Genomic DNA, 288,358 nt, shown 5'->3' with positions numbered 1-288,358 from the left:
TTAGTGTCATGATTCCATTTGGAAATTTTTCTTGTTTCCTAGATGTACCTGGTATGTTGTGATATGTTTACAAATGGGATAAGGAAAAAAACTAAAATAATGGGAAAAAAGCACCTGTATAAAAAAAATGGCCTCGGTGAGGCAGGTAAGGAATTGCATCCAGTATTCCTTATATGAAACACAATTTTGCATCTTTTTGACCGGTTGTGTACATGGATTTTAATTGATCCTGGCCGCAGCACTGTATTGACAGTCAGGTGTCTTGCCCTAAGTTTATTATCCATATCAGTTTCATTAAGGGAGTGAATAACCAAGAGCCACGTCATATCAGCTCTGTAATATAGAAGAGCAAATGATCTGTCAGTCTTGGGTAAGAACTGCACTGAAAGTATTTTTGAGGCCATAGGTAGTTATTTTTATGAAATTCTTACTGCAGTAACACCTTGCTAGCTAACAGCCACTGCTTTCTCCAGGGCTTCTTTCTAGAATCGCCACCTCAGGGCTCAGTGGCATTCTGGGAGACCAGGGCTGGAGCTATGCTGTCTTCAGAAAGCTCAGTTGTACCTGGTCTTTCAAGATATTCGAAAACCAAGAATGTGAGCACTTCAAAAAAAAACCCCACATCTCAACTTCAAAGATTTTAATAACCCGTCAGAAAGACAGTTTTGCCACTACAGGAGGAGGAGGCAGGAACTAGAAACCTCTTTCTTGTGTTGTAGTTTTGGACTTTGGTATTAAACGGAGATGGGCACTTGTAGTTTTCACAGTGGAGAAGGCAAAAGCAGGTGGGTTGTGACTCTGACATCTCTTCCACCTAAAGTTGTCAGCTTGGAAACACTGCTGCCTATTGATCCCAAGCCAGAGCAGTCGTTTCGGGGTTGTTCGAGGGGTTTTTGGGGGCTGCCAGGTTGACAACAATGGAAAGTGTAGAAATGTCAACCAAACAAAAGAAAAATCCCACCATGTTATTATTAATCTTTAAAAAGGAAAGCCTGTTCCCTGATACCAGTTGGAAAAACCTACAGCAGGGCAGTCAATCCCTTTGCTCCCTCCCCTCTGACCAAACTGGGGAACTAAAGCAATCAGACAAGTGTAAAATGGTTGAGAGGTGGGACAAAGCGTATCCAAAAGGTCAGATTTTCCCATATTCTTAGAAAAAAGTATCTTTGTAACTAGGGTAAAGTGCACAGTTATCAGATAAAGGCCAGTGAAGCAGCATGTACAATGGAATGACTAATAAATAAATTATTTATTATAAACTATTATTTATAAAAATAAACTATTATAATAAATAAACTATTTTTAAATAAACTATTATTTATAAAAATAAATAGTTTATTATTTGATGGTGATGATTCATACAACAAAGTGCCAATAAGTGACTCAATACTCAATCCCTATTTGGAAGATTTTTTGAAGCTTGCATGGAAATGAGAACAATCATTAACCTGAATAATTTTCTCATGTATATATAGAAAGTCGACGCATCTCCTGGCTTAAAAAATAAGTAAATAAATCAATCTATTTTAAAAAATTTTTTTTTCCTATTTTTTTCTTTGTTATCCCTATTCCAGAAATTTCTAGGGTCCATTAAAAGCTGTTCTTTGAACAATGAAGAGTTGGTAACTGCATCAGCTTTCTCTTCAGCATTACCTATGCTTTATTACTTTTATTAAGGAAATATAAAATAACAGTAAAGAAAATTTGGAAGATAGAGCAAATCTCAACTACTTTCACTTTTTAAAATTCGCTTCTAATGCTAATGATACACATGCTCAGGTTTTGCATGATAGCTAGTTTAGTATCTGCCAAAGAATATACCCTGCTTTCTTCTACTGAACATTGCATAGTAAGCATTTTACTTGCTTTTTGTAGGTTACATAGTACGTCATAAACTGCCTTGTTCCACAATTTAATTAATGCCCTAGTGTTTTCTTCCTTTATTTCTTCCTTCTTTTCTTCCTTCCAACTTCTTAACTTCCTACCCTCTTTTCTTCTTTCCTTTCTGCCCGTCACAAGTCCCACTGTTTCTTATTTATTTTGTCTTTTTTATGCCAAGTTTCTGGAAATACGATTACTGTGTCAAGGCAAATGATGATTTTTATGGTTCTTTATATATGGTGCTAACTTGTTTTCCAAAATATTTGTAGCAATTCCCACTGCCAGCAGTGGTAGATGAGTGTACCAAATTCCATAACCCTCCTCTGACAGTATGTTTAAGTTGTTCAAAAATCCTAATTGTTATTTTTATGTATCTTTTAAGTTTTTAACAAGGTTCATAATTTTAAGTCTTTTTGTTTGCTAATTATGCTTCCTCTTGTTCAAATCATTCATTTATCTACTGGGATTTTTTTTTTTCTTACCAATTTGTATAAAGTCTTTCAATCGTAAAGAATGTGCTGTCTTTATCATATGTGCTCTATCCATCTTTTCACAGCCTTTTGTATGTCTGTTTACTTTGGTTGAGGAAGATGTTTTTATGGAGATGTAAAGATTTGCAAAGTCTCTTTAGCTAAATCTATAGACTTCTAGTTTTTAGATTCTGTCTTTTACTTCTAAGGTAATCAAAAGCAATCCAGCATTTAGATATTTGATAAATATTAAACTCTTTTTCTATACATTAAAATATTTAGGTTTTTACTGTGTTACACAGTGTACAGTTCAGATATACATGGATTTTCTGCTCCAGTCATTAATCACTAACCACTATCCCTTTTCTTCCTGGTCATTTTATGAGGCTTGCCTTATGATATATTAAATTCTTATCACTGTGAAGTTATCCCAGCCCAGCTCTACACATGTATTTATTGTGGCTAATATAAGGCAGTACTGGCTCCCCTTCTTAGTCTTTTTCTTTTGTAGAATATTCTTTGATATTTTTACCTATTCCTTCTTTGAAAGAAAATTTAAAATCATATTATCGAATTTAAAAACATCTTGTTGGGATTTCTTTACACCTGAGAAATTCTTTCTTGTAATCCTTGAGATAAGGTGGCATGTCATGACTGGGGTATTTTAGCAACAGAAGACCTGAACCAAACTGGGTTAGGTGAATTTTTACTCAGAACAACCTGAAGAAGACATGAACTAAGAGACCAATATAAAGTATACCTAAGGAGAGGCTTCCAGATCCATATTTGAGGGAAATGTAAAGAATCAGGGCCACAGGGAGTGAGTTAGCCTTGAAAAGTAGAAAGGGCACTGGGAAATCTAGAACCCAGGAGAGCAAGAATAAATCAGAAAACGGACTTAACATAACCATGGGGACCTAACCAAACTCTTGGTTTTTTCTTGGTACTTTTCTAGAATTCCACTGAATTTCCCTTTGTGTTAGCAGTGTCATCCTGAGCCTGGTCATGCATTTTATAAACTAGAAAGAAGCTCTTATAATCTTGTGAAAACTGTCTCAATAAAATCCAAGCATCTGTCAGATTTCCATACTATTTGATGTGTTCTGCAGGAATCTTACATAAATTCTCAATGAATCCTTTGCAGTTGCCTTATTACAGATTTTTGAGTAAGCCGAGCGAACATTTACTTTGTGATGTTCTGCAATATTTTGTTTTGAAATGTGTACTCTTTTGAAATCAACTGTAAGTCATAATATTTGTCTTTATTTTCCAACTTCAAAATTGCCTTTTTTAAAATCAGAAAGACATGTGATACCCTCTTAGCTATAAACATTGTTTTCTAGGAATAAAATACTTTCAGCAACAAATTTCACGTATGTTCTATTTCCTGAAATGTAGATCAAGATAACGAAAATAATATGCCAGATCAGTTCTCCAGAAATCAGTCTTTACTCACACATTGTTATGAGTGCAAATACATTTTATTTATGAATGCTTTTTGACCTTTTCCAGAGCTTTTTCTTTCCATTAGAAACTCTTCATTTTAAATGACATCTCCATAAGTAAATATTATTTAAAGGAACAAGTATTATAAAGAACAGAATGTTGCATCCTTTATAATTCTGTATCCTTGTGTTAGACCTCAATACCGAAATTCTTCGAAGCTTCAAAGTTATCTGCAGAATTCTGGTGGAAAGTGCTTCACTCTTCTTAATCTTTGGGGAGTAGCTATGGCAAAAGATTATATTTTATCTATCATATTTCTTTTGGGGGAACTTCTCCTTTCCCCATCTCTAATCATGAGATCTATATAGCAGCAGCCATCATTTATGTAACTTCATATACTTGGCCACTGTGACTGTGCAAGAGGGAAGTCCCTGAATCAAATGAAGTTACATCAAATTCCAAGGCACTGACCGTAGCACTTGATCCTGAGAAAGCCACATGTAACAGACACTCTTGGTGTTTTGCACCGATCCCCTCTGGTACCTATTTTTATGTACCTGTGTCCTGGCTTTGATGTACTTTGTATCTAAGGGCTTGCATCTGTGACTCTCTTCTGAGGCCTGTCTTGGGCTACTGGAGATGCTTTGCTTTCACACATTTACAAGCAAGTGCAGAGAGTCAGAAGCATCTGGAATGGGGTGACCTTTAGCCAATGACCAGCTGGTCAGTTGAAAAGTGCCACAAACTTGCCCTGTATCTGGACAAACTTTGAGCGCCGTTTGCATTCCAGAGCTCCCAGTAGGATCAGGCTGAAGCTGGAATTTTGCTTGAAATCACTCCCTTGTTTGGTTTCTTTCCCCTTGCCTGTCCCTGCTCCCTCGTTCCTTTTCTCCTGAGAGCACTTTCACTGTAAATGACTTGAACACATAGCCCCTTCACAGGCTCTGCTCCTAGCAAACCTGACCCAAGCCAGCATTGACTCCTGCACGGTCCATGAGTTTCTCTCCCTGAGATTTTCACTCCTGGAGTTGGGAGGTAGAAAGCTTGTCAGGATGAGTCTGAAGCTGACCCACAGAAAGCTGGGGAGACAACCCTGAAATGCTACAGTCCCCACCTCCAGCTGTCCTTGAGGCATCTCAGGACACCCCCAAGGTGTGGTTGAGATAGAAGCTGTGGTTCAGGTAGTTAATTCCATCCCTGTCAACAGACGTTGGGGAACTTTTTGAGACCTGGGAAACTTTATTTCCCTCTGACTGTGTTATCTTCTGCTTTATGAAAAGCCATCTTGGGAGTGGGGGGAGGGTGAATGGGATGAAGGTAGCCAAAAGGTACAAACTTCCAGTTATAAGATAAATAAGTACTAGGGATGTAACATACAACATGCTAAATATAACATGCCATATGTTATAGTTGAAAATTACTAAGAGAGTAAATCCTAAGGGTTCTTATCATAAGGAAAAAATATTTTTTTCTTTTTCTTTTCTTTTGTATCTATATGAGACAATGGATATTCACTAAACTTATTGTGGTAACCATTTCATGATGTATGGAATTCAAATCACTATACTGTACACCTTAAACCTAGTGCTGTATTTCAATTATATCTCAATAAAACTGAAAGGATACAAAAGAAAAGCTGTCTTTATAAAATGTAACTTTATATTTAGCTATCCCTTGATTTTACGAAAGAAAGAAAGACAAAAGGAAAAAATAAGAAAGAGGAAAAGAAAGTAAGCCAGACCCTACACTTGATAATGGTATCTGTCAGCATCTTTCTGTTGAACGCATCATCTTCTCATTTTGACAAGCACATGGCAAACGTTAACGCTGCCCTCACTTCTGTGCCTTAACTGAAACTTGGTTTTGCCTAATGACAGTTTTCCTTATGACCAGTTCTCAAGAATAGACTACTCATATTCCCTCTCCTCTTTAAACTTCACACCTTTAAACTGCAGTCATATGTTGCCGCATAACAAATTACCACAGGCTTAGCAACTTGAAGCAACACCTAATTATTAGCTCACAGTTATGTGGTGAGCAATTTCAGAAGGTCTGGCTGGGTTCTCTGCTTCAGCCTCACAGGCTGAAGGTGCTGGCCGAACTCAGCTCTTATCTGGAGGTTCTGGGGAAGAGCCTGCTTCCAAGCACGTCCAGGCTGTTGGCAGAATTCTCTTCCCTGTGGTCCTCATTTCCTTGCTGGCTGTCAGGTGGAGGCAACTCTCAGCTTCTAGAGACTTCTCTCTGGTCCTGGCCCAAGGCCCCCTCTATCTTCAAAGCCAACGATGGGCGTGAATCCCCATGATGCTTTCTGACTTCCTCTTTTGCTACTTTCTGGAGAAAATTATCTGCTTTTATAGGGCTTACCTGTCTGGCTCAGGCCCACCAATGGAATCTCTGACTTGGGGCTGTAATTACATCTGCAATCCTTTCAGAGCAGCACCTAGATGAGTGTTTGACTGAATAACTAGGGCACAGGAATCTTGTGGGAGGGGTCATGTTTAGAATTTTGTCTACCATGGCTACCAACTTAGAAGCATTTTAGTACCCCTTGAGGGTCTTGGATTAATGTGGAAGCCTCCCCATTCCATAGCTGGGGTGAGTATTTTCTCCTAGGGTAACTTCAGCTTTTGGAATTATTTGCTGCTTACTGTTTGGATGTTGTCTGCTACTTCTTCATCATCTTATTTTTGTCTTCGTTGAGTTGGGTGGAGGGTTTAGAGATTCCTTTTACTTTCTTGTGAGGCTAAAAAATATTCTTTAGAAAGTATGTTTGTGGAAATTTGTATAGGATCTCGTTATGTTGTAATAGGAAGGCATTTTGGAGTATATAATCCCCTACAATGATGCATTCAATGCCCACCGATTCTTTAATTAAATGAGAGAGAGAGAGAGAGAGAGAGAGTGTGTGTGTGTTTGTGTGTGTGTGTGTGTGTGTGTCCTTACGAATGATACAGCATGGCTACTGAGCAATCAGAATGGACACCAGCCATGAATGCCCAGTACAACTAAAGAGCGGCCCTGCTAGCTCCAATATCAAAGAGGCACTTTATAAAGTGCTACGAGAGACACAAAGATGAACACAAAAAAGAAGATATGACAAACAAATCTTGGGAGGAAGAAGAGCTATGTGTATAAAAGATAATGGAGAAAGTTTAAGCGTTAAAAGAGAGATAAAACGCTTTGTGTAAGAGGGGAGAAAGATTATTTCCAGCTAAGAAATCCAGAATATTCTATGGGAATACAGCCCCTGAGGTGAGACCGGTGGAAAACAGGCATCCCAGGCCTTTCAGTCTCATCTAGAGAAAAACCATTTTTCAAGATCCTGCTGGAGTGCCCTCTGTACCATGCATGTTAATGTGCTCGTAAACTACTAAAGATACTTTTGTGTCTAATGCAGGTATAACTCTGTTTTCTGCGTGAGGTCTAATTTTGATATTTAAAGATAAACCATAACATCAAGACATCAGTTTCTTGACATCAAGAGACTCAGAGACTAGCCATCAGGTTATCAATTGCTTTTTATTCTCTGTCCAAAGTAATATTATAAAAGATTCAGATATTATCGCCTTGGTGTTTTAAATTGAAGTATAGTTGACTTACAGTATTATCTTAGTTTTAGGTGTACAACAGAGTAATTTGATATTTTTATAGATTATACTCCATATAATGTTATGATAAAATAGTGGCTATATTCTCTGTGGTATACATTACATCCTTGTATCTTATTTATTTTATACATAGTAGTTTGTATCTCTTAATCCCCTTCACCTATCCTACCCCTCCCCCTAGTCCTCTACCCCCTGGTAACTGCTAGTTTATTCTCTGTATTTTTGTGTCTGTTTCTGTTTTGTTATATTTGTTCATTTGTTTTATTTTTTTAGATTCTACATAGAAGTGAGAAAGATTCAGTATTTGTTTCTCTCTGTCTGACTTATTTTACTAAGCGTAATACCCTCCAGGTCCATCCACGTTGTCGCAAATGGCAAAATTTCATTCTTTCTTATGGTTGAGTAAAACGCCATTGTATATGTACACATCTTCTCTATCCATTCATCTGTTCATGGACAGTTTGGCTGCTTCCATATCTTGGCTGTTGCAAGTAATGTTGTTGTGAATATTGGGGTTCATGTATCTTCAAATCAGTGTTTTCATTTTCTTGGGATTTATGCCCAAGAGTGGAATTGTTGGATCATATGGTAGTTCTATTTTTAATTTTTTGAGGAACTTCCATACTGTTTTTTATAGTGACTTCACCAATTTACATTCCCACTAATAGTGCATGAGGGTTCTCTTTTCTCCACATTCTTGACAACACTTGTTTTCTTGTCTTTTTGACAATAGCCATTCTGGCAGGTGTAATCACATTGGTTTTTCATAGCTCAGGCCTCTCACCTTTTTTTTTTTTTTTGCGATACGTGGGCCTCTCACTGTTGTGGCCTCTCCTGTTGCAGAGCACAGGCTTCGGACGCGCAGGCTCAGCGGCCATGGCTCACGGGCGCAGCCGCTCCGCGGCATGTGGGATCTTCCCAGACCAGGGCACGAACCCGTGTCCCCTGCATCGGCAGGCGGACTCTCAACCACTGTGCCACTAGGGAAGCCTGGCCTCTCACCTTTTGACGGTCAGTCCTGAAACAGAGGATTTGGTCCACGACTGCACAATTGCTTTAAAGAGGATGTGCTGACACTTTCAGCAGCATCTTTCCCGGTAACAGTGATGAATGTGGTGATTGCTTTGATAGACTGCAAACATGGCTACAATTATTTGGCTCCCTTTGCAATGTGACTTCATAGCTCTTCCCATCAAGAGGTGGGGGGAGCCTATTTCTGCTCTCCTTGACTCTCAACTGACCTTGTGACTTGCTTTGACCAACAGAATGCAAAAGATGTGACATCATGCCTGGTCTGCAGAGACTGTGCCTGCCGGCCTGCTCTTTTGGAACTCTCTGGAGCCACCAGGTAAACAAACCCAGCACCCCATACAGCCAAATCCAGAAGCAGAGCTGGATTTCAGGTACTTGAGGAAACACAGCTGAGATAAGCAGAAGTGTAGGTTCCCAAGAAAAAGTTAATGGCTGTTATTTTAAGACACTAAGTTTGGGGTTGCTTTGTTACACTATCACAGTTCCATTTCTTTTCTGAGGGAGGTTAAAAGGGCAAGTCCCACCCTATTCCTTAGTAGCAACATTAAATAGGGACCTGGGACAAAGATTTCTCACAGGAACTTTGCAAGTGTATTTCATTTGTTTCAATAATGGGCAAAATTTCTTTCTGTGATAGGTACACATAGATTTTGTGTAATTACTTAAGAACTACAGTTAAAAGTCACAATATTTTATTTCCATCTATTTTTTTCTCTCTGAGTGAAAAAAAACCATTAAATGTGTTATGAGTTCCAGGTGCTTCAGAAGAAAAAAGGTTAAGTTTAATTGAGAGTCTCCTGAACTTTTAAGCTTTCAAAATGCTCCAGCAATGCTATTAGATAGCGTTGGGCAAATTGGTGGGTGCAGTGTGGGGTGGGACGGTCTGAAACATCCGAATAACATAAAAGTCTTTTTAGTCTTTGTAATTCTAATAGTTGATTTCTTTTTCTAAGTAACATTTATAACTCTTTAACTGTAAGACGTGGGCATCATCCCTCACTCCTGCCCTCCCAGCCCATTTTATACGCAAGAATACCAAGGCTCAGAGAGATTGTCACTTGACTTAATGGTAGAGTCATGGCATTTTCCCATTACCAGCTGACACCAAAACCCATAGTTTTTCTTTGTGTTAATGAATGATCAGTTGTTTGAAATTTGATAGTATGTTTCATTTAAGTTCTTTAAAGTGGTAATAACTTTTCTTCTTGCATAACACCCATGTCTTTAATTTGGAAAATACTGAGTAGGGAAATGATTAATTATAACAATATATCATTTAATTAAAAAAAAAAAACACCTCTACAGTCCTACTTGCAGGCTCAGCTTTCAAGTATTTATAGTCTACTACTAACCTCACTGCTAGCTTTGTGCTCATCTCCCCTCCTCCCCGGCAATATTTGATTTGTGAATATTTTAAACATCCAGAAAAGTTGACACAATTTTAAAGCAATCACGCATCCACCCACTGCCTTGATTCTATAATTAACATTTTATAATACTTGCTGTATCATATCACCTACTCATTTATCCTTTCCTATCCATCCACCAACCAATCTTTTTATATTCACCTTTAATCGGACAGCTCCATAGCCCAGGACAAAACACTGCTAAGAACATTGCTTTGTGGACAAAGGTTTGTCACCTCACCTTGGCACCAGGGTCTGCAGACAAAACCACTGATGATCTGAAAGTCAACTTCAAAAGAGGGATGCCAATAAAAGCTCCAGCTGCAATCAGTTTCAAAATGACTTACATGGTCTGAATGGAGGCATTGCCTGCCTGCTAATGGGAAGGGTTGGCAAGAATGCAACTCCTGCCCACTGGCCTAGAGGATGTTCCTCTACTGCAGCTCTAATTCTGAGTCATATGTTGGCCCTTTTCTCTTCCTTTATTTCCTTTTGCCCTTCTTTTCTGTCTTTCTTTCTTCTTACCCTTGGGACTTTCTTCTCAATAGTGATATAAACAAAAATAAAGGACAGGGAAAGGAATCATGGAATCACAGGATATAGAAGGACAGGAGAACACCCTATGACTCTGCCAAAGGGGCCAGGTGCCTGAGATTAGGGGTAAAGTTCACTGAACACAAAAAGCTAAACAACATATACAATGATGGAGAGAAGAGGCAAGGCAAATCCAGAAGAGTGACACAGCTAGATGTTAAGGAAAAGTGGTCAATACGTGCTACCAGGGGTCTGGAGGAAGGGCACTGGAAATATTCCATCTACTACTGTTTTAAAACCATAATGCCCACATAGCCTGATAACTGATTTTTTGTCCCTGGAACATGCTACTTCATGCTTTATTCCATTCACTAAACACAAGTATTGAACCAAAGAGAACCAGTCTTACAAATGGATTTGAAATTTATGGCTTTGGGAGCCCCAGAAATTCCAGTGTATGCCGAGAGTTTTTGTAAATCACGTGGGAAGTTCTGTGGCTGCGTGCCCTGGCTGCTGGGAATTTCTCCAGTAAGTGAAGCCCGTTGAGTCCTCCCGCTACTAAAACCACAACCATCCTGTTCAGGGATATGCAGTTAAACAAAACGTCACTGCTTACCAGGAGAGCACTCAGAGGGGAGCATTTAGAGGAATAGAAAGAGGGAATTCTGGAGGAACTTAGACAACTGTATTGCAGTATGAAGGGTAAGGAAAAAATCTACTTGACCTAAGTCTATTATTGATGTAGTACATTACTTATGGGTTTCCCTATGCACAAGATTACTTGGAACTTTGCTTGAAAAATGAGGGTTTCTGATAACAGTTTGCAAAAAAGAATTTAAAAATTAAGCCCAGGACAAAGCCAGTCGTGTCATTTTATGGTTATGGAGATAACATGAGGCTATATCTGTTTTGAGAGAAATGGACCAGGACTTGGAGAGAGCACTCATGGTGAGAAGGGCTATAGAACCAGAGTGGCTGGGAGAGAACAGCAACTGACCCATGAGAATGGAAGATTAGTTGGGGCAATTGGGCCATCACAACTGCCTTGATATCCCAGACAACCATCTAGCTCTCTGCATTCCTGAGTCAGAGTATGTCTTTGGTCTTTATAGTCTTAAGCAGCTCAAATAACTGAAAATGATGACTTTCTCTCATATAAGGTGTGCCAGCATTCCAGAAGCTCTGTGCGTGTGAGAGAAGCAGAGAAATGAGCCATCTCATCTTTACTCACACCTCCATGTTTTTCCTCCTAGGAAGTATTAGGATCTCAGCTATATTAGAAACAATATAATTTTATAGTTGATTAAATAAACCTATGTTTGTAGTCAGTGGTTGCTATGGACTCAACCACTGACTAACAAAATATTGAGTGTCCACTCAAAATTTATATAAAATTCATATGTTGAAGCCCTAAGCCATGATGTGACTGTATTTGAAGGTAGGGTTTTTAGGAGGTAATTAAGGTTAAATGGGGTCATACAGTGGGGTCCTAATCTGATGGGATTGGTGGCCTTTTAAGAAGAGGAAGAGAAAGAGAGATCTCTTGCTTTCTCCACATGTACATACTGAGGAAAGACCATAGAAGGATCCAGTGAGAAGGTGGCTTGGAAGAGAAGCTTTACCAGAACCTGACCATGCTGGCACCCTCATCTCAGATTTTCAGCCTCCAGACTGTGACAAAATACATTTAAGCCATACAGTCTGTGGTATTTTGTTATGGCAGCTTGAGCTGACTAACGCAGTGGTAACAAGACCAAAATAGGAACCTAGATCTGACTCCTGATCAAATACATTTTTGCTCTTTTTTAAATATATCAACCGGCTCTCATTCATTCTTGTTCTCTCTTTCTCTTTTCTCTCTTTCTCTGACTTTCTCTCTCTCCCTCTCCATCCATTTTCCCAAGTAAGTGTTGTGTTCTTGGATTCTAGCTGACCTAGTGATGACAGAGCTTGGCAACATGTAATTTAAAAGGGGCTTTTCAGAGGTCTAGGAACCATTAGGCAGGGGATTTCTATGTGCTGCTACAGTATTCCATGTTTCCCTTTTGTAGTATTCATATTCACCCTTAAAGTTTTGTATTTTTCCCTAGAGCATAAGCTCCATGCGGACAGAGGCTTTTTGTCTTGTTCATTGCTGTATCTCCAGCACCTAGCACAGAGAAAATCACCAGCTGTACCTTCTGTCACAATTCTCCCATTTTTCGTTTAACAGCATTCATGAAAGACTTACTTTGAGCTAGGCACTGTGCCCATGGAAGATAGTAATGGTATAGTGGTTCTCAAAGTGTGGATCCTGAACCAAAATCATCTACATCACCTGGGACCCTGTTAGAAATACAAATTCTTGGGCTTGGCCCCAGACCTACAGAATCTAGAACTCTGAGGATAAGGCCCAGCATCTGTGTTTTCACAAGCCCTCCAGGTGATTTAACTCAGGTTTAGGTTTACAGTAGTGATGACCTCAGTCGTTCATTACAATTGCCCTCATTCTGCTATCTCGGTGGACGGAGTCCTTAACACACATCACCTGGGTATTGCCAGAAGCTCAGCTCAGAACTGCTCGAGCCCGATTGCACATTGGAATCACCTGGGGTGTTTTCTAAAAATACCAAATGTGGGGTTCCTTTCCTGGAGGTTCTGCTTCAATCAGTTCTGACTGTGGCCTGGGCATTAATGTTTTAAATGCTCTCCAGGTGATTCTAATATGTAGCCAAGACTGAGAACGACTGAGATAGTTGGAAGGCTACAAAAGGAAACTGAGCACACTGAAGGAGGCTGAAGTATTAGATTGAGTCACATGAAGTTACCATAGTTATAGATCAAACTCTGTCGAATGTCGGCAGTTATATATGATTTAACATATAAGATGCTCTCAACTCCCAAACAAAAACGGTCACGGCATATAGCCAACAAAAGGGCCCAGAAATGAAGAAATTATATAAACTCAATCTGTTTAACTGAAGCAAAATCCATTATCTTCACCACTAATAATGAAACTGCTGGGAATTCCCTGGCGGCCCAGTGGTTAGGACTGGGTGCTTTCACTGCCAGGGTCCTGGTTCGATCCCTGGTCTGGGGAACTAAAATTCCGTAAGCTGTGTGGCACAGCCCAAAAAAAAAGAGCTGCTATTGTGATTTTTGATTACTTTTCCTCAAGGGCTGGGGTCACAAACTTTTCTGCAAAGGGCCTGATAATAAATATTTTAGGATATGCAGGCCACATGGTGTCTCTTGCCACTACTAAACTCTGCCATTGTAGTAGGAAACCAGCCAGAAACAATATGCAAATGAAAGGGCATGGCTGTATTCCAATAAAACTGTATTTACAAAAACAGGCAGATTTGACCAGGGACCATAATTTGCCAACCCCTGTTCTACATTATGAATTTTCCATAAGAGTGCTAGATATGAGTTGCCTAAGACTTTTGCATGATGAAACAGCTGCCAGTTGACTTAAGTAAAGTTATACAAATCAGCCATAAGACACAAAGAGAGCTTCCATATGTCAAGTAGCTTTCAAGTGATATGCTGTAGTATTGTTGAGTTCCTTGGAATAGAAGGACTCCCATGTAAGCAGCAATTGTGAGCCTTGGGGACAGAGATGGGAGGAGTCCCAAAGTGTGGAAACTCCTTTTCCCTTCTTACACAATTAATGTTGAGCAGATATTATTGTATTAGGCTGCTAGGGCTACCATAACAAAGTACCACAGACTGATTGTATTAAACAACAGAAATTTATTTTCTCACAGTTCTGGAGGCTGGAAGTCTGAGATCCAGATGTTGGCAGGGTTGGTTCCTTCTAAGACCTTGACTTGTAGATGGCCATCTTCTGCCTGTGTCTTCACATGATCTGTGTGTGTGTGTCTGTGTCCTAATCTCTTCTTCTTGTAGGGACACCTGTCATATTGGCTTAGGATCTACAGGTATGACCTCATTTAACATTAATTGCCCCTTTAAAGGTCTTATTTCCAAATACAGACACATTCTGAGGTACTGGGAGTTAGGACTTCAACACACACATGGGGGTGGGAGCATAAATTCAGCCCATAACAGTTATTAAATGCATTACCTTCATAAACAATGCACACGTCAAATAAGTCCTCTAAAATCACTGTAGTTTCCCTTTGCAACATCTTAATGAATGACCTCTCCTACTCAGAGATGGTTAGAGCTGGAAGGAGTCTACAGCTTAGCTCATCCAAAGCTCATTTTGTAGCTGAGCAAACAGACCCAGAGAGATGAAGTGGTTGACCACAGTCATACCGATAGGGCAAGGGTAAGATGTTGCAGGGATATTCATGTTCTTTTATGGAGTTTCTAAGTATTTATTGAGCACCTACCACATGTTTGGAATTGGGTTAGATGCTAGAGATAAAAGGGGGTTCCTGCCCTGGAGTGGTTTGGACATGGACCAACCCATGGGCCATAGTTAAGCATGTGGTGCTGATGTGCATGGGAAAAGTGTAAAAAGTTTGTAGGGATGCTGAATACCTGTTGTTTCATCACTAATAAAAGGGTGAGGAGGATAGTGGTTCACGATGTGGAGTAGAAGGATGTGCTCTCACTCCCTCTTACAAGAACACCAGAATCACAACTAACTGCTGAACAATCATCAACAGGAAAACACTGGAACTCACCAAAAAAGGTACCCCACATCCAAAGACAAAGGAGACGCCACAATGAGATGGCAGAAGGGGTGCAATCACAATAAAATCAAATCCCATAACTGCTGGGTGGGTGACTCACAAATTGGAGAACACTTATACCACAGAAGTCCACCCACTGGAGTGAAAGTTCTGAGCCTCACATCACACTTCCCAATCTGGGGGTCTGGCAACGGGAGGAGGAATTCCTAGAGAATCAGACTTTGAAGGCTAGTGGGATTTGATTGCAGGACTTCGACAGGACTGGGGGAAACAGAGACTCCACTCTTGGAGGGCACAGACAAAGTAGTGTGCTCATCTGGACCCAGGGAAAGGAGCAGTGACCCCATAGGAGACTGAACCAGACCTACCTGTTAGTGTTGGAGGGTCTCCTGCAGAGGCGGGGGGTGGCTGTGTGTCACCATGAGGACAAGGACACTGGAAGAAGAAGTTCTGGGAAGCATTCCTTGGCGTGAGCCCTCCCAGAGTCTGCCATTAGCCCCACCAAAGAGCCCGGGTAGACTCCAGTGTTGGGCCGCCTCAGGACAAACAATCAACAGGAAGGGAACCCAGCCCCACCCATCAGCAGACAAGTGGATTAAAGTTTTACTGAGCTCTGCCCACCAAAGCAACAGCCAGCTCTACCCACCACCAGTCCCTCCCATCAGGAAATTTGCACAAGCCTCTTAGATAGCCTCATCTACCAGAGGGCAGACAGCAGAAGCAAGAACTACAATCCTGCAGCCTGTGGAACAAAAACCACATTCACAGAAAGATAGACAAGATGAAAAGGCAGAGGGCTATGTACCAGATGAAGGAACAAGATAAAACCCCAGAAAAACAACTAAATGAAGTGGAGATAGGCAACCTTCCAGAAAAAGAATTCAGAATAATGATAGTGAAGATGATCCAGGACCTCGGAAAAAGAATGGAGGCGAGGATCGAGAAGATGCAAGAAATGTTTAAGAAAGACCTAGAAGAATTAAAAAACAAACAAACAGATGAAAAACACAATAACAAATGAAAACTACACTAGAAGGAATCAATAGCAGAATAACTGAGGCAGAAGAACGGATAAGTGACCTGGAAGACAGAATGGTGGAATTCACTGCTGCAGAACAGAATAAAGAAAAAAGAATGGAAAGAAATGAAGACAGCCTAAGAGACCTCTGGGACAACATTAAACACAACAACATTCGCATTATAGGGGTCCCAGAAGGAGAAGAGAGAGAGAAAGGACCAGAGAAAATATTTGAAGAGATTATAGTCAAAAACTTCCCTAACATGGGAAAGGAAATAGCCACCCAAGTCCAGGAAGTGCAGAGAGTCCCATACAGGATAAACACGCCGAGGAGAAACATGCCGAGACACATAGTAATCAAATAGGCAAAAAATTAAAGACAGAGAAAAATTATTGAAAGCAGCAAGGGAAAAATGGCAAATAACATACAAGGGAACTCCCATAAGGTTCACAGCCGATTTCTCAGCAGAAACTCTACAAGCCAGAAGGGAGTGGCATGTATACTTAAAGTGATGAAAGGGAAGAACCTACAGCCAAGATTACTCTACCCAGCAAGGATCTCATTCAGATCCGATGGAGAAATCAAAAGCTTTACAGACAAGCAAAAGCTAAGAGAATTCAGCACTACCAAACCAGCTCTACAACAAATGCTAAGGAACTTCTCTAAGTGGGAAACACAAGAGAAGAAAAGGACCTACCAAAACAAACCCAAAACAATTAAGAAAATGGTAATAGGAACATACATAGTGATAATTACCTTAAATGTGAATGGATTAAATGCTCCAACCAAAAGACACAGGCTTGCTGAATGGATACAGAAATAAGACCCATATGTATGCTGTCTACAAGAGACCACTTCAGACCTTGGGACACATTCAAACTGAAAGTGAGGGGATGGAAAAAGATATTCCATGCAAATGGAAATCAAAAGAAAGCTGGAGTAGCAACACTCATATCAGGTAATATAGACTTTAAAATAAAGAATGTTACAAGAGAAAAGGGAGGACACTACCTATTGATCAAGGGATCAATCCAAGAAGAAGATATAACAATTATAAATATATATGCACCCAACATAGGAGCACCTCAATACATAAGGCAACTGCTGAGAGCTCTAAAAGAGGAAATCGACAGTAACACAATAATAGTGGGGGACTTTAACACCTGACTTACACCAATGGACAGATCATCCAAACAGAAAATTAATAAGGAAACACAAGCTTTAAATGACACAATAGACCAGATAGATTTAATTGATATTTATAGGACATTCCATCCAAAAACCACAGATTACACTTTCTTCTCAAGTGCACACGAAACATTCTCCAGGATAGATGACATCTTGGGTCACAAATCAAGCCTTTAAGAAATTTAAGAAAACTGAAGTCATGTCAAGCATCTTTTGTGACCACAACACTATGAGATTAGAAATCAATTACAGGGAAAAAAACGTAAAAACACATGGAAGCTAAACAATACGTTACTAAATAACCAAGAGATCACTGAAGAAATCAAAGAGGAAATCAAGAAATACCTAGAGACAAATGACAGTGAAAACACGATGATCCAAAACCTGTGGCACGCAGCAAAAGCAGTTCTAAGAGGGAAGTTTATAGCTATACAGCCTACCTCAAGAAAAATCTCAAATGAACAATCTAACATTACACCTAAAGGAACTAGAGAAAGAAGAACAAGCAAAACCCAAAGTTAGCAGAAGGAAAGAAATCATAAAAATCAGAGCAGACATAAATGAAATAGAAACAAAGAAAACAATAGCAAAGATCAATAAAACTAAAAGCTGGTTCTTTGAGAAGATAAACAAAACTGATAAACCACTAGCCAGACTCATCAATAAAAAGAGGGAGAGGACTCAAATCAATAAAATTAGATGGACTTCCCTGGTGGCGCAGTGGTTAAGAATCAGCCTGCCAATGCAGGGGACACAGGTTCAAGCTCTGGTCTGGGAAGATCCCACATGCCGCAGAGCCACTAAGCCCATGCACCACAACTACTGAGCCTGTGCTCTAGAGCCCATGAGCCACAAATACTGGGCCCTCGTGCCACAACTACCGAAGCCTGTGTGCCTAGAGCCCGTGCTCCACAACAAGAGAAGCCACAACAATGAGAAGCCTGCGCACCACAACGAAGAGTAGCCCCCACTCGCCACAACTAGAGAAAGCCCGCATGCAGGATTGAAGACCCAACTCAGCCAAAAAATAATAATAATAAAATAAAATTAATTTTAAAAAATAAAATAAATAAAATAAAATTAGAAATGAAAAAGGATAAGTTACAGCAGACATGGCAGAAATACAAAGCATCCTAAGAGACTACTACAAGCAACTCTATGCCAATAAAATGGACAACCTGGAAGAAATGGACAGATTCTTAGAAAGGTATAACCTTCCAAGACTGAACCAGGAAGAAGTAGGAAATATGAACAAACCAATCACATGTAATGAAATTGAAACTATGATTAAAAATCTTCCAACAAACAGAAGTCCAGGACCAGATGGCTTCACAGGTGAATTCTATCAAACATTTAGAGAAGAGCTAACACCCATCCTTCTCAAATTCTTCCAAAGAATTTCAGAGGAAGGAACACTCCCAAACTCATTCTATGAGACCACCATCACCCTGATACCAAAACCAGACAAAGATACTACAAAAAAAGACAATTACAGACCAATATCACTGATGAATATAGATGCAAAAATCCTCAACAAAATACTAGCAAACAGAATTCAACAACACATTAAAAGGATCATACAACATGATCAAGTGGGATTTATCCCAGGCATGCAAGGATTATTCAATATATGCAAATAAATCAACGTGATACACCATATTAACAAATGAAGAAGAAAAACCATATGATCATCTCAATAGATGCAGAAAAAGCTTCTGACAAAATTCAACACCCGTTTATGATAAAAACTCTCCAGAAAGTGAGCATAGAGGGAACCTATCTCAACATAATAAAGGCCATATACAACAAACCCACAGCAAACATCATTTTCAGTGGTGAAAAATTGAAAGCATTTCCTCTAAGATCAGGAACAAGAAAAGGATGTCCACTCTCTCCACTATTATTCAACATAGTTTTGGAAGTCCTAGCCATGGTAATCAGAGAAGAAAAAGAAATGAAAGGAATACAAAATGGAAAAGAAGAAGTAAAACTGTCATTGTTTGCAGGTGACATGATACTATACATAGAGAATCCTAAAGATGCCACCAGAAAACTACTAGAGCTAATCAATGAATTTGGTAAAGTTGCAGGATACAAAATTAATGCACAGAAATCTCTTGCATTCCTATACATTAATGATGAAAAATCTGAAAGAGAAATTAAGGAAACACTCCCATTTACCATTGCAACAAAAGAATAAAACCTAGGAATAAACCTACCTAGGGAGACAAAAGACCTGTATGCAGAAAACTATAAGACACTGTTGAAAGAAATTAAAGACAATACCAAGAGATGGAGAGATATTCCATGTTCTTGGACTGGAAGAATCAATATTGTGAAAATGACTATACTACCCAAAGCAATCTACAGATTCAATGCAATCCCTATCAAATTACCAATGGCATTTTTTACAGAACTAGAACAAAAAATCTTAAAATCTGTACGGAGACACAAAAGACCCCGAATAGCCAAAGCATCTTGAGGGAAAAAAACGGAGCTGGAGGAATCAGACTTCCTGACTTCATACTATACTACAAAGCTACAATAATCAAGACAATATGGTACTGGCACAAAAAGAGAAATATAGATCCATGGAACAAGGTAGAAAGCCCAGAGATAAACCCACGCACCTATGGTCAACTAATCTATGACAAAGGAGGCAAAGATATACAATGGAGAAAAGACAGCATCTTCAGTAAGTGGTGCTGGGAAGACTGGACAGCTACATGTAAAAGAATGAAATTAGAACACTCCCTAGCACCATACACAAAAATAAACCCAAAATGGATTAAAGACCTAAATGTAAGACCAGACACTACAAAACTTTTAGAGGAAAATACAGGAATAACACTCTTTGACATAAGTCACAGCAAGATCTTTTTTGACCCACCTCCTAGAGTAATGGAAATAAAACCAAAAAGAAACAAATGGGGCCTAATGAAACTTAAAAGCTTTTACACAGCAAGGGAAAGTATAAACAAGAACATGATGGAGTACAGGCGATGAAAGCTCATGTGGCATGGGCTGCGGGAGGACGCAACAAGAGGAAGTGGTGACCAAACCCTCAGAATGGGAGAAAATATTTCCAAACGAATCAACAAGGGATTAATCTCCAAAATATATGAACAGCTCATGCAGCTCAATATTAAAAAAACAAACAACTCAATCAAAAAACGGAGAGAAGACCTAAATTGACATTTCTCCAAAGAAGACATACACATGGCCAAGAGGCACATAAAAAGCTGCTGAACATCACTAATTATTAGAGAAATGCAAATCAAAACTACAGTGACATATCACCTCACACCAGTTAAAATGGGCATCATCAGAAAATCTACAAACAACAAATGCTGGAGAGGGTGTGGAGAAAAGGGAACCCTCTTGCACTGTTGGTGGGAATGTAAATTGATACAGCCACTGTGGAGAACAGTATAGAGGTTCCTTAAAAAACTAAAAATAGAATTACCATAGGACGCAGCAATCCCACTACTGGGCATATACCCAGAGAAAACCATAATTCAAAAAGACACACGCACCCCAATGTTCATTGCAGCACTATTTACAATAGCCAGATCATGGAAGCAACCTAAATGCCCATCGACAGACGAATGGATAAAGAAGATGTGGTACATATATGCAATGGAATATTACTCAGCCATAAAAAGGAATGAAATTGGCTCATTTGTAGAGACGTGGATTAATCTAGAGACTGTCATACAGAGTGAAGTAAGTCAGAAAGAGAAAAACAAATATCGTATATTAATGCATATATGTGGAACCTAGGAAAATCGTACAGATGAACCGGTTTGCAGGACAGAAATAGAGACACAGATGTAGAGAACAAACATATGGACCAAGGGGGGAAAGCAGTGGGGTGGTGGTAGTGGTGGTGTGATAAATTGGGAGATTGGGATTGACATGTATACACTGATGTGTATAAAATGGATGACTAATAAGAACCTGCTGTATAAAAAAAAAGTAAAATTAAATTTAAAAAAAAAAGAAAAAAGCTGAGGAGTACTTTCTGAAATTCCTGCTTTCCAAGAATCCCACGCTCTTCCTTTATTTTATGGTATCATCAATTTTATGGCTGTACAGATTTAATAGCAATTTTCAAAGAAAGAAAAAAATCAGACCATGTTAAAGACATATCCTGATGTAAAATGTTAAAACATGAAAAAGGACATTTTAGGTTTAGAGAAATATGGTTATGGTTATGAAGATTTAGAGAAAAATGTGAAATAGACCATTTTCTTAGTACTTGGGGGTATCCAAGACCATATTGCTCTGCCAGTTATTTGAAATTTATGTATATCAGATTATGTATAGTTTTGAACTCTGCCTTGCATGAGAAGTGCTCAATAAATATTCAACAAATATTACATTTGTTGGATAAGTGACTTAGATTCTTGGCAAATATCTCTTACCTGTTGTTTTCTATTCTCTTTGACTTGTATATTTATGCCCCTTATTTGTCTCCTCATTGTCATTTGGTGGAGTTTCCTGATGGAGTGTCATTAATTCATGTCTTCAATACACTATGTTCAACCAGAATGCATGTTTCTAATGTCTTTTCATTATGGAAGATTTGAAATAGGGGAGAGAAATGGATTTGGGATGATCTGAGTAAAGCCAAGTGGCTATGACCTTATGCAATAACCATCTTTCCAGTGTGCTTCAGGCTGGTCATTGTTCACTGCTTGCACTGACTCAGAAATTGACCAAGGAAGGGAAGGTGAAAGAGTCTTCCCATCATTAGGTAATTGGGACCAATAAAAAATAGGTGGATGAATTTACATTCTTTAGGTGAATAAAAGAAAATCGTAGCTCTGTCCTTAACATCTGCTCCCAAACACAGGCTAAGGGTGATTTATTAATTTTCAAATTCAGTTCAGAGGATGTTTTCCTTCAGGAAAACCTAACAATCTTAAGTACTCCAGTGTCTTTGGGTTACTAAAGCTTTCTTTGAATTTCATTTGTCTTTGATCTGAGGACCTCTGTGTGCTTTGTAACTATATACAGGATTAAATACTTCCTCCATTTAAATAGAAATCCCAAAGCACAGAGGTGTAAAGTGACTTGAACAAGGATTTTCAGTAAGTTGATTAGAGACTGGTTTAGAACCAGGGGCTTCTGGATTAAAATAGTGTTGTTTTGTTGTGTTAATATGCTAAACTTCTTGAGCTTAAAATCCATTTTGATAGATCATGTGCAATAGAATCATACTATTAAAGAGATTCAGATACACGGTGTATAAAATTATGCTTCCCCACATCTTGTAAAAATCAAACAAAAGGTGGATCTGAAGGCCCAGGTTAGCGTTAATTAACAATATCTGTCACATAGTAATTCTCTGGATTTAAGAAACTCTTGTTATAGTTATGGGCTTAATATTTTTCAAATATTCTATAGACCCATGGGCATTTTAATGAAGAATTATGGGCTCCACCGGAATTGAACGCTATGGGGAGGGTTAGAATGAAAGCACAGGGTTGGGGGACTAGAAGGCTTTTCCTAAGGCCTTAGTGTGATCCCCTAAGACCACCTGCCTTGGAATCACCTGGAAGCTTGTTGAAATATTTCTAGGTCTACACCTGACTCATGAATCAGATCCCTGTGGGCGAGGTCAAGAATCTTCATTTTAAGTAAGTTCTCAGTGTGTTTCTGATGCCCCCAAAGTCTGAAAACCACTGGAATATAAGAATATGTTCTAGATTAAGGAGTGTAATAAAAGAAATGTTAAAGTAACTGAAGATACCCTCGAGAGCAATACTGGCAGGATTCCTTAACAGGCAAAACACCAGGCAAATCAAGGACTATGCCATATTTTAAAAAGTCAGTTGAAGATTTGGTGTTTGAAAACAACAAGGAGCATTTTAGATAAATTATTGGTTTAAAATATTCTGCTCTTAAAGGGGAAAAGTGTTTTATGCAAACGATTCTTCCAAACAATTCTTCCTTAACTAATTACTTTATATAAGATAAACTATGTTTTTGTTTTTGTTTTTTTTTTTTGCGGTACGCGGACCTCTCACTGCTGTGGCCTCTCCCGTTGCGGAGCACAGGCTCCGGACGCGCAGGCTCAGCGGCCATGGCTCACGGGCCCAGCCGCTCCATGGCATGTGGGATCTTCGCGGACCGGGGCACGAACCCGTGTCCCCTGCATCGGCAGGCGGACTTTCAACCACTGTGCCACCAGGGAAGCCCTAAGATAAACTCTGAAAACAGCCTTGATATACTTCAGATCAAAGGATATTTTTCAATAAGATTTTCTGGGATTAAAGCATATTCTTTTGAAATTAAGAAGCAGTAGGAAATACACTGTGTAGAATCCAATTAACTGGGTATAAAATTCAGACTGCAATCATTTGGTCCTGCTAACATGAGGTTTAAGTTTATATTATGTATAAAAAAGGGATTTGAACAGAATTATTTCTATAAATCAGGGGTAAATTAATCATTTTATTTCCCTGAACTAAAATCATTCAATGACCCACCATATCTCTAAGGACTAAGTCCAAACGCTTGCAGAATATTTATATGACTTCCTTCTCCAGCCTCATGTCTTTCCCCCAAGTTTCCCATTCGGTTTCTCCTCATTCTGACCTCTCAGATCTCACTAGTCTTCTTCTCTCTGCTGGGAACCTTCCCTCTTTCTCCTTTCTTCTCCAGCATGTAGTCAGCACTTAACACATATTGTATTATTGCTAATAATTTCATTACTGACAATGGAGAAAAGTGGACACATTAAGATATATTTTCAAGGTAATAGTAGTCAGGTCTTTCTGAGCCCTTGGGTGTAAGAGGGGTGAGACATCAAGGATGATACTTAAATTTTTGGCTTGAGAAATGAAGAAATTAATTTAAAAATTAGGCCTAATTACTGCAAATGAGAAAAAAAGAAGCACTGAGTGATTGCAAGTTTTGTTTTGTTCATACTAAGTTTAAGATACCTATGGGTGAGGGAGAGATGTTAACATGGAATAGGATACAGGAGTCTGGACTTTCAGAACAGGGTTAGAGCTGAAGATAGAGATGGTACTTAAAGCAACAGCAGTCTTGAAATCCCTTGGAAAGAATGATGTAGAGAGAAGGTGGAAAGGACCACTTCCAAGGCCAAAGGGAGAAGGAGTAGCAAGCAGAGGAAACCAGTGAGGAAGGGAAAAAAGCCAGAAGAGGGTACCCTGGAGCCAAGAGAGGAAAGTGATTCAAGAAAGTGGGAGTGGGACTTCCCTGGTGGTCCAGTGTTTAAGACTCCGTGCTCCCAATGCAGGGGGCGCAGGGGGCGCAGGAACTAAGATCCCACATGCCGTGGCGCTCGGCCAAAAAAAACCGAAAACAAAAACAAAAAAAAGTGGGAGTGTCGATTCTGTTGAAGGCTGCCAATGAGTGAAGTAAAATGAGGCTTAAGAAGTAACCACCGGATTGGGCAACATGGAGGCCATTGGTGACGATGACGAGGGTGAACATGATGGAGTAGGGGCGATGAAAGTTCATGTGGCATGGGCTGCGGGAGGACGGCAACAAGAGGAAGTGGTGACCAAAACCATAGAAGATCCCTTAAGCAGTTTTGCTGAAAAGAGGAGCAGATAAATGGGGCTTTATGATGGTGATATGGGATAAAGAGAGTGTTACTTTTTACTGCTGGGAGATGTAGACCATGTTAATGTGATAAGAATGATTTGGGAGAGAGGAAGACACTAGCATAAAGGAGAAAGATAGTATCTGCAGGATGAGGCCTGGAGGATATAAAGGTTGCAGAGGCCAAATGGAAGGGCCAGCCCTTGTTTGCAGCCAGGAGTGTTCATCCATGCCAACAAGAGGGAAGGCAAGGATGTCAGTACATGTGCTGGTCTGTGGGTGGCTTTGGTGTGGGATGGTGAATACTTATATTTTGTCATGGATGTGTATGAGTCAAGGTTATCAGTTGGGAATTGGATGGAGATGGGATGGAGAGGGCTGAGAGAAAGTGGTGTGAAATGGTTGCCCAGAGGGAGGGAAGAAAAATACACTAGAGAATATCTCCAGGCAGTACCATTGCCTAAGTGTCCATTTGCAATTTGTCATCATGAATTTAAAGTAAGGCAAGTCATTATATTTGGGTGTTTTTCTCCAGTAAACTTCAGTTGCTACCCTCACCCTGCTGCCCCCCTCTTTAGATTGGCTTTGTCTGTCAGTCCTGCTAGATTCTTCCATGGAAACTTGTGTGGCTCCCCCAAGTCTAGATCTGGTCCTCTCCAGTGGTTACTGTTACCCCTATATGAACATACCATAATTGTCCACTTATGCATCTGTCTCTCCCATCAGAACATAAGCTCACAGAAGGCAGGGAATTTTTTTTTAGATTTATTTATTATTTATTTTTATTTATTTTATTTTTAAATTTATTTTTGGCTGGGTCGTGTTTTAGTTGCAGCTCGCAGGATCTTCATTGAGGTGCACGGTCTTCTCTCTAGTTGTGGTGCACGGGTTCCAGAGCTTAGTTGCCCCGGGCATGTGGGATCTTAGTTCCCTGACCAGGGATCGAACCTACGTCCCCTGCATTGTAAGGCAGATTCTTTACCATTGGACGACCAGGAAAGTCCCGGGATTTTTTAATCTATGTTGTTCTGAGTTCTAACCCCAACTTCAAACACAGCACTTAGCATACAGTAGGTGCTGAACATATACTAGCTGAATAAGAGAAACATGGTCCATAAGGCAGACATCAGTCTCTCCAGTTTCCACATTAGCATCAAGAACATTTGTGTCAAATGTTAGTTAAAAAGAATTCTAACCTATTTGTTGCCCAAACGCTAATTTCCCTAAGATTTATAGTTCAGCTTCCTCTTACTGTAATTCCCAAAGTTACTACGTATAATTGTATACAATTTCACTTCATTTCTTAAAAGAGGTTTTGCCTTTTGGCTGATTTCTTTCCTTTACCCTCTAAAAATGATGAATAAGGAAGACCTTATTTTATAATAGCAAGATTAAAGGAGAAAAATAAGCACCAAACTTGTAAGTATTTTAAGTGCAGTGTAACAGATCTGCCCGTCACATTTTATCTACTAGATAGTTTTCTTTTTCGAATTAGAAACCCATGCGTTTAAGGAAAATATGCCCCATATTTCCCACATACAGTTGTACAAGAAGGAGAAACATATATTTAAATATGTTTAGGAATATTTTGAATGATTAGGAGTATTTTGAAAAGATATAATTTAGATTTAAAGTTAATTTTAATACAAAGAGTAGATTTAACACACAATCAAGGATGTGGGCCTCAGTGGTACTTACTTCTCCATTGCTAGGTTACAGACCTGCTTTTTCTTTGACGATAGTCGTTATAGTGACTTATGTCATCAATAAGCATGACAACATTTCACAAAGACGCAAGAATGCATTTACTATTTCATATAATCTTCACAATACCCCACAACCTTGAGATGTATTTTTATCTCCAATATAAGTAAAGTAGTGTTTAGGGAGATTAAGTAAAACTCTTACCAAGTCACAGAGCTGGTAAAGGGCAGAGTCTGAACTTAAAACAAGACTGTTTGGGCTCCAAAACTGATTTTCTTTCAATAAAGCAGTGTGGAGAACCTCTTATTGGAAGCCCCTCATGTTGTTAAAGGTCCCTTGCAGTTCTACTGTTGTATAATTTCTAAAGAGAATAAGTTCTTCCTTGTACATTTTATTCACCTTGGATTATCAGCCCTATTAATGGCTGAGAGACAGTTTAGGATATTCTCTGTGTCTCTCCTATTCTCCGGATGTGCACATGTGGACTCAGACTTTACACATAGTGACTCAAAAGGACAACCATTGTTTGGGTAGTAAGTAATGCTGTTTCCATTTATTTTAGTACTGGAATCTCTGCGGTAGACAGCAGGAGGATTAAAAAAATGTCCAGGACAGATAAAGGTTTTAGAGTTGCTTGTGAAATGGGTGCTACATTAAGGTATTTATACATAAAACCTAAATTTACACTTCTTTTCATTAGTTTAGGTGCTTAGTCTCTAGTTATTAGGTTATGTGCTTATTTCAAAAGTAAATATTTTGGTTCTATATAATGCTGAATTCACTCTTGCCATTAATTTATTTTAATAGATATTCAATGACCCCTAAGTTGAACTCTGCAATTGGCAATGCACATTATCGATGAGATGAACATTTGACACACCACACAGCATGCATCACTTAATTATGGACAGCTTATGTAATAACGAACATTCGTATAGTGCATTATTTAACAAAAGTGCATTGTAGGAATGAACTCATTTTACAGATGGAGAAAAAAGGCTCAGAGAGGTTAATGACTCGTTCAAGTTCAAGCTCCTAGCAAGTGGCAGAATTAGAACCTCGAAAAGACTCTGCGGGTGTGTGAATGCAATAAGCTTCCTAACACTGAGATGTGTTATTATCTATTAGAAAGACAATCAAAGAATACTAAGCGATCTTAAAGACTAATAATTAGGGGCAACAAATCCTCGGCTCTAGGAACACCAAGTGCATCATGCGTATGAGAATTCAAAATCTGAGTTGGAAAGGAGTGACTAAAGGAAATTGCAAGGAAACTATGTGAAAGGGATATTGTAGCACAGTGAGAACACTGAGCTGAGAGATGGAAGCCAGTGGAAGCTGGACAGAATGGATGCCTCGGCTGGGTCGCCCTGTCCTTACCCCAGTGGAAAAATGTCCTCTGGCTCTGCCCCAGGAGGCTGGTCAGCTGCCTTGCATCCAGGTACTCCTGGACCTTCTAGCTTCCGGTTGGTTCTGCCAATGAGGACCCTTGGCACATATGGGAGGGACAGGGAATATAAAGTTAGGGGTTACCCTTGGCTCTCTTTCTGTGAGAATTCCAAAGGTCGCCGCTCCTCTCAAGAGCTCCTGCTTTCCATGACTCTCCCCTTCCACATGACAGTGTCCTTCAGGCCTGCATCCATGAGCACGCACTACCCTTTGTGGTCCTGCTACCCCCTGCCCATATCCGTGGTAGCAGTATCCTTGTAAACGACCTCTCCTTGCATTATTCTAATTCAAACGCTGCTGGAACCCTGAATGATAGATTCTGGATGATTCTTCCCAGCTGTCATTCTGCACGTGATTATTTGGGGAACTACTGAACTTGGTTTGCTTGTCCTTCTTTCTCCAAAGTTATAATTCTTGGCTCCTTCAAGTGAAGTTCAGATGGTGTGCAAATTATTAACAGAGGAAAGTGCTCTGCTTTCACTCCATTTTCTTAAAATTGTAACTATTGTCCACAGTCGAAAGTAAGACAGAAGTCAAAAGTAAGTAAAATAAGGGCACAGCTTTATTTCACTACAAGGCAGTAAGTACACTGTCATATCAAAAGTTCAGTGCCGGCCATCTTGCACCGAATGTTCTTAAGGCAGCAACTGGCTATCGACCCCAGCTGCAAACACAGGTTCTGTGTGGCAGTTCTGAGACTATACACTTAGAGACCACGGGGAATGCTGATTAAACACATAACCCCTGAATTAAAGAACAGTCAGGCTGAACTCAAAACAAAACATAGGACTTCAACAACACAGATCTCCCAAGAAAGAAGTGCAGTGCATGCTCTTATAAACCAACAATAACAAAAGACAAAAAACAACCACAAATGCAAAATCTCCCAAACAAGTTTTCCAATGTATTACAAAAGGAAAAAAAGTATATATATATATAAAAAATAAAAAAGTCTGAAATACTAGTGCATAGTCAATTACCTAACACCAAGTTTCTTTTCTCTCCGTCCCAAGCTCTACTGCCCCTCTGATACTAGCAGCATGTCTACAGGCTAAGACCATAGCAGCAAAACACATTTTTTTTCATTTGGCATGTACAAAATTAAATTACTGAATAAAAATATAATTTTTTATAAAACTATTTCATACAGTAATAATTTTTAAAGCAAGCTAACAAAAAAACCCTCATAAAATGGTTTAGTACAGTAAATGTACCTCCAATGTTATTAACCATAAATGAGCATTTACAATATTGATTACTTATTCCATGGTGTTAAGCCAACATTTATAGTAATGCATTGTGTTTAGTGATTGAGAAAAGTGAAATATTGGAGTACCTTTTTGTGTAAAATTTCAAAAACCCTATCACAGAAAAAATACTGGTCCTCTTAAAATACAGATAAATCACTTTATGTTTTTTTTTTATTTTAAAAATCTGCAGTAAGATACTAACTGACTACAATTCATGACCTAATAATTTAGGTAAGACTGTTATTTATTAATTTTTTTAAAAAAATTCGTTTAGTTGGGTGAAATCTGATACGATTTCATCCACCTAAATGCACTTGGTGCTGTTCTCAACTGTTGTACCACAACAAAAATAGGCTCTTCTCCCATTCATGAAAAGTTTCATGTAGAGGAATGCTATATCCCAAATCAACTTGAAGTGTTCTGAAAACCATAATGCTTGTCTGCAAACGTCTCACATGACCAGAGTCCGGGTTGAGAAGGCGTTCACGTATTTACGAGTCTGACCGGAAGCCGTCATCTGATCGTCTGTCTTCCCACAGGATGCAGTTTCCCAGGCACCGCTACAAGGCTAATGGGGAGAGAGAAGGCAATGGCAAGGTCAGACCGGGAAGCACACACTTTAGCCCACAAATGGATTCCCAGTCCCAGCAGGGCCAGCAGAAAAAAAGGGTGACCTCCAGACAGCAAGTAGTAGACACCAGGGAGCCTTTGTCAGATAAAATCTTCCCTCTGACAACCAGGAATCCAGCATTCTTAAGTGATATTAATTATCAGAAATTGTTTATCGCGAAGAGAGAAAACCCACTCCAAGCAGTATGATAAGATACAGCTGTATCTTCACACTTGAGTGCCTTTTGTCTGTTAGGAGAGTTCACAGAGTTGGAGACAGGAATGAGTGTGATCCCCCAGATACCTCAGGTGAGCTGTGGACATTTGCTTATTAAGCAAACTGGTGAGTGCTTGAGCCACCCAGCAAAGAAGCTCCTGTAGGTGCTGGAGTTGATCAACACCTACTAAACATAGTGTATCTTTTTAAACAATGAAATTGATTAAGTTGAGTTATGAAAATAAATTTATCATTAAATTTATCATTAAAATGGATATTTATCAATTAAATACCAACTAATTAAGAAATATTAAGAAATATCGGTTTACTTGGATAGCTTACTTTTTAAAGATACATTGGAAGTTACAGGATGGAACTAATATCTCATGGGCAGCATCTGGATCCTTCACACACATGATCTCATTTACACAGCACAACTACCCTGGGTGGGAGGTTCATTCTCTCTTAAACTGGGCAGGAAATGGAGACTCAGAAAGTAAGGATAACTTGCCCAAGGCCACTCTGTGGGTAACTAGAGTAATGGTTTTGAACGTGTGTCTGTCTCCTGCGAGCCCTGGCTCCTGCCTTCCCTCCATGTTGCTTCAAACCAAAATATGTACTATTTGTGCCCTACTTAGTTCCCAAAAGGATTTAAGATGCTTACAAAGTAAATATAAGCAAAGAGAGTTTAAAAAGTGGACAAGGCAGGGTCACAGAGAAATGTGGAAAAAATAAATAATACGAAGAAGAGGTGAGATTTGTATTCAAAACACTTGCCATGAACTATAATGCACCGGCAAGATGTAAACTCCAAACATGGCTCTGAGCTCTCTAGCAGTCAATGCAAAGAAGGAAACAGAAACACAAGCAGATATAAGATTTGCTGTCTGTAAGCTCAAAACGAAATCAGTGGTTTTAAAAAGCACAACTATTCCTAGTATTGATATCTAAGAGGGATGCTTTTCATGGACAAAAGAAGAATAAGAAAAGAAAGGCCTCTGCTGTCCTTTAAGAGAAAAAATGAACACATGTGAAACCGGTGGAGTGACAACAGGCAGATGAAAGGTTTGTGGTCCCACGGCCAGAGGAGGAGGAGAGGGGACACCAACGAGCAGCCAGGGCCATGCTCTAGGCAAAGGGCATGAATAGGCAGGGTTTAGATAGACAAGTGGTAAAGAGGGTAACCCGGGTGGGAAAATAACATGAAAGAGTCAGGAAGCTGCAGTTTGTACACTGCTTGTGGGAGGGACTGGGAGACAGAGAGGAAGGGACACAGTGGATTTAATGACAACATTTAACAAGTGCTTACTACGCACCACTCACACTTCTAAGTATTTTACATGTATCATCTCATTTAATTCTCATACAAAACACCAGTGGCATAAATATGGCTCATTACACATTTTTTACAGAGCAGGCAATTTTAAAGGAAGAGAGAGCTGAGGCAACACCCTTAAAGTCACCCAGCTAAGAAGTGATGAAGTAGAAATGTGAATCCGGGCTCTAACTCGCTGCTTCCATTAGAGTTCTTATCAGTGGAAAATTGTAGGGTCCGGTCAGCAGGGCCTTGGAATGCAGGAAGAAGTGCTTAGATGAGGTGTCAAAGTCATCAGACTTTTAGCAAATAGGTAAGACAATTCCAAATGAACGTGGTATTTGTATGGTGAAGGGGCTTCCTTGCCTAGGGTCTGGAATAAATTTTCAGTGACATAAGGTTTACAGTGCCATGTTTCTAACTTGTAAACTTTCACAGGACACAAAGTAGATTACCCAGTTTCTGCCCAGTCTGTCGTGCCATCTCACGGCCAATGTAAAGCCACCATCCAAGTTTACACATATTTACTCTCAAGGCTCAGAGGCTCAATACATAACTTGAAATACTACATAGGCAAGATTGATTATCATAATATTTTCCCGGAACTGTGAATCACAAAAATGACAGGACAAAGATGACAAGGCGTTCTGGGCTGACTTCTGCCATTGAGTCACATTTAATGTTTTACTAAGTAAAATCACCAGAGTAGGTTAAGCATTCTTTGATACAGTTCTGAATAAATGATGTTTGTCTAGTTTGAAGGAAGTGGGTTACATATACATATTTCTTTGGCGTGTTATCTGCCCATCCAAGTCTCATATTTTAGTTTAGTTGACTGCTTACGTGTTGTTGCTAACATTTTTCAGTGCAGCACTGAAACACCTAATTGGCACAAGGAATCCAATTAACAAAATAAAATTTAATGTTATCATTGTAATTTTGAGCTTGTATTTGTAGTGACACACATAGAACATATATGACAATGTGACATATAATAACAATGTGACATCCTAACATATGACAATGTGACATACAATAACAATATGACATATACTAACTACCATTTGAGAGTCAATAGTTAAAGATGATGGCTGTCCATGATGAGTACTATGCAGGGCTTAGAATCAGTGATGTACACAGAACAAAGTACATGGATCTTAAAAGCAAGTGACTAAAGAAGATGCAGAGGGCTTCCCTGGTGGCGCAGTGGTTGAGGGTCCGCCTGCCGATGCAGGGGACACGGGTTCGTGCCCCGGTCCAGGAAGATCCCACATGCCGCGGAGCGGCTGGGCCCATGAGCCATGGCCGCTGAGCCTGCATGTCCAGAGCCTGTGCTCCGCAACAGGAGAGGCCACAACGGTGAGAGGCACGTGTACCGCAAAAACAAACAAACAAACAAAAAGATGCAGAATAAAATATCTTAATATGCTAATATCTTATATGTAAGCAAAACATAACAAAGATACACACAAAACCCAAAAATACATATTTCAAAAGAATACATACAAACAAATGAAGGGGAAGGGAGGATGTAGGTGAAAACGGAGATAAAAGTGAGGAGCAAGGAAGAAAGGATTGTTTCTGTTTTTCTCTGGTTAAGAATTTTTCTACTTAGCTGTGCTTCAATTAACATAGGATTAATTTTCTATATTAAAGTAAATTAAGTATCCTAAAATCCTATATTAATAGAATCTCATGCTTGCTTTTACAATGCCTCTTGGTAAAAGTCAAGTTCTGATCCTTGACAACATAGTACTTAATTCGGGATTCCCAATGTCTGTTCAAGAGAATCTAACACAGTTATCGGCTTAGTATATTTTCAACTTGGACTTTAACTGTGTTCTTGTTGGATCTCCCAGATGGCTCATCACTTATTCATGTTTGGCTCTTCCTCCAGGACCAGATATTTAAAACAAGATCAATATAAAGAAGGTACCATATATTTTTAGTTAGTACTTTGAAAACACTTTTCAAACAGTCAGCTTCCCCCAAGTCAAAATGAAATTTATGAAGAAATAAATCAAATTGACTGACCTATCCAAACTTCAGAAAGCAGAGCATTTGAGGGGCACCTAAGCCCTGAAGCTCAGAGTTGAGGGAGGGCAAGACGACTTGGAACACCTGAACCTCCCAGTGTAGACAGACACCAAGACACAGTAGCCACTGTGTGCAAGAACCACTGAGCGCAGAACAAAAAGGCGAACGTGAGTGGGCAGCTCCTTTTCCGCACCGTGAGAGTACAAAGCAAGCACTTCTTACAACCATGAATGGAAACACTGGTCAGAGCAGACACATACCTACTTTGTGAAGGTAAAGGAAGAGCAGAAGTTCGAATACTTGGGTAAGAAGCGAAATGCTGAGGTCCACCAGCCAAAAGGGCAGCTGCCTCCTCCTGCTATTTCTTTCTCCCTCCTTACCTTGAAGCCCTGGGGCCCTGGGCCAACTTTTCAAGCTGATGGAATAGTTCTGACAAAGGAGGATTAAATGTCTTCGTGCTAGAGGATGTTTTTTAATACTGTCATATAGATCCTTGGGCACCCTCTTCATTCCCTCTCCTTAAATGTTAGTTTCATTTACACTAAAGAATTAGTAAGAATTACAGATTTTGGGCTTCCCTGGTGGCGCAGTGGTTGAGAGTCCGCCTGCCGATGCAGGGGACACGGGTTCGTGCCCCGGTCTGGGAAGATCCCACATGCCGCGGAGCGGCTGGGCCCGTGAGCCATGGCTGCTGAGCCTGGGCGTCCGGAGCCTGTGCTCCGCAACGGGAGAGGCCACAACAATGAGAGGCCCGCATACCGCAAAAAAAGGAAAAAAAAAAAAAAAAGAATTACAGATTTCGGCACATGAATTCTTGTTAAATGACTAACCCATGGTGCTGTTGCAGACATGTCACTCTACCCTAATTCATTACAACATTAATAATCCTACTGCACATCTTCCTCCTCTTGCCCGCGAGTTATCTTACTTATCCCATAATTTACCTTTAATTGCCCCTGGGCAGAAGTGAACTGAAAAAGGACTGTCAGAGGTCTAACTGGGATATCCTGCTGAAGCACTTTAAATAAATACGCAGATCCTTTATATAAAACAGAAGACAAAACATGAGACAAGACCATGTCCACAGGTGGTTTTCTGTCAGAATTAAATTATCTCCACATTTTCACTTAGAATATGAATGGTTTTTTCATCATGCTGAACAAGAACTGCCATTGTCGTTCTATTCATAGAGCAGCTTCACACAGTAGCTGCTGCCGTCAATAGCCTTGGCAGGGTATGTGCTTTACAGTTCACAGACCTCATAAGAAACTTGCGTTAAGTCATGAAAAAATGATTTTGCAAAACCAAAACAACTTATAAGATGGTGTTATGTTTTTCTGTTTCATTTTTTAAAATAATAGGCAGATATAAATGGTGTCCAAAAGACTAAGAATTATTTGATAATTCCATTTAACCTATCTGAAGAAAAGAATTACTCTGGACTAAAATTCTAAAAGTCAGAATTCCTTCCCAGTGGGGCATCTTTTAAAATGTATTAGTTATCTAAGAGATAATGTTGAAATCTTTAGCTGTATCTTGAGAGTCAAGAATAAACCTGAGATGAAGTGTGGCTAAGGTAAGGTTAATGGTTATCAAACTTTTCCCACGCATAAATGCTTCCCTATGTCTGCACAAAACAATTAAATGCTCCCAACTTCAGAGTTGCTAACTTTTCATAGAAAAGAGACCTAAAAGTTAGCGTGGGTCAAAGGTCCAGATGGTGATGGAGGGTGTTCCATCCACCAGCGCCTTCACATCCCACCCACGTCTAAGTTAACAATCGCTAATAGGGATGGACTTTTACCAAATTTGGAGTTTGTCGCCAATGTCTCTAGGGTTCTTTTCATCTTACATGTTGATAGACTTCCCAACAGTTGTAGTCACATAGCCTCAGATGTCACAATTTTTTGAAAGAATAGCTCTTTCCTTAGTCACATATTGGTTTTCAACTATTGAGATTAAGATAAGTGCCAGATTGCTCTAAAGCAATTCTATCTTTGTTGGCCCAAGGAAGATTCAATATCACAGTGTTTACCAAACCCAACCAAACAAAAAAAAAAATCCAGGTCGTGTACTCTCTGGGGTAGAGCACTCTGAATTTGAGCTCAACTTGCCTTCCCCACTCATTTAGCCTTTCTCAGTTCACCCCAAAAACTGTACACGGTAAACTTGCTTATTATATAAGATATATTGAAAGCAGGTCACTGAAATATTATTGACAGCTATGTGAAATCTTGCCAGGGCAAGTGGAAAAAAGTGACCCAAGGGAGAACCAAATGGATACAGAGGTATCCAGGGGAGTAGGTCAACAACAGCACACTAACACTAAGAAATGCCTGGAAAGATCTATGTCACATGGAGACGGACTGTTTCTGTGTCAGTTGACATGCCAACACAAGCAGCAGAAAAATAGAGAAGACCAGTAAATCAGTTGTCTCATCTCCATAACACCAAAGAGATCTGACTACCTTTATTTCAGGAATCAGTTGAATCAGCAATCGCTTTTGGTGACCCACTGACACAGTTCTGCCAGAGTGGAGCAAGGAATGAGAAAGAACATGTGAGAGGAAATAATACACCAGAGTGCAAAGTGAGGCCTCCTTGCCTATGTTTCTAAGGACAGGGACAGTGCATACCCTTTGTCTGAAAATAGGTACCACCAAGGTACATTGGCAAGTGTGCCGCCATTTTTTTTTTTTTTTTTTTTTTTTTTTTTTTTGCGGTACGCGGGCCTCTCCCGTTGTGGAGCACAGGCTCCGGACACACAGGCTCAGCGGCCGTGGCTCACGGGCCCAGCCGCTCCGCGGCACTTGGGATCTTCCCAGACCGGGGCACGAACCTGTGTCCCCTGCATCGGCAGGCGGACTCTCCACCACTGCACCACCAGGGAAGCCCTGTGCTGCCATTTTGAAAGTAATATTATATCCATTTGATCTTCATAGAAACCTTGTATGATAAGTGGAGGAAATAACTATAGTCCCCAATTTAAAATGAGAGCATTTTCATCTGAAGAAGTTAATGAATTAAAAACATGCAGTTAGAAACTGCTGATGTCTAGACTAGAACCCAGGTGCCTGTTGCCTGCATGCTAGCTTATTACACTCCTTAGCAATGCCAATCATGCAAAAAGCAATCCAAAGCACGTGGAACTGAAGCAGTGAGCTTCAACTGCTTGCAATAATATCGTAAGATTCTTTGATGCTGTGCAAATGTGTTTAAGTGTTAATGGCTTGAGAAATTTACTTAAATTAAACTCACTGTTTTTAAAAAGTAAGGCTAGGACAAGGCAAGTCAGGAAATTAAAATTTAAGGCTGTCATTCTGTGGTTACAAAAAAGAGGAAAGTGAGTGAGTAAAAAGCATATGAACACATCTTTTACATTTGGGTTTTAAACAGGAATAAAAGGAAATTATAATTTAAGAGAAAAATACAGAAGTTCAGAGGCTTATAACTTAAGTACAGTTTCAGATCTACCAATGAAAATGTCTACCTTAGGAAATGTTTATTGGCATAATGTATTTATTTCAAAATGTAAAGCAAATTGAAAGCACATTGAGAAAAACAGGCAGTTCTTTTCTCCTTGCTGAGGGAGCTGTGTGTGTGTGTATGTGTGTGTGTCTGCCTTGGGCTCTTTCAGGGTAACTTTCGAACAGCAGAATCCAGTAGTGTTCCACAGTGAATCTGCCTTTCCTGCTCCAAACTGCAAGCTTTCTAGGCTGAATGTCTATTTCCTCATTTGTGTATAAGCTTCTAGACTCCATTCTCTACTACCATACAGCATGAGGAAAACAGCACAATGGTCCGAAAATCTCACATATTCTGAGCTACATGAAAGACACAAATATCAAAAATGTCTCAGGACATTTTTATTATAAGAGTCCCTGTTTGTTTTTACAATTAAAGTTTAGGCAACTAAAAAAAAGAAGAAATCCAACTATTATACTATTATGCAGCTGCTGCAAATTCCTTTTAAAAAAAGATCAAGCATAAATAATTTCAAAACCAAATATAACATTGTGCATAATGGTTTATAATAGCCTCTAAACATTATAGCTTATGGACTAGGGGTATTGGAAAGCTCTGAGTTATTAAAATTCTTTGCTTCTCAATGACAACCCGCATAAAAAATGGGCATACTTAGCACCCTGAGTTTGGTCTCTACATACCATTTCCCACTAAAAGGATCACAGCACCTTAGGGAAATGGCTGGCTCCAAGAAGAGAGGAAGGACATGTAACTATTACACGTATTCATGTATAAGCACATGCATTTATATGTGTATTAGAAGCTGAACTATAAAGCCCCAATATTTGGGGCCTCAAAACAATAACTACTGTGTCTAAAGTGTTACAGCTATAATTAAGCCAAGGATCATTACCACTGAAATGACAGAACACAGAATTGCACAATTAGTGTAGTCTTCAATAAACTTTTCTTGTACCTAAGTAAATTTATTTAGTCAACTAGATGGATAGACGATCAACTGTACTATACAAATGACATTTTAGAAGTAGTGGAAATTTAAAATATTTTAGGAGTCATATTTAGTTGTTTTAATTAAATGCACTCTAACAAAAATGTCTAGATTGTTTGCTTAAAATCCCATTTAACATTTGATTTATTATAAGTACAAATGACAAAATTTCTAGGTTATATAAAGTACTCAAGTTGAATAGCCAGATCATTTAACAAATGCACAACATGTTCAACAATACTGTTCATGAGAAATCTGCCTAATTAGGTCAAATTGAATTATCAATGGAAATATATGATAAAGCGTAATGGTTTTAATAAAAAATTACCAAATTGCTTAAAATTACCTACATAAATATTGTTGAGTCAGGGTTATATGAAATATAGGCAATATATGCTTAAATATTTAGAATCATCTGACGCATTTTCTGATGTTTATCACAAAAGTTTGAAACTTTTTAGAAATCATATATTTCTATGGTACGAGAAGCTATGTTTCCATGACACAAAATGAAGGAGATACATGGTGCGTGCCATTCACTCATTCATTCTTAAAATGAATTAGTTATCTATTATAGCAGGTTATTAAAATATATTTGAGTGGTGTAAATCACTAAAACCATATAATGTAGATAGAAGCATTGACTCCAAAATCAACTTATAGCTCTCAATTATTTAGTTTAGTGGAGCCGACAAATGTTACCTTCATCATGTGATGTACGTAGGTGGCTTAATCTCAATATACAATATCAGAATCTGTAGAGTGCCACAGATGGCTCACCGATATACTAGAAAATACTGACTAATAAAAACAGAGCTACTAGACTTCCCTGGTGGTGCAGTAGTTAAGAATCTGCCTGCCAATGCAGGGGACACGGGTTCAAGCCCTGGTCTGGGAAGATCCCACATGCTGCGGAGCAACTAGGTCCTTGCGCCACAACTACTGAGCCTGTGCTCTAGAGCCCACGAGCCACAACAATTGAGCCCGCGTGCCACAACTACTGAAGCCCGCGGGCCTAGAGCCCATGCTCCACAACAAGAGAAGCCACCACAATGAGAAGCCCACACACCGCAACGAAGAGTAGCCCCCGCTTGCTGCAGCTAGAGAAAGCCCGCGCGCAGCAACGAAGACCCAGTGCAGCCAAAAATAAATAAATTAAAAAAAAATAGAGCTACTACTTAATACTGAGTTTCAAAGATAAGTAATATTTCCATCAAATAAAACATAAATATGCTGATGATAAAGTTCCATACTGATTATTTTTTTAATTAGTATCATTAAAATCTTCAAGGTAAAAATTAGACAACCTATTTTTTAGAAATCTGACACTCTTGCCAAATTTTATGTAATATATATATTTTATATCTGTACGATGTTTGGCTGGATATATTTTATTTATATCTGCATAAAGGTTTAGATTTAGGTTTTGCTAAACACTATTTGGTTAGGCCAAAAGCTTTAGGATTTAGTTTTAGGGAAAGAACCAGGGGTTTTCAACCTACATAATGATAACTGTCCCTAAATATATATATATGTTGCACTTTGCCACTTAGAATGCACTTTTTTTATACTATTATAAATATCGGTCAGATCCTAGCCTATGTTACAAAATATACATGAAACTCAACCTAGTTTAATTAATGCACTAATAGCACTAGTCAAATTCTATGCTCTGGTTATAGTCCTTCTAATCCCCTTTCTTTGTCCCCCATATGTCCCCCTTCTGTTCTTTTCCTCATTTTCCAGTTCTTTGCCATATTCTGAGTCTTCTTCACATGGCTACCCAAGCCTGATTGACTCAGGAAGGACTCCAGATTCCCCACAAGGACAGACTTTCCCTAGTCCACACTCCAGTCAACAGTCACCTTTCATCAAAGCAGTTGGATCAGATAGAAGCCACAAGGAGAGCAATCTGATGGAATTAAGACACAAAGTGTGCCTACAGCCCTTCCAGCTGTATTTGTATTTCTTAAAAATAATGCTAAATATCACAAATGCTTTAAAGGAGGTAGTCTTAAGAGTCTCACAATTTGGAGAGAGAAGGCCTACTGCAGTGATGGGAAAGCCCTTCCAGGAACAGGACACTCTTTCAAATCACACTGCCTAAAACAGTGCCTTTCCCTCACAGGACAACTGTGACTTTCCACTTCCTAATCCAGGTTCTCTGCATGCTGCAGGGGCTATGGCTTTTCCCTCAGTGTAGCACAGGAGGATGGAGGGGAGGAGGGCTCAGCAGGTGGCTGGGTACTGGGCTATTGAATGTTGGGAAATGCTTTAAATAATTTAAGGAAACAAATTTGCATTCTTATTTACATTTGGCTGGGGATTAATTTGGAATTTGTTGTATTTCATCAACATACACCTCCTTCAAAAAAGGGAAATCTCTTTTGATATTAAAACCCGTGAGCAGATGTTCAACTACAGATTAGCCACATAACACTGACAGTTGAGTTTGTCATTCTGATAGTCAAATATGTTGTAATTCTTTTCTAGCTATCTAATTTCAAACTTCATTGAAAATCTAAACAGGGTCTGAGCTTTGATGGCTTAGTGAGGGAGCAGAAAACATAAAAAATTTTGAAACTAAAATTAAACTATACCAATTTTTTATAAAACCTTTAAAAGTAGAAGAAGGAGGTATTGACACATGTGTAATTAACAATCTTAGTCTCAGTCACAGTAAGAAATGTTTCACTTCATCAGGCTTTGGGAGCCTGCTCTAATAAGAAATTTCCAGTGAGTCTCATATGAGTGGCAACAAGGAATTTTAGGAGTTTTTTAGACATTGGGAGTTGTTTAAAAGCATCACTCCTCTATGTCTAAAATGTTTTTCTTTTTTTTAAAAAAAAATTTTTTTTAGTGAATGACTTTTAAGATACCAATGTTGGAATAATAATTACCTGCAAGGGACTCGCCAGGGACCTGTTTTTAGGTACTGTAAATGCTTTGAGAACATTGTCTTCATCTTCTGATACTGGTGTCATTAAAACGGAACTTGTAAGAATATTCTAAAGGGAAAGAGAATAATTTGAAATTTAAATGAGGTTGGATAATAGGAGAGCCGACACAATTCTAACACTTTAGAGAGTAGATTACTATGAGTTGACACACATTGGCAGGAAAAAAATGCAGGTATTTGCCAGAAATTCTCTTCCCAATGAGCTAAACTGAGAACTCAACTATGTACTAACACTAATCCCACTGTGGCAAACATCACTAAAGCAAAAAGCTTCAGGGTCCCACACAGTTCTAGGCATGAGGCAGGCACTCAAAATACATCTGCTAAATGGATTAATAAATTTGTGCTTTAAAAAATTTATTAAACTCTGGTGAGAGAACTGTTTATTTCATATATTGGTAAAGAAATATTTTTGACTTACAGATTAATGGCAGTATAATATAATGGTGAAAAGTATGGAATTTAGAACTAGACTAAAGTTCTAACCCAGAACCGCCACTTATAAGCTATACAATCTTGAGTAAGTGACTAAGCCTCCCTGTGCCTCAGTTTCCCCCCTGGTGTAATGGAAATGATAATGTCACCAACCTTGTGAGGATTAGATGGGTTAACGTATCTAAAGCTCTTAGACTGTTACTCACCACTTAGAACACACTGAATAAATATTAGCAATTGCTGTTAGCTTTGATTCTTCGTAAGGGGAAAGGGCAATCATTCACAAGTTACAAACTTTAAAATCGATGGTTAACCAAGGGCAAAACAAAAGAAAACAAAACTACCAAGCCACGAAAAGACACAGAAGAAATTTAAGAGCATGTTACTAAGTGAAAGAAGCTAGCTGGAAAAAGCTACACACTGTATGATTCCAACTATATAATATTCCAGAAGAGGCAAAACTAGAGACAGTAAAAAGATCAGTGGTTGCCAGAAGTTGGAGGGATGAATAGTAGCAGAGGACTTTTAGGGCACTGAAACTACTCTGCACGATACTATAATGGTGGATAAATGTCAGTACAAATTTGTCCAAATCCATGGAACGAATAACACCAAGAGTGAACCCTAACATAAACTCTGGGCTTAGGGTGATGCTGTATCAATGTAGGCTCACTAGTTGTAACAAATATACCCCTCTGGTGGGGTGTGTTGATGATCGGGAGGCTGTGCATATGTGAGGCCAGGGGATATATGGGAAATCTCTGTACCTTTTGCTCAACTTTGCTGTTAACCTAAGACTGCTCTGAAAAAATAGTCTATTAAAAAAATGGTGGTAAGCAAAGCAATGCAATATCGGGTACAATAAAGGGAATTTACTATAGACACTGTGATTAGCACTATGCTAGATACTACATAAAACCAAACAGGAGACAACTTAGCAAGGAGGAAATACAGGCATCCCCTGCTATTCAAAAGTTCGCTTCACACCACTTTGCTTTTATGAAAGTCCTACATTAGCACCTAATATTTTCGCTAACTGCTAACCAAAAGAAACCTGAAGAGAATTTTTGCTTTTCTTTTGCAGCCACAACTGTTACAGAGGCAGCACACACCCTGGGCAGTTAGAGTGGCACCGCCAAGCTCCTTCCCCAGGCACTACACTCAGCATCTCAGCATCAACCCCATAGTTTTGAATTGTGTGAGCACCTGTGCTTTATCTCAATTTCCTTATTTTTATTCACTTTTTATTGAAGTATAGTTGATTTAAAATATTATATTAGTTTCAGGTGTACACCATGGTGAGTTGATATTTTTATAGATCACACATCATACACAGTTATTAAAAAATACTATCTTATCTGTGCTATATATTACATCCCTGTGACATCTACTTTATAACTGGGAGTCCGTACCTCTTAATCCGGTTCACCTATTTCGTCCCTCTCCCCACCCCTCTCCCCTCTGGCAGCCACTAGTTTGTTCTCTGTATCTGTGAGTCTGCTTCTATTTGTTACATTTGTTTCTTTTTTTTTTTAATTTTATTTAATTTTTGCACCTGTTAGCAAGATATGTCCGAAGGTAAACTGCTTCTTTGCTTTACGTCATTTTGGCCTACTAAAGGTATCATAGGAATGCTCTACTTTCAGATAGCAGGGGAAACCCTATACTACGTTTAGAAGACAAATAAGTAAATTAGAAGAAAATGTAAAACTTAATATTCTGTTTTCATGGAAATGTGTGTATACATGCAGCAGATTTTTTAAGTGGCAAGGACTCAGATCATAAGAAAATAAACAAGTCTGCAATTGAACACAGTCTATTTCCAACACATGTAGAAAATCTCACTTTATATTCAACATTAATAATCATAAGAAAATAAGCATGTGAGAGAATATTTAGAAGTATGATGCACTAAATGCCGAAACCACAGTGGTCCCACACGCCACACACAGAATTCTGTGAGCTGCCCACATCTCATAACATGTCATAACTTACGGGCACATCTGCCACAGGCGATGCCTGTGTGAACAGCTGAGTGTTCAGACTCTCCCCTTCCCAGTGGTCTGAGCAGAAGAAGTTTCCTGTTTTATCAGTTGGAGATTCCACCTAAAAGCAAACAGGAAGTGCTTTGTTGTTTCTAGAGCTAGAACTTCCCATGAAACTGTTCAACTCAAGAGTAAACTTCTGTAAGATGAATAAGGTCTGGGGATCTAATGTATAATACGGTGACTATAGTTGCTAACACTGTATTGTATAACTGAAATTTGCTAAAAGAGTAGAACTTAAATGTTCTCACTGGAAAAAAAGGTAAACATGTGAGGAGATGGATGTGTTAATTAACTCAATGGGGGAGAATCCTTTCATAAGGTACACGTGTATCAAAACATCACATTGTACACTTTAAATACTTTATAATTTTATTTGTCAATTATGTCTCAGTAAGGCTGAAGAAAAAGTAAATCTATGGCCAATCTCTCAACCACTTATCCTTATATGAAAATAAATTCAAGTGGCACTGTATCGAACCTGTTGGAAATGCTTCTTGACACCAATGTAAAACATTTAGCTAGTGGGAAGCAACAGCATAGCACAGGGAGATCAGCTCGGTGCTTTGCGATGACCTAGAGGGGTGGGATAGGGAGTGTGGAAGGGAGGCTCAAGAGGGAGGGGATGTGGGGACATACGTATGCATATGGCTGATTCACTTTTGTGTACAACAGAAGCTAATGCAGTATTGTGAAGCAATATTATTGTGAAGCAATTATACTCCAATAAAGAGCTATTAAAAAAAACTACAATGAGGTACAATGCCACACTCATTAGAATGAATAAAATCAAAAAGACTTACCAAAAAAATAGATACTATTAATTTGTTTCAATTTTCCATGATGTCCAAAAATTAAATATCTATGTATCAACCAGTCATCCATCCACCTATATATCAGTGATTTTAAAAAGTACAATACAAAACTGCTTCCTTCTCTTTCCTTTATACTCTCTCACATGTTTTCTGTTCAAACAGGAAGGAAATAGAAGTGGCTCGGCTTCCCAAATGCAAGATTGCATGCCTACAGCTTGGCAGTACCTCGTAACTGCATCTTATATGAAAATCTTTTATGAAAAGTGGTGTTGTTACACAGTGCCTCCCCCCTCCCCCAGACACATCAAGCTGCCCACAAGGGACAAAAACAGCAGGGTTGTTCCTTCCAAAGAATCTTGTGTTTACCTCTTGTTTGATCTTCTTCAGTAAAGGTGGTCCATTTTCTTGAAACTCAGCAACAATTCCAGATTCATCAGATTCCTGTTTAATCACATCTTGTAGGTCTTCTACTAGATGAGATGGTGTCTGAGGCTGAAGGGATGATTGGGTACATTTGTATCAGAGGAAAATTTCTGTCTGTGCTAATAAACCAACTAAACCCCAAGAACTTTGTGAGAACTTACTAGCATCTTCAGGGGACCATATTTAATTTCTTGAGCTGCGAGTGCATGTTTGAATGGTGTAGGAGTTCTCGGAGAGCTTTCTAGGATTGACCTTTTGATAGCTGGAGTTCTGAAACTTTAAGAGGAAAACAAGTTTTGGTTAAATATAAAAGAATATATGTCCCTTACATTTCTCTACCTATTAAATTTAATATTTTTCTACTGAATACAATAAACTCATTGATATGGAATAGGGTATGCTGATGAATCATATATGTATTGCTAGGGAAAAGATAATATGTACATCACATATTTCAAAATATCATACCACAAAACTAAGAGCATTAAATTATTTCTCATCTTTCTTTAATCATTCTGAAAACACATGTAGTACCCCTAAGCCTTTATAATGACCATAAGTATTGTGAAGATCTGATGTCATTTAAAAATCAATTTTATCTATTCATTATCTCTTATCTACCCACAACAGAAAACATATGTTAACCTTTTAAAGTGTATTTTATATTGGAAACAATAAAATTGCTTTTTTAAAAGGTTTCTTATAATTCTTATTGATGTTCTCTCCCATTTCTTTGAATTGGTTAAGGCTTTATTGACTATAAATGACTACTTAATCACTCCTTGGCTTCTAATCATATAATTTTCCTGGGGATGGCAAAAGAGGTCCTATCTATAGATAAATTTCAAAAAGAAAAAATAAGATTAAAAAAATATGAACTAAGTAAAGAACCATACTCATTCTTAAGTTTATAATCAAAGAGGAAAGAAGGCTGAAAAAGCTTGTTTTTGGTGAAGAAGAAAAGGACTTTTTGAACAAACAGAAAAACTGAATGGAAAAGTTATTTGAAAATTACCTTTGCATATATAGGAAATTTTTTTTTTTTTTTTTTTGCAGTACGCGGGCCTCTCACTGTTGTGGCCTCTGGCCTCTCCCGTTGCGGAGCACAGACTCCGGACACGTAGGCTCAGCGGCCATGGCTCACGGGCCCAGCCTCTCCGCGGCATATGGGATCTTCCCGGACCCGAGCACGAACCCGTGTCCCCTGCATCGGCAGGCAGACTCCCAACCACTGCGCCACCAGGGAAGCCCATATATAGGAAATTTTGAAATGAACTACAAAAGGTAATTTAGTTTATTCTCCTACCTTCTACCTCTAGGTAGTTCTAACATGCCCAGGACAGGCATATTCAATGTGGAGATACACATGACTATGTATATAAAAGTGGATCAGTAAAATTACATACATATAAATAGATCAGACATTTGGGGACTATATTCTATTAATTAAATATAAGTAAATAAAATAAATAATTTTTTTCTTGAAACAAGGACTTACATAGTATTTTCCTTTTGAGTTTTCACAGTCTGGTCTCTATGAAATGGTGTTGTAACAGTCAATTTGTGACCATTGAGAGGGGTGGAAGTTAAAGAAGGCATTTCCAAGTCTAAGTTTTCATGGTTATTGGAAGTGTTTAAGAACTAAATATGGGAAGAAAGAAAATATACTTAAATTAAACAGTGATTCTTTACTCAGCCCAATTTAAAAATGACATGTTGTTAACAAGTAGGTGTGTTTTACTGGACCATTATCTGAGATAACAATGATGTTAACAAGCACATAGTGTTTTATTTCAATTCAGCACCCGGGATCTGGAGTATGATTTCCAAGAAATAAAATCTAGAGTCAATGCTGAAAAACTTGCAAAATCCTAAGAAAACATTCTCAATAAGGACACTTGTCATTAAAGAGAATGAGATGCATTTCTTATTAACATTAAAGGTGTTAACGTGATTTTTTTTGGAAAGTAATCATTTTTTTCTTTCATACTTTGTTTTTTCTCTTTAATGATCTAGGAACCATTATTATATAAAGTTGACATTATGTGGAAAATTCTTGAATAATTTAAGCTGTATCTCTCAGAACACTGATGTTCTGAGAAAGTAATAGGTGTTCCTCAAATGGTTCCAAGGTAAAACAAATTTGGGAAACACACATATTGTAATCTCCTCCTGGAAATTCACAATGCACATCCGTATATTAAAAACTTTGAGAGGTCCTGCAGTAAACAAACCATTTTTTTTTTTTTTTTTTGCGGTACGCGGGCCTCTCACTGTTGTGGCCTCTCCCGTTGCAGAGCACAGGCTCCGGATGCGCAGGCTCAGCGGCCATGGCTCACGGGCCCAGCCGCTCCGCGGCATGTGGGATCCTCCCGGACCGGGGCACGAACCCGTGTCCCCTGCATCGGCAGGCGGACTCTCAACCACTGCGCCACCAGGGAAGCCCTAAACAAACCATTTTAATTTTGTTTGATTCAGTGTTTCCCAAACTTATATACCTATATATTTAGATGTTTTTCTGGAACATCATTAAAATCTTGTAGAACTAATATACTTCAGAACAGGGTTTGGAAAATACAAGCAAAAAAAGAAGATCTTTTTTTAGTGGGCATATCATTTGCTCATACCTAAGTTGTTCTTATAACAGACTCGACAGGCATAATTGGAAAAATGTTTTAAAGTGCCAAATTATCCTTTAGCTTCAATTATTTTCATAATTAAGGAACACAAGTCTTTGATAAAAATTATAATTTCCATGCCTTAAAAAAGCTGTATGAAATAAGAACATTCATTGGCAAAAACTGCCAATAAAATATTATGGCACGACTCAGAAGAGCCAATGTTGAGAAATTGAAATTAAAACATACGTTGTTTTTCTTAAGCATTTGTTCCTCATTTTCTCCCAAAACTTTTTCACTTAAAGATGGACTGGAACCTTTAAATTTTCCCGTTGCAGCTCAAATGTTATCTAAACATAATTTGGTTCCCTCCTCCCCTGGGTCAGTGAATCACATAACAATAAGTGAACAAAGAGGCAGAAAATCTGTTAAAGTTTTTAAAGGGATGGGAGAAGAGGAAGGAGTAGAAACGTTAAACTCTAGTGTTGAAGGAAATAAAAGCACATCCCAGGCAACTAACTCTCTTTAGAATCACCAAAAAGTCAGAGAGAGAATTATGACAAAATCATCAGTCCATCTACAGATGGCCTACACTCTGGGAGGCAGTATGACTTAGCAACAGCCAGAGGCAACAACGGAATGAAATCAGTGAAGACAACAGTAATGAGTCATTTGTTCCAAAGGATTAGTTTCTAGATTATTAAGGGTCAGGTGTCTGCTGAAAATTAGTAACAGCTGTGCAGAAATTGTGCTCTACCTGCGAGGGGGAGAAAGGTAGGCTTTTGACAAGGGAACGCTTGGGAGTTGAACTGCTGACGTCAGCAAATATCAAGGAACTAGAGTGTCCAGTGGCTATGGGGCTGGCTTGGCCCCGCTTTTTTCGAAGGATGACCCGTGGAATTGTGCTGGGCCTCGCAGGAGGGAAGGGCTTGGGCAGGTCAAGTGAACCCTCACTCAACTTGCGTTTGTTCGCCCTCTTGCTAGGCTCTCCTGCAGGCCTATTCACATTGCCCTCTCTTTGCTGAAGCTGGAGGGCTTTGCCTGCGTGGTGTTGGCTAGGTGAAAAAGCTGCTTCTTCAAAGAATTCAAAACTGCTGAGATCACCCCACGATGAAGGATCCTGAAACAATGTGGGAGGCACAGAACTTTGAGACAGTGTGTGCATGATGTGTGCCATCACCTGAAACACAGCACTGAGAAAGAGATGCTGAACGCAAAGAAAACACCTGGCCCACTTGCTTGACCTCCTGAGAAACAGCTTCGGGATGAACAGTTGTTCTGGTACACTGCATGGTGCGTCTGCCATGCTGCCTCAAGGCTGGCCCTACCCTGGTGCTGCAGGGACCTCCTGGCACTCTATCATTTGCATGCAGTTCAAAGCAAAAAGAAGACTTTTTGATAGCACATTTTGGCAATGTTCATCCTCTGTCTGATGGGGGATGCAGTAAATGCTTTTTAACCAACCGGGAAACAAAGGAAATGAATTGAGTGTCTGCTTTTGTGGTACTGAATTCAAGTTTGTTTCACCAGAGATGGTTTGTCTCAGTGAATCCGTTGGGACTGGTAATCAATGTTTTGTGGAGAAAGCCATGCGCCAACAAATGAACATATTACCAATTCACATATATTGAAAGATGGCTTTAAGCTCCGAGTGAACATAATTCTTAATGTGCTATCCAAAAGCAAAGCACAATTTTAGGGAAACACAAAGGAGTAAACAAAGTACAAAAAAACAAGTTTAAAATAATCCAAATATCATTCCTATTACCCAAGCTCTACTTATAGGTCATTAACTTTACTATTTTTAAAAATATGCATTTTGAAGGAAATATGTGAAAAGCTACCTTTATATCTGGGTAGCCTAAGAAATCAGATATTGAAAAAATATATACACAGAAACTAAAGTCATACGTTTACGTTAACATATGCTAGTAACATGATATTCGCCATAGAAAATGGCAACAATTTGAGGAGTTTCCTAATCCCCCTTCCAAAAACATTAGCTTGCCTTAAAAATTCTACTTACAGAATCTATAAATTGAAGTGTTTCTGCAAATTCTAAGAGGTTCTTAACATTGTCCAGAATGGTGCCTTGGTGGACGATCATGCACCTGGCTGGAGAGGCGCTTTCTTCAGGTAGGGAACCAGGATCCACCGGCAGAGATGGAGTGGAGTGGTGGTCTTCCAAACAGGAAACAGGTGCACTGTCTCCATGAGGTCTGGTGTGGTCGGCAATGGTGGTGCTGTGCCACCCAGGGTAGCTGCATGTGTGGTTCTGTGTCTAAGGAGGGGGTGGGGGAATAAAGAAAAAGCGGGGAGGAAAAAGGGAGAAGGAACTTAGCAATGAAGTTGCACAAGGTATCAGATGCTGTTAGAGGAAAGATAAAAGTTGTTGCATCATCCAAAACTTGCGCCTATGAGACAGTTGTCAAGATGTTTCCTTCTACCAATGCAAGACCCTGCTTTTTAATAATGGTATAGCCTGTCATCTATAGGATTACCTTCACTGTCATCATCTTGTTAAAACTGCAAATAGAGGGATTATGTTACCAAGTACAACTCTCACATGGAATGTCTTAAAAATCTACTTTAACATAATTTCCAATAGGATCATAAAGGTTTGCTGCAAATTAAGAAGTGGGCTATTCTCATTCTAACCTACAAAAAGGCTGGAGGATTCAAGAGTTAGAGTTGCTTTTATTTGCATATATTCTTGTGGCTTCTACTCCTTTTTTAATGCTACAGATTGCACTGATGCAGTGAAGGGCTGCCAAATCAACGTGGTTAGGAAAGCAGAAGAGCAAATTAACAGAAGTCTCCTTTCAGCATGACCATGCAACAGGAGAAATTGCAAAACATTAACTAAAGTTAAAAAGTGGTCGAACTATCATATGCACATAATCATTTTATTATTTAACCAAAAAGAAATCTACTCCTCAGAATACCTACTGGGTATCCCATCTTTTATTCTCTTGCACGTTACAAAGTGCAAGCTGCTTTCCCAGTTTGCTGCCCAAACACTAGAAAAGATGTCAAAATTCAGTAATGGTCCACACAGCTTTTGTGTGTGCAAACAAAAGAGAGACATTTATGTTGCTTATGGAGAGATTTAATATATATCTTTTTTTACATGTATATACTGGACATACATCAAATCATATTTGAAATTATAAAGTATGAAAATCTAGCTTAAAAGAATAATAGAAAAAATCGAATGAATAGGTACCCGACAGATACACAGATTTGTAAAAAAAAAAAAAAATTGCAAATTTTCATTTTTTCTCTGCTAGTCTTTGAATTGATTACAGTCCTTCTGAAGAAAAGAAAAATCAAGAATGAGAATCACAAATGGATATTGAGTTTCTATGGCAACACAAAAGGACTACTTCCAACTTAGTCAACGCACATCGTGATACCAACTGCATTTTATTACAAGCAACCTCTAGTGTTTAAACATTGTTAGTGGATATACAGAGTCTTGATTAATGTGATATTTAGAAGATAAGGGAAAAGATACAGAAGAGCGCTGGGGTCAAGCGTTATCCCCCGCCCAGATCAAGTAGGCAGTGACATCTTACTGGAAGTGCCTGCTGTCCTTTGAGTTCATTCTCAGTTGACATTAGAAGCAACTCTAGCTCCTTTATTCGCTTTTCTTTCTCAGGGTCTTCATCGTTATAGTGTCTCTGAAATTAAAAGTTAAGGGAGAAAAAAAGACAAAGATCTGGTGAGAAAGTGTAAATACAATGATCGTGGCCCGAGGTTCACGAGGGACCACACAGAACCCAAAGAGCCCTGGCGTGGAACAAACGCCAACGGAATCTGGCCACTGTAGAAATCTCTGAATGTTATCCCAGACATAAGGGAGGGATGTGAAACCTGAGGCTAGAGGAGATGCTGACGGAGGGGTTGTTTCAACTTCTAACATCAGAGAACCTGAAGTGTAGCTTGCTGGCCAGAGCTCTGCCCACCTCCCCACAGCCCCCTTTTCTTTTAACTTCAGTGGATCAGGTGCAAATAATCGTTGGGATGAAAGAAACAGAACTGTGCCTTGAGTAGCTAATGAGTTTCTTCATGAAATGATCTTAAAATGGGCTTACCTGAATGGCTGCAGCAGCTGGCTGAGGGACATTGACTATATTTACATGTAACGCTACAGGATATGGGACGTGACTGGAGACCTACATCAAAAAGGCAAAACATATATACACTAATATGTATAAAATAGATAACTAATAAGAGCCTGCTGTATAAAAAATAAATAAAATTAAATTTTAAAAAAAGGCAAAACAAACAAAGGCCGAGACATTCATGGTTACACGTGCTTCAGGGGACTTGTTGGCTTCCTGAAGTTTTGCTCTAGGACTAAGGAAAACAAACAAACAAACACTTTTCTGATAAAATTCACAAAGCAAAATAAATAAATAAAACCCAACTCCAATTTGAAATTTTAGCCAAGCCTTTAATAATTGTTAAAGAGCTAAAGCAACAGAGCGAAAGAAATTTAAGGTGCTCATCGATCCTGATAGGAAGTATTCCTTAGAGTGAAACAGAAAGAAAAATATAATCTAAAGTACATTCACGAGTGTATGAAAGTTTTGATGGTAAAAACGGATGGCACTAGCTGTTTATAAATAAAAATATGTTTCTGTGAACTATTATGAGCTTTAGGAAAGAGTATAGCACCTCTTAAGATAGTTCATTCACCTGAGACCAGTCAGGAAGGTCTGTAGTCAAATATATGGAACAGACAGAGAAGAGTAAAAGCTACTAATATGTTTTGCATAGAATTTGCTTATGAGCTCTGAATTCTTGGATAAGTTTCACCATTTATTATTGCTGATTTTAAGATTCAAGTTTCTTGATTTTTTTCTCTTTATTCTTCTTTTCCCACCCATTTTGAAGATTTTTGTCCATAAATATAAATATCAAGAAACGAAGAAAGAATCACACCGATTCAAAGGAAGACAAAAGATGTCAGATGTCAGTCACAAAACTGCTCCTGATTCACAGTAAGAAGGTAAACACTTACTGAATGAATAAATTAAGATACTTCAGCTAGATCACTACCAGAATTGAACTTACAATTATCTGTTAAATTTCAGGGTCAAACTATTTCCTCTTTAAATGTAATATTACATTCACTTTTCATTTGAGCAGAGAAAAGTATTAGATACAACTGCACCTCCATACCCCCATTCTTCTTCAGCAGTACCTTGATAAGTAAATTTACATCCAAAAGCTAACTTCCCAAATTAGATTCGAAGCAGCAAGTTAGAAGCAAACAACTTGGGTTTTAGTCTGTACTATCTCTATGAGCTGTGTAACCCTGGACAAATCACTTAACATCCTCATTTCTGGATCCGTATCAGGGCTAACAACACCTACCCCTCTCGATTGATCGTGATCATGGTCATGTTCATGAAAGCTGAGAAGTATGCACCTGAAAGGTATCATTATTACCTGGAGCTAAAATAACATCTCTCTCATTAAACTAAATTCTGAGGAATGGCTTACGTTTTGTGCTTCAGAAACGTGGTAATAGGAATAGTCATTGTTAACTGAGGGCTGGCCAGTTGGAGGGAGTTGAGCTGAAGGTAGAGCATGGGCAAAACCCATCAAATGGCTGTTCTTCTGAAAACTTGTGGCCACTGGTGGCTGGCTGGCTTTAGAAGACTCCTGCAGATAACCTTCCTGCTCGACCTTGCGACGCATGGTAGAATTCCAGTGGTTCTTGATAGCATTATCAGTTCTGCACAGAAATATATCACATACACATTTTACAAACAAAAATTTCAATTCAGATTACAGTTAATTGACAGAAAACTGTTTCTAACAGAGACCCTTTCTTTTGGTCCACTACGAGTGTTTCTTTCCTTTTAATCGTTTCTGTCTTCTCTGCCTCCTAAAAATCATGCTTCCACTATCACCTAATTAAAAATTGATAGGTTTCTCTAAATTACATAATATGGAACTTACATAGTTTTCTATAAATGCTGAAATCTTTTAGCCATTTTGTTTCCTTGTTAAGAATATTTCCAATAAAACACCCTTCATGTTTATTCTGATTGTGATACAAGACTCTAATACAACTGAAAGTTCTGGCTGTTCTAGAAAATTACTCCTTTGAGCGTGGCTTAGCAGGGCCTACACATCACAACAGGCACTCAGTAAAGTTTGGTGAGCAATAATGACGTTGCTGCCGTCTCAGCGTCTACTCTTTATCTAGAATAGCACTAGCCAGAGATTCTGAGTAAAAAAAATGCCCACCTTTTGAAAACTACCTCAAATGGTTCCATAACCAGGCAAATGGAACCATAACCAGAGGCGAAAATGCAAAATGGGATCCCGAAGGGAAAGAGGCTAACTTCCCAATATATTTTCAAACTGCAAAGCATTTTTACTAAGGTTTTTCAATTCTCAGGAAAACAGTTTCTCAATTCAAAAAAACCGTTTTAAGCCTCCCTTTTACTATTTCGATGGGGGTGGGGGAATGTATGCTAAAGAAAGAGGAAGTTCAATTGCCCCTTAAATTTCTGGAAGAATCAACAGCATATCCTTTCAGACCATATGGGAGAAAAGGCCTCCTTTTATCAACCTCTTGAATTCTCTAAGCTTATACTGAACCAGGAGGGAGGAAATGTTTCAGAACATCACAAGAGAACACTGCATAGACCATGAGAGCCACAGCCTTCTTTGAAATGACCCTTTCTCCACTTTGGGGTTATGAAGCTCAAGAATAAAAATATTTAAAATGTTTCCTATCCTACAATATTTTAATGTAAGATTTATAATTAGTATCTTCCAAACTAAATGACATCCGTTATAAACTGTTTAAATGGGGAAAGTGGGACAAAAATGAGCTTCCATAGATATCCCTCATAATGAGGTCATTTTCGTGCTTTGTTCATTAAAAAGAAAGCTTAACAATGACATTATTTAAAAACCTGGAAGCAGTATGATAATTCTAGAAATACAGTCTTTCTTTATTCAAAAGAAAAAATTAAGCCAAGTGGTATAATGAAATGAACATGGTATCAGGAAAATGGTAGCTAAATTCCTTCTGCTCACTTAACCAGCTGTGTGAACTCAGACCAGAGACAAACTGTCTACCCTTGGTTTGCTTCTATGTGTTTAGAGTTTTGTAGTTTACAAAGTGCTCTGACATTTGTTTTACTTGATACTAGCATTGGCCCTACGAAGTAGGTTATACCCCGTTTTGCAAATGGGGCAACTGAGGCTGAGGAAAGTTGGCCCAAGCTCACTTTTGGGTGGATTCTGGAAGTCCTCAACCAGGTAAACTCTAAGATCTCTTCCAGTTTGTAAAAGCTATGGATCTAGTTTATCTTGTGAAACATTTACCATCGATAAAATGTAATTCACTCACCATACATTTTAAAGCAGAATGTTCAATACCCACTCCCTCATTCTTCCCAATCAATATATTTTTTGACATATTATTACCGTCCAGGCAGTAGCTTTGCGATTTCTGCCCATCTGTTCCCCAGTCTCTTGTGTGCCTGGTAAATAATTCTGTCTTCCTCTTCTGTCCAGGAGGTTTTCTTAACTTCTGGATTCAAGTGGTTATGCCACCTCTCCCTACATTGTTTTCCAATTCTCCCCTTTAAGTGCTTGGCAATAACAGACCAACGTTTCGGACCGTATTTCTGTACAAGCTCTATCACCTTCAGATAAACACACAAAAATAACCTATGTTTTAATGTTATGTAATGAGTCAGTGTAATCATTCTTCATGTTACAAGATCTTTAGAAAATTTCTAAAAATCCTCTTTCATTCATGGGAAATATGGGAATGGAGTCCTCTGCTTCCTGTTTGCACACTTTACCTGTTTCTTCAAGTTGGGAAACAGTCAACAATGTTGGGGAATATTCATAATTGTGATTCACACACCAACGGAGAAAGAACTTACTCTCTGATCTTCTTCTTTGGTCCAAGGACCCTTGATAAGCTCAGGGTTTAGTACTTTCTGCCATCGGTGCTGGCACTGCACATCTGTTCGATTCTAGGCAAATAAGATAAAGTGTGCACTGTCATACAGATACGATGTGATAAGCACATGAAGACTGCTGTAATAAAAATCACACACGGACAATATGCAGTGAAAACATTCAAGAACATAGTTCAGGGCATATCTGGAGAGCCCATTACTTACAGCTAAAGAACATACAAAGAATATATCAAAGTTGCATCTAAAATTAGAAGCTCTGCATCCTCAGGGAAATAGTCCTGCCATGTGAACTAAAGGATCATCGTACTGTATACCTGGTTGTCAGTTTAACTTAACCTTAACCGCAGTGTATTGCATTTGGAAGTACCCACATGGATTAGGACTTCTTAGCGATTCCATATTGATGTTGGACTTCTATGGAAACCCACTCTAAATGACTCAAGTTTGATTCCCATTCAAACTAAGAGATGTGCTTCAATTTAGGACCACAAGTGTTAATATTGTGGAAAGAACAAAGGTGAATAAAGATAGGCCCTGTTTTATAAGAGTTTATAGTCTTGTAAGAAGTAAAAGACAAATATATAATTAACTAACAGAGGGCAGAATTTGATTCATATGCAAGAAGAGACCAAAGTAAAATGATATTGAGGTGGAAAAAGGAGCATCTTCTGAGGAGGAGAAATTATGTTTCCTTAGAAGGAGTACAGAAAAGCTCTTGGCATGGACTTTGAAGGATGGCTAGAACATTTTAGGAGGTGGCATCACCAGGGACAAAAGCCCTCAGAAGGGAAAGCAGAAATGAATTCAACCAAACCTGCTTACAGAGGGGAAGTAGGAAACAGAACTGGGGCTGTAAGTTGAGGCATATGGGAAGGCCCTCATGTGCCAGGCAGTTTACCTGATGTGTGAGACTCGAAGTTACTGTTGCTAGTTTTGAAAAGTAAAGTACAGCTGCATTTTATGAAGCTCCATCTGTCAGTGGTGTCTGGAATGTATGGGAAAGTGGAAAGCTACAAGTAGGAAAGCCAGTTATGAAGGCAATGCAATCGGCCAGAGAAGAGGGAAAGGGGCCGAACATACGGAACGGTGAGAAGAATAAACAAAGGAATCCCAGATTCCTTAATCGTCGCTTGATTGTAGGGGATGGGGGAGTATGATAAGTCTAAAAGAACGCCAAAATTTTAAACCAGGGTACCAAAATTATGGCTATTGAAAAAATAGGAAATTTAAAAGAAGCTGACTTGGGGGAAGTACCATGAGTTTAGTCATCTACCATACAACAAATCATCAAAATGCTAATTTATATTATTCTAAAAAATTAAAAGATAAAATAAGAAGCAAACGTTTAAAATACATTGTAAAAATCCTTTAAAAATATATTTAGAAATTTTAATTATATGCATTACAAAAGAAATATAAGTTACAGATAAGGCATTTCTCCCTTACTTCTTATATACAAGCAAATATGTAATGTCTTAATATCATCTCCTACAATATCTTATTTAAATCTTTGGGAGAAGATTTCCTTTTACAGAAAGAAAAAAATTACTAACTCACCGGGAGATAATTGGCAATAACTTTCCAGTCATCTGTTCCATTCTGTTCCACCAGCTTCTTTAGTTTTTCATCCTAAGACATTTAAAGGTAATCCTAGGATATCAGTCATTTACTGTACAACTCTATTCAAGTTAGAGTTAAAGGGGAACCAACCCCTCACCAAAAAAAATCTCTCAAAAATAACCAAATTCAACAAATATTAAGGTGATATACTGGTTTACAGCATAGATTTATTTAGAGTCAGACAGACCAGAGTTTGAATCTTAACTCAGCTACTGATTAGCTGTATAAACCTGGGTATATCATTTTGCTTTTCTGGACATTAGTATTGTCATCTGTACAATGGAAACGATGATGTCAGCAGGGTTATTTGGGGATTATATGAGTTAATTATGCAAAACTTTAGCATAATGCCTGGCGCATTGAATGTTTAACATATGGTAACTTTTAAAATTTTACTTTGTGGGAAAAAAGTAATGAACGCCAGTGTTTGACGTAAGAGACATTGAACTATGGCAATAGATAGACTCTCAGTAAGAAATAGTTCAAGCTCTAGTCTAACATTTAGTAAGTTCAACCTCTTTCATATACAAAAATGTAAGATCACTTTTCTTAATTACACTCGAAGGCATGTATGATGTAAGAAAATCATTCAGCTTTTGTATCAATGTGTTGACAATTTAAATGAGACCAAACTTATTAGAACACAGAAGACGCTAAACGTCAGGGTGAACTCTTTCAGTTCACAAGTGTCTTTCTAAACATGTTCAAGCAAAAGAGAATCCTCATGTTTCTGCAAAGGTAACTTTCACACACAATGTGAGTCCTCGCTATGACACAGTCACAGCAATTAGGAAACCAGTGTTACAAACAGAACTTCTAAATCGCTGAGAATCACCCAAGTGCACAATTTCCATAGGTAAATTATGGATTTCCTATGGACCTCACTGGAAATTCTGTCTGCCTGTCAATGAGAGTTCTGGTTTAAGTGAAGGAGGACAGGATGAAACCGAAGAAGAGTCAATACCATTTATTCTAACATGAAATCTTCTACAATTGGTAGCAAAAATTTTTTAAAGAACTTGGAAGAAAAAAGCAACTTTTCTCTTACATTAATAATTTTGCCTCCTAAGCATTTTTCCATTCCCATAGAGATTTGATAAGATTTGATAAGCTAGCAGACAAACAGAGGTGAGAAGGAGACATACCTCCATCCATTTTTGAATGCTTTCAGAACAGACATCCACATATATTCCTCTGTGTAATATTATATATCAAGAATGTTAAATGAACCCATTATAACAAGACAAGTTCTGTGAGTGTTTTGCTTTATTCTTTTGTTTTGTTTTTGGAAATAGCAATTCATTCATTTGTTCAGGGAACATCTGTTAATATTCCACTTTGTGGCAATCGATTCTGGGTTCAGGGAACACAAAAATGAATAGACGTTTAGCTCTGCCCTCAGCAGACTTACAGTCTACTGGGCGGGGGGGCATATACATTACAGCAACAATAAATAAGAACATGTATGTATCCATTGGTTGGAGGACGAATCCAACCTGTCTGGGGAAGCCAAGGATGGCTTCACAGAAGAAGTGATGTCTTCACAAGTGATGAAGAAGTAGTAAGGGGCTCCCCTGGTGGCGCAGTGGTTGAGAGTCTGCCTGCCGATGCAGGGGACACGGATTTGTGCCCCGGTCCGGGAAGATCCCACATGCCGCGGAGCAGCTGGGCCCGTGAGCCATGGCCGCTGAGCCTGCGCGTCCGGAGCCTGTGCTCCGCAGCGGGAGAGGCCACAACAGTGAGAGGCCCGAGAACCCAAAAAAAAAAAAGAAGTAGTAAGAATTTGTGGGGCAAAGGGACAAGAACAGAATAGGCAGAAGGAAACACAGATAAAACAAAGTGAGGAGGGGACCTTCAAACAACTGCAAAAAGTTTGGAAAAGGATGGTATAGTGTCCATGTGGGGGAGTGGTGAGGCAGGCTAGGATAAGAGTCAGAGAGCCCGCTAAGGAGTTTGAACATCTGTAGTTTAGCTGAAATTTTGTCCTTTATAAATGGATGCACTCTAGGTTTTTCCCCATGTTTTGATTACGTGATTAGTTACCTCTTCCCTGGTCCACCTAGTTTTCCCCAAGTGACGCTTTCCAGACTTGGGAAGCAGCCCATCATAATCATGGTCACACATCTCAATGTCTTCATCATCCTCGTCACTACTGTAGATGCTGCAGAAATAAAAATGGGCAGATGTGGACTGAAACAAGAGGATTCAAACGACTGGATTACAAAACTTACACCAAAACTCCTCAACAATCTTTTCAAAGGTTACGAAGATAAAACTTTGAAAACTTGCATAACGAGACTGTTTTTGGCACTCTGTTGCTCTAGGATTGTAAACTGGTTCTGCTGTTATTGGTATCCACAGATACGGCAAAGGACCTGGTACTTTCTATTGCTCTGCGTGTTTAAACCTGCTGTTAATGTTAGACCAGTGACAAGTTACACAATTGGCAACCTTCCAACCAATGAAGGTTTAAGTTTAAAACTTAATGTTAAGGACAATAAAAGGAACGAGAGCCCATGTCCTTTACATAAGTACACTCGCAAAACCTTTGGTATACGTCCCATCATTTAAGTAATATTTCCCAAATACAATTAAAAAAACCTCCATTATGTTATCCTAATGGGACTGGTGTTTTATTAAGAGAAAAAAATTCAAGAAGTAATGCACCCAACAATGTAATTATAGTCATCCCTTAAAGATTAGAAGATTAAGAGAATCTAAAAGGAAAGGATTTAAAAACCTGACAAAGGATAAATGATCAAGTGATCAAACTGCTTTGTAGATAACATTAATACCAAACAGTTCAAAACTCCAGGCCAGGTTGATCCAACTTGTGGCCACGTTTACAATCCTCAGTTTCCAGAGTAACCAAGTGAATAATTAGGCCACATGATAGTCAGAATCTTACTCATGTTTTTTCTACCTCTGACTGAATGGTTTTTGAAAGATCTTAAAATGTACCTAATTCAAAACTGAGGGATTCCCCCAGGTGGGTTTAAAAGGAACCCATTACTGTTTTCAAAAGAGTTTTTTCTTTTACCTACTTGACCAAAACTATAAATTTTGATGACTTTTGAAGTAACTTTATACGTAATGTTTATTAATGGATAGGTGAGAGTCATTTTACAGCAAGTTTACTTTTAGTTATAATTTTACTTATAAAACTTAAGATATGAGGAAAAATTATACTATCTTTAAAAATTTACTAAAATTTATAATTGTAATATTGAGAATTCCATCAAACTAAGAACGATAAAAATAATGATATAAAGCAATATCATAATGCAGATCATTATTCTAAAAGGAAAATGTATGTTCATATCAGGTTTTGTCTTCCAAAAGTAACTTACAAGTATATATTACCCATCCCTTACCAGCAAGCAAAAATGCTTACCCAAAATCCTGAATTTGAGGTTCTTATAATTTAAAACTATTATTTTGGGAAAGAATCTGAAGGTCCAGGATGCATAGCGATAAGTAGGATGTGATCCAAACTTAAAACGCCACCACAAAAAAGACCACTAAACTGTGTTTATAATCTATAACCATCTTTCACTTAGTACCTATCCTTTTAAACAAGAGCCTGATCCTGTTTCACATTGTCAACAAGGGGCTCTAAACCAACTTCTGATTAAAAATTACAGTAGTTTCCCTTTAATAAAAAGCACAAGCATCATAAGGTGGAAAAAAAAAAGTTATAATCCTAGAGCTTTTGAAAGGTTCATAGGGAACTCCTTGGAAAGCCCCCCAAGTGAGGTGGCACCCTTGTGAAATATCAGGGATACCAAGAAAACCAGAGTAATCTGAAAGTGGAGTCATAGATTCAACTGAATTCAACTTTGGGGGTTTGGGTGGATCTGGAGATCACGTTTTCAGAACTGAGGACTATATATTTTTTTCAGGTTTTTATTAGTTATCTATTCTATACATACTAGTGTATATATGTCAGTCTCAATCTCCCAATTCATCCCTCCACCACCTCCCCCTTTCCCTCCCTTGGTGTGAGGACTAGGTTTTCCAAATCAGTAATTGGACACCACTGTCTGGGCAACAGATCAACACTCAGGAATAAGCAACAAATTCAGCTGCCCATAGGGGGCAGCCTACACCAGGTGAGAGAGAATAGACATCAAACAGGACTAGGGTTCTGGAGGCAAAGGTGCTAGTTCTGCCTCCACCTAGCTGCGTGACTTGGACAAATCACTTCCTCTCTCTCACGACCTCAGTTGCTCGCCTATACAAAGGGCTTGGATTTTACTTGTAAGGTATTTTCCAGGGCTAATAAGGGATAATTCCACATCTTCCATGACTCTTAAAAATTAAGCAGAAATGTGCAAAATCAGAGATGTGCAAAAGCAAAGTCTCGGGGAAAACTTGGTGTGCAACTTCCGCAGGTCCTGAAGAGGCCATGAGGGGAGCAGGGCGAGCCCAGGGCTGCTCACACTGTCAGCTCCTGGGTCCATCAGCAGGCTAGGCGCGGGTCTCGCCTTTGAGCTTTGCATGAGATTTCCTCGTTCTAAATTGTCCGGGTCGTCTAAGCATGATTAATTTCTACTAAGGACCTGAAATAACTTTTCCTTTATCTGCTCTGAGAAGATCTCAGACCCAACAGTCAGAAGACTCTCAAAGGCTGATTTCAAGCTTGATGCACCCGACTCCCCACCTGCTAGACCTGGTGTGGTTACAAGAGTACGACTATGAATATTACATTCTGTCAAGGAAACAAACCGTGCAAAGAAACGAAAAAGAAAAGAAGTGTTGGGGGTTGGGAAAAGGGAGGGGAGCGGGAGGAAGTGCCTTGTGGCCGCTACTGTGATTCTAGAAACAGGGTTCAGACTCATTTCGCTGACCTGGTTAATAATCCCTGCCGAGTTGACGTTCGCCTTGCAAGAAACGGCTTCGAGCCCGCAGCCGGGTTTCTCTTCCCCCTGAAGCAGGTTCAAGGCTCCCGCCCCTCCTGGCCGCCTCCCCTCTCTGCTACCTGGGAGCCACAGGGAACCTGCGCGGCCCCGCCCCGCGGGGACAGTCGAGAACTCGGGGCGCGGAGCCTCCCCCGCGCCTCCTCCCAGCACCCCTTCCCAGCTCCCTCCTTCTCCTATTCCTCCTAGTTTCCGCTCTCGAAAAAATAGGTGACCTCCGTTGCTCTACTGTTAAGTCCCAAGGGCGAAGGTGAAACCACTTAAGGGGCAGCACCCCTGCCCCGCGCGGCCGGGCCCTGGACGAAGCTTAGGGAGCCAGCGGCCCCCCAAGTCGCCTCCCTTTTTCTCCGGCACCCGGCCATGCCTTGGTGCCGCTCCCCGCCCGGCCAGGCCCGGCCGAGGGTGCTGCAGCGGGGCCCACACCCACGCTCTTTGCAACTTCCTAGCTCTGCAAGAGGACCCGTGATCGCTGATTCGAAAACAAATAAGTAAAAGAAAATCAAAAAACCCGAGGAAAAGAGGGTGGGTTTACTTTGCCTCCGGGGACTTTTTCCCAAAACCTCCTGGCGAGGGTCCGTCCCGTCTCCCCTCCTCCGACAGGGCGACCTGAGGCTGCAGAGCTGGGCGCGGGGAGGAACGGCGACCTCGGCCGGGTCCACGTGCGCGCGCCGCGCCGGGACCTCTTGCACAGGGGAAGAGCTCCGGGGGATTGCGTCCCGGTTGCGCGGCAGCGGCCTTGGGTGCTGCCCGCCTCAGTCCCTTTCCGTTGAGTGGCAACCGTGACGGCCGCCGAGCGAGCGACTACACCCGGCCACCCGCAGGGAGCTCCGCCGCGTCCAGTCCGGGAAGTCCAGAGACTGGTGGAAGCGGGAGCTTCAGCAAGTGACAGTTCGGACCAGTCTTTTCCTCCTCCGCTCCCTATTCCCCTCCTTCCGGCCGAAATGTAAGGGCACTTCATTCAAGATACCCGGCGAGCCTCCCCAAGTGCGGTTGACATGTGCGTCGCGGGTGCGTGGGAGCGGGTGTGCAATGTTTGCTTTAGAAGTAAAAGCCTCGCAGAGAATAATGATTAGAACCTTCAAAACCAGGGCTTAAAACAATTTGCAGATGTAGAGACCCTTTCCTCCCCTACAAGCTTCTTTCCAGCCGCCTGTCAGCTGACACTCTTCTTCGCCTCCATAAAGAATGAATGAAATTTACATGAACTACCTGCAGCTACTATACAATCCGGCATTTTCCCTATATCTGCCATATGCTCTGCACTTCCAAGTCCAAACATATCGCAATGCATCCAGCAATTACGCTGCGACTCCCTCGCCGACATCCGCGGCATCAAGCCAGGGACCTAGTGGGCTCCCCGGGAATGGTGGGCACCGCTCTGCCCCCGGCTGGAACGTGCTTTTTTCCCCCTAGAGAGAACGTACCCCCGTGCAACTTGCAAAATGAGCCGCAGGGAGTGCTTCCCAACGTCCTAATGCGTTTCTCGCATAGGCTCTTCCATTCATCAGTCCCTCGAGCGGCTTCTGCTGCCAAGGCAGGGGCTCTAGGTCCTCGCAGGATCTGACAGCCCCGCAGAAGATCCGGGAACCATTTCCCACCTGCTCTCCCGGCGCCTGGCGCCCAGCGCGCCCCCGCCCGCGGCCGCCCGCCCGGGATCCCCGTTACCTGTGCCGGGGTCTCCGGGCCATGGCGCGGCGGGCGCGGGGCTCCGCTGGGAGCCGCGGGAACCGCACTGGGCTGCCGCCTCCCGCTGCCCGCCGCCTGCCTGCGTCCCTCCCCGGCTGCGCAGTGGCGCTCCGCACCGCCGGGGCGAAGTTTCTCAGGAGAAAGAGGAGGAGGAGGAGGAGGAGGTCGCGGAGGAGGAGGAGGAGGAGGAAACAGGTTGATATTAAAGTGTAAACTCTGTAAACAGAGATGCCATCAAACAAAGAGCTTTGGACACTCCCCCTCCCGCCAAATCTGGCGCCCCTGCAGTGCGCACGCGCCCTGTCCACCGCCTCCGCGGTAGCCTTGTCTGCAGCCCGCCGGGCTGCCCGGCCGGCGGGGCCGCCGCTCCCCTTCGGCTCTCGCGCCGCCGAGCTGCTCCTGGCGCGCTGCGAGGCCCAGGCGGCGCGCGGGCGGATAGCCCGGGGCCAGGGAGGGGCGGCCGGGGGCCGCGGCGGCGCCCTTTCCTGAGCAAAACCCGCTCCGCGGCATGGGCCGCGCGGGGCCGCGCCACGTCCCACTGATGCCTCCTCCCCTCCTTTTCGGTGGCCGCACCGCCGTCGCCCCACTCGGCTTGCTCCTGGGCACCCGAACCGAGCTCGCCGGGCTCTGCCTCACTGTCGCAGAGGCGGCAAGGGGGGTGGGGGTGGGGGTGGGGGACTCCGGCATTTGAGATTGGATTTTCTGCAGGGTTTAAAACTCAGCTCCCTGGCGATGGGGCAATGTTGGATTGGGGGATAGGTAGTAGGGGATGGGAGCATACGTTTGCATAGAATGTTTGGCTATGTTTTTGTTTTTGTTTTTTTTAAATAAAGATCATGTCTAATTTAACTTGATGACCAAAGACACTTAAGTACGAGTGGGGCTGGAGCTATCACCGCTCACACATGGCGCACCCCGGCGGAGCTTTCACTCTCCACCCAGATCCTGGAGCCAACACGCCACCTTCGCATTGTCACATGCCTTCATTCTCACCGGGGCACACGCCCGGCCCCACCCACCCTGCCCGGCCCAGGCGGCGCCCACCACACACCTCTGCCCGTGCAGAATGCAGCGCGCGCCCTGGATTACACACCTGCAAAATCCACAGGGTTCCAAACAGCCCGCCCCCAGCAGAACTCAGGAAACCCCACGTGTGCTTGCATGGTTTTAAAAGTTCAACAGTTTGTGATACGGAGGTCGGTATCCACGTTGAGCATAGTTTACGACTCTTTGTTTTACGAGATAAAAATCACGAAAAGACCTTCGTGTTCATCTAAGTAGGGGCTCCCGAAGAAGCAGAGGGAGAATATAAGTGCTGAATTTATAAGGATTGATGATTGGGGGATTTTAGGGGAGTTTTAGTTTTACTTCCGTTTATACACTTGTACCATTGGGGATTTTTTTTTTTTCATTCTCTGTACACACTAATTTATTTTTCCTTTAATCTTATAGGAGTTTGAGACTTCTGCTGACTGGGTTTGTGAGTGTCCCATGTGCCCCGGCAGTTCAAACTTAGCTCAGAAAGCATTTTTCTTACTAAAAAAGCATTTTCTTACTGAAATGAGTCACAATTTTATTAAATGGTGAAGCATGCTTGGTTTCAAGATTTTATCTGGTGTTTTAAACTTTGTTTCTTAACATTGTAATATAGTTTAAATCCTTATCAAAAAGTGTTAGTTTCTAGTTAGGTTTTAACATTCCTTTCTTCCTGAGGAAAAAAAAATAACACTGAAACAAAATTATTGTGAGATAATTCAGTTCACAGTCTTGAAAGACAAGTCACTTGCAAGTTAATATATTTTAAAAGCCAATGTTTATTTCTAGTTTCTATAATAAAGTTTCTTTCTCCATATCAAAAATAAACAAATTAAAAAAAAATACCTAGAACAAACATCTAGAACCCACCCTTAAAGTAACTGCATCTGTCTTTGGGATTATTATGAATCTAACTGGCATGATTCCCAAATGCTGAGCCTGTTTGGCACAATAAGAGTGTCTGAACCCTTCCCAAAGTGAGCTCACCACCTCTTTCCCAGGATTTTTAGGAGATGGAAGTGGTCTATGATTCTTAAACTCCTTTTAAGTAGAAAATACCAAATTCAATTTTATTTCCTTTATTCCCTTTGTGCATCATTTTCATACATGTTGTTTTGAGAATTTATAATATTGTCATTCCCCAGACATTTTGGAGTTTAGGTTTACATTTTTTCCCTCATATGTGTGACAAAAATATGGATGGGGACAAATATAGTCTGATAAAGAGTATGCATGCAATGATTTTACTAGGCTAATTTGGGATATATTGCCACCTGATAAGTATGTGGAAGGATAGAATCAAATGGAATTATAAATTCTTGTATGGATGAAAATGTATTTTCAAAGACATTGCAGAATATGAACTGTAACTATATTTATACATTTCCTTTCTCCACTTATAATTATTGCAAATGCATTTTTAGATGACAACATTATATATTTCATTAGTATCAAAATCTTTTTTTTTTTTTTAAAGATCTGCTGCATCAGTTATTTTAGTGTGGCAGGCCTCGGTTAGATCTAAATTCAGATATAGCCTTTTATTTGCAATGTGCTAGATGGGGGTCAGCAAACTTTTCTGTAAAGGGCCAGATAACAAGTGTTTTAGACTTTTTTGGGGCTGTGTTGCATCTTCTTCTACTTTTCTTTTTCTTTTCTTTACAACCCTTTAAAAATGTAAAAACCATTTTTAGCTTGAAAGCCATATCCAGCCTGCAGGCCATAGTTGGACAACATTAAACCAGTGATCCTCAGTCTTTAGAATAAGAATCACTAAGTGTATCCATGAAAAATGCACAGTCCCAGGCCATCCCCCTAGAGACTAGATGATTCCATAGGTTTGTGGCAGGGCCCAGGAAACTCTGCATTTTTAAGAAGTATCCAAACAGTTTTCACGGAAGCCGTCTCTGAATCAGTCATTGACTATCTTGATATTAGAGTGAAGTCAGCCTGCTTCAAAACACTTTTCCCTCTGCCTGTTGCCTCTCACCACCTTCCCCTACCTCATTCTCTTTCACCTCTCCTGGGCTAAGGAATCAAGCTCTCAGAAACCCAAGACAACTTAGGTCCATGGGGAAGTTGGTGCCAGTGGCCGCTGGGCTGTGGCCTCCTATCTCTTCTTCCTTTACTACTAAACTTCAGCCTCATATTTGAAACTTGAAAGAAAAGGAATCACTTGATCACACGCTGGTCATCATTATGATCATCTTCTCCTCCAGAAAGTAAGCACTTAAAGCATTTTATTTTACTCTAAACGCTGAGGGGAAGGGCTGACAGAAGAAAGATGTAGATTCCAGCGTTTTTGCTTCTGACTGCTGAGCAATTCTGGGCACATGGTGGATCTTTAATACCTGTGAGCAGCGTCCCAAAGATGAAGGAGGATCAATGGTGGTGACAGACCAGGCCCCAGGGGCCCCATGTCTCTAACCACCCACCATTTCCCACCCCCTCAAGCCAATTTGGTTCAGAGCATTAAGAGGGAAATAATTACAGTAAACACCAAATGGTTAAAGTACAGACAATGCTTGATCATTTCAGTTAATGAATGACAGCTGTAGCATGTATAATTGAAATCCATAGGTTTGAGATAAACCTCATGTTGGCTCACAGCAAACCTTTTAGTAATAACAATGGGGAAGTGCTTAATGCAATATGTTTCACAGAGCCTCCATACAGGATGGCGACCAAAAAAATTTTATCCTTTAAGGATTACTGGGTTTGGTATTTCCTGTTTGTTTTCAACCTCCAGATCTTCATAAACTTATATGTGTATTCCTGTGACAACCAAACTGCATATTTTCATTGCCATTTGAACTTTGTCTTAAATAAAAGGTATGAGGGGTTTTTTGTGTGTGATGTGGGAAGGACATTCCAGAGGAAGGGAAAACTGTGAGCAAAAGCACACGATCGGGAACCACAAGATGTATTCCAAGCACAGGGAATAAGGAGGTGGCCAGATTTCCTGGAGCAAGGAGAGTTTTGAAGGCCAGGTCAGAGTGTATGTGTTGAATGGAAAGATCTACATTATCAGAGCGGTGCATTTGGAAGTTTAATCTAACAGTGTCACAAATAGATTGGAGTGAGAAAAAGGGGTAGGAGAAGAGGTCAGTCAGTTAATTGGGCTGGACTAGGACAGTAACCCTATTTAGAATGGAAAGGAGGGGGCAGATCCTAAGAACACTGCAGAGGCAGAACCTTCAAGACTGTAACAACTGATTGGATGGCTATTTGGAGGCACCATTAATAGAAATAGGGAAGTCAAGAGGGGAAGAGAAGTGAGTGCTAAGGAGATTCAAAGAGGAAAGTGAGTTTAGATTTCGGTGTGTTAACTTTGTGGTTTCTTTTGGAAGAGATCCGGGTAGAGCTGGTGAGCAGGTGGTAGAGAGTGTGGGATCAGAGCCTGTGGGAGAGGTCGAGCTGGGACAGCGGTGTCCTGGGGCAAAGCTTTGGGAGGCAGTCCTTAGACACGGACATTATTAAATGCTAAATTACATAAATCTACAATTAAATAGATTTTAAAAGATAATAAATATTAAAAACTCATCATTTCCTAATTATTTTACTACATTTCACTGTTAAATATGCTTTTGAGTTTATCTCTATTACCTCTGCATGATGGAAATACGATGTAAGGTATGCGAATGTGCATTTCTTTCCAATTTTGTGTTCAGTGAAGTTGTGTGAGTAGCTTGAAATTGGCTCTGGTTGGAGTATTTGCCCCATAAAAAGTGGCAAATGCTACAACAGTTAAGAATTATCTGTGTGAAGGCAGTAATTGTGGTATAGCCTGGCTTTGCTAATAGGCATTGTACAGAGAGATGGCCAAGGGCAAGTCTTTGGAGAATATTTAAGAGGTTGAAAGACAAGGTTGAGACTGAGTGTAGGAGCTAGGTGGAGAGACCTCTTGGGAAGTAAAGAAAGTTTCTAGATATATATAAATAAATGTTATTATCTTTTCTTCTTTTGATAGGATTCTGTATTTATCAGCTGACTTTGAAAGGTTTTCCTTTATTTATTTATTTATTTTTTTTGCGGTATGCGGGCCTCTCACTGTTGTGGCCTCTCCCGTTGCGGAGCACAGGCTCCGGACGCGCAGGCCCAACAGCCATGGCTCACGGGCCCAGCCGCTCCGCGGCATGTGGGATCTTCCCAGACCAGGGCACGAACCCGTGTCCCCTGCATTGGCAGGCGGACTCCCAACTACTGCGCCACCAGGGAAGCCCACTTTATTTTTTTTAAAGAATGCTTTTTAAAAAATATTTATTGTATGTATGTATGTATGTATGTATTTTGGCTGTGCCAGGTCTTAGTTACGGCACTTGGGATCTTCGTTGCATCATGCGGACTTCTTAGTTGTGGCATGCATGCGGGATCTAGTTCCCCAACCAGGGATCGAACCCGGGTCCCGTGCATTGGGAGCATGGAGTCTTACCCACTGGACCACCAGGGAAGTCCCGGTTTTCCTTTACGTTGAAAAAAAATATTTACTGGGCAGTGGCTTTCAAACATTTTGGATCATGACTCACATTATTCTACTCTATTCCATTCCAACCCATTCCATTCTATTGTTAATATATCCTGGTTAGGAACCCTATGTTGTTTTTGTGCCCTGCTTACAGGTAGTGAAGGACAGTTTGAAAATCACTTCTGAGAGGATGAAGGCCTCACCTCTTTTTGCTTTAGACAGTAACTTTTCCCCAAGTGGCAGTCCTGTCTTTTCAAAGCTTTGGGAGAAAGTCCTCAAAACCAGTTTACAGAAGTAATTTTTCTCCCCTCTCTTCTCACAACTGTTCGTGGCCAATTCCTCCTGCCTCTCCATACTTCCTCCACATGTGTAGTAAATGTAAACTAGCAGCTTTCAGAGTCAGTAAACAAACTAACGAGCTTTTTTTTTTTTTTTGGCATTTAAAATCTTTTTTTTAATTAATTTATTTTATTTATTTTATTTTTGGCTGCATTGGGTCTTCATTGCTGCAAGTGGGCTTTTCTCTGGTTGTGGCGAGCAGGGGCTACTCTTTGTTGTGGTGTGCGGGCTTCTCATTGCGGTGGTTTCTCTTGTTGGGAGCATGGGCTCTAGGCGCGCGGGCTTCAGTAGTTGTGGCTCGCGGGATCTAGAGCTCAGGCTCAGTAGTTGTGGCGCACAGGCTTAGTTGCTCTGTGGCATGTGGGATCTTCCTGGACCAGGGCTCGAACCCGTGTCAGCCAATTCCTAACCACTGTGCCACCAGGTAAGCCCAAGAGCTGTTATTAATAGAAATTGTAACAGAAACAACAGTCACACTTAGGGGCTTATCGGAGTAACGAAATGACAAGGTGGGCAAGGCAGGTCATCAAACATACAGCAGATGGCAATTTCTCTGAGCCTCGTATTCCAAACCTTCAAAATGTGGAGATTGCAGGAGAGAGCTTGAAAGGTGCTTCCAGTCTTTAATATTCTGTTTTCCCCCAAAATACCTAGGTCTCCCATTTTACCTCTATATACCTGACAATGTTTCCACAGTTGTTTTTTTTTTTTGCGGTACGCGGGCCTCTCACTGCTGTGGCCTCTCCCGTTGCGGAGCACAGGCTCCGGACGCGCAGGCTCAGCGGCCATGGCTCACGGGCCCAGCCGCTCCGCGGCATGTGGGATCTTCCCGCACCGGGGCACGAACCCGTGACCCCTGCATCGGCAGGCGGACTCTCAACCGCTGCGCCACCAGGGAAGCCCCCACAGTTTGTTTTTATTGCACTGTGAAGCACGAGCTTGCAGAAGGAACGGGGCATTTTGCTAGATGATTCTTGATCATTCAAGGCCTCTGTTCCACTCCTATCGTCACCACCTTCTCCTAGATTATCATTACTTCACCATGAACTACCATAACAGCCCCGCATCAACGAATTTCCCCCCTATGATCTCTTTCTCCCCCATCCATTCTCAACTCACCACAAGCGAGTCAATCTCACTCTAACCACTTTTGGCAGTTCAGTCGTATGTTAAAATCCCATAACTGACTCCCTAATGCTGAGAAGATAAGACCTGAACTCCTCCACTTGGCATTCCCTGTCTTGAGCTTGCTCTGGCCTCTGTGCCTACTCGGCCTACCCCCGGGGGGTTATGGCATTTAATAACTGGGATGGCTCATGTACCGACCAATCAGAAGGCCTGGCTAAGCACAACCTGTATAGCTCCAGTTGGGCGCACTGGCTGAGTGTCGTTCTGCTTTACAACACACCTCCCTTCTAACCTTATCTCCCGCCACGCTCTGTTCACTCTGCTTCCTCCCAAAAAAAGCATTGGCAATCTCAGGGCCTTTGCTTACACCATGCCTCCTGCCTGCAATGCTTTCCTTCCTCCTCTCTGTTTACATAAGTGCCCCCCCCATCCCTCAGGCCCCGCTGAAGCCCAACCTTTCTTCTGAAATCCTCTTAGACTTCCCTAATCCACAATCAGCGTGCCCACCGGTGAGTTGTGTTCATGCCTCTATTCCCTGCCTTTTATTGAGCATATGGCCTACGTTACCTTCCTTTGATATTTACTTATCTCTTTTCTCTGTCTTTATTTTTTATGATGTGCCTTATCGCATGTTGAGTTTTGATTATAAACTAGAGGAGAGGGGTGTATCTTCTGACTTTCTATATACTCAGTTCCTGGAGCAGGATCTTGAGCACAGGTACGCACATAAATATTTGTGGTGCTGTTGACAATTAATGAGGAATTAGCTGGAGCTGTCGTGTGCATGTGTTGCTTTTTTTAAAAAAATGCATTAAATGGGGACTTCCCTGGTAGTCCAGTGGTTAAGAATCCACCTTCCAATGCAGGGGATGCGAGTTCAATCCCTGGTCAGGGAACAAAGATCCCACGTGCCGCGGGGCAACTAAGCCCAAGTGCCACAACTAGAGAGCTGTGCACCGCAACTACTGAGCCTGCACACTTTGGAGCCTGCGCTTTGGAGCCCATGCCACAGCTAGAGAGAAGCCCTTGGGCCTGCTGCACCAAAATATCCCTCATGCCAAAACTAAGACCTGACACAGCCAAAAATAAATAAATAAATATTTAAAAAAATACATTTAATGCCTGGTATTTGGGTGTTAGAGTTTACAACAGGCTTTGTCATATATTATCTTTAATCCCCATAGCAGTTCTTATCTTTCTGCCTATGGTTTTTCCCCTCTCATATATAATTTTCCCTAGTTTTGGGTGGGGGTAACTGAGGTTAAGAGAGGTGAAGTGATTTGCCCAGGGTCACACAGGTAATAAATTGAAGAGCTGGGATTGTTTAAACCCAGGTTTTTTATTCCAAACCCTGAGTTCACTACTCTATGGTAGCCTCCAACTTTTAATTCCTCCCCCTTTACGCTCTTGTAATTCTTCTCAAATTGGATTCCCCCACATGGATTCAATTCTGCCCTCGGGTAAAGGTTGATAACCTTACAAATTATATCAATACCATTGTTTTAATCTTAGAAGTAGTGCTTTATTTCTAGTATTTATATAGATCCTTGTCCTTTTGGCAACTTGACTCTGCAGCTGTCTTCTTTGAAAGCATGTTTTTTTCACATATTGTTTTTCTGAATTTTATTTCTTCCCTTTCTATCCTATCATTATATATTTATCTTTATTTATTTACTTTAATATGTCTTCATGTAATATTGAATTCCATTCCTTTACCTTAAGGAGCCGTCCATTTTGAAACTAGTCATAAACTCAGTGAGTGAATGAGTGCTTATGTCCAGCAAATATGAAAAGCTTTCTTAGTCTTTGTGGAAACCATTTGGTAAGAACTGGCATCTTTTCTAATCACTAGTATGTCTTTCCTCCTTCCTTCTTTCCTTTCCTTTCCTTTCCTTTCTCCCTCCTTCCTTCCTTCCTTCCATCTGAACCCACAGTCTAAGAAGATGAAGTTCTTTCCTCCACCAGAACGAGGACAGGGGAATAGCTTTAAGGTAGTTTTTATTTTCTTTGGCCCTTCAAATCAAGTGGGTTACATAATTTAAAATGTGAATGAACCCTGTTGGGATAAAGTATACCATCTCTCTACTTTTTCCATTTAACTTTATTGCTAGAAATATAAAAAATCTGTGGAAGTGTAAAACCAATACTACAAAAGTTGTGACATCTATGGAATTATTTATTCTAATTTACTTTTTGGTGTTAGTAGTGGGTCTAAGGAAATAAATAAAAATAGTCAGTTAGCTTTTGTAAAATGTCAGTTCGCAGAATTATCTTAATTTGGTTTAAATACTTGTGTTAAGCAGACATTTTACTTTTCATAAAGAAAATAGCCTCTAAAGAAAAATAGCCTCTAAAGAAACTATATCAAATTGTTTACAATCTTTTTTTTTTTTTTTTTTTTTTTGTGGTACGCGGGCCTCTCACTGTTGTGGCCTCTCCCGTTGCGGAGCACAGGCTCCGGACGCGCAGGCCCAGCGGCCATGGCTCACGGGCCCAGCTGCTCCACGGCATGTGGTATCTTCCCAGATGGGGGCACGAACCCGCTTCCCCTGCATTGGCAGGCGGACTCTCAACCACTGCGCCACAAGGGAAGCCCGAAAGAAGATACTTTTTATCTTCAGACTATTACTTTTTAAAATTCACAATTTGCTATATATCGATATATGAAGTTGGTGTTATTAATGTTTAAAAGTTTAAAAAAACTCACTGCAGTGTACTTAAAGATACCTTTCAGTATGTAAATATCAGAATTTTCATGATGACAATGTTGATTCAAATCCTAAAAGCATTTCACAGTAAATAGGTTTCTTTGAAAATGTAACGTGGGAACAGATGTTATCAATGCAAAACCTGATGTGTTTCCAGCGTAGTGGTATAGAGTCTTGTGCCATGTTATGGATTTATTGGTTTCTTTTGAAGACTGTCAAAAGGTTTTGCATAGAATGACTCATTCCAAAGAACATGCCAAGCAAAGTTTTGAAATCAGAATAGGCTAAGTTGTTGGTGTTCTCTCTCAGTGAAAGGCATCGCCTCCCTTTCAGTTAGTCAAACCAGGCACTTGGAAGTCACCCTAGACTCTCTCTGCCCCAACCTTCAATCAAGCACAAATTCCTGCTAAACTGATTTCTTTAACATTTATCCAAGTTTCCCTCCTTTTTATCCCTTCTACTACCACTTCAGTTTAGACACTTGTCAGCCCCCTGATGCTGTGCTAGCATCCTTAAAAGCCATTTAAGGATGGCTTAAATCTCATTTAGTTTCATTTGCTTAAAATCCTGCTTATAGCAGTGGCTCTGGACCAGAATATCAGGGTCATCTGGAAACTGTTTTCAGACTACACATGCCTCCCCTACCACCTCCACCAATGTCCCCTTCACGCTAAAAAGTGACCTACCTACAGGGTAGAGATCAAAATCCTTAGCATTACATCTAAGACTCCTAATAGCCTCATATCATTCTTATGTCCTCAGAACAGTCCACTGCTCATATGTCATCACAGGGCACACTGTGAATCAATGCCTCTAACAGAGTGCTTACTTTATGTTTAACCTTTGTTTCATTCTGCCTGGTCCTCTGGAACAGTGGGTCTCATTGTTAGTGACATAAGAATTACCATTCAATATGCAAGATTCCTAAGTAACCATGTCTGTTCAATAGATCCTAGATTCCATAGAGTCAATAGACTCCAATTCAATAAACCTTCCTGGAATTGAGGAATCTGCATTTTTAATAGGCAGAATTCGGTGATGCTGATTCGATGGTTTATGATAAGCACCTCAGAGACCAGCATTTTGGGTTCTATTAACCTGCAGGTAACAAGTCACTTTCACTTTGTAGATATTTCATAAATATTTGAGGCACTGAATTAGACTGAACATAGCTTTTAATTCAAGAGTTATGTCCATTTCAGGATTTTTTTAGGCCTTTCCCCTGTCTCTCCATTCCTACCACTCACATACACACACACACACACCCCAAAACCAAACTAACAAAAAACAAACAAAAAACCCACATTCTTGCCTTCTGTCTGGCTGTCTCAGAGGAAGTAGCATCCCTGAAAGATCTTAGTAATGAAGAATCTGAGACTCAGTCTGGTCAAAAATTAAAATTTATCAATAAAATGAAAAGTGATATTACCTGTAATTTTCCCCTGATACATAGATAATTGAGTTTTCTGTAGACTACTGCTGACAAATAAAATTTAACGCCAGCCACATATATCTACCTCAAAAATTTTTTGTGGCTGTGTTTTAAAAAAGTAAAAAGAAACCGACAACCCTAATTGTAACAATATTTTTATTTAACCTAATATATCTAAAATATTATCACTTCAATGCACCATCAGTATTAAAAATTATTAAGAAAATACTCTGCATTCTTTTTTTGGTACTTATAACGCATCTCAACTCACATGCTAAATTTTTATCAGAAATATTTGATCTGTTATGAGAATTCACAAAATGTACAGTTGAAAAAGTAAATTTACAGAACCAGAGTGTTTCAAACACACTTAAAAGTTTTCTAGTAACTGAAGCAAGTGTCAGGTTTTAAATGTAATATTAATTTAAAAATAACTAAAATTTAAAATTCAGTTCCTCAGTCACGCAAGCCACAGTTCAACTAATCAATTGTCATATATAGCTAGTGGCTACTATATTAGACAGTGTAGCTATAAAACATGGAATTGTTCAAGATCAGATACTTATTAATAAACTATCTTCCTAGAAACCTTACAACTATCCCCCCTAAAAAATGGTAAAATTCCTCAATTTCTTTTTGGTTACTGGAGTAAGATAATCTAATGATGATTTTTGGAAATACTGAGTGAGCTGAGAATATCACTCATTTTGAGAGCGATTGTGGAATTCTAGGCCTAGAAGAGGTTTAACCCATTTGCAGCAAGTAGAATGGAGAATAACTCCACAGAGATTTTTGAATAAAGATTTACTCCACATAATTTTCCAAAGGAGCATGTCACCTTCGAGGTCAGTCATTGTTTTGCATTTCTGGCTTTGAGTCATGCCTGGAGCCATGGAATTAGTTGTCAATGATTAGGCATACCCTCTTTAAAGAAAACAACTGGGCTTCAGTAGAGTTGTATCAGGTTTCATGTAAATCTAAGAGCGCTCCTTTTATGGAATATATGACTTGATGTTCAGAGAAGAAAGGGAATCAACCACAAATACTCAAACCATCAGAAGTAACCAACGTCAGCTACTTCCAAAAGTCAAAAAGGCAGGGCTTGAGTTATACTTACTTATTTAGATATCCTCTTGATCCCCCATTTGTACCAAAAAGGATGTAAAACAGCTCCAGCAAAGTGGCTTACAAAATGTATGTTGCTTTGGTATAGCAAGAAAGATTTGTATTTTATTTCTGCTTCTGGGATTTAGAAAATAATTTCCAGGATTCACAGCAGTGTCATGTTGGCTGTATTTACATAAATAGAGCATCTTAGCACTTCGTTGGAGGCCAGCAAACATTCCATCAGGGTTCACTCTGTGATCACCACAGTAGACTGTATACCCCATCCATCTCCCCCTCAGAAGAGAGGCTCTCCACTGCCCTGGTCACTAGCCCCATCTCCTGGGTGCTGGGCAGACCACGGCCCGCTTCAGTGTGCTCCCCAGGCAGCCCAGAGGGCAGCTCCGATGGAAGGCGTTGAGCACGTTCCTCAGGGTCAGCAGGAACAGTGTCAGCAGCAGAGTGACAAAGCTGCAGGCCAGCACAGCTGCCAGCAAGTCCTTCAGCACTGGGGACAAAGATGAACATGACAAGTCCCTACCTTGAAGGAGCTCAGCGTAGGGAGACTAGCATGTGGTAATTATCGTACAAGGTGCATGAAGTTCTGTGGGAGAGAGCTTAGGTTGTCCATAATTATCCACCAACCGGAGAAGATGTCGGTGAGTACTTGGCCTGTATTACCTGGTCTAATGTGTTCTCAGTAGACTGTCCTGTCCAAAGATACTTTCCCTGTCTACCTGACACTTAGACACCCTAGGGTGAGATCAGATTCCTGTTCAAAGATTGTTTTGAATTGAAAGACCATACGGATCCATTTATAACTATTACCTCTAAGGGTGCATTCATTTTTGAGTTGGGGGTTTGGTCGAGAATAGGCCCAGATTAGATACTGGAGTGAAAAACCTCATTCGGTAGGAGATAAATCCTAGTGAGAGTACCCCATTTGGTGGACTTGAGAAGCAGCCTAGAATTAACCTGGGTTTTTTAGTTTTGTCTAATTCTTCCTCTGCCTCTAATAAATGCAGTACCCCTAATGTGCACATTCTATTCAGCGTTTTAAAAAACATTTCCTTCAAAGACATGAAGTCTTTAAGATTACATATTAGATTCTTATTTTCCTTTTTTTTTTAACAACCCTTATTTAAATCCATTCGTACTTGTCTTTGAAACTTTTTTTTAAAAATTAATTTATTTATTTTTGGCTGCGTTGGGTCTTCATTGCTGCAGGACGGCTTTCTCTAGCTGTGGCAAGCGGAGGCTACTCTTCGTTGCAGCGCACGTGCTTCTCATTGCAGTGGCTTCTCTTCTTGCGGAGCACGGGCTCTAGGCACGCAGGCTCAGTAGTTGTGACTTGTGGGCTCTACAGCGCAGGCTCAGTAGTTGTGGCGCATGGGCTTAGTTGCTCCAAAGCATGGGGGAATCTTCCCGGACCAGGGCTTGAACCCGTGTCCCCTGCCTTAGCAAGTAGATTCTTAACCACTGCACCACCAGGGAAGTCCCAGATTCTTATTTTCCTTAATGTAAAGGGTCATGCTGAGGCCACTTGAACTACTGTGTGAGAACAACTACCTACCTAAGTGAGGTGAGTTAATCCACTGATGGTATCAGAGACTCCATTTGTTGTCCTATATCCTAGGATAAACTCTGTGGCCAAGTATGTGATCCTGAAGTCTTATTTACTGTGGTTGATCAAGAGATTAGCTCCTGCAATTACTTGGCAGAAGGCATAAAACTTCAGGTCAGTATGAGAAATGCAGTTTTCACATCGCTTTTTCATCTCACGATAGATCTCAAAGAACCTTGATTTGGAAGGTAGCATTGCACAGCTTAACTAAGGGCTTTCAAATAAGATCACGGCTTGGCTTGTCACCAAGTGGAAGAGAAGCAGCAGGAGATGCAAATCCCTTCTCCGAGGCTGGTGCAATATCTTGTACCCAGATGCTCTGTTTATTGAGTTACAACTTTAGGGATGATGCTCCTAGGGTTTCAGAAAATGAGTAAGATCGCTCCTATTTTGTTTTCTCCTCACAGGCAGGCCCTCCAGCCTTTACTGGGTTTATTTGGAAAGGAACCTGTCTTCAGAGACACGCTTCGCCTTGAGAAGACCAGATTGCTCTTAAGGTAGGTGAATCTTTTTTTTTTTTTGTGGTACGCGGGCCTCTCACTGTTGTGGCCTCTCCTGTCGCGGAGCACAGGCTCTGGACGCGCAGGCTCAGCGGCCATGGCTCACGGGCCCAGCCGCTCCGCGGCATGTGGGATCCTGCCGGCCCGGGGCACGAACCCGTGTCCCCTGCATCGGCAGGCAGACTCTCAACCACTGCGCCACCAGGGAAGCCCAAGGTAGGTGAATCTTGATGTGCAGACAGAAGCCGACAACCTGGAGCCTATGGAGAGATCTGCTGAGGCTGCCTCACTCGGGGCAGGGTGGGGAGTGGGGAGAGATAGGACAACACTGATAGATCAGAGAGACAATGTTACCTCAGGAGTATGTTGAAAAATAGTTTTTATATATAAACTATTCTGAGCCTTATGAAAATTCATTGAAAGAAGGAAGGATGGGGGAGTGGAACAAGCAGTATTTGTAGTATTTGTGTACTAAAAGTTGGTCTGAGTTCCTGACCAGTGTTTGCACTGAAATATTGCCAGTATTCTGTATTACACATTATCATCAGCCATGATTTTCTCTCATTAAAGACTTTTGGTTAAAAAAAAAAGCAAGAAACTTTCAGTTGATTTTTCACTTCAGTCCAGAAGTCCTAACAGAGAACAGTCACACATCCAATAAATATTAAAAATTCAAAGTGTATTTTTTGGGTTCTCAACCTGGGTCCATGAGTAGACTTTAGAGGACACTTTAAATTGCATGTAAATTGTAATGAATATATTCATTTCATTTTTAAAGGGGAGAATTTTGTAGTAATCATTAGATTCATGAAGTCCTTGGTGGACCCAAAAAGTGAGGTATGTTATTATGTGTCATTTTGTGGAATGAGTTTAATTCTGCCTCAGGAAATGAAGTTGAAAGAAGGCAGAAATCATAATAATTCAAATCTAGTTTTTAAATATCTAGTTAGTCCATAAATGTGAATTTGATGGAAACTTAGTCAAGTATGTTATCTGCTACATGCAAAGATTAGAGACAAATGGAGGTATTTATTATATTTTATAATTATTGAAGATAAAATCATGTGCTTTCTTCCAAAACTTAGACATTCTACTTCAAAGAATTAGAACTTTTAGAATGTAGTTGTTTGTTTCCAAAGAAGATGAAAACCTTTGTAAGATTTTGGTATAAGAACAAAGTTAACCTTTTCCTCTCCCCAGAAATAAACATTAAACTAATCAGAATTCTAGTCATAAGCTCTTATTTTTTGCACTTGAAGAACTGAAAGCTTTCTCTGTTTGTTATTTTCTGAGGGAGGGGGTTTCCTGTGTGTCTTTCTGAAGCTCTGGGGATCCCCTCATCTTTTTAGTCCTAGTTACCTCTTCCTATACAGCAAGCATCATTGGAACCAATAAGGGCTTTTGTGGCCATCATTTGCCATCCCCAGGCCGAGCTGTCTGCATTTTCTCTTGACTCAATCAGGATACTATTTCCTGGTATAAGGCTTGAAGTACCTCCAGGCAGTAGGGCCTGCCTCAGGGGAAGGCAGAAGCTGATTGATTTGAGAGGATAAGAGACTGGATCCTTAGCCTCACAAATCATGCTCACAATGTCTGAAATTCTATCTTTAGAAATGTAGTACTTTGAGATTTTCACTCTTCTGATGTTTGTATCCTTTAAAATGCAGTCTTTCCTAGGAATCCTCCTTATTAATCCAATATTTTGGTTAGGGCCATTGGGACAGCTACACATAAACGCTGAGAAAAGAGGTTAATGGTTAAGTACACGAGAATACAGGAGGGAACAGTGGGAGCCTGTCCAGCCTGGGAGGCAGACATGTCCTCCTGGATGGGCCTTGGCTGTGTCTTTACCAGGGGAAGAGCTCAGAGCTTAGGCCCTGCCCGCTTTCTCTGCAATTCTAGGAATGACCGCTAGGTCATTGGGCCAACTTGTCAATTTGCCTTCTACCCAAGTTGGTAATAAAGGAAGTCTAAAACCTGATCAGTTTTTCAAACCATTATGGGTATGAAAGATAAAATTTTCTTTTATGCCTGGGATCTTGACCTTTAAAAATCACAAGTGGTGTTTTAAATGGATTATTAGAGCAGAGTGCTTTATTGTAATTCAGTAAAGAATTCTGTGTCTCCATTACACAGACTAATGACACCTCCAGACATAGTTACAGTAGTTTTCCCAGCTGATATAATTTAATCAATGATATAAGGACATAATTACATGTTTCAGTGATCTCTTGCATATTTACAGGAACTGCTGTAACTACTTTAATTAGAGTAATTATGTAAATAGCTGATAATGCACAACAAATTACAGAAAAAAAAATCTCCTAGTCTAGTATGTTCAGTTTCTAAGCAAGCTTATAAAAGGAAAACATTTACATCTGAGGATTAAAGTTAAGACTCTATGGCCTCTAAATTTTGTTGTTCCTAAACCAGGCAGAACGTAACTGTTGGAGGTTTAACAGTTAACTTTCTTCCTTTTGTAGTTCTGTTGAAGACCTCATGTCCGTTGTTGTTCTATGAAATTGCTCATTCTGCTTTGCCACTGGCTCCAGTTTCACGATGAGTTTTCTGTCATATTGGGTAGTCTATTGCACTCACTGAGAATTGGAGAGGGTGATTAGGGAAACAGACCTCACACCTCTCTGTCATTTCCTTTCTTGGCCTTTCTTTAACTGATGTAGTCTGTTTCCATCACATGCACAAAGATGTTTCTTTGGATCAGACTCCAAGTCCTCTTTCTGTAGTTAAACACACATTTCTAGAGTCTATAATTGAAGTTCTACTGTGAAGTTCTAACTCTGGTTTGCCCATCACTCAGTTCCTTTTGATGTTGCCTTTCCTATTGAAGTGGTCAGTCTCAGAGTCCCTAGGGGGAAGCAAGAGCCTCCTTTTAAAGTGAAATAATGTCCCTCCTTAATCAGCTGGTGTGTTTCTGATGACTGGTGTCAGGCACACCCTCTCTCTTCCTTTACTTTCGAAGACTGCTGGATCCATGTCATCGTGCTTCATATGTAAGAAGACCTCAGGAAATTCAATAGAGCCCAAAGAAATATCAACCTTAAGTAGAGTAGAAGGGGACTTCCCTGGTGGTGCAGTGGTTAAGAATCCTCCTGCCAATGCAGGGGACCTGGGTTCGACCCCTGGTCCGGGAAGATCCCACATGCCATGGAGCAACTAAGCCCGCACGCCACAACGAAGAGTAGCCCCGCTCACCGCAACTAGAGAAAGCCTGCGTGCAGCAACAAAGGCCCAACGAAGCCAAAAATAAATAAATAAAATAAATAGATTAAAAAAAAAGTAGAGTAGAGGGTCAAGTTTAAATTATAATTTGCTCAAATTAATGACTCTCGCAGGCTTTGCACCATCTTCCTCTGCCTAGATTTTCAGTCTTTCCCCTGCCCTGCCTGACTTCTCATTGTCCCACAACAGGAAGCCTCATCTCTTGACTGTCCTGTGAACACATTCCAGAACCTATGTGTTCATTTCCTTTTCATAGTCTCCTTTTCTACTGGATTTTACCCATTTTTACTCCCTTCTCAAGTTCACCTCCTGCGCGAAGGTTTTCATTACAATGCTTTATTTCCTCTTCCAGGACACAGTCTCCATTAAGTAAATCAGTGAATTCTGTACTGTCGTGTATTGTGCTCTTGGTGGAAAGAGGACTGTGTCTGATACCTATTTATTCCCCACCAGCGCCTATCATGGTGTTGGTTCACAGCAGGCATTCAGCAAATTCTCACTCATGGATTCAAGTGTATTTAATCAGGACTTCTGTAGGTGGCTGTACAGGCTGTGTATGCACAACTCCAGGGGTTACCTTCCAAGATCATACTGTTACAAGGTGTCAGCCCCTTTCTTCTTGGTGCCACTTGCTACAGTCACCTCTGTCTTTAGCTCCAAGCCCTTACCAGTTAGTCTCACTCTGTTGAAATCTGGAATTAGTCCCTTCACTTCCACAAGAAGATCCAGTGTCCTCCCTTAAGAAATTCACAGGCTAACAGGGAACACAGACATAGAAATACATAATTGCTAAATCTTTCGATATATGTAAAGATAAAAGTATGCAGGAATTATAGAAGTGGTATGGGGAGGAAGTCATATTTAATTGTAGAATTAACAAGACTAACTTATGTCGAGTTGAGAAAGACGTCAATAAAGGAGTTAAGGTCACTCCTAGGTTTCTGGCTCTAGAGACTTCATAAATAATGATGCATCTTGTAGGAAATGTAATTCTGGGTAAGGAGGAGAGGGTTTGAAGAGAAAATAATAGTTTGGACATGTGTGGCCTTTGAGATGCCTATGAGAGGTGGAAGATGCCCAGGGAAGTATTATTTTTGTTGGATTAATACCGAGAAATGGAAAAATGAGGAGCATCAACTTCATCAGTATATGGTTGGTGGCTGTGTGGGGTGTTTGAACTCCCAAAGAGAGAGTTAGGATGAGAAAGGGAATGGCCCAAGAAGAGAGTTCCCAGGAGTTCCTGATGGGGAGGAAAATCTAGCCAAGAGCAGAGTCAGGGCAGAAAAGCTCCAGGAGCTCAAGGTGTCATATGCCAAGTTATGATAACTGAGGATCCTGCTTTAATCAATCTGTAGGAATGATTCCTAATAAACACATTCAAACGTCAATATTTTCTTTGCACATGAAGCAAATGGATAAACGTTTCCTTTCGAAATATTTTTTACATTATTTATTTGTATAGTAAGTCCTTTAGTGAGCTGTTATCTGTTCAAAAGAAAAATGAAGTTAGAATTAAACACTGGAGTAGGCGTCCCTCAAATGAGTATGGAGAGTAGGTTGAGGTGTAAGAGCTGATAGTAAGGTGAGATCATCAAGGCCCACTGGTGTGCAAGGAGGCAGAATTGCTCATCTTTGTTCACAGCCCTGCCCCCATGGCCAATTTCCTGTTACAGTGAGCTGTGCTTGGTGCCCTTGACCTTGAAGCCCCTTGCAACAAACTATTGTAACCCATCCCCTTCCATTTCCATGTTCTTTTTCTCTGCTATCTTCTACTCTGCTTGTTCCAAGTTTGTTTTAGGTGTTTAGCCCATTGTTGCTTTAGAGTTTGTTACAAATGGTTTTAAATACCTTCTGTGTACTCCTACATGCCTCTGATTCTGAAATGTTATCTCCAGTTTGGATCTGTTTCTTGATATTCAGACTCATGTAGCGAAGTGCCTGGTTCTCACCTTTGGATCCTTCCAAATCTTTCCTTCCTCAGTAGAGGGCAACTTCATTCTTCCATTTATAAAACTTGGAGATTATCCATCAAGAACTCTTGTTGGCTTTACCTTTAAAAAATATCTAGAGTATGACCACATCTCACCACCTCCATTGCTACCACCCTGTGAGTAGCTGCCTACCTACAAATTATACTTTTCTAACTGACTGCCTTCAGTCTACTCTCAACACAGTAGCCAGACCCTCTCAGAAGACGAATCAGGCCATGTCACTTTTCTGCTCAAAACCTGATGGTTTTCCAATTTAGAGTAAAAAGCTAAGTCCCAGTGATGACATATGTGTGATTCACCACTGCTTTGCCTCCTGCCCTGACTTTGTACCTTGTATCACCCTACTGTTCTTGCCCAGGCCACTCCGGTCACCGTGACCTCTTAGCTGGTCCTGGAACATGATAGGCATATGCTCCTACTTCAGGGCCTGCTTTTCTTCTGCCTGGATGTTCTTCTTCTGTCCACATGACTTGTTTCCTCTCTTGCTTTAGGTCTTCACTCAAATTTCCCTTTTCAGGGAGATCTTCTTATGTATTCTATCTAATATTTCTGCTCCCCACCCCCAAATTCCCAATACCCCTTTCTTGCTGAATTTTTCTCTCTAGCACTTAACCACTTTCTGATGTACAATATATTTGGACTCACCCTTGTCATTGTCTTTTCCTCCACTAGAATATAAGTTCAAGAAGGAAAGAGGCCTTGTTTCTTCACAGCTGTATCTTCTTTGCCTAGAAAAGTGCCTAGCATACACTGGGCACTCAGTAAATATTTCATGAATGAATGAGGGAATTTAAAAAAAAAGGACATTGTTACTTTGACACAGTCTGTCAATGAACCCCACTTTCTTCCCTACATTTCCTGGACTGAGTGGAGAATTCCTGAATTCTGTCTAGGATAAAGGGCCTGGGTAGGGAATGACCAAAAACCATTCTCTTCTCTTTTTCCTATCCTCATCATCATATCATCTTTTCTGTCAGTATCATTCATTGATCATGTTTTCATGTTCCAGGGACTAGAACAACAGCTTGACATACATTATCCCATTGAATCTTTACAGCAACACCAGAATTTAAGTATTGTCCTTCTTTTTTTTTTGCGGTACGTGGGCCTCTCACTGCTGTGGCCTCTCCCGTTGTGGAGCACAGGCTCCGGACGTGCAGGCTCAGCGGCCATGGCTCACGGGCCCAGCCGCTCCGCGGCATATGGGATCTTCCCGGACTGGGGCACGAACCCGTGTCCCCTGCATTGGCAGGCGGACTCTCAACCACTGCGCCATCAGGGAAGCCCTGTCCTCCGTTTTGAGATGAGGAGACTAAGATTTAAATCTTCCCAAGGTCACACAGCTAGTAAGTGGCAAAGTCAAAAGGTCTCAGACTGCTCCCACCCCAATTTCCCTAGATCCATATTTGCCTATTTGACATATACATGTAAAAACAGGGCTTGTGGCAAATGGCTTGGACTGCATGTTAACAGGCAATGTCCTGAGCCCAAACACAAAATAAAGCTACAACAACAAAACAAAGCATTCTTTTAAAACATATGCTCAGTTAAGTAAGTTGAATTATGGTAGGCACTGCTATATTAGGGAGGTCATTTATTTCAATGGAAAATGATAGACAAGAGCTCATGCTGACTAATTTATTTAAAAAGAGATAATGAACTTTGTCTTCTGAAAAGTCAAAGGTTAATTTCTCCTATGGTAAAGAACAGAAACAGATGAAAATAAGACTGTAACTAGTGTCATTTTGCCTTAAATATCCTGGTGAAATTTTAGTCAGTTTTCCAAAGGAAGCAATTTAGCTTCCTAGGATCAAGAAAATAGATTCAAGAAACCAGTTTTTAAAATATATTTATAGACTGTGAAGCCTATACATTTTGCTATTCATTCAAGTAAAATAAAACATTTAATTCTAAAAACTGGTGACAGGAAAGGATTTGATCATGATAATAGATGTTTTAGAATGAAAACGTGGAGACATACTTTCTTCCCCTCAGAATAAGACATTTCAATTCTTCCTCTTAACATATCTACCTCTTATTTGCTTATAGAGCAAACGTTTAAGGGGCATGGGATTGAGAACGAATGTTCTGATGCCAGGGATCTTCTAACGGCATAAACTGAAGTCAGAGATATTGAACACAGGGCTTAAAGAGGCTGTTATTTCATCATGAGTTTTGTAACTTCATAGAAGATACTTGAGGAAATTAGTATCTTATACTTAGATGTGTATGTTTTATTTCTTCAACAGGATTTTGTAAGAGAGAGAACACTTTTTTAAAAAAATTAAGAGCACAGCATTAACTTGACGTTATACAACAAGCATATGAGGGTTCCTTGAAGTCATTGAAAACAACACTCCCACATAAACTTGTCACCTTACAAACACTACATTTCTTTTCTTTCATTTAAAAACTCGGCAATTTGTCTTTCTAAGTCAATTACTACATGCGCCTTCTTTTTAAGCAGCTAATGGAAAAGAAGTAGGAGTAAATTAATAGCAGGTACTAAAAAAGATAAATTTAAATGTATGCAAGCACACATTTGTCAGAGTACTTTAGTTAGAAGCTTTAAAGGAAGTGATCTAGAATTATACAAGAGAACATGCGTACCCCTTAGAGTGATAAAGAAGAATCCATTACACAAACCAGACTACTGTTGTTTATTAGTGCAGAGTATTAGTTTTGTTGTTATGATGTGTGCAATCATTTTTACTTTTCATATATCTCGTTCAGTAAACAACTGTTCAACTGTTTTCCCATATTTTTATTGTTTACTGGAATTGATTTAAGATGCAAGCATAAAAAATCTAAAGACCATGTAGTGGTAAGTGTTGCTTTGGAAATATACAGCTGAGCTCTGGTCTACCTACCAGTCAAACCTTAAGATGTTAACGAATTCAGTAATTTCCTCCCCTTCTCCTTCCTTCTTTGGTGAAAGGTTCAGAAAAATGAGAGTTACTTTCCTCTTATTTTCGTTTTTTCTCCCACAACACACATTTGGGCATTTGAACCTCTTACCTCTATAATGTAGAAGAATAGGTTTATAAACAACCCCAGAAATTGGCCTTCCTTAATTGTAAGAGCAATATGATTACATTTGAAAATGTTCTCAGCTGGAAACTATAAATATTAATACAAATGCTTTTGTATCCATATGTTTTCTTCACAGTTTTCCTCACGTGTACTTATTTTTTACCTATCTGCAGGATATGTACAATTATGTGTCCTATTTTCTGAATTTGTTCTTAAGCGAAAATTCTGCTTATATTCTTAACTTTCTTACTACCCTACTTTTTCGCCCCACTTTCAACCACTGTTAACACATCCAATGCTCGTCTCAGAAAAAACCCACTCCTCCTTCAATGTTGTGGGAATTAGTTCACCCTTTTCTATATTATACCATGACTCTCTTGGAAACTTATCCATTCACTGGCACCTGTGCTAAATACTGGCAACGAAGAGGTAAATAGATCCAGATTCTTGAATTTGAGGGAACAGGTAGTCAGGGAGTTAATGCTTATAATGAACTGTAATATATTATGATATTATTATGATAACAATATATGTAAGGGATCACAGATGAAACAGGCAAATGAAGGACTTCACAGTGGAGGAGATGTTGAATTGGGACTGGCAGAGGTCTACCAGAAAGAAACTCAGAAAACATTTCCCAAAGAGGAGCAAGTATGAGGGAATAATATGGAATTGAAAGGTGCATGGCCCTATAGGGGACAGGCAGACAAAGAAAATGAGTGACTAGGCTAGGAATGATACAATGGAAAGGGGTGGGGATTGTGGAGAATTCGAGACTGCAGGCCACATCTAAAGCAGAAAGTCATTTTTTTAGCTTTGGCTGGTTGCCATATAGGAATGTAGGCCCAATGTTGACAAATTTTCTATTTTTCACAAGAAGATAGAAGTCCTATGAAATGTTCAAACAAAAATCTTTTTAAACACTGTAAGACCCGAACAAAACATGTCTGTAGGATGATTGAGTCCACAGACCTCTAGCTGGCAATCTTGGCCAATAACACACTCCAAAAATGGTTAGTTCTGGGTCAAAACAGGGCATATGCTCTGGGGGATGGGAGAGGTGGTAAAGAGTGGCAAGAGATAAAGATGGAGAGATTGGTTGGAGATAGTGTTTCAAAGACCTTCTATTCCTTATCTTGGCAGTTTGGGCTTCATTCTAGAGGTAATAGAGAACAATAAAATAATTTTATGTAGAAAAATGCCATGATAATTGAATTTATTGTAACTTCCTGAAAATGTTCACAATAATTTACATTTAAAAAAATTTTTAAACAAATTTGGAAAGTAGGTTTACATGGTCTGTTCACAGAGGTAGTGTGCATAGTAGTAGATCCAGTACTTGTATGTAGTTCCAACTGGGATTAATCAAGTACTCAGGAATTAAATGAACCATAGGACAACTCTATTACCACCATCACCACTTCTGTTTGCAGATGCAATTGTGGAAACTGGGTGCTTGGCTGGAACTTTCTGCACTGTTTAAAAGGGTTGTCAGCACCCCCCCATTCTGAACATTAAATAGGAATCCATCTTGCTAAAAATAACTTCACATGCACAGGTAGAATAAACAGGTAGACATTTACTTATTTGTATGCAGAGCTGGGCCAAGGTTCGGGTGACCTCATGCCAGAAGGATGTGGCTAAGCTGTACTCCACTGTTCACCTGCCCTCATGGCCATGGCTACTAGCGTTGGCTTTAGCCACAGCTGTCTACCCTAGGCCACCTCCACGACTCCCCTCTCTTTGCTCACTGAGGCCTGTTAATGAATGGGCTTGAAGGAAAGACATCTGTGTTTTCTAGCAGAGCTTTAGGGCAAGGTCAATGCATTGCCATTCCAGAACACACTGCCAGATTGTAGGTCTAAATTAAAGCTCAGTACTTTTTTAGGCATACGGAAACGGGTCTCTGATGATGTAGTCGCATAGAAATCTGACTGTGACTGTGAGTTAGTGTTCTTGACATCTAGTCCTGGGTTGGGTTATAAGCACTGTGGGAAAGATGTGTTCTCTTGGCTGCCCCGCTACAGCTCTAAGTAGGGTCTCTGGGTTTACATGGGTCCAGAGTGAGTGTGGGCTCACAGGCGGAAACTAATGACTAAAGTCGGGCTCTGAGCTCTTAGTCATGCCTAGAACTAGGACACTAGTGTCCTTAACAGTGAAAATGTCACCTCAAACCTCTATCAACCCAGAGGTAATAAAGTGAGAAAAGTCATTTAAGAGTAGAGCTCTGGATTGGGAGTGATGAGATTAGCCCCATTTGGAGGTCTGTGTCAAATCATTGTTTTCTCCATTTCTCAGTTGGTCCAGTTGTAAAATAGAAATAATATTGGTCCTACCTGATGGAAATAAGTATCCCTTGAGTATGTATTGAGATGTGCAAAAGTTCTTGAAAGAATATATTATTTTTTTAGTTAAAAATTACACTTGTATAAAAAAAGAAAAGACAATTCCCTTACACTCTATCTTAATTGTGACAAATACTTCATATTAGGAGACTTGCCATATAGAGGTTAGTCTTACCATATAGAGGTTGGTAAAAGACTTTTACTTTCATTAATTTCTAACAAGTGGTATCATTACTTCGTGTCTCTGAAGTACAGTATAATTGGCAAAAGTGAAAATGAAAACAATTTTAAGAACAGATGATGCAAGAGAAAATTCCTGGCCTTTTGGGCCCTTCTGTATGGTACATATTGACATTCAGGGGAAAGACAGACCAAGTTTCCTCACAGATGTTGTCCATATGAAACCCAAATCTTCCATTCTCACTTTCACCGAAAAAGGGGAAAAAAAGATATCCATGATTAGAGGGAACTTTGGGACTCACTTTTATGGTTTGTCAACTTCCTCGTTCAAACTTTCACTACTTTCATTATCAGTTTCAAAGACAGTATATACTTTGGAATCACTTTTTGCTCATTTCCATTCCTAGTACTTTTTTTTTTTTTTGGTGACTCTTTTAACCTAGTCTTCAATTATTCTAGGAAAGACTCTGAATTCTTATTTTCCCCAACACTTTTTTATCTTCTTACCTACCCCCTACCTCAAGCTAATTTCAAGGCGCGTTTTGGTTCTTCCATTCAGTATCCAGTGCTGGTTCTTGAATCTTTCTGAGAGGAGTGAGCCATCTACTGTTGCCTTTTGGTATGACTTTTGAAACTAGAAAATTCTAGTGGCAGAGCTTAGATAATCTTATAAACAACAATTATAAGCAGTCACATAAATTTACAAATTAGGCCTATTAACAACAAAAAAAATTTAAACATTGAAATTTTTTGCTGTTACCTTAGTTATACATTTTTTTCACCTGCATGGTCGGGATGGACCAGGTAGAGAAGGCAGATGACGGGCTTAGGAAGTATATAAAATCAACAAGGCCCAGGCTCCATCCCTAAGAAATTCTGATTTAATTGGTCTGGGATGGGGCCCAAATATCAGTATTTTTTTCAAAACGGCCCAGATAATTTGAATATGTCAGAGTTAAAAACTACTGCTATGATTTTGTTGCTTCTTATTTCTTGGAGCTGGGTTTTTTTTCCAGTGAGCAAAGTGACAGTGTGACAAAACGTCAGGCTTCTTACAAAGCAGAAGCTCCCTCGTGGAATATGTTTCTGAAAAGTTTCCAAAGAGAAGCTCATGCATTGACATGGCCAAATGATCAAATCCTATGAATTGCCAGTCAGAGCTTTCAAGTGAAAATTTCCTTTTTAACTTTTTGTATTTTTTGACAGTATGTGTAGAGTGAATAAGATAGAACTTTGTTGAAAATTCTGCTCCGTCTTTCACTGAATGTGTCAACTTGAGCTAATTACTTCACTTTTCTAACTCTAAGATGAGCATAGTAATAGTAGGTAGATCACAGGGATTTGTAAAGATTAAATGAAATAATGCATGGTCTACCCTAGCACTGAGCCTAGTGCCTGGCCCATAGAAACTTCTCAGTGAAAGTTAGAATTATTGGTAAAGGGAATTGTACTGAGAAGCAACTTGTAGTGAACGATGTATCTTGTTCTCTAAAAGTGTCTTTTAAATTTTTGCTTAAGTCTGGCTTTAGACCCTAATGGATTCTTTACAGAAAGTAATATTAAACTGCATATAGGCAACTCTTGACTTCTGATGCATAGCTAAGCAGTTCAACTAAATTTAACTATGATTTTACTGCCAAAATATGTTCCTACTACAATGACTAGGCTAGGGCACAGCTCATATGGCTGTAGAGGAATAAACTGAAGTCTACTTTTCCTCTTAGAATCCTTAGCAAGACGCCAATGACAGTGTGTGGGTATGCTCTATAGGTCAAAAGATGTAAGTAGGGTTTTTAGCCTTTAAAAAAACGCGTTACAACCATCTTAAATGAAGTTTTAAAAGTAAAAAAAGTCTACCTCTTACCCCATCCTCTTATTACCCCAGCATGGGTGTTTAAATTTCTTACCTTCTTCCATTTCTATTTACATGTCTGCACCTATATCATGTCTTCCTGGACTGAAGGTTACTCTATCACTTTTGCACTTGGTCTTTTCCCCGCAGGCCACAGAGCTTACTCATTAGAAGTGTGGGCTCCAGTGTCAGAGTCCTTACCTTCCCAGTCTCCACCACTGGCTGCATGACATTGAGCACTTGAAGGTCTCTGAGTCTCAGAGACTTGCTATGAGGAGTTAGCACACAGCTACTCCATACATTTCAACTATTATTTAATAATTTTTTTGTAAACCCTTTCAACTTGCTAACTATTTGCATTATTTAAATGCCAATGTCATTTTTCACTGATGAAATATTAGTATTCTGAGGAGTGGAAATTACACATACCCTTAAACATTCCAGTTTCTCTTCTTACTATTTTCCAGATTAAATTTATTTTAATTGGATATATCCAAGTGTATTGAGCAAGTATGTGTAGATAGAAAAGAACAAAAAAATATGGTTATTTGATGAAGGTTCTATCAGGCAACCACATAAGACATTGTTGTGTAGCTCCAGATTACACAAAATGATTTCTAAACCTCTGCTGGTTTGCCGTGTGGTTCCTCAGAGATGAAGAAGTTAGTGTAGGTGCACGCTCAAGTGAGTCTGATCTAGTGAGGTCTTCTTGGTCTGAAGCAACGCCAGGTAAGGTGCTGATAAGAAGAGAGATGACCTCTTTGTGCTCTACACTTTCCACCTTCAAACGAAAAGTGACCAGCTGCTGATTTACTAAGATTGGGGGATGAGGTGTGATGCTCAGTCATTTGACAAATTGCTATCGCACACCTGTTACTCGCTAGGCCATGCAATGTGAACAAAAGCAGATGAGGCCTGACTCCTGGAGTTTACCATCAAGGAGGGGCGATAAATATAAATCAAATAATCAATTGAACAAGTGTAAAGTTATACCTGTGGGACTTCCCTGGCGGTCCAGTGGTTAAAACTCCACGCTTCCAATGCAGGGAGCGTGGGTTCGATCCCTGGTCGGGGAACTAAGATCCCACATGCTGGGCGGTGCGGCCAAAAAAAAAAAAATTATACCTGTAATATATTTTAGGCAGGAAAGGTGCATGGAGCACCTTTGAGAGTCTAAACTTAAGATACTTGACCTGGCAGGGAGGTCAGAGAAAGTTTGCCTGAAGAAGCCACAGTTGTGCTGAGAACAGATGGATGAGTAAACATTGACTAGGTGAAAAGGAAGGAAAGTGCATCCTAGGCAGAGGAACAGAAAGCACAGGAGTCCTGAGGCAGGAGGAAGCAGAGCAAGTAAAGGGAATTGAAAGAAGGCCAGGTGGCTGGTCCTGTGACACAATGGAATGAATTGCTGTCACATTGATGGAGCTATCAGTGTGCTAGAGCTCGTTTACACCAGCAAATGTGAGCCGATTCCACACACCTCTTCCCAACTTCACATTCAGTGACGTAAAGTTTGTAGCTTGAAATTGGCCATGGTGGGTGTATCTACGCATAAAAACTGCCAACTCTTTTTCGCCCCCAGAGAGCTGGGTTACCAGCACACCACTGGATTGAATTATGTGGAGCTATGCCCAGATTCAGAATCCAACCATTCCAGATGGTTCTTAATCTGAGAACTGAAGTAGCCAAGAGACATGTCTTGGGAAAGAGAAAGAGATCGTGACTTCCAATGATTATCACACCTCATGTAGCAAGAGTAGACCAATTGGTACAAGGAATGTCCTCTAGCATTCTGGCTTTAACTTTTCCTTTCCTTGTTCTTTTCTTTTCTTTTTTCTCTTCTGTTCTGTTCTTTTTTTTTTTTTTTACAAATAAAATGGCTCAAACATCCATGCCAAATACTGAGGAAAGCCTAGTACTCTCCCTGAGATTCTTAAGGATTCCCAGGATGGGTGCTTTCTTCCTTCCAGCCACCTCTCACCTTGACCTCTTGCAGAGTTCCCTATATGCTCTCTTCATCCTGCTGCCTCTGTCTGCTAGTGGCTCTCAGTACTGCTTTACCTTCACAAAGTCATCACTCATCACAAGGCCATCACCCATCTTCTTTCATTGCCCAAAGTAGCACCAACACAAGATGCAAAAAAGAAATCCCCTTGAACTTCAGGATTCGATCTTCCTGCCCTAAAGTGCCTGCCTTGAGTGGCCTCCCCCTGGGCTCCCAAAGCTCTACTGTATCTCCTTCACTCCTCACTCCCCCACTCCCACTGCCTCCTTCTTGTAATATTATTTGGAAATTTTTAATTTGCAATCTCTATCCCAGACGAGGCTCAATATCTTTGCACATCCAGAAAGCTTATCATACTCCTTGCTACACCAAAGAGCAATCAACCAGACTCACCCTCAGTAGAAGAAAGAGCTAACAATACGTGCGAAACGATTTTTTTTCTTTCCTTTTAAGCAGAGTTCACTTCTCCACCAATCAAGTGTCTTGGGTTTTTATTCTTCATTTTATAGGAACATTAGTTTTCCTTTACCTTCGAAAATTTGTTAGAGCTGGAGAGCCGGAAACAGCATGCCCTCTTTGAATCTTAGTAGCCCCAATTCACTTTAGACTGCAATAAAAAATCTTCCCGGGGTTTCCCTGGTGGCGCAGTGGTTGAGAGTCCGCCTGCCGATGCAGGGCACGCGGGTTCGTGCCCTGGTCCGGGAAGATCCCACATGCTGCGGAGCGGCTGGGCCCGTGAGCCATGGCCGCTGAGGCTGCGCGTCCGGATCTTCCCGTGTTGTTGAGGTTTGATGGGATTTTTCAGTTCAGACCCTGGCATGATTAGAATGAAATGGTCTGCACACCTCCTCCTCTTCCCTCAGTCTGGAAGCCTGGACGCCGGCTTGCTGCTGCAGGTCCTCAAGGTCACGTCAGGCAGCCTGCCTGCTCTCAGCAGCCGCCCTCCTGGGCGTGACCTCCTGGGCGTGACCCTGAGGGTCTGTCTCCTCCGCTTCCTCACCTCCTTACTCTCCTAACACAGAATGCCTAGGTAGACTTTAAAGAAAAGATTCTATGTGCCATTTCAGCCCGAGAAGAAAGAAGCTGTCACAGGAGAATAGAATGGAACCTGCATTATTATTAAGAAAATACCTGGCCAGGAAAAATTGAGCAAATTTTGTCCCTCAGGAATAAAGACGCAGACATAGAGAATGGACTTGAGGACACGGGGAGGGGGCAGGGTAAGCTGTGACAAAGTGAGTGAGTGGCATGGACATATATACACTACCAAATGTAAAATAGATAGCTAGTGGGAAGCAGCTGCATAGCACAGGGAGCTCAGCTCGGTGCTTTGTGACCACCTGGAGGAGTGTGATAGGGAGGGTGGGAGGGAGGGAGACGCAAGAGGGAGGGGATATGGGGATATATGTATACGTATAGCTGATTCACTTTGTTATACAGCAGAAATTAACACACCATTGTAAAGCAATGATACTCCAATAAGGTTGTTAAAAAACAAACAAAAAAAGGTTTGTCCCTTATCCTCAGACTTCCTTTAAGTTTTCCTTTCCAGGCCTTTTCCCACACACATAGAATCTGTCCAATTCCTTCACACTAAGGTATAAATGACTGGTAAGACTTGATATGTTATTGCTTTTAGAGTTATTTGCATTTCATCAGGAGAAAAACATGTAGCCAAAGGAAACACACTGTTTACAGGATGGAGAAAACTATTTTGCGAAAGGGCACCTTTGTGACACCTTCAAAATTATTTGTCCCAGTTTAAGAGTTATTCCTTGAGACCAACGTGAGGAGAAATAGAAAGTTTGTGTTTTTTGGATAGGGAGGTCCTGTTATAATCAATTCAGCACTGATATGTGAAGTTAGTCCTCCCTTTTTAGAATTAGATTGAATAGGTCTTTTTTTTTTTTGAGGCAAAAATCTTGGGGAGGTTGAGAGAAAGGAGTTAGTGGCTTCTATTTAATCTCTTATAAATGCATATTGCCCGTCAAAACTGGCCCCAATGCTCATCTCAGTAAACTGTAGAATAGGTCTAGAAAGGAAAGAAAACATTTAAAGCTTATGTCAGCCTCACACTGAGAGTAAGGGGTCTTCTCTGTGCTTTTAACTCTTGTCTTTCAGCAGATCTAAACCAAACGAGAAATATTATAAAAGCTGAAAGCTTTTTCAATGCCAGGTCCTTGCTCACGCTGGTAACGCACATTTTAAGGCTTCGACAGCATATTGAGGCAAAGTCAGATGAACGTCACGAGGTCATGACTGGGCTGGATTTGGCAATTTGATCTATTAATTCCAGAAATGAAGACTAGAGATCTGTGCAGATGGAAGTGAAGGACAATTAGACATATTAACATGTAGATTCAAAAATAAGATAGCAGCGTTTTACTCTGAGTCTTTGCCAGTAGAGTTTAATAAATTAAAATGAAATGCAGTCAAGTTGAGACATCAGAAAACGAGGTCAGGCAATATTATGCAAACATCTCAAGACTTGGTTAATGGATCCTGGCACTTTGGGGAGATGAATTCCTTAAAGCTGACAAGTGGGTTCTTTCGTGGTTTGAGTGCCTTATCCACTTTCTGACGGAAAGGACCTGCACAACGAACTGGAGAGAAGACAGTACTTTTGGTTCAGGCAAATATGAAAACCAGGGATTCATATAAAGTTTTAGAGTTGCCCAAGGTTTTTAAAGTTACTAATATTTAGGAGTAGTTGTTTCCCTTTATTTTTGCATAAGGTCTCCTACCACGAGGTCTGCTTGTAACGGCACTGCCTAGCTGCTATGAAAGGAAAACTGAAGAGTTAAATAAAAATTATATTTTGTGGATAGAGAGAGTAGGGGATTAGAAAATAGACATACGGATTGTAATTCCTGGATTATATTTTTAAGCACCGCCTTTGCTCCTCTTAAGATTTTGTTTTCATAAAGCTTTAGGCTCTTATAGTGCAAATTGCACCTTGCTTAAGGGCAGCAAGATTTACTTAATGACTATCTGCAAATCATTTTAGAATCTTAAGGGAGGACTGTTATTAGAGTGGAGAGCAGTAAATGCTCTCTGTGCCGGGGAGAGCTTCCCCAGCTCATGGCAACAGGCTTTGATCTCATCAGCCCCCATAACGAATTTCTGCCTTGAGTTTTACAGGGACTTTCTTCTAAGGAGAGCAAAGCTCTGTGCAGACATTATCTAATTCTTCCTCGTAACATTCATGTAAGTTTGGGTAGGCCAGGTGTTATTGTTACCCAACCCATTCTGCAGATGGAGAAATAGAACAGAAAGTTAAGTGACCTTCCCAAGGTCAAAGAGAAGTTGAACAAGAGCCAGGAAGATTCCATTTGGGGTTTCCCAATTGTCGGCCCAGAGTCGCCTGCTGACTCTGGGGCCACCAGGTAGCTGTTGGGGGAACTGGCAGGTCACGCAGGGCTATGACAAGAGTGCAGTGGATAAGGATTCTGAGTCAGAGGCCCCGAGTCTGCCCCTTTCACACTAAATGTGAGCTGTTGGACAAGTTATTAGGCTTTCTGGAATTAGTTTTTCTTCTTTAAAACAGGGTTATATTAGAAGTGTGTTCCCCACAAGTCTGCTGGATTAGATGAAATAATGCGTTTTCAAGTTATGGCATGTGATGAAATAGTCTAATCAAATTAATATCCTAAAGTGTAAAGACTATAACCATGGGGTTGAAATTCATAAATACAAATGCAAAAGTTGATAAATCAATCAACTTTATTATCTAGATTCATTTCAAAATATGCAATCAAAATAGTCCACCATTATATTTACAGTAGATTTTATATGATTTTAACACAGTAAATTTGTGTCTTTGATTCTCCCAACCATTATTTCATGATCCTCACTCAGACAGACTCAACTGTGCTCCTGGTAAAGCAGATCCTACTAGTGACTACGGAACTGTCTTCTTCTTCGTTTCCAAGCTTTTCTCCTCACCTCTCTGTGTCCCCCTACCTCCTGATGGTGCCCACAAGAAGTCATTGCCACAAAGCCCAAGAAACATGCATTGGGCGTGGCCACCACTGCAGCTGGTGCTCTGGGTTCCTCAGGGAGCCTGAGGGGCACTGAGTCCTCTGGAATTTTCAAACTGCCACAGCCAATCTGTGCCCTGCACGAGAATGAGGGGCTCTGTCCACCTCGGCTGGGTTATACCTTTCCCCATGGCTTTCCCTCCTGTGTCCTCTTAGAATAACAGCTTCCAGAAGAAAACAGCACTTGGGGTCTGGATCAGGGGAGAAAAATTGAAGGACAGTTACTGCTCTGTACTTAGAACCCCTTTTCCTCTGACCACTAAGGTTTCATTTTCTAAAACTGGATCGTAACTACCACGCTTGTCTGAATCTCTCTGTCTGTCTGTCTCTCTTTTTTAAGGAAGGGTTTTCTCCTAGGAGGACCTCACAATTTCTTGTAAATGATTTGTGGCAGGAAACAATCTAGAATAATAGACATGTCTAAATAGTTGGTTGAACACAGACATCATTCTCTATTTTCCCACAGAGATATAACTGTGAAGTAAATATATATGTAAAGTTATAGTTAATAAATGTAAACATAATTTTAAGGGTAGCTGTTTACTCAATATGTTTTATAAATCCTATGAACCCTTGGGCTTAATTGACTTTATTTAGTATATGAATGGTCTTCAAATTTATAGTAGCTAATTCTTACCCTTCAAACAAATGAGAATGAAAGTAAAAAAGAAATATTCACTGACCACATATACTTAAAGTTTCAGAGATTATAGCATTTATTAGGCCAAATAATGTCCCTATTCATAGCTGAGAAGTCTGTTTTCCAATGATTTATACTGTCATCTTTTGCTGAGCGGGTAAATTATCCTAAATATTTTGTTTCTTTGCCTTCTTCATCCACTCCATTTGTTCTATATCTAATCCCACATCTGGAGACATAAAATTCATAGATTCTAAAATGAGATTAACTGACACTTTGTTGTTCTTGTTTTTAGAGCGTGAAGAAATTTTCCCCTGGCTGGGGGGAATGGCTAATGACAGTATTCAAAACTGAACTGGTCAATTTCTGCCAGGTATTTGACATCTGAAAAATGATATCACTTTTTTTTTTTTAGTTTGGAATATCTACAGGATTTCCTACTTACTATACAGGTATTATTGTTTGGGGGGTTTTGTTAAATTGTATCTGAGACTGAACAGAGCAGAACTTTCATGGAACTTGAACACATGAGGGAACACACACCACTCCCCTCGCCCTCTACGTGGAAGCTTGGCTCAAATATAAATTCCTCTGTGTCCAAATCAGAAGTATGAAGAATTAGACTTTATATCTAGACTAGGCTTTTAACATATCCTCATTAGAGTATTAAGATTTATGATGTTGTTTTTTTGTAACATTCTGTTTCGAGACACTAGAAGTACTGGAACAAAAGCATTGAAATTTTGTGTCCCAGGGTTTTTCGAGGACTATATTTATATGACTGGAGCAGGGGAAAAACTCTAAAAGTTTACAACTAAATCAATGCTTGTGAAATTTCCAGTTTGTTCTCCTTGGACGAATAATGTTAGACTAAATATTAGAATGTTACACTGAATTGAACTTGGAGGTTTTCTTGAACCCTGAAAAGTGTGTGTGTGTGTGTGTGTGTGTGTGTGTGTGTGTGTGCAAAATCACATACTGGTGATTACCTAAGGAAATCATTACATTGACTAAACTCCTAATGGAAGACATAATAGCTAAAGAGACGAAAGGTCTTTTATTTTATTTTTTTTTTTGTGCTATGGGTTTTTGACTAGCAGACCTTTATAATATGTATACACAGGAACCATAATAGAAATTTTATTGCTTAACTCATTTTGAATGATCATTAGGAAGTACTTTCCCCCCAACCGTTATTTATTATGAGAGGTGAGTTTATCTCTTTGGTGATTTCAAGACTTGTATTAGTTACATGGCATATAAATAAAGGGGTTAAGAAGAAAAGCCAAAGGACTTCAGAATGACTGCAGGCTACAGGAGTAATAAGAAAGTACTAACAATGTGACATATTTATAAAAATTGGCAAATCCCAGACTGAGGCTGGGGATGGAAAGGAGAGTTGCCTTCTCTTCGTTTGTCCCAGTGCAAAAGCAGTTAAATCAAGTTACAGCCTGACCTGCTGGGAAAGTACGGTTAGCAGTCTCACAATTATCACTGTTGTTCAGTTGTAAAAGAAAGAAGGGTTTTTTGTTGTTGTTATATTTTGTTTTGATTTGAAGAAGTGTTTCAGCAAGTTTAGGAAGAGGAAGTTAAATCCATGCCAAGGTATCTCTGATTTTTGCGGGTATTCCCTTCTGCTCTCCTCCAGAGCTGGGAATTTCCCTCCCTTTCTCCATGTGTGTTCCCACCCCCAGCTCATCAGTGGAGCAGCTTGCAAATAAGCCTTTTCCTCATTCTGCCCCCTTTTAGGGAATCCATGCCTAAACAGAAAGGTTTTTGATCTATTTGAATACAGTACAACAATTCAGGTAGAATTTTATCCTTCAAAGAATCTTTTTTTTCCCACCCCAGAAGACAATTCTTCATAGGCACCATAGGCACAGAAGAACATTTTCTCACCTGATTATCTCAAAGTTAGCACATGTAAAGGAATATAATTTTGTAATTTTCAGTTAGGAATTTCTAGTTTTGTAAATTTAAATTAGTTTTGTAATTTGAACGTTTAAACGATTTCATATTAACTATTATCATTCATTATAATATAATAGAATAAAAATATAAAGATAATAAACTAGCGCTTATCATCTATTTTCAATTTCCTCATTTACGGCACATTACTGAATAGTTATTGAACATGGGCATTTTCCATCACCTGCAATCATATTTCTTATTTAACTCTAAGATTTAAAATAATGTTCAATAAGAAAGCAGTGTGTTTTTTTTCCCATTTTCAAACATAGGAATAATTAAAAATCATTTTAATCCTAAATAATATTATTTAATGTCCCTAAGTTGGCTGTAGGAGAGTGCAATACTGGGCAAAGATTGTTATTGTTCATCTTAGCCCTTGTATAAAACATTCAAGTGTGTGTATTACTTAGGTCTGTACACTGAAGTTATTAAAAAAGAGTCCTGATTCTACTCTGGGGTTGAGTATGGCCCTGAGGGCCAAAGAAATGAACATATACTCCTTGAATAATTTATCCTTCTCTACAGGACTGGACTGGGGAAAAGGATCGGTATTACTGATTATGTCTTTTGCCTCAGGCTCCAACATGGCTTGGTAGGACTCTGGTACTGATCTTGTTTTCATTTAAAATTTTGATATTTTGTTCATCATGACATTTCTTACCTTAATTAAGATTTAAAAAAATTATTTCATTAAAACATGATTTCTCTAGATTACTAAGTTTTGGGGGCCTCCTTAAATTTTGCAACCAAGGCAAATGCCTCACCCCCCCCCTTATTCTGGTCTGCACCCAGCTTTTCTGTTTTGGCTCCGTTTTCCCCAGTCTCTAGAGTATCAGGGTCATCTCTGATTACTTGGGGTGCTTAGTACCTGGAACAGTGCTCTCACAGAATAGATGTCTGGTAAGTGGTTAATGATATTGCTGATGAAGACTAGCTAATGGGTCAAGCCTCGTCTTTTCCAGTACAACAAATCGAGCGATGTGGGCCCCAAGCATCACTTCGTGAGAGTAGCAGCCTCCTTCTCTACATGAGCCGTTGCAGACCCATCTCGAATGTCCCTTGAATGTGACCTGCATCTACATGACAGTAGAACACAGGGGTTGTAGAGCCAGATCAGCTCAGCTGGTCCACTCACCAGCTTCATGACTCTGGGCAAGTTACACAACTTCTGCAATCAGTTTTTTAAAATCTATATCGTGGGGATATTAATAGTACCTGACTCATGAGATTTCTGTGAGGATTAAATGAATTAATATATGCATCTTAGACTACATCCTCTACGAATCTGCCTGAGGCAAAAGCTTCGGGATTAACTCTATTAGGAAGTGAAACCCCAGGAAAAAGGGGTGAGAGGAAAAGGAATTTAGTAAAAGGCAGGAAAATAGGGAGAGAAATACAAGTGTTCTAGTGGGCGGGCCACAGTTTACAGGTACCATGGTCTCACAGAACCCCTCCAAGAGCTGTAGGAAAGCATCTAGAAACAGGATCTCAGAGAGAGGGACGAACAAGCAATTTATCTGCTGACCCCTTCTTATCTCCTGTCTTTCACTGGTCAATGTCTACCAGTGGGGTTGTAACTCCACCTCATGTCTGAATTATATTAGCTGGCCCTCCAGGCAGCTGTTAGGAAGGCAAGACTCTCCACGGGTCCCCTCCAGTCAGTGTGCTGGTCCAGTGGTCTCTCTGTGTCACTCAGAACCTACCATGGTGGCTCTTTCGTCTTTAGTGGCCACTCTGGCTATCGCTTTATAGCCACCGGGACAATAAGAGCCATATTATTGGAATCTGGATTCTTCCCAATGTTCCCAACCCTGGGAACTAGCTGCTGCTCCCTCAGCAAACTAATTTTTTGTATGTGTGAGGCAAGCCCTTGTTTTTTGCATGGACTGGTCCCTGCGCCTCATAAGTGGTTCTTGCGGTCTTCAAATATCAGGATTCTTTCGGTCATTTAGAGCTCAACTCGAATGTTACCTCCACAGAAAGGCCTTCAGTTGACCAGCACAGCTTTCCTCAGTCTCAGATGAAGAGATACATGGATGCCCTTCTTCTTTTAGACTTTTATTTCTATTTGTAAAACAGGATGTACTTTTGCCCTACAGATGAAGGACATTTTATGTCATAGAAGGAAAAGGGCGTGAATCTGGGCCCTCAGCTTGCTCTCACACCCTGTAGCTTGGCAGTTCACACAGCCAAACCACAAATGGAACTAATGTCTCATTATTGGCTTCCCATCACATCTGACTTAACATGAATCAGTCCCCTTTCCCTATCAATATCAAAATTGGCTTGTTCAGGATGTGAAAAGATGTCATTTCTCTTCCTGTTTCTTTTTCATTCTCTTTAGAGCAATTAATTTTGACTTTGAACTCTTGGCTTGTACTAAATTTAAGACTGGCAATGGAAATTTGGAAAGAAAAGTCAGTGAAACACAAATATAGAAGATACTTTTTTACCTTGTTTCCTTCCCTTCCATCTCTTTGCTTCCCCCTCCCCATGGAACATGTGTCTGATACACCCCCTGCTACCACATCCTAGTTCTTTATTCCAGATACTTGTGTCACTCATGGTTTCTTACCACCTTTGGCCCACACAATGCTAAATTCTCAAGTCTTGAGAATTCATCTTGTAGCAAAGATAATGCATCATTAAAAAATTAGAATAAAATGTTCTAACATTTCCTCTCTAATTATAGTTTAATTTAGGGTCCTTCAAGGAAAAACAGTTAATTGACCAGTTACTGTCCCTGTTTCAAAATTAACAGGAGTCATTCTAGTCTCTGCTTTCTTGTTTATCCCACTACCAAGTAACTTCTTTATAAAAGATGATAGTCAGAACTGGCATCTTTATCTAACAAATCCAGAATTAAACACACTCATCAGCAATTGAAACTCTCTGCTTCCATGCAGACAACCATCTGTTTGTTGAATGCTCATTTCTGTGACATCTTTTTTTTTTTTTTAAATTAAAGAACATAGTACTTTATTTCCCCTCAAAACACCATGTTTACTCTCTAGGATATTATTCCTCCCTCTTTATTTCATTTAGATATAATACAAGACAATGTGTTGAGATAGATGTTATTTGCTTACAGTTAAAGGTACTTGACTATTAATAGTTAGTAAGCTGACAAAGGTGCAGGTGGTGTCAGGTTTTTAATCGATTTGATTGCTGGCAGACTTGGGATAGGACTGGAAAACCCACTGGTTAAAATAAAAATCAGCTGCAATTAACAGTGACAGAGCGTTGGAGATTCTTTGTTTGCAGAACATCAACATTTCAATATTATTTACCCAAATTGTATTTTCAATAACGTTTAGCAGCCTCTTTAATACAGAAACAGGAATAGATCATCATGACAGTATACAGTGTAGGAAATGAAATGTTTTCATGATAACTGTCCTTTAAGAGCCAAAAGCATTTATCAAGAGTTTTTAAGTAACAAAAAAAAAAAGATTAACATTTTTTTTTTTTGGTAGTAGAAGGCACTAGGAAATATCTTCAAATAACTAGATAGAGTGGAGGTTAAAATCATTAAGTAATATTTGACTGAAATGTTTGGTATTTACTTTAAAAGCTTATATGTTTGCATAAATATGGGGCAAATGCTCAAGAGCCACTTTCAAAAAACATATCTAGATTCAGTGTTCTACATGCCTTTTTTGGGGGTAACTGAATTCATATTGCTAAATTTTTTCATGTCTTAGTTTATCATGAATAAATTTATTAGTAGTTTTACTTTTCCATACATTTCTTGAAATTTTACTTTAGAATATGGTATGTATTATAGGATCTTAGTAAACTATAATGTTAATTGTAAATCTGACTATGTCTTGAGAACATTATTTCCTTTAAAACCTGTGAGCTGAGAGCTTGGTATAACTCGCTTTGCTGAGCATTTTGATACAGAAGTATAAATGGAGCCCACAGAATGTCTGCATCTGTGGCTAAATGTTAGATACAGAGTATGTGAGAGGTGCAGAGTAGAAAATAAAATATTCTTTTCAAATTTATTTTTTTAAAATAACACTAGTTAATTTGTCTACTAATAGGGGTTAAGATAAAGGGTTGTAATCTAGAGTATCATTGGCCTTCTTCCTCACGTATGAACAGGCTAATCCCAGATTAAAAATATGGAACTCTTCACGAATCTGCGTGTCATCCTTGTGTAGGGGCCATGCTAATCTTCTCTGTATTGTTCCAATTTTTGTATATGTGCTGTCGAAGCAAGCACTCTGTGACGTCTTTACTGCGGTCACCCAGGATCTGGTTGGAACCCACCAGAGATGGGAATGTACAACCATATGAGACAAGTCTTTTCATTTCAGAGAAGCTGTAATCCTTAGGAAGGTCTTTTTTGTATATTGAGCTGCAACCTGTCTCCTTGTGATATTGGCCCACTGATTCTTGTTCACCCTACAAAGCAGTGTTTCACAAAGTGTGATCTGTAGACCACCTGCATCAGAGTCACCTGTGGTTCTTGTGGAGACGTAGTTCCTTGATTCTCCTCCACCCAGGGCCATTTGAATGGCAGCTGGTGGCTATGAAGCTGTGATCCCTGCTTTCATATGCTTTCATAAGCTCCCCCTGCACACGTAAGTTTGAAGATCAGTGCTCTGAAGCTGAAGAAAGTAGCAAGGTCAGTGTCTTTTATGCACCTAGCCTTTCGGATAGTTGGAAAGAGGTATTATTATCTCTGTTTCTCCATGTCATCTGTTCTCCAGACCAAGCCTCCGAGTTTTTTCAATTATCTCATATGAAATGGTTCCAAGTCTCATTCTCTTTGAAGTGTGCTTCATTTTAATGGAGTTTGTCCTAAAATGTGATGCTGAAAACTGCATATAAAGCTCCAGGTGTGCCCTGCAGTGGTGGGAGGTAGGGCAGAAAAAAGGGACCAGTTCCTTAGCACAGAAACTGTATTCTTGTAAGAGAAAACATTAATGAAATTAAATACATTTATTAGGTTCAAGAATATCAGTTAGCCTTTGAAATTTTGATCTAGAAAGAAATAGCTTAAATATAGCTGGATTTTCAAAGAGAAGAATATTCTTATGATAGCTTGAGCACTATGTATGGTAAAAGCTCATTACTCTGGACTGCCAATTTGGAGTTTTTGGTAGTTGACACGGGGTTAAGATAAAGATGTCTTCGACCTATTTATGTTAAGTGGATTCAGTAAGCAAAAAATAATATAAAAGATTGCAAGGATATAATAAACCTACTTGAGAGAACACATTTTTCAAGCATGTAGTCTGATATCATCTATTTAAGTATTCTTTATATATTACTAAAGTAATTTTTCTTATTTATGAAAGCAAGACTGCAAAAGTATCTACTTGCCAATGCTCTTTTTGGCCTAAGAGAATCTCATCGTATAGATATGAAAGAACAAAATTGCATTTATTTGAAGAATATAATTCATAGTTTTCACTAGTTTAGACTGGTCTCCCCCCCTACTTGTTTGAGTTGAATAAAAGTTGACTGCTTGGTAGACCAGCTAAGGGTTGATCATTTTCTTGATATAACTGAAGATGTTTACATCTTTGTCCTTCATATTGTAACTTGGTAGTTATTTCTAAATAACCTGGTAGAGCAGGTAACTTCTGAAAATAAAACAAATGCAAGACCATTTGTAAATCTTTCCCACTAAGTCATTTAATATTTAATGACAGTAGACCCTGGTTTCTCTGCTGCCTTTCTTACAAATCCTTAGTCTCCTTCCCATGGTTCCCCTTCCTCCTACCACTCTCTGAACTGGCGCCTGAGCTTCCTCTGACTAGCTCTCTTTCTTCTGGCACATTCGTTCACCCTCATGGCTTTTCCTCTGATTATCCTCTGCCAGTGACTTCCTGATCCCTATCTCTAGCTCCATCTTCTGGGCCAACAGCTGCCATTTGATTTCAAAAACAAAGTAAATGTTTATCAAGCATCTACTCTGTGGTCCTTTCCTAATAGTTATTTTATTTTCATAAAAATATTGTGAGGTAGGTTCGGTTACTCCTGTTCAAATATAGGGATACTGAGGCTTAGAAAGTTATGTTCAACATTACTTTAAACTCAACGTTAGTTTGTGAGGATCGTTTGGTTATTGTCTGTCACCATGATGTCTTCATGATGTTTGGAGACTGTCTACTTTTTGCTCAACAATAGTTTGTATAGAGTAAGCGCGAAATAAACATTTGAGAATGAGTGAGTGAATGGTCAGATATGCATTTTACTATTAGTTTGATCTGAGGAGTTCAAAAGCAGCAGGGAGACTAGGAAGCAATTGCAAAAACCCAGATAAGAGACGATATAGTTTGGTGGGGTGGTGGGGTGCATGGTGATGGGGGCTTGGGGGGCCATGCTCCTAGTTTACAGAAGAGAGGACACTTCCTTCCGGGTAGAGAGCACCTTGCAAAGATCTTTAGGCTCTCACACTCACAGGATTTGGAGATTGACTGGACTCCCAGTATCCTGGCCGGCTACAGGTACATGATGTTGCCACTGACTCAGTCTGAGAATATGGGAGAAAAATCTTCAGGTCTTTGAGCATTGTATTCTTCAAACACCATTATCATCATGTTATTCTCATTATCAAGAATCCATAATGACCTTCTACTGCACCCTTGGATCAGATACTGATTTCTTATTTTAGTACTCAAATAATTTGTTTTGGTATTCAATAATTTTTTACCTTCTCCTTCCTGATCCCAATCGGACCATAATCCCCTTAAGGGCTGGGAGAATATCACATAGTTTTTGTTGTTGTTGCTGTTACTGTTACAGTACAGTTCCTAGCACAGTGCTTAGTAGTATGTGTGTGATACTAATTTGCTTAAAGGATTTGAAAAATGATGCCTTTGAAAGTCATGATTATAAGTATGGGGTGATTTAGAAAAACAATAATGTCACTCGTCTATGTTACAATTCATAATTATAGCAAAAACTTACATAGTATATTTTATATGATAGACATGAATTCTAAGTGCTTTCGTTCTATTGCCTCATTTAATCCTTATAACAACCCTGTAAGATAGATACCAGTATTATCCCCATTTTATAGGTGATGCCACTGTGAAGATTAGAATATTGTTTAGGGTTGCACAGCTAGTAAATGTAGAGTTTCGATTTGAACCCAGGCAAGTCTGGCTTAAATGTATTCTTAACTACCATGTACACAGCACCTTAGAGATAACTCAGGATCCATTGATTGACATAGTTATAAGTAGTTATCCCATTTTTCAAAGATGAACACATGATTAAATGTTAAAGGTGATCAAAATCTATAATACTCTTGTGCAAACATATGTCCTTCTATTTCTTCCATCATCTAATATGCTCATGCTTATCATTGTTAAAAATAATAAAGATTTGCTGGGCTTCCCTGGTGGCGCAGTGGTTGAGAGTCCGCCTGCCGATGCAGGGGTCACGGGTTTGTGCCCCGGTCCCGGAAGATCCCACATGCCGTGGAGCGGCTGGGCCCATGAGCCATGGCCGCTGAACCTGCGCGTCCAGAGCCTGTGCTCCACAACGGGAGAGGCCACAACAGTGAGAGAGGCCCGCGTACCGCCAAAAAAAAAAAATAAAGATTTGAGTAGTACTTTTGCATCTATAACTCATTTGATTGTTACAACAAATCATATAGTGTATTGTAAACATTACTATCCTCCATTTTTAAGAGGAAGATGACACAGCCAATGCTGGAAGAGTAGAGATGAAGATCAGGGCTCCTGTTCCTAGTCCAGTATTTCCATAGCACTAGTGATTGGGTGTCGGACCCAAAGTCTTTCAACAAGAGCATACATCTTAGGGAACAAGCTAGAGAATCCAGTGTTACCATGCATATAACAAATATTGAATTTCCGGCTGAGATTTCCTAGGTCAGATGTATAAGTGGAAACCATTGAAATTCTATAAGAATACTTGCTAAAATGTCTCAAAGTAATCCTATACTGTGTCTTGAATTTCTGAAACAATTAACTGTTTATGTCCTGATCTCCAGGAGTGGTCTTTCTTTAACAGTTAGAGGAAAGTTTTGTAGCTTAGTAACCATAACGTTTAAAATTAATTAATTAATTTTTGGTTGCGTTGGGTCTTTGTTGCTGCACGCAGGCTTTCTCTAGTTGCTGCGAGCAGGGGCTACTCTTTGTTGCAGTGCACGGGCTTCTCATTGCTGTGGGACTTCTGTTGTTGCAGAGCACGGGTTCTAGACACGTGGGCTCAGTAGTTGTGGCTCACGGGCTCTAGAGTGCAGGCTTAATAGTTGTGGCGCACGGGCTTAGTTGCTCTGCGGCATGTGGGATCTTCCTGGACCAGGGCTTGAACCCATGTCCCCTGCATTTGGAGGCGGATTCTTAACCACTGTGCCACCAGGGAAGTCCAACCATAACTTTTCACCACCTTGTTGAATTGCTGTTATTATTGCTATCAATTTTTGTGATTTGGTGACTTGAATTTAAATAATTAATTCACCAGTAATCAGTCTCAGCTCATCAATTCACCAAAATAAGGGAAAATAATAATATGTATCTATCTCTTAACGTTGTTCTCAGGATTGACTATATTAATTTGTGAAATGCTTAGAACGGCTCCTAGTCCATAGCAATATTCAGTAAATGTAAACTATTACTATTACCATTGTTATTATTAACATAAATGTTAATAGCCCTTAACAATGATCTTCTCTGGACAGTATTGCATTTTAGATAGTGGCACCAAGGAGAAAAAGGTTATCTATGTAGCCAGCTATCTTTGAGAACTCATTTGGAATCCTTCATCGCTTATTTTCTCTTATATCTTTGTTGACCCCATTTATATTATTACAGTCCCCTGTTAGAACTGATAACGTCCCTGATTTTACTTTCTGTTATATAAACGTAGAAATTTTTCCCCCAGGTGTATGTTTTGGGTGACATCTGGAAACTAAGTACCATAAGTTCAAATGTAGAGCAAATAAGGATCTAGTTGTAGTTTAAAAAGCATTTTATTGCTCTTGACTACCAGTTAACAATTCATTAATTAGAGAAGATAAAAATTTTAGTTGTCTTTTTCAAGTGTACCTTACAGGATTGATGCCTCTGTGTTAACCTTATTTTGTGGTGATAGCTTCAACTACTTTTCCATTTGTTATGTTACTTGACATTAATATTATTTAACAAATCAAGAAATAGAATATTCAAAACAAAGAAGTCTACAAGAAAAAGATTCTGACTCATGAAAGGGGTACCCCTAACTTTCCTTGCTGGGTAGAATGAATCATTACTGGGTAATGAACTCAGGACAAAGTTTTTCAAACAAAATGTAATATTTTCATTTTCCTTTGAATTTCACTCTTATGGATTTGTGGTTATAATGAAACATCCTTCATATTTAATTCAGAGCTGTCTTCTGCGACTGGAGCCATTTCTATGCCAAAGCTACAGGCTTCAAAGATGCCTGGCTGTGTACACTGGGAAGTTGGTGTGAATAACTGAGCCAATGGACTGTGGTGTTCTCTAAGACCAGTGGAGCAATAGTCAAGATTCCTCCCAATCCTTGGGAATTTCTTTCCTTCTCACTTCCTGCCCTTGTCTCCTTCCTCCATTTTTACCTCCCTTGTCTATTTCCTTTTCCTTTGATATTGTCAATTTCTTTACTCTCTTCTTCTTGGCTTCTATCATCGATCCATTTTTCCCTTCCCTTCACCCTTCCATCCTGTCTTCTTCTCTCCATTATTTATTTCCATGTAGGCAATTCTGTGGCAGTTTGTAAATCCAAAAGGCAAACTGCTACTTAAAAGACTAAGGGACTGGGCTTCCCTGGTGGCGCAGTGGTTGAGAATCTGCCTGCCAATGCAGGGGACATGGGTTCGAGCCCTGGTCTGGGAAGATCCCACATGCCGTGGAGCAACTAGGCCCGTGAGTCACAACTACTGAGCCTGGGCATCTGGAGCCTGTGCTCCTCAACAAGAGAGGCTGTGATAGTGAGAGACCCGTGCACCGCGATGAAGAGTGGCCCCCGCTTGCCACAACTAGAGAAAGCCCTTGCACAGAAACGAAGACCCAACACAGCCAAAAATAAATAAATAAATATTAAAAAGAAAAAAAAAAGACTAAGGGACTAAGGCTAAAATATTTGTTCAGGTAATCTTTCTGTCCTTGCTTGCTTGTCCTACTTCCATAAGGATTCAGTTACAGCATAGCTTTCAGCTGTTGGTTTACTCTTGCATTTACAATCCTGTTCCTGGCCCTACCCATTTATACTCTGCATCTTTATGTGATCTCACTCTTATTTACTAGTAAGCTGCTGAGTTCTGCTGTGTATCACCTTCTGTGTCATGCATCAACCTAGCTGTCCTATGGTGAGCCCTTCACTGGGCCTGCCCAACCTACTTCAAGGGGGGCACAGCCATCTCCCAAGCTCACTCCTTCCCTGATCTTTGCTAAGGAAGCCTTATTCATTCATTCAACAAGTATTTACTGAGCACTATACATAATAATAAAGTTAAGAGCAACAGGCCTTTGCTCTTTTTACCTATTGAGTGTTTTTTTTGTTTGTTTTTTATTTAGTTTCCCACTATAAATTCTATTGAATCTAAGAAAGCAAATATTGTTATACATTTCATCTGGCCTCCTTCAAATGATACTGAATAATTGATTTCTGCACAAAATTTAACCCAACAGACATTTTCAAGTATAATCCACGTGGCACCAAACACTTAATTCATCTCGTTTATTGGCTCTAAATATGATGTCCTTATAAGATTAAAGAAACAAACAAAATTCCTGAAAGATTGACAGAGTTCTTCATTTCTGGTTCAGACATTTTGGTTTTGCTTAGAGCCTAAGCCTTAGATAGATGCAATAAGAATTCAGTAATATGTACATGTCCCCCAATTATTATTTGGTGGTTGTGTGTGTTTATCAAAATGTGGAAAAACTACATGAAAGATATTAAGTCCACAAGGAATCTGCCTTATCTCAAAGTGCACACATTTGCAGAAAAATAAGTTTTCCAAAGCTGTGTGTGTTGAAGTAATGGAAGAGAAATCACCCTGGCTCTAGTAAAATGACCATTTGGGAATATGCAACCCAAATGAAAAAATAGTAGACTTCTTTGAGTCTGGTGTCGTTTGTACCTCAATGCAAAAACACCACATTGCTTAGGACATTAAACAGGGAAGTTATATGAAAAGGCTGAAAATAAGCAGTCTTCTAATTTCCCACTAAACCATCCTGGTTTATGCCTAAGATTAAGATGCAGTATCTTCTCTTAATGAACCTCTTGATGGTAAAGACTTAATACGAACAGAGTCTCTGTGGCATGCATTATTTCATCTATTCCTTTTTCGTTTTGATGTAGATATTAGTGTTTCCATTGCACTGGTGAGAGCTCCAAAAGGGTAGATTTGTTGTTCAAGGTCACCGCGGCAGAGATGCTGTTCATACCTAGGTTTGTTTGACTCCCAAATCCATGCTTTTTCCCACTATACATTACTTTTTTTTCTCCTGTTTGTGAAGTTGAAGGAATAAAGTAACTCTGTCATCCATATTTGCTGCAAAGTGTTGCTCACTGGCAGGGCCTGAGGACAGCCTTACAACCTCCCCTCTTGAGGAGTTCCTAAAACCCTACTGTAGTCCAAAGAACAAAAGGTGCAGGATTAGGAATAGAAAGCCTCCCTAGGCACAGGAATGATGGAAGGGGATATCAGAGACCCATTTACAACACTGTTGTAAAACAGGTGCAGTGGAAAGCTGGTAGAAAAGTCCCATCAGGAAGGTTAAGAAAAGAGGCAGATGAAGAACTGATGGGGCTGGAGGATGGGTGGGTAGAGTAAAGAAAGAGAATGTGGCTCAAAGGTGAAGAGAGGAAATGGTTAGAGAAGGGAGAATGAATGAAGATTATCAGGAAGACACAAGTAGGGCTTGTGGTGAGAGGAGAGGGTGGAGGGCAAGGCAGAGATGAGAGGGGGAAGAAAATTTGCCTAGAGAACAAAGAAAAGAATAAGCACAGTTTTATCTCCATTAGAAAAAATGGAAATTTGTCTTTGGTGACAGGTTGTTCCAACCCATTGTGTTGTGCTAAGATATTGAATTATCTCAACTGTTTGCCATTAGAAAAGTGTAGATTCCCGGGGCCACTTTATAGCCAATGCTTAATAACGTGCCTAAGCTTGTGGTATATACTGTATGCAGTGAGGAGATGAAAATAGCATGTGATGGTAGCCACCTAATTTCTCATCAATTAGCCAGAATCTTTCTTAATTAAAAGAGTATGCAGAGATGAAAAATAATAATTTTACAAAGCATAAAATAACTCATCTCTTGGGGCCAATTATATGTGATTCATAGATTTCTTAGAGATGAATTATAGCTTAAAATATAACATGTAGATTCTTCACCAGGTTTTAACAGTCCTGTTTAAGTTTGTTCGAAACTTTGGTAAACTTCCTTAGATATCCAAAGGTCATACTAGGTTCACAGCCCATTTTACGGAGGTTTGAAAATCTTTCAGCAATGATGAATTGGATTTCAGTTGAACTGCATGCAAACTTGGGCCAAGTTTTAAGGGAACACTGTTTAGTTCTTTCAGGTAGAAGCCAGGTGAAACTCAAAGGGTCCAAAGTGGGTTTTGCTTTGAGTTTCTTTGAGGTTCTGCTTGAACTTGACACTCAAAGTGAAACTCAGGAGATCTGAACCTCTTGCAAACGCAGGCTCAAAGGGAGGTTTTTGGAAGCAAACTTGCATGTTGAAAATGCTGAGCTAACAGTGCTAATTGGTGCTTTAGTTTGCTTTACCCAACCCTCTGAATAGAGTTTCATCTGGAAAAAAAAAAAAAATTTCTGTTAGCAGGTCTAGAGTTTAGTAAAGATTTGCAAGAGGACTTTGGTCTTGCTGACAGATTATATGCAACGAGGAGAATGCACAAATTGCCATAATGCTAGATTAAAAAGAACAGTCGACTGGATCAGACAAGTCCTAATATCACATCCCTGTATTGGGACTAAAAGCATTCGGGAGCAACTCAGTTTATCTGGGCAATTCAAGTGAAATCTGAGTGTATTACAAGCATTACCTAAATAGTTGCTACACTATAGATTTGACCAGTGACATGAAAATCTTCTCTTACTTATGAGAATGAATAACTGGAAAGAAAACCCTCCACACCGCCCCCCACCCCAATTAAACAGATCCACAAAGAGCAATCTATGACAGTTCTTTAATATAAAGTCACAATAAGCCTATAGGTGAGCCAATCGCCAAGACATTTTGTAAGATATACTTCTGATCTGATAAGGGGTTAGTGCTAGAGCAGAGGGGATTTAATTTAGTTTTGGCAAATATATCTGAATATTAAACTTAACAGAAATGAGGGTGTTTTTTTTTGAGAAAGGAAACAAGTTGGCAGAATTTTGGCATATCAACAAAAGGAAATCACACAAAGAAAAGGATTAGTCAAAATAAAGATCAAATGAAGATCAAAAATAAATTGGCTTCCATCCAGGAAACATTTACTGCATTTTACAAGCAGGTCTTTCCTTCCCAAGTGTGAAGAACAGAGGAACCACCTGATCTTCCCCTAAAGGTCATCAAGCATACCACATGCCAGGAAGAAATGCTCCCAAGCCCCTGAGAAAGCCCAGCATAGGTGGTGTATTGAAAGTCGCACCTCGTAAGCATCAAACCATAAACAACATGGGGGCAATGAATGGTGGTAAGCAGATTCTAAGGAAGTGATGTACCAGCTATCCAGCTATTCATACTTCAGAAGTACACAGTAGGTGCTTTAACAAATTGAATAAACCATATCTATCTTATCTGTTGTCTGTCTGTCTCTCTCTGTTTATCATCTTTCTATAAAGTAGACATTCTGGAAGATATTGTACTTTTTCAGGCTTCAAAGGATCCTGTTTGATGCGTCATTATAACCAACACCACATAATCTGTGGGGCTCAGTACAAAATGAAAATGCAGAAAACTTGTTCAAAAGTCAGGAAGAAATGCTGTTAAAGGTATTATATATAAGGCTCTTTCATTCTTCTGGGGTCTCTGTCTCCACTTACTGTGTTTTTAAATTTCCTACTTAATGTCACTTTAAGTAAAGAAAAATTAAAAATTGAAATTACTAGCATGAATCTTTTATTTTTATTAAAAAAACTTTTTTTTTGGCTGCGTTGAGTCTTTGTCGCTGCACGCAGGCTTTCTCTAGTTGTGGTGAGCAGGCCCAACTCTTCATTGCGGTGCACGGGCTTCTCATTGTGGTGACTTCTCTTGTTGCGGGGCACGGGCTCTAGGGTGCGTGGGCTTCAGTAGTTGTGGCTCAAGGGCTCTAAAGCGCAGGTTCAGTAGTTGTGGCACACGGGCTTAGTTGCTCGGTGGCATGTGGGATCTTCCCAGACCAGGGCTCGAACCTGTGTCCCCTGCATTAGCAGGCGGATTCTCAACCACTGCACCACCGGAGTAGTCCTATTAGCATGAATCTTACTGCTCATCTTCATTTTGTTCATGGCCAATCTTAAATGCAAATTTAAGAGCGTTGACTGTGTATGCATAACTACTGAAATTGCATAGTTTGTATTTTGTAGTTCATCTGTACTCTTTTCATTCTTACCAGAACAGTGGAAAGGTTTCACAGAATTAACTCAACTGTTTTTATTTCACATCTTGATATGCACACATTCTACCAGCACTCTCTACCTTCAGTTTACTGATGAGTAAGGAAGGACTTAAAAAAAAAACAACTAGAGGATTTACAGATGGCTTACAGGAGAAGGTGACATCCAAAGATAGTAGGAGTAAACTATAGACATGAGAGTTTCAGGATTATATCATTCTGGTAAAGAGGCAGGATTTCTGTATGAGATTAAATAAGCATTAGCACATTTGATGATTTTATTTTTGTCTTATATTTTCTTGTTCTTGAGTCTTTTGGATTCTCTGTAATCAAATGACACATTTTATAAATGAGGTGTTCATATTCATCCTGGAAATTTGATCACCCTCAGCAAACTTCAGAGTCATTCAGAAACTTCCATCGTTTGGCCACGGATTATAAACTGAATCTTGACTAAACTATTCAGAAAAACATTCAAGATGTGTTGGCAGTTTGAATACTTTTTCTAGAACCATGCCTAAAAAGAAATTCTACAAAGAACACTAAATCCTAGACTCCACAAAGGAGCTAAAAAATGGAAGGACTCTGGAAATTGAGACATTATTTCAATCTGATAGGTGACCTTCGGTGAAATCAATTCTCAGGTCTTTGCAATAATATAATCATTCTACTTGTGTAAGAAACTAATTGAGGTACCATTTTAGGAAACCATTAACTTTGGTGTTTATTGCACTGATTAATTTTTTAGATGAAGAAATACAAATAAGTTTTTATTTTTTTAATACAATAACCTATTAAATTTTATTTATTTATTTATTTTGGCTCCATTGGGTCTTCATTGCTGCACGTGGGCTTTTTCTCTGGTTGTGGCGAGCAGGAACTACCCTTCGTTGTGGTGTGCGGGCTTCTCATTGCGGTGGCTTCTCTTGTGGTGGAGCACAGGCTCTAGGCGTGCAGACTTCAGTAGTTGTGGCATGCAGCCTCGGTAGTTGTGGCTTGCGGGCTCTAGAGCTCAAGCTCAGTTGTTGTGGCGCACGGGCTTAGTTTCTCCGCATCATGTGGGATCTTCCCGGACCAGAGCTTGAACCCATGTCCCCTGCATTGGCAGGCGGATTCTTAACCACTGCACCACCAGGGAAGTCCCAAATAAGATTTTAATATTCTCTTAAAAAGTGTTATATACAAATTTCTGAGTTTGAAATGCATTTACTCTTCAAATTGTTTCAGTATATTGCAGATAAACATACTGCATGCTGAACCTAAATTACTTACACACACATGTACTCATCTTACTGGCATATGCAAGTAAATAGATATATCTACTTAAGGAACTATTATACAAGGATGGTTAGGTTAGATGAACGTGAAAAGGAAGGGAAAAACATTCTCAAGACGCATACAGTAGTATCTCTTTAATTTTGAAGTCTCATATATCTGGGCCATGCAGGTAGCTGATAAACTGGCCCAACGTGAAGTGATGAAGCACGGAGCTAACCCTTGGGGAAAAAGTCTGCACAGAATCTGAAGAACTTATGGCCTATACATTTTTATTGAAGGTGTAAGTCCAAGAGCTAGAGTAGAAAACACAGTTTTGCTTAACCACACCATTAGAGTTGAATAGATCATCTTTAAAAATCAAAATGAAAAAGAAAAGAGGAAAATGGAGGCTGGACAGCCAGTTATGTGAGAGCATGTTTATAATGAGGGCATAGGTCCAGTCACCACTATGCACTCCATGGCCACATATATTCCCCTAAATCATAACCTCAGAGCTATGCTTCATTAGTCATATGGGTAATCACAGAAGAAAATGTGGGTTAGTTTGTGCAGATGAAACACTACTCCAGGAAGAAACAGCCCAAAGTGTGTGCTCTGGAGACCATGGTTCAGAAACATTTTACACAAGGGAGAAACGTAAACAACAAATGCCATATGCTTTTGAATTGTTTTAATAGTAGAGATAGCTTTCCACTTTCATTCAGTTTCCCTTGTGACCAAGCATCTGGTCCCCAGCTACATACAACAATGACCACAAACCCTGTATTTAGTAGGTCTACACTTACTTGTTAAACAGAAATAAATTGTCCGTTTAAATTTTTATTTATTATGACCTAGAACTTACCTCAATTATCTGCCTTACTTTTACCTTACAAGTCTGATGAGGAAAGAAGAGTATAATATTGACAGACGTTTTTGGACTTGACTTCTGGGAATATTTATTTGTGATCCTCTTTTTTGCATGTGTGTAAGTTTCTTTGTGGAAAGGACGGCCTTAAGAAGCAAGTGGTCTGCTTTAGTGGTCTGTTTCTGTAGTCTTGCCAGGCAGTGTCTATTCATTTCTTCATAGCCAGACCTAAATGCCATTGATAATGGCAGAGGCGCATGTGACAGCGCAAGAAAAATGTCCATCAGATTAATCTGAATCAGTAAGTCCAAGCCTGCTTTTATTCCTGGAGTTTTCACTAATGTGTTTTTATAAATTTTAGAAAGTAGCAAAAATTGAGCAAATAAATGCTTAGTATTATCATGAAAATAGTTTGATCTTGTGGACGCTCAAAAGGATCTTGTGGTCCCCAGATAATACTTTGCGAATCATTTCTTTGACAGTGATTATCTCCTTAGTTGATTAATAGCATTAAGGGTAGCATACTATGCACTTCATCTTTACCTTGCTTGTTTTTCACTTAACAGTGTGTTCTAAAGATCTATCACCAAAGATCTATCCACATCAATGCAAGGAAAGCTTCTTAACTTGCTTTTTAACAGCCTACTATTCCATTGTCTGGATTTACCATAATTTATTGTAGTAGTTCTCCTTTGATAGACACATGGGTTCCCTTTGCCCCATTTAAAATTTTTCCCATAATAAACAATAACAATGAATTACCTCGTAAATAACAGCGTTTTATGTACAAGCAGGTATAATTGTAGGGGAAAATTGTAGAAATGGAATGCAAGTTGCAGTTTGTCAAGTCTGCCCTTCATGGAGTTTGCTCCGCTTTGCACGCCTGCCCAAGGTACATGAACAGACTTTCTTCCCAAAGGTATTGCTGGGAGCTTTGCTAATCTGGTAGGTGAGCAGTATTATCCTAGAGCAGTTTAAATGTGCATTTCTCTTGTTATGAGTAAGGTTGAACATCTCTTCATGTGTGAGGACCCTTTGTATTTCCTTTTCTGTGAACTGTAGTTTTTCTTTTAGATTGTTGATCTTTTCCCAATTTCTAGGGGTTTTTAGAGGATTGGAGAAAGTACATAGGGGCCTTTAAAGTATTGTTCCTGCTGTGAATTTCAAATGCTTTATCTCAATTTGTCATTTGATTTTAGATTTGCTCCTGGTGTCTTTTGCCATGTAGAACTTTTCCACTTTTATGTAGTCTGCTTTATCAACCTTTTTCTTATCCTCGTTTTTGCATTTTGAGAATTGGTTTAGAAAGGCTTTTCCTATCCCATAGTTGTAAAGGAATGCACTGAAATTTTCTTCTTGTACTATTACCTTCTTATACCATGGTTTACATTTAATCATTCGCACATTTGTAGAGGACCTTTGTGTACAGTGTAAAAGATTAATCCAATTTAGTATTTTTCTATATCCTACCCACTTTTCACAACACCATATATTGGAAAAGCCCATCTTTTCCACACTGAATTGAGAAGTAACCTTTATCGTGTAATAAATTCTTGAATATATTTGGTTCCAGTAGTATATGAAAAAAAATTAAAATCTCATAAACCAGTAGGATGTGTTCCAGCAATGCAGGAATCACTTAATATTAGACAATGTATTTATGTAACTTATTAGATTAGGAGATGTTCCACCCACCATGGTGATAAATGTCAATAGTAAGATCAAATTGACTGAGGAACCAGACAGAGACACCTCCTGATAAATCAAGAAAATTTCGTTATCTGGAACCTGCAGAAGGAAGTCATTGCAATCAGTATACACAGCAAAGAGGCCAGCAGCATTCTCCAATAACAGACAGAGGACACTGGCAGATGTACAATTGCAGATAGTAAGTCCAAAAGAGTTAGAGCCCCAGGAGAACTCCTAGAAGTTCAACTGACACCCTCCATGTCCAGCCTCATATTCCTGTGGCTGCAACAATTTTCCTGCAGACCAGAGTGGATATTTGTGAGGAACCGTGTCATCAGCGTCAGGTATCTCATCAGTCTTGGTGGAACCTGATACATACTAGACTACCTGGTACAGTATAAGACAGTGTGCTTTATTCAGTATACTTATCCACCTCGGCCTCTTCAAGATACACATCCTATTCCAATTATTTTTCTAAACTTAGAGCTGTGGAAAAGAAAAAGCATCAGTTATAAATTTCTTTGGTAGTAATGTTAACAACCTCTTAGCTGTAAGACCTACCCTATAAAGAGAAAACACATATCATTATCTCAACAGATGTAGAAAACAATTTGCTGGTAAAGAAAAACTCACAAAAATAGAAATCTTAATAAACTAGGACTTTACCGAGAACTTATAGCCAACATTCTTATGGTGAAATATTAGGAGAATTCTTACAAAGACAAGAATTTCTGCTAAACTACTACCATTTAGTATGTATTGAAGGCCCTTAAAAATACAGCAAGAAAAAGAAATTGAAAATATAAATATAAAAAGGGAAAAGGGAAAATTGCCACTTACAGGAAATATGATACCTATACAGGAAATTTAAAAAGAAGCAATAGGGCTTCCCTGGTGGCGCAGTGGTTGAGAGTCCGCCTGCCGATGCAGGGGATGTAGGTTTGTGCCCCGGTCCAGGAGGATCCCACATTGCCGCAGAGCGGCTGGGCCCGTGAGCCATGGACGCTGAGCCTGTGTGTCCGGAGCCTGTGCTCCGCAACGGGAGAGGCCACAACAGTGAGAGGCCCACGTACCGCAAAAAAATAAAATAAAATAAAATAAATAAAAATTAAAAAAAAGAAGCAATAGATAAACTGTAATATCTGAGTCCATTAACGTGGCCAGATACAAAATTAAGATACAAAAATAGTATTCTATATAATAACAATAACTGATAAAATAATGTAAAAGGAAAAAAGTCTTACAATATCAACAATAATAAAAAATTATTAAGATAATAATAATAACAATAATAATAATAAATGAGTGAGATCCATATGAAGAATGCAATCAAACTTTTCTTAAGGTTGTCAAAGAAGATGTGGCACATATATACAATGGAATATTACTCAGCCATAAAAAGAGACGAAATTGAGCTATTTGTAATGGGGTGGATAGACCTAGAGTCTGTCATACAGAGTGAAGTAAGTCAGAAAGAGAAAAACAAATACCGTATGCTAACACATATATATGGAATTTAAAAAAAAAAATATGTCATGAAAAACCTAGGGGTGAAACAGGAATAAAGACACAGACTTACTAGAGAATGGACTTGAGGCTATGGGGAGGGGGAAGTGTAAACGGTGACAAAGCGATAAAGAGGCATGGACATATATACACTACCAAACGTACGGTAGATAGCTAGTGGGAAGCAGCCGCATAGCACAGGGAGATCAGCTCGGTGCTTTGTGACCGCCTGGAGGGGTGGGATAGGGAGGGTGGGAGGGAGGGAGACGCAAGCGGGAAGAGATATGGGAATATATGTATATATATAACTGATTCATTTTGTTGTGAAGCTGAAACTAACATACCATTGTAAAGCAATTATACTCCAATAAAGATGTTAAAAAAAATAAAAAAAAATTATTAAGATAATAATAATAACAATAATAATAATAAATGAGTGAGATCCATATGAAGAATGCAATCAAACTTTTCTTAAGGTTGTCAAAGAAGACATGAAAAAAATGGAGAGATAAGCCTTGTTCTTCAATGGGAAGACAATATTATAAAAAATCCCTTTAATTCTAAACCAATTAATTTGTAAGTTTAATGCAATCCCAAATACAATATTACCAGAATTTTAAATGAAGTTTAATTTTTAAATTTCTCTGGAAGATAATTCAAAGAGAAAAATATACAAAAATATTTAATAAAAGATTAGGGGAAAATCACAGTCACTGGAACTTCTATTACTATATATGAAAACCTAAAGCTTTACTAATGAACATAGTATGATATTAGTGTTAAAGTGGACACAAAGATCAATAGAACAGAATAACTAGCCCAGAAGTCAACTCTATTTGTATATAGATATTATGTGGTAATTTGAATCTAAAGGGAAAGGTTAATAAACATTATTGGAAAATTTAGCAAACGATTCAGAAAAAATAAGGCTAGACACCCTACCTCAATTCATATACAAAAACATATTCAAATTTCAGATGGAAGAGGAGCTATACATAAACAAAAACTAGGAAGTAAAAGATGATTTCCAACTTGCCTACTTAATAAATTAAAATGGGATATATTAAGAACTGGGCACATAATAGGCCCTCAATAAATAGAGACTCTTTACCTTCTTCTTCTCGCAATGCCCAGCACGTGGTAATATTGTCTATATAAATATGTTCAGAAAAGGTGATACCCTTTGCTCATCATTTAAGTCATCTTTTACTGTCTCTAGCCTTCGGTCTAAGCAGGAGCATCTCCTTATGGTAGGTTCTCTAATACATTGTTTGTCTTGTAAAATATAGCAATCGCTTAGAGTCACAGCACATCATGGATCAAGAATGCTCCTTTAGGATCTAATTCCTCAGATATAGTTTAATTTTTTGTGCATTCTCGTATAGCTAGAGTGCCCATGGCTAGCACACAAATGGTCTGCTCCGTTTCCAAACAGCCTGAGTGTTTTCTGAGAAACAGAGATGAGTAAATGTTTGTTGTAGTTAAACCAAGAGTCAGTCCCAGACTGCTCTCCTACTGGGACATTAAAATATTCAGAATGATTGTCTATCTTCTTCAGAGTAAAGATAAAATGGACTAACCATTGGGAGAAAATAGGCATAATAAAAGTAAAGCATTCATTTGACTAAATGCTACAGGCTCTTTCCCATAGCCCACATAGTTTTAGCAGTTTTGTGTCGTATTTTAAGTATTTTTTTTGATGATAAAGTTTCAATGCAAAGAGCTTTCAATGGCTAAATTTTGAAATTTTTCACAATTCAGTCCATATACACCAACTCCCATAAACTAGTACATGTTCTATATCAATGTGTGCTTATTTATTCCATATTTGCTTATTGTTGTTTGTAAATCTAATAGACATTTATTGAAACATAAAAGGGTTTTTTTTTTTGTTTTTTTTGTTTGTTTGTTTTTTTGCGGTATGCGGGCCTCTCACTGCCGCGGCCTCTCCCGGGCCTAGCCGCTCCGCGGCATGTGGGATCCTCCCGGACCGGGGCACGAACCCGCGTCCCCCACATCGGCAGGCGGACTCTGAACCACTGCGCCACCAGGGAAGCCCTAAAAGGGGTTTTCTTTTCATATTTTTGGTATCTGACCCTCCAAAGCAAGGAGTGTTGCCTAAGTATGCTGAAGTTGTCAAAACCTAGTATATTCTCTATGGACACCTGCTCCCCTTAAATCAGTGTAAAGCTACATCACATCAACATTTTTGGTGGTAAGTTTCTTAATCACTATGTGGATGTTGTAAATATCTAATAGGATAAATCAAATACAATGCATGTTGATTATGAAGTGAAATTGGAAATCATACAATAAAGTAAATAAAATCAGTGAAAGCAATGATGGAAAACTTTTGATTTATAGACAAAGCTATTGACAAATGAGGACCTGGTAGAATTGGATCAATTAATAGCCAAAGAAGAAATAATTGACAAGAATGATAACATAATAGGCATTTCAAAGAAACTTATTTCCATGTCAATGTACTAAGAGAGCACTTTGGGAAATTAAAACTCTCGAATAATTTTCAATGACTCTTACTATGATCTTTTTGCAAATATGGCAGATTGTACACCTTGCTAGCCTGCATCTTTGTCAGAAAAATTACCATAAAAAGAATCAACTCAATTCATTCTTTGTTCTACTGATTACTGCACAGCTACAATTTTAACATGTATACTGCTAAATAGAGATGAAATAGTTTTATAAGTTTTGGTTTTATTTTTCAAAATAGGATAAATAATCTTTCATTTACTCTAGACAAAATGACATTTTATTTCCTATTTTATGTAGATTCACTTTAAATGAGCTTTTTCCAGGACAAATTATCCCGTGATAATGAAGACTTGCTATTTGGTAAACCATTACCTCTACCCTGGAAGAAACTACGGAGAACAAATTGAATAGGACAGGATCACTATGCTAAAGATGCATGCAATTGAGTCAATATATGTAACATTTCCTAGTTTTCTTATTCTTTCAGGTCATGCACACTATTTTTTTTTTTTAAAGAATCTTTTCTTTTCTTTTTAATTTATTTATTTTTGGCTGCGTTGGGTCTTTGTTGCTGCACGTGGACTTTCTCTAGTTGCGAGGAGCCGGGGCTACTCTTCGTTGCGGTGCACGGGCTTCTCATTGCGGTGGCTTCTCTTGTTTTGGAGTACGGGCTCTAGGGTGCGCAGGCTTCAGTAGTTGTGGCACACGGGCTCAGTAGTTGTGGCTTGTGGGCTCCAGAGCGCAGGCTCAGTAGTTGTGGCACACGGGCTTAGTTGCTCCGCGGCATGTGGGATCCTCCCGGACCAGGGCGCGAACCTGTGTCCCCCGCATTGGCAGGCGGATTCCCAACCACTGCGCCACCAGGGAAGTCCCCATGCACACTATTTTGAGAGAGGAATCAATGATATTTTTCCCCTAATCCCTTTTCCTTATTCCCAGTAAAACTAGTAGTTCCAAGATGGTGAAGACAATGATCAAAATGACTACAAATTCAAGGTGAATGTTCAGCCCTTTATTAAACAAATGCTGCTTATGTTTTCTTGTTTGCATTTGTATAAAGATCTTATTTATTGTTCCTGCTATTTGATGGAAGGAAAATATTTTATAGCTATCTGAGATCCTTCACAAATAATGATATAAACTCAGAGGGAAGTTGGCTTTTATGAGGAAGTTTTATTATGTTTGAATATGAAGAGTACATTTGAAGGTTTTCCCCTCTATGTTTCTTTGTTGAGTTCCTGTTTTTACTTTAGAACTTGATGGGGGAAAGAAACAGAGGACTTTATTAAAGCATTAAAATAATTTAGCTTTTCATCCATAACAATGAAAACAAAAGGGAAAATTCTAAACGTCTATGATATAAATGAGTTGTTACTTATACACACAGCTTAGCCAGGGCAGTTTCAGAAATGATCTTCCTATATTAAATGATGATCAGTACATTTTAAAATGTATTGCTAACCAGGATTTTATTGTTACTAGTAGAAATTCTACTCTCTACAAAGGTTGTCAAAGCAATATTTATTTTACTTCTCTCTCCACTTCTACCTCCACCTTAATATCTAAGAAAATAGAGGTAGATAGTTGTGTAGGTAAAGAATATTCATAATCTCTGGTGCTATAACTGCAATTTCTAAATAAGAAGTTATGCTTTCAGTCTTGCTCAAAGAATGATCTTCAATTAGGATCTCAATCTGAGGACTAGATACGCAGGACTGCTTTCTGTAGAGCAAAGTTTGCTAAAGTCAGTGAAACCAGATAGATCACAACCCAGGAAAAATACACCAAGTGTGCAGTTTCTGAATGAGACTAAGAGAAATAAATTTAAAAAAAAAGAGAAGATTCTATTGATTAAATATTTTTTCATGACAAGGCTGTGTCTTTGCACCTTTTAGTGGTGAAAGAAGGTTCCAGGGAGGTTCAAAGGGAGCTTCACTGCTCCTTCTGTTAATTTGGTGACAAGTTGGGTCCTAAATTCAAAAGAATTGTTCTCTTCCCTGGCTTTTGAGGCTTGATATTCACTTCAATTGTGACTCCTTAGTTATTCTGGGCAGAGGGCAATCTTCTCTAAAGCCCACATTTTGCAAGCTACTTGGGGAGAGTGCTATCCCCCAAATAGCTCCCTCTGTGAATCCTAAGCAGTCAACAGGCAAGGCCTCCTCCTCTCTCACTGCTGTTGTCCTGGCTGTTCAAGTGCCCACGTTGCTCCCTTCAACCTAAGTCTTGACAGGGACACCTGAGGTCCTCCAGTCCTGTTTCCAGACCCCAGCCATGGCAGTTGCCCAGCATCATAGACACGGCGCTGCCACGAAGCTCTCTGGCGCATCTCCTTTCTCCTTTGCCAAAAATGCAGCCCTCAATGCCCATCTTTACTATGCACAAAACTGCCCTTTGTTATTGCCACAATGGATGATTTCCTTCGGTGATGTAGAGAGGACTCTTCTGCTTTTCTGCCTTTACTAGAATGAGGAAGAAAAGGAAAAAAATCTGTCTCAAGGGCACACACTTTAAACTTATCTGCTGTCTTCTCACAGATAGAACAGAGGACTGGAGTCAGTTTTTCCGTCTCTTCCATGCTGTCCCACGGAAATCCGAACTTGCCAGGATGGAGACCTTCTGGCCCAGGTGCTGCTTGTTCTTTCTGATCTACTGCTTGTTCAGTTGGAAGGAACAACAGGAGGAGCCTCCGTTCTCGCTCCTGATTCCCCACCATCATTTTCAACAATCACAGTAGCCTAAAGGATAAATCAACTTACTCACTGTGGTGACCCGGGCCTCTGGTCTTAGCCTCCCAGGGCACAAGCAAATCCCTTGTGTGATTTTTGGGCCAACTTGTACTTACGCTAATGTGCGTTTAATGTAATTACTGCTTCCACCCCTCCCCTACCTCCCATATTAACGTCGATTTTTGTAATCCATCAGTGTTTATTGAATACATTCTATGTGTCAGGAACCGTGGTGTGTTCTATTGGCAGATATGGTAGATATTCAAAGAACAGATAAGGAAAAGGAAAGAAAAGAAAAAGGGAAAAAAAGGAAAAGAAAAATGGAAAGCAGCAGTGATGAGGTTGGAAAACATCTTTGCCTTTCTCATTTTGCCTTATGTTCCGTCATACGTGCTCTCTCCCGGTCGCCACACCTCGGCAACAGCTCGTCCCAGATGGCGGGGGGGCCGGGGAGTAGGAGCTACTCAAGTCTGAAAGGCTTCCTCAATGTATGGGTGAATGGATGGGTGACCATGTGTTTACTTTACTATTTTTAGTGTCGTGTTTCTGAAGTTAGATTATAGGTAGCCAAGAACCTAGCTTTTTTTTTTCCACCCTCTCCGCACCGCCGTTACCACCCTCAGTCCTATTCCTTTCCCTAAAATTTGCTTTTCTTCTCAGGCTCAGGACAGTTCTTTCCGTGGTGTGTTCTCTCTGCCTCCAGTACAGTGATATAGTCTGTCTTATTCCCTCCTTGGCTGTGTCTATTCTCCAGGGAAGATTCATTCTAAAGAGTGTTTTATGCTTTATGTTCAGCCTTCCTGTGCTCTTTAAGGTATGTCTCGTGTGGGTATGTACACATATACATATGTGTGTATTTCTATATCTATTAACTTGATCATTAATTGGTATATTTAGTCCACTTACATTTAACATAATTATTTATATATTTGGGTTTTTAGCTACCATCTATTTGTTATATATGTTATATTCTCCCAAGCATCTAGCCAGCAACATTGGTCTCCTTGCTCTTTCCTGAACATGCTGTTATATGCTTATCTCAGAGTCTTTCTACTTACGCTTCCTGCTGCCTGGATCTCCCTTCTCCTAGATACCCACTAGGCTTTCTCCTTCACTTACTAAGATCAGATCGCTGCTCAGACATCACTTTACAGAGAGACTTTCCCCAACCATCCTTTCTAAACTAGTTCCCCTTTCCTACTCCCATAACCAGTTTTATTTATTTTTTTATAGCACTTACCATCTTTTGTTACATGGTTGTTTATGGGTCTGTCTCCCCAGTTCAGACACAAACTTCATGAGCTTGGATTTTGTTTATGGCCCATATTCCTAGCACTTAGAATGGTACCTGGGACAAAGTAGGCATTCAAACCAAAGAGACACCACCATCACTGCTCCTCCTTTGGATTGTACCATCTGAGTGTGCTCTGGCCAAATTCCAGCTGCCAATATCTGCATCTCCAAACTTGAGGATGCTTTCCATAAACTAGGCCATTTCGTCCACCTATGCATCTGACTTGAGGATTTATAAATCCCCCTGCCTCCACTGCCAAAGAGCCACCTTCAGTTGATGATTTTCAACATTTGCTGCATAAATACTATAGCTCTCTTGTCCTTGAGTGGAGGGGGGTGGGAGTAAGGAGATGGGGGGAGTACTTCTGAGACTGAGGTCACTGTCTTAACAATACCCTGTTCAGCTACCATCCCTTCCCTTCCCAGTATCAATTCTCTGGCCCCCTACCAACTTACACCTCTCAAGTAAAGATTTTGCCTCAAATTCTCATCTTAGGATCTGTTTGGGGCAACCCAAACCAAGATAATAAATACTTGCTTTTGTTGAAGGAACTACTCAGTTCAGTGGATTCCGGGTACATGTTTAGAAAAAAGGCTGAAGAGGAGACAGTGCAGCATAGCTTCATGGAAGGTGGAAAGTTAGTTCAGCAACAAAGAGAAGGGCTTCCACATCCTAGAGAGGAGACAAGATGGTTACAATATGAAAAAAACGAATATGAACTCTTGGCAGCAACTGAGAATCAGTATCTGGAATTGAGTCCTCAGAAATCTATAAGGCTGAACAGAGAAACAGGGACACATAACCCTGACTTCTCATGTGAAACCTGGGCAGTTGCACAGAGCCCCATGCTCAGAATGACCCTGGACTTGGCTTAATGCTCTGCTGTTGCCGTCTTGAAATTCTTAACAATATCTTTTCTATCAAGGAGTCTTGCATTTTCATTTTGTACTGGGTCCCACAAATAATGTAGCCAACCCAAGACACGTCATAATTTCTCATTACAGTTGAGGAAGATGAATAGAATATCAAGGATTTGGAACGAAAGAAATAGATTATATAGAGCTAGATGGTAGGTCACTAAAAAATCCTTAGGTTCTTCCTATAGTCTACTTTAATGAAGAGTGCTTGTTTCTTTTTTATTTTTATTTATTTTTTATACATCTCTATTAGAGTATAACTGCTTTACAGTGTTGTGTTAGTTTCTGCTGTACAACAAAGTGAATCAATTACATGTATACATATACCTCCATATCCCCTCCCTCTCGAGCCTCGGTCCCACCCTCCCTATCCCACCCCTCTAGGCGGTCGCAAAGCACCAAGTTGATCTCCCTGTGCCATGCGGCTGCTTCCCACTAGCTATCTATTTTACATTTGGTAGTGTATATATGTCCATGCCACTCTCTCACTTCGTCCCAGCTTGCCCTTCCCCCTCTGTGTCCTCAAGTCCGCTCTCTACATCTGCGTCTTTATTCCTGCCCTGCCACTAGGTTCATCAGTACCATTTTTCTAGACTCCATGTATATGTGTTACCGTATGGTATTTTTTCTCTTTCTGACTTACTTCAGAGTGCTTTTTTCTTATTTCAGATAGTTATAATTGTTTTAGAAGCAGAAATAAGTGATCTAGCAATATTTCATGACATTAATTACTTGGTATAAGTCATTAAGGTACTTTTGGATAGATGTGATATGTATTCTTAGTTTATAGTTTGATTTGTTCAGAGAAAATAATACAGTTGATACTAACTAGAAAAACTATGATGGAACACTTACAAAAAAGGCACACTTGTCATCTTCATTAACCTGCAATATTCTGTTCTTGCGGCATGTGCCCTATTTGCTGCTGGTGACTTTTTAATTGATCATTCATTTGACTTTCCAGTTCTGCCAAGAATTTTTGATATTTCCAGTCTGACAACTGGCATGTAAGATGCTATTTTTAAAAATATACCATTTTGTTTGCAAGGCAGAATAGAGACACAGATGTAGAGAACAAATGTATGGACACCAAGGGGGGAAAGTGGGCGGGGGGAACAGTGGTGGTGGGATGAATTGGGAGATTGGGATTGACATATATACACTAATATGTATAAAATAGATAACTAATAAGAACCTCCTGTATAAAAAATAAATAAATAAAATTAAATAAAATTAAAAAATATATACCATTTTGTTTATTCCCATTTAAAATAGTGGAGATTTTAAATGGTACATTTAAATACTAAGAAAGTCTTTTGATATGAAAAAGAAAAAAATTTGAGAAAAAAACAATTATCCTTTATAGGAAATTTTGGTTTGTGGATTTTCAAGCAGGGTGGCAAGAAGTAATACATTGCAGCATTTTCCACTAACTAAAAACAGATGTCATGTGATGATGGGTGTTACATTTGCAGCTGACACCCACTTCAAAGAACAGGTGCCTCTAGATGTTTCAAAAAGAAAAAGCAGCTCTTGTACCAGTCTATAGCAGCCTTCAGGAAGTGATGAGTGGGAGCAATGGGAAGACTAGCTCAGCGGCAGCTCTGGGTCACAATGTCAGGAAGGTACATCAGGGCACATTGGGTTCTCTTTCTCCTGAGTGAGCTTTCAGTCAGAAGCTAAATTGCTGGATGATAACATTTATTAAAAAGTAATGACTTTTGCACTGTTTTAAAAGTGCAAAAGAATGAAGTTGAACTCTTACCTTACACAAAAACTAGCTCAAAATAGATGAAAGACCTAAACGTAAGAGATAAAACTATAAAACTTTTAGAAGAGAATGAGGAAAAACTTCATGACATAGGCCTTGGCAATGATTCTTAGATAAGACACCAAAAACATAGGCTACAAAGGAAAAAATAGATAAATTGGACTTCATCAAAATTGAAAAGTTTTATCCATCAAAGCACACAACAGAGTGAAAAGGCAACCCACCAATTAGAGAAAGTGTTTGCAAACTACATATCTCTGATAAGAGATTAATAACCAAAATATATAAAGAACTCCTCCAACTCAACAGCAACAACAACAACAACAAAAACTGAAATAAAAAATGGGCAAAGGACTTGAACAGATATTTCTCCAAAGAAGATGTGTAAATGGCCAATAAACACATGGAAAGGTAGTCAACATAATGATCATTTGGGAAATGCAGGTCAAAACCACACGGAGATCTCCCTTCATACCCACTGGGATGGCTGTTATCAAAAAACCAAAAATAACATGTGTTGTCAAGGGACAGGACAAATTGGAATGGTTGTGTATTCTTGGTGGCAATGTAACATGGTGTAGCCAACTGTGGAAAACATTATGGCAGTTCCTCAAAAAATTATCATGTAATCCAGCAATTCTACTTCTGAGGATATGCTCAAAAGAATTGAAAACAGGGACTCTGACGGATATTTGTACACCTATGTTCACATATATATACATATGTACAGTGGAGTATTATATTCAGCCTTAAAAAGGAATGAAGCTGACATATGCTACACATGGATGAACTTTTTAAAAAATTTATTTAGTTATTTATTAAAATTTATTTATTTATATTTATTTTTGGCTGTGTTGGGTCTTCGTTTCTGTGCGAGGGCTTTCTCTTAGTTGTGGCAAGTGGGGTGCACTCTTCATCGCAGTGTGCGGGGCCTCTCACTGTCGCGGCCTCTCTTGTTGCGGAGCACAGGCTCCAGACGTGCAGGCTCAGCAGTTGTGGCTCACGGGCCCAGTCCCTCCGCGGCATGTGGGATCTTCCCAGACCAGGGCTCGAACCCGTGTCCCCTGCATTAGCAGGCAGATTCTCAACCACTGCACCACCAGGGAAGCCCTATTTATTTTTTATTTATTTATTTTTGGCTGCGTTGGGTCTTCGTTGCTGCGCATGGGCTTTCTCTAGTTGCGATGAACGGGGGCTACTCTTTGTTGCGGTGTGTGGGCTTCTCATTATGGTGGCTTCTCTTGTTGGGGAGCACGGGCTCTAGGTACGCGGGCTTCAATAGTTGTGGCACACGGGCTCAGTAGTTGTGGCTCGCAGGCTCTACAGCTCAGGCTCAGTAGTTGTGGTGCATGCTGCTCTGTGGTCTGTGGGATCTTCCCAGACCAGGGCTTGAATCTGTGTCCCCTACATTGGTAGGCAAGTCCTTAACCACTGTGCCACCAGGGAAGTCCCCACATGGATGAACTTTAAAAATATTATGCTAGGGCTTCCCTGGTGGCGCAGTGGTTGAGAGTCCACCTGCCGATGCAGGGGACACGGGTTCGTGCCCCAGTCCGGGAAGATCCCACATGCTGCGGGGCGACTGGGACCGTGAGCCATGGCCGCTGGGCCTACGCGTCCGGAGCCTGTGCTTTGCAACGGGAGAGGTCACAACAGTGAGAGGCCCGCGTACTGCAAAAAAAAAAAAAAAAAAAAAAAAATATATATATATATATATATATATATATTATGCTAATCGAAATAAGCCAGATATAAAAGGACAAATACTGTATGATTCCCCTTAAAGAAAGGACCTAGAATAGGCAAATTCATAGAGACAGAAAGGAAAATAGTGGTTACTACGGGCTGGAGGAGTGGGGAATGGGGAGTTATTGTTTAATGGGTACAAAGTTTCCATTTGGAATGACGAAAAAATTCTGGGGATGGATAATATTGATGGTTGCACAACATTGTGAAGGTACTTAATGCCACAAAGCTGTACACTTAGTCATGGTTAAAATGGCGAATTTTGTGTTACGTATATTTTACCACACTTAAACAAAAAAAAAAAGAAAAGAAACCATTTAACCAGAAAAAGGTAATGACTTTATTAGGCTTTTAAAAAATGATAAGATAGGCATATGAATTTTAGACAGAAGAGAAAAGTACCAAGTGTAAAGCAACAAATCTCATAATTACTTCACATCATGGTGAACATCATTTCAGACATGTCTCTGCATTTATTTAAGATGTTTGAATGAATGGATAAATGGATTGGCAGTTGTTTGGACTAAAATGTAGAACATAAATAAACAATTTAATAAGAATGAGATCATACTACACACACTACTTTTTTTTTTTTTTTTTTTTTTGCGGTACGTGGGCCTCTCACTGTTGTGGCCTCTCCCGTTGCGGAGCACAGGCTCCGGACACGCAGGCTCAGCGGCCATGGCTCACGGGCCCAGCCGCTCCGCGGCATGTGGGATCTTCCCGAACCAGGGCACGAACCCATGTCCCCTGCATCGGCAGACGGACCCTCAACCATTGCGCCACCAGGGAAGCCCTACACACTACTTTTAAAATAGAAATGTTATATTTAATTTGACCTAAATATAACACAAGAAAAAAATGAAAATGAAACTGAAGGAGTTATTGAAATTCAGAGAAATATTTCTCTTTACCACAAGAAGACACATTGGTTAAGAAAAGAGGTTGCAATTTTTTTTTAAAGCTACATGTTTCTATTTTTGATAATGTATAGATTGACTTCACGCAATGAAAGAAAGGTGATCAGTACCCTTACACTTTTTTTTTTTTTTTAGGAAGGATATTAGTTTATTTATTTTTGCTGTGTTGGGTCTTCGTTTCTGTGCAAGGGCTCTCTCTAGTTGTGGCAAACGGGGGCCACTCTTCATCGCGCTGCGTGGGCCTCTCACTATCGCGGCCTCTATTGTTGGGGAGCACAGGCTCCAGATGCGCAGGCTCAGTAGTTGTGGCTTCCAGGCCTAGTTGCTCCGTGGCATGTGGAATCCTCCCAGACCAGGGCTCGAACCTGTGTCCCCTGCATTAGCAGGCAGATTCTCAACCACTGCGCCACCAGGGAAGCCCCAGTACTCTTACACTTTCATCTCTGTTCCAGTCTCGCAATTTTTTGTTGCTTATATTATTTTCACTTTTTTAGAATGTATAGTATTTATATACTATTCCAAAAAGACAGTCTCCCAGATTTTTTAGTCTTAATTTTATGTTTAATTGGATTTAACGATCATCGGTCTTTTCTCCTACAGTCTCTTTGGTTGAGACTTTAGTTTTGATTCACCTCTAAGTTGGTTACCTTTCATTGTTAAACATAAGTATTTTCAAGAAGAGCTTTATTCCCTGAATGCTTTCACATTGAAGAATGCCTGTACCTGTATATCTGAACGTAAAATTGGCAGGGAACAATATTCTTGAGTCATATTTTCTCTCCTTCAGAGCACTGTAAGCATTGCTCTACTGTCTTATGGTATTGAACATTGCTATGAAGATATGTGAGACCACTGATACATCCTTACCCTCTCACCTGTAGATAACTTCACTTTTCTGTCTGCCTGGATTTCAGAAGAATCCTTTCTTTGACCTTGAAGCTCAATAACTTGACCAGTATATGCCCAATGTTGGCAATCAATATCAATCTTTCCTAGTAGAGAGTGTGTCCATTTGACCTGTTGAATCAGTTTATCCTTCATTTCAGAAAAATTTTGTTGAATTACACCTTTCTTTCTTTCTCTTTCTTTTTCTTTCTTTCTTTCTCTTTGTTTTTCTTTCTTTCTTTCTTTCTATTACATCTATAACTTTTTCACTAAGTTTGTTGAGATGCTATTTCAAGGACCAAATTTTCAATATGTTGGATAAATTATCTCTATCTTCTAATTACCTAATTATCTTTGTCCTCTATTTCCATAGTTTTTAAAATATCTTTATCTTTGGATTCACAATGGATATTTCAAGCTTTTTTTCATTGAGTATCAGACAGTTCAGTGTTCATATGTGCCTATATATATGCATATATACATTCAGATCCTTGTGACCTATAGATATTAAAATCTATAATAGTATAATTTTGTGTCTCAATTTTTTTCATTGCTCACTAAGAGCAGGGGTCAGCACGCTTTCTTTTGTAAAGGGTCAGAGAGTAAATATTTTAGGCTTTGCCAACCATATTATGGTCTCTGTCATATATTTGTCTTTGTGTTTTACAATCCTTTAAAAATGTAAAAACCAATATTTAGTTGCAGTCACAGATTGTACAAAACAAAAGCTGTAGTGTGTGTATGCCTCCTTTAGAATCACTTTATCATCTCATTCTGTTGTTTATCAGCTTGACTTTCTGTACTTTTTATTAAATCTATACACATATTAGATTATTTTATATACAAAATACTATGGAGAAATTTGCTTCTGTTGCTTCATTTTCTTCTTTCGAACAAGGTTCTTTACCTAATTTTGATGCTAAAATATTTTCCTCCCTCCCGCTCTCCCCACCTCTTTCTCCTTTCTCTCCTTTTACTCTTTTTCTCTCTTCCTCCCTCCCTTCTTCCCCTTCTTTCTTTTCTTTTCTTTTCTGTTTTCCTTCCTCTCTTCCTTCTTTCCTTCCTTCCTTCCTTCCATCCTTCCTTCCTTCCTGTTCCTTTCTCCCTTCCTCCCTCTCTCCCTCCCTCTTTCTCTTCCTCCTTTCCTCTTTCTTTCTTTCTTCTCTAGTGTGTTTGTCTAGTTGCTGTGACGTTTCTTTTCCTCTTATCCAGGTTTACTTAGACGGCTTAGTTCAAACACTCTGTCTTCTATAATAAAGTGTGGGTGTGTTCTCCCTAATTCTCTTCCCACTTATCCCTGGGACCTATTTGTTCTTTCCCTTCTGGGCTAATGTTTGAGGGTAGTTTTATTCTTTCAATTTGCTTTTTCTGTAACCTAACAACAGAGAGGAAGGAAGAGAAAGAGTGAGCTTAACTTGGGCTGGTACAGTCCATGCTGGGAAATCTTATTTTGCAGTCTTCCTAGGGTGTTACATGTCCTGTCCCATGGCCCACTCCGGTTAGCCAGAGGTATATCTCATCTATGGGCTTTGACTTACCACCCCAAGATACCACCGCACCTATAAGATGGTAAGTACTGCTAGCCTACTGCTTCAGACAAGCTTCTAAGTTAATTTTAGGTGATTCTACTCTTGAAGAATTTCTCTTGACTTTTCCCACCACTAACAATAGGCTCCTTGAGCTTACTCTACAAAATGCTTAGCTCATTTTTTTTACTCCTTACTGATTATGTCTGGGGAAAGAATTGGAAACTATACAATGTCAAATTGTGTCCCATCAAAAATTTTTCCCTCCTAGTCACCCCTTTTCTAATTTTATAGTCCAAGTTTATTTACTTTTCCTGGTATGCTTAGAAGGGAGATTCTGTGATTCTGCTTTATTCTACAATTTTTCCCCAGAAATCTTTAGAAAAATATATCTCCAAAATAAAGATCCTTATATGATCTACACCAACATAATGCCAATCAGTGTTATTAAATTTGAAAGCTATGATATTCTAAAGCAAATAAGTGTTATAATACTTAAATACTGGTGTGAAACTATAATAAAGTTATGATTATGATTGAATAGGTAGCATAATCTTGGGGAAATTAAAAAGAAAAAAACATGGATCACAGGATTGGAAATGATCAATGAAGAACACATTTTGACTGTGTACTCTCTCTGGAGCGTGGGGCTAATGGCGTGTAGAGCAATCTGCTGTAGAGAGACTGGATAGATATAACACACACACACACATTGGGAAACAAGAGTGTAGCATGTGAACAAAGTGGCATTTCAAATCAATGGGGAAAGACAAAGTTATTCAATAAATGGTATTATAACAAATGGCTAATCATTTGAGTGAAAAAATATAAATATATAGTATACATATCTTTTTATGCAGGAGTCTCTAATGTATATGTGTATTCCTACCTCAAGTAATGTCCAAAAACAGATGCGAGAGATACTGTGTTCGTAAATGTTAAAACCAAAAAAAAAAAGTTAAAACCCAAATCTTTAACTTCCAGAGAATAACTGTTGATATTTTTACAATCTCTGGGTAGAGTGAGACTTTCCAAGTTTGATGCCAAAGGTAACAGATTAAATTACATAAAAGTGAAAACCTTCAGTTTTTTTGATAACAACATCAAAGATTAAAAATCAAAAGGAAAGAGACTGATGAAAGTATTGCTACGTATGTAACAAAGGATTACTGCATAAAGAGTTCACAGAAATAAATAATAAAAATATCCAATATGAAAGTGACAAAGAACATGAATAAGCATTTCACAAAAGAAGAATATAAAAGAGAGATAAATATATTTTTAAAATTGGGTATTATTAGTAACCAAAGAAGTACAGGGGTTTAAAAACCTAGCAAGGTATCATTTAAAGAAAAACAACAACAGATAGACAAAGATTGTTTTTAGTGATAATATTTGTTGTTGGCAAGTTTTATTCACTTCTGGAAGTACTTTGGTGAGAATTCAAAGTATTTAAAATTTTGACCAGGTGATTCCACTTCCAGAATTCTATCCTAATAATTGAACTATATCTGTGCATAGGAATTTCATAGCAGTAGTGCTTATAGTAGTGAATAAATTGTAAACAACTGTATGTTCAGTTAACTAAATTATTGTGTATCCATGCAATAGAATCCCACATAGCCTTTTAAGGTGATGCTGTACAGGAATATTTAATGACATGAAGATATATCTACTGTAGAAGTAAAATGCAAATTATAAACATTGCATACACTTCAGAACAGTTCCCTACCCCGCCATACCACACACACACACACACACACACACACACACACCACACAGGCCTGTGCTTTTCTCAGAGATGGCATTTCTGGACATTTTTATTTTACTCTTCTTTTTTCCTTTGTACTTTCTAAGTTTTCTACCATAAACTCTTATAAAGAGAAAAATGTTAAATTTTTTGATAGTAAGTATCAGAAGTTTTTGCCAGTAAGTGTCTTCTGAGGGAACCGCCCTGATAACATTTTGTGGTTTTGATATTGTAACATCTGCTGTCTAGAGTGAATTTAATCCTGATGTAGTGTCAGTAGAACTCCTTAATCAGAAAGACCAAATTGTTTTGTTCTCCTGCAATGTCGCAAAATTATTTTCCCAATCAGGCTTAAAAACAGAACTTAAAAATGGTGTGCACTGAAACTATGGTGGTGGTGGTAGGTGAATGTAAAAGTTATTTAATTTGCCCCTAATAACCATAGAGGAGAAGAATAACAAAAGTGTCTGGGCAGGCTGGAAGAGAAATCTGAAGACCCAGCTTCTAGTTCCATTTGGTCCATCAGCTAAAAGAGTGATTTGCAGCTAATGAGAAAAAGAATAATAATTACAGGCATTATTATTATTAACCTCTTGATTACTATATATTACTTTCTACAGCACTTTATTATATTGTCACTAATTCTCACAAGCTCTTTCTCAGGATATTAAGTATCCCAATTTTACTGCTGAAGAAACTGAGGTTTAGAAAGCTTGCTGACTATTAGCTACCTTCCTAGTTTCAGAAAAAGGTGTGACAATATTTCCAGTTTGTTTCGTTCACTAAAGCCCTGATTGCCCCAATAAACACCTATTAAAGGCAGTAGCTTTAATTTACTTTAGATGCAGTGGCTTACAAAGAAAGGCTCAATAAATTATCCTGACCAAAAAACTTTCACTACTGTCATAATTCTATTCAACAAATACTTAATAAATGCTTCTAAATACAATGTACTGCATTCATTATGGCAGGAGCACATGATTGTTGAAAATGATCCTTGCTCTGTAGAAGTTTAAAATGCAGAGTGCTGGGTTTGGATCCCAGGTCCTTCACTTACTAGCTATGTGGACCTTTGACTTCTCTGTGTCCCAGTTCTTTATCCATAAAATGAGAACAATAATAATACCTACCTGAAACCTCTTTAGGAGGATTAAAAGAGTTATATATAATGTGTTTAGAACAGTGTTTGGTACTTATTAAGGTGCTAATATGTATTTATTGTGGTGAATTATATAATATTGATAGTGTTCATTGATAGAACTACTGGTCTACTTCTTTGAATTTGTAATTCCTTCAAGCCACATCCACATTGCTCTTGAGCAATGGCCCTGTGTGTGTGTATATATCTACGCATTGAACTAATTTATGCCTTTTTACTACCTGGTCCTCTGCTTGACTATAGTATCTGAAAAATAGGATCAGTAATATTACTAAATTCACCAGTCCATTGGCTAGGTTAAATAATACAAGATATTTGAAAAAAATTGCATTCAAAATGTGTATTTATTATTGGTATGTATCAGTCAGTTGTCTTCTCAGCAGCTTTTTTTTAAATACAGAGGTTTAAGAGAAGATAAAATTTCACTAAAAATCATAATTAGGGTCAAATCTAGAATGAACTCTCACAACAAGGTAGTTCCTAAGTGTTTGAGGTATTGCTTCTTTTAAATATGTTCCAAACATGCCAGACATTGTGAATAGATGTTCTTCTAAAATTCCACAGGATTCTGTGAGTAGGTATCGGGTGTAAGTCTTGTTTTAATACTTTAATAGGCTTGAACACTAGTCTTTTAATGAGTTTGTGATATCATACAAAGTTCTGAGTATGCATCCTCGCCAAAGTTGGCAAGTACCAAGAATATAATATTCATACATTGATAAAGACAGCCCTATTTCATAAATAATAAGAGAGTTATTCGAACAAACGTGAAGAAACAGGGGAGTAAGTGACTTGGTTAAGCACATGATGTAAATTAGTAGCAGTGCTGATTAGTTAAATATTGAAAGTCTTGGCAAGGAACAGTTTTCTGTCCACTAAGTCAGATGAGACTGTTAAACTATATATACAGAAATGCACACTTTCTTTCTTAATCTGGTTTATTTTTCTATGACTTCATTGCAATTCAAAGAATAACAAAGAACAAGGACTGACCACACTCAGGAGATGATCTGGTCTTTGGAAAATATGCTTTTGCTATTCTTTAGAGTATTTAAGGTAATTTCCTTATTCATGAATTATCAGGCATTAAGAAAAAAAACTCAATTACTAAATGGAGAGTTCAACTGTGACCAATCTACCTATCAAGTGAACTCACTAACGAACAAATGGAGTAGTGAGAATATCTGAAGTGGTTAGTATCTCAGAAGATTCTCAACCTCGGGCCAGGCCATTTTCACTTAAAATATAACCATAATCATGCACATGTCAAAACTCATTTACTATGAAACTGATATTGGTTTTGAAATAGATTTAAGTGTAGCCAGTGAAATATCTCATAGACTTCCCTACTGAGCTCTCTGTCTTCCTTTGCTCATCTTGAAATGCTCACTGTTTGAAATACATTGAAATAACATCTTATAATATAGCTTTAAAAATTCTACTTTATAGCTAACTTGCAATTTGAAAAATCTTTTTATTTTTTCAGAAAAATTCTCTAGAATAGAAACTCAAAATACATCCTGTATTACAAAAGTATAACCAAGTCTCATGTTAGACTCGAAAGGCTCAGAGTATTTAATCTTATTTACATTAAACAATGCAATAAAAATCCAACAAAGCCTCAAGTGTTTAAAAAAATTGTTTTTGGAAATAAGAAAAGCTTAATTTAAGCAGTAAAGATAATTATCATGCTTAAAAAAGAATAAGTAGCAGTGAATCACCAAGGACCATTTTACTATGAGTCATAATGATATGCGATCAGAGTTTTTAGTGGGTAGACTTTTTTTTTTTTTTTTTTTTTTTTAAAGAATACCCTTTGGTGGTTTTCTCCTGCCTCCGGATTTTTCATAATTTGACATTGCTTTCTGGGGTTGAGACTTTTCATCTCTAGAAGATTCACTACACTATAAATACAGTGCTTGTGGTTCACATGGTACAACAGAGTTGATCATACAGATGAGTTCCCTTCAGTGTCACCTGCTAAGGTTTTTTCTCCACCCCACTCTGTCTCATGTGCAGACAAGTAAAATGTTCAGTTGATAAACAGGATGGTTTAAGGTGAAAGGTGAGAAGAGAAAAAGGATAATGTGAAGTTTTTTGAGGGTAGATATACTACATCTTTGTATTCACTCCTTGTGACTAGCATGGTTACTCCGCCCGTAATAGGACATCAGTAAATATTTGTTGACAAAGAGAATAAATGGATAAATGAGTAATCATTGAGAATTGTTTGTAACCTCTTTTTAAAATTTTTTTTATTTATTTTTTTTAATTTTATTGAAGTATAGTCGATTTACAATGTTGTGTTTAATTTCTGCTGTACAGCAAAGTGACTCAGTTATACATATATATTCTTTTTCATATTCTTTTCCATTATGGTTTATCACAGGATATTAAATACAGTTCCCTGTGCTATACAGTAAGACCTTGCTGTTTATTCATCCTATATATAATAGTTTGCATTTTGTAGCCTCTTTTATTGTATTCGGGAAAGCAATTTGAATAAAACAAAATTGTGAATAAGGACATTGGAATAATAATGTATGTTAATAGTGTTTTATAGTACATGTAAAACACTTTCACATAATTTATCTCATTTGAACCTCACAAAACTCTTGTAAAGGAGGCAAGTGTTATTATAGGTGGAAAATATAAGGTTCAGGATCAAAAGATGACAGTGTTTTTCTTCAATATCTCACTAACAAAGCACCGACCTCCGGGAGTGTCTATCTTCTGGATAGCATATCATTAGTTGTGGTCATTGTGGTGAGCAACAAACCATCCCAAAGATTAGAGTTACACCAGTTTAGGGATGAAATAATTAGTCTAATGAGTAGCTTTATGTATATGTGGACAGAGTGAAAGGGAATGGAATGGAGAAGCTTATAAATTAATATTATGCAAACAATAAACATTTAATGAGAGCTTACTATGTGCCAGGCACTTTGATAGGTCCCTTCTCATACATTTTCTCCATTTTACAAATGAGGAAATTGAGGTTTTTAGAGATTGAGTGACTTTCGCGAGGCCACATGGCAAATACATGGCAGGGGTAGAATTTTAACATCCAGAAAGAGTGATAAAGTTTTCTGTCTTAAAGAGCTTGAAATTTGGTTGGAGGAAAAACCATGAGTTACATGCATCAACTGAATAAGTAGAGATACAGCACAGAACAAACTCAGTTGTTCAAATAGTGTATATGGCATGAGCTAGAAGGATGAAGTTCTTAGGAGAGGTGGAAAACTTGAGTTGACCCTTGATAGGTGGGCAGGATTTAGTTACCTGTAATGGAAAGGTGTTTCAGACAAAGTGAAATGCATCAGTAAATTGTCAATACAGGGATGAACATAACAGAGTCAAGGGACAATAAAAAACCTGGGAGGAGTTTCATGACCATTAACAGCTATCATCTTACATGATTTAGGGCATGATGCTGGATATGTCAGAAAATTCAGAGGCATCTGACATGTGATATGAGGGATCAGAGAGGGCAGTCAAGGCCTGGGTTAGTTGAGAAAGGCATCACGGCAGAGCTGGATCTTCAGCTCAATTCTCATAAAATCTTAGAATTTAGATATGCGTAGAGGAGGAAAGAGAGACCAGGAGAATGCTCTCAATAAAGACATACTGGGTTTATGGTGTGTTTTGGTGGAGAGCAACATTGCTATGGGCTTTGGAGTCCATGCTAAAGGGTTTATGCTTTTTCAGTCAAAAGTTCAAACCATTGAAAGTTTACAATTGCCTGTCAAGAAAGACAGACAGAGATAAGACTTTGTTTTTGTAAAACCTACTAAAGGAAAAAAGAAACAGCAGCTCGAGTTAGAACTATTAGGAGGCCATTAAAATAATTAAGCATTAACATGTGGAATGGGCAGTGGAAAAGGAAAAAATAGATGGAAAGACCTCAGGACCTATTGGACATGAATTGAGGAGAGGGCAAAGAGAAAGATGAAGGAGTCTGGTCTGGTGACAAGAAGACTGAGAGCATCTTGGTCATCTGCATGATATTCGGTAATATCCACCGTTCTTCACATTTATGATGTTATTTCACTCATCACCCTTATGATGAACCTATGGAGCGGCTATCATTTCTTCTGTCTACAAAAGAGGAAACTGAGAGGTTAAACCAGGGTCCCTAGGCCCCAGGCAAGTAATGCTTCTGAGCACATGGAGCTGGCAGTGGGGAGTGGTGGGGATGTGAAGAACTCGAAAGCATGGTCCCTATCTTCCATATTGTAGAGATTCTATCTGTTTACATTTCAACATTTTTGAAATTGGGATGCATCTTACAATGCTATAGTCTTTGTCAGTGGGGTGGCAGTTGTAATGTCCTTGCCTGAGCGTGCATGAACTTGTCACAGCTGTTTATGTTCTGGTCGCTTCAATTTAATTACATGCATGTTGATACTACATGTATTGAGTTTAATTGTCATATAAGATGTCTTTTAAAAGAGTATTATTTGGCATTGAAATTTGAAACTATTATTTGGAATTGAAATTAAAAGTGACGGTTTACAAAAAAAGGCATTTAAACAAGGCAGTGGGGCCTACCTTTGATATTTGTTGTATTAGTTTTCTACTACTTCCGTAACAAGTTTACACAAACTTAGTGGCCTAAAACAACATGTGTTTATTATCTTATGGTTCTATAGATCATAACTCTGACACAGGTTTCACCAGGCTGAAATTAAGATGTTGGTTGGGCTGAATTCCTTTCTGGAGACTCTAGGGGAGAAGCTGTTTCCAGCTTCCTGGGGCCGCTCCCATTCCTTGGCTTCTGGGCCTCTTCCTCCATCTTCAATGCCAGCAACAGCGGGTTGATTCCTCAAATCATATCTCTCTAACCTTCTATATTCACATGTCCCTCTGAGCCTGACCTTAGCTGGGAAATGTTCTCTGCTTTTAAAGACTTATGTGAGTAGGTTGGGTCTACCTACATAGGCTGGGATAATCTCCTCATCTCAAGGTCCTTAACCTTAATCTTTACACTCTTACTTCTTAACCTTAATCTTTACACTTTTACTTCTTAATTTTTTTTTTTTTTGCGGTATACGGGATTCTCACTGTTGTGGCCTCTCCCGTTGCGGAGCACAGGCTCCGGATGCATAGGCTCAGTGGCCATGGCTCACAGGCCCAGCCGCTCCGCAGCATGTGGGATCCTCCCGGACCGGGACATGAACCCGTGTCCCCTGCATCGGCAGGCGGACTCTCAGCCACTACACCACCAGGGAAACCCACTTGTTAATCTTTAGATCTGTAAAGTCCCCTTTGTTTCCGTGTAATCTAACATAGTCATAGCTTCCAGGAATTAGGACTTGGATGTCCATGAAAATTATTATTCTGCTTACCACACTGGGTAAAGCAAAAATTTGTCTTTTGAGAAATGACCGCAGCTCTATATTTCTTGCAAAGCAACAACAAATACTTTATAGCACCCCCAAAAGGAAGTTATCACAAAGCAGGTGCAACTATATTATGTTTATTATTGAGATGTATGCAGAAGATTTTATCACAAGCCAAGCAATGCAACTAGGTGAAGGGGAAATTGTCCAGTCTGCCAGAATGGATATAAGATATTTCAGTGCCGAGAGGCTTTCCTGATAGAGATTTAGAACATCAGAAGGATAATGATTTTCTAGACTGTGCAAAACCTGAGCCACGTGGGACTTCCCTGGTGGTCCTGTGGTAAAGAATTCACCTTACAATGCAGGGGACGTGGGTTCGATCCCCGGTCAGGGAACCAAGATCCCACATGCCATGGGGCAAGTAAGCCCAAGCACCACACTACTGAACTTGGCGCGCCTCAACTAGAGAGCCTGAGTGCCACAAACTACAGAGCCCACGTGCTCTGGAACTCGCGTGCCACAACTACAGAGCCCACGCGCCCTGGAGCCTGCGCTCCACAACTAGAGAGAGAAAACCCACACGCCACAATAAGAGAGAAGCCCACATACTGCAACGGAGAGCCCGTGTGCCACAACGAAAGATCTTGTATGCGTCAGCGAAGATCCAGGGTGCCACAACTAAGGCCTGATGCAGCCAAAAATAAATAAATAATAAATAAATAAATCTTTAAGAAAATATTCAGCATTAAAAAAAAAATCTGAGCCACATAACTTCCCACTTCTTTAGTGTCTAAATTAGCTCAGCATTTTTTGCCCAGTTAAGTTCCAAATGTATATAAAACTGGCTTTGTTAGAACTATAAATTATCCTCTCTTTGCTTCTTGACCTCTTTCTATATAAGAGTAAAAGAACAAGACTAGCTTTATAAGTCGGAGTACGTGTTATTCCTGGGCAAGAGTACGTTAGTGACAATTTCCAGTGTGGGTGGATTTGAGCTTCTGAAAGATGAATATTTTCCAGTTTGACTTTCTATCAACATCAAAGACTCTATTGTCATATCTGCCCCCATTTACGGCTTCAATCTTGGGCCTCTTATAAAATACGTTCTCAACCTTAAGATCTTTTACAGAGGTCTTGTTTCACATATTTGTTTATAGTTAATTAAATGGAGGCTTTCTGAGTACCTACCTGGGCAAAAACTGTGCTAGAGGCTTCAACATGTGTCAGCATATCACAGTTAATCCTCAGAGTGTGTCCAGGAGGCATATAGCCCATTACTGGGAGCTGGGCCTTGTTTGTTCCCAACAGTGTTCCCCATGTTACCACTCACCAACATATAGCCTGGACTTGGCTCCATATGTTATTGACTACAGTAATCATTCCTCCTCCAATATCAAAGATTTGCTAAGGTGGAGGCTATTGAAAGCTCCAGAGGCTCTGGTAGATTTTAGAAATATTACAATACATAGGCAAGACCACTGCTTTTAAGAAAATAATAGTTATTTAGATAATTGGTTTCTGCTACTTTTATTTAGCAAAAATCAGTGTTACTTTTCAGTCATATACGTGTGAGGGTTGTAGGTGGTTAAAACTAACAACCTTTTGGATCTAAAGCCCTAGCTCCTATAGATTTTCTCAACACATGTGATCACTCAATAAATGTTAGCTTACATATGTGACTTAAAAGTAAAATATTAAGCACTACCAAAACCTAAAGAGAAGTAGCTGGCTAGATAGTGCATAAATAAATAAGAAATGTGAAACAGATAACCTGTTTATATAAATTTTCAATTCCCCTTTCAATATTTCCATCTATTGCTCCCATCTATTGAGGCCCACAGAGCCTGTTTATAGAGTAAACATTATTTTCCTAGTATCAAATGAGCGACATTCTAAAATGAGAATCCGTGTTCCCAAGTCACTGTTTCCCCAGAGTGCAAATGTGAGTCTATGTTCCATCACACAGCATCTTAACTATATTTTCAATCCTACGCAGATTAAAAAATTAACATGCCGTTCCTAATGGTGCTGGCTTTTCCTGGTGAATCAATTGCATGTGACTGTGTTTCATGAGCTCTCTGATTACACGCTACCAGAGGACAGAAGTTACTGTAGGTTGCTCTTTTGTCTATAGATATGATAAACCATAGCAACAATGCAATACTTAAGAATATCAAGAGTAGCCCTGGGTGCGAGGCAGCAGGAGGCTGCTGCTGGTTCAGACTGGCTCCTGAGAACTGACTGTGTACATTTCTTCTCAGCTTAGCTTCAGTGACTTCCTGATGGTAACCTGAAATGGGATATGGTAGGAGTCTTTATACCATGGAAAATGGCAAACAATGCAAATCAGGTTCATTTGTTTGTTTGTTTATTTATTTGTTTATTTATTGGGAGCTGGCCTACCAGCTCACCACTGGTGTGGGTGATTTCTCTCTCCCAAAGAAAGAAATACACACTGTCTCTCAATATTTACTCACTTTATCCCAGCTGACCCCACGCTAGGTCAGCTGAGCTCTTACCTTAAGAGTATGTAAGACTGCAGGCAACAAAAGGATCCGCAATCGTTAACAAATTTATACTGAGTGCCTGTTACACACTGTGGATGTACATGGAGGTGACAAAAGTCAGGGACGGTCCCTTGCTCCCAAGGTGCTTACAACTGGTGGAGGAGACTGATGTTAATCCAAGAAGAATATAAGTATAAAACTCAGCTGTAGTAAGAGCTGTGAAGGAGAGATAAATGATATTTCCAGTGTGTATAAAAGGAGGATTTGAACTCTTCAGGGAAGGAAGGAAAGTCCGTACTAAATGATGATTCCTTGAGATTTAAAGAAACAGCTGGATTTAAACAGACGAAGATGGGGAGGTGCAGTACAAAGAAGGTGCTCAATAAAGATAAATGGTAGGTAAATTGCCTGCTTGTGTACTGGAATCTCTGTTCAACCTTGATAGCAATTTCTCGGGAAACCTGGGTTTCTTTCGATTTCAAAAGCGTATCACTCTGAGACAACAGCTGGAGGTGTCTTTCTGACCCCTCTTTGGTCTCTTAAAAACTGGCTTTCAGGGACCGTTGGCACCTGCTCACTGGAAGCACTCCAGCTCTGTGTGAGATCAGATGATAGGAAAGCCATGGCCTTTAGGTACACACCAACCACACAGGTAGCTGTGGTTTGCCTAGTTAAAAAAAAAATTATTCTACATTAGAAGCCCAGAAACTGCCAGCCTCTTGAGTTGTTGTGACGCCGTCTGTCTTCACGTCTGGCTGTTTGTTCCCATGTGCACTGTGACTCATGTTCTGTCTTGTCCCTTTGCCATATGGTTTATAGAGGTAAAATTCCCTCAAGGAAACACACACACACACACACACACACGCTATCATTGTTAAAGTAGCGGAACTTAGGTTTGGAATGCAATTGTATGTAGAATGTCAGAATATTTTGCTGAAAAAAAGGAAACATAATCATAATATATATTTTTTGGTGGTGAAAGGGCTAGGAGGTGTGGAAGGTAGGCAGGACACAAGTATTATTTGGTGAGAGTCATTGGTAGATATGCCAACTGGGACCTGTGGTGGGAGATCTTAGTTGCCTCATGCGGGAAGGTACAAAGCTCACACAGTAGTCTAAGAGTTGTGGGCTGGGAAGGGGGAGAAGATAGGTGTGCTCAACCATCAGGCACTGCATTAATTTAACCATTGCTGTCCTGACACTTAGCCCTCAACACTCCCAGCTCTTTCTTTCTCATTGAGTCTCATAAAAGGTTTAGAAAGTTCTGTCTTAATTCCTGTATCCATGACATCACCACGGAACACAGTTTTTCCACGGAATCATTATAAATACCCTGATCCAGCTCTTAACCACTGTCTATACCATGAGCAGAAAGAGCCCCTCCTAATACTAACAGCATCCATATATTGCGTGTATACTGAGTGCCAATTATTAGAGTTCACCTATCATGCTGTAATCCTCACAGAAATGCCCCGGAGGAGGTATCATCTCCATTCCATAGATAAGGAAACTGAAGCATAATGATATTAAATAGCTTCACAAAATGCACTTACGCAGGGAGTGTGGCTATATGTGGCTCTAAAGCCTACACTCTTTCTACTATGTTAAAACAGTATTTTGTTTCTCTCTTTTTTTCCCCCATACTCTAGTCATTATGGGTAAGAATTTGGAATAAATTATTTAGTTGCTCTTTCTAAATCTCAGACTAATTTTTCCTAGTTTTAACAATGAAGTAACCATACTATTCAAGTGATGGGGTCCAGAGTAAATTTCCTTATCTTCTTTCAAATGCTGCTTGAAGTTAAGTAAAAATAGGTGTTTTTTTTTTTTTAACACATCTTTGAAATATAAAAATCTTTAAGGGTTTCTGAGAGCCTGGGGTGTTCAAGGGAAGGTTTCTGTGCTGAGTTCCTGTTGATGGAATATCTTAAACAGAGCCACTGGTGTTGACTTACCGTGATTATCTTTGAGACTTTAAAGTCCAGAGTGTAGAACCACAACAATAGTAACAGACACAAGGTGTGTAATATAGAAACACAAAGTTCAGAAACTTTGCCAAAATCATAATGAATTTAGAACCCAGCCAATCCAGAGTAAATTATTACATAAACAAAAAGAGAAAATGCATTAAGAGAACTACCTCTGTGAAAGCAAAGTGAAAGCAGGTGACTTTGTCTCTCTACCATATAATTGCATATGCAAAACACATTAAAACATCAGCCTGAATTAGGTGATCTTGAGCAGGCCATCCTTAGAGTCAATCCGCAGAAGCATTTTTGTCTGTCTGTAGACATGGGTGTGCCAGGGATGTCAAATCAGCATGCTCCACCCCAGACACCCCTCTGCTGAGGGGCTCCCCTACAGGCCCCAAGGTAGTGTAAAGCAAATCTTCTGAAATTAAGCCCCAGCCCTAAGCTGAGAGCTTAACTGGAGGTAATTTTACAGCCTACCTTATCTATTTGTAGGGGAAGAGGAGTCCCAGCTTTGACTCAAAGATGTATACCAATGTCACTGTTTTAAAAAAATGGGTTGTGGGCTTCCTTGGTGGTGCAGTGGTTAAGAATCCACCTGCCAATGCAGGGGACACGGGTTCGAGCCCTGGTCCAGGTACATCCCACATGCCACGGAGCAACTAAGCCTGTGCGCCACAACTACTGAAGCCTGCGCGCCTAGAGCCCGTGCGCCGCAACGAGAGAGGCCACCACAATAAAAAGCCCGCGCACCACAACGAAGAGTAGCGCCTCCTCGCCACAACTAGAGAAAGGCCGCTCAGCAACAAAGACCCAACACAGCCAAAAATAAATTTAATAAAATAAATAAATTTATTTTTAAAAATGGATTGTAATCATCATCCTCCACCTCTTATTTATCATGGATAATTTTTGCTTTGACAACCCAAAGTCTATCACATAGATTCTTTTTCTTTCTTAGCATTTTCTTGATGAAATATTTCCTACGTATAATTTTTAGTAAAAGGCAGCTCTAAGTTACAGTGATTTTACTGCTACTTATTTTGATGATTGCAGCATCTCCACCAAGTTTATAAGATTTTTCATTAATTTTGATTTTTTTTTTTTTTTTTTGGTCCATGCTTTAAATTTGCAGCATGAATTCAATTCTCAGCAGGTTGGTTAGAGTGAAGATTGAATTTCAGAAACTACTATCTGTCTGTCTGTCTGTCTGTCTATCTATCTATCCATCCATTTATTTATTCATTCATATATATTTTTTTTGTTTTTTACTTTTTTTTTTGCGGTACGCGGGCCTCTCACCGCTGTGGCCTCTCCCGCCACGGAGCGCAGGCTCTGGACGCGCAGGCCCAGCGGCCATGGCTCACGGGCCCAGCCGCTTCTCTGCACGTGGGATCCTCCCAGACCGGGGCACGAACCCGTGTCCCCTGCATCGGCAGGCGGACTCTCAACCACTGCGCCACCAGGGAAGCCCCATTCATTTATTTTTTCCACTCTTCATAAAATTATGGTTTTCTATATTTGACTAATACTATAAACACTACTTCTAATTAGGACGTTTTCATGGCTATTACATCACAGTTAAAATGTATTGATTTTCAGTAAATATTTATTTGGCATCTTCCCTCTGAATAGATGAAGGGTTGAGCAACTGTAAATAAAACCTGCAAAAGATTGAAGGAAATATTCATTCTAAGCCATTATACTTATTGAAATTAGCTGCCTATGCTAATCAAATAAATGAAAATACTCAATACAATTATTACTGTAGGGCTTCCCTGGTGGCGCAGTGGTTGAGAGTCCACCTGCCTGATGCAGGGGACACGGGTTCGTGCCCCGGTCTGGGAAGATCCCACATGCCGTGGAGCGGCTGGGCCCGTGAGCCATGGCCGCTGAGCCTGCGCGTCCGGAGCCCGTGCTCTGCAACAGCAGAGGCCACAACAGTGAGAGGCCTGCGTACCGCAGAAAAAAAAAAGTAGGGAAGTAGGGTGATCTTACATACCGATTAACCAGAGACATTTCCCATTTATGCCTTTTGTCCTGACATAATTATTAACAATGTCCTGTGTTACTCTCAAAACTGCTTTGATTTCCATGATAAATTTTATGGTCATCTTGACAAATGAGAACTCAGTGGTTTAATTTTACCACATTAAGCCAAAGAGTTGAATGAAATTTGATAATAATCACCTGCCTTTATGTTAAATTGGTATAGTCTTGTGTTAAGATTTTAATTCCCTTGTTGTGTATATATACATACATATATATAAATATTTGTTATTTCTTTAGTGGTTTCCTTGGGATTATTGTTAACATGTAAGTTTTAAGACCATCTATTTGTATTGAGTGACAATTTCAATAGTATGCAAACATTTTGCTCCAATATTGCTCTGCTTCCTCCCTCTCCATTGTGTTAGTGTTGTCATACTAATTACATCTTTATAGATTATAAGCCCATCGATACAGTCATATGATTGTTGTTTATACAGTTGTCTTTTAAATCAAATAGGAGAAGAAAAGAATTACCAAAAAAAATGCATGTATGTAGTCTTTTATATTGACCTGTATATTTTTCATTACTGGTGTTTTTACTGCTTCATATGGATTCAAATTATTATCTAGTGTTCTTTCATTTCAGCTTGAAGGCCTACGTTTAATATTTTTTGTATTTTGTTTATTTTTTAATGTCTTAATTTCCTCTTCATTAAAAAAAATTGTTTATTTATTTATTTATTTTGGCTGTGCTGGGTCTTAGTTGCAGCGCATGGGATCTTTGTTGAGGCATGCAGGATCTTTTAGTTGTGGCATGTGGGATCTTTTAGTGGTGGCATGCAGGCTCTTATTTGTGGCATGTGAACTCTTAGTTGCCACATGCATGCAGGATCTAGTTTCCTGACCAGGGATTGAACCAGGCCCCCTGTATTGGGACCATGGAGTCATACCCACTGGACCACCAGGGAAATTCCCCCTCTTCATTTCTGGCTGGACATAAAATTCTTGTTTGACTGTCTTTTTCTTTCAGTGTTTGAATATGTTATCACACTGCCTTCTGGCCTTATTAGATTCTGATTAGAGGTCAGAATCTCACAGTTACTGAGGATCCTTTGTACATGTTGAGTCACAGTTCTCTTGGTTTTCCAAGATTCTTTATCTTTGCTTTTCTACAGTTTGGCAATGATTTGTCTAGGTCTTGATCTCTTTGAGTTTATCACATTTGGGATCTACTGAGTTTTTCGGATGTGCAGATTAATGTTTTTCATCAAATTTGGAAAGTTTTTAATAATTATTTGTTCAGATATTCCTCCTGCTTCTTTCTCTGTCTCCTTTCCTTCTGGGACTTCCACTATATTTATCTTGGTACAACTGATGTTGTCACACAGGTCTCTAAGTTTCTGTTTATTTTTTTTTCATTCTCTCAACTTCTCTGCTCTTTAGGCTGGATAATCTCAATCTATTTATCTTCAAGTTCATTGATGCTTTCTTCTGTCAGTTCTAATTTGATACTGAGCCCTTCTGGTGAAATTTTTATTTTGGTTATTGTAATTATCAACTCCAGAACTTTCATTTGGTGTATATAATTTCTACTTCTTTGTTGATATTGTTTATTTGATGAAACATCATTCTCATACTTTTCTGTAATTCTTTAGTATGGGTTCCTTTAGTTCTTTAAACACATATGTAATAGCTGATCTAAGTCTTTGTCTAGGCAATCCGAAGTCTGTGTTTCTTCAGGACAGTTTTTATTTACTACCTTTTTCCTATAATAGCCATACTTTCCTGTTTCTTTGTGTGTACTGTAATTTTTATGTTGAAAATTGGACATTTAAAATAATACAACAAGGCCACTCTGGAAATCTATAAATCCAAGGATTTGTTGTTTTTGCTATTGCTGTCTGTTTATTTAGTGACTTTCCAAACTAATTCTATAAGGTCTATATGTTTTGTTGGGTGTGGCCAGTAAAGTCTCTGCTCAGGTAGCTTAGTGGTCAGTTAGGAATTAGAGATTTCTTTAAATGCCTTTAACTAGTAAATCTTTTGACCTTTGCTGAGGGGCTCTGTGTGTGTGTGTGTGTGTGTGTGTGTGTGTGTGCACATGTGTGTATGCCTATGGGTTGAGGTATACTTTCAACCTCAGGCGGAAAGTTTTTATTATGTAAAAAATGAATTACTTTTTATACTATACATCTTCTGTGTCTTAAGTTAAAAGCAATGTAAAAATTCCTAAAACATTTTTAAACAGCAAAAATCAGCACTGCTTCTTTCTAGTCTATACATTGCCTTTGTTTTCTAATTTAAAAAAATGACTTTCTTACTGTACTCAGACATCCCTAGAACCATGTGGCAATGCTTACAAACACCTTCTTTCTATAGCAAAATACTTGCTGTTCACAGAAATAAATGTGTCAGGCTTACATTAGACTTAGAGTGTAAATAATTGGGCAAGCAGAAGTCTTGAACAGATTGTCTGCTTAAATACCATTGTTAGTATAAAAAGTGTTACAGTGAAACCACGATCCCAAGAATTCACTATAATTCTGCAATATGCCCTCCAGCATATGGAATGGGGATGTTTCAGAATGTTTTAAAATGTTCTGTTGCATTTGATATCTTTTTGTGTATACCCCAAAGCATGATTAGACATTTAATGTTCTTTAAATTAATAAAAATTCTGAAGAAAACACTATGAAAAGCATCTGTAAAGGCTTGCTTCATCTAATTAAAGATTAAAGGGTCCTAAAGGAAATTCATGGTTAGAATTTGGAAGCACAGCTTCCACGTTCCTTTTCAAACATCTTAGCACACTACTTTTCATAGTAAAACATATGCTTAATGCACAGAAGCTGCTGACTTTTGGGGTTCTTTATATGAGAGACTAAATGAGAGAAAGGCCCCCCCCAAATAAAGCATATCCTAAATACAAGCATGATATTAAATTAGCCTAAATATTTGTGATTTGTGTTTCCCATGTTTCACATAATTAGTAACGTCTAAGTTAATTGGCACATTTTAACTGCATCAAAATTTCACACCAGGGATATGTATTATCAATGGGAACCTACAAAGGTTTCTGAATCTCATACAAGAGTTCATGCTTTAAACTGAAAATATCAATAGCTATTTAATGAATGCCTCGCTGAGATATCAGAATGTTACTTCAAAAGCTGTTTGTACAGTAGAGAATAATGAGGGAAGAATCTAAGATTTGTGGAAGAACTTCTCTTCTGAGTTACGTCTTTAACTCTGTTCCCTATTAGACACATGCATTTTCTGATTTTCAGCATTGCAGTGGTCCACTGTGTGCTGAACACCACCATATGTAATTTAACTCTTATCACGCCAGTGTGGCACTGTATTTTTGCCAGAAACTGGAGTGCAGAGCACTCATTCCCTGCAGTTTGTGATACACTTTGTCATGTGGAAATCTAAGAGGTATCCCTAGTGCCTTGTGGGTTTTTTTGTTTTTTTTTTTCTTTTTGCGGTACGCGGGCCTCTCACTGTTGTGGCCTCTCCCGTTGTGGAGCACAGGCTCCGGACGCGCAGGCTCAGTGGCCATGGCTCACAGGCCCAGCCGCTCCGCGGCATGTGGGATCCTCCCGGACTGGGGCACGAACCCGCGTCCCCTGCATCGGCAGGCGGACTCTCAACCACTGCGCCACCAGGGAAGCTCGTGCCTTGTGTTTTTATGAAGACTTCATGGATATGATCTCTTAAGCCTGTTTACATTTTCTCTCTCTCCTTATAGGATTCCAAATTTGTCAAAGAGACCAAGCTGGGACTTGAATGCCATGCATACTCTTTATTCTCCAATCTCTCTCTATAGGCACTTGATCATTAAAATCTATTTCCTCCTCCTTGAGCCAAAAGAAATAGACAAAGAAGCAAACTAACAAATATATCAACTGATATAAATTAACTTCTCTTAGGCAAATCTCAAAAGCTCAGTAAAGATACTTAGATATCCCTGAATCACGATAATGGACATAGTCTAAGCTCAAACTGAGTTTTTTTTTCTTCTACATGTTGTACCAGCCAGGCAGCACCTCCAACTTCAGGGCTAAGTCCCAGTTCCATGAACCTCTTCCTCTGAGTTCCTGGGGTTTCAGTACCAACAAGCCATGGCTCCTCCTCAGGGGCTCTGCTGGGTCCTTCCTCTAGGCTTCCAGGTTCTTTTAAGTCTTTTGGCAGTGCCACATGACATGTGGGTTCTTAGTTCCCAGAGCAGGGATTGAACCTGCGCCCCCTGCGTTGGAAGCATGGAGTCTTAACCACTGGACCACCAGGGATGTCCGAGGCTTCCAGGTTCTGATAACTCCTCCTTTCTTTTAGCCTTTGGGTGGCAGCTGCTCCCTGGGATTGCTTATCTGTTTTACTTCAGTGTCCCCCTTTTGCTTTTTCAGTTTTCTAATACGTATTTGATCTTTCATTTCATTAACTTGGTGTTGTTTTTGTTTTCCTGACTGGGCCCTGGTTGTACCAGTGTGGGACACCACAAGGCTGACAGGAGATGAATCATTGCCTCTGCCAGGATGAGAGACCTTTGCTGAGACAACGCCAATGAAATAGGAAGCCAACAAGAAGGGGCAAGCCCTTTCTTCAGCCCTAGCCTTCCTGCCTTCCTCTAACGTCTTCTGTTGGTTGAGCCCAGCAGGGAGCCAGATGGCAAAGGAGGAATGTGCTTTGCAGAGTCTCAGCCCCAGTAACACAAACCCAAGTATAAAGGGTGGGTTTGGGGCTGAAACCCTTTATAATCGGCACACACAGTTTTGATCATTGCTCTTGAATATTAGTGACCTCAGCTGGACTTCTGATAGCGTTAGAAGTCAATGTATTATGTTAGGCACCAGGAAAAGAGGCATTCCACAGCATTAAAAAAACACTAATTTTTTTTTTTTGGTCTTGAATACGTATACAGAGATGTACATTTTTATTTCATTACTAAGAATTTTCATTTAGCAAAAAAAAAAAGTGAATATGTGTGCATACTTTCCAAGATAATTTGATGGTTCTATAATTTAGAACTAGAAATCAGAAGGTAATAAAGATGGAGTTGTAGAGCTTAGTGTAACGTTCTGTTGAAAGACTTGAAAGTGCATATGGACTCTGAACAGCAGAAAGTTATAGTGCTGAAGTCACAGTACTATCATGTTTTAATCTTTTTTTTTTTAAGTAGAAGGATTTTTATTTCTTTTTTATTTTTGGCTGTGTTGGGTCTTCGTTGCTGCGTGCGGACTTTCTCTAGTTGTGGCGAACGGGGGCTACTCTTCGTTTTGGTGCGCAGGCTTCTCATTGTGGTGGCTTCTTTTGCTGAGGAGCATGGGCTCTAGGCATGTGGGCTTCAGTAGTTGTGGCGTTCGGGCTCAGTAGTTGTGGTGCATGGGCTTAGTTGCTCCACGGCACGTGGGACCTTCGTGGACCAGGGCTTGAACCCGTGTCCCCTGCATTGGCAGCCAGATTCTTAAACACTGAACCACAACAGAAGCCCCTATCATGTTTTAATCTTTGCTTTAAAAACTATTTTTTTATTTTACTCAACTTATTTGTTAAATTAATACTTTTTTTCTTTACAAATGTTGAACCGAATCTTTTCATTCATTTGTTCATTTAAAAGTATTTATTGAGCACTTACCATGAGCCTGGAAATGTGCAGGGTATTAAGGATATAGTAGCAAAAAAAAAAAATCAGGATGTTTCCTGCTTTAAATGTCCAAAGATAGACATTAAGCAAGTGGTATAATAAAACTGTTGGGTTTTATTATAAGGAAAAATTGTTAGTTTATAGCCCGTGTACCTATGTCTATGGAGTTAGAGAAGGTCTTCCTTGTGTCCAAGGAGCATGGTTTAAGTTGAAACCCTGAAAGAGGAATAGGAATTGAACAAGGGATGTAAAGTGGGATGGAATGAAGGAGGAATGTGGAGCAAGTGAGAAGGAGTCAAGAGAAAGGGGAATGGAGAAAGAGGATTCCAGGTCGAGAATAGTTCATATTCAATGACAATATTACTTTCTCTAGATTGGACTCTCCTACAGTTTTTTTTTTTTTCTTTTTGCGGTACGCGGGCCTCTCACTGCTGTGGCCTCTCCCGTCGCGGAGCACAGGCTCCAGACGTGCAGGCTCAGAGGCCATGGCTCATGGGCCCAGCCGCTCTGTGGCATGTGGGATCCTCCCGGACCGGGGCGCGAACCCGCGTCCCCCGCATCAGCAGGCGGACTCTCAACCACTGCACCACCAGGGAAGCCCTCTCCTACAGTTTTATATTATCTTTTCTTTTTCAGTTTGTATCTCTGGTTTCTAATGAAAGGCTTATCATATAGTAGGTGTTCAACAAATGAATGAAAAATGTCTGAGTGAATGTGTTTTCCCTTTTCCCAATATTGAACCTCACTGATTTTTCTGGTGACCAAGATTCCAACGACTAGGCACTTAATAGTTTCAGGTTTAGGCATGCTGGTTTTAGGAAGCCCAGTTTAAAGTACAAAGTTCTCAACCCCTAAAAAGAAATAATACATTGACTCATATTCAGTCAATAGTAGAAAAATTTGAGACAATACTAGCATTTGAGGGTTCACGAAAGCACTAGAGGTTCAGGACCTCAAAGAGGAAATCAGATGTTGTCATGCTTTGGCTTTACCTAAAACACTCAAATGTAAAATATCATCATTATTTGCTCAGTTCTCTAAAATGGAATTAAAAAATCCTTGCATCTAATTCACTTAATAATTTTTATGTTTGCACTTTAAATGGACATAGGAATAGAAAGCTATTTATTTGTACGTGAATTTTTCTAATAAAATTCTTAAAGATGTGAGAGGTGAGATGCTGTTCTATAAAGATAAAAATAAAAATAACATGAGTTTTTCCACAGGTCTATATAATCAAATGTCTAATTAGACAAAAGAAATAGGGACTTCCCTGGTGGTCCAGTGGTAAAGAATCCACCTTCCAATGCAGGGGATGTGGGTGTGATTCCTGGTCAGAGAACTAAGATCCCACATGCCGCAACTGAGCCCGTGTGCTACAATTACTGGGCTTGCGTGCTTCAACTAGAGAGCCTGTGTGCCACAAACTACAGAGCCCACGTGCTCTGGAGCCTGTGTGCCACAACTAGAGGAGAGAAAAACCTGCATGCCACAACTAGAGAGAAGCCTGTGCGCTGCAACAAAAGATTCCACACGCTGCAACAAAGATCCCATGTGCTGCAACTAAGACCTGACACAGGCAAAAAAAAAAAAAAAAAAACAGTCAAAAAAGAAAATAAAAAAGAAATAAGCACAAACACACAATAACCAACCAAACAAAAAATATTTAAAAGTGAAAAAAAACAAGTACTTTATTTAAATTCCTAAGTTCTTAACTAGAGGAAGAAAGAAAGGAAGGAAGGAAGGAAAGAAGGAAGGGAGGGAGGGAGGAGGTGAGGAAGAGGGGCAAGGAAGGAAGGATACTTTTTATTCCTGCTACCTCATGTCATAGTAAAATGGTAAAATGAAGTCAAGTCAAGTAGTCAACTTCTCACCTTCCTCCCTCCTTCCCCCCACGTAACACTTTGGTATGTATTATGCAAAAATATATGGTCATGGGTTTAGCCCACTTCCTGGGCTTTTCCCACCTAAACAGCTATATTTTCAAAGTCACTGAGTGCCTGACCTATCTTTGGCCCTGGGTCTTAACAGTCATCAACTCCTCTAAAGCATCACATTGACTTTCTGATTCGTTCCCGTTCTATTCTGGTTAATCTGTCAACTTCTGGTTGCATTTTTGGTTCAAGGTCCCAACCATCGTCCTGAAGTTAGAAGTCAAGTGAAAAAGTCAGGTGAAGAGCAATTAATTATCCATTCATGAAGTAAGGATAGAGATCCTAATTTACTATAATTAAAAAAAAATTTAGGGACTTCCCTAGCGGTCCAGTGGTTAAGATTCCGTGCTTCCAAAGCAGCGGGCACAGGTTCAATTCCTGGTAGGGGAGCTAAGATTCCATATGCCCTGTGGTGCAGCCAAAAAAAAAAGTTTTTTTTAAATCCCTGAGAATAGTACAGAAACCTGACCAATATGTCCAATAATAATACTCTTGTTTGACTATGTATGCATAGCTCTTGTTTCTGAGGTAGGGAGGGGCTGGCTGAAATAATTAGGAAAATGTGCCTTTTTAGGGCTGGACTTTGTGAACTTTTAAAAATGTTCCTATCTTAGATTTGTTTAATTAGATTTTAGAGGAACAGTTTTGAGACCGTGTATCGCACATTGGGACTTGAGCACACGCTCTTTTAATTAGAATCACTCACCTGGTGACTAGACTTACTGAGGCTCAGCTTCTTTGTGTCTCAGCGCAGAAGGAATTCATCGAGAGGCAAAGTGATAAGCAAGTGGATTTATTAATACAGGATGCTTGTGAGAGATGCAAGTGGGCAGGCGAGGAGGCTCTGCCCCGAGGATGAAGTGGGCTAAAATTTTATAATCAAAGGAAAGTGGGGGAGGGGAAAAGACCACCTTCTCTGAGTAGACGTCAGGCTTACATCACTAGCTCCTCCTTCGTATTGGGCAGGAGAGTGTCTGACCCTATGATGTCAGACTGTCATAGCGCTTATTCAAATCAGTAGAAGAGTGGTAACATTTTTCTTTCACCTAATGACCTGGAGCATGTCTCATGCTTTTATTTATGTCTTCATAGTTAAGCAAGCCTGCTTTGTTCCACAACGTTCCGATAGCTTTCTTGAGCGATCATCATCTTACAGTGGTCTCCCATAGTTTCCTAGGTTTCCCTATGTATAATCACCTACTGGGATTTCTACAACTACCTGCATAACTATCCTATTCTATCCCTATCAGTTTCTCATTTGAAATTTGACATAGGTAAAGTGCCCTATTAAAGTATTAATGAATATATAGAAAACCACCCTCATTTTCAGTTATTGGCTATTGGACTTGACCCACGGTTGCTACAAATAAAATTAATTATAGTGTATTTACAACTAACTAAATAAAGACTCTGGGACAAGAAAATAGGGGAAACTGGGAAATAGAGGGGAGATAGAGCACATTTTCTACAAGAGAGCTCTCCTGGACTTCCCTGGTGGCCGTGGTTAAGAATCCGCCTGCCAATGCAGGGGACACGCGTTCAAGCCCTGGTCTGGGAAGATCTCACATGCTGTGGAGCAGCTAAGCCCTGTGCCACAACTACTGAGCCTGCACTCTAAAGCCTGTGAGCCACAACTACTAAGCCTGTGTGCATGCCTAGAGCCCATGCTCTGCAACAAGAGAAGCCACCGCAATGAGAAGCCCGCGTACTGCAACGAAGAGCAGCCCCCGCTCGCCACAACTAGAGAAAGCCTGCGCACAGCAATGAAGACCCAACACAGCCAAAATAGTTAATTAATTAATTTTAAAAAAAGAGAGCTCTCCCTCCTTACTAGTATGCAAAATGGACTACAATGTTTGACGCAAAGAAGAATTATAGTCCCAATTTCAAGCACACCATTTGAGAATGAGTCAGGGCAATATGTTTAATCTCAATTTTAAAATAAAGATAATGGCCAAAGTAAATAAAACCTTTCTAAAGATTTACTAATTTTTCAGGCAAAATGACAGTTTGTCTCTTTGTACTCATGTAATAAAGTCTGAAAAAACTTATTAGACAATTTTTTGCCTGGAACTTAAATAAATGTTTCTTCTTTTCATCTTGTGGCTAATGTTTTCCTATTATCAAGACTTTGCATGCTTCTAACACCCACCCAGCCCCATCACATAATTTTTTTGGGGGGGTGAGTTCTGAGTGACAAGTGCATGGATACAACTGAATCATCCTTCTGCAGGCATGTTTTTATTATCAGATTGGTTTTCAAGTAAATTTATACATTTTAAAAGTGCATCCGTTGAACAAGATTAGTCTTTGCAAGATATGACATTTATCCTAGCAATGGGTGATAGAATTTTACACTTTAGACATGTGAAGCAAACTAGATAGTAAGCTGACATATTGTTAAGTAGTTCCTTTATTTCTGGTTATCAGAGTAATCTTTCATTAACCAAAATGAAGCTGAAAGAGTGTTATCATGAAAGTTTATTGGATTAGGGCCAAGCTTCCACCCTCCTATGATGCTAGGATTTTCCAATAACCAAGCCAAGTTAGGTCTTGCCTTAATGTAAAAGAGAATTCAGAAAGGCTGACAACTGAGAGGTGGAGTGAAGAAGCAAGCAGAAGTTGATATTTTCTTGGATTTCTATGGTGAGCCTTCCAAAGAGAACCATGCAAAATATAAGAAAAGCTGGAAGTTGCTTCCTATCATGTAATTTTAGGAAAGATGCCATCTTGCTATATAAAAATAATCATATTAAATTATATTCCTAACCATGATGTTCCGTAAACATATATTGCTAACATAATAAAGATATATATTACTAAATAAAGATCCAAAATGTTATGGTTGGGAAAAATATTAACAACCTAAATTTAAAGCATCTTTTTTGAGGGATATAAAGAATCTGTGGACTTTTAGAAATCTGAGAATCACATTCTACCACATAGTATAATGGTGTGAACAACTCCAGACATGTTTTATTAGCTTTTAAGGAAGTGAAGCATGACTTCCCTCAAATAAGCAGTGGAGGGTTTAGGTGGAGAAAATAAAATTATTTGACTTGGAATTTGGCCAGGATGTGGAGATATCGGCACGCCTTCCTCTTGAAGTAGTGTGTAATCTTTAACAAATACAAGTGTGTAAATGACTTAGATTTTACTTATTTTCCAGAAAATAATTCCCTTTGCTTGATGGATAAATAAAACCATTATGTGTAAGTTCTGCAGGCCTTTTGGAAAGTTCTCTCCCTTACCTTCACACAAATTTCTCTCATCTCCTTTTCCATCCATTTCTCCCAACTTCTCACCTTCCTCCCTCCTTCCCCCCCATGTCACCCTTTGGTACGTATTATGCAAAAATATATGGTCATGGGTTTAGCCCACTTCCTGGGCTTTTCCCACCTAAACAGCTATATTTTCAAAGTCACTGAGTGCCTGACCTATCTTTGGCCCTGGGTCTTAACAGTCATCAACTCCTCTAAAGCATCACATTGACTTTCTGATTCGTTCCCGTTCTATTCTGGTTAATCTGTCAACTTCTGGTTGCATTTTTGGTTCAAGGTCCCAACCATCGTCCTGAAGTTAGAATGCTTTATTATGTCTGTCTAAATTTCTTTACTGATCTTGTCTTTTCCTATTCCATTCTCTTTTTTTCTGCTAATTCCCCGTTTATACCTCTGTTACTTCCCCAATGCTTTTCTTTCAGTCTATTATTTGCTTAAAATAATTTCTTGACTTAGCTTACTATTTGATTAAAAATTGAATCATAGACCAGAGTTGCATGAGCTTTTGAAAGGACAACTAGTGCAATCTCTAACCAAATGAAGAAATAATCCTAGAATTTTCTCGGTAGGATGTTCTCCATAATGGGAAATTAACTATCTCTTAAGACATTCCATTCCATTGCTGAAAAACTTTGTTTAAATTGTCCTTGTAGTCAACTGAAATTTCGTCCTTGTAAAGCCCACCCTTCTAGGGCAACACAAAATCAATTGATTCCATTACCTATAGGGAAGTTCTTAATATACTTCATAATAGCTGTTGTAACTTCCTTTGGTCTTCTCTTCTCTAGACTAATTAGTTCCAAGCTATTCAATCATTTTTTTCTAGAGTGTGGTATTCATTTTCTTACATCAGCCCTGGGTCCAGGGCTGAGAAGAAGAAAGAGGGGCCAATATAAAGGCCAGTCTGTTTGGCTCTTCCTGTTGGACTTGTTGGCCAAATTGTGATTTTTAAAAAAGAATCCTAATTTCCAATATCATTTTCCTCTTAAACTTTTTATTGTTTTCTCTTTTTTTCCTCATTGACTGTCAGTGGTTATGACTTACCTATACTTACCAGCACATTAAAACAAATGTATGTACATTAATATGTTCTGAGTGTGGGAAAAGCATTGTCTCACCTTTTGCCAGGTCTAAAACACCTGACTGGACTTCCCTGGTGGCACAGTGGTTGGGAATCTGCCTACCAATGCAAGGGACGTGGGTTCAAGTCCTGGTCCAGGAGGATCCCACATGCCATGGAGCAACTAAGCCCGTGTGCCACAACTACTGAGCCTGCGCTCTAGAGCCTGCAAGCCACAACTACTGATCCCATGTGCTACAACCACTGAAGCCCACGCGCCTAGAGCCCGTGCTCTGCAACAAGAGAAGCCATTGCAATGAGAAGCCTGTGCACCGCAACAAAGAGTAGCCCCCACTCGCCGCAACTAGAGAAAGCCCACACAGCAACGAAGACCCAACGCAGCCAAAAATAAATTAATTAATTAAAAATAAAATAAAATGCCTGCTAGGGAACAATTAATTCTTAAGCATTTTATTAAAGTTTTAAAAACATTCTTATAGAGAATGTTGTGTATTTATTGAAATTGATTAAGACTATTTTAGTGACATGGGTAGTGGTCACTTGCTTAATTTCTTGCTCTCTTTCTCTTTCACTACTCAGAAAATGACTTAAGGAATAAAAAGTCCTTGAGATAAGTTTGAATCAATTATCAGCACAATTAAAACGTAATAACATTGTGATAATATTTTTTTAAAAAATCATAAATGACCCATATTAAATTACTTGGGAAGGGGGCATTGTATCAAACGTTTCTTTGTTGAGTTGTGGTTTTTAAAAAAAGCATAAACCTTTGAATAAAATATTTGTTCCTTAATACTTTTCAGGAAATGTGTTGGGTAACATGTTAAAGAGTAGAGACTACAGGATTTCATAACATAAATTTTTAAATTAGAAAATCAAGTCCTTGTTACACTAGCCTTCCTGAGTTATTTTAGTATAAAATATCAATGGAATGGAATAAAAAGATCTTTTGTGATTATTCATGGAATACCTAGGAGGCAGTTTTCAGAATTGTGGCTAGTAACCAAAAAAAAAAAAAACAAACCTACCACAATACCAAAACCTCACTTAAAACAGACTGTTGAAACTTTTATTCTTTGTCATACAAATGATCATAATCAATAGCGTTGAACATTAACTTTAACTAACGTTAATATTTTTATGAATTATCAGTCTGTAGGTATGTGAAGTCTTTATTAAAACATGGCAGTATTTATTGCTATCGCCCCCTGAAATATTTTTGGGTTGATAATTATTCTGGTTATCTGTTGCTCCATATCAAATCACCCCAAAACTTATTGGTTTAAAACAAAGACAACATTTATTTTTGCTCATAAATCTGCAATATGAGTAGGATGGGTGAGGACAGGTTTTCTCTATTCCCCTCAGCATCAGCTGAGGCATCTGGAAGGTTGGGGCCTGGGATCATCTGAAGCCTCATGGTTGTAGATGCTGGCTGTCATCTGAGACCTCAGCTAAGGCTGATGCTGTGAAACACTGACACATGGTCTTCCCATGTGGCTATTTGGTGTCTTTACAATACTAAGTGGCTAAGTTCCAAGAATGAGCATCCCAAGAGGATTGGGTGGAAGCTGCATCATCTCTTATGGCAGCGTAGAAGACGCATAACGTTGCTTCCACTGTAGGCACTGGTCTACCCAGTTTTAAGAGGGGATATATAGCCCCCCTTCCATCTCTCAATGGAAGAGTGCCAGCATTCACACGGTAAGGAAAATATGTTGGACGGAATACACCGGTGCAAACATTTTAGGAAAGTATAATCTACCACAATTGTGATGGGAAACCATTAGGAGTAATTGCTCAATGTTCTACTTGAAAAGGATTAATGTCTATTCAATTATTTATCTAAATGCAAACATGGCTATAAACCTTCTAGTCATATCAATGTGATTATGTACATTTCAACCATAGTCAAAGAAACTCTTGCTTATTTAAATCATACCCCTAGAATCACAAATCAGTATAAGAAAACTAAGCAGAAAATGACTAATCACATTGAAAAATTTCCTGGTTCAAATAAAAATTAGGAGCCAAGCTCCTATATTACCTTTGGTCATAAAAAGTTAATCAGTATCAAGTGGCCTCTTCTCAGTGTGATGTTTTCAAAACTGCTAACAGATTTTATGGGATAGTGTGCAAAATCAGTGGTCTAATATATAGGCAACAGTGTTGTGTGACTGTCCCATACCCCAATTTGCCAAGATGACCAACACCTCCAGACTTATACACATATTGAGATGAGAAAGAAAAAAATACTTCCCTTCTGCTTTTCCCATTTTCCAACTTTCCTCTTAAGAAATTCTAAGAACTATCCCAAGTGGCTTAAATGGTTTTGATTTAAATTATTTTACTCTTGTCTTCTCAGAGTTTTTCCAGATTTAGGTTCCTAGACAACCCATTGACACCATACCTCATCTCTGCCTTTTCAAAGAAAACAGAGCATGACAAGGCAAGGGAGGGAAATTCCTCAAACAGTTCACTGTTCTGAATGACTTCTAATGAGACCCTATTTTACCTTTTCAAACCCTACCTTTTATGTGTATGCTTTTTTTCTCCTTTAAATTTAATTTGTAAATTTTCTTTGCTTTGAATTTTCCCTTGGGATTTAAAAGTGCTTTGCCCTTTGATGTGTTATTAATATTCTGCTGGTGCCTTGCAGCATTTTGTACCGTGGATACACCTCTTTCCCATGGCTAAGGTGCCGTATACGTCCCTAAACTAAACATAACACAGGCAGCATTCAAGAGGACACAAAGAAATGGACAAGCTGTAGATCCAAAAAGTTATGTGTGCACTAACAACGTATTTCCAGCAAGCCTGAATCGAGACCAGAATGGACAAATAAGTATTTCATCTTCTCACTGAAGTATTTCCACCCAACTATCTTTCTTGTCCAATGTTCTTCAAATTTCCCGTCAGAACTAATATGTTTCCCTTGCTCATGTTTTTTCAGACAATGCAACAATCAGACCACATGATCCTTCTTTTCTTATTTGGTATCTTCACCACTGCTCTACATTATTCCTTGTCTAAGAAACTGTAGACTTTTAAGGTGCAACTTCTGATCGATGCTTGAAGGAGAGGAGTAAAATGGAGGAAGTTAGCCCATTAATTCAGCTTATTTATCCTTGACTTTGCTTATCAAAGTAGATTCAGGTTTGGTGGGGTTTGTAGCTTATTCAGTTTTGGAGTTCTTCTTTAGGAAGAGAAACGTGAAATAATTATAAAATTATTTTGAAAAGTAGGTACATATTTAGATTGAAAAGGAGAATCTCAAAAGATTATAAATGTATTTAAAAAGCTGGCAAATACCACCACCATCATAAAATCCTTAAAAATAACAAGACATCTATGAATTGCCTATCACACTTCTATAATACTTTTTCCTATATCTTTATTTGCATATAATTTGATTACCTCTTCCCATGACAATAATTTTGTAATATTTCCTGTAGAGAGAATAGAAAGATAATTCAATCTTTCTATTTGTATAAAATTTTCAACAAATATTTTTAAAAAATCTATTATGTGCTTGGCATCATGAAATAGGAATATGAGTTTATAGTTTGGTGAGTTCAGATTTCTTGATGACTTACTTTAAATTATGATTTGTTGGCATTTTCAACATTCTTTCAACATGCATCTTTCAAATGCATTTATGTTTCATGGTAGAATTCTACAGGTATAATTCAAAGCATCATTCCATCATAAAGGCAACAAAGTACACATATTAACCATCAAATATAAGTACAAAATAATTCCATAGAAAATATGTTTTAGTGCTAAGGGAATGATCACTGTGGAATAAACTTATATTAAAAAAAAAGTTTTGAAGTTGTCTTGCTACAGCACAGAGCTGAGAAAACATTTAATGATCAGCCCTGCCAAGGGGCAAGAAAGTACTAAACATTCTGATGGGCCAAGAGGCCTGAAGTAATGTTGTGAAGGCCTCATGGGGGCATTACCACTGGAGGTAGTGGTAAAGTTCAAGGGTGTCAGTGTGATGGATGTCAGCACCAAGGCACAAAACCAGACCAATCCCATCTCAGTGGGGACTGACATAACATTCAAAGACAAGATGGGCTTCGGAACGCAACGGAAGTCAATGGGGCCTAAGGAGAATTGTTGGAATGCTTTCTATATAACAGGAGATGTTATATTTAAATCCTCATTGTCCTTTAAGGCTGTTCAGTTTTTATCCACCGTCTTACAGCATGGTAAATAAGGCATCAGAGGACAAGCAATTGACCCAAGATTGCATAGTTGGTAAATGGAAGAACAAGGCTTTTCACTCAGGTAGCTCTTAACCACTCTAGTAAGTTGCCACTGTGCTAGATATTTCTCCTTCTCAGCTGAGAATTTGCAGAAGCTTCTCACTGCACCCATGTTCCTCAATTTCAAGGATGAAAATTTGATCTTCAAATTGACTAAATATTTATCTGAAAGAGATTGAATTTCACTGAGACTCTTCAAAAAAACCCAGCTTTATTGATATATAATTAACATATCACCCATTTAAAGTGTACAATTTTTAAAGCGTTTTTTATGTATATTTTCAGAGATGTGTAGCCGTCACCACAATCAATTTTAGAACAAATCCATTACTCCCAAAAGAAACACCCTGCCCATAAGCAGTCACTCCCCATTTGCCCCTAACTTCCCTAGCCCTATGTAGTCATTAACCTATTTTCTTTCTCTACGAATTTGCCTTTGGGGGACATTTCTTATAAATGCAATCATGCAATATATGTTTTCTTACTGACTTCTTTCACTTAATGTAATGTTTTCAAGATTCATCCATGTTGTAGCATATTATCAGTATTTCATTCCTTTTTATTGTCAGATAATATTCTACTGTGTGGAATTACCACTTCAAAAAAGAATCCATTCATCAGTTAATGGATATTTCAGTTGATCCTGCCTTTTGACTATCATGGATAATGTTGCAGTGAACATTTGTCTGCAACATTTTGTGTGAACATGTGTTTTGTTTCTTTTGGGTATATATAAAAGAGACCTGTAATCTAGAAATTTCTACTCACAGCCTATATTTCCGTATTGTTCACTCTCTCTTTCTCATTCCTTGCAAAAAGTTTCTTTTTATCCGATTGATATTGATGTCTCCAAAGTTATGAAATTCTTCTACCTTACAAACATATTTATTTTATAAGTTATAAATTTACTCAACAATCATTCAACAAAATGTATTTTATTTTTTCCAGTTTTGTACTAGTCACTATATTGAATGCTGGAGATACAAAATAAGCTAAAGGATGTCCTGCTTTTAAGGAATTTATATCTAGCTGGGGAGATGGATAGATACTAACATAGACAATTAGAATATTATTAATATGTGTTATAACAGAGACTACCAGCAGGTACTTTGAGTGTCCAGAGTAGGGGTGCTTATTCTGTGAAAGTCAAGGAAGGCATCACAGAATGTGTGATGCTACTGGGGTTCTCCTGAGTAATATAAGACGGCATGAAGATTGAAGGGCATTCTAGGCAGAAAGGGTAGCATCTGCAAATGTCCTGGGGCAGGAGGAGCATGAAACACTAAACGCAAGAACTATGGTGTAGATTGGCTCAGGTAGGGTGGAAGAGTGATGGCAGGTGATGTGTGAAACCAGGCAGCAGTGAAATTACAAAGGATGCCAATGCCTTTCTAAGGATTTAAACTTACTTTGTAAGTAATGTGGCTCCATTGAAAGATTTTAAACTGGAGGATTAGTTATTTTTAGAACACTTAGAACAACATGAACTTGAAAAAGTGAATCTTATAAAGAATTCCTGAACCATATTTACTGTCATATTTTATGACAAAGTGCTTGACAGTTAGACAGCCCAGGATTGGTGGTTGAAAGAACTTACCTGTGTAGGAAGGTTTTGCCCTCGCATTATTGTTTTGCTGGTATTCCCCAATGAGTGTAGTTCACATCTAAATGTAGAACACTTTGACTTCTATTTTGTTCTTGTAGAGAATCATTCTGCCTTATGAAGTTCAGGACCCCACCATTGCCTTTTCAAAGTTTTGATATGTTCTGCATTAAGCTCTATAATACCACACAGAAATTTTAAAATCACCCACTGAATTTCTTTGAAGATCTCTTTCAGCTTCCCTGAACACCTTCTTGTTTGTTTAGTTATGCTGTCAATGCTTCTGTCAAACAAGGAATCCCTGGATGGCCTCAAGCCCTTTGGGGGAAAAGCTTTATCTTGATGTAGCACCTATTCACTGGATCTTGCCAGTTTTCACTCATCTATGTGCATGTTTAAAAAAAAGAGAGGGGGCTTCCCCGGTGGCGCAGTGGTTGGGAGTCCGCCTACCGATGCGGGGGACGCGGGTTCGTGCCCCGGTCCGGGAGGATCCCGCGTGCCGCGGAGCAGCTGGGCCCGTGGGCTGTGGCCTCTGAGCCTGTGCGTCCGGAGCCTGTGCTCCGCGACGGGAGGGGCCGCAATGGTGAGGAGCCCGCGTACTGCAAAAAAAAAAAAAAAAAAAAAAAAGAGAGAGAGGAAGAAAGTAAGAAAGAAAATAAATGAAAGAAAAAAGGAAAGAAGAGAAAAAAATGAATAATACACGAAGATAGGGGAAGTTCCATAGAGGAGGGTAAGAATATCATTAGGTCAGACAGAGGGTTACGTAACTAATTTAGAAGGTGAGTAGGAAAATTGTCACCTGTTTATAGTTTTACAGATATTTGGTAATAATAAAGATGAATAGATGTACATTATTAATGTGTAATCATAATCACAGAACTGCAAAGGACCCCAAAAGGATCCTCTACCTACATATGTTGTTTTACATTTTGGACTATAGGCCATACTTTCCTAGGCATTTAATTAGAAAACTCTAGACTTTTCTCATATGCTGTGTCTACTGTCACAATTACAATGATTCTCCCTCTCTTCCAACTCTTCCTTTCTTAATGAGTAAGAGTAATTCCTTTATTTCTTTTTAAGAAGTATGGAGTACAGAAGTCACCATAATGTATTTTCCAAAATTCCTATGAGTATTTAAGTAGGTGCCAAAGTAGTGTTGTTTCCGCAACAATAGAAAATTCTAAATTTCAGTCTAAATTGATTGGTTTAGAATAGAAAACAGAAAACAAACTGCATTCTGGGAAATATTGATATATTACCAAATGAATTCTAACCCAGATATATCAAAGTTCTTAGTTTTTATATATATCTTAAAAATTGCACACTAAGAGGGTATAAAGGAAACATTTGAAAACTGTATGGTATATATAGTCTCTTATTCTATATCAAAGATAGGCTTGAATATACCAAGGATTTCCCCCCCATTTTTCTTTTTATTTAGTTTTTTTTATAGAGGTATAACTTATGTACTGAAAGGTGCAGATATCTTAAATATACAGCACAATAAAATTTTACATATGTATAAAACCTCCCTTGCTGTTTTTCAGTGCTGTGTATTTTCCTACTAAATGGACATGCCACATTTCATTAATCTAGTCTACTGTTGAAAACATTTGGTTTGTTTACATTTTGGAGCTATTATGAATAAAATTGTTATAAACATTCTTGTACACAAGCACTGATTTTTGTGGAGTCTGTACTTAGATGTGGCATTTCTGGGTCACAAGGCATACAAATGTTTAGTATTTGGCAATGCTGCCGAAAGTTTTCAAAGTGGTTATACCAATTTGCACATGCACTAGCTATGAGACTTCCAACTGCTCCACATCCTCGTCAACCCTTACTATTGTCAGTGCTTCTAATTTTAGTCATTCTGGTAGGGGTACACCCATTATGATTTTATTTGCATTTTTTAATGATGGATGACGTTGAGGATGCTCAATGCCCATTACAGATATTATTTTTTTGTGAAGTGCCTCTTTGGGACTCCTACTCATTTTTAAATTGTTGGGGTTTTGGGGGGGGGTGCATAGGCTTCTTTGTATATTATAGATACGAGTTCTTTGTGAGATATATTTGCTGCAAGTATTTTCTCCTAGTCTGCAACTTGCCTTTTTACTTTCTGAATGTTGTCTTTTGATGAACAGAAGTTCTTAATTTTAATAAAGTTCACTTTATGAATCATTTATGGTTAGTGCTTTCTGTGCCCTGATTAAAAATCTTTGCCCCCCTTCATGCTCTAAAGATATTCTCTTATGTTTGTTTTTTTTTTCTACAGTTGTGATGAAACAACTTATTGACAAGACTATCCTCTTCCTTTCTAAACTGCAGTGGTATCTCAGTTGTAAATTAGATGATCACACGTGATGATTTCTTTCTTCACAGTGTTTCAATAGTATATTTGTCTATCCTTATCAGTATCACACTGTTGTACTTACTATGGCATTAAAGCAAGTCTTAGTGATAGTGTAAGTCTTCCAACTTGATTCTTTTCTGAGATTGTCTTGGCTATTCTAGGATCTTTGCAGCTCCATTTTTATTACAGAATATGTCAATATCCATCAAAAAACTTGTAGGATTTGACTAGGATAATATCAAATATAGATTAACTTGGGAGGAATTGACCTGTCTTCCATTTAACATAATACTAGTGACTCTTCCAATCCATGGACATTGTATATTTTTCCATTTAATGTTATTTTATTTTTCTCAGCAATGTTTTCTAGTTTCAGTTTAGGGCTTACCCATTTTTCCTATATTCATCCTAGGTATTTGATATTTTTTATGCTAATATAGCTAATTTATTTTTAATTTTTATTTTCCTACTGTTTTTTCTTATATATATTTTGTGGGTATTGATGGTGCGAAACAACTTAATAATTTTAATAGTTTAATTATATATATTTACCTTGATATTAAAAATGTATTATTCACAACAGAATAAAAATATTATGGAATAATTAGAATTAAATCTTCAAAAGTTGTGCAAACAAGTCATTGAAAACCAGAAAGCATTACTGAAAGAAATTAGACATATGATGTGCATGTGTTGAAAGACTGCATGTTTAAAACGTCAATTTTCCCCAAATTGATCTATAGATTCAACAAAATATTAGAGTCCCAGCCAGAATATCTGTAGTAATTGATAACCTCATTTTAAAATTCATATGGAAATGCCAGGGACCTAAAATAGCTAAGAGAATTTTGAAAAAGAAGATGAAATTTGGAGGATTAACATTACCTGATTTTAAGATTTTTGAAGCTACAATAATCATGACAGCATGGTATTGGTGTCAAGCTAGATCAAAAGATCAGTAGATCAATGGAACATAATGGAGAGTCCAGAAATAGACCACACATATATGAATAACAGATTTTTGATAAATAGCAGATGTAATTCAGTGGAGAAAGGACCTTCTTTTCAACAATGGTGCTGGAACCATTGAAAATACATATAAAAAAACAATCTTTGATCCAAACCTTACATTATATACAAAAATCAACTGAAAACAGATCATAAATCTAAATGTAGAACCTAACACTAATTTAAAAATAGGAGAAATTTTTTGTAACCTTGGGTTAAGCAAAGGTTTCTTATGTATGAAATCAATAGCACAATCCATTATTAAAAAAAATTGATAAATTGAACTTCCTCAAAACTAACTTCTCCTATTTGAAAGACACTATTAAGAGAATGAAAAGGCCAGTTACAAATTGAAAGAGGTATGTCCAAATTATATATCAAAGAAATTGTATCCAGAATATAAAAAGAACGCTCCAAAGTAAAATTAATATTGACATTAAAAATTGAAAAAAGATTCAAACAGACACTTTACCAAAGAGGATACAGAAATGTCAAACACACATAACATCTTTAGACCATACCAACTGCTGGCAAGGTTGTGAAGAAAATGGAACTATGTTGCTGGTAGGAATGTAAAATATTGCAACCACTTTGGAAAACAGTTTGGCAGTTTCTCAAAAAACTAAAGATAGGGGTTTCCCTGGTGGCGCAGTGGTTGAGAGTCCGCCTGCCGATGCAGGGGACACAGGTTCATGCCCCAGTCCGGGAGGATCCCACATGCCGCGGAGCGGCTGGGCCCGTGAGCCATGGCCGCTGAGCCTGCGCGTCCGGAGCCTGTGCTCCACAACGGGAGAGGCCACAACAGTGAGAGGCCCGCGTACCGCAAAAAAAAAAACCAACAAAAAAAACTAAAGATAACATCATATTGATAATCCAACCATTCTGCTCCTAGGTATTGACCCAGGATTAATAAGTTTATGTCCATACAAAGAGTTGTACATGATTCAAGCACCTACATGGATGAATCTCAAAATTACTATGCTGAGTGAATGAAGCCAGAGAAGAAAATAATACATATTACATGACTTCCTCTACATAAAATTTTATAAAATACATCCTATATCTATAGCGACAGAAAGGTAATCAGTTTTTGCCTAAGGCCAGGGTGAGGAGGCAGCGAGGTGCAGGAGGGAGAGATAATAAAGATACTTGAGGAAATTTTGCAGATTTGGGTAAGTTCATTATCTCGGTTGGGTTGATGGTTTCGCTGGTGAATATGTATGTCAAAGCTCATCAAATTGTATATTTTAAATATGTGCAGTCTATTCCTTGTCAATGATTCTTCAATAAAGGTGTTAAAAACTTTATAAGGTAGTTATGCTACTTTCACTTATAATTTTTTTAAAAAATTGATATTAAGATGAATTAGTTGTATAGTTGTTTGTGGTATTTGTTAAATATCTCATAGCAAGATATTATATCTATTATATATCTATCTTTTCAAATCCATTAATTTATTTAGCAAACATTCAAAGTGCCAGACATTAGGGTGCTAGAGAAACAAACATAAAGCTTTCCAATTAGTGGGGTAGAGAACTAGAATTTACTGAGTACTGAAGGAGTTCAGGGCATGTCACCCTAAAATATGCTTTGGTATATTGATTATTTTGAATTGAAGTAACTTGAGAAACATCAAGAAGGGCTCTCAGGACTTTTCCTTTCCACCTAAAAGCAGGTCATAAAATTTCCTATGAGAAAACTGTCCTTCCTATACCAGAAGACAGATAAGATACCATCCTTATCAACAGAAACTAGGAATTGATGCTGAAATGGGTTTGTACAAACTTACTGAAACATCCCTTATCTTCCACTAGTTTTGCTGCCCCTCCCTTGCCCCCAGAATACTTATCCTAGTCACAATTTACAACCCATAGCCCAAACCTTTGTCTTGTCTGTGTGAAATCCTTCTACAAGGATAATTATTCACAACTCTGTACGTTACACACTATTACTATCGCCATTTTACAGACGAAGAAACAGGCTACAACATAAACATTACCTAAAAGTGTAAACACTTAAGCCATATGAAATTAGCAACTATTTTTGTGTAAAATTTTGTCTTGGAGTTACATTGAACAGCAATGATAGTTAAAAACAAACATTTGGTGGTTAGACACATTCAAACACATGTGTAAGTTACCATTCAAGCCACTTACAAATATGAGTTGAATTTGTATCATTATTTTTTTCCATTATGGATAATAAAAAGCTAAGTAAGCTTTTATTTCTAGAATTTGATATATCACCACTTCAAAAATATAAAAGTAAAACTAAAGTGTAGTTTCTTCAGTAAAATGAGGAGGTTGATTTTTTACATAGCATCATTCACTTTGTGACCTAAGAAATGATGCTTAATAATAGGTATAGGTTTATTCATTAACAACATTCATCACCATTTAAGGCCAGTATCTAAGAAGCTATATTTAGTAATCTTAGCATGTTACTGTGTTGAATGAGTGTTCACTGAATCCTCTATGATCTGATGATAATCATTTACATGGCTAAGGGCAGACAGGTGTTTACTAGAGGTATTAATGCAGGATGGAGCACATACATGAAACCACGAATTGCATACACAAATGCATGGTGACCTATTGTAGCCAGGTTCTCAATGAAAATATACCCGTTTGTGAAGAGTCTTTTTTTCGCCTTTAAAACTTGGACTAATTCTTACACCAAACGTATACAAGTTTGTTAATGCCCATTAGCGCCTAAGTAGGCCGCAAAGATGAAAGCTGCGTAAGACAAGGTTCGTGCTCTTACTGAGCACACAGTCAGCTTTTTCACTAGATTATCAGAAACCAAATTTGGAAAATAATCTGGAACGCCGGCGTAGGTCAAGGATCCCGACTCGAAATATTAAGTCCATACTAACAAATTATAAGCGGTGTAATTCGTCTCCGGCGAAAGCCCCGTCAGTCAATTTATCTATGGGCGCGGCCTCGCCGAAACGCACCCCTCCCGTGAGCATGAGTGCGCATGCGTTCTCAGAGAGGGGAATGACCCTGAGAGGTTGCCGTACTCTGATAAGACGTCGTGCGTGCGCAGGCGCTCAGCGCTGAGGCCTGCCGGAAGCCAAGATGGCGTATAGGTAATCGGCAGGCCGCAGTTGGCGCCTTGTCAGTATTTGAGCTGGTAGTTTGTAAGCGGCTGTGGCGAACGCCCTCTCCGCCGTCATGGCCAGGCATCGGAATGTCCGAGGCTATAACTACGATGAAGGTAGGTGGCAGGGTTATGCCGGGCCGTCATTTTTATCGTTCCAGCCGGGATAGCAGCCGGTTGGCACTCACTTCCATATGTTAGTTTCTCGTCAGTGGTGCCAGGTTGGCGTTCAGAGGAGGCTCATTTGGAGAAAATTACAGGACGCCTGAGCTCCACCGAATGGCGTTGTTTTAAGTAGTGTTTTTTTCCTTCTGGGATTGGTTTTATTTAGGGTAGGGGAGATGCTGCAGGGCCTCATATGGGAAGGACTTTTGAAAAGGTTGGGATCCGGTGATAGTTACCCACGTAAGCATTATTACCTCTCCCATTGTTTCCCCCCAGGTCGGCTACACACTTTCCTACTTCGAGCTTCTCTCCCCGACCCTCCTTTCAAACAGGCCCATGAAACTTTCTTATTTGTAAAACAAGGATTGACCTAATGCTTACATTCAGCCGTTCTGCTGTAACTGTTAGATTTAAAGGGTAAATCTTGTGTGTTTGTTCCTACACACTTAGTGCAGAACCTGCCTTGAATTAGCTGACTAACTTATTTTGTATGCTTTTCAAGTTAAATTGGAAACTTAGGAGATGGTAGAAAAAAATACATATTAAAAAGGCCCAAAGAGTAAGTTGATCAGATGATCTTGAGGTGTGTACTCAGTTCTTGGTTGGTCATGCTGAATATAAATGTACTTTTTGGGAAAAAAAAGTAGTATTAGAAGAAAGGGGGCTTCTAAAAGGACTTACTGATTTTAAAAGTGAAATAAAAAAATATGAATGTTGTCCAGAAGTTTAATTTCTATACAGTGGATACTTGTAGGCATCACCAAGCATCACACAAACTAAAACTGTAAACAAGTATGAAGGAGTGCAAATGAATAAAGATCTATCACTTTGTTGAGTACAGGGCATGCAGTGTGCTTAGTATATTGGTGGTGGTTATTAGCATTCCCAGCAGATTATTCTAGAACATCAGTATGCTCTAATCATAGCGGAGGGCAGCTAATACCCTTTGCTGCATTTGAAGGCAGTGATCCAGTTAGCCTGGCACGTGTTAGGTTCCTGGTGGTCACTTCAGAATGGAATTCTTTTTCAGTATTGCGGTGGATGTTAAGTATTGCCTGTGGACCACTGTTACCTGAGAAATGACTTTAGCTTGGGAGATATTTTTGCAAATATGCTGTAAAAGACACGAATAGGTCTAATTACTACTTACGCATTTCTTTAATAGATATTTATCATGTCCTCAATCAACAGTGAGTGCTTGGAGTACTGTTTGAGCTTTGGGGACCAACAGCAAGATGTTTGAGGGAGTTTAAAGAGGGAGATACACAAGTAACGGATGATTATGAAGTGCTATGGGAGCTACTTAAGTGAGAACAACTGTTCAGAATGAGTCGGAGGACTTTAAGCAGAACTCGTATGTGAAGGAAGGTATCCTGAAGGAGAGGTGCTTGGCTTGAGGGAGTGAGTGCTAAGTATCTTCTCACCTTAGCCACCCCACATCAGGTGTTCAGATTTCTTTGGAACAGTTGATGACATCATAACCAAGCTGTTCCTATAGCATTGGAGGTCCATCCCCTTTTCTTGCTTGTGAAAGTTCTACTTATTTTAAGTGTCCAGTTTTTTTCTCTTCTCAGTTAAGCTTTCCCTTCTCTCAGATAATAATTTAAAAATTCTCAAAAGTAATATAACTTCACTACAGAGATTTTTTTTTCATTACAGAGATTTTTATGCTCCAAAATCTATTGGCTCCTCTCCTTAACTCTCATTGTGTTCTTCTCTGTAATATGGGTAGTAGTTTACAAGACTGCCTCACCTACTAATTAATAAAAGTCCCAGGAAGGCAAAGCCCATACTTTATTTTTATATTTACTCCATTAGCCAGTACAATGCTTTATGTGCAGCAAATACTCCAAAATATTGTTGAGGAAAAGAACCACTTGACAAAAATCCCAGGAAAGAATTCTCTTTATCTTCTGATACTCTAACACTTTTAGGGTTCATTTCAGTAGTGAAAAACTGACCCAGTATAAAAAGATTCTTGTCTTTAATATCCAAATATATTTTTTTGTGAATGGCTTCTCATTTATTTGCTAATATTTTTTATTAAGTCGGGATTGTGATCTAATAATTTATTGAATGTGTAAAAATGTACACATTTTCATCCAATAGTAGCATTTATGTAATTTTTCTTTGCCATAAATATTTGGTCTCAGCCTTTGAACATGCTGTTGCTGCTGCTGCTACATGAATACCCTCAGAAATTAGCTAACTATCCTTTAGAATTGGTTTAAAATATGATATTCCTGGGGATCTTTCCCTAGCCACCCCACTCCCAATTCTGTTTTTGTTGTTCCTATGTGTGTTCCCAGATCATTCTGTATTCTTATGTCTCAAACAGTCGTAATATCGTTTTATAATTGCTCGTTTTCTCGTCTGTCTTCCCTTGTTAGATTTTAGGTTTGTAGAGATCTGGGAATGTGCCTGCCACTCAGTCTTGTACCCCAAATGTCTCTGATAGCCCCTGGCATAGTGTTAGTGTTTGTTGAATGAATAAATACACTTATGTAAACATGTTTATGTTCTTTGTGGGGTTTTATAGATTGATTCATTAATTTATAATAAAACAAGTATTAATTTATGCCAAGCATGTGTCAGGTAGTTGTCTAGACAGTCTTGCCCTGAAGGAGCTTATAGTCAATGGAGTGAACCAGGTATGGTGCTTTGAAGACATTCAGTTAGAGGAGTGTGCTAGAGAATAAAAGTGGCAGGCAGGGCTTGCTGCTTTACCCGGAGTGGTCAGGGAAGACTTCTGAAATAGATGACATTTGAGTTGGAACCTTAACTAGGAGAAGGAAACAGCGGTAGGAAAATCTGGGCAAAGAGCATATTGTAGTCAGTTTGAAAAAAGGCCAATTAGCTAGAGCAGAGGGGAGTTTAGGGTAAGCTGGGTTTTGTGCATTACCTAGCTTTACATGAAGAAAAACTGCCTTCATGGTCTGATTGTATACCCTGCGCTAGTCAGTTGTATGGAAAATAGATGTTTTGCTTAGAGCAGGCATCTGGTGAAAAAATGGATGGAAGGCTTATTTCAGATTTTTGTCAATACTGGAAGGACAATTCAAGTACATGGGGTATGGGATTATTCTTTGATCACACGACGTGAAAACTTGGAAAAACTTCTTAAAACTCAATTAGCTTAAAAATCTAAAAACATGTATGTCTTTATAAATATAGAAAGTCGGTAAATAACTACTTTGGGTAGAATTTTTTTTGAAAAGTGGACATTCTAAGTTCCTTTAATTTAGATGAACAATTTAATTAATTTAATTTAATTTATTTCGGAGAGAATTCAGATGTTTCCTCATTAATAACTAAGAATATAAAAAGAACTTGTAAGTGAATTTATCTCTTGTATTTTTATTTTAGATTTTGAAGATGATGATCTCTACGGCCAGTCTGTAGAGGATGATTATTGTATTTCACCATCAACAGGTGAATTTTTAAAAATAATTTGATTTTCATTATTTGGGTATTTAAAAATGTTAAGTAAATGTTATTGTCATTCTAGGACAAGCATGTTCCAGGAGACTGTTATATTATGTACCCTTTAGAAAGATAATTGTATGTGAACTTTAAAGGTATATAAAATAATTTCTTAACTTACAAATGGAATTTAAAATTTTGATTCCATCATTTGACTTTAAACAGTTTGAAGAAAATTCTGAAAACTATGGTTTTCCGATATTCTTTGCAGCATGCAATTAATCTGAATTGACTAAAATGGTAATTTAGTCAATAATGCAAATCTAAAACTTCTGAAGGAAGACAGCAGTTAATTTTATATTCCCAGGAAAATCTTGAATATTAGAAACACTGAAGTGTTATGCATAGACTTCCCTTCATACAGTACTTTATCTACTGTAAATAAACCAAATACATGTAATTCAAACTTCTGATGGAACTGCAAAGTGATTTAGAGTTCAAATTCCTGTAGGATTCCAAATAAGAGCTGCATCTTCTGTCTCATTTGCTGAAAAATTTCTTCTTTGCGACCATATTACAAAAACATTTCCTATGTTCTTTACAGCAGAGACAGTGTCTTTATATATATATTTTAATGTCTTTATTGGAGTATAATTGCTTTACAGTGCTGTGTTAGTTTCTGCTTTACAACATAGTGAATCAGCTATACATATACATATATCCCCATATTTCCTCCCTCTTTTGTGTCTCCCTCCCACCCTCCCTGTCCCACCCCTCTAGGTGGTCACAAAGCACCCAGCTGCTATGTGGCTGCTTCCCACTAGCTAGCTATCTTACGTTTGGTAGTGTATATATGTCCACACCACTCTCTGACTTTGTCCCAGCTTACCCTTCTCCCTCACTGTGTCCTCAAGTCCATTCTCTACGTCTGCATCTTTATTCCTGCCCTGCCCCTAGGTTCTTCAGAACCTTTTTTTTTAGATGCCATATATATGTGTTAGCATACAGTATGTGTTTTTCTCTTTCTGACTTACTTCACTCTGTATGACAGACTCTGGGTCCATCCACCTCACTACAAATAACTCAATTTCATTTCTTTTTATGGCTGAGTAATATTCCATTGTATATATGTGCCACATCTTCTTTATCCATTCATCTGTTGATGGACAGTTAGGTTGCTTCCATGTCCTGGCGATTGTAAATAGTGCTGCAGTGAACATTGTGGTACATGAGAGACAGTGTCTTTGATCCAGACCTTTTCTCACTAATTTCCCTAAAAATGCGTTTGTCTTCAAATTTTAGCCTACTCCATAAACAGTTGGTTAAAATGCCTTGATAAATTTTACTATGCCATAAAAGTGGGTACAGTTACATATAGCTATGTACAGCATAAATATAATTCATAAAACTCACTTTCCACAAGTTGGAAGGTTTAATATAGTAATTAAAATTTCTATCAGTGTGCCTTGTCTTTAATAACTTATCGTCTCCTGAGCTGTTTTGTGAACCTGCTTTATGCCTCCTCTTAGTCTCTGAAGACCAACTATGTCCCTTCTGACTTTTTAGAATTTCTTTTTCTTTATAAAGGCATAGGTGCTCTAGAAGTTGTCATAGCACCTCTACTCTTCCTGTCATCTTTTTTCCTGTTAACTTATTACTCTGTAATGCATCTAGCTCTTTATGTGTACTTTAATCATTTAGCCTAACTAATCAGAGCCTTTCTTCTCTTCCTTTAGTGTTACACTGTTATCAGTCACGGTTTTATTAGAAGATAGAAATTACACCAGTTGTTTTGCCAGAGATTCTAATGTAAAAAGTTGTTAACTAGGTATTAGAGACAAAAAATGCAAACCAAAATATCAAGGAGGTAGTAACTTTAGGAAGCATTTATCATCTCTAGTTCCTAGGGGAACCAATGGACAAGGTTGAAGCCAACCTTTAGAATCTGGTGGGGGGCTCCTTTGAGCTGGGACCTAGATGTGTAACAAGAGGGTTCTGCTTTGTTGCTTTGCCATTGAAGTTCAGAGGAGGGACTGTAGAGCTGGGACTGAGACCTGGGGAGGGGATGCTCTGTGGCTGGTGTCTCTGAAGGGACACTGTGAAGCTGGGCTTCAGCCTTTTGAAGAGGGAATTCTAGCGGGCTGTATGATCATGGTTGAAGCTGGTTCTGGGAGTTTTGGAAAAACTGCAAACTGATATAAATTGCAGTTACTGGAACAAATGATTTCTGCAAGATGAAGTGTTGCTGGGGTGATGGTGACCAGATAAGAAACAAAAAGGAAAGGAGCATGTGTGTTCCTCTTCCAGCCTTCCAGTCTCCCTTTAGCATCTGCCCGTTGGCTCATCCTAAAAGGGAGCCAGCTGTCATAGAAGAAATGTGCTTTGCAGACTTCAACCCCAGCGTCACAGAGCAGAGTAAAGAGACTGGGTTAGAAGCTGAGAGGCGGCTTAATCAGCATTCCTTTAAAGCTTCTTATTCAGTGATTCAAAAAGACCATATTTTGTAGGGATTAGGGATAAAAGAAATTTCAGTTTTTCCAAGGAACCTCCCAGGCACTTGTCATTTGCAGTGTGTTAAAAAAACTATGGGTTAACCTTTTGGGGTGCCTACAGTTCATTATCATCAGTTGACAAGGTGACAAAGTAATGTCTGGTAGCACTAACTAGTGTTACAAGTGAAGTAAAGGTCATGGCATGTTCATGAAACTGAGAAGGTGATGTGGGTGTGATAATTAGATTTGAGTTTTTAAAAAAAATCTCATATAATAGAGACTGGATTGAAGGTGGTACATAAGTGGTTGTAGATAAGAGTAGTTAGGAGACTATTATACTAATCTAGAGGAGATGAGGATATTTCAGGACTGTGTTCTCAGAATGTGGTCCATGTATCATTTGCATTACTTGAGGATTTGTTCGAAAAGTAATTCTGGGCCCCACCCCGTAGTCAGAAACTCTTGAGGGTGGGACACAGCTACTGCTTTGAGAACCATTTGTTTAGGACAGGGGTGACAGCAGGGGATTTGCAGATTCAAGAGATAATTGCAGGAGCTAAGGTCTACTTGGAAGTTGGTTGACTATGGCTTGCACAAGGAAACCTTCATAGGGAGAGGGACTACTGAAAGACATCTTAATATTGCAGATTAATGCATTCATTTATCTAGGCTTGTCTAAATAAATCATGCTTAACCTTGAGTAATGAGCTAACACTACACAAGGTCAGGCATTCTGAAGGTGTTTTTCTGAGATTTGCTTTTATGGCCTACCTTTCTTGAGGTCATAGTTTATCCCTTGTCTCTCACAGCCCTTGATATGTGTCTTGTCTGTGGTTCATATTCAGGACAGACTGACTCTTTGAGAGTTACTTTTGTATATACTCCAGGAAGTCAACCGACTTTATCAAAGCATGAGATAGTTAAATGGTTTTGACTTTCTTCTGTGACAAACTGGTATTTTTAACAAAAGCATGTAGTTTTGGATTTTTAAATTTTCCAGAACATGTATAAAGTAGTAGTAATATCAGATCAGACACTTTTCCTCTTTAGTGGTATATTTTTCCAAGCAATTTTCAATTAAAAATGAATAGTTTTAGAAGGATACTTTCTGTTCTTAAAGAAGCAGCTAATGTCATCGAAGAGATGATTGAATTCATGGTCTAATGAATTCTGGTAATTGAATGACTTTATCAATTAATAGGAGTTTCTCTGAATTTTATTATGTATTTTTTTAACTCTGCTAAGCACAGTTTTCTTGATGGAAAGGTGATTTCTAAATGTTGTTGCTTTTTTTTTTTTCTTTAGAAAGATTGACTTTGATGCTGAATATTGAACATACATTAGGGAGCTGGTGATAGCAAAAAGAGCCTATAAATAAAACTTTGAACAGTTACAAATCTTGTTTCAACTAATATAATTAGAAGTGGTAAAAGATAAACTGAAGCATATTAACATTTTTAAGAGTTTATTTGAGCAGATATCAGTTTGAATCAGGTAGCTCCAAACTGGAAGTGGTTAGGAGCACTCCACCAACAGGAGCTGGGGCAAGGTTTTTATAGAGAAGACATGAAGCAAAGCAAGGAAATTATTTGGTTGGCTGCAGCTTAACCCATTACATTATTTGGGGGAGAGTAGTTGGCTTTCTGTGATTGGTTGTTCTTAGTCCTGAGGCCTTTGCAGGATTGACTCTGGATTGGTTTTCCCTTTGCAACCAAGGCGTTAGAGCCACTTCAGTCTCATGGCCACCTTGTATGATTAATTTAACAGTAGTTAACCTTATTCAGTCCATTCCATGTTAATTTATTGAGCATCAATTAACATATAAGGAAGCTTGTTAAAAGTTCCCTTCAAATGACAGTATGGTGGGTAAAGAAGTAGTCCTGCCTGAAGGAGTCTGGAAAGGCTTCTGGAAGGAGGTGGGATTGGGACTGGTAAATTTGGGAGTGAGAATGGCATCCTAGAGAGGAAACAACAGTGCTTGAGCAGTGGCCTCTAAGTGAGGCATGTTTGGGAAGACTCACATGATTAATGCAGTTGCAGCACAAAGAGGGCTCAGAAAGGAAATAGCCAAATTGTGGAAGATGGTTTTTAATTTTAGGTGTGTAGTTTTAGCTTATTGAAGGTTTTTTAGTTAAGGGGGTCATGTTTTAGGAAAGTAACTGATGACAGTATACAAAGTGGACTACATCTGGGACAGATGAAAGGGGAGACTTGTAGGCTCTTTCCTACCTTCCCTGATGATACCAGTCAGCTGGGAGTAATTGTAAAAATAGAGATTCCCTGCCCCATTCCAACACCACTTAACCAGAACCTCCAAGGGAAGAAGCCTAGAAAGCTGTATCTTTAATGAGTGCCTCACATGATTTTTATTTTAAGATGTTTAGGAAGCAATATTAGGCAATTGCAGAGTCAGGTTTTGAATTCTCTGAATTTTTATGTTTAGCAAAATGCTTTAAATTGTAAAAGTCACTATGGGTGTCCAATTTTTCAGAAAGCATTTCTGTCAAAGTTTGTGATTAAATTTTTAGAAAAGAAGAGCACTTTATATTTATCCTTTTCTCTCTATTGCTTTTCTCTCACTCTTTTTTATCATATTTGTTGCCTTTTGGCTCTCATTTCAACTTCAGAGATCTGGCTACTTCTTTTTTCCCCAGCAACTATTTTCCCTGGGGAATTTTCCTACCCACCATCCCTCTGCACTCCTGGGCAAATCCAACCATCATTTACTTCTAAAACAATGGCCACAGTTTCTGAGTTGGATTTGTATGTGGGAGGGGGTAGGAAGCCTCCAGGAAGAATAGCTTCTTGGGGGTAGAGTAGAATTCTGGATTTTGATAACTTCCTTTTTCCCTGTCAGTATTTCCTAAGTGAAAATTGTTCACGGACGTATCTGATTTCTTCTCTCACTTAATTTTTTTTTTTTTTTTTGCGGTACGCGGGCCTCTCACTGTTGTGGCCTCTCCTGTTGCAGAGCACAGGCTCCGGACGCGCAGGCTCAGTGGCCATGGCTCACGAGCCCAGCCGCTCCGCGGCATGTGGAATCTTCCCAGACCGGGGCACGAACCCGTGTCCCCTGCATCGGCAGGTGGACTCTCAACCACTGCGCCACCAGGGAAGCCCACTCACTTAATTTTTGATTTGTCTTAGGTTTTTCCTCACAGTTCAGAGCTATGAGAGAAAGTTGGGGAAAGTATATTTGTTACTTTTAGGCTAAACTGAATAGTTAATTACAGCCAGGAAAGTAGTTTGAAAATCATCAGGCACAAAATGGCCTGGTTTACATTTTTTAATGCTACCACATTTTATTGTATCTAAAATGCCATGGATTGTAAGACATATTGTTATTTTACGTACCACTTAAAAAATAATCAGCTGTCAGTCTAAGTATTATATAATACTAAGATGCCATTTGATTGTAAGACATCCCTCATTCTGAGATTTTTAACATATGAAAAAAGTGGTCATCTTAGAAAATCTGTGAAACAGGATATTTTTCCTGCTGTTTAACTATGTTGACTTTATAATGGCAGTATTGTATTTTACTTGCACAAGAGGGAGGGAAAATAGTGATATGTATATAGCATAATATGTACATTTTTGAAAAACCTTGTGGTCTTTAAAATTGTATACTAAAAAATAGCAAAACCTCTGGGAAAAAATAGGATCATAACAGACCACTCAGCCCGTAAAGTATCAATACTAATAAACCAGTAATCATCTAATAAAAATGCTTGCACATTTGGAAAGTTACATTAACTTCCTAATAAAGATATATTCCAATATATATGAGACTTTACATTTAACAAAAAGGTAGAAGCTTGATAGAGGTGTAAGGAAGAGTTGAAACTAATGAGTAATGTTGCAAAGGCAAAATACTCACAGGTCTTAGAGAGCCAAGCGGTAAGCATGCACAAAACAGGACACATGGCCAAATGGAGCCAAAAGGAAGAATGTGGGGCTATCTGGCATTAAAGTACAGTTCCAATTACAGTATAATGTTCTATGGTTGGTGTTACTGAACTTTGTATTTGCATTACAAAGTGTTGGGTGGAAAATCTCATAAACCAAAGCAACTTGAATGTTACTGTCATCATTCCCCTGTTGACCATTTGATATAAACTAGTTTATGTTAAGGAAACATGCATTATAGCAGAATAGATTAAATTCTCTCAACTGCTCTTTATTCGTCTTATTCTGTTCTCCTTGTTCAGGATGTCTTCCACCTCTTCTTCAGTTTTTCTGATGTTCTTGCCTTCTTTATTATAACTGCTCTAGTCTTCAGTGATTACTTAATCTTCTATGCTTCTGTAGCACTTGTCATCTGTACTACTCATTTGGCTTTATAAAATATGTCATTACCTTTTCTTTTTTTGCCTTTCCTGCTAATCTGTAAGGCCATCATTGATTTATACTGTAAATAAGTAGCACTTACGCCATGACCGTCTGAGTATAGGTGTTACCCTTAAGTCATAGTATTTTCTATTGTCTATATATGTGTTATCTTTACATTTTGAATGCAGTTAGAGATTCCCTTTCATGAATAGTGCCTTCCTGAAAACATGCACAAAAGTCAAATGTGGGAACTCTGAGCAATAGACATACATGTTATGTGCTCTTCCAGAAAGCTAAATAATATAAAATCCTTGATAACACCTTGCCTTTAGAATACTGTATTGATGTTTTTATCCTTCTTAAACTTATTCTTTAATTTTATTCCTTGGCAATTGAACACATTCTCCAGGACTTGAGTTCAGTGGGCATCCAGTTGACGTGGAAGAGTGAACACTTTGGGCATTCATGATGATTCTCTCCTTTGCTCACACGTATTTCGTGTATGATACTCAAGCATATGTTGGCACTTTGATATTTTGTCTTTCTACCTATTAATGAAAAATATAATGCCCAGTTATATATTGAGTAATGACACTGCCAATACTGCAGAGTAGCACAGACTTCTGTCTGAAAGTCAAAGTTAGGTATATGACATTAATATACAGTCTCAGTGTATGATTGAAGTATAAACTGTTTAAAAGTTAAGGCCTATGGGGACTTCCTGGGCGGTCCAGTGGTTAAGACTTCGCCTTCCAATGCAGTGGGTTCGATTCCTGGTTGGGGAGCTAAGATCCCACATGCCCTGTGGCCAAAAAACCAAAACATAAAACAGAAGCAATGTTGTAACAGATTCACTAAAGGCTTTAAAAATGGTCCACATCAAAAAAAAAAATCTTAAAAAAAAAATAGTTAAGGCCTATGATTTTGGTCAACTCTTGGGTTCAGGCAAAATTAGTAGTTCTTGGAAAGTGAAAATCTAGTCTGTTTTTGGTATTTTTTAATTATGCAAATGAACAAATTTGATATGAGGTTTAAAGTATTTGTATCAAAGAAACAATTTCAGAGAAGATGGAATAGCAGGCAAGGATTAGGAAAGATAATTTTTGAAAACTGTGGAGAAAGTAAGCTCAGTGTTTATGAGATAGAAGGAAAGAAGGGAGACAGTTATAAGAGGCTAGTGAATGGTTAGGTTAGTAAGGACATTTGAGCAGAATTTGGGTGTGATATGTTTTGTCTTTGTTTTCATCCATTATTATAAATGTGGGCAAATGGCTGTAGGTGGTAGGTCAGAATCTTTGATTTTTATTTTAACTGTTGTTAAAGAAAAAAGTTAATGGGAAATGGCTATAGTACAACATTCTTTAATCATTGTATATTCTAGCTGCTCAGTTTATTTACTCACGACGTGACAGACCTTCAGTTGTTGAACCTGTAGAAGAATATGATTATGAAGATTTGAAAGAATCCTCCAATTCTCTTTTGAACCATCAGCTAAGCGGAATTGATCAAGGTATAGTAAAAAGTAGTCTATCTATGTTTCTTATCTGAAAATGATTAATAATCAGTTTACCGGAAATTATCAATTTTATTTTTCATAATAATGATCGTGGGTAGTAATGGTATGAACTACCATTATATCTTATATCTTCAAGGAAAATTTACATTTTATTATATTTTGTGAGGACTAGATGGTTAACAGTATGGTTGAAAAATTGTGTGGTGTTATTTAATAACTGGAATTTTTTATTGAAATCTCCTTAGGAGAGAAACTTCAATGATTTGTTTTCTTTTAGCAATATTTATTGTTTCATAAGCTCTATGTAGAGCTTATGGTTAGATTACAGAAGCTCATTTCCTTGCAAAATGTTAGGTTCCAAAAGTCTGGTTTTTATTAAAAAAAAAATTAAGTCTGAAGTAATACTATACAGTGTCCTGATTGGTCACAGTCATGTAAATTAAGTTTCAAGGTAGAACTCGTAAATGGTAATGGCATTGGTTCTGAGTTTGCTTCTTTTTAGTTCTCTTAAACATTTTAACAAAGATATATTATATTTTGGTTTTTGCCTTTTATAAATAAATTTCAAATATGACATTGTTTCAAACATACTACTCAAGCTATAGATTGATGAACAATGTAGTAGACCTAAAATCACCAAGTATAACAGTAATGCCATCCGTTGGTAATGAGTAGGGCTGAGCTGATTTGCTCTTTCTGTGGAGTGTGGCTTTGTTCTAGAAATGTTTTTAAATTGAAAATTTATAACAATTTAAAAACAGGAAGGGGGGAGTATATGAATCTGAGAGCTGATCTTTGAATAAATTGGTAAAATATATGTCAGCTGCTAGCCAAATCAAGAAAAATGGAGGAAGCACAAATATACAAAATTAGAAAGCGGAAAGGGAAACAACAGAGAATAAAAAAATTCATCAACTCGGCAAATACATTTGTCAATCTGGATAAAAGTTTGTAGAGGAGCTGCTGTATAAATTCCTTGATAGTTTCTATTATATTTTTAAAGACTGTGTTATAGTTGTCATTGTCGGGGGAGAGGGTAGGAATAAAGTAGAATCTCTGCTGTGCCTCAGAATGATTAAGGAGGTATGAAATTCAGAGTTATGTTTGAGAATGAAAGTTAATCATTCCCACCTGACATATGTGAGTAACTGCATGATAACAATAATGATTGTAGCTCACCTCTACTAACTGCTTTCTGGGTATTGTTCTAAGTGCTGTTCAGGTAATTGCATATTTAGTCTTCATAACAACCTTATGAGGTAGGCCAGGTATTGTCTTCATTTTACAGGGGAAAAAAATGAGACGCAAAGTTACTTGGCTGAAGTTGCACCAGCTAGTAAGTGGCATTAGGATATGAACCAAGACAGCCTGACTCTGTATGTCTACTCTTTGTGTATGTGTAGACAACAGTTACTATAATTAATTAGAAGAGGCCCTGATGCTAGCTATATACTAAGTATTCTTAGTATTACTATACTAAGTAGTATTACTATATTAATATAGTAGTATAATAGTAGTATTAGTAGTATAATAATAGTATAATAGTATAATATTATAATAGTATAATAATAATAATAGTAGTATTACTATACTAATAGTATATACTATATAGTATATATATATACTATATACTATACTATAGTATACTATTAGTATACTAATAGTATACTATATACTAAGTATACTAAGTATTCCAGTTTTAGTAATTCATGTATTTATGAAATAGGTATAATTTTTCAAGTTTAGCTTATTAGCCTATAATTAATTTTGGACTCAAGCAAAGCAGAATTACCCAAATATTTGAGAATTTATTTTTAATAATTAAAAAAGGGAGCAATGGAAAAAGTATTAAATACTTCTTTTTTTAAAAAGAAAGTATATTGCGAGTAGATTCCTTGTTCAGTATGTAAGCATGTAAAAATGTAATGTACAGTGCATTCTGTGAACTGGTTTCATTGGATTAGGGAGTCTGAAAGCTTGAGTTATATTTTGATTACTGCTAAACTTAGTAGTGCCATGATTTTCAGTCCTCTTTATGACTTAGAATTTGATATATCTAAGTCATAGAGTTACCGTGAGGATTACAAAGGATATATATACATATGTGTATATGTATAGTGCATATATATGTATTAATATTTTGAAAATTGTCAACTGCTATACAAATATAAATTAATATATTCATGCATTTTTATTTGGTGGCCCCTAGGTACCAGGTACTATTTTAGGATCTAGGGATATAAAGCCTTTGCTGTCGTGGAATTTACGTCATTATTGAATGTTATTAGTAATTACTTTTTATAGTAACATAGTCATCAGAAAATAAAAATCCTTAAATATTTTAGACATCCAGATTTAAATTTTTGTGTTTAAAATGAATGTCCAGGGACTTCCCTGGCAGTCCAGTGGCTGGAAATCCATGCTTCCACTGTAGGGGGTGCGGGTTTGATCCCTGGTTGGGGAACTAAGATCCCACATGCTGTGCGATGTGGCCAAAAAAAAAAAAAAAAAAGAAAAGAAATGTCCATCCTTTCCTTAACCTATTGGATTTCCTAATATTTATGGCATTTTTATGCCAAGTTATCTTGCCCATTTTTAAAGCATTGTTAAGGATGATTTTAGTCGGCTGAGTAGAAACTGAAGTTAGCCTAAAATAGAATGTACTTAATAATAGTTAAGGTAGTAATGCAAGAAATTTAAGAAATGTACTTAGTGATTAACTGGGTTCACTAACTCGTTAGAAATATTTTCATAATTAACCCTCCCTTTCTACACACGTAAAAACTCATCAGTATAGACCTCATCATCCTCATTGACTGAAATAGATTTTAGTGTATACAATTTACGCTTTTTTCAAGGATTAGTCAGTATTACTTTGGAGACATTTATTGTAGTGATTTCTTAATTATTGAAATTGTTCCTCTGATAAGGGAAGCTAGGTATATTGTGGATAAAAATATAATCACTGTAATTTTTGCCAAGGGAAAATGAGTTGAACATCCTACTATAGTTTCAAATCCTTTTTTCAGTTTTGAAGATTGAGGGTTCTTTCATGACACCACGTAGTATAGATTTTAATTATTGTTGTCTGTTCTAGCTCGTCTTTTTTCATGCCTTGATCACATGAGAGAGGTACTTGGAGATGCTGTGCCAGATGACATACTGATTGAAGCAGTTCTGAAGAACAAGTTTGATGTGCAGAAGGCTTTGTCAGTGGTTCTGGAGCAAGATAAAATGCAGAATTTGAAGGTCAAGAGTGAGGGAGCAATATCTACAGGAAAGATAGCAAAAGGTATGCTTTTACTTGTTCTCTTTTAGTTTTACAGTTAATGCTTTGAAAGAGGCTTTGATTTGATTGAGCTGTTAAGAAAAATGGGCAGAAAATTTTGCATGTTATAATAATTCTTAATTATTATCAATTGATTTTCCAGTTTGTGAATTTTTAAGCTCAATGGCTGCGTTCCCTTCACTCTGTTAAAGCCTGTTTTTTAATTTCCCTGCTTGTTCTTGTAACTAACAGAATATAAGGGAAATAAAATTAGATAACAGCAAGACAGAACACTTTTTGCTTTTAATTATTGGGTTTTTTTTTAACTTTAATGGGTCAGGAGATAGAAATTAATAGCCAGACAATGTCAAAAAAATCCCTTTATGGTTATAACATTTTATGAATATAATTTAGTTTTATTTAAATATCCTAAGTATTATAATTCTACTACTCTTTCATTTCATAGCCAGATCTTTAATTTTAAATTTTAGTATTTGGGGTTAAATTTAGAACTTAGTCCACAAGAGAAGGGAACCAATTATATTAATTGGTATGATGCCTGTCAGGAGCATGGTGATTTGTTAACTGGGTTGATATTTCTCATAACCTAAAGACTAGATTTTTGCCATAGCGAAATTGTATACAGTCTGTTACTATGAAATAAGGGTCATTTTTATGTAAATTAAGATTTTTTTATTTTGGTGGGGGGTGAGATGCACTTTTAACTGACCAGTAATATGAGAATGAGTCTGTAATGTGTCATCTATATTAATAGTTTATCCCAGATCACAGTAGAAATTATAGGGTATTATTTGTTTGCATGTTTTTAATACATTAAAAATACAGAAGATGAACCTAGTTCTTTCCATTGGTTTTTTAAACGTTTTGAATTTGAGACAATCCTGACTATAGTTTAAGTATCTTAAAACCTCACATTTATAAAACTTGTGAAAATTAGAACATTGACTAACTTGGTAATTACCTTTGTATATATCAGTGAACAAAGTATGAAGGTCACTTAAGATGGTTAAAGGAAGGTAAAATCCTTTTTTTTTTAGAATGTTCGCTTTTTATTAAATAATGATCAAGTGTCACTTTATTCATGCCATAATCAAAAGAAACATTTAGTAATTAAATGCCTCATTTCATGTTTCCTTTTGGTTGCTGTGACTGTCTTCTGCATATGTGAACCTATTCATCTGAAAATTAATGGCTCTTGTAAGGTAAGGAGTCTTATTATCTTCCTCTGAAGTTTCAGCTGATAATGTTCAAAGCTCTTGTCCTCAATCTGCAAACCATTTGGATTGCAGTAGCAAACCCTTTGATTTTTCTGGCCCAGTAGCGAAATATGGATTATATCATAATTCTTCGGTTGTACCAAGTCACTATTTACTCCGTAAAAAAAAGAAACTTGACAGACCTAAAAGTGAAAAGAAACTAGAATCATGTAAGTTAACAAAAGAGCTGTCGCTAGCTGACCTAATTGATGATATGCCAAGAGATTCTTGTAAAAGTCAGCCATCAGTCAGATTATCATCCACAGATAGTCTGGAGAGTCTACTTTCAAAGCGTCTAGATGCTGATTTGTTAAGACCTCATGCATCTGAATGTATTTCCAAAGATGATTCTGCGTTCAAAGGAATACCAGATTTAAAATCCTTGATGATAAAGAGCACAGCACCTAATAACTCTTTATTTATTCACAATAATTCAGTACCTGATTTGCAAAACATTCCAGTACAAAACAGTTTAGGAAGTTTAAATAATCCTTTGCTCTTAACTAGCTCATTGGAAAATATGGCTGTTGGTAATTTAAATGCTAGTAAAATGACTGAAGTTGGAAGTGTTTCTTCAGTTGAACAAAGCACCAAGAATTGCATATTAAAAAATGACAACTTGCAGTTTTTCCAATGTGAAAGTCCATCCTTAGCTGAACTGTTTCAGGAGCACAAAGAGAACAATCCGAGCCAATGCTTTACTTTATCTGATCTTTGTAACCAACCATCTGCCAGTTTCACAGATCTAAGTTTGGGATCCTTTCCCTTGTCACAACTAGCAAATCGGTATCAGTCTTCAACTGGAATATCAGAATTAACAGGATCTCTGTCATCTTTGGCGTTTTGTAAAGCTTCTCCAACAAGAGACGTTGAGAATTTGTCACTTTCTGATTTGATTGCAGAAACAATTGATATAGATAGCTCTCAGATTAAGAAAGATTCCTGTATGCTCAGTTTATGTGAAATGAGGTCACCTGGAATAGATTCTAATATCGATCTTAGTGTCCTCATAAAAGCCCCAGATTTTGTTCCAAAACGTGTAGTAGACCAATCAGTTGCTCCAATAGCAGGAACTAAAGTTCTAAGTTCAAAATTAGGGAAAAGTTCCAATTCTTCTGATGATAATAAGAAAAACAGTAAAGGCTCTCTGACTAGGAAACCACCTTTTTCTGTCTCTTGGACCAAGGCCCTTGCTGCCAGACCTTCAGCTTTTGCTGCAACACTGTGTCTTCGTTACCCATTGAAAAGCTGCAAGCGACGCACCCTTAACCTCTATAAGACTTTTCTGTATAGTAGACAAGTTCAAGACGTAAAGGACAAAGAGATAAGTCCTCTTATAGCAATAACACCATTTGACTTCAAATCAGCATCTCCTGATGACACTGTGAAAGCTAATCAAAAGAAAGCTTTTACTAGAGAATAGTAACAAAAGGAAAACTTAATAACTGTTGTAGAGCTTTTTCTTTTAAAGTCTTTATAGGATTACTTTATATTATGGGATTTAAGTTGTGATTTTTGTATTAAAATTGTCTTAAGTCAGTTGATAACTTCAGTTGATATGTACTTTTGCACTGAACTATTTTTTTTAACTCTGTCTTCTTTTAGTGATAATTGGCTTTAAGTTGATAGCCTACAATAGGTGTATGTTTACAAAGTGCTTATGGAAACTTGATATTGTGAAATCAAACCGCAGCTATTTTTGTTTAAAGCATTCAGCTTTATAAGTTTTTACGATGAGACATTTTCTTTTATAAAATAATTTTGTGCTTTGTTCTTAAATGAAAATGCCACCACTTGGGATTATTACGGTTTAGTGATGAAGATTTTTCTTATGATATGTGGCATAGCATAGCTGAGACCGTATTATATTTTAAAATATTAGTGAAATCATTCCCAGTTTCATTATTTTTCTGCAGGTGAGTACTAAAACTTTTCTATTAGAAAATCTTAAAATTTCTGACTTTTAATAATAGTGTGGAGGTTGTTGAAGTACATTTTTCATGATAATGAAATGAAAATCCTTTTAAGGGACCATGTACATATTAAAGATGGATTAATACATAAATTATTTTTATACATTTTCAAAACCATTTGTGCTAAATGAACACTTTAAAATAAATATATATAAAGTCTTTTCAAGTATGGTTGCATGTTCTTGAATAGATAATCTTATCAGATTTCCTTCACTTTTTTTTACTATAAGTAATGAAATGTGGAGTTTTCCTCTTTGCTACTGACAGCTTTATGTGCTATAATGACAAAGTTTCAACAGTGGCAGGCCAAATAAGAGCTTTTCTAGTCAGTAGAACAAGTACGTAATTCATCCCTTAAAGCAGTCATCCTCAACTAGCAGTCAGAATCACTGGGGGAGTTTTTTTCAAAACACAGGTACTGTGGTTTCACTCCAGCTATGGTGAAATCAATCTCTGAGGGATGACACTTGGGAATGTGTATTTTCAAAATTGTCCCCAGTTGATTCTGATGAGTTACTTCTACTTGAGAACCGCTGCCTTAAAGAAATCAGTAGAATGAAAGAAATTACTAATGCTAAGGATAACATTGGCCAACTTGAATTTTTAATTTGTATTTTCCAGTAATTAGGAATACCAAGGAATATTGCTAATTAGGAATTTAGGGTCTTTTGCCTAAGAAGATGCTGTTTTTATATTATTAGTTATTTCTTGCAGGAAAAAATATATAAAATGTTATTTCTTAATGAGAATAAAATAGCTATATTTTCCCAGTAAAGAAATATTTTTCTCTCACAACTACTTTACTATGCATTTGATATTTTTTTTTGTTGTTTCTTGTTTATTTTCAGAATGACATTCCAATCTTTTTCGTTGTGTATGATGTTTTTATATCCAGTGTTTTGGTGGGAAGGCTTAAGCCAGCCTATGTCTTCATTGTTCTTGACCACTTTCTTGTGATATCTTCAGTTTTTGTTTTTAATTGAAGATTTCAGTATGTATCATTACTGATGCTTAGATAATATAAATCACAAGTTATATTTTATGCTTGATTTTAAAGTTTGAATTACTCCAACTGCTGATTTTGTTTTTCTAGTCTTGAACCTTAATCAAACATTTTAGTAATTTTGAACTATTAGTCTATGACTCATCAACTAGGTTTATATAGTGTAGGCAGTCTCCAGTTTAGAAGTGAATTGTATTCTAAGTGTTTGTTTGGAACTGACAATAATTCCCGATAGATTAAATGCTACACAAGTGGTCCCTTTACTTATGAATCCACAAATACTTGTTTAATCCATATTGAAGTTGAATAGTGTTACTGTTACATTACCTTCTTTTATAACAAACTAATTTTCAAGTGGAAATATACTTTTTAAACCATATAGCAGATCTTGTAGAGTGAACTAGATCTCCTTTTGTTGGCTGATCAGAATTGTAACTACTATTTATGAGATTAATTTTTTTAGGGGAAAAAGTTTCTGTATTACAGGGTGATAGGGAAGGTAACAATTTTTAAATGTCTCCCTATTTCCGTTTTCACGGCTACTGGTCTGTCAGGCATGTATCTGACATGCTCTTGTCCTGTTGACTGAGATCTCTGAGATTCAGAGACTGGAACCAAGAAGACCCACTGTCCCTTCTACCCTTGGCCATTGGCCCTAGGTAGACAAGTGCCTGCTTGTTCACGGATACATTGCTAGTGACAGCAGTTGTTTGCACTAAGTGCATATTCTGCACCAGCTGCTGTTTATTGACTGACTGCTGTCTTGGTAGCTCAGGTATGCTAAGTTTTTTGGTTTATTTTCCAGTTCAAATACCAGTTTTGAAGTGCAAAGCCATTTTTATTTGCATTATGATCAAGTGCATTGATAGTTTAGGAATAGAAATAATGTAATTATCTTCTAAATTATATAAAATACAAAAGACTTAAAATGACCATTTTTCCTCTTCACTTTTTTTGGTTTTTAAAAGAGCTGGTGTTCATAGATGTTTTCCCCTCTTGCATTCTAAAGTCTTTAGTTGACTTTTTTGGTTATGGTTCTTACCATTAATTGCCAAGAACCAGGGTTTCACTTCTGTACAGAATATTTTGCTTAACTTTTCTTTCTTAATTGTTATATCTTTTTCCTATTTCCTAGTTACTGAACTGGTATTCTAGCCTCTTTTCCTCCCTTTAGCTTTGAATCTTTCTTTCTTAAACTTTTCTTTCACCTTTTTTTTCTCATGCAAATACTAATAACCATTTCCAGTGTGTTATATTTAACTTCTAGTAGTCAGTGAGAGGTCATAGAACTAATTGTCATACCAAGGATAAAACTAGTCCAGTGCTTTTCTATATGTGGACCATTGCAAATAAACAAGTACACAGTTTATATATTGAGGAAGAACTATGTATCAGGTTTCTGTTTTGTGTTCACACAAGTGTATATTTACTTGTAAAATCAGTTTTGTAATAACCTAGAAATTATTTTCTATTACTTTTATAAACAAAGGTAATGCTGACTAGACGGGGGGATTCATATGAATTTCTTTAGTAGTTTTCTTTTATAATTATATAAGGCTCAGTGTATGCAGTTGTATATTGTAATTTTAATTTCTAGGGTGTAAAAGACTTGTTACATTTTGAGAGTATATATACATTTTTATAAAAGTACATTGAAATAAATTATAATTCAGAGGTTTTCTAAAATCAGGTGTGAAAACATCACAATTTATCCATTAGGATTTTTTATGTAGGCTTGATATTTCAGAGTGGTATTTTAATAATTTATGATGAAGGTTTCTGTAAACAAATTGGAAAACAAGCTACGTGGTTGTGAAGACTTTCTTTGAAGATATTTGTCATTTAGAATTCTTGTTTTCCAAAAGGTAGAATTTTATGTTTTTACTTTTTAGGACTCACATAGAAACATTATTAAAGTATAGAATATGGTGACATGGGTAATATTGCAAAGATGGCAGTGGAAAGTAAAAGAATCGATAAAACTACACATTTCTGATGTTGACATGCCTGGTTTATATGACTTAAAGGAAAGTGTCATTTTAGTTATAGGACATGTCCTGAGATGAACAAAGATCTGATTCTCAAATGGGAGGGGAAAATGGGTTCTTAAACACATAATTATATTTGTTACAGTGTGTGTAGCATGCATGACATTACACTCTCCAGAGCTGACATCTTTGTCTTCCTGATCCAAGCTGCCACCTCCTCCTCTGCTTGCTGTCTTTATAAGCAATATCACCGTCTTCCAGTTGCTTAAGCCAGAAACCTAGTTAGCATCATCCTTGATTTCTCTCCCTCATTTACTTCTTATAGCTGATTACCAGTCCTATTATTTCTGCTTTACAAATAAGTAAATATATGTGTGTAGATATATAGTTGATTGTTGTTATTTGTGGTAGTTATGTTTTATAAATTCATAAATTAGTGAACGAAATATGGGAACATTGACTTGGTGAATACTGAACCATTGCTCCTACAAGAAACACAGGGTTAGGTTCCTGTGATCCTCTGGTCACAACATTTTTGTCAGCCAATCAATACATAACCTTGTTTTATGTATGTTTAAAGACACTTTATTTAATATATATTATTAATATATTATTGATTAATTGACATTGAACTCACAGCCAGTAGCACTATAACTTAATGCCTAAACAAAGTGTTATCTAACATGAATCTTTTATTTGTGAGGCATATTGCAGCTGCCTTGTGCTTAGGAACACTAAACAGTGCTTCAGACTACTCTTGGGGACCATTTTAAACAGCAAAATTACCAACTAACAGCTCAGTGTGAAAAATGTGGCAATAAAGAGGCCATGAAAAGGGCACTTGCTTATAGTATGAGAGCTGAAACAAGAAGGCAGAATATCACCTTGTTTGACCTCAGCTGGGAACGTGCCTATTGGGCTACTCAAATTTTGTCCTGCTCTGCACTTGTCCACAAGAGACTACAAAATTGTCAAAGTAATGATTTTTAGTGAGTAGTTGAATTCATGAATATGGAATCCTAAAATGAGGATTGATTGTACATTTTTTGACCCACTACTCTGTGGTCTTACTGCTACTTTTTCTCTTAAAGGCTATTAGCTTTGCAGAATTACTAAAATATTAAACTGGCTTCTTTACTTCTCAGTCAATTTTCTCCAAAACAATTTCTGCAATACAGCCAGAGTAACTTTTGTAAAATGTAGCTCTAATTTTCTGTTCCCCTATATAAACCCTTTATTTTATAAGACCTTTTATCAACTGGTTTCACTTTGTGTAACCCACTACCCAAATCCACCCAAGAACACCTACCTGAGTTTCCTCTGCTTCTATAGTACTTTGCCCTTCCCCCTCCATTTCTCCACCTGGCAATTAGCTCTTGAGGTTGTAGTTTATATTCACTTTACTCCTAATCCTGAGATAGGGGAACCTTCATATGTACCCATAATTCACTGTATTCCTTTTTATTACCACCCCATATAAAATCATAACCCCCCCATACATATAGTTCGTTTCCTTTGTAACCCTGCTTTATTGTTCCTCACAACCCTTACATCATCTGACATTGCGTGTGTGTACACAGTTTTTATCTGTCTTCCTACTGCTCCCCAGTCTCCCCCCACCCTCCCACGCAATTTCTATGAATGTAGGGTTTTTATGTGTTTATTGCTGTATTCCCAGCTTAGAATACGTCTGGCACATAAATGTCGGAAAGGATTTTTAAAGTAAAAAGTAAGTCCCACTCTTAAATACTGTCCCACATCTTGTTCCCTAGAGGAAGCTGTAAAACCTGAAAAGAAAATTTCTTTTATATTCTTCTAGAAACTATTTGCATGTTACACATATCAAATGTATATATGTCATTACACAAATGGGAAGATATTAAACACTTCAGTGTCTATATCACTTAGCAAAGTATATTGCAGATCTTTCCTTACCAGTGTATAGAGATCAATCTCACTCTTTTTAAAAGCTGTGTAGAATTCCATAATATGTTTGTACATTAAACAGCCCCTGTTGATAAACATTTTAACTTGCTATCACTAAATGATCCCAAAATGAACATCCTATGTTTCTAGAAATTGAATTTCTATGCCAATGAGTATATACTTCAAAATTTTTGATAAATACTGCCTAATTGTTGTTAATAGCGGCTGTGCTAATTTCCTTCCCACAAGTTCACGAGTGTTTTTGTTCAGATTCTCACAGATAGGATTATTACTCTTTTTGGTGTTTTTTTCCTGATAATTGGAAAATATTTTTTTCATTTATTTATATGTCTTTAATGAGTGAGGCTGGCTGCTTTCTCACATATTTAAATCTATTTGTATTTCTCCTCCTTAGAACTACCTATTCCTAATCCTCACCCATTTGTCTGCTAGCTGTCTTTCATAATGACTTATATATGTGTGTGTGTGTATTTAATATATTCAATTTTTATATTTAAATTCTTAGAAAATCCTTTTGTTATATGCATGGCATATACTTTTTCTTACTTTCAGTTTGTCATCTTTTAAATCATTATTTATAAGACAAATTGTTGACTTTATTATATTCAAATTTACTAATCTTTTATGGGCTTTTGTTTGAAAGTTCTACTTTACTACAAGATAATTTTAAAAAATTATTTCTTATATGTTTGACAGTTTCTCTCTGTTTTTTAATTTATTTTTTTAAACATTTGAGTGTTTAGTCTAGCTGCTATTAGGGGATAAGGTAGAAATAGAGTTTTTCTGCCAACATCTTTTCTTTTTTGATGGCTGGATTTGTCACAGTTACCTTTTGTTGTGTTACACATCCTTTTTCTTTTTTAACCTGCTTAGAAATGCCATCTTTGAAATATGCTAAATTCTTCTCTCTCCATCTGTCTTGTCTGTTTTGGGACTCTGTACTATTCCATTTCTTTGTCTTGTTCTATGCCAGTATCAGCTTTTTAATTACTGTAGCTTTTTATTACTATTAGTTTTTAAATATTTTATAGGCTGTCCTATTTTTTTTCTCCTTTTTCATAGTTTTCTTGAATTACCTTACGTGGCTCTTTTTCCCACATGAGCTTTAGAAACAACTTATCAAATTACTGAAAAAAATCTAGTTCTAATTTTTATTGGGATGTTTAATGTTATCAAAAGATTTTTGGAGAAAAAAATAAACCATTTTCATAGATGTAAAAGGCTTTAGCATTACACTAATAGACAGTAAACATTACATTATTTAAATAGGTTTTCTAGTATTGGTCAACACTGGAACATTCCTAATTGGTCATGGTGGTTTATTCTTTTAATGGGATGGATTTTATTTGAAAATATTTTATTTAAAATTGTTCTATCCATAAAATTAATTTACAGTTGTGTGTGTGTGTGTGTGTGTGTGTGTGTGTGTGTTGTCAGGTTTTGGTTTCTCGTGGTTTTATAGAGAGCTTAGAAAGTTTTCCTGTATCCTATAATAATTTGAAGAGCATTAAAATTATTTGTTTTATGATAGGAATTATCTTTCTCAGTATTCTAAGCTTAGTTTGGGAAGCTTTAGTTTTCTGAGAAAGCTGTCCATTTCATCCAGGTTGACAAATGTATTTGTTTAGCATTGTAACAAACATTGTCTTACTATTATTTTAGATTCTTCTATACTGTGGTTAAATCTCCATTCTTATTTTAAATATTGTTTTCTTTCCTCTACTTTCCCCCTCTGCCTGCTCTTTTTCCTCTTGAGTTTTACCTTGTAATTTAATTTTCTTCCCCAAAGATGGGCTCCTAAATTGGTAATTAGTTCTGCTGTTTTTAATTCATTAGTTTGTGAGTTTATGACCTAATCTCTTCTGTTTTTAATATTCTACCTTTCTGAGTAGAACATTTAATTTAAATACATTAAAGTTTTTTACCATAAAAATTAATATTAATTTTTGAAATTTCAAACACAGATAATAATATAACAAACACTCATGAACCCACCCACCATTTAGTTTCAACAGAAGGTAACATTTGCCACACATACTTCTGATCTCTCTCTCTGTTCTAAGAAATAAATTGTTAGATTAGAATCCAAGTTCTACCCTTTCCTTGTTCCTCCCCACTCCCTTGAAGTTGATATGCGCGTTTCTATTTTCTCTTGCTTAACTTTTGTCTCTGTAGTTATTGTTTTTCTTATGAATACTGTGTTTGCTGTAGCATATGGGTTCTTTTAGAGTTACTGTTATTTTCTGGATAATCCACAATTTAATTTTGATTTCCTTTTTAAGCCAAGAACCTAATTATTCTTTTATTTTTTAAAATTTTTATTGGGGTATCACTGTTTTGGAATGTTGTGTTTCTACTGTACAGCGAAGCAGAGTTCCCTGTGCTATACAGCAGGTTCTCATTAGTTATCTATTTTATACATATTAGTGTATATATGTCAATCCCAATCTCCCAATTCATCCCACCACCCCTTCCCCTGCCCCCGCTTTCCCCCCTGGTGTCCATACGTTTGTTCTCTACATCTGTGTCTCTATTTCTGCCTTGCAAACTGGTTCATCTGTACCATTTTTCTAGGTTCCACATATATGTGTTAATATACGACATTTGTTTTTCTCTTTCTGACTTACTTCACTCTGTATGATAGAGTGAAGTAAGTCCATCCACATCTCTACAAGTGACCCAGTTTCGTTCCTTTTTATGGCTGAGTAATATTCCATTGTATATATGTACCACATCTTTATGCATTCGTCTGTTGATGGACATTTAGGTTGCTTACTGTATTTGCTGTAGCATATGGGTTCTTTTAGAGTTAACTATTATTTTCTGGATAATCCAGAATTTAATTTTGATCTTCTTTTTAAGCCAAGAATCTTTTTTGTTTTTTTAAATCCCAGGTTGTGGTGGGATTTTTGTTTGCTATTTTTGTTATGATTACTGGTTTCATTGTACTGTTATCAGAGAATGTGGTCTGTACCTTTTACTCTTTGAAGTTTATTGAGTTTTTCTTTGTGGTCCAATGTAGTTTTATAATGATTTCATAGACCTCTGTCAAGTATACAAATTCTGTTTTAAGAAACCAAGATATGATATATTTCTGTTACTTTTCAAATTTTTGTAGAGTTCAGTATTCTTACTTAAATTCTATTTCCTTGATTGGCTATAGGCAGAGAGGTAAGTTAAAATATATTTTATTGCATAAGCATTTCACCCTGTACATTTTGATAGAAGATACCTGATTTTTCCGTGGATTTGAAATTTAATATAAAGTTCCTGGTTTGCTTGTTTTATGCCTTTTGCCTTAAATTCAGTTTGTTTAACATTAATATCATGTTTGCTGCTTTCTCTAAGTTTTATTTGTCCATTCTTTTGCTTTCAGTGTTTTGAGTCACTTGGGTTTAGTCGCGTTTTCTATATTTGTGTGTAATTTGGTTTGTCAGAGACAGATAGTTTTTTCCCATTTATGGCATTGATAGGATAGATGTAGTACCTTCTGTCACTTAAAAAATATGTTGTTGTCTTTTATATTTATGTATTTTAATATATGGTCTGTGTTTGTTTTGACTTTGTATATACCCTTTGATAAACTGGAAATATTGTAGTTTATCTTTTTGTTTGTTTTTTAATTTCTTTTCTTTTGGCTGCGTTGGGTCTTTGTTGCTGCACGCAGGCTTTCTCTAGTTGTGGCGAGTGGAGGCTACTCTTCATTGCTGTGTGCAGGCTTAGTTGCTCCGTGGCATGTGGGATCTTCCTGGACCAGGACTTGAACCAGTGTCCCCTGCATTGGCAGGCAGATTCTTTTTTTTTTTTTGCGGTACGCAGGCCTCTCACTGTTGTGGCCTCTCCCATTGTGGAGCACAGGCTCCGGATGCGCAGGCTCAGTGGCCATGGCTCACGGGCCTAGCCGCTCCGCGGTATGTGGGATCTTCCCGGACCGGGGCACGAACCCGTGTCCCCTGCATCAGCAGGTGGACTCTCAACCACTGCGCCACCAGGGAAGCCCCCTGGCAGGCAGATTCTTAACCACTGTACCACCAGGGAAGTCCCTATCTTTATAATGTAATAACATGTTACCATTTAAAAATTTTGCCAACTTTAAACAGTATATATGTGTTGATCTCTCATGAAAGATGAAGAAATTAACACACTTATACTTCACCTCCTCTTTATTTTTCATAATTTTTGTTAATATTTTAAGTTCTTAGGGAAAGTATTTACCTTTACACCTTTTATAATATATTTAAACTCTTATTAACTGAATTAACTTTAAACAGTTCTTTAATGAGTCCTGGCTTTAAAAGTTGAGCTTATCAGAGTTATACTTTTTCATACTTGACCTCTTCTCTCCCTTTATCTCCTAATAGTTTTAGTCATTATATACGTAGTGCCAAGATTTATAGCATTTTCTTAGATTCTGTACTCAAAATTTCCTTAGTTTTAAACCAACCATAGTTATCTTAAAATTGATTGGTTTCTCATGATTAGGCCTCTGTTTATCTCTTGTTCGACTTTGACATCTTTTCCACCTCTCACCTTCCCCTACCCCCAAAATATACATGTTTGAAATATTTCCCAAATCATTGAATGTATGAAAATGATTCTGTGACCTGTATCTGCATTATAAATAATAGTTCCTGGTTCCTCTTTCTTTCCTGGAAGGCTTTGCAGACATTGCTGTATCATTTTCTATTATTATATGTTGCTAGCTAGCCCATTCCACTGCTTCTAGTGTGGGTTTTTTTATTTCTGTAAGTAGTTTTTTTTTTTTTTTTTAATCTGTATTTCTTGTGAGCTCTGCTGGCTTACTTTTCAACTTTTTCTTCTGTTGTTTTTATCATCTTTTCTTTTATCGTGTGTGTGTGTGTGTGTGTGTGTGTGTGTGGTATGTTTTTTGGGAAAAGTGGGATAGAAACATCTTTACTTTGTCTCTTTAACTGGATATATCTTTCCGGCAGCACTTGATTAGATTAAATGCCCCTATCAACTGTGAAACTAGATTAATTTGAGAGGCTTGTGAATAATTTCTTTCTGGGTGTGTGCTATGACAGACCTTGTTCCAAAGGTTTAGATGCTTAGGTATAATAATTCTACTGTCCATATCAACATGACTTTAAAATGACATACCATTGAACAGTCTAGGAGAAGTTTCTTTTATTATACTTACTTGGAAAATTTTTCAGTATTTTTAGAATTTTGAATGAGAACTTAATATCTGTATGAAAATTAACCTTTTATCTTATAATAAGTTGGAACTCTTTAATTTCTAAAATGATGTATTAAGTGTTTATGTGTCTTCTTAGATAACATTTTAGTTCATTTTATTAACATATATAATATTGAAAGTAACCATTATAGAAAATACAAATAACCTTAGAATGGGTTATCATATAATTTTGTTATACATTCATATGGGTGAACTGCTAAAAGAGCGTATATTTAGGGGGTAAAATCATGGGACAATCTGTTTTCTGTTGGTATTTTCCTTGCCACCTTAAACCTACCAAGGGCAGGGGGATTCATTGCCAAAACTGTAAAACTAAGTAACATAGACTCTTGGGTTTTTTCCCACAAAAAATCCAGCAATTGAGATACACACAGTATTATTGTTTGAAAGGAAAATTCTGGGCAGAAAAATCTTACTATTTATGGTTTAAAATTTTATGATTAGAAGAGAAACTTGGAAGAGAAATAGTTTTCGACAAAATGGATATTACTGTTTGAAATGAGGTTTAACTCTTTTGATTGCTGTTGAGTCTTTTTCTAATGTTGGGTTTACTTTGATTCTTCTAGAAAAATAGTTGAGCTAAATAAAAGTAAACATTAAAGAAAAAATAGTTGGTCCACAAATATGGAAAAGGAATCATGCGTAATTTAACATTTTGGGGACTTTCGTGGCTGTCCAGTGGTTAAGACTCTGCGCTTCCACTGCAGGGGGCATGGGTTTGATTCCTGGGGGTTCAATCCCTGGTCACGGAACTAAGATCTTACATGCTGCGCAGTGTGACCAAAAAAAAAAAAAAGTTAGCATTTTATATGGTTCTTAAAGTTGATATTTCCATTTGCCTCACAAATAAAGTAGCCAGTAAATGTTTATATTAATCATATCATTAAGGAAATTCATTGTTTAAAAGCGTTGGAGTCTCTGGAGAAATATACTTTAATACTGGACAATTCAGGTATTATTTTTTTTAATTAATTAATTTATTTATTTTTGGCTGCATTGAGTCTTCATTGCTGCGCGCTAGCTTTCTCTAGTTGTGGTGAGCGGGGACTACTCTTAGTTGCGGTGCGCGGGCTTCTCATTGTGGTGGCTTCTCTTGTTGTGGAGCATGGGCTCTGGGCGTGCGGGCTTCAGGAGTTGTGACATGCGGGCTCAGGAGTTGTGGCATGGGGGCTCCAGAATGCAGGCTCAGTAGAAAAGGAATAGTAGAAGAGCCTGTGGTGCGTGGGCTTCTCATTGTGGTGGCTTCTCTTGTTGTGGAGCACGGGCTTACTCCGCGGTGTGGGTGACCTTCCCGGACCAGGGCTCGAACCCGTGTGCCTTGCATTGGCAGGCAGATTCTTAATCACTGCACCACCGGGGAAGTCCTCAGGTACTATTTTTGCTAAGATTTGTCTTGAGTAGCATTGGTTTGCTCATACTGTTGAGAAACCTATTATGCATCATTTTCCTTTCCCTTTGAATTTCATCATTTTTCCTTCAAACAAAGTTTTTTCATTTACAAAAAATAAAGCCTAATTTTACATAATGAGGATATAGTTATTTGCTAGCATTGTTTTGCTAGTTTTGTAGTATTAATAGTCTATTAAACAAACGTCATACAGTTTATCTGCATAGTACTATTTGAATATCTGTAAAGTATTATTTGTGACTATACTCAGATGATGATTATCATATTCTTGCATCTCAATGGCAGATTGTTCCCTAGAGAAGGTACAAGAAATTAAAGATAAAGCAGAGTTGTAAACACTTGGAACAAGGTCATTTTTTTTTTAACTTGGTTATTGTGCTGTATTTGTCTCTTTCTTCAACATTACCTGAGTAACTAAATAGGAGTGCTAGTGATGTTAGATCTTTAAGAAGAGATGTAACCTCTTTTTTCTCCCTTCTCCGGTCAAATATATTATGAGATTTTTATCCTTATCCTGGAAATAAAGACTATGATTAATTTGAAAAGTCGGCGTTACAAAGAAAAATTATTACTATAGGATGTTATGAACACTTCTGAATCTATTATGTATGAACTTTTCAGTAATGTACTTAAAATATATTATTTTGCTTTAATTCTTTTTTACATAGAGCTATATTTAACTACAGTTTTTCCGATGTCCCCTTTTAAATATATTTTTTCCTTGAAAAATATTTTCATTAATTTTTCTGTCACTGAGTAATTTTATTAAAGCAGTTAGAAGAATTTTATACTTGTACAGAAAACTTTAGAATTGGCTTTCTGCTTTAAAATTCTGTGGGCTTTTGAAAGGAAGTGGTTTATTTCAGTGAAAAAAAGTAGTTCAGAATGTTCTCAGATATGTCTTAAGATTCTCTTTGTGTATACACCTACACTGGAAAAACTGAAGCATTAATTGCTTAATTTAAAAATAATTTGCTTTAGACTCTCAAAACAGCTTATCTTCTTCGAATAGCTAGTACCATATAAGAATTGCATGAATGTTAAATGCAGTTTTCTTTTAATCCTAATTACCTTGCTTTTTTTTAAACCATAGAAATTATCATCAGATTACTTATATTTGTATATACTTTCTTGTTTCATTCCCAGGCAATTATATATACTTTTTAATATTTTTTGAGTGCTTGGCATGTGCTAAAGAATTGCTAAGTATTCAATAAGGGATTAGGATTAGAATGGGAGCCGATAAATACAATTCAGTTTAGCCAACATTTACTGCACGTTCGCTTTTTATCAGAAAAATGTGGTAGCCATTGAGGACATAGATTTAAGCCCCAGACTCTTTCTTAGAACTTTATAGTAGCCCCTCAGGGGCTAAGTCTGGTTTAATAGAAGCACCAAATATAGCCAGGATGTTCTCCCTCTGAACAAGTTGCCTGTTGCTTTTTATTGGCTATGTGTAAAAGTATTCTGTTTTGGGAGCTGCTACTTCTCAAGGGAAGATAGGGAAGTGAATTAATACATTGAATGTAAATTTTGTGTCAGGCTTTGTGTATATTTTATTTGATTATTATGGGAATCTGTGAGGTAGGTGGAAGAAACTGAGGCTTATATGAAATAGTTTGTTATTTCACACAGCTATTAGAGGCACATTGTAACTCAAACTGAGTTCTTTTGAACTTGAACACCCCTTTAAAATTTTTTTTAATTTTAATTTTTTTAATTGAAGTATAGTTGATTTACAATATTGTGTTAGTTCATTACCCTTTTCATTGTTATATATTACTTGCAACAAGTTTTTATACTATAATTACTCAATCTTATTTTGTATTTGTTGGTAAGTATCTTACGGATAAAATTAAATCCCTTGTTAGGGAAACCAGTTTTATCATTAGTGAGGTACTTAAAAATTACTTTCAACTATTTTTTTCTGCTGGTATTACTTACAGACTTTGGCATTCCTATAAGAGAATTGATGTCAATTTCTAAATCCTTGCAAATTAGTGGTCCTAAGAAATGAAGTCCTTTTCTAGTTCATTTAATCTTAAATCACTATGTTGTCTTCTATTCCTTACTTAAGCAACAATTCTGTTTGATTTAAAATTCTGAAGAATTTAATTTTTTAATAGTTGCTAGCTTGGTGCCATCTTTAAGCACATGCTTAAATAATAAATAACAGTGTTTATTGAGTAAAGCTAGAAAGTCCAAATGAGCCAATGGATACCTAATCCCATTATTCAGAATTCAGAACTGTTAGCATTTTGATGCATTTAAGCAATAATAGTAGGCACTATTAATGAACACTTACTACACACCAAATATTGTACTAAACTCTTTATATCTGCTATTTTATTTAATATTAACAATAATCACATAGGGATTTTTATTTTTTATTCTCATGTCACCAGGAGGCTCTGAGGCTGAAAAATGGCTAAACACCTTGCCCAAGGCCACAAAACTAGTAAATGGTGGAGCCAACATTCAGAATAAGATGCTTCTGAAGTTCTATCTTTTATAATTTGTGTATGTATTTCTACGTATAGGGAATATTAGTTTTTTTTTTTTTTAATGGAACCACTCCACTTTTTAACCCATTAACTTAATCATATGCTGCAGACTTAAAAATTTTTTTTAACTTTGTTAAATTTTATTTTTAATTGTGGTAAAATACAGAAAGCATAAAATTTACCGGGTTAGCCATTTTTAAGCCTATAGTTCAGTAGTGTTAAGTATGTTCACATTGTTATGCAACCAATCTCCAGAACTTTTTCATCTTGTAAAACTGAAACTCAATACTCATTCAACAGCTATCCATTTCCCCCTTTCTTAGTCCCTAGCAACCACTCACAGACTTTTTTGGTATGCCAATAATTTAGGCTTCATAGTATTGTTATTTTATCTACCAAATACCTATTATAGGAACTTAAGTTTTTCAATGTATTTTTACCAAAAATGCTTCAGTAAACATTTTTGTACTTTTTGTGCATTTTTTTCAATTATTTTATAAAAGATTTTTCTAGAGTAGTATTGCTGGATAAAAAGGTACAGGCATTTTTAATGCTTTTAGTACACATTGTGAAGTTACCTTTGGGAAGACTTACTAATTTACTTCTTGTATTTAACTGTGAATCATAATAGCATTGATAGCATTAGTTTATAAAGGACAATTATATTCCATGAAAGGATTTTATATTCATATTGATGTTTTCATTCATTAACAGAGTAGGTAAGAGTCAGAGATCGATTATGCCTTTTGGGTGGGGGAGCTTGTTGTGATGACAGTCACCTTTGTGTCCCTGAAAATTGTATCCATGGTGCATTGTGCATGCTGTTATAGGTTGGCAGTGTTAAAATACCATTTATTCATGAGAAAGCAGTACCTAACTTACAAGTTTCTGTAAGTAAAATAACTCATGTAATGCAATTGGCACAGTGTCTGGCACATAGAGAATGCTCAACAAGTGATAGCTGAACTTAGTTCAAAGAAATAAAGTGTTCTTTTACTACCATCTAAGGAACAAGTGCTATAAAAAGTGACTATATTAAAGTTGAATGCATTGAGGGGCTTATATTACTTCCACTCACTTTTCTTTTTTTTAAGTCATTCATGATGTTTTGATGTAAGCTCTTTTGAGGGAATTACTTATCTCCTCAGCCATTTTTAACAGCTTGATATAGATTCTTCCATGTATTTCTTTATTTTCATCTAATATATAAAAATAGACACATATACATAGAGGGATTTTTTATTACTATTGTAAAAAAATGATGTACTATAATTTTCATTTTCCTTATAATACACTGTCAACTGGAGTATTTTCCAATGTATTCTTTTTGGTAATTACATAATATTCCGTGGTATGGCTGTGCTACAATTTATTCAAGATTTCCCATATTGAAGGATATTCATTTTATTTCCAATTTTTGCTTCTATGAACTATTCTGTTTACAGAACATCTGTGTACATATCCTTAAAAACTAGGGCTTTTGATTCTATCAGATAGATCCCCTGTGGTGGGATTGCTATTTTAAAGGTATACTGTTTGCTTTAAATAGATATGGCCTTTGCTTTATGAGAGGTGTTATGTTTCATTTTGGACAGTCTGACAGGTAACAAGTTAATGTCTCATTGCTGATTTAATTTTCATTTCCATGACCATTAACGAAGTTGAGTATATTTTCATATATTCACTTGCAATTTGAATTTGTGAATTGCTAATTATATCCTTTGCCCATTTTTTAATTGGGTTGTCTTTTTCTTATTAATTGAAGTCTTGGTATTATAGATATTAATCTTTTATTAGTATATACATTGTAAATAATTTTCCCAATCTTTTCTTTTTCTTTATTTATGGTATCTTTCCAGAAAAATTTAAAAATTGGATGCCATTATATCTGTCTTTTTTAACTTACCAGGTTGCAGTCTTGGATTAAAAAAAACCCCAAAAAACCTTAACCTCTAGGTTATAAATATTCTCAGTTTTCTTTTGAGAGAACTATTATGTGAGTTTTTTACATTTAAGACATTTAATTCCTCTAAAATTTATTTCTGTGTAAAGTGTAAAAAGTGGTCGAACTTTATTTTCTTTCAGAGTTTCATTAGAATTTAAAAGATGCATCAACTTTATGCTCTGACTAGTGGCATGTGGTATAGTAGAAAAGGATGATAGCTCTCAGATTATAGTTTGTAATCTAGCTCTTTCATTTGCTATCTGTAAACTTACTGGATTTCTCTGAGACTTGGTTTTTTTCTTTAAAATGGCAAAAATATTATCTATCTCAAAGTATTATGATTTATCCTTAACCCAGCTTGTACCATATAGTAGTATCTTAAAACAATATTAGTTTCCCTTTCCTTCCCTTTATTAATTGCTTTAAAGTTCATTACATTTGTTATTATGGAGTTATTTCTGGATATTGGATAATATTGGATATTACTAAGTTTTCTTAAGTTATTTAGGAATGACTCTTGGCCCAATTATGAATTCAAGATGAAGTGTGGAGATGGTTGTGACCTACCGTATATCTTTTTTTTAATTCTTTTTCTTTAAAATTGAAGTCTAGTTGATTTACAATGTGTTGGTTTCAGATGTATGGCAAAGAGATTCAGTTATATGTATCTATTCCTTTTCAGATTTTTTCCCTTATAGATTATTATAAGATATTGAGTATAGTTCCCTGTACTATACAGTAAGTCCTTGTTGGTTATCTATTTTATATATAGTAGTATCTGTTTTATATATAGTAGTGTGTATATGTTAATCCCAGACTCTTAATTTATCCCTCCCCCTTCCCATTTTGTGTATATCTTTTTAAAACTTAAATTGTTTAGGATTATTCAAATACAGCAGCCTCTCCCTTTTTACAGTCATGTTCTTGAAAATCTCAAAGATAGAATTTAGGAAAGAAATTGAAGACAAAGTTGAAATAAGGATTAAATTGGATCTGTATAGGCCCATGTATGTGTGCACATGTGTGTATTTTACAGTCACTAAAATAAAATGGTGTAAATGACACCTAAATAATGAGAATATTAATGAAAATTCATGTCTTTAATTTGACTATTAATGCCAGTTTAATTATCATTTATCATCTCTCGCTAGTTGGACTCCTTTCTTGAAATTTTCAGCAAGGTTCTTATTAACTCTTTTCCTTATTTCAGCTCATATGCATACTATGAGCCTTTTATTTCTACTGTGCCTTTTCCTCTACCTAAATGTTTAGTGTTTCTCTGATTTTATGACTAGAAGTTGTCGGTTCTCACTGCTAGTTTCCACAGTGATTTGGAAGAGCACAGCTGCTTGTGTAGACTGGATTTACATTCTAGTGGAACCACCTATCTGTTAGCTGTGTGCCCTTAGCAAATTACTTAACATCCTGTGTCACAGTTTTCTCATTTGCAAAATTAGGATAAAAATAATTCTTATTTTTTAGGGTAGTTTTGATGTTAAATGAAGTCTTAAATGAAGCCATTATAGAATTTCTTGGCAGACAGTAGGAGCTCATTATATTTAGATTATTCTGTGTTGTTGAGGAGGCATTTCTCAAATATACATTCTTAGCTTTGCCCTTAATAACATCATGCCGAAGCTTAAGACATGAAGGATTAACAGGATTTGTTAGGGAGATGCTTAAGGGTAGATAATTCCAGTGATGGTGATATAGATTAGAGCTCTCAGGGAGAGTTTAGAATAAGTTAAAACAGAAGGCCTAGGGAAGAATGGTGAGGAACACTGCTACATTTGTCTAGTTTTTTGAAAAAGGGTTTTGGTATATACAGTTTCATTCTGTAAAATAAAACGCTTTGTTTTATAGGCTGTCCTATTTCTGGTCTAACAAAATTTTTATTACAGCAATATTTAAAAATGAAATATAAATGGCTTTTTTAAAGGAAAATTATTAGTAACATAGTATTGCCTTTATTTCTTAACTCTTGAAGTAGCAAGAACTCTTATTGGTCCTAATATAATTTAAATTAATTACATGGATTATAAAATTTTGTGGATACTACTTCAAGGCATATAATCCAGCCCAATATAAGGTTGAAATCTATTCATCAAAAGTTTCTTTTAATTCTTAAGATTGCCGGCTCAATGATATTTATAGAAAATTGAAATCTGATCCCAGTGAATATTTTTTTAGGATACAACATTTTTGTCTTCTGTGTCATAGGAGATGGATACTGCATAATGGATTTGATGAGGCAGTTTATGCTATATGAAGGTTGTTTTAAAATGAAAACATAATTCATACTAAAGAAATCACAGTGTGGTTGTAATATTGAAGGAAGTGGTTTATTCTTTGTAGCCTAGTTGGTGTGCTTTCTGAATGTACATCTGGTAACTAGAATTTAAACGTGTAGTCAGATTCAGTGAAATGATTTTCTATTTGAAATAGTTTTTCATTGAAAATTTAACACTCATTTCTTTGAAATTTTGAAAATCTTTATTTTTGTGGGTATGCCCATATTGAAACATTTATAGGAACTATAATGATTGATGGCAAAAATTGTATTTACCTGGAAAACCTCAGTTTAAAAAAAAAGAACCTTAAATGTTTTTTAAACTCAGGGTGTTTTGATCTGAATGATTTTAAGTTGTAAACTTGTCTTCTATCTTAACCATATAAATACAAAAAGAATTTCTTCCTTTTGAAGTCTTTCAAATCACCTATTAACTTACTATTTTCCTAAATATCAAAGTAATATATTTTTAATGTAGAAAAAGGGGAAAAATCACTCATGATTTGCTTTCTTTTTTTGTCATTTATTTATTTATTTATTTGCTGCGTTGGGTCTTCGATGCTGCGTGTGGGCTTTCTGTAGTTGTGGTGAGCGGGGGCTACTTTTCATCATGGTGCGTGGGCTTCTCACTGCGGTGGCTTCTCTTGTTGTAGAGCACAGGCTCTAGGCGCACAGACTTAAGTAGTTGTGGCACACGGGCTCAGTAGTTGTGGCTTGCAGGCTCTAGAGCACAGGCTTAGTAGTTGTGGTGCACAGGCTTAGTTGCTTCGCGGCATGTGAGATCTTCCCAGACGAGGGCTCGAACCCATGTTCCCTGCATTGGCAGGTGGATTCTTAACCACTGCACCACCAGGAAAGTCCCATTCATGATTTTCTTACCCAAAGACAAAAATCTTGTGTTTTGCCACATTTCCTTTTAGTTTTTTTCCTATGCATTTTTATTTTTTATGTTATTAAGGTTTGTACATACAGTTATACATACAATTTTGTATCCTGTGTTTTCCCTTTTTTCATTTTCTAACTGCAGCACACATTTTTAAACGTGGAGTCAATTTTTACGTCCCAGTTTGATCCACAGACTATAAAAATATTGATTAAAAAATTATAAAGGGCATTTTAAATTTAAACAAAAACTACTTTATAGGTCCTATTCAAATTTGAAATTACTTAATGCCATCAGGTAAACAAGCTTATTTTTTAAAATGTCCCTTGTAATCCTCTCATGTTTAGTTATGGATTTTATGTGAAACAAACCAAAAAACAAACCTTGGTTGTTTTTTGTTTTTTTTTTTTTTTTAACATCTTTATTGGGGTATAACCCTTGGTTGTTTTTAATTGGATTTAAGAATGTTATTTCCTAGAGAACAGTTTTAATTAACTAATACCCTATTTGATGTGGCTAATAGTATTAAAATGTTCAAACATTTTACAGCTGATGTCATTTAGAGATTTAATGATATATATTGTGGGGGAGAGATTCTCACTGAATAGGCTAAGTAGTTATTTTTTAAAACTAGGAGTATGAGGGCAGGAACCTTAAAAGGTCATTTGAACTAGTTTCCTGACTTGAGACAGATCTTCAAACATCTTTTTAGTTATGAACCTCAGACCAGGCAACAAGATATAATTTGCAAAGAATGTTAAACTGGACAAATTGTTTAACTTACATGAACCTCACTTCTTCATCTATAAAATTAGTTTTATACCAGATAAGTCATTCTCAATAATTTTTTCTGTCCCAGGACACCTGAGATATACCACTTTCTTGTCAGCATCAGATCTGTCAGTGACAATGATTTTCAGAGGGGGCGGGGGCAAGGCTGTGCTTGTTTTCTTGATCTACCTTCTCCTCCCAAGCTGAGAATCCCTGGCTCAGAGAATATATTACTTTTTTCCATATATCAGATTATGTAATCTTAGTAAATATTTGAGTGTCTAGTATGTACTAGGCCACTGGACTGGATCTTGTGGAAAAAGTTTTAAAAATACACTTGGAACTCAGAGGTTAGTTGGAGAGGTAAGGCACATACTTATATTGATATTTTACAATACAGATGAAAACAATATATGCTCCATCAAAATATACAATAAAGGTTTTTTATTTCAAGTCACATCATTTTGGTCTGGAATTATCATTTTCAAGAATTTGGGGGGCTTCTTTGGTGGCGCAGTGGTTGAGAGTCCGCCTGCCGATGCAGGGGACACGGGTTTGTGCCCCGGTCCGGGAAGATCCCACATGCTGCGGAGTGGCTGGGCCCGTGAGCCATGGCCGCTGAGCCTGCGCATCCGGAGCCTGTGCTCTGCAATGGGAGAGGCCACAGCAGTGAGAGGCCCGTGTACCGCAAAAAAATAAATAAATAAAAGAATTTGGGATTATCACGTGTGACCTAAAATTGATAGTATTATGCTATAACGTATGCTTTAGACCCTAAATGTCATGTTTCCCACCTAAAATGAGCATAAGCAAAAGGTGAAGAAGATAGTATCTAGATGTTTGTTATTAGAGGAAGACTAGCCTACCCTTGTAATTTCCCACTGGAAATTAAAATTGTACTAAATAGAAACTTCTTTGTTATGCTGAGAATGATTTAACTGCTAGGCTGTAACTGTATTCTTAGGAGATTTTGAAATGCAAACGTTAAATGAAGTCAGCATTACTGATTTGAACATTATTATCAGAAGTATCTGAGTAGATACTAAAAATCAGAAAATCATGATTTGGACAGAGCATTAACATTTTATAGAGGCACTTGATTGAGCAAGTTTAGTATACTTTTAACTTCAAAATAAACCTGGTTTGGTTATCTTGGGAAATCCCCTTCCGTGAGGACCTGAGGAAATGCAACCAGAAACATGGTAGAACGGAGAGGGTGCCTTGGAAACAGCCTGGAGAAAAAGACTCCATTTACCAGGCACGTGATCTTTAGAAATCTACTTAAATTTTCTTCTGTAAAATGGTGGACTGCACCAAATGACCTTTAATAATACAACCTGCAAATTTGCATGATTGCATGAACCTCAATTCCATGTAGGGACTGTACAAGGAATGTGAACGCTTATTTTCTGCCTGGCTCTGTTAGCCAGCATTCCTTCATTGGACATTTGCTACCTTCTCACCTTTCATTTTCTGTACGTTATTTCATCCATTTCCAGGTCTCAAGTTACTTCTTGTGTTTTAATGGTGCTCTCATTTCTTCTGTTCTGCAGACTCAATTATCCAGGTTTCTATCCAATTTCTATTTGTCTTGAAAGAATCTCAGATCCAATGTGTTCTATATTCATATCTAATTTAGAGCCCTAGGGATTTAGATCTCTGTTTTTTTGCCTCCCTAACATTTAATTCATCACCATATTCTGTTACTATATTGTCTCTCATGCTTGCCCCTCTTACTTATTTCCTATGCTCTAGTGCTTGCTCAGCTGTAGTCATAGCACTTGTGGTCTCATGCAAAATTCTCTTAATTTCTTTGTTTATATTTTCTTTCAGTCTTGTCATTCTACATGTCCATCACATCTAGAATGAAAGCTACCTGATAACAGAGAGTATTAGTCATCTTGTGTCCCCCATGACAAGTAAATGTTATAATTTAACTTGAAAAACTCTAAAGACCCGAGATAGTGTCTAAGCAGTGTTTAAAAAACCACAAAATATTGGTGGCAATCTCCATCTATTTAGGACGAAGCAGTTCCTCTATGGACTGCTCTAATTTTGCACTTGAATAAAAGACTATCGAAGAGAAGCAATATCCTGACCAGCAGACTTCTTTAGCTCTCTGGAATGTATTCTCTATTGGGTAATGACATAGGCATCCACTTTTCCTTGCTAGAAAATTTGGGAACTGTTCTTTCTCTCACTTTCCTACATACATTCCGGCAGCAAACGTTCCTAATTTTACCTTGTAGTATCTTTTAAATAACCCTTTCTCCATCGCCATCGTTCTTATCTTACGTCAGTTCATAGAATTCCTTACGCATATCAGTACAACAATTTTCTATGTGCTTTCTCTCAGTCTTGTCTCCACAATTCATTTTAAAGCACAATATGGTATGTCATACCAATGCTTAAATTCTTTTAGTGACTCTTATGTTTCAAAATCAAGTTAAGTACCTAAATGTTATATGTGGCCCTAAATGAGTTGCCAGTTTTTCTGTCCTTAAGTCTCACACAATTAATCTCTTTCCCTATATCCCAGCCATGCCAATCTACTGTCAGTTGTATGCATTGTGTCACATTCCCTGAGCCCCTGTTCCTTATTTTTCCCTCCAAGATTCATTAGGAATCTTTTGAAGGAAACCTTGCCTAATTCTTCCAGTATGGTGGGTTAGTACCTTTCCTATGCACTGTCACTGTACCTGCATTATATCAGTTCATACTGTAATAATGTTTGTGTGGTATCTCTATTAGACTTAAGGTTTCTTGAGGATAGGAATCATGTCTTATTCTTTGATCTCTCTATTCCAATACCTAGCACAGTGTCATACAGCTGACAATTTCCCTCCCCACCATGAATTAATATGTGATTGTCAGAGAGTAATTTGTGTCTATAGATTCAATGTGGTGTGAATCATTCAGTACTTAATATATGCCAGGCATTACTCTAAACACTTAACATGTGTTAACTCATTAAATTCTCTTAACATACCTATTAGGTAGGTTCTAATATTGTTACCATTTTACAGATGAGGAAACTAGGCACTGAGGGAAGTGAAGTGACTTACTTGAAGTCACATAACTAAAGTGGCAGGGCCTGTATTCAACCCAGGCTATGTGGCAGCAGAGTCTATGTCTTACCTACTTTACCAGACTCTCAAGTGAGAGTTGAATTGGACGATTTTGACATGGAGTGGTTATTGGGTGTATAATATGTATTTAATTCTTTTGTTAATAACTATTTAGAGCAGTATTCAACTGGAGGTGATTTTGCCCCACAAAGGACATTTGGCTCTGTCTGTAGACATTTTGGGGATGCTGTTAAGCATCCTGCAATACCTGGGACACCCCTTTGCCTCCATCAGAGAAATATCCTGCCCAAAATGTCAGTAGTCCTGAGGTTGAGAAATCCTGCTTTAGAAAATCTGAGAAGAGCAGGATAGATTTGACCATGTTTTTTTTTCCCCGTAAGAGATGACATGTTCAAAGACGTCACATTTATAATTCCCTTTAGTTTTCACCTTCATTCCTTTAGGAATTTATTAGAGCATTGAAAGAGCTATTAGGAAATTATTTTGTTTATTCAATTCAGCATTCAACAGACATGTATAAATGATGTGCCATGTATCACATACTTTGGTTGCGGAAATAGAAAAATCCAAAAGATTCAGTCCTTGCTGTCAAGAAGCCTCAGAGCCTAACAAGGGGTTACTTAACACAAAAGACAAAACTGTTTAGAGCATTACTTTCAGCCTTACTAGAGCATTCTGAATATAAAGTTGTCATTGAATTATTGATTGGATGAACTTTGTACCTTTGTTTCAAAACATGAAATAAGAAAAAATCAAGAGCATCTCTGAAGAATAGTATAGAAATAAGTTTTTAGTGTTTTGAAATGTTTTAATATATATGCTTCTCACTTAAAGGTTTTTAATTATAAAAATTATACATAGTCATTGTAACATAGAAGTATGTAAATTTTGATATGAAAAGTCACTTCCTCTCTTTCCTAGTATCACTCTCTAGAAGTAATAACTTTTTTTTTAAACTTTTTATTTTATATTGGAGTAAAGCTGATTAACAATGTTGTTATAGTTTCAGGTGCACAGCAAAGAGACTCAGCAATACATATACATGTATCCATTCTCCCCCAAACTCCCCTCCCATCCAGGCTGCCACATAACATTCAGCAGAGTTCCCTGTGCTATACAGTAGATCCTTGTTGGTTATCCATTTTAAATATAGCAGTGTGTACATGTCAGTCCCAAACTCCCTAACTATCCCTTCTCCCCACCCTTCCCCGCTGGTAAGCATAAGTTTGTTCTCTAAGTCTGTGAGTCTCTGTTTCTGTTTTGTAAATAAGTTCATTTGTATCATTTCTTTTTAGATTCTTCATATAAGGGATTCATACGATATTTCTCTTTCTCTCTCTGTAGAGGTAATCTCTTTTAAAAGTTCACTTATATTCTTGTAGACTTTTTAATGCCAATAACATAATAATATAGCATCTTTGCTGTATAATATTGCAATTGCTTTTCCCATTTAATGTGTTATTGTTTTCTTTTCAAGCATGTAGGTTTACTATTTTATCTGAAGCAAATTATTTCATTGTTTGGATACATCATAATTTGTTTAACGATTCCCTTATTGAGGTACATCTACAGTTTTTTCACCATTACAGACAGCATCACGGTAAACAATGTTGTTCATATATTGTTGCACAGTAGCGTTAGTATTTCTGTAGAATGCATTCCCAGAAATATAGTGTATATAGTAAAGTTTTTTATTTTATCAAATTTTCTCCCTGCCAAAGGTTGTACCAGGCTGTACTCTTGCCAACGGTGTCAGATAGTGCTCTTTTCCCCATTTCCCTTTGCAACGCTGGATGCTAATAAAAAAAAGTAGAAATCCTTTTACTTATTCCTCTGTGCCGTTTTTCCGTTTGTCCCCCCCTTCCACCATCTCCTCTTTTCAGTCCTCCCCTTGCTCCTCCTGCTTATCCGTCCCCACCCCGCCCACCCCCGTTTCCTCTGCCACACCTTTCTTTGACTTGTGTATTTTGAACTGGTCTATTTATTGGTTTGTAGGAGCTCTTTATACACACACACACACACACACACACACACACACACACACACACACACACACACACACACACATATATATTAACCCCTTGTATGTATTTCCTCACATACTTTTATGTTTGCTTGTGGTATCTTTAATCAGGGAAAATTTTTAAAAATTTTATGTAAAATTTGTCAGTCTTCCTTATTTGAAAATCAAATATATTTTTATATTATTCTTCATATCTTTAATCAACAAGGAATTTATGTATGAAACACCATAAACGTATGATAGAGTCTTTTTCTCAAATGGATAGCCAGTATTCCCAATACAATATTGAATATAACCCATTCTCTTCCCACTGATTTGAAACATCTCTTTGCATATGTTGAATTCCTACTTAAAACTGTGTAACCTATATATTCCTATAAGAACATTCAGTTCTTATTTTTATGTATAGCAAACATAAATATATTACTATTAATTGGTTCATTTACAGATGCTCTATTCTAATTCATCAAGCTATTTTTGTGCCATTACCACATTTTAACTTACTTCAGCTTTATGATATTTGATATCTTGGTAGTTCTAGTCCCCTATCATTATCCTTAACTTAAAAATTTTATTGGTCATTCTCTCACATTTACTTTTCCAGATGAACATCAGCTTAGCATGTTCTTCTCTTTTTTTGTATGTACTCTTGAAACTTAACTTGTATGACACTTAAGCGAATTAAAAAAACCACTGGGTTCAAGCCAAGGTGAGGTATACTTTTTGTGTTACTGCTTATCTGTGACTAGGTGCATATTTATTCTAGCACTTTTTGATCCTATAAATGCCTAAAATCATTTAAAAAATAAAGGCGGTTAATGGGTGCAACAACATCCAGTCAAACTAAAGATACTTACAGTAAATATGTATTGACCACAAACTTCAGTAATTATTTTTGATTTATGAGTTTTCTGGCAAGGATATTCTATGAACAATGATGAGATAATTCCATAGAATAAGGTCTTTTTTGTTGTTGTTGAGAATATTTTAAAATAGTTGGTGTGCTTTTACAAGTATAATATTTATTACAAAATCTTTGTCAGGTAGATGGTATTGGTGGTGATACCCTTATTTTGCACATGGGATAAACTCAGTCTCTGGAGTATTTGATGACTAGGTCAAGGCTCAAGGTCGTGAATGTTTTGGTGGCAGAGCCTTAGATTTCCAGCCATGCTGACTAGAACTGATTACTGCAGGGTGGAAGATATCCGTAGAGTTTAAAGCACCCTAGGACTGAAGAGTGGGGGATGCCTCATTAATGGCTACGGAGAAGTTAGGGAATTATAGACTGATGAGACATGGCAGCATCTTTTATGAAGAAATCATTATTACATATAAGTTTCTATGGTTTTTCTCTTACCTCTTCTTAATTTAGCCTCTCCCATTTCTAAATAGTCTCAATTATTATCTTCCCTAATTTAGAATATTTAATATTGTTTTACTTTCTACTTATTGAATGAGAAAATAGTCCTTGAAAATAAATCTATAAAAGATCTTTTTTGTTTTAAAGAGTTCTTTCCTTCAAAGCTTCAGTTATATAGTCTTTAAAAATTTATTGATCACTGCCCAGTGTTTTTCAGAATATTTGCCCCATTAACCCTTACAAATGACTTTTCCATGTTATTTTCTCCTCCTTTTTGTTTATTTTTCAGGGTCAGATCAAATCTCATTTCATTTGTTAAGTTGTTCCTAATTACTCAGGTGCATACATAGAATACTCTTGCTTATTCTTTCTACACCTTAATCTCCACAGTGTTTATAATTGTCTCAGAATAGTGTATAAACTCTTTGAGGGACTTCCCAGGCGGTCCAGTGGTTAAGACTTCACCTTCCAATGTAGGGGGTGCGGGTTCGATCCCTGGTCAGGGAGCTAAGATCCCACATGCCTCGGGGCCAAAAAAACAAAACATAAAACAGAAGCAATATTGTAACAAATTCAATAAAGATTTAAAAAAAAAAATGGTCCACATCAAAGAAAAAAATATGATTCATACCTTTTTTTTTAATCTAGCTCTGTCACTGCCCAAGGCTGCATAATCTTTGGCAAATCAACTGTTTTGAACTTTAGTTTCTCTAAAGTAAAGTAGGAATAATTATACCCATTCTGCGTGGTTGCTGTGAAGGTAAAAAAGAGCATATAAAAACCTCCTGGCAGGAAAGCGTACAAGAGTGCCCATAGGAAGTGCCAGGTGGACTTTCTAAAACCCAGCGCTCTAAACACTAGGAGGTGGCTGGTATTTTATTTATTTATTCATTCATTCACTTATTTATTTATGGCTGCGTTGGGACTTCGTTGCTGCACACGGGCTTTCTCTAGTTGCCGCGAGCGGGGGCTGCTCTTCGTTGCGGTGCGTGGGCTTCTTATTGCAGTGGCTTTTCTTGTGGAGCACGGGCTCTAGGGGCGCAGGCTTCAGTAGTTGCGGCACCTGGGCTCAGTAGTTGTGGCTCGCGGGCTCTAGAGCGCAGGCTCAGTAGTTGTGGTGCACAGGCTTAGTTGCTCCGTGCCATAGGGGATCTTCCTTGACCAGAGATAGAACCTGTGTCCCCTGCATTGACAGGCGGACTCTTAACCACTGCACCATCAGGGAAGTCCAAGGTGGCTGATTATAAGTGCAGGAAGTAGGTAGAGAGTAAATTGAGGTTATTGCCTTAAGAAGAGAACTAAGATAACTTGCAAAAACAATAGAGATCAACTCAAGGTTTCAAAACTTAAACCCTTAGGGGTTGATCATTAAACTCTGTTTCTTGAATGCTTGTTGTGAGTAGAGCACTGTGTTGTGTGCTTTGTACTATGTGGACAGGTGTATGAGGCATTTCTTATCCTCAAAGAGCTAGTTAGTCTAATATTGATTGTGTTGTAAAGACCAAAGGAATTAGTCGAAAGAGCGTAAATCTTGTGGATATGTAAGCAGGAAGTTTCATTAAATTCAGCAAGTCTATGACAGTCGTGTGGTGCTAGGGAAATTTGGCTTTGAATCCTTTACAAAGGAATATACATTGAAAAATGTCTTCAGGAAAGGGACCTAGATAACTTCATATTCAAGAGACAGAGCCAAGTAGATTTTGCTGCTTAGATCTTAACCCCAGGAAGGAAACAGTAGAATTCTGGAAGAAGTAGTCCAGCAAGGGGTAACCACTAGGGGTAGAAGAAGTGTTGCTTTAGAGACAAATGGAGTATGAGAAAGGAGAAGTGGACAGGTAGGTGAGCTGATTAATTAAGTACATGCCCTGCTGCTAAGGTGAAGTCACTTCTTTGTTCCTTGGTTTTGTTGTTGTTGGGTTTTTTTGTCTACAAAACAAGCAGGTTGGACTTGATTAACTGGGTAGCTGTTATTTTCATCCAAATGAAAAATCTAAAAGATGATCAATTCTTCATCCTACTAGAGACTGAACACTAATCACTAATATATTAATCACTAATATATGAATCTTCAGAACATGTTTCTTTCTGGTGACTATGATTTGGTGGGTGGGTTTTACATGACTTGGGGGAGGACATTGGTACTTTTCTTTGGAATGGCACATTTTAACCTTCTAGTAGGCTATTTGATTTAAAGGACACCTTAATGGTTTGGGAGTCACAGACACATACATCCACAGAACTAGAAACCGTTTAATTTACTTCATTATGTAGACGAGAAAACGGAAGCTAGTGAAATTAAATGAACTGTTTAAGCTGTAAGGTAGGTAACAGTTAATTAGTGGCAGAGCAGGAATCAGAATCCAAGCTCCTTATTTGCATCCAGTACTCATTCCATATGCTGCCATTATTTTGGGACTTTCAGTGCTCAGTTTCTTGAGGTTGTTATACAGAAAATGAATTTGTTATTTGGTTGGGGAAGATGAAGGAATACAGTAAACATTTTACACTTTTATGTGATGGATATATGTATCTCTTACTGATCCATGACTGATTATTTTAGTTATTAGTTCATTTCTGACCTGTCAGTAGATTTTGCCTGTCATCAGCATGATGCTAGTTACGAGGGGGACTGTATAATGCAGTTGGATAAGTCAAAGTATGTCACATTGCCATTAATAACAGCTTAATGGAAAATTTACTAAATGTATGTTTTCATTGACTATGGAGAACATCAAATTGAATTAACATATTTCCAAAATAGCCTGAATCAAGGTTATCTCTCAAGTGGAGGGTTCTAGGATTGGAATTATTGAACCCCTTGAAATAGCATGCAAAATTTTGTGTGTGCTGTATTTCTCTGCCATTGTTTTCCCATTGTTTTCATTAGCTATTTCAAAGGGGTATCTGACCTAAATAAAAAAGTTTATGAACCATTGCTTTAATGGGTTATATTCAGATCTGTAGTACTTTTTCCTCTAAAAAATACTTTCATTTACATAACCAAACTTTTGAAATACTACATCTTAGGTTTGAGGTTTGATATCCTCTAGATAGGATCACCAGAAATGAAAAATAATATACTTACTGCATCCCCAGAAATATTACAGGTTCATATTGTGACTTTTCTTTGCTTAAAGATCTACCTACTTTTTTAAAAAAGTCAACATTAACAGTATTTCAATGTACTAAATGTATAAGTGAGTCAAGGGATTTTTTACACACAAAATAGAAGGTATTAAAATTAATCTTAATAGGAAGTGGGGATTAGCCCTGTATAGCCTGGACTGAGACGTTTTTATGCTTTACGGTTCTTTTTCCCTGTTTTGACAGAGGCCAAAGTCTGCCATGCCTCTATCAGTCAGGGTGTTCTCCCCACCTACACACACCACTGCCCTGCCCCCTCCTCTCCCTCACCATCACCATCACCATCACCATCACCATCACCATCACCATCACCATCACCATCACCATCACCATCATGCTCTCAGTTTCCTCCTTCCTTATCACTCACTCACCTCTCACTCTTTTTTACCTTTGCTAGAACTTTGGAACTGCTTTTATCCTGGAAATCAAACCCCTCCACAATTCTCAATCTGTTTTCCTAGTGTTTTTTTCTACTTCCTTGCCTTACTTCATGTATATCCTCTCAAACCCCAGGGTCTGGAAGGTCAACTTTATTTTCTTTTCTGCCTTTTCCAACAATTATTCCTTCACCCACCCTCCTTCCTTTTCTCCCCTTCCATCTCTGCTCCTTTGAAGTTTCTGTCTTTTGCCCGAACCAGCCTTTTATTACTCTTCACTGCTCTCATCTCCTGAACAATCTCATGGTTACTTTTCCTTATTCATCAAGACTTTGGAAGCTGGCTGACAGTGTTCTTCTACACCCTAAACTCTTCATGATCATAGCTTGTGCATCAATGTGAAGAAACAAGTCCAGCGGCCTGGACTTGCAGTTCCTTGACCCCCTCATTTCCAGTGACCTTCCCCTCTCCTCAGCAATTCACTGTAACTCCGCCTCTTCCGAAATCATGAAACCGCTTGTCCCATTCTGACAACAGCCACCTAGTTGTACTTCTTACATTGTTACCTTTTCTTGACCTTTGGACCCCTCAACTTTCTTTCAGTACATCAGTACTCTTCCTTTGTCATTTTATTTGTTTAATTCAGCTTAGAGCTCATTATTTATCATTTCAATAACTTTCCCCCCTTTTGTTGCCAGTACCTTCAACCACCTTGTTACTCTGCCCTTTTTTTGTACCTGTTGGGTAGAAACTTCACTCTGAATGAAGCAGTCAGTGTCTTCTCTGTGCATGTTCCTGAATGGCTGAACCTTGCTGGAAAAAGCCACATGGATAGGCAGATGGATTCCACTGCAGATTCGTTATTGCAGGTCTTAAATGGACCCTCAATACTATCCAACGATTCCCCTGTTTTTGTGTGTATTCAACTCATTCTTTGTGCAAAGATTATTGAAAACTGTATTTGCTTCACCAGTCTTTTTACTTTTCTCATTCACCCTCAGTCTCACCAGGTAACTTGTTGCTATGTTACGGAGAGAATAGAAGCTAACTGTCAGGGGTTTTCATCTTCTAGCTTCTCAACATTGTATGAGAATGTTGAGATCTGGCTTCTATTACAGTAAAAGTGCCTTTCTCCTATTTTAGTTCAGTTTCTACCTGTGCTTTATGTCCCATCCCTCTCTACATTCTCAGAAATTCTAAAATATCTGACATGATCTTTTTTCTTCCTGATATTTTCAGCCAGCCCTTTCAGTTTTATGTTCTCCATCAGATGATGCCATGTTTCCCTTTTGCTACCATTCTACCACATTCCTCCCTTTCCGACCAGATTTTTTTGAGAGGGTCATTAGTCCATATCTACAATTGCTTATCTAAAGCCCTTGGGACCAGATTTGACTCAGAAATCAGATTTTTTGGATTGAGAAAAGCATTAACGTCTGTGGTATGATCACCCCAGTGGAATTTGGGGCAGCACCCTTTAATCATCACATTGTTATTTCTGCACTGAAATGTATGGCTTTCCACTTTAAATGGGATAAATAAGGGCTACAAAAAGCTTCACTTTAGTCCAGGTCAGGTTTTGCTTCCAAATGAGTTAAAACAAAAAACCTTAATTTTTCAGAGCTTTTGGATTTTGGAATTATGCGTAAGAGATAGTGGACATGTACTTGCTGCCTGTTTTCTCACCTTCTTTTCTTTAACCCATTCTGGCTTTGCCTTCCCTCACTTCTCTCAGATGGTTCTTGCTAACTCTACCAATGACCTTTATCTAAAGGAATCGTGTCACTAGTGAATGTTTTCAGTCGTCTCACTTGACTGAACAGCAACTTCAGACTCTGGTGATGCCACTTCCCTTAGCTTCCTGGGCACCATCCTCCCCGGCCCTCCTCTGTCACCTTTTTGTAGGCTCACTGTCCTCTTTCTTGCTGTCCTCTATCTGTGATTAAAGGTTGAATTTCGTCCAAGGCTTTGTCCTGAGACCACTCCTTTTCTTACTCAGTATTCTCTCCCTTGGTGATCTCACTTATGTCAGTGCCTTCAACAACTAATTATGTGCTGATGAATCATAAATATATGCTCCAGCCCAGACTTCTCCTTTGAGTTTGACCCTTTGTTTTATCTTCTCCTCTCTTTCCCTTCCCCCCACTTTCTTACATCATTTTGTTGGCTTCCAGATGTGTTAGAAAAAGCATTAGGATCTTTGCTGTGGCTTAAAGGTCCTGCATTGCCTGGCCATTGCCCCCCTCTTCAGCTCCATTTAACTATGTTCCCTCTCCCCTCTGCTTTTACTCCCTCTGAAGGCCATGCTGCCTCCTACAGCAGGGCCCTCATACAGCTACTCTCTGTTTGGAATGCTCTTCCTTTCTGGGTAGTTTATTCTTGCTCATTTTTTGTGTCTTCACTTAACTCTCATTTTCCTATGGAAGCACTCTAATTCATGTGCCCTGTCACCAAATCTGATAGTACCGTATACAGATTATAACACTAATAACAGTCGTAATTTTATTTTTTGTGATCAGTTTTCTCCACTAGACTGTAAGCTCTCTCAGTACAAGGATTATGTCTGCTTTTGTTCACCACTATATTTCCAGCGTAGTGCTTGACATATAGTAAGCAAATAGCAAACATTTTGAATGAATTATGTACATTAATTTATCTTTTCTAATTTTTAAAAGTAATTTCTGTATATATATTTACCAGTGTAGCAATGCGGTTTCCATAGTTTTATGTGGACCCAATCCTGATGGTACTCTTACTGAAAATAATAAAGATACATTCTGAAGAATTTCATATATATTTTTTAAAGGATCAAATGCATAAAAGTCTTACTTTGATCTAACTCGTAATTTATTCTCCTTCATGTTCTTAATTTACTTTTTCTATGTTGACTTCTTCCCCCGTATTCTGTGGAGATATCAAATATCTTACTAAGTCTAGTATTGTGAGCAAGTAAAATATATGCAGTATCTAGCACAATTCAGCAGCCTCTCAACTTGCTCATCAGTTTGTAGGTATCACGATTAAAAATAGTTTAGCCATCTGCTAACTGACTGGACAATTTTAGTATTGTGAAAGGGTGTGGTAGGAGAGGGAGATACAGGGTCTAGGTATAATGTCAGAATGAGGCTCAATGCAGAAACCACCTTGTGACCTCTTAATACTGAAACTTAAGAGTCAGTTCAAAATTAGGAAGAGATTTGGTGGAGGTTAAGCACAGCAGAGTCCTGACAATGGGGGATTTCCCAGAATAGGGTGACAGAAGAATTTCTTTCAGCATTTTAAAATTTCACTGAATATTTTTTAGAGAAAAAATACGTATAAAGATGTGATTCTGTGAAAATTACCATAATATGTATTTAATGTGTAATAAATATTTCTAGGAATCAATTTGAATTAACTAGACTTTTATATTTTACTCTTTCATTAGGAAAATCAATAGATTCCCAGTCATCTCGAAGTGAATCTGAAATTGTGCCAAAAGTTGCTAAAATGACTGTATCTGGAAAGAAGCAAACTATGGGTTTTGAAGTGCCTGGGTAAGGTTTTTAACCCCTCCCCCCTTTTTTGAAATTAGTATTGTCTTCTTGTTAGACTGTAAGAAAGAGAATCTATTTCAATTTTGCATAATATAATCATTGAAGTATAATGGGTCCTCAGTATGGCATAGTACAAAGAAAAGGGGATGAGAAATTAAGCTTGATTCTAGACTTACCTATGTATATTAACCTACCTCACTGTCAATTTCCTTATACAAATTAAATATAGCTACTTTAACGTTAAAAACCTATGATTTTGTGAAATCTAGCACTGTGAGGTAGGGAATCCTTTGCCACTAGATGGTGTAAGCAAGCAGTGTTTGGGAATTAAATGTAGTTGGTGAATCAAGGAATCATTAATTAAAATTTTTTTACTATTATCTTTAAACTCTTTTAGATTTTCATACTGAATAAAATGGATCAGTATAACAAAGACAAAATATAAAATAAAACTTACCTAGAATTGCAAATATCTAGTGAGAAATGATAATAAGTCATACTTTAGTAGCACTCATTTATTCTTTCTTTTCACAGTCTTTAGGATTCTCTCAGGAGTTTTTATAGACAAGGAAAGTGGGTTGCTTGAGACATAACAGCACAGTTTAAAGACATTAACTTTAATTTTTTTTTTTTTTTTTTTGGCCGCACCGTGCAACATGTGGGATCTTAGTTCCCCTAAAGACATTAACTTTAAACTTCTTTAAAAGTTTTCAGGTTTTTCAATCATTTCCTAAATCTATTATTTATAAATTATATATATTTTGTCTATCAGACACGAAACACTATTATCAAATATAAACAATAGAGGATTTTTTTTCCCCCAATTTCAGGAAATACAAACTCAGCAGCCATTTTTTCTCCCTTACAACATTCTTTTATGTAAATTAATAGAAGTATCCATGAGTCTTGGTTGGGAAGAATGTTAATGATTACCTAGTTCATTTTTTTTGTTTTATTTTATAGAAGCAAGACTTTATTCATTAGATTTCAAATTTAGTGAGGGAAAGAAGTCCATATCTAGGACATAGTAGGCATTCAGTATATGTTAGTTAAATGAATGAATGAAAACGTTAATTTTTAATTTGAGTAACTTTAGCCCGTTAAAATAATTCTGAATCCTGATTCAGTAACAAAAAGCTCAATGTATGTCTTTTCTCTCTGAATGAAGGTTGGGTTGTAAGAATCATAAGTACCTTTTTTATTCTCATGTCTTGAGTGCCATTTAATCCTATTATGGAATTATTTTCATTGAGAGAGGAAAAAATAAATAGAATACACAATTCCTTGTTCTAAGGATTTTATAATCTTATGCAGAAGGTTTAGAAAGCAACATGCAGATGAGCATAGTACAAAGAAAAGGGAATGAGAAAATAGGCTTGATTCTAGACTTGTCTATGTATATTAATCTATATATTAGAAGTAAATGCATAGTTATCTATGTGAATATTTATAAAAATAATGGGTAATAAATGATCAAGAAAAAAATAAATAGTAAATATAAGTAAATAATTCTTAGAAACCCACCTCTATGCTTTACAAGTATAATGCAAGCGTTTCAAAATCTTACAAGACTATATGCTTCATGAGGACAGGGACCATTAATGTTCATCATCATATTCCTTTCGTAGAATAGTTGTTTAAATATTTATTGATCAGAGTCCTTGGAGAAATACATTTTATTTTAAAAATAAACCTGGAAATAATATAAAGGTAAAAGGCAGCCTGTGAGCCAATATTTTGATGTGGCCCTGTGGGAGACGTCATCAGAATGTGAAAGGTCTGCAAGTACAAATGGAGATACTCAGAATGCATATAGTTGCTCAAGGACCAAGCTATATTTACTTCAAATACTTTTATAGGATTTTGGGGGGACATTTATAGTAGGGATAATACTTAGGCTGTTGTTTTGATTTGGTCTCAAGAAAGCACAGAGAAACATAAACACTTTTGAGTCAAGATTTCAGCATCATAGATTTCTACATAGTGTGATTCCCAGTGGCAGCTTATAAAGAAAGAATAATGCATTTCTTAGAAGAAACTGAAACAGCAAACTTTTTCTTCACTAATAGTAAAGATAGTAAATATTTCTCTAGAAAGTGCAGTAAGTAAAAATCATTAGAACCTTGCATAGAGAACAAATAACTCTGTGCTTAACCTCTTCAATCTAAATTATTAGCTTTCCAGTATCATTTAAATAACTCTCAAAGAAAGATTAAGCCTCTAGATTCATGTAGAAATATTCCCACTCTTGGAAAGATGGTTTTAAAAAAAACAGACCGGTCACTTTAAAATAGTAGATAAGGTTACAAAATTATATCAGAAAGCACCTGAAAAAATATTCAACCAACCTATAGTTTCTTTTGTACCAGTCAGTAATTATAATCCTGAACCCAGAATGGTCATTTTTAGATCTCATCTTTGAGATTTTTCAAAATCTTAAAACATTAGCTTTTACTTCATATTACGCAGGAGTTTTTACTAAGTACAGACTTTCGTCGATGCTTTTCTAATTACTTTGACCCTTTTCTCTAACATTGTACAGTTTAGTGAACTAATTTGCAGTTTGCCTAAAATTTACTTGAAGGGAATGTTATTATGAAAGTGAAAGAAAAGCAAACCTTTCATGTTACTGAATTGTAAATGAAATAATCGAGTCAGGCCATGTTTTGTGACGCTCTTCCTATCCTGAGCAGGGCTGCCTGGATGGGTGGATGAGCTGAGTTTCAGGCCTCAACCCACTGTGTCAGCCATAGCTGTTCTGCTTTTATCTGTTTTCCATGTTGGAGTTAGCGTGAGCTTTCCTTTGAAGAAAAGCCTCTGTCACTGAAAACAGAAAGATTTGCAGCCAGAGATTGTGATTTCTCTCAGGTCTGATCAGAACCAGGTTCTGTGACGTGACTAGTCATTCTGGTTGAATACTTTCATTGTAATTTGTAGCGTTTTTTTTTACTCCCCTAAATGCAGAGTTATCATGTTTTTGTTTTAGAGAACTAGCTGTGGTCATTCAAATAAATGTTTGCAAATTATAGTTTAAATTTGATTTACTTAACTTGGTTGGACTCTTAAAAAAAAGAATGGGAACATTTTCCACATACTGGTATTTTTTCCCTGTAGTTTGAGATGAAGCTAATCTGTCTAAGCAGTGTTAAAAAGTGAACACCAAAGTTGGTTAGTGGAGATTTGCAAAACCAAATAAAATGGGAATGAATATGAGGCTTTTAATGAAGTTGCAAATATAACGAATGTGATTTTTTCCTGAGGCGTAGGAGGAGGTCAGTGTTGAGCATGTAAAAACACCCTGAGGGGGAACAATGAATCTGTTTTTGTTATTGTGGGCAAGAAGAAAATATTGGCAGATTCACTGTTCGTATACATTTCCATTAGCTGCAATCCTTAAGTTATTTTTGTAAATTGCTTTCTGTATGTAATTCTTCTCTGCCAGATCCACATTGAGTCACATGTAATTGGTTTCATTCTTAATAACTTGCAATTTAACCTGTTCTTTGTCCTAATTCTGTGTCCTAATTCTGTGAAGGAAAGGTAAGACAAATCGTAGTCTGGTTGATTAGATTACATCCTTTATAGCTATCCATGGCATAGCACTGTTATAGTTTCTATGGAGGATAGTCCAAGAACTATCGAAGAAATAAGATCAGTGTTTACTTTTGGAGGCAATGTCATTGTCAAGGAGGAAATAAGTTAAGCTAGATGGTATTGCTTCTACTTTACATATCTGAGTTCCTCAATAGATTGTAAGCTTTTGGGATCAGTTGATAACTTTTTCATTTCCTTATCTTTTCTTCTCAACATCAGTGCTAGTATATGTTAATATAGTTTTTAGTGAATCAAGTGTTTGTTGAATTAATGAATTAAAACTCTTTTGCCAAAAGTAATAAGAAAATGTACACATTTAGCAATATCTCCCTTAAGGATAGTGTTTGAGCAAAAAAAATTGTAAGTCTCTGTCTGGTAGGAGGAATGAGTTAGGGATAAAACTGATAAAGCTATTTTTTTAGTACTGATTTATCTCCAGGAACACAATGCCAATTTTTACAAAATATCTCCTTTATGCCATCTGTTTTGATAGGATTGTATGGCTAAGCTATGGGCTTACACATTGAATTTCAGTTATTTTATGGGATATTTTCTTCTTATCTTAGTTTTTGGTCGTCTGTTTTTCTCTTGGGATCTTCCATGTATGTATTTGTGTGGTTTGGGTCTAGCTACTTATCATTTCCACCTTAACAGACTCTAGCCACTTAGTGAAGATCATTTTTTGGTCTGCAAGTGTAAGGAATATGAAGAGACAACTTCCCTGCCCTTCTGACATTATAGGATATCAGTCGAATTGTTTTAAGCACTTTATTCCTATCTATGCTTTCTGTAGAGTAACTGCTGAAGAAAATGGTCATATTTTCCACACACCTCAAAAAGGACATTCTAGTGAAGATACCGGCCTTGTTTCTTCTGATGTACTTGAGACCGCTTCTAAATCAGCCCTTCCATCCCACACCATTCAAGCATCAGAAGAGCAGAGTTCAACACCGACACCAGTGAAAAAGTCTAGCAAGCTGAGGCAACAAATAGATATCAAAGCGGAGCTGGAAAAGCGGCAAGGAGGGAAGCAACTCCTCAACCTAGTGGTCATTGGTAATGCCCTTTGTTCCTCTGGATTGTCAGTCAACTGCTTAAGCCCAGAAACTTTCTAGTGGCAGCATGGAAACTCGTTCCACTCTGCATTTCTCTGTGGGTGTAAATAGACATGAAGCAAGGAGGCATTGCATCATAATGTCAAGTTTCCAAGGTCACTCTGGGTGAAATAATGCCAAGTCACTAAAGAGGTCATTAGACTTGGTTGTGGCATTTTCATTTTGTGAACATTTGAAAATTGCCTGTCTCATTGATAATCTTAATTTCCAGAAATAAAGGAAAATTTCTCCCCTTTAAAGAGACATGCTTTTTTCCCTCCATTTAGACATCTTAACTGTTATTTGATAAAAATTGGTATTTATTACTCTAAACACTGACATGAACTATTGAATTACATATTCCTGCAATGCCTCAATGTGAACAACATCTAGAAAATGTATCTAGTATTAATCCTCAATCAATTTTCCTTAGGTCATGTTGATGCTGGGAAAAGTACTCTGATGGGCCATTTGCTTTATCTTCTGGGTAATGTAAACAAAAGAACTATGCATAAGTATGAACAAGAGTCTAAAAAGGCTGGCAAATCTTCGTTTGCATATGCATGGGTCTTGGATGAGACTGGCGAAGAAAGGGAAAGGTAGTCACTATATTTCAAAATTTTCATTCTGAAATGGTATATAGTCTTTTAAATAAGTATGTAAATATGTTGAATATGCATGAAACAAAGCATGAAATATTTTAGAGACTATTTTTAGAAAAAAGTTTTCAATTATCAGGGAAATGTTTTTATTGTAGTTTTCATTGTAGTCTACATACATTTTTTACTCTTCCAAATTCTATGAAAATAGTTTAAAAAATGTTTATTAAAAATTTTTTTTAAAAGCAGAGAAAAAGGCAGTAAAAACCCTTAGCTAATTATTCTGTGGGAGAAGTTTCGGTTGTCGCTTCCCTGAGTATATGTCAAATTGTCTTGATTTTGAATGAAAATTATGAGCAAGACTCTTAATTTAAAATTAATATATATAATGTTAATATACATAAGATTATTATATCAGGTTATAAAGGAAAGGTAACTTTTTGTAGTAAACTGTCTTCTGTCTAGAATCAAAATGACCGGTAAATTCAAATTACCAGGCTTAATTCATCTTTATACTTTCTGTACTATGCTTTTATGAGACAGAGTCAACAAACAAGTAATTAAACCTGTCTCCTACCAGGTAGATCTAATCCATTTGGTTACTTCTGTATGTGTTACTGTGTTCAATGCTAACTTTGGTGAGATTTTAGGAGAATATAGATATTCATATACCTCTGGCCAAAGTATTTCTTTTGAAGTCTTTTTAGATATTTCATGTTAGAACTGGTAGGGATGGGGAAGCCAATGGCACCTTTGTCAGGAAAGAAAGAGGACACTTATAATTAAGTGAAATGGCAAATATACCTACTGTCTCAAAATAAAGACTGAAGCCCTCTGAAAATCCTGAATCAACAAAGAAGTTACTCTGTTCTCTGATGTCTTCATTCTGAATATGATTAGAGAACATATTTGGATTTTCATACTTTTTAAAAGTATGTTTATTTTCTTGGAGTATTGATATAAGATAATTCTCAATAAAGCAGGTCACAATATTCCTTAGCTCTTCTGGTAAATAGAATTTTATATCATAGTGGTTTGAGTTTTGTTTTGTTTTTTTCTTGTAGGTGTCTTTCTTATTCTTCATAGTATCACAAGCTTGTTTTACAACCTAGTAAGAAAAAATAGTTGGACAGTTACACATTTTGGGAAAATGAATATTGGAAAACAGAATTTTGTATGATATCAGTATTAGAAGACTAAATTTCCACCTATCAGCTTATTAAGCAGATTATTGACATATGGCTTTTTAGTTTTTTTGTACTGTCTATTAAGTAGGTAAAGAGATTGAGGACAGTATAATTAAGTTAGAATGGCTTTGTTTGAATTTACTTCATGTGTGAGTTGAGCAGGCAAGTAAGCTAATAATCTATCTCCTAGAATAATTAATAATTTTAGTGTTTTTTTAACAATAAATCTGCTAGTTGGCTGTCATATTTTTGCTGCTGGTAGTTTTCTGTTGCTCAGCATGCTACAATTTTTAGAATATTCCTTTATTCTGTAGGTAGCAGAAGCTTCCATATACATAATGGGAGTTTTAATTCACCACTATATATTCCTTAGTAGCATTTCAAAAATACAGTGAATTGCTTATCCTACCATGTTAAATATTTATAAATCCTCTGTTCTGCTCATGTGTTGGACAGAAATTAGTAGCCTGAGTGACATTTTCATATCCTCTCAGTTACAAATGCAGAGCAGAGCTGGGTCAAAAGACTATGGTCAAAGCAGTCCAGGGAGGAGCTCAGACTCAGTCTTGGTTCATCACTATTCTCAGGCACTTACTTGGGGATTATTAAAGAGAATTAAGTATCATTTTTGCAAACTCAAATGGCCCATGGTTTCGGATTAAACTAGAATAACTTGACTAAGGAGACCCACAGTTACCTGACTGCTAGGGTGAACACATAATTTACCATTATAATTGTTGGGACACTTTGGTAGTAGAAGGGAGTGCTCATTCCTTACTATGGACTATCCTGGGCAAACCAGGATGAATAATTACCTAGTTTATTGCCCATGTGATTTCCCTTTTTAAATTCCTGCAGTCTAGAAAGACTTGCTACTTTTGTAGACCCTCCTGGGCTTCCTTATATCTGAATCTATGTTTTTGTGGCTAAGAAGAGGCACTGTGTTGGACTCCAAGAGGATGACATGGGATGTAAAACCACTACTGTCCCTGTCTCTCAATTGTTAAAAAATTGTTCATCTCCTTTGATATTTCCTGTTTGCTAAATGTGTAACATACTGACCAGCCTTACAAATGAAAGTTTTATAAGTTTATTTCTATAATTAGTGAAGCATAAATGTAAGAAAATGAGGAAAGGTACATCCTGATAGTGGTCATTCTTCATTTTTATCTTTTCTCATCTGCAATATTTATTGTTTCCCACTCCAGATATGTCCCTATATATCTTTCTTTGTTCACAATCTGTACTGCTTCTTACTGAAAAAAAAAAGGAAATGGGAAGCATCAATCATTTTGATTAAGCTCTTGTTGTATCCAAACCTTGTTTTAAAGCCATACCAGTGTAATCTGTTACAGCAGAAATTCCAGATAGCCTAATTATTCAAAATAATAGACTATATAGTAGAATTCCCATTATTACTTAAGAATTTAGACTGTCATTTCACCTATATTATTAAATAATCCATAACACTGATTATTTCTATGGTGCATTCTAACCATTTTATGTTTTCTTTAAGGGGAGTAACAATGGATGTTGGTATGACAAAGTTTGAGACCAAAACCAAAGTTATTATATTAATGGATGCTCCAGGCCATAAGGATTTCATTCCAAATATGATTACAGGAGCAGCCCAGGTACCAGATATTTTCTTAACCAAAGTACACTGATTGTACATAAAATTTCCTGATGCTGAGGTTATAATGCTAGGATTATAACTTTTAAAATATTAAAATTTTAACTTTTTAAAAAATTTGAAAAAAAATAGAGAAATGTATTTTTCATGATCTCTATTGGTGCTTTATAAAACCTTTTTTAATTTATTACAAAGAAGCAAATGTATAAAAGCTACAAATTTCTTTGTAGTAAAAATAATGGTAAGGGCTCAATGAGGCATAGCTTTATAATTCATTTATTACTAAGTTGGAGTGAATATTTCAACATCTGCCTTTTTACTATATTTATATTCAAGTCATATATCTTTTTAAAGAGCTAATTTATGCAGAAATAGTGAAGCTTGGGAGTCTTCCCCCTGTGGTTTATTTGCTTTCTTAAGATTAAAAAACCATTGCAATTTGTAAGCTTACATGATTCTTAATGAGGATACTGAAAAAACCAAAGATAGTAACTTTAAATAATTAAAACAATGCAAATAGCACTACACATATAGGACATTGATTTCTTCTATAATAGATGACTACTGGAAAATATGGAGAGTTCAGAAGTTTGTGTCACTTGGCAAAAGTGTTCAATGATTGACCATTTTCTGAGTTCTTCCACCCATTTATAGGGAATGTTTATCAACAAATGTTATGAGCATGTCAACCTAAAAAGGATGTTATATGAATAAATTAGAATATATTTGAAGATAAATAAGGAAGTATTTGATTCTATTTAAGGAAGTTGACATATAATTTCAGAATATTAATTTACAGTCCATGGACTGAATGAGATAATGAAGATTGAAAAGTAATAATTATCACGTTGATTGACTACTGAATACAGGCCAGACTCTGTACTAGGTATTTTGCATGCATTTAGTTTAATCTAATCCTTGTAACAATTCTGTGAAATACATATTAGCCCCATTTTAAATTGATATACTTCTTATTGCATTTACCAAAGGGTATATTTTTCTTTGTTTCCTTATGTGTATGTGTGTGTACGTATGTATGTATGTATGTGTGTGTATGTATGTGTGTGTATGTGTGTGTATGTATATATGTTTTCATTCAGTGAAAACTTACTGAATGTGCCAAGCACAATGGTAGGCAGTGTGGAGATATGATGGACTACAAAGCACATTTTGATAGTTTAATGGGAGAGGCAAACACCAGAACATACAATGACACTGAAATGTTTTTTAATCCTAGAATCTTAGAGTCCGGAGTAATCATAAAGAACATTTACTCCAAACTCCTGATGGAATTAGGGTAGGAAAGGATTTTAGAGATTATTTAATTGAATTCCATTATAAGACAAATGAAGAAATAGGCTCAAAGATATTAAGTAACGTACCCAGTGTATGAGGTACTGTGGTAGGCTTTTCTGGATACAGAGATACATATAGCACATGTTGCCTCTCCTCAAGGAAATCACAGTGTAGAAAGGTAAGACATGTAACAATGAAAGGCTAACACAGATGTACTACAAGAAGAATATACACAGTATACATGATGGATGAGGAGAGATCGCTTTTTACCACTTAAAAGGCTTCCTTGAAAATGTATAGCCATTTAAGCTCCCAAAGACAAGCTGTTGCTTAGAAAGAATAGAGAAATTGCCCAGTAATGTTTTTTGAGATGTTAATAGGAAAGAGGATCAGGAAGGATACTTACTGACTTAGGTATCTTAATACCAGTTCAATGACTTTCAATTTTTAATCTAAAAAAGTAAATATAATTTGACAGTTATTAGCAAAACCTGATGAGAAGGAGATTTACAGTCATTGAGCCTAGGATTTGGATGGTCAGGGCTTTAAGTAAACTACATTTATCCCCCAGTGTTTCTGTGAGGTGAGATAGCTGTCTATTTGCCTGAGGTGTGAGACCTGCTAGTGACTACACATGAGTGAAAGAGCCAATTTTCACATTGATTGCTTTAGTTTGTGCTCTTAACTAAGAATCCTTGATCAAAAGAACTGGATCTCATTGAAGAAATTAGGAGTTTAACATTAGGAGTCATGAAGGATTGGGTATGAATGATGCACTTAAGAGTAGATATAAAGCAGAAGGAATATTTGGGTAAGAATTAAAGGAAAAAGAATAGAAATAATAGTGTAAATTGCCCCCACCAAAGTATGTACATGATACTTCTGATTTAAATTATAAAGTTCTGCTGTATCCCGAACAAAGTACCTGATAAATTCTTTACTTACTTTATGATCATTTCATTTCCTATTATGGTGTGGATTATATGATGACATGTGAAAATCTTTAAAAACTGATAGCAGAAACATAACCCCTTTGCCTGGTTATAATAATTATTATGTAATCAAATATGGGAATTTTTACTTTTTTATGTCATTATTTTTTTGGCACATGCTCGTGCCAAAATTTTAATCCATTTGTGTAATTCCTTTGATTTGCTTTGTGTTTGGTGTCAGGTTGGAGTCTGCCTTTAAAATCTCACCCACACAACTAATTTAATAATCTGTCCTTTGAATTAAAATGCTGTGACATTATTTGCTGTTTTGATTGTTATTTTTTTCTTTTTTAGGCAGATGTAGCAGTTTTAGTTGTAGATGCCAGCAGGGGAGAGTTTGAAGCTGGATTTGAGACTGGGGGACAAACACGAGAACATGGCCTCTTGGTTCGTTCTCTGGGAGTGACCCAGCTTGCAGTTGCAGTCAATAAAATGGATCAGGTATTTAAAGGCTTCTTGAAAATTCGTTTTCGATGGTAGTTAAGATGATGTTCTGCCGTACTGATGACCTCAGGTGTGACTAGTATACATTTTCTTAGTCCAGTTGTCATATTTTAAAAAATAAATTCATGATGCTAATAATAAATAAATGAGGTATTAGTAATTTTTAAGCAAGAAGATAAATTCTCACTTTCAGAATTAATTTATAAATCTTAAAGTCATTTTAAGTTATAAAAATGCATATTTATTTTAGTATAAAGAAAACCTGAAATAACCTATATTTCTAACTCCCCCGCCCAATTTTTAACTTTTCATTTTGTACTTCCATCCAATTTATTTTTACACGTAAAAATCTTTTTTTAATAATATTGGGTTCTAGTCTGTTTCATTATCTACTGTTTCAAAAAATTGACAATATTCTTGTTCATGTTTCCAAGTAATTAATAATTTTTATGCAAAGAGGCAAAGAGGTAGTTTTTATAGCTTTATTCTAGTGTATTTTAAAGATACACTAACATTTATTCAGACAGTCCCCTACTTTTGAATATTTCCAGTTTTGTGTATGTGTGTGTTTAGAAATAGTCTATTCTATGGAAATATCTGGGCCTAAGGATATAAATATATATTTTAAGACTTGCTGTACATGATGAAAATACCTTTGAGAAAAGTTCTAGTTATTTACTTCTATATGATGTGTTCACTTCCCCAAATTCTTATCAACACTGCTGTTATTAAAAGATTGTATTCCAATTTGATATATAAAACATGATTTTTCTTCTTTAAACTTACTCTTCTATGAATGGTCATAATATTTAAATATACCTTGTATATTATCATTTGTATTTTTTTCTTTTGGAATTTATGTAGTTTGCTCATTTTTGAAACTTTAAAAAAATCAATTTGTAAGCTTAATTTAAAGATATTACTATTTCCTTTTGATTTCTTTCATTATGCTTAGGTATTTTCTTACCCTGGGATCAAATTCATATTCACCTAAGTTTTTCTACATGCTCTTTTATAGTATCATTATTACATATACCTTTTATTTTTTCCCAGTACTTTAGTATGTAAATTTTCAGACATAAAGAAAAGTTGAAAGAATGTTACAGTAACACCCATATTATACCTGCTACATAATATTCTGCCACTTTATCTCATTTTTGTCTATCTACCCCTGTATCCATCCATTTATCTATCTTATTTTGACATGAATTTCCATGTAAGTTACAAGTTACAGACAGTGTTACATTTACTCCTAAATACTATAGCATGGGAATGGTTATCTAGAGTTCATATTACATATACATACACTAAGATGTCTGTTTGACTTGTGGGGGGGTGTCAGTAATTTTATTTTATTTCAGCAGTTGGTCCAGGCACAATTTAATAAGTTATTCACTTTTTCTCCCCACATTTGAAGTCACTTTTAGCATATCCAAAAAATTCTATAAACATTGGAGTTTCTTTCCAGCCTTTCTGTTGTAAGAAAATTTACTTTTAGATCATATTAATAGTAAGATCTGACATTGTGAGCTTTAATTTTAATAGATTTCATATTTAATAGATTTTATAATTTTATAGTCTTGACTGTTTATATTTTATTGCAAAAATTTTAATTTTTTATATATAGCATGGTCTGAAGCATAGTTTTAAAAATAAATTGGATCTTTATCAGGTTAATTGGCAACAAGAAAGGTTTCAAGAGATTACTGGAAAACTTGGGCACTTTCTTAAGCAAGCAGGTTTTAAGGTAAGATAATTTTAAATTTATTTGGGTACTTTCCTTAAGTCTCATCTTACTGATATGAGAGAAAAAACTACTTTGCTATTCTTGTTCAATATTTTAATTCTTTTTGTTTTTATTTCTCCCTGATATTATGTATGTCTTACATTCTTTGGATTACTTTGTTTGTTTGTTTGTTTGTTTGACTGACCGTTTATTGCCATGCCATGCGTGGCATGCAGGATCTTAGTTCCCCAACCAGGGATCCCTGCAGTGGGAGCGCAGAGCCCTAATCGCTGGACTGCCTGGGAATTCCCTGGATTACTTCATTTTAGAAAATTGCATACATTTTATAAATTGGCTTGGATCTAGTAGAAGTAGAAGACTTTTTCTCCACCTATTAAATTAGATGTATAGGTTTAGGGAAGTCACGGAGGAATGTGGAAACTAGTAGAGAGAAATTTCTCCAGCAAAAATGTGAAATATGCCTACGTTACTAGGTAAAAATGCTTGAGTGTTTTGGAAACACTCAATGCTTAATGCTTGTAAGTTTCCCTCCCACAAAATCAAGAAAGTTGAAAACTGTTGTATCAGATAACTTCAGGGCAGTAGTTCTCTGATTTCTATTATTTTTTAAAAAGTACACTGTTGCTTTTGCAAACTTGGTACAGTTATGCTAATAGTGAACCTTTTAATTTTTTAAAAACAATGTTGTATTGAGTTTCATATGTTCAATCTTTTTTATAGGAAAGTGATGTAGCTTTTATCCCTACAAGTGGTCTCAGTGGTGAAAATCTAATCACAAGATCTCAGTCAAGTGAACTTACAAAATGGTATAAAGGACTATGTTTATTAGAACAAATTGGTAAGAATACTGCCATATTAATTTTAATGCATTATGAACTTGATATTAATTATTATTTAGAGTTCTTTATGGGGGACAGTGATATGTGTGAAAAAGCATAGGATTTGTAGTCAGAGGAGCTAGGTCACCGATTTTGAAATGATATGCAATATTTAAACTGATGCTAAATTTTTCTTGTTTAATTAATGCCTGCCCTACCTACCTCACAGACTGTTGTGACATTAATGAGAAAACACATGTGAAAACATTTTATAAACTAGAGTATTATATGAATCACAGTCAATTTGCTGTTAGTATTTATTAAACAATTATTTTCTGAGAGACATGGGAGTATAGTGGACTCATTGGACATGAGTCAAAAATTACTTTAGGGCTTCCCTGGTGGCGCAGTGGTTGAGAGTCCGCCTGCCGATGCAGGGGATACGGGTTCGTGCCCCAGTCCAGGAAGATCCCACATGCCGCGGAGCGGCTAGGCCTGTGAGCCATGGCCGCTGAGCCTGTGTGTCCAGAGCCTGTGCTCCGCAATGGGAAAGGCCACAACCGTGAGAGGCCTGCGTACCACAAAAAAAAAAAAAAAAAAAAAAATTACTTTAAAATTAAACCTTGCCATTTTACCATTTTTTCCAGATTCCTTCAAGCCTCCTCAAAGATCTGTTGACAAGCCTTTCAGATTATGTGTATCTGATGTTTTCAAAGGTAAGTGCTACCTCTATTGGCCTACTTCAGTATGGTCCCTGCCTTTCCATTCACTCCTGACCTCTTTTGTTGGACAAAATTATTATGTTGTCTTCAGATTCTTCCTTCTTTATGCCAGTGGTATACAATTATAGTTACTTAACACCCCTGCCTAGAAGAATCTTCAATTTACTTACCATTTCCCCATCTCATACTCACCTTCCAAGTATAAAAAAACCCTGACCCTTTATCTGTCTAGCCTCATAGTTTTTTTCTCCCGTTGGATTCCTTTAGTTTCTGTATTCTTCAACTGAACTGGATCATTCAGTATTTCCTAATCACATAGGGTTTTTATTGCCACTATGTCTACCCATGTTGTGCTCTTCTGTCTCTTTACTTGTCCATTTCCTACCCATATATAGCAGTCTGGGTCAGGAAATAGACACCACACATATGTAAAATGGGAAGTTTAATATCAAGGATTATTAATATATTAAAAAGAGTGACTATAAGATACAAGGGCACTACATGGTACCCTAGGGCTGAGGAAGAGAACCCAAGGAAGGACAAACTCAGAAGAGGTGTTGTAGGAGGTGTATTAAATACCTAAGAATACATCCAGTTTAATGTGTACAAGGCCCTACACAGAAAAATATAAAATGGAAATGGAATAAAAGGTCTTAATAAGTAAAAAGATGTAACTTATTATTCCAATATATAACTTATATATTGGAATAATCGGTATGGTAAAGATGTCAGCTGCTCCCCAAGTCTCCATTATCACAGAGCAGGAAGTAGAGAGTAGATTTGGAACTGAGCAGCAATAAATTGATAATTCTGGGATGATAATTGAGGTCACCCACACACATACCCTAAGGTGTTGCTCTGTGTTCTCTGTATCCTCTGTCACTGCATTTTTCATGCAGTTTTATAATTGTTCCTGTGCTGTTTATTTCACTTAGATTGTGAACTCCTTGAGGGCAAGTACTGTCACTTCTATATCCATATTTGCAAGACCTAGCTCAGTGCCTGGCGTATAAAACATACTTAATAAATGTTGTTTAATAAATGAATAAATGAAGGTGCTTCACAAAAATCATTCAATGAAATTGAAATTTATTATTATCATTTTCCAGCATTCTAGTAGAAGAGGAAGTACGGTAATTCTTTTCAAAATGCTTATTATCTATTTAAAATATAAGAGGTGCTTAATTTTCTTTTTGATTAATAGGGTTTGCTGACTCTACTTGTTTACCTCTTCTTTCTTCAGGCAGCTTCCTGGCTTCTGCCTGCATTACTTGCCTCAATCTCAGTTCCCGCTGAGATTATCAAATGAACTCTTGGTTGCCAACGTCAGTACACATTTTTCAGTTCTATCTTACTTCCATCTTACTTGAATTTGGCATTACTTCTGAGGCTTGTAGCCACATCCACCTTGAAACTTTTCCCCCTTGGTTTCTGTGACCGACTTTCTCCTGCTCTTCTGTTCCTTTCACCTCTCTGTATCCTCTCTGTGGGCTCCTCTTCCCCTGTCCCTTGACTCGTGTTCTGTCACTTCAGTCCTCTTCTTATTCTACATGCTCCCTTTGGACCGACATCCATGATTTCATCTATCTCCTGCATCTTGATGCTTCCCAAATCTCCAACCCAGACCTGTTCTCACTCTGCAGATACATCTGCTAACTGCTGCTGGGCATCTCCACAGGGAGTGTGCTCCCAGGGTACCATTCTCATGGGTTTGGTGTGATTGGTGCCCCCCTGAATGCATCTTCTCCATCTGTATGTCTTGCAGATACTTCAAATTCACCAAGGCTAAAATGGATCTTGTTCTTTAATTTTCTATCTCACAGTTAATGCGCATCTCAGATTTTTCTGTTTTTGCGATTATCCCCCATTTACCTTATCACCTTAAATCTGTCATACCTTATTCTCAAATTCTTGAGTTTCTTCCCTTTCTGTAGTCCATGTATGCATTTCAATCAACCTCCCCATCTCTCTGACACAGAAACACCATCATGTCACTTTTCCATTCACAATTCTTTTCTGGTTTCCCATTACTTAACTGAGGATGAAATTCAAGCCCTAAGTGTGATTTATGAGGCCCCGTTATTATTTGTCCCATGTCTACCTCTTTTGCCTCCTGTCTTGCCCTTTCCCTCATTATTCCAAATGGTCCCCATATAAATTCCATATAAATGACACATGGGTCTTAGCACGTCCCACATTTGGTTATGACTGTGCCTTTGCACGTGCACACAAACTATCTGGTAAACTCCTGTTCCTTCTTCTAAGTGCCTTGCTAAAGTGTAGTCATTCCCCATCATCATGGATTCTTTGATGAACCTTGTTTTTTTTCCATTGCACATTATAAATAACATTTGTCTCAGGACAATGTAATTGTTTTTGCCTTTCTCTTCACTAGTGTAAACTCCTTGTAGGTAGGGGCTTATATTTTCATCTCTTTATTCCCAGAGTTTAGCACTGTGCCTGGTACTTAGTAAGTATTCAATAAATTTCATTTCAATAAAATTGAAAAAGGAATGAATTCCCACTTTTTCTAATATAAATATTTTTATTTATAAGAAAATCAAGAGTAGAATGTGGTGTGTCATATTTAGTAGATATATTAAAAATTCTGAAATGATCATTGCTTAATGGTCATTGAACTACTAGTTTTATATAACTACTAGGAAACTTAGTATAGCTAGCAGTATTAAACATAGATGATATTGTTATGTGAACCATTATAAAATTTTGGCATGTTTTGTAGATCAAGGATCTGGATTTTGTGTAACTGGTAAAATTGAAGCTGGTTATATCCAAACTGGTGACCGACTACTAGCAATGCCTCCTAATGAAACTTGTACTGCAAAAGGTATTCCTCTGCAAGATTCTTTTGTTAAATAACCCTTAAGTTGAGACAGCAGATTTTTAAAAGTAGTTTAGTTATTAACTCCAGAGTAAATAACCTCTTACTGAAATTGTAACTGACTGTCAAAATGATACTAACTGTTGAAGGTAAAAATGTGAAAACATTAAACGATTTTTTTCTGTTGTGACTATGTGTGTATAAATGTACATATAACATTCTAACTGTGGTAGCATTTTTTTTTCTTTTTTTTGACATTGATTCAAGAAGGCTGGCTAGGATTGACCCAGATGTATAGACACCTGTCAGATACATTTAAAATAATATTCAGTAGCAGAAATTAAGTCTGACCCCATCCTGGCACTAAATGGTCAATGGCAAAGCAGAGTGCTACAGTCTGTTGTTTTGAAATGTGTATTTCAGAATTACTATAAGTTAACAACCTAGATCATGTTTATACCAGAAGAAATTTTTCACAGGAAGACTTAAGAAAATAAGATGCAAATGGAGAGAATCCTAATGTTGAAAAGAGAAATTGAGCTAGTTTTAAGTGCCGCAGTTATTGCTTTTGCATGTATATGACCTTTCATAATAGCTCATAACTGTTTCTATCTTCTGATCATTTGACCTTACCTGTATACATGTTCTTCTTTTTTGAATTCTGCTTAAAAGTTTATAATTCTGCACTTACCTTATTCTAGCTTCCAACTAAACTTCTGACTTCAACATAAAACTGAAGATCTGTTTTATACTATAAAGTAAACTTGCAAACAAAAGGTCTGTGGAAAATGATTCTTTTTTAAAAAGTGTATATTATTTTTATCAAACAAAATTTTCTTGATCTCTAAGCAAGTAGAAAGAAAAAGGTTAAATGGAAATAACTTGGCCTTCATTCCCTTATTCATCTTTAAATTTAGGTTAAATTATCTCTGCTGTTGTTTCTTAAAGTGATCAAGAGCTGCAATACTATTGAAATACTAATTTCTTTATATGTTAAAGACCTTTTTGAGAATAGGAAATTTTTTTTAATATAATCAGACATGAATTAAAACCATGATCCTAAACCATGGTCATAGACCTTACAGATTGGCTCCTTTGTGAGCTCCAAAATCATAATTTGGTCACCTCTGAAAGTTCTACATTCTTTCCCTCTTTCTTTACTGTCCCTACCCTACCAGAAAAACTCCAACCACTTATCTTTAACCCAGTGGTTCTTAAAGGGAAGCCATATGAGCAGCACTGCTTCACTCCTTGAGAGCCACCCTTCTAACCCAACTTGGAGATTCTCAGTCCTCAATTTCTCACCCTAATGCTTTTGATTGATTTATTTGATTTTTTAATGCACGCTTCTGTCTGAACACTTTAGGTGCTACTATGGCTCACTAACCAGTAGTGTCCTAAAAAAGAGAACTGACTAAATCTGCTACCAACAAATGGAAATTCGAAATTACATTTTCACTTTATTAACATATAAGTTCATAGAGTGTTAAAAAAGGACTTCTTTCTCCAGTGAAGAAAGTGCTTAAGAAGATAAATATCACATGTAGGACAGTGTAACATGTTTGGGGGAAGGAAGTCAGATTATATATTATCTTCAGAAAATTTTATATTGTTAATTGAACTTCTAGTATGAAAGCTCTTAAATCCTAAGCTAAAGGCAATCTCTAGTCTGTGTAAGTAGCTAGCTCCTGACTTGAATTCCACATTTCATACCAAAACTCAGATATGGTCATTTTAAATTTACATGTAAAAACTAAATGTAATTAGTTGAAAATTTGACAGACATTTTAAAATATCATAATTGTTAATGTTTTTAGAGTCAGGAACCTCTTTGATACCTTGATGAAAGTATGGCCCCTCTTCTCAGATTAATGCAGATGTGCACCTACATGAAACTTTGAATAAAACTTTAGGTTGTCTCAGAGCCCTTAAAGTTCTCCTTGAACTCCCAAAAAGTCTCAAAGAAACTCACTTAAGAGTATGCTATATGGAAAAAATAAGTATTTTCAGGAGGAGATGGGTGAATTGTAATTTACTAAAAACATGTCAATCAAGAACTGTTCCCCAGTGGTTGGTCTACATACTGTCTTCATCGTTAAGACTCAAGTTCCTATAGAAAGGAACTTACCCCACAGAATCAGAAAATATGAGAAACCTTTTAAAAGCCTTTATTCAAATACCTGAGTTTTATTGCCCTTTGCAATTATACTCTAGGATTTTCCCTAGGTAATAAAGGTAGCAATAGCTGGGATCATTTTTAAATTAAATTTTCTTACACTATTAATCTCCTCCTTTTCATAAAACTATTTATCATTGTGCATCTGTCTCTCTGGGAAGCAGTTCTTTTGAGCCATGAATAATGAAGGGGCCTGCCGAGGGTACCATCTGACTGAGTACCGATGCCCTGTGGGTTACTCAGAGATTGTTTACGTCGTTGTCTAATTAGAGCAAAACTTAAATACTACTAGACATCTTCCCCAGTCTCATCTATTATGTTTTGAAAATAACTGGGACTGTACTATTATTCCTGTATCCATTAATAGAAGAGAGGTATTAGAATGGGGCCTATTTAATGAATATACCAGTCGTATAAATGAGTTTAAAAATCTTGATTAAATAAGTAGAAATCAGCCTTTTATGGACAAATACAAGTCACTTTATGTTTAGGGTGGTGGTCCAGAAGAGTCAAGTCTAGAGGAAGTGTGTTTTCCTCAGTGCTTACAGTTAACACTTCTCAATCTCAATCCATTCATATTGAAAATGATGAGTAGTGACTGATGAGGCACAAATCAGCCAAACTCCCTTGGTTGTTATGGTTTGATATTGAGATGTTTCACTGTATGCTTTGGTTCTTACTCATTTCCAGGAATCACTCTGCATGATGAACCTGTCGACTGGGCGGCAGCAGGCGATCATGTTAGTCTTACGTTGGTTGGGATGGATGTCATCAAAATCAAGTGAGTGAGAAAATGAGTTTAAGCGACCATTGTTTTGGATGTAGGACCTCAAAACGCGTAAAATTTGCAATTCACCAGCTCAAATGAAAGAATTGAGTGTTAATTCTGAATCTCATTTGGCCAGAAATAGGCACTTGTGGAAGTGTAAGAATGATAAGCAGAACCTACTAAAATTTAAATTAATACGTGTCAACGTGTGTACCTGACATGTTCTTTGAGGGAAAACAGTAATGTATGAAAATGACATAAGGTTAATAATGGTGTAAAGCCATGCTTTAACCCAAAAGGGACTATTTAGAAAAAGTCCCTAATTTACTGGATTGTTTTACCTTGTTAATGGTTTTAAAGGTTTCCTATTGGATGTGTATTTAATTATCCCCCCAACTACCTGCTCTCCTTTTTTGTTTTTGTTTTGTTGTTGTTACAGTGTTGGCTGCATATTTTGTGGCCCCAAAGAACCCATTAAGGTTTGCACTCGTTTCAGAGCCCGAATCCTCATCTTTAATATTGAAATTCCTATCACTAAAGGATTTCCTGTAAGTTTCAAAATGTTTGTTACTGTTTTTATAAATTCAATATAACTTTATCCTAAAAAGTAGTAACTCTCTTTATAGGTGATGTTGCTATTGTTATTTTCAACTAACATTTGTATTACTCTCATCCAGAAAAACATGAAATTGGAATTTGAAAATCATCTTTATTGTGTTTTTTTTTAAATTTTGATCCTTAAGTCTGGGGATGTTTTCTTCAAAAAGGCATTGAGAAGAAATTTCATAATCAATAGGATACAAACTGATGATAAAAAAATCGTTTAGGGAAAATCGTAGACACTTTTTTGCTGAGTTCCAAATGTTACTTCTTAGATTGGGTCTTTCTGTTTTGGTTTTTTTTTTTTATAATAAGCTTATTTGTAGTTTTTCTGATTATAAAAGTAATACATTGTTATGGAAAATTTTGGAAAACACAGAAAAAATAAAAATGATAAGAAAATTCTGGGACACAGCAGTTAAGAATCCTCCTGCCAATGCAGGGGACACGGGTTTAAGCCCTGGTCTGGGAAGATCCCACATGCCATGGAGCAACTAAGTCTGTGTGCCACAACTACTGAGCCTGTGCTCTAGAGCCCTCGAGCCACAACTGCTGAAGCCCGTGCACCCTAGAGCCCATGCTCTGCAACAAGAGAAGCCACCGCAATGAGAAGCCCGTGCAACGCAACGAAGAGTAGCCCCCATTCTCCACAAGTAGAGAAAGCACACGCACAGCAAAAGACCCAACACAGCCAAAAATAAATAAATAAATTTAAAAAATCATATTTAACATCTTATTAAAAAACAGAATCTTCTGTAATTGTGTAACCTATAATTATCTGTTCTTTACATTTCAGAGTATTTTTTTGTGTACATTGGTATCTATGGGTATATTTTGGGGATGCTTGACCTAGGTAAACTTTAATTATGCTGAAGCTGTGAGGTTGGTTTGCAGGTTATCATTGACTAGCACCATTTGAACATGCACATTTATGGGAAGAGGGGAATTTTATACTATATTGTTACTTATCCAGAAAAGATACTACTTGTGAATAGCATGAATTCTTTGTTTTATGTGTAAATTTTTTTTCAGCTATTTGGGGCCGTACTCTGTTTATAGTTTGGTACCTTGCTTTTGCCATTTAACTAATGGACATTTTCCCCATTAGACTTATTTTTCTTTTCTTGATCAGCTTATTATATAGTACAGGTTCTGCATGAGAATCAAAAATGTTTCTCGGTGGAATTAAATGGCTTGCCTTTAAAAATATAAACAGATCATTTTCTCCATTTGATGCATCTTTGAAATAAAAGTAAGGGAGTAATAGTAATTGACCTTTAAACTTTATTTAAATTAGTGATAGTATTTTAAAGATTGGGAATAAATTTATTTAGCACATTTAAATTTATTTTATACCTCTGCACCTTTATTTGAGATAACCATGTGCTTTGCTTATAATTCTTTGTAATTATTTCTATGTAAACTTGATCCTATAAAATTATATTTATAAAATAGTGTTTAAGTATTTTAGTTTTATAATTATATTCCATTTCTCCCATATGCTAAAAAGGGGGAGGGGCAAAAGCTGTGTCCAAAAAAACAGTTGTTGTTGCAAATACTTCTTTTAAATATTTAAAATTCATGTGTTGATAAGCAAGAAATTGCTATGAACGAATGGCACTCATTCTTAGAAAGCAGTATGTCCAATGGAGAGAAGCTGAAGAGGTTGGTTACTGTGTTTCTACTCATGCGGCAATAATTTTTGCCAGTGGAGAGGTAGAGAGGTCAGGAGGTTGGTAGTTACTTTGAACAGTAATACTGTCTTCCTGTGTACTGTAGTTCCTTTTATGAATTAAAAGTTTTTCAGTGCTGCTTTATGAGATTCTACTTGCTTATGTTGATTCACGAATACCAGGATGAAATTTGTTTCAGAAAAAAAACATCACGTTTTGCCATTTAATCCACTCTCTGTGGGAAGAAACTTAAACAATTTTTAAAAATTTAACCAAGGAGAGGCTTCCTAAGCAATTAAATTTCACTATTTAGGGACTAGTTCCTTAATACATAAATATTTTTGTTTCCCTTAGCTTATATTGTAAACTGTCTATATATTTAAGAAGAAAAAAAAAGAATGGGTTAGACTTTAACTAAATTCATGTTTTGATTTATTGTGATAAAATATTTATAGCAGAAAATTTACCATTTTAACCATTTTTAAGTGTACAGTTCAGTGGCCTTAAGTACATACACCTTGTGCAACCATCACCACCTCCCATCTCCAGAACTTTTTCCTTATCCCAAACTCTGTACCCATTAAACAATAACTCCCCCTATCACGCTTTCCCCCTGTCCTCTGGTAACCACAGTTCTACTTTGTTTCTCTATGAATTTGCCTATTCTACATCCCTCATATAAGTGAATCATACAATATTTGTCCTTTTGTGTCTGACTTATTTCACTTAACGTAATGTTTTTGAGGTTCATCCATGTTATAACATGTATCAGAATTTCATTTCTTTTTAAAACTGAATAATATTCTATTGTAAGTATTTACCACATTTTATTTATCCGTTCATACGTTGATGGATGTTTGGGTTGTTTCTGTCTTTTGGCAGATGTAAATGATGCTTCTGTGAACACTGGCATACAAGTATCTGTTTGAACCCCTGCTTTCAATTCTTCCGAGTATATATCTCGGAATAGAATTGCTTGATTGTATGGAAATTTTGTGTTTAACTTTTGAGGAACCACTAAACTGTTTTCCACAGCAGCTGCACCATTTTTACATTCCCACCAGCAGTACACAAGGGTTCTAATTTCTCCTCTTCCTTGTTATTTGCCTTTCTTGTGTGTGTGGGTGTTGGGGGGGTGATTTTTTTGTTAGTTTGTTTGTTTATAATAGGCATACTGATGAGTGTGAAGGGGTGTATCGTGGTTTTGATTTGCATTTCCCTAATGGCTAGTAATGTTGAGCATCTTTTCATTTCTTTATGTATTTTGGGTTTTAATTTCTTATCAGTGTATGATTTGCAAATATCTTCTTCCATGTGCTGTGGGTTGTCTTTTTACTCTTAAGTATCCTTTGATGTACAAGAGTTTTACATTTTGATGAAGTCCAGTTTATCTACACTTCCTTTTGTTGCCTTTACTTTAGTGTCATATCCAAGAAGTCATTACCAGATTGAACATTAAGAAGATTTCCCACTCTGTTTTCTTCTAAGAGTTTCATAGTTTTAGTCCTTTTGTTTAGGTCTTTGATCCATTTTGAGTTAATTTTTGTATATGGTGTAAGATTCTTTTGCATGTAGATATCTAATTTTCCCAGCACCGTTTGTTGAAAAGACTGTTCTCTCCCTATTGAGTGGTCTTGGCACCCTTATTGCTGCTTAACCTATTTGATATTAATTTCCTTACATATAAAACATGAACAGTAATAGCTAATATATAAGGCCGTCAGTTAACTTCAGGTTTACCATGTGTTAGGCCCCACTTTAAAATAACATTATCGGGTTTTCCTCATTTAGTGACGAGACCCCTGATGCTGGGGATATTGGGGGGAAAACGGTTATTACAGGATTTGCCCCAGATCACACAACTAGAATGTGTAAAGTTAGGATTTGAACTCAGGTCTGCCTGACTTCAAAGCCTGTCTAAACTCCCATATAATATTTTACTCTCATTATCCAGCAATGAATACAATTCGTTACTGCTGAATATCATGCAATTCCCCTTCCCTCATTTTTATGGTGAAACAATTCACATTTGTTGAACATCTGCTGTACCAGACACTGTCTCTTCTGTTATTTAGTTCTTATCATAATCCTATAAGGAAGGTTATGTAATTTACTCAAGTTTACACAGTAAGTGGTGGAGGAGAAATTGGAACTGCTTCCTATGACCTTTTCCCCTAGTGAGTTAAGGGACAACCTGATTGGAGTGGTGGGACTTAGGGGAAGCAGCTGGAGATCCTGCAACTCCAGGCAGTAGTGCTGAGGCTAACGTGATTCCGTGTGAGTGCCAGAGTAAAAGACCAGAGATGCTGCAGCGAACAACTTTGTAGTGTTACAATTTTTTGTTTTAGGTGCTGTTACACTACCAAACTGTCAGTGAACCTGCCGTGGTTAAACGATTGATTAGCGTCTTAAACAAAAGCACTGGTGAAGTCACAAAGAAAAAGCCTAAGTAAGTGTTTTAATGCATAAATAATAAACACAATTTAAGCACATTCCTTACAGATTAATTCATTTGTGTAATATTTCTCTTTGCGATAAGTGAAGTCTGTTTTTACTTGTTCCAGAAATCATTTTTTTAAAGGACTAGATGAAAACACAAAAACAAATATTTAAGCTCCTGTTTAGGTAGGAATGCTAGATATAATTTCAGTTATATATGATGGTGATGGGTGTGAATTGTAAATAAAAATGTAAATGTAAGTTTATATGTAAGTATCAAGCCCTAGATACTGATGATGTAAAAATGAAGGCATTTAAAAAATCAGTCCTACATTTTTGAAGATGAATTTGATTTATGCCTAGCCACTTGTCCCAAATTCCAGCTGATTGTGCTTCTTAACTTTCTTGTCACCCCCTCATGGGAATCATGCCCTATGCTAAGAATACCTCAGGAAGAGAGTGAACTAAACACTGTTTTTTTCCCACCTGGAAAGTACTTTTGTTTTCTGCTTGAAGTCCACCTGGTGCCTAGGCTGAGGTGGTCACCACATGTTGGTCCCCTCTGCTTACCATTAATAGCTAGGTCTAGGTGTGGACAGTTCCCCCTTGGCTGGGATAGGCACGGGATTTTTCAGAGGAGGTGCTTCCTGAGAATCTTGAGTTTCTTACTCTAATTCAACTAAAGGTTGACCACAGTTTGGTTTGGCTGCTTCAGCTTTGGGGTTTTCCTCACTTCAGCCCTATGGGGAATCCCACCCAAAATCCCCTTTTTTTTCAGTCCTGGGGTGTTCCTCCTCATTTGCACCTGTGTAAGAGGCCAAGGTGGTTAGAGGGTTAATTTAGGATTGGCTGCACGTAGAAGAAAGAATCTTCACACTGTTCTAAACCCATGCCTGTTTCTCCGTTAGTTAGAAAAAAGAGGCTACTTCACCTCTCTTTTAAAGATAATGCTTTATTTTTAACCTGAGTCTTTAGCTTCTAGCATGAGTGTCTGCCATAATGTACTGAGAAGTGTGATAGAGCTAATGGCTGATGTTTCTTGAGGACCACTATTTTCTAGGCTCTGTCATAAGTGCTTTCACATGGTTTTCATTCTCAGCAACCGTATGAAGCAGGTATTATTATGTTTCCCATGTTTCAAATGAGGAAGCTGAGGCTTAAAGAGATTGTATAACACGTTTGAGATCACAAAGCTAGCAAGTGGCAGGCCCAGGATTCTAATCTAGTTAGTTGGGTCACATAAATTCTTTTGGCAGGAGGCGGGCTGTTTGGCTTGGAAAATTCTCAATCTGACATTGGCTCATCAGATGTAATACCCTCCCTGCTCATGCTGCAGAGTCTAGCTCAATGATGGTAACTCTAGGTTTTCATATATTCTCATGCTAGTTTTTCCTGTCACCGTATTTGTAGCTTTGTCCTTTTATTTTGCACCAACACCATTTGGCCTTTCCCCTTTGTTTCCATTCCTGGCACATTGTAGACTCGATTGCTTTATATAGGATGGAATCAAGCTTTCTAGAACCAAACTTAATGCAAATTATGAATATATTAGATGTTCTCCTTCCTAAGGAATGGGACCTTAAGCTGAAATTGCCCAAAGCCAATATTTAGAATTTTGGGAATACGTTTTTTAGAAACTTTGGCTTATTGTATGTGTCTGTCCCTGAATTAATCTTTCAGAAGGGGAGTTTATGAATGCTGTTCTCTATCCTTCTAGAACACATCAAAATTGAATTAGGGAACATTTCAGAATGTCCCCTTAGGGTTCTCCCTCTTTCAGTAAGTCTGGTGGGGCCCGTGCACAAGGATGCTTGGTGGTTTTGCTTATTTGTGTGAAGCTGTTTGCAATCAGGCCCATGCCTCATCTCCCTTCATTTCCTACAAACATCATACTGTGAAAGAATCTTACATGATTTTATCCTGAACGTCTGTTAAAGAACCACTCTTCCTATGTGAGAAAAGAGAGAGGAGGGAGGGAGAGAGAGATCTAGGGTAGTGTGTTGGCACTAGGAGATTATCCTCTTTAAAGATAACTTTTTAACACATAATCTACCAATTAGGATTTCACTATGGAAGACATAGGACATTGCATTCCTTTCTTTAAATGCAGCTGCATCACTCTTCTTTAATTTCATGAGGGAATGAAAGGGAAGACTTCGGTGGAGGTGTCTTGAGTATTTTAGATTATAGTGTCCTTCAAAGGATAGAGTTCAATTTGGAGGATTGTTTAAAACACACACACACACACACACACACACACACACACACACACACACACACTCATACTCATACACACACGAACTAGCTAATATTTCTTAAATCTAGAATTACTCCTCTCATTTCTTTCAACTAACCCCCTAAAATTCAAAGGCATATATTTTCATTTTAAGAAAATCCCTTTTTACTTTTTAAGTTTTTGAAAAACTAAGTTGATGTGTAGATGGAATGTGAAATATTTTTCAGGTTTTAATTACATTTCTTTACCTTTATTAGATTTCCATTTTATTTTTCGTGATAGATTGTTGACCAAAGGCCAGAATGCATTGGTGGAGCTACAGACACAAAGACCAGTGGCTCTTGAGCTGTACAAAGACTTTAAAGAGCTGGGGAGATTCATGCTGCGCTACAGTGGTTCTACCATAGCTGCTGGTGTAGTCACCGAGGTACTTTAAAGTGACTGATTATGTATCCATGGTTATTATGTCTTTTTCTACTTTCTTGTTAAAATTTTACTTATTTATTTTTATTTTTTGGCCGCGTTGGGTCTTCGTTGCTGCGCGCGGGCTTTCTCTAGTTGTGGCGAGCAGGGGCTACTCTTCGTTGCGGTGCGCGGGCTTCTCATCGCAGTGGCTTCTCTTGTTGCGGAGCACAGGCTGTATGTGCATGGTCTTCAGTAGTTGTGGCTCGCAGACTCTAGAGTGCAGGCTCAGTAGTTGTGGCACAGGCTTAGTTGCTCCGCGGCATGTGCGATCTTCCCGGACCAGGGATCGAACCCGTGTCCCCTGCATTGGTAGACGGATTCTTAACCACTGTGCCACCAGGGAAGCCCTCTTTTCTACTTTTTAAGAATGATTACTGAGATTTTATGGCTTAACGGGAGTGCAGTTATATTAGAACAACATTTTAAAATTTTATTAAAGATTAAAAGAATGACGGGAAGAAAATGTTTCATCTTAGATCTTCTCATAACGAAACTTCCAAACTGTCTTCTCCACCAGTAATATTGCTCAAAATTAAAGGAAATCCATTGAAAAATACATCTGTATGCAGTCCAAATCATGAGAATAGACTTTAATAAGAGTCAAATGAATTGGGGGTAGTGGTTTTGTTTAACAAAGTGCCCTCATTACATTTTTTTTTTAATAACTGGTTCTCAGTTCATTCATTCAGAAAGTTAATGTATCAGTAATGTTTCTGAAACATTAATATATAATGTAAGGTACAGTTGAGTTTTGGAGAAAATAGCCAGAAATGAACCAGAATTTCAGTGATTTAAATTTTCTCCCACACTATCATGATTAATATAGATCTTATGAATACATGCATGCCTTATTTTATTGCACTTCACAGATACTGTGTTCTACATAATGAAGGTTTGTGGCAGCCTTGCATTGAGCAAGTCTCTAGGCACCATTTTCCCAACAGCATTTGCTCACTTCATGTCTCTGTTTCACACTTTGGTAATTCTTGCAGTATTTCAGACTTTTACATTATTATTATTACATATTTGTTATGGTGATCTGTGATCAGTAATCTTTGATGTTATGCCTACAAAAAGGTTATGACTCACTGAAGGCTCAGATGATCGTTAGCCTTTTTTAGCAATAAAGTATTTTTAAGTTAAGGTATGTACATTGTTTTCTTAGACATAATGCTATTGCACCCTTAATAGACTATAGTATAGTGTAAACATAACTTTTCTATGCACTGGAAAACCAAAAAATTCCTATGACTTGCTTTACTGCGATTCTCACTTTATCGAGGTGGCCTGGAACGGAACCCACAATATCTGCGAGGTATGCATGTATTTTTAAAAGGGGCTTCATTACTTCATATGCTTGTTTTCTGCATAAAAATTACTCAGTTCATTTAACTGGATGGATACTTTGGACATAGGGCTTTAGGTTGTATCAAAATTCAGTTATACATGTACCATGAAAAAGGCTCTGGAGTTAAACTTAAGTCTAAGTCTGAGTTACTGCTCCACTAATTCCTAGCTGCAGAAGAACAACATTTGTCCTGTAATTTATCCATCTATGAAAATGGGGTAATAGAATCTACCTTCTGGAGTTGTGAAATGAAATGGTCTGCATAAAGCACTTGGCACAGTGATTGCATTTAGAAAGCATTCAGTAAATGTTACCTAATAGCAGCAGCAGCAGCATCACATTTAACTGTCAAAACATTCTTTACAAAAGAGCATTCTAAAAATAAGATGCAGTCTCTTGTGGAAAGTAATGGAGAGATTATAGAAAATCTCAAATAACAAGACTAGGGAAGGAAAAAAGTTGCAGGAAAAACAAAAAAGTTTCACCTGATGTAATGATTACTCCACTGCCATTTTTTCCTTTTGTTGTTGTTGTTCATATAATGTGGTTGGTTAAATTATAGCAAATGCTTTTTTTTTCTTTTACAGATAAAAGGCTGATGGGTCAGAATTTCTACCATGTTTCTAAAGACAGTGAGATAGTTAACCTCCATGTTTTGAAAGAATCCAGTTATTCAGTTAAAGCAACAATGTGCAATTGATATTTTTTTAAATGAGAAAATTCAAGCTATAATCAGCTGCAAAGAAGTATTATTCACCACTCCTACAAAAATTTTAAGTTGCCAACTGGCAAAGAAAGGCTAATATTGCACTTTCATTTAAAAAACTAGCTTTTCCTTTGAAATGTTACTAATGGATTTACCTTTCTGAGACTTACGGAAGTTATCAGAAATATGTGTTAGAAGACATTGAATCATCATGACGTGAACTCTACTTCCAGCCAAACCACCAAATGTTTTCAGTTTTCTCTTTTGATTTCAACTTACAACACACATTTTTAAGGAAGAATAACTAAAATGGGTTATTGAGGTAGTTAATATTTGACCTGAGCAGTTTTTTAGTTAACTGTAAGAAAAGATTTGTTGAAGGTTAATAAAGGTATTTTGTGTTGAGCAGTGAGTGTTCTTCCTTCAACAAACAACCATTTGGAACTGCTTAGTTTGCAGTTATTGGAAATTGTTCCTTTGGTAACCAAGATATTATTTAAGGTGTAAAGCCAGCTAATAAAATGCCTTTGTTTGAGCATAACAACAAAATGTGTTGTGTTTCTTCGATGTTTATGAGATTCTAAGTAGGACTTGGGTTTTATGGGATCTTTTTCACCTGAGGGTTTCCCCAGTCTTTCACGTGAATTCTTGCTTTTTATCCTAGTAGCAGATCAAATTTAATCTCATCCATTTCTAACCATAACTTAATTTTATTTTTCCCATTCTCACTTTTATAATTACATGTATGATGACTTTATCTCGTATTCCTTGTAGATTGTAAGTCCCCTATGAGTAAGAGTCATGTTTTTCTTTAAAGTTTCAACAAACTCCAAGGTATATTTAGTTAACAGGTATTTGTTGAGCTCCCTCCTGGGTACCATTGCTTTCGAGTGGATTTTGTCCTCAGCTGAGGCTGGGACTGTGTTTTTTTTTTCCACATCTTTATTGGAGTATAATTGCTTTACAATGGTGTGTTAGTTTCTGCTTTATAACAAAGTGAATCAGTTATACATATACATATGTTCCCATATCTCTTCCCTCTTGCGTCTCCCTCCCTCCCACCCTCCCTATCCCACCCCTCTAGGTGGTCACAAAGCACTGAGCTGATCTCCCTGTGCTATGCGGCTGCTTCCCACTAGCTATCTATTTTACGTTTGGTAGTGTATATATGTCCATGCCACTGTCTCGCTTTGTCACAGCTGGGACTGTGTTCTGATGGACCATATGATACAATTTTTTTAAAATTAGTTTATTTTTTAATTTATTTTTGGCTGTGTTGGGTCTTCGTTTCTGTGCGAGGGCTTTCTCTAGTTGTGGCGAGCGGGGGCCACTCTTCATCGCGGTGCGCAGGCCTCTCACTATCGCGGCCTCTCTTGTTGCGGAGCACGGGCTCCAGATGCGCAGGCTCAGTAGTTGTGGCTCACGGGCCTAGTTGCCCCGTGCCATGTGGGATCTTCCCAGACCAGGGCTCGAACCCATGTCCCCTGCAATGGCAGGCAGATTCTCAACCACTGCGCCACCAGGGAAGCACCGATACAATTTTTTTATATTGGGAAATGGTGTGATTTATATATTGATGGCTTACCATATTCAACAGCATTTCTTCTTAATTGAAGAATAACATCCATATGGTAAAGTGTACAGAACATGAATGTGCTGCTTGGTGGACGATCACAAAGTGAACACATTTCTTTACTAAAAAGTATATGTGTAGCTGTCATTTGAGAGTAAACTTGCTAAGGCAAAAAAGCGTTTTATTTATATTAGTCAGAAATTTAACAGATACAACTGACAGAAACCTAATTTAAAGTGACTTAAGCAAAAAAGAAAGACCTGCAGTAGCCCTGACTTTCAGCTGGTCTTGCTCGAGTCACAGTGTCAGGCAAGGACTAATCTGTACTCTGCCTTCTCCAGTGTTGGTTTTGCCCTCAGACTCCATACGGAACCCCCTGCGATTCCACACTTAGATCCTCAGACCCTCCATCAAGGGCAAGGACAGGCTAAAAGAACATGTCTTTTCCAGAAGTCCTAGAAACATCTCACCATGGACTATAACTGAGTGTAATTTCTTTCCTTGGGGCATCCTTTAGATGTGATGTGAGTATCACCCAAAGTGCACAGCTGAGAATTATGGAAGGGTTGGAAGGAAATTCAGGATGCTATGAAGAAGGGGAAATGGATTGGGGGCGGGGGGAGGGGGTGGGATGCAAAAACAAGAAACATCCACTCTGTATAGCATACAAGGTCATGATAGCATTAAGAATTTTAGATAAAATTTTAGCATAAAACAAATAGTAGCAGCAGTAGTAAAAATGAGTTTATTTCTTCCTTCCTAAATTGTGATAGAGTGATCTTTTTATTTACATTATGTTTACAATTGATTGTTGTTGAGGGGTGGTAATATTAAGAGAACCCACTGTGGGAGGTTGGGGGTTAAATGACAAGGTGTCCGGCGAGCACGCCCAAGCTTGGGTTTGGTCTGAAATCCTCCCCCTGACACTTACCATACTAAATAGTACATCCATATTGGGTCACTGTGCTTCAGGTACTTCTTGTCTCTGCTTCTTCCTATTTATGGTCACGCTGTTTCTTTACACAAGTGGCTTTGTCCTCTTACCATGACTCTTCATGGGTCTCCGCTGGATCAGTTGCCTCTGTGGTAACCTGGCTTAAAAAAATTTCAGATCCATGTTTGGGCTTGTTAGTGTTTTTCCACATGTTCGTTATTTATGACAATATTTGAATTTTAGAAACTCAAATATTGGTTTAGAAAACAATTTCTGGACATAGTTTGTTTTCTCCCAATAATATGCAGATCAGTAATAATTTTAACTATTGTTAAAATGTAATCATTCCCTCTAGAAAATTTGGAAAATACAGAAAAGTAAAGAATAAAACTCACCCATAGTAATATTGCCTAAATATCAATATTACTGCTGCTAACATGTTGATGTATTTCTTTTCTGTCTCTAGGGCATATTTTTTCTTGGAGTTGTGATCATTAGTCAAGCTCTTTTCATTTTATAATGTAATCAAGATTTTTTGATAGAAATATTAGTAGCTTTTTAAAAATGATGTAAAAATATAAAATTAGAAACCTAGATATATTGGAATTAGGATTATACAGCTAATTTTTTAAAAAACTTCTAGGTAAGAAGGCTCAATAAAAACTCCTGGGCCATTATTTTCAAACTTCCCTCTAAAATAGTCACAGGAATATGTAAATAGGAAAACATTCCTTCCTTCATCCCTAAGAGTCTGCCGTATCCATGCACAGAGGGAGCTCTGGAGCACCGGTCGTCATGGGGCTGACAGTTCAGCCAGGGGCCCTTCTCAGCACTACAAACTACAAATGAGAGTTAACAGTGTGAAAGTATTCAGGAGGAATGCACCCTAAAGACAACATTAGAAGGGGGCTGGTGAGGGGGGACCATTAATACTGAAGTAAAATTGTAATACTTCTATACAAGAGTCTCTTGAGTTAAACTAATTCAGCCCGTAAGCCACAATCTCCTACCAATTCAGGATTAGTGGAGGGAGGGGGGGCAGGTTTTGCATTGGCAAAATCATCCAACAGGGCAGCTTTTAGCCTTCAAAGTAGCAACATCAAGATCCCACCAACAGTAAAAACCATTCTTTAGAACCCACCCACCTCCAGTAAGAAGAACCACGTCAGTGAGAATCTTAACAGTGGGGCACAAGCCAGCAGAACCACACATTGACATGAGGTATGGGTACAAGTGGCAAGATGAGGAGAGCCCAGCAATAACCCTAGTTGAAGACACCTAAAGTCCTTCTTAGCTTTAGAATCTTGCCAGCAGAGCAAAAGTAGAACGGATCAAGTAATTTACAACCTGGTTCTTTGAAAATGCCAAAGATATTCAAGATTTTTAAAAGGAAAAAAAAAAAAATGAACACACTAGGGGTGAGATGAACCATGTAACTATATGTGTTAATGATTAATTAGAACACTGTCTAACACTGGGTTCTGCTCCTGTGTACCAGCTCATTGCTGTTTTCTCAGGGAACCCCCGGCCCTGAGAAAAATGGGTTACTATGTGCTTCAGTGGGACCTTGTCTCTCTCCTTGGAATATTTTCGTGGGTGCAATTTTATATTGACTTGTATGATTCATTTATGTTCTCCTTCCTCTGAAATGTAAGTCCCAAGAGGAAAGAGACCTTTTCTGTTTTGCTTCTGATTCTTTTTCAGCAATTGGTGTAGTCCTTCACACATGCAATTGTTAAATGAGTGAAAGAATTAACACTGGTGGTGGCATTATGGAGGATTTTCATTTCTTTACATCTGTATTGTGAGAAAATTACAAGCTTTTATTTCTATGATAATGCTGTGTGTGAAGGCGCTGTTTTTTAAAGTGAAGGAAAGAGAAAACTTGTTAGAAGCAAACTTTAAAACTGCTTCTGTCTGTCCTCTTGTCTGGTGAACCTCAGCTGTAATTTGGAGTCTTTCTTGAGCTGGGGTGACCCTCTTGATCCTGGAAGATTCAAATGTGCCTGCATTTCAGAAAGGGAACCAGCAATCGACTGGCTGCTAGGGATTCTCCTAGCTCTCAGGTGGACTATGAGATAGATGGTGGGAGTAATTGACACATTAGTACTTTCCAATACTGGGCTTGGGTATATTTCTTTTTATTTAAAGATGGTTAAGAAATAAGAGGCTTGTGGCAAAATCGGTAGTACCTGAGCACATGCAGGCAAAAAGCTTTCTTTCAGGTGTATTGCAGGAAACAAAAGTTTTCTTTCAATAACTGCTGCATGGTGTCTGTGAGATGTAAGGGGATATTGCTGAGCTGAGAAAAGAATCAGAACAGGTTAGAAGAGACTCCATGGAAGCCTAAATCATAATAGCAAAATTTAAACATTCAGTGAAGCCTGTAAAATAGATAGCAATTGCAGAAGAGTTGATGATATAGAGGTTGTCCTTGGAAACCACTCCTAGAATGCAGATAGGTGAAAATGATGAACAGGAAGACCCCAAGATTGCACCGTATTTTATGTAAAACATCACAAGGGAATTCTAATGAGATTAAGCCAATCTTGGAAACAAAACAAAACTCCCCCAAAAAATCATCTTCAAAGAAACAAAAAATTAGCTTTAGTCTTTTCGGCAGCGCTAAATTCCAAAAGACAGAGGGACACAGGAGCTAAATATATAAAACTCAAAGTTAGAGGGACTGTAACTCACAAATTCATCACTCATATGACGTTATTTATAGGCGGGGTAAGAGTCTCAAAAGATGTCCTTCTGGGAGAGGGTGAAGGGATTGTGGAGGCAGGATTTTAAATGTCCAGATCATGAAGAGGTAGTTGAACACTTTAAGATTGGGAACATCATGGTAGAAAATTCTTTAGCAAGCATATGTTGATGCCGATCATTTGTTGATGTCATCAGTCAAAGACCACCAGGACACAACCGTAGTCAAAATAATTATTATTATTTTTTGATGCTTGTTGCAGGCAGAGAGACCGCCGTGGAGTCTAGGTGCTTCTCATAAGAAGGTATGAAGAATTGCGCATATGTAGGTAATGAGGAGGGAGGGCTCAGGTGAGCAGGGGTTTCTTCTGGACTGGGCACGGTCAGAAAGTGGGAATAATTCTGCAGTTGGGTATCAATTTTCATATAGGAGGTAGGAGAAATGGAACGCAGTAAAGCAGCAGTCATGCATATTGACCACAAGAGGGCGATGTTAAGTCATTTTCGTGGTTTGCACGGTGCCTTTTGGTCTGTGCTCAGGTGTGAGGACAGTATCTCACTTCATCAGGAGCACAGAATAACCTTGTCTGATGTCAGAGATTTAGGAATTGTCAGTGTTCAGTAGGAGAACACCATGGCCCAGCTGTGAGTGCCAGGCCAGCTTTTAGCTTTCAGAAGATCCCTTTTCTCTCTCACATTGAAACCACTTAAATATGTATTGGTAAATTAATGGTGAAATAAATGTGGCAGCACTATTTACAATAGCTAAGACATGGAAACAACCTAAATGTCCATTGATAGATGAGTGGATAAAGAAGATGTGGTATGTATACACAATGGAATATTACTTAGCCACAAAAAGAATGAAATAATGCCATTTGCAGCAACAAGGATAGACCTAGAGATTATCATACTGAGTGAAGTAAGTCAGACAAAGACAAGTATCATATGATATCGCTTATATGTGGAATCTAAAAAAATGATACAAGTGAACTTATTTACAAAACAGAAACAGATTCACAAAGAAACTTATGGTAACCAAAGGGGAAGGGGAGAGAGATAAATTGGGAATTTGGATTAACAGATACACACTACTATATATAAAATAGATAATCAACAAGGTCCTACTTTATAGCACAGGGAACTCTACTCAATATCTTGTAATAACCTATAAGGGAAGAGAATCTGAAAAAGTATGTGTGTGTGTGTGTGTGTGTGTGTGTGTATATATATATATATATATATATATATATATAAAATTTTGCTGTACACCTGAAACTAACACAACATTGTAAATCAACTATACCTCAATTTAAAAAAAAAAAACTTTTCCAGTCTTCTTTGTCTCTCACATTCCCTGATTAACTGTGACACAGAGCATCCTTTCACGCACTCATTAGCCCACTGTTTTCCCTTTGCTATGAGTTGCTTTTCATATCCTTTGCTTACCTTTCTATGAGGTTGTTCATTTCTCTTACCAATTTGTAGAACTTCTTATATACATCATGGACATGAGTCCTGGGTGTGTTACATACATTGTATATAGTTTGGGCTGATACCGTCATCTTCATGGCACATCTGGGAAGATGTGGGCTGGGGTGGCAGCCCTGGTTTTAGGATGGACAGTTCAGCGACAAGGCAGAGAGAAACTGGTGGGTGATGGAAAGAGAAAGTCTGCCTTCAGCCACCTCTGAGGGTGAGGGCAGTGATGCACTGAGGAAAAAGCACATGATTTGGAGACAAAAGGACCCTTACCAACTCTGCAATTTTGGACAAATTCACCTCTCCGAGGACAAAAGAAGGGAAGTAATGACCTTTACGTTCTATAGGATTGTGGTGTGGAATAAATTAGTAAATTCATGTAAAGACCTGCCTCACGGCCTGGCACTTAATCAATGTTCGAGCAGTGAATATAGTGTGAATCCAATAAAATAATACACACAGATGCCTTTGGACCATTTTAAAGGGCCATGAACACATAAGCAGATGTTACTTTAACATATTATTATCCATTTCTCACAACGTACTGGACAGCTGTGAAATATTTGGGAACTCTCTTCATTCGGAGTTTAGACACTGAAATACTCTCGGAGAATGTCACGTCACCTCCCACTTTCACTGATTGGCAGATGGGGTCACTGGGGCTGGAAGTGAGGAGGAGACTTAAGTCAGGAGTCGGGAGAGCGGGGGGATAACCTTCCTGAGCAACGCAAAGGGGAAGGGCAGGCATGTCCTTTCCTATGGCTGGAACAAGGGCCCTTTTGATGCTGGAAAATTTCATAGATGGGAAATTTTTACCTTGTAGCTCATACCTAGATTCCTACGATCCCTCTACAGGGGAAGTGTACTGCCGAGTGCCGAACAGTGGAAAGGAAGAGGTGAGTATATTCACTCAGAGAAGACTGAAATCTACTTTGCCTGTTGGTGATTTATGGTAACTTAATTTTCTAGGAGCAAAGGAGATCGAGAAAAGGTGTAGGATTGTTAAACATTAGCAGAAGGAAGGTTTTTAGTTCTAGGAAGGTTTATTTTGTAATTGGGTATATATGATACACGGCACCAATCTCAGGTTACCATATGCAGAAACAAATAATAATCCAGGTAGCCTAACACAAAGCCACAACTCACAGACATTCCTTGATGGGTGCCTAGTAAAAAGCATTATTTGTAAGAATGATCAGTATTACTAAGTGATCTTTTTCTCAACCAAGTGTTGCCTAAATTTGCCATTATATTCATGGATTTCCACAAAATGCATTACTTCACAAAAATTAGCAAAATCTTAAAACCCAGCGATTTATTTTATATTATCCTGTAATAATTCTTCATGTCTTCAAAATATCTAGTAAAGTAAAACCAATCATTTGAATGATGAAATGCAGAATCAAATTCCTGCATATTTTTGAAGTTAAATTTAACACTACTTTTTCTTACTCAAAGTACTTAATGGTGCACACATTAAAACTTTTTTTCAGTGATGTAGAATTAATATTATTGAGGAGTTTTGTAAAATATTTGCGATATATTTGATTAGTTATTGCACTGAGAGTAGAAATATATTTGGGGTGATAAATGTGGCTGATGAATGTATACTCATCTAAATGGATTTATGCTCAAATTAAATGGATTTTAATTTATTTTTTAAGGCACAAAGAACTAGATTATTTAAAAGATAATTGTAGCCTTCATATGTAAATGAGTATTATATGCAAGGTTTTTTTAAAAAAAGAACTAAGCTATTCTTTCTCCACTGTTAATAATATTCTAAATCTGTCTTCTTGCATTAAAAAGAAACCTTTAGACTTTCGGATTAAAGTTTGCAAATATTGGCTAATCTGTTGGTTAAACTGTAACCTGCAATTTTGTTTGCTTCAAATGACCTGGGATAGACGTGGAAAATCCAGCTTTTCCAGCCCTCATTGTCTCAGAGTCCTTTCCAAAGTAAAGTTAAAATTGACAAGTATGCCAAATTCAGGTGAAATATTTTCTGCAGCTAATGGCTCAGCCCTTGCAGAAGAGAGAATGAGGGATGGATACACCTGCTCGCAGAGGAATAGATATTTTGGATTTTCCAGCAATCCAGCTTGCAAACATTCCATCTGACACCATAAATCCCAGGTTTTTCTGGCTTGAAAAATATGGTTACCATGCAAGCCACATGCCCAATTTCCCCAAAAGTCACTCACAGAAAGTGCTGCCAGTCTGTCAACAGGACTCCCATTCATTCAGCGTTTGCATTCATTAAGCCATTGAACACAAATTGTCCCAAATCTGAGTCATAACCTATAAATAAGACTCTATCATCATCCTTATTTTACAGATCACAGCATGCTTAGATTAGTGGTCACACACACACTCGCAGTAGCATTTGCACTGTAGCATTGGGGTCCGACTGCCTGGCTTCAGAGATCAGCTACACCGCTTAATACCTATGTTCTTGACCTACAGCTGAACCTCAGTCTCCTCATCTATAAAATGGGGATAATAATAATACCTACTTCAGAGTGTTGTTCTGAAGATTAAACAGACTGACATATGTAGAGCCCTTTGCATCTGGCATATAGTAAATGCTTTATAAGTATTATATTTTGCTAATATTATTGTATGTAGTACATTATATGTGTTCTACATTAAATGGATGTAGGACATGTGACATAGGACAACTTAGAAAATATGACTGGACTTGAGTTTTCTGCTTTTCTAAAAGATCAGAGTTTTGCATCAACAACTGTAGGAAGATTAGATTTGACGTTGACTGCTGTAGGTAGGAACCGTCCTCTTATTGGCTGGCAGCAGGGCATCAACCACCAACTTTGCAGACATTTGTAATTAAGACAAGAATCCTTTTATACCTATTTTAGCTCAGCTGAAGGTGACTTTGTTCACATAAAGAAAATGAGAAGGCATGTAGATCCGATTTGGGGTGATAGGGCAGCTGAATTGTCAGATCATGTAATACAAGAAAGATGCCGGAAGCTTGTGGAAAAAGATTCTGAGGCTGAGCCTGGGTCCAGTGGTGGAAGAAAGCTGTGAGTGATTATAAATGTCATGCATGTGAGAGAGGAGAAGGGAGAGACACAGGCTCTGGATTTGCCATCTCTGGAAAAGGCATTGCTTAGACGTTTGCCTAAGAGAGGAGAAAGACAGCAGAAACCCTGCTAATTCATTCTGCCTCCATGAACTGGCTTTGCTGATACCTTCCTATACATTGTTTCCTTTTGGATTTAGCTCTAAAACCAGGTCCCCAAGCTATCTGTTCAACCACAGATGCCCTCTTCTCCAACAGAGGACCTTTCCATTGGGCGGAGCCAGGCAGGGGACTGGGACTGTGGTTATGCCATAGCAGGCCAGCTGTGGTCTCGGGAGCCACAGAGATCTGGGTTTGCATCCTGATTCTGCCACTTATTAGCTGTGTGACCTCTGGCAAATTACTTGAGCTCTCTGTGTTTCAGTTTCCTTATCTGTAAAACAGGCTTAGCAATACTCATGTTACAGAACTTTAAAAGAGATTTAATGAAATAATTTGTGTAAAGCATTTAGCACATTCTGTTATATATAAAAATTAGTCAATAAATAACTAATATGATTAGTCATTCCAAGTGAAAATGACAGTCTGGGATGTGATTTCAAAGAAACTTTTAGACCTTATCAAGTATGTCAAAACTGCATTAAGAGTTTAGAGATTCCATACATCTTAATTAAGTTTCCTCTCATATGATATTCAGAAATTTTCTATATTTTGAAATTATTGAAAATGTATACCTGCTACTCAAATAGATTCTATTATCGCCACATTCTGGATACCTTGATCAAAATGGAGCATTTTTCTTTTTTTGTGGTGCCCCGACTTTGCTGGTCAGGTAAACACCACTTTGTGGGCGACTCAGTATTGGGAGTGTCGAATACTTGCAATTAGGCAGAAAAAACGTTAGCCATGTACGGACCTGTGGATTCTGGATTCACCCAACCCTCGGGAGCAACAGTCTAAGGCGACCCTCTTCCGTTTGCCCCTCCGAGATCGAAGCCGCGGTGGAGGCCGCCAGAGCAGCTTTTCCGGGCTGGTCCTCCCGGAGCCCCCAGGAGCGCTCGCAGGTGCTGCAGCGGCTGGCGGATTTGCTGGAACAGTCCCTGGAGGAGCTGGCCCAGGCTGAATCCAGGGACCAAGGTGAGAGGCATCTGTGCCAGCCTCTTCCCTCTTTCCCACGCTTGCTCTCTCTAGCGGAGCCCGGGTTTAGCGCCGCTGTCCCTTCTTTATGGGAAGTGCACGCACTATCTTCCTGGCGGTTCACACGCTCCTTCCAGGTTGTCAGTTGATCTCTTGCCTCTTAACCGTGTGGATGGAACTCAGGACACTTTCTTCATGTTACCCCCACCCACTTGGACCTATCAGCTAGCCCACCCATGTGCTTCTCACGGCAGTGGTAGAGGATGGAAAGCCAAACCAGCCAAGGCCTCTGAAGGCCGAGGCTTGCAACTGGCCCACTTCTGCTTCATTCTGATGGCCAAAGCAAGTCAAGGCCCAACGCCAGTTCAGGAGGAACGGAAATAAATACACTGTATATTTGGTGGAAGGAACTGCAAAGATGTATGGCAAAGGGCATGGATATGGGGAGAGAGGAAGAACGAGGGCTGAGGGTGCAGCCCTCCACTAGTTCTAAGTAGAGAGTTTCAAAGCAAATTTGTTTCTTTTCTTTTCACTACGTGATTCATTTATTATTTTTAAATTTTAATTAATTAATTAATTAATTTTGGCTGCATTGAGTCTTCCTTGCTGTGAGCAGGCTTTCTCTAGTTGCGGCAAGCAGGGGCTACTCTTCGTTGTGGCGTGCGGGCTTCTCATTGCGGTGGCTTCTCTTGTTGCAGAGCACAGGCTCTAGATGCACGGGCTTCAGTAGTTGTGGCATGATATTTATTTTTTAATTGAAGTATAGTTGATTTACAATGTGTTAGTTTCAGGTGTACAGCACAGTGATTCAGATATATATCTATATCTATAGCTATACATATACATGTGACAGCTCTTCAAATTGTCTTATATATGTATATATGTACGTATATATACATATATATGTTCTTTTTCAGATTCTTACTCCTTATAGGTTATTACAGGATATTGAATATAATTCCTGTGCTCTACAGTAAGTCCTTGTTGGTTATCTATTTTATATATAGTAGTGTGTATATGTTAATCCCAACCTAATTTATCCCTCCCCCTCCTTTCCCCTTTGGTAAACATAAGTTTATTTGCTAAAAGCAAAGATAACTTGAAGAGCAGTCACACAGTTTTTTAGAAAGATTTCTGATATGTCGGTCACTGTTCCACTCCCAACACAATTTCCCAATTTTTTTAACTGCTTCCCAGAAGTCAGGGTAATGGAGTAAATGTCTGTAAATCTTTGTAATGATATCTGTTAGGAAAGGCCAAGATCTTTTTAATTTACATGCGTGCTGTAAAGCAGCCTAAAGTTAAGAAGCAGCCTGACTCCAAACCCTTCAGAAAAAAATGCTTCCTGACACTGCAGAGTCTCCCTGTATCACTAAAGATAACTGAGGAACAATCCAGGGAAGCATATATCTAGGATGTGCATGGGGCACATGATGGGTGAGCAAGGGCCACACAGCATCCTGTGCCAGCTTCCCACCAGTGGTTCTGCCATGTGTCCACCTTAGTGACTCCACTGTGTGTTGAGGGGACAGTTAATATCATCACGTGCTTTTTTGGTGATGTGCAAATACAGCTGTCTTAACACCCATTATTCCAACCCCTCTGTAGCATGTCCAAAGCTTGGTGATTTTGAATTGAAAGAGCTGGTGTGGGTGAAGTGATAGCATCTGGCGAATTCCTGATGATAGCTATGAATTGTTCAGTCCACAAAACAAAGATTATTTGACTCAACTCTAACCCCCTCTACTTCATCTTACAACCTCACATCTAATTGTTTCACAGTTTTATCAAACTATGATCAACGCTCTCTGTAACCAATGAATGCCCATCCCAGGCTGGAAGAAACAGAGGCTACTTCAGTGTGAGCAGGATACGTGTGTGGTATTGCTTCCTCCCAGTCCGAGGTGAAGAACACTGACAGCGCCTTCTGCTGTTGACTTCTTACAGGGAAAACCCTAACCCTGGCGAGAACCATGGACATTCCCCGGTCTGTACAGAACTTCCGGTTCTTCGCTTCCTCCATCCTGCACCACACGTCCGAGTGCACACAGATGGACCACCTGGGCTGTCTCCACTACACGGTTCGGACCCCCGTGGGCATCGGTAGGTGCTGCAGTGAAAGCCTGGACCACAGCTGTACGTAGAGATGCTCAGTCAGCCCTGTAGAATTGATCTAAAGGAACAGACTTAAAAAAAAGGAAAGTAGAAATTTCTTCTACTTTATCTGAAATTTAATTGGCCTTAAAAATCCAATTCTAGTTTATTTTCTTTGTGTCAAATTCCCTAGTTATTCCTGGAAACTTGTTCTGGAGGAATCACAGAGAAAAAGAATGATACTGATTGTAAATTCGCAATCCAGGACTTTTTGTCCCTTGTAATTAAAACATACCAAATTATTTCCAGAGAGCGTTGTGATTAAGATCATAGATTTTAGGTTATGTGTGGGGTAAGTGATTTAGATTTTGTGTGCTTCAGTATCCTGATCTGGAAACTGGGAGGATCGTTTAATTTTATCTTTATATATCTTTGTGTGAATTATGTAAGTTAGTAAGTGTAGAGCACTTAGAACAGTGCCAGGTACATGGTAAATAAGCCTTGACTGGATTATCTACTTCCCTCTTTCATTTCTCTGCTGCTTGCCCTTTAGAGGACATATAAATATCTGCAATAACTAAAAGTTTCCACTAGATGTCACTGTTTCCTCTGAGAAAAAACCAACTACCGTCCATACTTTACTAGTTATATTTTATGATAGAATAAAAGAAGATAAGTTAAAGGGGAAGAAAATGGAACATTTTACCTGAGCCCTTCGGAAATGGTATTTTCAAGGCGTTATGAAAGCTCAAACCTCCTCGTAAGAAGTATGCTAGTACATTATGCTGCAAAAATATTGTTATCCCCTAAAGAGCAGGTTTTTCAGTGGGAAATTTAATAATGTAAACTATGTTCACTTTCATAGCTCAGACTTGAGGGCAGAGTATAAAATAAGGTGGATCCATTTACTGATTCATAATGTAGGTTTTATTTTTACACGTTTTATGGTCAGAAGCCTAGGTGGTTTCAGAATGTTACATGGAGACCCACTGCAGATGTTGGTTCTGTTACTTACCCAGCAAACCCATCTGGTCAGAATACAGGTGAGAACCTAGAAAGATTTTTTTTTTAATTAAAAAATACTCTGGGTTAGCGAAAATGGATTTCACAGTCTCAGAACCTATTGCTCTTATTTTACAAATAATTCTGAACAGCTAGAAATTTTATGTCTCAATCCACAAGAGATTAGAAACAGAGATGGAGAAATTTAGAAGAAATAGGAGCTGGCCTGTTTGATTAATGAGGAGGGAGAAGTTTAAACAGTACAGAGATCAGTCTACACATCTCAAAACTGATCACATTCTGAGAATGTTTAGGGACAGGTAACAGTCTTTTAGCCCCAGAACTTATATTGCTGTTGTTCATAAATATAATTGTAAGTCATCAAGAAAAGAGTAGACTGTCCTGATTATAGTCTTAAAAGGTACAGCTGCTTGTAATACAGTTTAGAATTAGTTCCCTGAAGTTGGCTACAAAAGTTTGGGATTTTGGAAGAGTAAGCTGAAGTTTGGTGTAGCATGAAGGAGTTTGCATTCATAAAGCCTGTCGGGCCCATCTGCTTCGAGGGGAATGTCATTGCTGGCAATGCTTCTGTTATCCTCTGTTAGCTGGTCTCATCAGTCCCTGGAATCTGCCCCTCTACTTGCTGACCTGGAAGCTGGCTCCAGCGATCGCTGCTGGCAACACTGTGATAGCCAAGCCCAGCGAGCTGACTTCTGTGACCGCGTGGATGATGTGCAAACTCCTGGAGAAAGCAGGTAATTGGGAGATGGGGTTTAAGGGGGGGCACGCGGTTGGCTTTGGAGATGTATGTTTTGTAGGCCTCGGCCACCGTAGGGTCACTGACATTTGAAAAGTTATTTTGGATAGAAATCTGCTCAGCACCGAAACAGATCCCAGGGACATCTCTGATTTTTCGTTTCCCTGATCCTCTTCTGAGAAATCCCCTTCATCCACGGGGCTCGTGCCCACTGCTTCCTTTCTTCATCCCCAGAACATGCTACTGCAGGATAGCTCCTCCCTGCACGGGCTCCACGGGCAGTCGCCTGAGCATAGGATAGCAGTACAGCAAACGGCTTAAAGAGCTTGATAAACTCAGACACCAGCCTGCCCCAGACTGTCTCCAATAGTCAGTTTAAATAGTACGTTTGAAACAACAGTGGATTTTGATGCAAAGAAGAATATTGCTAGGTACCTCTCTGGTTTGCACAGCTATAGAATGCCTAAGAGAAACAGCCCATTTTCAAGAGAATTGAATATACACCCCTCAGTTTTCCCTGCATTTGGGACCACTGCTGAGATGCTGATATACTATGGTTCCTTGTCCCCCTTTTGCCGATGGTTTAAAACGTGGAAGGTGTGTTCCTGGTTTCGCCTGGAGTGTTCAGCCAACACTGCACCGGGGTTGGAAGGTTGCAGGCAGGAGGCTCTAGCTTGTAACCCACAGGAAGCCCCTCACTGTTAGGCCCTCAGCTCATGTCTCTGCCCAGCCTGGGTGGGAATGATGGGCAGGTGGTGGGGAACAGGCTCTGTCAGTCTCTGCTGTGCTCGTTTCCTTCAAGCCCACAAAGAAGGTGTTGCTGGGCTCACTTAGATCCATAGAAGGAGTGGTTGGTAAGAGCCCATCTCTCTCCTGTATGCCTTTTCTCTCAAAGCAAAAACATACACATTGGCTTCCAGGAAAGTTGAGCCAGTTCCTATTCCAGGGTTTAGATGACAGGTTAAATTGTGCCCGTTGAGGGAAGAGCACTGGGCCTCATGACCCTAGTTTAGCTGCCCATTTCCCTTGTATCCTATGGAAGAATGAGGCCACCCAGCCTAGGTCTTTGGGATGATGTCGATGGCTGCCCCAGGCCTCTGGAAGGTGCATGATATGAACATCCCTACCTCCCTCCTGTCCCAGAACGTGCCATCCCTCCCTTACAAAAGAGACCGCATTCTATCCCTTTCTTTGAAAAATGGAATCTCTAGTATCTGCAAAGGTCCAAGGTATTTCTTCCCCGCCTCTTGACTGCCGGTTCCCTGGTGTGAGATAGAAGTGGGGCCTCCGCTCTGCTTTGATCCTGTGTTGGATACACAGGGAGCTGGGGAGGGTGCCACAGAGCCGTGTTCCACAGACCACTCACTCCTAAGATCAGTTACGTCTTGATCTATGATGATTTCTCTTTTCTTTTTTTTTTAAAGCTTTGTTTATCTGCTGGTGCCTGACTTAGGTCCTCCCCTATGTGACAGAGGATGTCAGAAGCCTACATCTGACAGTAATTAATTAATTTATTTTTGGCTGTGTTGGGTCTTCGTTTCTGTGCAAGGGCTTTCTCTAGTTGCGGCAGGTGGGGGCCACTCTTCATCGCGGTGCGCGGGCCTCTCACTATCGCGGCCTCTCTTGTTGCGGAGCACAGGTTCCAGACGCTCAGGCTCAGTAGTTGTGGCTCACGGGCCTAGTTGCTCCGTGGCATGTGGGATCCTCCCAGACCAGGGCTCGAACCCGTGTCCCCTGCATTTGCAGGCAGATTCTGAACCAGTACGCCACCAGGGAAGCCCCTGATTTCTCTTTTCTAATCACCCTCCTCTTTCATATAACCCAGAACCTGGTCTGCCTGAGAGTTTTTTTTTTTTTTTTTTTTTTTTTTTTTTTATAATATATTTATTTATTTATTTTTGGCTGTGTTGGGTCTTCGTTTCTGTGCGAGGGCTTTCTCTAGTTGTGGCATGCGGGGGCCAGTCTTCATCGCAGTGCGCGGGCCTCTGACTATCGCGGCCTCTCTTGTTGAGGAGCACAGGCTCCAGACGCGCAGGCTCAGTAGTCGTGGCTCACGGGCCTAGTTGCTCCGTGGCATGTGGGATCTTCCCAAACCAGGGCTCGAACCCATGTCCCCAGCATTAGCAGGCAGACTCTCAACCACTGCGCCACCAGGGAAGCCCCTGCCTGAGAGTTTTATGTTTCCATTTATTTACCCAGCATTGCTCTTATTCTTGTGAATGAATAAACCTATTGTACCGAGACAGCCTGTCCCTCCCTCCCATCCTCCCTCCCTCCCTGGGCTGGCTTTGCCAAACTTTCCTCCTCCAACAAACACTGAGAGTATGATGGTCCAATTGCACCTGACATGAGCCCTCAGTTTCTCCACTGGGATTGGGAGGGGGTGTGAATGACATCACTTAATTCTGCTTTAGAGCACTCTAAGAGAAACTTGCGTAAGAAAAGAAAGCTAAAACAACGTGCTAAGGCATTCTGGATATGTCAACAGCCAGCTCCTCTAGTCCGGGGCATTCAAACAGACTTGGTAAATGAACTTTCTTTGAAATAAAATCATCGAATATTTATATAGATACACCATGAATACCTCTTTGGGAGCCCTAGAATATTTGGTTTTTTCCCTTGTGGGCACCAAACGTTTGCTCTCATTCCTGAAGTGTCCACTGACGGCAGATTACTGGCCCTTCCTATTAATTTTGGTTCTGCTCTATTTAAGCTTAAAATTTTCCTTGTCGTGACCCAGGCACATCCTAGCTCTGGAGGGACTTCCTTCCCTTTCCTGTCTCTTAGCCTCCTATTCTGAGTTTTACTGAATCGTTATTTGCCAATTAAACTGCCTTCTTTCTCTTATAACCAGAATCTTTTAAGGGTAGAAGGCAGATTTATCTAGAAAAATTTCATTAGTGTCTGGATCAAATGGCAAAATGGTTCTGAGAAGTACTGGCCAGTAGATAGCTCTTAACTTATTAACATTGGAGCTCAAAGAAACGTAATCAATCAATGTATTAATACGACAAACCTCACAGAGCTGTTGGGAGATCTATAGGGTGTAGCCCACTTACAACAATGACCAACCCACAGGAAGTACCCAATAAATGTGAACGTTTACTGGTACTCTTTAAATTTTTTATTCTCATTAAAATTATTTTAATAGCATACATATGTAGCATTATATCTTATTTTTCATTTATTTTATTTCTTTATTAATAGATCTTTATTGGAGTATAATTGCTTCACAATACTGCATTAGCTTCTGTTGTACACAAAAGTGAATCAGCCATACGCATACGGATGTCCCCATATGCCCTCCCTCTTGAGCCTCCCTCCCACCCTCCCTATCCCACCCCTCTAGGTCAACGCAAAGCACTGAGATGATCTCTCTGTGCCATGGGGCTGCTTCCCACTAGCTAGCTATTTTACATTTGGTAGTGTATGTATGTCGATGCTACTCTCACTTCGCCCCAGCTTTCCCCTCCCACCCTGTGTCCTCAAGTCCATTCTCTATGTCTACATTTTTATTCCTGCCCTGCAACTAGGTTCATCAGTACCTTTTTTTTTTTTAGATTCCATATATATGCATTAGCATACAGTAATTTGTTTTTCTCTTTCTGACTTACTTCACTCTGTATGACAGACTCTAGGTCCATCCACCTCACTACAAATAACTGAGTTTCGTTTCTTTTTATGGCTGAGTAATATTCCATTGTATATATGTGCCACATCTTCTTTATCCATGCATCTGTTGATGGACACTTAGGTTGCTTCCATGTCCTGGCTATTGTAAATAGTGCTGCAATGAACATTGTGATACATGACTCTTTTTGAATTATGGTTTTCTCAGGGTATATGCCCAGTAGTAGGATTGCTGGGTCACATGGTAGTTCCAGTTTTAGTTTTTTAAGGAACATCCATACTGTTCTCCATAGTGGCTGTATCAATTTACATTCCCACCAACAGTGCAGGAGGGTTCCCTTTTCACCACACCCTTTCTAGCGTTTATTGTTTCCAGATTTTTTGATAATGGCTATCATTAATTTATTTTAAATGTGATGTGTTAAAAAAAATTTTTTTAATGGGTATTCATTCTATATGGCAAAGTAGGCCATGGTGGATACAATGAAAGGCAAAACACAGACCCCATGTCTGCCCTTAGCTGGAGTACCTTCTAGTGGTCGATATGTAATGAACAGGAAAATCCATAAAACACATAAATGAATACATGCAGATATAGAGCAGTAGAGTTTCCTGATAGAAAAGATTGGGGCACCTACTTGGGGGTGTTCTTGGTCAGTCAGTCTTAGAGGGTGATGGTGCGTCCATATCATGGGAAGCTGGACCTTCACCTCAAGACTCACCTTCCTGGGGGAGCCGTCCCTCACTCCCCTGGGCCGAGGTAGTCAGTCTCTTCTCTGGCTTCCTTTTTTTTTCTTTTTGGCGGGACGCGGGCCTCTCACTGCCGTGGCCTCTCCCGTTGCGGAGCAACAGGCTCCGGACACGCAGGCTCAGTGGCCATGGCTCACGAGCCCAGCCGCTCCATGGCATGTGGAATCTTCGCGGACCAGGGCACGAACCCGTATCCCCTGCATCGGCAGGCGGACTCTCAACCACTGCGCCACCAGGGAAGCCCAGCCCTTCTCTGGTTTCTTTAGTGCATGAATGCTCCCTCTACTTCACATTTGCCCACTGAACTGTGAGTCGTGGATGCCAGCTTGGAGCAGTGCTCTCCTCCCTCCTGGGGCCCGACCTGCCTGAGGATGTATTTGTATCTTCAGCCCCTGAGGCCCAGTCAATACTATGGAATGAATTATATAGAATGTTCAACCCTGCCTTTTTCTAGGACAAAGCCCCCGGAGAAATCCCGCCCGGGGCATAGCATAGGCAGAGGTGATGCTGTAGTCTTTGTTTTGCTATTGAACCAGAGACAGCCGTTAACATTCCCTCCCAACCCCATTCACGCCGTTGAACTTTGAAGGAGAATCTCCATGTAACCTGAAGTCCTCGACATACTGAGAAGAATCACTGAAACCGATACTGCTTCCCACCCAGGTGTTCCACCAGGTGTTGTAAATATTGTGTTTGGAACGGGACCCAGGGTAGGCGAGGCGCTGGTGTCCCACCCAGAGGTGCCCCTCATCTCCTTCACTGGGAGCCAGCCCACGGCCGAGCGGATCACACAGCTGAGTGCTCCCCACTGCAAGAAGCTCTCGCTGGAGCTGGGGGGCAAGAATCCTGCCATCATCTTTGAAGATGCCAACCTGGAGGAGTGTGTTCCGACCACAGTCAGGTCCAGCTTTGCCAACCAGGTATGTCCTCTGGGTTTTTTCTTCCCCTTTGTTTATTTGCTTGTTTTTAACTCAGTAGCCCTGTCAAGCTGGATCTGTTGCATCACAGTGCAAAACTGGGGTGAGTAAGTCAATCCAGGACTATTTCAGTGAAAGGAGAATGGTTACATTGTGTTACTCCATTGACTATCTGTTCAATCATAATGTCACTCAGAAGCCTTGTGGCGTCTCCTGTGCAGCGAACTCCTCTTCTTGAGTTACACGGCTTTTATCGGGTGATGACTTCTTTTTTGCTTCTCCAAGCTTCCCCATTCCTTTATTTATAGTTTTCCCAGTCTTTTCTTGCTGTCCAGGTATCCTAGCTCCTGGAAACCTTATTATCCCTCCCCAAAGCATCCCAAATGCATTCACACACTTAGAAATAAATACCTGAACAAGTCTCAAGCAAGTTTCTTAACTTAACATCATGGAGGAGCCTTGGGCAACTTTGTTCCTCCTGATTGTTGGACGGGTTGTTGTGAAGATGAAATATCAATGTGATGAAAATATTTATTTATGCATATATGTACAATCATACATACACAATACTGACAAGTCCAGAATGTGGTTTGTAAACTATTACATGTTATGTTCAAATGATGATAAGGATGATTTTTCACTCAGAAATCTGTTAGCACCTCTCCCTGGAACACTCAGTACCTCTATTTGGATGTTCAGTAGCATCTGAAACTTAACCTGTGCAGAGCAGAACTCTTGATTCCCCTCCCTCTCCTTTCCCTGCGGTACCTCTGCTCTCCCCGCCTTGTGTTTGCCTCTCCAGGGAAGAGACTACCATCCACTCTGAGACTCAGGCCCCAAATCTGGGACTCATCCTTGTTCTTACTTTCTCTTTTCCTTATACCTCACTAATCCACCAACAGGTCCTGTTAGTTCTATCTTTAAAATCTATCCTGAATCCTATCATTTCTCCAGAGCATCTATGCCAGTTTCCTTATGCTTTTGGGGTCCCATGCCCCTTTAAGAATTTGTTAACCTCAGTGGACTCCTATCACTTTTCTCATCTCCATTGATCCTGCCTTGTCCAAGCTACCTCCACTTATCCGAATGTCTGAAAAGCTCTCTTAACACTCCCCTGTTCCCATTCTCCTTCTCTCCAATTATATTCTCCACACAGCTGCCAGAATGATCATTTTAAAATGTAGATCCAATCCCATCATCTTGCTGCTTAAAGCCTTCCATGGTCCTTTCATGATACTGCGGATAAAATGCAAGCTGTGAGTCTATGAGCCTGTAAGACCCTGTGTGATGTTGCCTCGCTCCTCGCCCCCTGCCTTTGTCTTCTACATCCCTCTGACCCCTGTCCCTGCCTCCATCCCCACCCTCAGCCCCACTCACCTTCCTGCCTTTCCTCACACACTCCAAGCTCATTCCTGTGGCAGGTCCTTTACATTTACAGCTGAGAATTCTCTTCCTTCAGATCTTCATCCATCCAGCTCCTTCACGTCAATCAAGGGTCAGTTCAAATATCCCCTGTTCACCAGTGCCTTCTAGGACTCCCTTTAATAAAAGGGAGTAAAAGCTGCCCCCCCCCATTATTTTCTATTCTCATTCTCTGCTTAGTTTTCTTGTATTGTTTTGGTCACAACCTGAAGTTATATTGTTCGTTGAGCTTTACTTGTGCTGTTGCCTGTCTTCCCTATAAGACAGTGCATTCCACATGGTGAAACTTCATCTTGTTTACCACTGTCTCCCATTGTCCAGACCAGTGCCTGATACGTGACAGGCACTCAGAAGTGCAGGGTGATCTATCCAAGAAGGAGTGGGCCCTCCTGTTTTGTCACTGTCCTCATGTGTCATTCTTGGCAGGGTGAAATTTGCCTCTGCACCAGCAGGATCTTTGTCCAGAAGAGCATCTATAGTGAATTTTTAAAGAGGTTTGTAGAAGCTACCAGAATGTGGAAAGTTGGCATTCCCTCTGACCCATCAGCCGACATGGGAGCTCTGATCAGTAAAGCTCATTTGGAGAAAGTAAGTAAATCCCTGTGTGTAAGTTACAGAAAGAGTTCTTATTTTGAGAGGAGCTCAGCGCGAGGCATAACACTATCTGTGCTTTGAAATACTGTTAATTACTACCCTATTTTTTGATAATTATGATGTGTGGGAAATTGTCTCTGGATACAGAGTCTGAAAATGTTAGAGATGAATACAGAAATGCAGTCCAGGTTAAAGCAGCACCTACATGGCATAAATGAACTTGAGAAGTCAGTAAAGAGATGCCACCAGTAGAGTGAGGAAGGCAAATTGCAGAGCATAAAGGTCAGGTGATGAGAATGATGTGAGCTGAGAGTGGCAGGGATTTCCACCGGTAAATGTTCCCAGTCAGTCCCCAGGCAGTAAGGGTCTGCCTCTGGCTTACAGCAAACGGGAGTCTAGAAGTGCGAATCCAATCCAAATGATGCGGTCCTTAGTTGGTGGGGTGACTTGTGGGAGCCTCCGTGGGAGAAGCCATTGATGTTCTCTGGGTGGCTTATGGAATTTGGGTCTTCAAGGTCATTTTAATTCATTACCTGGTGGGACTCCCAAAATAAGTCATAGAATTTCAGAGCTAAAAAGACCTCATTTCCAGCTGTAGTAACTCAGGCCAACCAAGGGTAATGGTAATACACCCCTATCAGTTAACCAGTGAGGGAAAGAGCCTTCACTTAAGTTTGAAGAACTCTCTGACACTGCACAGATTTGGTAGACTTACTACATTTTAACTTTTACCTTCACTATAGTGTGGAGCACAGATGCCCATAGGTGGGAAGGTGTAGTCTCAGTCTCGCTGGTCTCTTCTTACTTGTTTTCTCAGTAAAATGGGAAGCAGGGTGAGGAGGGGAGATGGTGTTGAAGGTTTCAAGAAGGAGGAAAAGGTGTGAGATAGTCTTGCAGGAGATCAAGAGAGAGAATGGGCTTCGAAGTGACTGTATTGTTGCTGGGGCAGCTCCAAGGGCTCACCTGGAGCTGTGATCATTTATGATCACATTAAATAAATATGTGGTCATTTATTTAAAGTGAGACCGGCCAGCATGACTGTGTTTTCCTCCAGTCAAATTCACCTACAAGATTGCAGGCACATGGGCAGCTGTCCCCAGAGTGCCTGTGGTGGACCCACAGTTGTGGATGTTCCCACCCTTGTGGAGTGAGGCATCACCAGATACAAGAGGCTCCCTTGTCCTCCCTTATCTGGCTGTTCTAGGCAAAGGGATACACGCTACCTGCCCACACATGCAAATAAGTGGTGAAAAATAACCTCCTGCATGTTCCCGAATGCTTTCTGTGGCACAGAATTAACTTCCCAGAAGCATCTTCCAGTAGACTCAGGCCATGGTGTCATCTAAGGTCCCCTTTGCAATTCACCATTCACCTGAGACTCAAAGTTCTCTTTATTAACTCAGCAGAAAAACTGCTCTTCTGTCGTAGGCACTGTTATAATAACTATTTAAGTTCCCCAATGAGGGGAGGTGTATCAGTGAAACAAATCAAAGTATTTGACTTTCCTGTAGCAGTTGAAAGATTTGTAGCCCCCTGTCTTTTGTGTGTGAGAGAAACTGTCTCACACACACTGTCTTTTGTGTGTGAGAGAAACTGATGCCATTCACTGACTCCTATTGGTAGTTAGGGCTTTTCTCTGTTGTACTCTGAGTGTTTGTCCCTTTTTCCCCACATAGTGAACTTGGGTCAAATACAGGCTCACCAGGTTTCAATGTATTGTAACGCCTGTGGGCTTTAATACAATATTTGTGATGCTCAGTGTATCCCTGCTGGCCCAAAGGGGCCCTCTCTTTAGCCTGCCTCCCCAATGCCCTCCTGAGCTCCACCGCAGGCCCTCCCCGAAGCATTTCTGCTCTCTGACAGCAAGCAGCCTCAGGCCATGTGAGTTGTTCTGCCCCACACGGGCAACAGGACCTCTGTCTACTGAGCCCTGGTTCCTTTCAGTGGAGAAGGATAATCAAGGTCCCATGGGTGCCCCTTAGATGATGCCCCATGATAACGAGACAGCCAAGAGGATGGGACTTAAAGCCTGGTTGTGCTGAGCTCACGCGCTGCCCTTTTAAGAAGTCCAGCTCGGAAAGGTGGTAGCTCATCTCAGCTCCACGGTTCTATTGCTTCTAAGGGGGAAGATTTTACACAGTGTTAAAAATAGTTTTTCATAGTTAAAAACTTAAAAATAGTGTTTATCGTAAGCCATTTATTTTTATTTTTTAAGGAAGAACAATAAAGATGGTATTTCCATTATCCTACCACACATAAAACTTCGGGTAGCTCTGGGTTCCCCTTGTTTTGTGGTCCTGTAGGTGGATCCCTCCTCTCAGCTGTGCTCAGAGTCCCCACCCCTCCCCAGTATAAAGTCTCAGAACCTTCCTGCTGTGGCTCAGAGGGTCCCTGGACACCTTCCATCCCTACTACTCTGCCCAGAACACGTGCCTGGATGCAAGGAGTCACAGCTTTACCCTCTGGGTCTCTCACCAGGTGGGCCCCTGATGGGGGGCTCTCAGCTCAGGTCTTGTGAGGAAGCCCTAGGTGTCCCTGCCCTTTGAGAGGGAGCCAGTGGAAGCAGCTTGGGAAGTGTATGTGTGTCTTTTTCAGGCTGTGACTCTTTTCAGTTCAGTGTGCCAAACCTTGATCTGGGATCAGGGCGGCAGCAGGCACACTCCACTGAGAGTCGTCTTTCCTCTCCTTTCGCCAGGAAGATTTGGGGTCTGCGAGCCAAGGAATGGCCGGCTGCCATCCTTGCATTCCACCCCTCCTCTTCTGCAGTAGGTCTCTGTCTTCTCCAAATCAAATTAATTGACTTCCCTGGTGGTCCAGTGGTTAAAACTCTGTGCTTCCACCACAGGGGGCGCGGGTTTGATCCCTGGTCGCCTGGTCAGGAACTAAGATCCTGCGTGCCGTGCACGGCCAAAAATAAATGAATGAATGAATAAATAAATAAATCAAATTAGCCACGGGATCTTTGTTTCCATCCTGTGGGATTGTCACAACAGATGGTGTTGCAGTGACAGAAGAATCCAGCTAGAGGCTGTGACAGTTGTTTTGTAATGGCCAAGGGCTCCTAAGTGCAAGTGTGACTTCGTAGGTTCCCAGGACGGTGGCGCGGACCCACAGGAAATGGCAGGTGATTCTATCCTCAGGGAATGCAGAAAAATCTCCCTTGCCTATTTCACAGGGTTGCTTTTTGTTTTCATTTTTGTTTTCCTTTTGACTCTCCAGAATCCTTCCCTGCTTGACTGTCTGGAGAATCTGGCTCTAGGCCAGACTTCCAAAGATGCAGATAGCCAGAGAGAGAGAATCCTTGAGTGTTGACAGTGAGGTGGGGGGGGTGGGGGGGTGAGCACAGAGGAAGTTCACGGGTATATCCCCCAATAAGGCCAGGCTTCAGGTCTAACTAAGGTCCACTCTTGCGGTTTCCTGTCCTCCTCTGTCAGTTAACCCCACACCCCAATGTACACAGTGGGGAGCATCCCTGAAATCTCTTAGCTCGTGAGTGTCAGATCGTGCATTATATCATCATCATCATCACCATCACCAGGAGCATCAACGCAAACGACAGCAGCTGACTTTCAAAAACTTACTATGTGTCAGGTATCACACTAGGTATTTTATGTGTATTATTTTATTTAGTCCTCTCAAGAGCCCTATGAATAGGTGACACAGTCAATCCCATTTTTCCAGTGAGGAAACTGAGGCGTAGAGCTTTTCTTTTTTTTTTTTTTAATTTATTTTTGGCTGCTTTGGGTCTTCATTGCTGCGTGTGGGCTTTTCTCTAGTTGTGGCGACTGGGAGCCACATTGTGGCTTCATTGTGGCTTCATTGTGGTGCGTGGGCTTCTCATTGCGGTGGCTTCTCTTTGTTGTGCAGCATGGGCTCTAGGTGTGCGGGCTTCAGTAGTTGTAGCTCACAGGCTCAGTAGTTGTGGCTCGTGGGCTCTAGAGCGCAGGCTCAGTAGTTGTGGCGCACAGGCTTAGTTGCTCTGCGGCATGTGGGATCTTCCCGGACCAGGACTCGAAGCTGTGTCCCCTGCATTGGCAGATGGATTCTTAACCACTGCGCCACCAAGGAAGTCCAGGTGTAGAGCATTTAAAATCCCTCAGCTGATAAGTGGAGGAACTGGGATTTGAGCACTGCTGTGCTCCCAAGCCCACTCTTCTAACTTCTATGCTTTGATTTTATGGCCAAAACTACTCAATATTAAGTGCTAACTACTCTCTGCTCTCTCCTCTCAAGAAAAGGTTTTATAAGAATATTTCATTGCATTTATAGCACATTAACAGTTACAAAGTTGTTTTCTGAGCTGCAAGTATAGATATCATTGTGTCATCCAGTGATACTTTCTCTAGAAAAGAAATTCAGTTTAGTGTGTAACTTATATGTTAAATAATTTGATAAGTTCACAATTTGAAAACTGACACTTCTCTTGGTATTTTATTATCCCAAGAGCTTCAAAGAGAGAATCATGTAGTTTTGTTTAGACACAATCATCTCAAACCAGAGCGCTCCTTGCACTGTTTGAATCACTGATAAAAGTTTGGGCTCTACATCCAGCAGGGGCCTCTGGAGACTCACCTGCACTCACCTTGTTCACACAGGATGCTGCCTCTGGCATCTTTTAATTAATGTGACCGGGTTGCTTCAAAAGAGCAAGAGAGTCGGGGAAGGAAAAGTCCAGATGTATTGTGGACTCTACCCACAAACTCAATGAGAGCTTTTCTGGGAAAGCTTTGAGATCATTGTTCATGTTGGGGAGGAGGAATAGTGGAGAATATAAAGCTCTACCAAATGCTCTATTTTTCAAACGTCTTTGACTTCATGGCTTATTAAGTGTTCTATAAACTGAAGCAAAATTAATAATGAGACATTATCTTTTTATTTTTACATGGTAAACATATAGCTCTACAATGAATATAGTTCTACAATGGAGTACTAATCTAACATTGGGGCAGAATGCTCAGATAGATACATGATAATCCATAGGATTCCAAAATATCATTCCACACTTTACCCTGCCTTTGATGTACTATTTGACTGTTGTTTTACACTTTTACTTTTGGGGATTACTTTTCTACTTCTCCTATGCTTATAACGCCCCTCAGGGGTAGAAGAGTGTATCATTGTGACTTCAACAACATTTTCAAATATAAATAGATATGCCATTATTATAATGAGTCATTTCTGTAACCAATATTAAAAAAAAATCTGTCATTATCTCCGAGTCACTGGGTCAACTTATTACATAATTTATTTCCCCTTATTGTGAGCTTTACTTTATTACCTAGGTATATTTTCACAATATAATCAGTACTGAGATGAGACATTAGAAATTATTTGTTCTGGAAGCTCAGCTATTGAAGGGCACCCTGGCTTTTAATTAAGTCTTATATACCATTCAACTTCCCATTTTCTGCAATGGACATAGTCTCCCCCAGTGAGACTGTGAGAAATAGTGAGAAATATTAGTCTGTGTATTTAACTACTGAATATACCTGAGTGTGAGTTCTAGCTTTACTGTTTATTATCCGTTTGAACCCTCTGCCCTTTCTGAGGCTCAATTATATAATCAGCAAATAGGAGATAATAATACGTAGTTTATAATAGTTTTGAGAGAATTACCTGAGAATGTGAGAAAAGCATTTATCTGCATGCCTAGCACTTAGACATTAAATAAAAAACTCTCCTCCTCTTACCTATGAGGGCTGAATGCCCAGATAATACTTAGAGCACTTTTGCACTCAGGCTTACTTAGCAGCTGAGTGAAAATATAATCAACCTTAGATTTTGGAGGGGAATGACCTTATACATCTTGATGCTTCAAAAATATTGAATTTTCTCTGCTTTGTGTGAAGACAAACGATAAGTTGTTAGTATATTTTTTACCTCTCCAGGTCAGAAGTTACATCAAGAAAGCTCGCATGGAAGGGGCCCAAATTCTGTGCGGTGAGGGAGTGGATAAGTTAAACCTCCCCCTCAGGAATCGAGCAGGGTACTTCATGCTTCCCACGGTGATAACAGACATTAAGGACGAGTCCTGCTGCATGAAGGAAGAGATATTTGGTCCAGTGACGTGTGTCGTCCCCTTTGATAGTGAAGAGGAAGTGATTCAAAGAGCCAACAGTGTTAAATATGGACTGGCCGCCACGGTGTGGTCAGGCAACGTGGGGCGTGTCCACCGGGTGGCCAAGAAGTTACAGTCAGGCTTGGTCTGGACCAACTGCTGGCTCATCAGAGAGCTGAACCTGCCTTTCGGGGGGATGAAGAGTTCTGGTGTGGGTAGAGAAGGAGCCAAGGACTCTTATGAATTCTTCACTGAAATCAAAACCATCACCATTAAACACTGACCTTGGCCATTGGAGAAGCTGTTACAGTTGACGCCTGGCTGCAGAGAGAATCAGTCATCCAGTGTGGTGAACGGAATTCCTGGCATAAATTTCAGCCACGTCTTGACTCAGCAGAAGGTTATCTCTATAGCTTATCCTCTGTACTTAGTATTTTTACCCTCTGGTGAAGAGATGCTATCTCTTTTCAGTGAAGAGTTGAAGAATAGGAAGGCACAAAAAGGAAGCCAGGCAATGATCAGGCTCCTCGGAACTTGTGTCTTCATAGTATTTTTTCATCATTTTGATAAAATTCTTGGAAATTCACAGACAACCAGATTTATTTTTTTCATTTGCAAGTATACGGTAAAAATAAAAAAAATAATCTACAAAGCCAAGAGAAATCACCGTAATTTCTACCTTTGGGGAGATTGTAGAGGTTGTCTCCCCATCCATCAGACACGGGCATGGCTCACTGGTAATTGACTGTACCTCATTATGCAAGGGGGCCGTGAACGTTGATGATGTACTTTACGTGGGGTTTGTCAGAGCAGGCATATGTGGTAGGTCTCGCTAAATATATCTGTATAAGGACAAAGAAGAATAAAATAACTACTACTTTTGGAGGAAACTTAGAACAAGGAGAGTTTGATCCATTCCTACTATGGAGACTAATCAATTCCAATTCTTAGCGTATGTATCTCAGGAGACTTAAAATTTACTAATCCTAAAGGGAGCAATAAATGTTAAGCAATTTTAGTAAGCAGTATGGCATACACCTTGTTTATGAATTGTCTTTTATTCATCCTTAGCCTCATCCTCTTAGGAGCATGGACCTTTTACTAAGTAACAGTGGTATATCTAGCACTTGTTTCCTGAATCCCCCAATAGTCAGAGGAGAAATCTGAGGTTTACAGAGATTAAGTAGCATGTTCAAGGTCACACAAATGGTGTGGGGCAGAGGAAGGATTTGAACCCGGGGCTCTCAGACTCCATACCCTAGGATCTCTGGCCATTTCGCGCTTACCTTGGGTTGTGCTTCAGAAGCAGCGAAGTCCTTATGGTTCATGGAACACATCGTGTTGGGTGTCCCCTCTGTGTCTCCCTCCTGCTTTGCCTCTCCTCCCCCCTACCCCTTTTCTCCTACCTCACTCCACTCAGTCATGCAACCCAATCCATGAAGCCAGGAATTCCTCCAGTACAGCCCTTTCCATGCTGACTGAAACGATCTGTTTGCATGTCTCATTTCCTGATGGGACAGGAGTTGCTGAAGGTCAAGGCAGGTGTTATTCCCCTTTGAAGACTCGGTTCACAGCCCAGTGCCTTGCACACAGAAGATGCTCAAAATGAGTTATGGGATGGAACGAGGTCTTCCTGGGGCACTGGGGTACTTGTTGCGTGGCGATTGGGGGTTTGGGTCAGGGGGTGCAGAATAATCTTTATACTTCTGTGTAGAACTTGGCATATGTTGGCTTGTTTACAAATGCTGAAAAATATAAGTCCCTCTGAGGTCAAGTGATGGGTGTCGGATCGTACCTGGTTCTTAGCTTCTGCCTCCTCTCCCCTCTCCTTTCCTTGCTTTCCCTCTTCCCCGGCTGAGGTTCCTTGACCTTGATCAGATAAGTCTAGGACAAGTTCTGAGTGTCAGCAGGAAGAAATTCAGTAGCTCCAGTGTCTAAGAATTTGCATCTTCACTCTTGTAGTTGGTCTGATCCAAGCTCATCCTTATTTTTCTAAGACCTAAGCCCTATTTTGATTCCAAATTCTGGCAACTGAACCTCTTAGCTCCCAGGGCCTGAATACCCATCTCCCACCACACTGGTTTTCTGTCCAGGAGACTGTTCTCTCTAGGGTTTGGAGTCAGCCCTGCTCTTGTCACTTCTTTCCTGGGCTCTGGATCCCACCTTGTGGAGGGGCCTGCTTCCTACTGACACATTCTGGATGCCATTTCCCTGTATCTGTGTCTCTTTGGGTCTCTAGAAGCTCCTGTGGGCTCACGTGTCAGTCTCATGGATGCAGATTTGACCAAATGCTGTTCTCCCTCAACTCACCACTGCCTTAGCTCTCAGTTCAAACCATTGGCTACAGTGTCTTAGCGCCCCAGTTAGATTTTTCCTCATCTGTTCTATCCCAACCAAGTGGGTGAGTTTAGTCCTAAGACCTTACCTGTCCCTGGCCATCTCATACTGTCTCAGGCCCCACATCAGCTAAGGGTGCCATTTGGGTCTGTGCCTACCCCACTACAGAGTCCCACCAGAGTGGTACCTCTGTGGCCATGGGGCTGTGCTCAGAACTGAAGTAAAGAGAATCAGGAGAGATGGTCACAAGGGTTTCAACTATATTTGTAACATTTTATTTCTAAGCTGGATACTGGGCACTTGGGCATTTACTGTACTATTTCCTAAGTAGGAAATACTTATATAGCAAAGGGAGAGTGGCTGATGTGAAAGGCAACCTGGAGCATGCCCAGGAGAGTGCTGAGCAGAGGCGGAGCCACGCCAGCCTCCGAGGGCCTGGGCCCAGGCAGCAGGGATGGAGAGCAGGAGCTGAAGGGCAGCAACAAGGACCCTGCGGAGCAGCACTTCTCAGATTTTGATGTGCTTCTGATTCACCGAGGACTCTTGTTAAAATGCAGACTCAGATTCAGCAGGTCTGGGGTGGGACCTGATTACACTTTCAGTGTGGAAGGACTTAGAAGACACTTTGTGAAACACGGGTGCAGGTGTCTCCCCACTCCCCAGGTCCCTGGAGCAGCTGGCTGCAGCATCTGCCCCTCCTAGAGACAAAGGAAGTGCTCAAAAACCAGGGTAGAAGAGCTTCCTGGGGAGGCCTCCTGTATGGCTGTTGGCACAAAGCGGGAGATAACTCGGGCCCTTCGCATGCAACTCAGAGGAGGCAGAAGGAAAGGCAACTCCACCTAAGGGTGAGATCCACCGAAGAGTGTCACCATCTGTGATAAAGTCCGCCTCACTTCGAAGGTTATGAGGATACAAGCTGAACTGTCTGAACACCCTAGAAAGAAGCCTGTCGCTGACCCTCTCACACATGGAACTGTACAGTTAGTCCCCCACTCAGTGATGGGTCTTATGAGTAAACTGCTTTTCCAAACTGCAAAGAATAACTTTGCCAACTACCTATAATAACCAACCAACATACTTTCTTATTTAAAAAAATATTACTGACCAATCAAGGATCATCAAATATTTGGTAAAAGAGAAATGTCAAGATGTGTAAAAGAGTGACTCACCACAGGAGAAACAGATAAAAGAAAGAAGACAAGAAAAAGTGAACTAGCATCTTCAGAGTGGTTTGAGGCAATAGTGGGTTCCCACAAAAGAAGAGGCTACTATGAAAAAGGAGCAGGCAGGGCTTCCCTGGTGGCGCAGTGGTTGAGAGTCTGCCTGCTGATGCAGGGGACACGGGTTCGTGCCCCGGTCCGGGAGGATCCCGCATGCCGCGGAGCGGCTGGGCCCGTGAGCCGTGGCCGCTGAGCCTGCGCGTCCGGAGCCTGTGCTCCGCGACGGGAGAGGCCACAACAGTGAGAGGCCTGCGTACCACAAAAAAAAAAAAAAAAAAAAAAAGAAGAGCAGGCAGGGAACATGAAAGAAGCCATGACAAATTAAAAATTCCCCAAATACATTTTAAAAATCAGGAGAATTGAACCATTGGTATGGCTGAAAACTAAATCAGTAATCTGGAAGATAAAGTTGAGAAAATAGCTCAGAATGTAGAGAATGACAGAAAAGGAAAGTATCCAAAAGTTGGGATGGAGGATAGATGTAGAAATCTATTCATATGTAACTAATCCAAGATTAGAGAACAAAAATGAATAATCAAATAAATTAGAAAAGATAACTTTCCTGACCTAAAAAATGACTTTCAGATGGAAAATACCCACCATGTGCCAAGAACTATTCTGTTGAAATTTTGAAATTCCTAGTATAAAGCTTTCAGAGAGAATTACCAAGATACCTACAAAAAAACAAAAAACAAAAAACCCAGAAGATTAATAATATTGATGCTAGAAGACAGTGGAGCAAGACTTCAAAATTCTCAGGGAAAATTATTTTGAACTTCTGCCAGCAATTATAGCCAGCAAACTGTTACTCAAGAATTAAGACAAAATAAGATATCCAATGACTGAGAAAGTTTGTCCTGTGTACTCTTCCTGGAATGACTTGGGGATGTAGTGCAGGAAAAGGAAAACTGAATCCAACGAACAGAACTGTCTGAGGAATAAAATGAAAAGATGTTTCCAGTTACCAGCTGTTAATCAGGCCTAGAAGGCAACTGGCCCAAATTAGAACAAGGAAGACAGGAAGTAGTGATTGAAGAACATGTTTAATAATCTGGAAGATCTTAGATATGTAAGAAGGTACATGTATGGCTGTTCTATCCATTAGAATAAAGGAAACAAAAACTATTCAGATATCATGATAAGACAAAGCAAACTGAAATGTGACGTGACTTGGAAAAATAGAAGGGGTGTAAGTAAAAAGAATCCATTTTTCCATCATTTTTTGGGGGGTGTATATTTTTGATAGCATAAAATCACATTCCCATCTTTATGGGCCTTACATACTACTTGATGCTGCAGTTAATATTTATATATTTTGAATATCTGAATACCTGTTACTGGTTTTCAGTTTTTAAAGTCAAACTATTTTGGAAACTTACCTAAATTAACCTTGGAAGATGTCCTCCAGCGCCCTGAGTGCTGCAGGTCTGCCCAGCAGCAGGTTCTAGAGAGGCAGACCCAGGAGACCCCTCCTCCCACCTCACCTGTTCTTTCCCTCCTGCCCACGCAGGGAGGGTGAGAGACCCTTCTGGCCATCTGTAATGGATATTCCCCTAAGCCTGAGCCCAGACTTTTAAAAGAAATCTTCAAAATCTGTGGTCCTTCTTTGCTTTGGATTTGCTTAGCTCCTGGCAATTTCTGGTGTCCTTTCCTTGGAGCTGTTTGCAGCTTCCTGTCACCACCATTAACAGTAGGTAGATCCTCCCCAAGCTGTCCCAGTGATGAGCCCCTCACTTCAGGCTTTGCAGATGAGCGTTTCCAGGTGTACTTTTAGGAAGACATTTTGCTCATGCGTATCTAAAGCAAGCCTTCTGGAATATGTCCCGGTGTTCATTAGTCTAACGGTCCCAAGCGTTCACGTTGTCAGTCTCTGTTGCCACACTTGTCAGCGCTGCAGTCAGTACTGACTCACCCAGGGCCTGGGCAAACCATTGGCGTCACTACTCTGAGGCTTCTGCCAAACAAATGCTAGGTAGCTCTTCTGGGAAGAGTCATATTTCTGATTGCAGCCGGCCATTCATCAAATGTCTGGAATTTGCCTAATCTTGTCTGTTGGCCCAGGATATGCCCTCTTCATGCTCTGATTAAGCTTTCGCATCCCACACCTCATTGCATTTCTCATCCACATTCCTTAGTCCAGTCTTTATTTCAGGAGATATCATTATACTCCAATCTCAGATAACTGCCATTCCAGTGTGACTCAACAGTTTCTAACAAAACTTTGAAAAATACTCCTTGGAATACTAAGGACTGGTGGAGTCACTGAATCATAACCAGGTAGAGTCTCCAGGGACCTTGAGATCACCCTGTACAGCTCTCTCCCACTCCCAAATGGACAGCTGAAGCACAAAGGGATTAACTGACTTGCCAAAGATCTTACAGCAAATAGAGCCTCTCATTGGAACTGGATGTACAGAAATACACAAGTATCAAAGAGGTAGAGGTATTCTGAGGACAATGGAAATAATTGCAAATTCTGGTAAATATTTTGGTATTCCTCCCACAGATAGTAAGCAGCTGGCCTCTATCTCCACTGAGGATAAGATATGGGGGGTGGGGGGAAGGTTCTTAATTACAGTTTGAGTTTTTATGTAAAAGAAGTACTTCATTTGAATGTTTCAATCTCAGAAATAATGAATGGTGAAGGAGGGTGGGAGCCCCTTTCTGGACCCTAAGCATGGCTGGTGCCCCTGTCAGGGGCAGATAAGCTGCAGGGGTGAGGGTTGGGAGTAACTTCTGTGACAGCACGAGCTCACCAGGTGCCGGTTGCCAGTGTGGAAGCGGATTCCCGCACGGGCATCAAACGTTCTCTCCGTAGCATGCAGCATCTCATCAAGGGGTCCACATATCAGATCACAAGGTCTCCCCTGGGAAATAAGCAGCAGGGGCGCACAAATTTCTAAACAGGAGAAATCTGATTTTCACGCAACATCCTTGAGAAATCAGAGCGTGTAAGAATCATCAGGATGGGTAAAAACCTGAAGATCAGCATATTTGTCTCTTCAGGGGGATTTTTGAACTATTTCTCTGATATTTAAAGTTGAGCAGAATACCTGCTTCTGGAGTCCTTTTTGCATTCAGTTCAGGTATCTTGGGTGAAGTGCACTCTCCTACTAAGTAGTAATAAATCACCAGAAAGCAGTTCCAAGGGGTTATTTATAACTCCCTGGGATTCCATGGCCCCTGGCTGGGACTTGGGCTGAGTTAGTGGTCTG

General features: G+C 38.4%; 3 protein-coding genes and 2 non-coding genes across 12 annotated transcripts; 2 read left to right on the top strand and 3 right to left on the bottom strand.

The window, feature by feature from the left end:
• Nucleotides 1–28,504: 28,504 nt before the first annotated feature.
• MYB (MYB proto-oncogene, transcription factor) lies at nucleotides 28,505–63,561 on the bottom strand. Of its 4 annotated transcripts, XM_004318188.4 has the most exons (16): nucleotides 63,333–63,561; nucleotides 58,792–58,909; nucleotides 56,686–56,757; nucleotides 55,090–55,182; nucleotides 54,623–54,843; nucleotides 52,676–52,910; nucleotides 51,259–51,339; nucleotides 50,740–50,844; nucleotides 49,188–49,442; nucleotides 47,919–48,281; nucleotides 46,042–46,184; nucleotides 44,705–44,819; nucleotides 44,487–44,612; nucleotides 43,256–43,366; nucleotides 40,767–40,874; nucleotides 28,505–29,782 (listed from the first exon to the last, which is right to left on the bottom strand). In XM_004318188.4, exons 1-16 carry the CDS (start codon nucleotides 63,353–63,355, stop codon nucleotides 29,666–29,668), a joined length of 2,286 nt encoding a protein of 761 aa, XP_004318236.2. In that variant the 5' UTR covers nucleotides 63,356–63,561; the 3' UTR covers nucleotides 28,505–29,665. The 4 variants fall into 4 exon arrangements, with proteins under 4 accessions (XP_004318236.2, XP_004318238.1, XP_033723650.1 ...); XM_004318190.4 differs by lacking the exon at nucleotides 47,919–48,281 and having other exon boundaries at nucleotides 63,333–63,528; XM_033867759.2 differs by lacking the exons at nucleotides 47,919–48,281; nucleotides 63,333–63,561 and adding an exon at nucleotides 61,599–61,722.
• A 39,548-nt stretch (nucleotides 63,562–103,109) lies between these two features.
• LOC117307555 (U6 spliceosomal RNA) lies at nucleotides 103,110–103,216 on the bottom strand. The gene has a single exon (XR_004521322.1). It is a non-coding gene; the product is annotated as a U6 spliceosomal RNA (small nuclear RNA).
• Nucleotides 103,217–152,099: 48,883 nt separating this feature from the next.
• TRNAW-CCA (transfer RNA tryptophan (anticodon CCA)) lies at nucleotides 152,100–152,172 on the bottom strand. The gene has a single exon. It is a non-coding gene; the product is annotated as a tRNA-Trp (tRNA).
• Nucleotides 152,173–172,103: 19,931 nt separating this feature from the next.
• HBS1L (HBS1 like translational GTPase) lies at nucleotides 172,104–253,889 on the top strand. Of its 5 annotated transcripts, XM_019951738.3 has the most exons (19): nucleotides 172,122–172,283; nucleotides 175,698–175,763; nucleotides 183,960–184,088; nucleotides 187,192–187,386; nucleotides 215,139–215,261; nucleotides 223,996–224,104; nucleotides 228,492–228,754; nucleotides 229,226–229,391; nucleotides 232,095–232,212; nucleotides 234,794–234,940; nucleotides 236,616–236,690; nucleotides 237,411–237,528; nucleotides 238,156–238,224; nucleotides 240,974–241,078; nucleotides 243,939–244,029; nucleotides 244,457–244,565; nucleotides 248,639–248,739; nucleotides 251,248–251,392; nucleotides 253,366–253,889. In XM_019951738.3, exons 1-19 carry the CDS (start codon nucleotides 172,241–172,243, stop codon nucleotides 253,375–253,377), a joined length of 2,184 nt encoding a protein of 727 aa, XP_019807297.1. In that variant the 5' UTR covers nucleotides 172,122–172,240; the 3' UTR covers nucleotides 253,378–253,889. The 5 variants fall into 5 exon arrangements, with proteins under 5 accessions (XP_019807300.1, XP_019807301.1, XP_019807297.1 ...); XM_019951740.3 differs by lacking the exon at nucleotides 215,139–215,261 and having other exon boundaries at nucleotides 172,123–172,283; XM_019951742.3 differs by lacking the exons at nucleotides 244,457–244,565; nucleotides 253,366–253,889 and having other exon boundaries at nucleotides 172,120–172,283; nucleotides 251,248–251,388.
• A 147-nt stretch (nucleotides 253,890–254,036) lies between these two features.
• Nucleotides 254,037–285,431, top strand: ALDH8A1 (aldehyde dehydrogenase 8 family member A1). Its single transcript, XM_004317506.4, has 8 exons — nucleotides 254,037–255,581; nucleotides 258,961–261,075; nucleotides 264,215–264,362; nucleotides 266,310–266,465; nucleotides 268,064–268,213; nucleotides 273,259–273,515; nucleotides 275,361–275,522; nucleotides 281,417–285,431. The coding sequence occupies exons 2-8, from the start codon at nucleotides 260,926–260,928 to the stop codon at nucleotides 281,867–281,869; spliced, it is 1,476 nt and encodes a 491-aa protein (XP_004317554.3). The 5' UTR covers nucleotides 254,037–255,581; nucleotides 258,961–260,925; the 3' UTR covers nucleotides 281,870–285,431.
• The last annotated feature ends 2,927 nt before the right edge of the window (nucleotides 285,432–288,358 follow it).

This window comes from Tursiops truncatus, chromosome 12, assembly GCF_011762595.2.
Source record: "Tursiops truncatus isolate mTurTru1 chromosome 12, mTurTru1.mat.Y, whole genome shotgun sequence".
In the NCBI taxonomy this organism is placed as follows: domain Eukaryota; kingdom Metazoa; phylum Chordata; class Mammalia; order Artiodactyla; family Delphinidae; genus Tursiops; species Tursiops truncatus.
This window is presented reverse-complemented; position numbering and strand designations above follow the sequence as displayed.

Coding starts and splice junctions, on each gene's coding strand:
- MYB (XM_004318188.4), bottom strand. CDS start 63,355: ATGGCCCGGAGACCCCGGCACAG. Junction 58,910..63,332: donor GCCCGGAGACCCCGGCACAG/GTAACGGGGATC, acceptor TTATTTCTGCAG/CATCTACAGTAGTGACGAGG. Junction 50,845..51,258: donor CAGCTGCTGCAGCCATTCAG/GTAAGCCCATTT, acceptor TTTTAATTTCAG/AGACACTATAACGATGAAGA.
- HBS1L (XM_019951738.3), top strand. CDS start 172,241: ATGGCCAGGCATCGGAATGTCCGAGGCTATAACTACGATGAAG. Junction 224,105..228,491: donor ATGGGTTTTGAAGTGCCTGG/GTAAGGTTTTTA, acceptor TGCTTTCTGTAG/AGTAACTGCTGAAGAAAATG. Junction 229,392..232,094: donor ACTGGCGAAGAAAGGGAAAG/GTAGTCACTATA, acceptor GTTTTCTTTAAG/GGGAGTAACAATGGATGTTG.
- ALDH8A1 (XM_004317506.4), top strand. CDS start 260,926: ATGTCCTTTCCTATGGCTGGAACAAGGGCCCTTTTGATGCTGGAAAAT. Junction 264,363..266,309: donor GGCTGAATCCAGGGACCAAG/GTGAGAGGCATC, acceptor GACTTCTTACAG/GGAAAACCCTAACCCTGGCG. Junction 275,523..281,416: donor GTAAAGCTCATTTGGAGAAA/GTAAGTAAATCC, acceptor TTACCTCTCCAG/GTCAGAAGTTACATCAAGAA.